The sequence below is a fragment of the Rhinolophus hipposideros genome, assembly GCF_964194185.1.
Source record: "Rhinolophus hipposideros genome assembly, chromosome: 21".
Lineage (NCBI taxonomy): Eukaryota > Metazoa > Chordata > Mammalia > Chiroptera > Rhinolophidae > Rhinolophus > Rhinolophus hipposideros.
Window position 1 is genome coordinate 9,940,521 of NC_138067.1, and position 246,634 is coordinate 10,187,154.

Here is a 246,634-nt window from a genome sequence, read left to right on the forward strand (position 1 = left end):
GAAAACAATAAGGTGATTGTTTGAGGCAGATTCTAAAACAGTAGAGTAGTTTTGTTTGGGTTTTGGTTTGGATTTTGTTTTTTGGTTCATCCCACTTTCATTCCTTTCAAATGGCAGCAAGCAAGACTCAATCACTGTATTGTTTTTTAGACATTTTCTTGGAAACCAACTTCACTCACCCCCCCAGTTAGAAAAAGTGGGAAGGGACCTGTCCACAGGCAGGGACCAGCTGCCCACCCAGTCTCTACTGGCGCCATGAGAGGCCCAGGTCCTTGGGGTGGGGTAGAGGGACAGAACCAGGATAAGGAGATGAACGCCGATCATTCTCAGGGCTGCTCCCCTCCTCTTTCGGGTCTGAGCAGGCCAGCGCCACACAGATCACCTGCAACACATTTCTTGCCTCAGTTCTCACTTCCGCAAAGGCTCCCTACTCCGGCCAAGCCCATACTGTGTGTTAGGCCTGCCTTCCGTGGGGGTGGGCGGGGCATGCTGGAGAGGCAATGGAGACACAAGCACTAAGCAGATGTTTTGTGGGTACCAGGCACTGGGGACAGGGCTGTGGGCCATCCAACCAGACCCCACCCTCAGGGAGTCTGATGGGGGAGACAGACAGTCTAAATACACAAAGCCACTTACCAGTAGATGCATAATTACCAATTGTGCTAAGTTGCTACTGAGAAAGACCAGGATGCCATGGGAAAAGAATACTAATTGAGGGTTGGACGTGTCATTTAGATAGCTGGGTCAGGGAAAGTCTAAACGTTTAAGTAGAGATCTAAAGGATGGATAAGAATCAGGCAGGAACAGAGCATTCCAGGCAGAGAAAATCACCATAAGTGCAAAAGCCTGAGGCAAGAAAAATTTGGGGGTCTTTGAGGAAAGACTGAAGATTAGGAGTTGAGGGAACTAGGAAGAGATGGGCTTCCAGACACAGCCAGGGACCAGATCACTGGGGATTAACCCCTTGGCAATGAAAGGGCTTTTATTATAAAAAACAGACCATTGGAGGGCAGTTACACCATTTGACTTACAATTTTTAAAAATTCACAAAGAAGTTCCCCTGGGGTGCATCCAACAGTTTCCTGAAGCCAACTTCAGAAGGTTGAGGACTGTAATCAGCAACACTGATTGAGGACTTTTCCCACGGGCCCTGTGATGGGTGCTGTGGGGATGGCTAGTTTCAGTTTCTTTATTTTTAATTGCACAATTAATTATTAATTCATTAATTTATTTCATTGCACATCTCCAAACCTTCACCCTCTCCTCTAGTGAGTCCCTGAGAAGCGTTAGGAGTACCTTAGCAGATCTTTTCTTTTTCACTACCATATGATATGTAGAAACACAGAGACTTGATTTGTACGTCATTTTTTTAAAACTTTACCAAAAAATGGGATTATACTCTGTATATTGAAACTTGATCTTTTCACTTAACATTATGTCTTGGAAATTTCTCTGTGACAGCACATTCCCGAATCCCAGATATAAACTGTTTTCTGTTCTCCACGATGAATCATTTCCACAAAGTGATGGTTGATACGATCAACCACCTGAGCTCAAGGAGCCGATTTTCCCGATTTGCCGACCGACTTTTCTTGGGATTCCCTACCCCTGAGTGTGTGTGATGAGCATTTTTTAAAAAGTCTCATTGTTTCCATTTGCATTTTCTAACACTTAGCTATAGGGCTCCTTAAGCTTATTGGCCATTCATACTTCTTTTTTTGTGAATTTAAAGTTTGAATCATTCTGTAGTAAAGAATTTTAATTTTCCCCAAAAGAGGTCTTGCTTTTGCTCTCAGCTTCTGGAAGGCAATGTCTGAACCGATGGAATGTCATGCCTGAGAGAAATGTCTTCGTTTAGGGTGAGGCTAGTCACACCAGTGTGATTTAGGGTGGGATCTGGCCACACCAGATAGTCTAACATTGTGGTTTAGGGTGGGGACATATGGTATCAGCTCATTCTGCTCCACCTGGAAAAGCTAGAAACTGAGATAAGCTACTTGGACAGTCAACCACGATTATGTGATGGAGCCCCAATAAAGCTCTGGACACCAAGGCAATGAGCTTACCTGGGGGGAAATACTCCATGTGCATTGTCACACATCAGTGCTGGTAAAGTAATGCATGGAGTTCGTGGTTCCCTGGGAAGAGGACAACAGAAGCTCCACCTTTGGAACTTAAAACTCACACTTTAAAAAATTATACAAGTCAGTTATTTTGAGTATATTCACTGTAATGAGCCATCACCACTATCTAATTCCAGAACCTTTCCATCACCCGTATGTGCACTTTCCTTGGCTGATTTCAATCTATATCCTTTAGCTGTAATAAACTAACTACAAGCATTCAGTTTGCAGGGCATTCGGTGAGTCCTTCTAGTTACTGAATTATTGAACCTGAAGATGGTTTGGGGAATGCCTGAACTCTGCCGTTGTGTCAGAGGTGACAGTAGTCTTGTGGATTAGGTTGTGGCCCTGTCTGCTTTTTTTAAGTTTATGAGCTCCTTTTATATTTTGGGTATTCATCTTTTGTCACTTTTATATTATTGCTATTGTTTTCTCCTATTTTATTTCTCCTACTTTGTGGCATTTTGATAAATGTGTACAGTCATGTCACCACCACCAAAATGAAAACATTGAACATTTTGACCACCCAATAAAGTTCCTTTGTGACCTCCACCCTGGCCCTGGGCAATCACTGGTCTGTTTTCTGTCACTGTGGTTTCACCTTTTCTAGAATGCCATATAAATGTGGCAAGCTGAATAATGCCTCCCCTGCCGAGAGCTTCCATCCTTATCCCTGGACCCTGTGAATGCCACGTTTTATGGCAAAAGGGACTTTGTAGATGTGATTGAGGATTTTGAGATGAGGACATTATCCTGGATGGATAATTTATCTGGGTGGGCCCTAAATGTAATTACAAGTGTCCTCATGAAAGGGAGTCAGAGGGAGATTTGATGACAGTAGAAGAGGAAGCAGTGTGAGCACAGAAATAGAGACTGATGTGATGCGGCCAGGAGCCAAGCAATGCCGGCAGCCTTTAGAAGTGGAAGGGGCAAGGAACAGATTCTCCCTGGAGACGCAACCAGCCCTGCTGACACTTGGATTTAGACCCTAAGTCTCATTTTGGACTCCAGAACTGTAACAGAATTTGTGTGGTGTTAAGCCACTACGTGTGTGATCATTTGTTATAGCGAAAGAGGAAACTAACACAGTAGTCTTTTGTGAAGGGTTCTTTCAAGTAATAAAAGCTTTTGAAACTCATGTGTATTGCTGAGCATGCCAGTAGATTGCTGTATTTTTTTTATTGCTGAATGTATTCCACTGTATTGATATACCACAATTTCTTTATCTATTCACTCCTTGATGGACTTTTAGGTTCTTTCCAGTTTGAGTCCCCAGAAATAAAACTGCTATGAACATTCACATGCAGGTTTTTTTGTGTGTGTGTGTGTGAACAAATGTTTTCATTTCTCTTGGGTAACTACCTAGCAGTAGAATTGCTGGCTCATATGGTAGGTGTATCATTAATTTATAAGACGTTGGAAAACTGTTTTCCAAAGTGGCTGCTCATCACTGGCTTTACAGATGAGTAAAATAAACCAAGGCTGGAAAAAGGCAGTGACTTGCTCACCCAAGAAATTAGAGGCATCGGCAGAACTAGCAGAACTAGAATCCACGTTTACTTCTCGTCCCCAGCAGGAACCCTGAGAGGCTGTCCTGCCTGAGTATCCCTATGCCATTCCCAGCCTACCTAGCTGTTTCTGCCCTTTCCAGCCTCTCTTCCCTCATCCAGCCCCTGTAGGAGGTAAAAGTCAGAGCATCTTTCAGTCCATTGTGACCCTTACCCTAACCCCAGAATGTATGGCCAGTGGTGGGAGAGGCTTGGGGAATGGGGAGTACTGACAAAAACCCCCTTTAGGATCTGAGGGCTGTGCATTTCCCCCGAGAAGACCTTTGTGTGAGATGTGAGATGATTTTTGATGGTCTGGGGGCAGTCATCAAATATTTCAAATGCTTTATTAGAAGCGCTTTGTTTTTAATTTTGCTTTCAATCTGATTATGCCAAGGAGAAAGCCTCCATTCGTGCTAATATGTGTTTAACATCTAATTCCATTCATCTCTTTTTAGTGAGCAAAGATTCTGGCTAGAATTTAATGACAGTGGTGTGCTCCCATTGTGTTTATTTTTACTATGGCCTTACATTTATGTGTAATGATGCAGGTTTTCTATTATAGCCAAATTATACGTTAATCTTGTTAATATGCACTTGTTGCAGTTAAAAATGAATCCACTTAAAGAAATATTTAGTTTTCAAAAACTGCACAAAAACCCTCACATATGTGGTCAAATGATTTTCGACAAAGGTGTCAAGACAACTAAGTGGGGAAAGACAGTCTTTCAACAAATGGTACTGGGAACATTGGATATCCACACACAGACAATTAAGTTGGACCTCACCTACACCATCTATGAAAATTAACTCAAAATGAATAAATCAAAGACTTAAACACAACACCTAAAACTATAAAACTCTTAGAATAAAACATAGGGAAAACCTTCATGACATTGAATTTGGTAATCATTTCTAGGATATAACACCAAAAGCAAAAGAAACAAACATAAAAATAGATAAATTTACTACATCAAAATTAAAATTTCTGTGCATCGAAGGACACAAATGGAGTGAAAAGGTGACCATGGAATGGAAGAAAATATTTGCAAATCATGTCTCTGATAAGAGATTAATATTTGGAATATATAAAGAACCATTACAGCCCAATAACACAAACAAAACCTGCCCACCTAATAAATGAGCAAAGGACTTGCATAGACATTTCTCCAAAGAAAACATACAAATGCCCAATAAGCATATGAAAAGATGCTAAACACTACTAATGATTGAGGAAATGCAAATCAAAACCACAATGAGATAACACTTCACGTTAGGATGGCTGCTATCAAAAGAAAGAAGGAAGGAAGAAAGAAAGAAAACAAGGGTTGGCGAGGAGAAACGGGGACCATTGTGCATGAACGGTAGGATGTAAACTGATGCAGCTGTTGTGGAAAACAGTATGGCAGTTCCTCAAAAAATTAAACATAGAGGTGATCCAAGATGGTGGAGTAGGTAAACACTGTACCTGCTTCCTTCCATGAACACATTAAAATTACAGCTGAATTACAGAACAACCTGAAGAACCTGAAGAACCTGAAGAACCATCTGAAAACCTTAGAAAGTTTATAACTAAGGATATAAAGAAGCTACGTCAAGACTGGCAGGAGGGGAAGAGACGTGGAACGGGCCCCAAACCTCCGTGTGGTGGTTGAGAACCGGGAGGGGTATCCCAGCTGTGGGGTGACATACCCCAGCCCCACATTGGCCTCCCCAACCCAGAGTACTGGTACCTGGAAGAGGAGCTCCCACAACATCTGGCTGGAAAAACAGGGGGGATTCTGACCATCTGGTGGGATGGAAACTGCGGGAAACCCAGATGTCCTCTTAAATGGCCCACGCACAGACTCACTTGCTCGCAGGCACTCACCTTTGGGCTCCAGCGGAGGGTCAGTAACTTGGGGGGTGTTAGAAGCATACAGGCGGCAGACTGAGGTGTGTGGCTGCAGGCAAGCGCTGGAGGACAGTCACCATTTTCCCTGTGTGAGGTCCTGCTTCTATGCAGCCAGCAGGCAGGCGCCATCTTTCCTGTTTTGAGCCCGCCCCCTACACTTACGGCCAACTCTGAATTTGATTGGTCGGATGAGCTCTGCAGCTCCGCCCTGCTGACTCACTGGGATCCCATCTCATCCAACTCCCCCAACCCAGGAGGCATTTTCTCCCCAAGCAGCCAGTACCACCCACATTGCATTCTTTCTGGAAAACTGAGTCCACGGCACCCAGGTGAGCAGCAACTGGGCCCGGTGTGCTCTGAGACTTTTGCTGAGTCACTCCAGGCTCAGCACTGGCACCAAACCAGAATCTACATTAACCTGGTGACCACAATTCTTCCCCCTCTAGTGACTCCCTGAGACCTTGCCTCACCCAACTTGCATATGCACAAGGCTTTATCAGTGGCTGTACCTTAAGGGAGCTGGCATGGCAGCAGGTCTCAGGGTGTCCTGGCTTTTTGCAGAGCTACCCCAGGCTTGATACTGGTGGCAGCCATCCTTAGTTGTTCTGCATGGAGAATATAGTCAATACTATTGTGTTAGCATAGTATGGTGTCAATGATTGCTGGACTTAAAATTACAGCTGAATTACAGAACAACCTGAAGAACCTGAAGAACCATCTGAAGTTGGCTGAACAGAAAGTTTATAACTAAGGATATAAAGAAGCTACGTCAAGACTGGCAGGAGGGGAAGAGACATGGAACGGGCCCCAAACCTCCCTGTGGTTTGGTGATCATGGTGATCACTTCTTTAGGTACATAAATATTGAATAACTGGTGTACACCTAAAACTAATATCATGTTGTATGTTAGCCATATTTTAATAAAAATCTTTAAAAAATTAAAAATAAAATCACAGTGTGTATTCCACTTCTGAGTATATATATACAAAATAACAGAAAGCAGAGTCGAAGAGATATTTGTAACCCATGCTCGTAGCATTAGTTGCAATAGCCAAAAGGTGGTAGCGATCCAAGCGTCCATCTATGGATAAACATTAACTGTGATATATATATAGTGGAATATTATTCAACCTGAAAAAGAATGAAATTCTGACACATCCTACAGCATGAACTTTGAAGACATTGTCAAAAGTTACATGCGCCAGTCACCAGGAAATAAATACTGCATGATTCCACTTATATGAGGTACTTAGTTACTTTTTGATTTAAAAAAAAATCAAATTTATAAAGACAGACTGTAGAATGGTGGTTGCCAGGGGTTGGGGGAAGGAGGGTATGGGGAGTCAATGTTTAATGGGGATAGAGTTTCAGTTTTGCAAGATGAAAAGAGTAATGGGGATGGTTGGTGATGATAGTTTCACAACAATATGAATGTACTTAATATCACTGAATTCTATACACTTAAAAATGCTTAAGATGGTACATTTGGCATTATGTGTATTTTAATAACATTTAATTGTTTTAGTAAAACAATGTAGGAAAAACAAATTCAAAGGTGAATACACACACACACGTGTATGTGTGTGTACCTCAAAATCCAAAATGCTCAAGTGAATTTGCTAATAGACGCAAACCTGACCTCTAACAAAGAATGGAATCAATTGCATCTTGCCAGACAATATTTATTTGCATTCTTACAAACTGAATTTCAAATAATTTTAAATAATATATTTTATTTAACCCAATACTATATTCAAAATATTGTCATTGAAACGTAATCAATATAAAACATTATAATGAGATATTTTACATTCTTTTTTTTTTAATGTACTGAGGTCTTCAAAATCCATGTGTATTTTACACTTACACCACATCCTGTATATAGGAGATGTATATAGTTGGATCTAAAGTGCTACCAGCCATATTTCAAATTTTCAGTGGACACTCGTAGTTAGTGGCTACTGTATTAGATAGCACAACTGTAGACAACACCTAATATTCCATTGAAAGAACATCCAGAAATCTTTTTGTCTTTTTCAAAGATTTTCCCATTCTTTTCTGATAGTTTTTTAATGAAAACAATTACCCAGGTAATCCATGTTCATTATACAAATATCAAATGCAGGTAACCTAAGGGAAAAAAAAATCTCAATAAATGCCACCACCCAGAGATAATCACAGTCGCTGATATTTCTATAACCTCTGAGATTTTAATACACACACTTTGTTATATATATCTTAAATAAATAATTTTATTTATATACAGTAAACTATATAAACAATAGTTATATATTTTAAAACTCACATGTTTTGTTAATATATAACTATGAAATTGTATTATTTGAAAGGATTTTAAAAATTGTACAATAGTTTTAGATTTATAGAATTATTGCAGAGTACAGAAAGCTCACTTATAGGCAATACCCAGTTTCCTGTATTATTACTATCTTACTTTAGTATGTTATATTTGGCACAATTAATGAGCCAATATTCATACATTATTATTAAAGTCCATACTTTACTCAGAATTCTTCAGCTTTTCCCTAATGTCCTTTTTCCATTGCAGGATTCCATCCAGGATAGCACATTTACCAGCGATATCTCTCCTTAGGCTTAGCTGTGACAATTTCTCAGACTTTTCTTAATTTTGATGACCTTGATAGCTTTGAGGAACACTGGTCAGATATTTTGTAGAATGCTCCTCAAATGGGATTTGTCTAATGTTTTCTCATGATCGGACTCAGAGTAACGTGTTTTGGGGAGGAAGATCACAGAGGTCAAGTGCCATTCAAGGGCATATCCTATCAAGGATACATCCTATCAATCTGACTTATCACTGATGATGTTGACCTTGATCACCCGGTGAAATGTATTTATTTTTAATTATATAATATATGCACATGATATAACAATTTAAACATACAAATTAAATGGTCTCCTTCTCACCCTGCCTCATCCTCCCTGAAACACACTCAGGTTACCTCACCAAAGATAACCATGTCAAATCCCTGGGCCTTGTGAACGTAACTTTACAGGGTTAAAAGGGATTTTCAGATAAGGCTAAACTAAGGATTTTGAGATGGGGAGATTACTCTGGATATCAGGCTGGGCCCAATATAATCACAAGGACCTTAGGCAGGAGGGACAGAATTAGAAAAGGCCATGGGAAGGAGCAGAAATTGGAGTGATGTGAGAGTATGAGCCAAGGAAGGTGAGTGGTCTCTAGATGATGGAAAAGGAAAGGAAAGGTATCTGCCCTGGAGCCTCCAGAAAGAACACAGTTCCGACATCAGAACTGTAAGAGAATATGGTGTGGTTCTAAGCCACTAAATTAGTGGTTACTTTTTACAGCAGTAATAAGGAACTAATACAGGGACTCTGGAATCCCTTCACCAACTTTTCCACCAAGTGACTGTCAAGCCTTGTCTTGAATGCCTCCAGTGATGGGGATATCACTATCTACACGGGCACCCTGTTTCCTTTCCAGCAAGCTTTCTTTTGTGGAAACCTTCCTCTGTAACCACCCACCACTGCACGCCCACCTCCAGCCCCAGGTCTTGGAGCAAGAAGGACAGACGGACACACTCCCAATTCTTTGCGCACATCAGGCTTATGTAGACAGATACATTGTCTCTTCTCCAAGTTTCACAGCCTCCAATTTTCCCTAGTTCAGTTTATTGAGGTATAGAAAGCTAACTTCCTCTGGATGAGGCTCCAGCTAAACACTTGTGGAACAGGCTCCCATTGCCCGTGGCTCCCATCCTGAGAAGCTCATGGCAAAGTCCATCACATAGCATCCCCCCTTCCCAAAAAACTCGTCTAACCCCCCTCCCCACTTTCCCCAGGGGCCCAACAATAGTCGCAGTCCTTTCCACGGATAGTATTAGTCGTTAAAAATAACATCAGAACGTCAGGTTCCGAGCTTTGGCCAGTGGCTGGAATTTAGTAACATAGTTTCATTTCCATTGTTTTTATTGTTATGGTTATTTTCTACTGATGGCAAGAAACTAATTTTCCGTTTCTGCTCAGGCTACCGAGTTGCCATTTAAAATATATAAGTAGTGAAAAAGATTGAACCAGTTGAAGAATAACGCTGAGTCTCAGCAATACCGGTGGTAAGTTGTAGACAACAGGAAATGTATATAGACGGATCTCAAGTGCTGCCAAAAGCCCCGCAACCAACCGACGGTCGAACCACATCGCACCGCACCGGAGAGTATACAAGACCCCATGGAAACTTCGCCGGGAAGTCAGGATGGCCGAGCGGTCTAAGGCGCTGCGTTCAGGTCGCAGTCTCCCCTGGAGGCGTGGGTTCGAATCCCACTCCTGACATCCGATCCTTTTTCGTGTGTTTACTCTCCAAGCCCTAAGAAAAGGGCAGACGTTTGACCGCGTGGTACAGAGCTGGACGTTCTTTTTACAGTTCAAAGTGAAATAAATGGCATTGGGAAGAAAAAGCCTGCTAAGAAGAAAATATTTGTTTTGTAAAAAGAAGAACGTCCAAAAGCGTAAAGTACTATCTACGTGATTTACGACTTTTAGGAAAAAAGCAACTTGTCAGGAGTGGGATTCGAACCCACGCCTCCAGGGGAGACTGCGACCTGAACGCAGCGCCTTAGACCGCTCGGCCATCCTGACTGCGCTGGCAGCCTCCCCTAAGGAAGCCTCTTCAGCACCTCTGTCGTGCGCGCATGCGTACTGAACAGCGTGAGCCCCGGCGCTGTTCTCCGCCCGGCGTTGGGAGGAGCTGGATGCTTGGCCCGCTCGAAGGGGCGGGGTGAGACAGGACGAGGAGGAGAGGAGCGGAGAAGCTCGGCGACGGGAGAGGGCGCGCGCGGCCTGCTGGAAAACCTCAAAGGCGAGGGATTACTCGGCCGTGCGTGCGCCTTGGTGCCTCCCGCGTGCATTCATTTTGCACGCATGCATTTCTTATTCACATCAGCTTTGAAGGTTGCATATCTGCGAGCAACCTTGCATTTCTTCACACGTTGTGCGTTTTCTGTACTAAGCAATCAAGCCCGCACCTGCACTGGCTTATAGATCGGTGTGCTGGTGCCGGAACCAGGAGAAGCCGGGATGTCGCCAGGTCTCAGGACACCGGTCCCACGTTCTCCCTCCGAACGTTCGCCCAAACGGCAACTTCACAGTGCTGTGTGTGTTTCACTCAGTCTAGGCTCAGCCCCCGGCTGGGGCAGAGTCCCGCAGCCGCACAGCCGGATGCGCCCTCTTCCTTGCCGTGCCCCCAGGGCCCACACCGTGCTTGGCACCCAACCGGCGCGCGGATAACGCTCGCGAATCCACCCTTCTCTCGCCTCCTCCCTCCTGCGTCCTGTCACTCGGTGACTCACGTCTCCTCCCCCGCCCCCAGCTCTGCGTGACGCCGAGCCCACCCCCGCGGCACTTTCTGCCCCCTCCTTCCCTAACCCCAGGCCTGTCTACGCGCCGGCTGCGTCCAGGCACCCGAAGAGCTCCCGGCCACAAGGGCGCCTTTCTCCCCGGAATTTCCGGGAGGCACAAGAGCACCCCCGCCTCCCAGGATTTCCTGCGGCCCCCACCCCGAGGCTCCCCGAGGCCCTAAGATGCAACTCCTAAAGAAAGGCGGGCAGGATGGGGAGACAGGAGACGTGCACTGGCTTGTAGATCTGTGTGCTGGGGCGTGTCTGGGCCACCAAGTTGCTGTGTGACATGGACAGGCGCTAACCCCTCTCTGTACAGAGGGTCTGGAAGAGAGGGCCTGAGAGCCACCTCGGTGAGCCGACCCTGGAGTCCAGGGCACAGATCCGGAGGGTGTGAGTAGTGGAGCCCCATGCGATGACTCTGACTCACCTGAGGTCGCATCATAGAGCGCCCTCGGCTAGGGGACACCCCCGCCACCCGGAGTCAGGTCCCCTTCCAACCCTCACGGTTTGGGATGTCACGGGGGTGGTGCAGTCCTTGGGGTGGGCAGAGGTCCTGTCCTGGTTATTTGACAGGACCAGGTTGTTTCCTTTTCCCAAATGCCCCCTCCTCATTCGCTGTCAGAATTTATTTCTTTAGGCTCAGCAATGACTTCTTTTGTGTCCTCCCCTAAAATACAAATTGCCCTGGACATTAAGAAAGGGCGTCAACATTTGCTGAGCACTTGCTTTGTGCCAGACACTTGTCTAGATGCTGTGTACAAAACAATTTCTGCCCTCAAGAGACAGCATGGGGTGAAGGGAGGAAGATAAGAAATAGGTAAATAAATACATTCAGGTGCTTGCAAAGCGCAAGAAAGACCATGTATCAAGAACTTGGAAGACACTTTGAAATAGGCCAAGTAAGATAACTGGTGTCCTGGCTGGGGCACCATCCTGGCTATCTGCACCTTTCATTCCTTCTGCATACTAATGACTCTTGTCCGTAGGAAAGCGAGTGGATTTTGTTGGGGTGGAATGCAATTAATTATTGCCCTGTGGAGATCGACTATTTTTACATCTATTTATAAATTCATTTCATTCATTCCCAACTGCCAATATATGTGAGTCTTTTAATTCTCCTTTGAAGCTGTTGTAACATCTTAGTGGTTCCCCCATGAAATAATGAGTTAAATGAAATCTTTGACTTGTGTTCATTTTATGTTTATGTAAGAATCACGATTTTACCTTCAAAAAGTATCCTTTAATAGTGATCAAAAGTGACTAGGGAGTCTCATAGGAAGGGTAGTCAGGGAGGGCTTCTCTGAGGAGGTGACACTGAGTTCAAAAGGCAGAGACAAGCAAAATCACAGTTAGGGCAGTGGTATTCCAGGTTGGAGGCATAGCCAGTGCAAAGACAGGGAGGAATGTGGTCTGTTGGAGGAGCAGCAAAGCCAGTGGGGCAGGGGTAGGGGCGTGAGGAGGTGGAAATCCATATCATACAGGGCTGGGATGCCAGGGAGAGCAGTTTGAATTTCTTCTGTGTGTGATGGAGTCATTGAAATGTTTTAAGCGGGGAATGACATGATCCAGTTGGCCTTTCAGAATGATCCCTTTGGCTGCTGCTGTGTGGAAGATAGATATAAGAGGCCATAAGAAACATCAGAGTCCAGAGAAAAAGCCATGGCAGGGGAGGGTGAGAGATGATGGTGGCTGGACCAGGGACGTGGAGATTGCAAAAGGTGGTCAAATTCAAGATTCAAGATGTGCTTTTGAGGTAAAAAGGACAAGCCCTGCTGGCTGGCCGATGTTTGGGTGTGTGTGGGTGCAGTTGGGAGACAGGAGATGCAGGGATCCAAAAGAGAGTCACCGAGACCACAGAGCAGCCGAGTTACCAGATGCTTCCAACTTCCCTTGGAGGTAAGTGCTTCAAACAGGTGCTGCTAGCTCCATACTCCTGCCCCATTTTGCAGACCAGGGAGCTAACGTTCAGACAGGCTGAGTGACTCATCAACGTCCTCTTTGGGTCAAAAATCCTGTGCTCTCTGCCTTTGGAACCCTCCCACCATGCCTCATACCACCAAACTTTCTGAGTGCACATCATTTTAGAGATGAGAAAAGAGAGGCAGGGCAGGGCTGAAACCCAGGCCAGCCCTGCTCTGCCTGTTACCCTCCTTGCCTATGTGGGAGAAAGTACTCACTTGATGGGGGTCAGTACTAGGACCCCACTCAGCCCTATCTCCTGGGTTTGAGTGGATGGTCAGCTGTCCTCCCCCAATGCATTTCAGGTGAGACTCCTGTCCTAGAGGAAGCCTTTCAGGACCCCGTTCCAGCCCCAGCACCCTAAGACCAAAAATGGTAAAGGAGAAGACTATTACTCCTATTTATCACGTGTTCCCCTTTATCAGTAGCCTAGACACTGATAATGGATCCTCAAGGAACACAGGCCTTTCCTTTTCCCCACTCCAGGCATTTCTCCAGCTTCGGAGAGGAAAGTACCCTGAGCTCATTGTGGAAAGTCTACCAGCAGCTGGGGAAGTCCCAGCCTGGCCCTTCTGGTGCTCAGCACCAATGGGTACAGATGGAAAAGTGGGAACCTGGTGATCAGCCAACCACGGGGCCTGGAAGGGGGTGTCCTAGCATCCTGGTGACCTCGCACATATTACCACCTCTGCCTGGGAAAAGGGTGGCAGGAAGCTGAGTTTTAATGAACACCTTTACAACCATTATTTCACTTGATACTCATAATAGCATGATGACACAGGTTATCCTCATTACAGGCTCAGAGAGGCCAAGTACAACAGCTGATCAGTGGAGCTTGATTTTTCTGACTCAATACCCCTTCCTGAGAACTACTCTGGGCTTAGACCTGTGATACGTGCTTTCTTTACGTTGCCTCCTTAAAAAAAAAAAAAAAAAAAGCCATGACTCGTTGCCAACTCAGGTGGTAGGCTGGACTTTCAGATGTTATTTTTAATCCTGTTTTTATTATTGAAGGAGCCTTAAAATAAAGGGTTGCCTTTTCCCAGAAAGCCAGTCTAAGTAGCATAGCCAAGTTTTTGTGGTTCAGGCTGTTTTCCTTGGCTAAGAATGGGAAACAGAAGCCATCAGGCGCCAGCAGTAAATCTCTACCAAAGCTCTGGTTTAGGCATCTCAGCCCACTGAGGGGCAACCCAGGGGTGAGGTGCAGGAAGCAGACACAGCTCTCTAATGGGATGGGAACTGCTCAGTCCCTCTGGAGCCGGAGCCAAAGACCCCAGGTTTACCCCTGGCATGGAGAGATGGGCATCCCAGTTTCCTGATTTTGAATGGATCTTGTGGACAGTGGTGATCAGAATGGATTGAAGACCAGGAGCTCACAGCTCACTTCCAATTTCTCTGGACTGTTTATCATGCTCCCAAAGCCTTTGGTCACACGAGAAGGAGAATCCCAGGCAGGAATGGGGGAGATGTAGCCCATTCTAATTTGAGGCAGCATGGCTGAGTATGTAAGCATGTGGGTTCTGGAACCACCTCAGTTCAAATCCCGCTCCTGCCATTTGCTAGCTCTGTGACCATAACAGAATTACTTAGCCTCTTTGTTCCTCAGTTTCCCTATCTGTAAAATGGATTTAGGAATAGTATCTACCTCAAAGGGTTGTAAAGATTACAGAATTCATACATGCTGAACATTTAGAATGCCTGGAATAGAATGAATACTTTATATGTTAGCCTAGACAAATAGAGCAATGTACCATTTCTTGCACCTGGTGAATACTGCGGGGCAAGTTCTCACCTGCCAAACTGACTATGCAGAAAGAGTGTCTGTAGCACTGTCCCCATAACCACAGCCGATCCTGACCTTTCTCACCTCTGCGACTTCATCTCCACTTCTGGCCCCCTGTGCCCTTCATTCTGTTCCTCTAAGACACAAAGCATGTTCCCTTCTCAGGGCCTCTGCACTTGCTGTTTCCTCTGTGTGGAGACATCTTCCCCCAGCTGATGCAGGGCTGGCTCCTTTCATCATTCTTGTGTCAGCTCAATGTCTCCTCCTCAGCATGCTGGCTAAACTGGCCCCTCACCCCATCTCCAAATCACTTTCTACCTGGCTCCTTACAGATGCAGTCACTGTACTCATCTGCTGGCTTGTTTGCCGATCATGTTCCTCTTCCACTAGGCTCTGTGCTCTGTGAAGGCAAGAACCTTGGCCATCTTGTTTGCCAGGTATTCCTGTCAGGTAGCACTGTGCCTGTCACATGCAAGGATGAATGGACAAATGGGTGGGTATAGATGGATGGATGGATGGATGGATGGATGGATGGATGGATGGATGGATGAGTAAATTCCTGTTTCTTCAATTCTGTTTTCTGTCCTCAGGTGGAGCTCAGAAAGATTCCCCAGGTGAGGCCATTCATGATCCCTTGCCTTCCCCTGGATCTTCCATCTCTGACCCACATGCCTAGCCCTTCGCATGGGCACGTCAGCTTTTTCACCCATCTGGGCCTCAGGCACCTCCAGACCCTCTCTCAGGCCCCATCTGCTCTGCCTCTTTTGGCTGAAGGGTTTTTCTGTCCTGCTTAGGGCCCCACCAGCCCAGGGCTTTCTCTCCGGGTGGGCTCAGTGCTTAGTGCAGGGGTGAGGGGAGACGCAGTGTCTCAAGTCTAGGCTACTGGATACTCACCTGGTCCACTCCCTACGGCCATATCTGTGTCAGTGGAGTAAACTGCTATGTTACTAGTTGGTAAACAGGATTGCCCTGAGTCCCCAACACCACCCTGGCCCCTGCCCATCCTTATTCCCCACAGTCCACTTACCTCCTGGATGGATGCAGCACAAAGGCTGTCAACCATCCTCCTTGGCAGGTACCATACTTGTCATTAAATATTTTGAACATTTCCGCAGGATGAGATTATGGCTTTCCTGTTGGACCTGATATTCCAGTACTCTTGGAGAGCCCCCTTGTGATTCAATCCAACCGCTACTCTGGTCACGACCCACTCCCACCATCAGCCCTCCCTCTCCCCCTCCCCACCTGATCTGGTACAAGCACCCTGATTTTTCTTTGGGAAACAAGCCCTCCTCGACTCTCTGTCCCAGCAGGTCAGGTGAGGCTGACTCTATTCTCTTGCCATGTCCAGGGAAATGGGCATGTGACTCAGGTCTGACCAATCAGTCAATTCCATTCACCTAGCTACAGAGTGATTGGTTCAGAAACGAGCACATGATTCCAGTTGGTCCAATGTGAGTCTGGCCACCAGAACTCTTGGAGAAGAGAAGCTGGGCATGGGGGTCAGGTGGCCAAGCTGGTAGAGGAAAGCCTGAAGCTGGTGGTGGCTGCCTTTGCTGTGTTGTCTGGAGCCTGCTTGAGAAGAGCTGGAAAATACAGAAAATCGGATCTCTGATGACATTGGTGTTACTGGAACACCTAGATCTAGCTGTGCCTAAAACCATCTATCTCCAGTGTTTTCAGTTTCATGAGCCAATGCTCTTTTTCACGGAAGCCAGTTTCATGTCTGTCACATGTAACCCAAAGACTCATACAGCCTAATTCTGTCTGTATTGGCCAACATGGTAGACAGGAGCTGGCTATTGAGTGTTTGAAATGTGGTTACACTGAATTAAGACGGGTTGTAAATGTAATATACAAACTGCATTTCAGCAAAAGTATAAAAATAAAAATGTAAACTATTTTATCATTAATTTTTAACACTGATGACATGTTGAAGTGACAATACTTTGGCTATGTTGCATTAAATAAAATATTAAAGTTACCTCCTCTGTTTCTATTTACTTTTTCAATGTTGCTACTAGAAAAATTTAGTTGTGTATGTGGTCTGTATTATGTTTCGATTGGATGGTGCGGGCCTCGATGGCTTGCTTATCAAACATCCGAAAGCAAGTGATGAGAGCCTACCCAATTAAATTATGCAGCCCTGCCAGAAAAGAACTCCAAGGCTGCCAAAGAGGAGAAGGCTTGCTAGAGAAGGAGGGCAAAGCAGGACAGACCTGACCTGCAAGCGTGAAGAGGAAGGGAAGGCAGTCCAGGTAGGGAGCATAGCATGAGAGGAGGCCTGGGAGTGGGACTGAGAGGAGATGGGTCTACGGAGAACACAGTGTGGTATAGAGGAGCCTCGAGGGTTAAGATGGGCCCTCAATTTCTCCAGGGAAGCTGGGGATCTTGAGGAGGGTGCAGTACAAAGGACAAACATCCCATTTTCTCTTCAGCCATCACTCATTTTCTGTGTGCATCATGAGGGCCCAGGTACAGCCAGGTCCCCAGCAGTCCAGACTCGAGTCCGGCCACCCAAAATGCTGGAAGCCAGCATCACAGGCTCTGTCCCATGCTCAACGTCATTAAAATGGGGCCTGCAACGAAGGAGAGAGGGGTCCCAATTTTGGAAGGGACAGGAACCAACAAGTGCAGGCCTTTCCCCCTAGCACAGAGCCACTTAGTTTCAACATTGTCTCCGGAAATTATCTCATCCTCAAATAGTTTCCAGTTTCCATTTGACTTTTTGAGGTGAGTTAGCTTTCTGATTTCTTTAGGCTTGTTTCCTGTAGTGTTCTTCCTGTGGCTGTGGGATCACAATCTTGGAAAACAAATCCGTGTGTTGGTTTCTGGGTACCTCGACAAAAGACAGAGCCTGGACTGGAAACAGGTGGATTTGTTGGGTCCCAGTAGGTCATCAATGAGTAGTACAAAATCAGGGTGCCCTATTCCCTAGCCCAAGATGCCTTGGGGACCCAAGTTCACTACTTTTGCAATGCAAAAGAAAAAAAATGCTACGAAAATTCCTTTTCATTATAAAACAAAAACAAAAAAAGAAGAGCGTTACTGACATATCCTTTGTTCTCCAAAGGTTTCAGCAGATATACAGAGCAAGGGTCTTGGTTTATAAAATTCCCCATAAAAATGATACAGAGTCTGACGCAATATTTTTCTTGGTCAGGCAGTCGGAAAATGATTCAGCATTATTGAAGAAGCTCAATTCCTTAACCTGGTCCTCAGCTGTCCTCTGGACGTCCCTCCCTAGGGAAGGTGACCTCCAGCCTGGGTCAACCCCAGCCCCCATCCGTCTGCACCAGAACTCTCAGCATGGCGTGTGGTTGCATACAAGTGTGTGTGTGTGTGTGTGTGTGTGTGTGTGTGTGTGTGTGTGTGTGTGAATAATTCTCAGGACACATGTTCCCCCACCAGACCCCACACTCCATATGGGCAGGGCCTTTCTGCATTTTTCCTTTTTTTCTTTCTCCCCCTCTTCTTTTTTTCTTTCTTTCTGAGCTTTTCATTTGCCACCAAACCCCAGTGCCTGGCACTTTGTAGCCACTCTGGAAATACTTATGAATTGCGCCAATGAATGGATAAACCCCAAATTCAATGACTTTCCCCCCAGATATTTACAGCACCCCAATAAGGACCCCTGTCTCTGTGCTCTCATCCTTGAAATTACATTTTGGGGAAGTAGTTCTCTCCTAGTTAACATCTGGCTAAGAAAGCAAGGAACTTTCCTTTCCCCACCTACTCAGCTCCTCAGTTGAGTGTCCAGTCTGTGCTAGCCCTGGGACCCCAAGTAGGTCTGGGGCAGGAGTGTGTGTTTTCATGAAGTTCCAGCCACATTTATAGGAGAGCCTTGAGTCAGACTGAACGTGCGGGTTTCCATCCTCTGAAAACCACTGACTTGGAAACATTCTGTGAAGAGGAGAAACTGGAGAAGATCAAGGTCACCAGGCTGGAGAGAGAGTTAGGATTGGGCTTCCAGGTCAGAGTTGGGGTGTTTATCTTTCAACAAAGGTCCTTTTTAAGAAATCTGTGCACATAAATCTCAGGAGGCAGGAGCGGTGAACTGAACTGGTTCTTCACCAAAACTCTAGGAGGTACCAGGGCTGTGAGAAGTCTGCTGCCATAGAATCTTGGCTAGAGGCAGAAGGGCATAGAGATAGGGGGCCCCGCTTTGGCTGGGGGGCAGGAGGCACCCACTGGCACAATAGCTGGTCTAGAAGACAGCAATTCGATCACAAAGAGAAGGAGGGCAGAATCTCCGTGATGACAGCTCTGTCAAGAGGGGGATGTGGCCTCTCTGAAGAGTGGGCTCTAAGAGGGCATGAGGGGGGTCTGGTGGGGATGGGGCAGGTGCCAGTGTCTGTGTCTATGGGTGTGTAGAAGCATGTGTCCCTGGGACTGAGAACATGTGTGTGTCTGAAGTGTGTTTATGAACATTGCACATGTGTTGTTAAGTGTGTGCAAGTATGTATGTTGGTTTAAAGATGGCTGCATGTCTATGGCGGTGAGGGCACCCTACTGGGCCAGTGTGTATATGTGTGGGGGGCATTTTTGTGTGGCTGGATTAGTCACTATGTGCGAGTGTGTATGTGTGGGACAAGGATGGGGCAAAGAAGCCCTATAAACTTAGGATGGAGCTGTTAAGAGCTTACATCCCTGGTAGACTCACAGAAATTGCTGGACTTGAGGAAAGGAGAGCCAGGTTCAAATCCCAACTTTGCTGTGTTTCAGCTGTGTGACCTCCACAGTCTCTTTCCCTTTCCAAGCCTCAGTTTCCTCATCTATAGACTGGGCATCATTACCCTGGCTCTAATGCGTTTTTTGGAGCAAAAAGGAATATAAGACCAGGTATTATATTATATTATACCTGGTGTCATGTTATGTTATGTTATGTTATGTTATGTTATGTTATGTTATGTTATGTTATACCATATTATATTGTATTAAGACCTGGTCTTATAGACCTGGTCTTATATTAAAATAAGACCGGGTCTTATATTATTTTTGCTCCAAAAGACTCATTAGAGCTGATGGTCCGGTCAGGTCTTATTTTTCGGGGAAACACGGTAATAAAAAAGATGTTAGAAAAAGGCATTTGTGCTCTGGAAACCCTTACCGCCTTTCTCAGGCCGGCTGGGGATGGGCTTACGGTTCTGCTGATAGATGACCATGGTGGGCACAGCCAGGGCATGAGGTTATTTACTGGGGGACAGGACTGAGGCTGAGCAGGTTCTGGGTGGCCTCCGCCTCTCCAGGAGCCAGCTGGAGATGTCACTGCCTAACTGCGAGAGGATGGGATGCTGCCTCCTCGGCCAGGAATGCAAATCAGAAAGACTCCTGGTTTGCATTCCTGGCCAAGGAGAATGAAGCCCAGTGCAGTGTCCAGAGAAACGGCACAAAATTACCTGCAGAAACAGCTCCTACCAGACATAAGGGTTAAATTCAATGGAAACTTGTCTCTCACAATGCCTGTGTTTTTTTTCTCTTCCTTTTATTTTTGTTTTTTTAGTTCCAGCCCCTTGCCAATGAATCAAAAAAAGCAATAATCACAGGTTATTTCTGGGGAGGGATGGAGGATTTCACCTTCCTTTTTGTACCTTTCCTAATAAGGTTTGAATTTTCTAACTGAATATGTCTTTCCTTCCTCCTTCTGCCCCCCACTCCTCCTGATGGCATCGGGGAGTCTCTGGCCAGAGAGCTTGTCCACAGGGGTTTTTTTCTTTTGAACCTCAGTGTGTGGAAAGGAAATCAAAACTGCGGTCGCTGTTATGTAATTTTAAAAAATATCAAAACGCTGAATTTAATGCATGAAATTTTTTTTACATTATACAGTAAATTTTTTTTTACATTTACATAATTCAACTTTAAAAGAATAAACAGTGAAATACTTTCCTCCCACCCTGACCTGTTTCCTGCCCCAGAGGACAACCCTGTTACCAGTCACTCAGGCAGCCCTGCTGGATATGTTCTGCATATATAAGCAGATGTGTGCGTTATCTCCTCTTAGTGCTCTCTCTTTTGTGCACACTGCTCTGTTCTCCCACTCCCTGTTTAACAATATATTCTGGTGTTTGTTTGCAAGAAATGCCTGTAGAATCTGTTTATTTTAGAGAAGGGGAAACTGAGGTCCACAATGGTCTAGAACCCAGTCTGGTTTCATGGTCCGGGGCTCACTTCTTAAGATGGAGGGTGAAATTGCAGGGATAAACTGTCCCTGCTCAGACACATTTAAAACAAAAACAAATAAAACTCGAAATGAAATAGGACTCAGACCTACATTTATTTGTTTAATTTTAAGAGCCCTTGGCTTCTCTGAAGAAGTGGAAATCAGTTTCCCAAGCACACATTGGAAAGCAGCACTCCCCTCCCCCAGGGGTCATTTTTGAGTCAGTGCCCTCCCTCATCACAGATCATTGCCTTCCAGCCCAGACTGGGGCCGGGTCTGTGGAGCCCCTTCCAGCTCTGCAGCAACAGCTGTGCGGCATCAGGCAGGTCACCTCCCCTCTCTGGGCCTCCAGGCCCATCTTCTCCAATGAGCTCCTCTCTACGCCTCACCAGCTGGAATTTGTTGCTCTCTCTTCTGGGTTCCCGCAACATATGATTTACAACAACCCCCCCCCCCAACTTTCTCCTCTCCCTCTTAAATAATCTTGACTTAATTGATCACATAAGATCTTCCAGGTCTGTGCCAACCACTCCTCATGCGTTGAAGTCACAGAACAATACTGATGGGTAGGGAGAATCTGGGCGCACTTTACAGATAAGGAAACTGAGGCTCAGTGAGGTCAAAGAACTTACTTTATGTCACATAGCTAGTTAATGTTGGAGAAGAAATCACACCAGGCCAGCACCGCTGATTGCAGAGTCCCTAACGTGACCTGCAGCTCTCTTAGGGCTTGACGTTAGATGTGAGCTTAGACAACTCCACATCAACACCCAGACAAAGGAGCTGGGTGAAAAGAGGGAAAGCGGATTGTCTAAAGACATGCCGTCTCTGGAGTGGAGCTGAAAGTGGAACATTTCCTTAGGTCTTTTGGATATTTTTCATGTGCTGCATGCTGGGGACATGGAGCTGAATAGAATAACTGCTCATCTATACAATGGTCTAATCCAAGCATTGAGCAACAGCTCCGTGCTAGCAACTATACGACTTACACGAATATTCGTCACAGCAACCCATGAGGAAAGGGACTCTTGTCCCATTTGACAGATGGGGAAACTGAGGCTCAGAGAGGTGAAGGTATGGCATGGCTTGAGCCCATCCCCCTGCTCTCCTGGCTTTGGGCTGTATAACACTGTGAAGGAGGGTGGTGGTAGTATATAATACTTAATAACAATTATTACTATTAGTGGGGTGTTGTTAGTGGATGACCCTCCTCTTCAGGCCTGGGTAGGAAGAGTAAAAGTTTGGACAGAGCTCAGGACATTTCCTGATCCTTCATCACCCAAGGCAGAGCAGCTAAACACCTTCCCCAGGGAGGAAGGTGACTCAGACTTCCTCCAGGACAGTCCAAGTCCAGCTGGAGCTCCGAGAACCTTGGGCTGGCCCAAGCAGCAGCTCCTAGTCTCTCTCACTGAGTGAGGTGTGCAGGGAAAGTCCCCAGGTGATTTCCCTGGCAGGGAGAGACAGGGCTTTCAGTAGCTGAGGAATAATCGCAGAAAAAATCTCGTGCCTGAGAAGCGCAGAGATGGGGAAACAGGCCAGAGAGGAGTAGTGATTTCTCTTAAGTCCCACAAGAAGTCAGAAGGTGCGGCAAATCCCATGTGGAGCAATACACAGCTCTTGGAGAGGTTGGCTATGTGTTCAAGGAAACGCCATGATAGACAATGCCCAGGGCCTGCCAAGAAGTGCTCATGGCTCAAAGGTCATGGCTGGGTAATGTCAGCCTGGTGGCCCAGAGGAGGCTGCCACGGAATTCTGTTTGTTGGGGAGAGGAGAGCACATCAAGGAAGGCACTGGGATGAGCCTGGAAGGATATCCATTTTGCCAAGTGGGGAAGGGAGGAAAGCGTTCCAGTAGGAGGGAACAGCATGACCAAAAGCTCAGAGGCAGAATTGTGCCCAGGGACTGTGAGAGGCAGTCGAATGTAGGAGTTGAGAGCTTAGATTTTGGAATCAGACTACTTTGGTTTGAATCCTGGTTCTTTAACTTACAGCTGTGGACTTTGGCAAACATTCTAAACTCTTGGTCTGTTTACTTTCCTGTAACATGAAGAAAACAAGAGTATCCACCAAAAAAAGAGTTTTGTGAGCGTGAAATAAATTAATCCACATAAAAGAGAGCTAAGCACATCACTATCAGCTGCTACTAGTAACATCACAATTGGGTTCAGGAGAATGTCACAGGGCTCTTTCTTCTATACTTGGTTCCACCTTGCTCTTTGGGGCTCTAAGAAACCTTCCTCCATCTCACTCAGTATTCAGGACCCCAGAAGGGTGGCCTGGAAATGGGGAGATTCTTGGAATAGGGCTAATGGAGCTTTTGGAAAATCCCAGCTGTAGTGTTGAGATCCAACCCCAGGAGTTAGGACAAAAGAGAGGAAGGGAAGGAGGAGTAAAGGAAGGGGGGCTGCTCCAGACAGAGCAGAGAGACACCCCCACCCCATGCAGTGTCCCTCTTGCCTAAGGGCTCTGGAATACTCTTACAGGACAGCTCAGCTGGATAGGGAAGTCACATGGCCTTTTGTAACACAGACAGAATTTGCCCTGGATTCCAGAGCAGGGACACTAAGCAGGGGCTGGGGAGGAGGACAGAGAAGCACTGGGGCTTCCTTCCAGAGCAGCTCAGCCCCCAGCTCTGGCTTGGGGCAGGCAGGAGGCCTCCAAAGTCACCAGGCCACCTTGACGAGCTCGGGGCCAGAAGATGCAGCCAGCTTCCCCAGATAACCCAAGGATCCGTGGAAAAGCCCCATCTAAGCTGTGTCTTTGAGGAGCAAGATGTGCTCGTGATTTCTGGGTTGGGGATATGTTCCACATGCACACAGGAAACAGGACTTCTAAGAACCCATTGGGAGTCTTCCACTCTCAGGAACAGGAAGTCTTGCTTCCTGTGTCAGGCGCTGTCCAACCTTTGTGCCTCGGCTTCTCTCCTGGTCTGCACCTGTTTCTGTGGCTGTTGCTGCTGCAGTCTGCTCGGTCAGCCATGGCTCCCAGCTCCTCACAACCCTCTTAGTGCATGGCTCCTGCTCACGGCTATCCTTCAGGGGGCCTTGGCGTCCGTGTCACTCTCTTCTCCATGTGAGAAGCACCATGGGGTCTTGGGAGAGCGGCTGGCCTCCCCAAGCACTCTTCGAGAGAGGTGCTTTCCCAACAATTGTCTTTTCAACTTAGTAGTGATTTTATATTTAATTGATTTATGTATTATGTCTGACGTGTTATCTTAGTCAGCTCAGGTGGCGGTAACTAAATGCTATGAACTGGGTGGCTTATCAACAACAGAAAGGTATTTCTCAGTCTTGGAGGCTGGACGGCTGTGATCATGGTACCAGCACGGGCAGGTTCAGGTGAAGACTCTCTTCCTGAGTTGTAGGCTGCTGACTGCTCATTCTAACCTCACATGGGGGAAAGAGGGAGTGAGCTAGCTCTCTGCTGCATGTTATAAAGGCACTAATCCCATTCGTGAGGCTCCACCCTCAGGACCTAATTACCTCCTAGAGTCCCCACCTCCAACATCACAGTGGGAATTAGATTTCATGAAGGAAACAATAAAGTAAAAACAAAAATTTGATAAATCAGGCTACCTGTAAGCTGAAATATGTGTGTATCAAAGACACTCCGAAGAAAGTGAAAAGTCAAGTCCAAGCTTGGAATAGCAAACTCTTATCCAGCATATATAAAGAACTCCTAAAAAAATCAATCACAACAGACTACTTAAGGGGCAAAAAAAGGGCAAAAACACTTAAACCAGCATTTCACAAAGAGTGTTTTGAAATGGCCAAAAAGCAAAACAAAGCAAACTTGAAACCGTGATCATTTGTGTTAGTCATCAAGGACATGCCAATTAAAATCAAGGTGAGGTACCACCACACATACACCCATCAGAATGGCTGAAAAGAAAACGACAGGCGATGCCAAGTGTCCACAAGGATGTAGAACAACTCGAAATTTCATGCACGGCTGATGGAAATGTAAATTGGGAGAAGACCTGGGACAATTCTTTAGCAGTATTTACTAAAGCAGAATGTATGTATAATCCAGAAATTCTACTCTTAGACGTATACCTAAGAGAAACGTGTACATATATCCACCAAATGACATATACAAGAATATCCATATTAGCAGCATTTATAACAGCTCCAAACTGAAAACTACCCAAATATCTATCAACAGTAGAATGGATAAATAAATTGTATATTCTTTTCATGTTGTTTTTGTTTTAGCCAGGTCTTTTTATCTTATTTTATTTTTAAGTGTACAATTCAATAATTTTTAGTGTAAATGTACAGAGGTGTTCAACTATCTCCACAGTAAAATTTTAGAACATTCCATTACCCCAGAAAGACCCTTCCTGCTCATTTGCAGTTGCTCCCCTTTCTGAATCCCAGCCCCAGTCAACTACTAATCTAATTACTGTCTCTATAGATTTGCCTTTTCTAGACATTTCATACACATGGAATCAACCAATACATGGCCTTTTATGTATGGCTACTTTGACTTACCATAGTGGTTTTGAGATTCATCCATGTTTTAGTATGTATCAGCACTTTTTAAAACTGAATAGTATTCCATTATTTGTGTATACTACATTTTGTTTATTCATTCATCCATCAATGGACATTTGGATTGTTTCCACTTTTAGGCTATTATGAATAAAGCTGCTATGAATATTCATATTTAAGTCTTTGTGTAGACATAGGTTTTCGTTTCTCTGCTGAAATATCTATTCAGTTATTTTGCCTTCTTACTAAGTTTCAGTAGATTTTCTTGAGTAAAACTTTCTCAATGTCCTGTATGTTATATTAGTTTTCTATTGCTGCTATAACAAATTATCACAAACTTAGTGGCTTAAAATAGCAAAAACTGTATTACCTTTTGGGTCAGAAATCCAAAAAGGTCTCACTGGGCTAAAATCAAGGTGTCAGCAATCTGCCTTCCTTCTGCAGGCTTTAGAGGAGAATCCATTTCTTTGCCTTTTCCAGCTTCTAGAGGCTGCCTGCGTTCGTTGCCTTGCGGGCCTCTTCCATCTTCAAAGCCAGCAATGACCAGTCAAATCCTTTTCATATTGCCTCCTTCTTCTACACTTAAGGAACCCTTGATATTACACTGGGCCCACTCAGATAACCCAGGAGAATCTCTTTTTTATGGTCAGCAAGCTTAATTACATCTTGCAACCTTAATTCCCCCTTGCCATGTAACAACATATTTACAGACTCCAGGGATTAGGACATGAACATCTTTGAGAGGCCACCATTCTATTACATAGGGTTTTGATCAATTTTCCAGTTTTCAAAAAAAATTTTTATATCATTTTGTACAGTTTTATCATTGGTTGTGGTGGTGGAGGAATTTCAGAGCTCCACAGTCATTCTGGACGTCCCACCCCTATATGATGAATTCTTACAATGGAATACGTTATAGGAATGAGAATGAATGAACTAAAAGTAAAAGCAACAACATGGCTGAATCTCACAAACACAATGTTGAATGAAAGAAGTCAGACACATAACAATACTTCCTACATGATCCAAATAGAAAAAAACTGGTCTAGGTTTTAGGAGCCAGAACGGTGACTCCTCTGGAGGGAGCAGTGATTGGAAGAGGTCTTCTGGGTGCTTACCCTCCTCTGGTTTATTTGTTTACTTTTTGTTTTGAGATCATTTCAAACTTACAGCAATCTTGCAAAAATATTAAAACCCTTGTAGTCCCACCAGCCTGACTTATTGTTAACATTTTGTCATTTTCCCGCCATCATTTCTTGATAAGTTTTCCAGGCCCGTAAAGCAGATACAGCATTCCTGGAGTTCAGAACAGAAAGATGCAAGGAGAGCATCCCTTTCTTTCAGGGTTGGCCCAGGAGGATGCTTTCCTCAAGCAGGTACCTGTTGACCATGAGAGCAATATTAACTTAGGTCATCCTCCCGCCTGAAGGCTCCTGGGGATTCCGCATGCCCTTAGTTCCCCTCTGCTTCTCTGTAGTCCTCCCTCTGTCCCCAGATCACCAGGCATCAGGGCAAACAAATAACAAGAAAATGAGGGTTAGGAGGCACTCTGGAAAGAACCTTGGGCGTGGGGATGGACTTCCATGGGTTATTTTCTTCTCTCCTCCTTCCACACCATTTCTCACCCTTTTCTGCTTCCCTTTTTTGATTCCTTCCTGTAGGATGTCATCGCGTCTCATTCTTTCAGCCAGTATCTCTCGTATAGGGACTGTGAATTGGGGTTTTCCTGGGCCAGGCATGTGTCCTTTCTAGCTCAAACTTTCCCCATCTGTGAAATGAGCAATGGCCATCCAGGCAGGCCATTTCAACCCCAAAGCGCTATTGTGAGGACCATTTGGAGCAGAGAATGAGAAAGTCTTTGATCCTTAAACAACCTTGTAGTGGCAAACATTACTACCCCCATGTCACAGGATTGGAGTCTGAGCCCAGGGACATGAGGCTTTGGAGCCAAGCTCTTGTTGCCAGTTGGTGGTGGAGCTATACTAGAGTCCCAATCTCTGAAACTTGGGATATAAGTCACACTAGTCACACTCTACAGGCTTTAATGTGCCTCTTGTTTTTATGGAACACTGAAAAACCCAATAGGAAACTCAAAAAACATATCAAACGGCAGAAGAAATAAATGGAATAGGTAGGATTGTTTGCTTTTCTAAGGGATTTTTTTCTTGGAAAAAAGCAATTATGATTTTACAATGGGACTTGCTCTTTGCATCCAGGCCGGAGTAAGCTCCTCATTCAGAATAAGGTGCTAGAAAACGAATCATCTCCTTGCCTGGTCACTGGTCCCTGGAGAACTTCCATTATTTGCAAAGACGGGGTGGCTTTTCATCAAGCCTGTTTCCTCTACTGCTTGGATATTCAGTTAGATAATGTTTCCAAGCCTTCCTTGCAGTGAGGTGAAGCCATATGTCTGAATTCTGGTCACTGGAATGTGAGCAGAGCTGATGCACCCAACTTCCAGACCTGGATCATAAAAGGCTCCCATGCTCCATGCTCTGTTCTGTTTTCCCTTCCTGGGCTTCATGTAGATGGGCACAGTGACCTATTAACAGTGACCAGATGGAAGGAGTCTGTGTCTCTGAATCACTACTTGAAGAAGAGTTCCTCATTAATCAGGAATACCCTTGTGGACTTTATGTGGTAAGAAATAAACTTTAATTACGTCTGAGCTGTTATATAATTTGGGGCTTGTTTGTTCCAGCATCTAGTGTTACATTATCTAATACATGGTAGTTCACCTGATTCCAACCTTTTTTTCTTTGTTTTTCAACTACAGAAGATATTTTATATCCTTCCCATGTTTAAGAATTCTTCCATCCCACATAATTCAAAAACATTTGCTTACACCTCTGTCAATACCTTCGAATACAATGTGCTCTAGTGTTTCATTTCCTCCTCCCCTCCCTGAAGTGTATCTTTTTGTCATGCATCTATCATCACAGGGATTTCTAAAGGAATCTTCGGAATCAGAACGGGAGTGGAGAGACTAAGGGGAGAGGAACTGGAGACAAGTATAGACAATTCTTTTGCATTTTACTGTAAAGGTGCAGTATTGGAGGCAGATGTGGGGGCAAGACACTGTTTTCTTAAGGTGGGAGAAACGACAGTATGGTGCGTGCGGATGAGAATGACATGGTAGACAGGGGGACATTGATGATGCAGAAAAGAAATGAGATAACTGAGGAGTAATTTCCTTAAGCAGGAGAGCCGATTAGACAGAAGCAAGAAAAAGGCGTGTCGTGGGTAGATGTGGTGGGTGTAGATGGCTGTGCTCTTCTGATAACTTATCTTTTCTCAGGGAAATAGAAACTGGGGTCATCAGTTGAGAGTGAGGATCAGGGAGGAAAGGTTGAAGGTTTGAGTGGAGGGAAGAAAAAATGAAACAGTCTAGGAGAATGGGAGAGCAAATGAGCCAGGGAAATGTAGTGGGACTTTTGGGCAGCACAGAAGAACCATGGAGATTAGTGACCTTGACTTTTCAGTTTACATGACTGGGTGCTTCTCTCCAGGCATGTTCAGCTGCTCTGGTGCAGGGGGAGTGGGTGGAGAGTTGGGTTTCACCTGGGTCATGGTTTTGTCAGGAGGTAGCAAGAAGAATGGGAGTTGAAGCAATTTGGGCAAGAGTGTAGAAGATATAAGCAAACAATGCTTCTAATGAAAGACCACGGAAGTTGAGGTGAGTAAGGAGAGAAGTCAGGACCTGCGGGGGAGCCAGGGACAGGGAAAAGGGACAGGATCAGTCTGGGTGGGATGGAAGGACTGTTGGGATTGGATACTCAAGATGTTGAGCTGGGCAGATGGATGGTGGTGGTTGGAGAGTAAGGTGTTTGAAACTGAGATTATGCAAGTGTAGTTACTTGGGGGTGAGGCTGATGTAGGCGGAGGATAAATTCACTGGAGCAGAGGAGGTCATGGGACTGAGTGGTGGTGATCAAAGTCACCGTAATTGTGACAATCACATTGGAGGGAGATGACTATGAGCTGGGAGCTAAAATTGTCAACAAGGGAGGGGAATGATTGGGGTGGGGGAGGTAGATGGCTGCAATGGGTGTGGGTAATGGATGGTAAAGTCTGGTGACACTCATTTCAAAGAATCTGGGGTTTTAGGGAGGAGAGAAGAAGAATGGCTGGCTTGGAAGTAGCTATGGAGAGCAACGAGGATGCCTATCTCATTCTGGCCCTGTGGTCCGATGGCAGTTGGGGAGAGAACAGCCACTTCTACGAAGGCTGTGAGGGAAGCAGGGTCCTCAGGGGAGAACCAAGTTTAGAGCAAAAAGATGAAGGGAACAGGAAGACTCAGACAGGATGTCCATTCATTACAGAACTCTCAGTAATAGTGAACATCTGGAAATAACCTAAATGTCCACTGCCAGGGGACTGGATAAATAAACAATAGATTAGTCCAAAATAGAATTTACTACATACAATAGTGAAAATGAATGTACTAGATCCACGTGGATCGAGATGGGAAAAAAGCTTATAAACATAAACATGAGTAAAATAAGCATGTTGTGAAAGGTTACACTCAGTATGATGTTACTTATGTAAAATGTTAAGACCCACAAAACAATATTATGTTTAATTTATAGGCTATAAAAGAATAATGACATTCTTGAGAAGGACTCCTAGCAGCTTCAGGATGTTTGTTTTGTGGTTACCCATGGAGAGGTAGGGAGGGGAAATGGGTGAGAGGAGGAGTAAGGTAGCTTTTGTTGTATCTAAAATATTTCACTTCTTAAGAAAGAAAGAGATGAACTAAACCATAGCAAAATATCAACTGTTAAATCCAGGTTGTGGGTCTGAGGATTTATTTTACTTTTCTGTATGTTTGAAAGATTTCATTTGAAATTTTAAAAGATAACCTAGGGGGATTATTATAAAGTACAATAATCAAAACAGTGTGGTTTGGCATAGGATGGACATGTACGAGGTGTGACCAAAATATAGAGTGAATGTTTAAATTAAAAAATGTATCACAGTAAAAGACACAGTGCCATTAATCCTCTTTAAAAGACTCCCCGTCACTTCGAACTCACTTATTCCATCATTCTTGCCACTTTCTGAAGCAGTTCTGGAAGTCCTCTTTCATGAGTGTCTTTAGTTACGCTGTCATGGCTGCCTCGATATCCTGAATCATTTTGACTTTGGGGAAGAGCACAGCTCCAGATCCAGTGAATAAGGTGGATGAGGACACACCATAATGTTTTTATTTGGCAGAAATTGCAGTACCAGAAGCAATGTATGACACGGAGACTTTCCATTGTGATAAAAAAAAAAAAATACGGCGAATGCCGCTGCCGAGTGCCATCCAACAGAAAGGCAGGGATCTTCAATACAGGAAGCAATGCATCGAATCTTAGTAACAGTGTGTGACAAGTTTTCACTTGTTCAGTGCAGTCAGTCGGGTATGAGCTACGGTTGAGAGAAGGTGTGTTTTAAAGTGTGCCATAAATCATCCTCCATCATGACAACACTCCGTGTCACACATGCTTCTGGTATGGCAATTCCTGTCAAATAAAAACATTACAGTGTGTCCTCATCCACCTCATTCACTGGATCTGGCACCGTGTGATTTATGGTTCTTCCCCAAAGTCAAAATGATTCAGGACATCGAGGCAGCCATGACAGTGCAACTAAAGACACTCACGAAAGAGGACTTCCAGAACTGCTTCAGAAAGTGGCAAGAATGGTGGGATAAGTGTGTTCAAAGCGAGGGGGAGTATTTTGAGGGGGACTAATGGCAACGTGACTTTTACTGTAATAAATTTTTAAAACTTTAAACATTCACCATATTGTTTAATCACACCTCGTAGACCAATAGAATAAAGTTTGGAGTCCCGAAATGAATGTATACATTTAGAGCAATTTGTTTTTGACAAGGTGCCAAGACAACTCATTGGGAGAAGGTAGAATCTTTTCAACAAGTAATGCTGGGACAACTGGATATCCACATGTAAAAGAATGAAGTTGGACACCCACCTTACATCGTATATAAAAATCAACACAAAATGGATTAAAGACTGAAACTTAAGGGCTAAAACTATAAAACTCTTAGAAGAAAACATAAGGATAAATCTTCATGCCCTTGGATTAGACTATGGCTTCTTAGATATGACACCTAAAGCACTAGTAACCAAAGAAATAATACATAAATTGTACGTCATCGGAATTAAAAACTCTTGTGCTCCAAAAGGCACTATTGATAAAGTGAAGACACGACAAAGAATGGAAAAAAATAAGAATCCAAGGTCAAGATACACAAAGAACTGATACAACTCAACAATAAAAAGACAACCCAATTTAAAAATGGTCAAGGCATGTGAACAGATGTTTTTCCAAAGAAGGTATACAAATGGCAATATGCACATGACAAGATGCTCAACATCATTTGTTAGTAGGAAAATGCAAATGAAAACCACAATGACATACCACTTCACACCCACTAGGATGGTTGTAATCAGAAGGGTGGACAGTAACAAGGGCTGGTGAGGAAATGGAAAAACGGGAACCCTCACACATTGCTGGTGGGAATGTAAAATGGCAGAGCACTCTGGGAAACAGTCTGGCAGGTCTTCAAAAAGTTAAACACACAGTTACTATATGACCTAGCAATTCCACTCCTGCTTATAAACCCAAAGAGTTGAAAATATGTTCACACAAAAGCTTGCACACAAATGTGCATAGCAGTATTATTCACAGCCAAAAGGTGGAAAACAATCTAAATGTCCATCAGCTGATGAATGGATAAACAGAATGTGGTATATCCATGAGGAAATACTATTCAACCATGAAAAAGAATGAAGTACTGATGTATGCTACAATATAGATGAACCTTGAAAACTTAGGCTAAAGAAGAGAAGCCAAACACAAAATGCCACATATTGCATGGCTCCTTTGTGTGAAATGTCCACAAAAGGCAAACTCCTGGAGACAGAAAGTAGATTAGTGGTTGTCAGGGGTTAGAAACAGGGGGAAATGGAGGATGACTGCTACTGGATACAGTGTTTCTTTTTGGGGTGATGAAAATGTTTGGAATCAGTGGTGATGGTTATACACCTTGTGAATATATTAAAAAACACTGAATTATGACTTTTAAAAGGATGATTTTTTTTAGCATGTGAATCATATCTCAGTTTAAAAAATAAAAACAAAAATCCTGGGATCAACTCCATACTCCCTCAGTGTGGCCTCAGCAGGTGGCTTCCATTCTCTTAGCCTTGGTCCCTCACCCCGAGGCACTGTAACTCAGGCTGCCCCTGGCTGAGATGGACTCCACAGTGCTGTCTCATTTCTAATCTGACCATGGCTGCAGGCAGTGAGCTGTTAGAGTGCAGCTGGGCTCTGGCATCAGATCTGAGTGCAAATGTGGGTCCCACCACATCCTGGCTGTGGACTCTATCTAAGTCTCAGTTTCCTTATCTGAGAAATGGGGATAATGATGGTGGCTCCTTCTAAGTTTTGCTGTAGGGAGATGATGGGATAGTGAATGTAAAATACAAAACACAGTAAATCTGGCACCCAGTAAATACCAGTTGGCATTATTGTTGTTATTATTATTATTATTATTATTATTATTATTATTATTATTATTGTGGTGGTGGTGGCCATTTAGCCCCAAAGTCTTTTCCTTCTTCCTCTCCACCCTTCTCTCTCCATCCCAGGATTTCCCACTTGCCTCACAGTCTACTTGTCTGGCCCAAGTGGTGGTCTGGACTCAGCTTCAAACAGCTTGTTTCCCAGTCTGGCTCTTGACCAACTCTTTTTGCTCACAGCAGCCCAGACTTACCAGTCCCCTGCATTAGGAGCCGCAGATAAATTTACTCATCCTCCGTCTAGCTCCTGGGACAATCTGGAGTGCTGATCCCCACCCAGCCAAAGAAAGGGATGGCGAGATGCCCCCAAGGAGGCTTTGGGTAATGCTCACAGCCACTCAGAAATCAGAGCCTGGAGGTCCTCGCAGCCTCATAGTGGAGCCCTCTGGGGGGCGGCGGGGGTGGGGTGGGGGCTTGCCTTTGCTGAACAGGAAGTTCGAAGCAGCTGTTCTGGGCAGGGACTTTCTCTTTGCAAAAGCCCAGCCACTCTACTTCTAGGAATTTGTCTACCAGGTGCATTCCCCCTAGTGAGTATGCTCGAGGAAGGTTATTTTGGCGCTTTTATATAACTAAAAAGAATGGAAAAACCCAGAATGTCCATCAGGATAGGACTGGCTGTGTGCACTTTGGTTCATCTATACAATGGGAAAACACATCGCCATTGGAAAGAATGAGATGGAGACAAGTGTATTGCAGGGAACTGATTCCAAGATGCATTTTAGGGGAAAACAGCAAGGGACAAAACAGTATTTTTGTATTACCGATATGCTGCCTTCCCTTCCTACCTCCCTTCTTTTCATTTCTTTCAAAGACACCTTTATATGTGTGCTTGCCTATGCATAGACTGTTTCTGAAGGACGAAATCGTTAAGCCAGTTTGCCTCTAGGCAGGAAATGAAACATGGTTTGGGGTTCGGAGGTGGGAGAACTACTTTTCAGCCAATCCCTTTTTGTGCTGCACGTATTTAAATTTTTATCTTTTTGAATAGTTTAATCATGAATGTGGGAAAAAATTTCAAATCATACCAAAGGATATTTGGTGGAAAGGAAGCCTCTGAGTACCTGCCACCTGCCCCCTTCTCTACCTCCCCCACGCCCCGCCCCACAAAGTCCCCGTTTCCCTCCTCAGGGGCCATTAGTGTGATCAATTCTGTATCTTTCCAGATATGCACTGTGCATTTGTGTAAATACACATTTATATGTAATTATGCATATTTTTATTGTAAGATATACATAACATAAAATTTACCGTTTTGACCATTTCTAAATATACAGTTTAGTGGCATGAAGTACATTCACATTGATGTGCAACCATTACCCCTCCCCATTTCCAGAAACGTTTCATCTTCCCAAACTGAAACTCTGTCCCCCTTAAACAATAACTCCCATTTCCTCCTCCTCCGCAGCCCCTGGCCACCACCATACTACTTTCTGTCGCTACAAATTTGACTACTCTAGGAACTTGACGTAGGTTGAATCATACAGGATTTGTCTTTTTGTGACTGGATTTGACTTTTTGTGACTTATTTCACTTAGTATAATGTCCTCAAGGTTCATCCATGGGGCAGCGGTGTCATGTGTCAGAATTTCCTTCCTTTTTCAGGCTGAATAGTATTCCACTGTGTGCACGTCCCACATTTTGTTTATGCATCTGGTGATGGACATTTGGGTTCCACTTTTATGTAGTTTTTTAATAAGCAAAAGTTAATTTAAACAAAAGAAGAAGGAAGTTTGGGGAAAAGGGAATTTGATCTGGGAGGTTTCCAGGCCTGGCAGGGAGGACAGAAAGATAGAGGCAGCACCAGCAGGAGGAGAGCAAACATCTCCTTCATCAGCCACTGCCGGCGATTCCCCACTTTCAGCCCGAGAGGAACTCCCCTTTCCTTTCTTTGAAAGCTGCTCCCTTGCATCCTGCCTGGGAACTCAGGGCTTCATTAACACTGTACCTGCCTCTTCTCCAGCTCCAGGGGGCCAATGGCTCTTGGGAAGCAGAGCCAGCTAGTTACTCACCCTCCTTCCAATCCCCAGGGAAATGGGGTGATGTGTGACAGAGGCTGAGTCAGCAGGATGGGCATATTGTCCTGCAAGTCCCTGGGGACACAGGTGTTCTCCAGGGGGGAGCCCCTGAGCCCACCTCATGGACGGGCCTCCACCTTGGAGGGCCCCACGTAAGAAAACCCCAAGTTCAGATGAAAGGCCACAAGACCAATTCTCTGTCTCTCACTTGCCATCCTCCAAACATGGCCCAGTTTTCACAAGATGACTTCACATTTAAAAAATATTTCTTCTCTCCCCATGTGTTTATTATGAAAGGTTTTAAATGTTCAGGATAGTTGTTAGAGTAGTTCAACGATCACCGGCATATCCACCACCTGGCTGCAACTTTGTTAACAGTTTTCCATATTTGCTTTGTCTTTCCCTTTTTCTCTTTGGGATATTAATATATACATACATGCACACATGCATTTAAATGCACATACACAAATATGCACACACACGCACGTGCTATATATCCACACATATATACATGTGCACATACATATATACACACATATACACATATATCTATATATACACACACAGCTACGATATATAAACAATACATACACACACATATATATTTTCCCTGAATATGAACTCCTTAAAAGTAAGTTCATCATGAACTTCAACTTTAAATTATTTAGTATACCTCTCTTAAGAACAGGCATCTTCCTACATGCTCTTAAAGTCTTTATTAAACCTAAGAAAACCAACAATAAAGCTCTAATGTCATCTAATATTTAAATTTCCCCATTTGTCCCCAAAAGGTCTTTTGTAGCTATTTTCAAACCTAGGATTCAATCAAAGTCCACATGTTGTACTTATTTGGCTTTTATGTCTCTTAAATCTCCTTTAATCTTAAATGTTCCTATTCACGTTTTGGTTTTTTTTGTGTTTTTTAACAACGTTGACTTTTTGCTGATTCTGGGACAGGACAGTTGTCTTGTGGAAGGTCTGGAAGGTCGCATTCTCTAGAATTGTCTGATTGTTTTCTTGCAGGGTCATTCATCTTCTTCCTCCAACCCCTGTGTTTCTTATGAACTAAAAGTGAGGACTAGGGGCTCGATTCGATTCTGGGTGATGCCTTTTCTTTTTTCAGAAGACTCCCTCCCTCTTCTTCCACCTCCCCTCCACTCCAGTTTAAGCCATTGTTTCTCAGTCTAGCAGCTCCCTGGCCCATGATGGTATTATGAGCCTTGCACTTCCTCCGACTGAGGCAGTGGTGGGCTGCTCACAGCAGCTCACGGCAGCTCTCGCGGGTTGCCGGCCACTCAAGGCAGCTCAGCTCCAGGGAGAGCTGTTGTTCACAATCTTAGTTGTAGAGGGTGCAGCTCACTGGCCCATGTGGGAATCGAACCGGTGACCTCGGCTTAGAAACATGGCACTCCAACCAGCTGAGCCACTGGGCTGGCTCTGGAACATCTTTTCTTATGCTCTTTTTTTTCATTTTTTGTTGATAAAATATACATAACATAAAACACACCATTTTAACCATTCTTAAATGTGCAGTTCAGTAGCACTAAACACCGTTACATTGTTGTACAACCACCATCACCATCCATCTTCAGAACTTTCATCTTCCCAAACTGAAACTCTTCACCCATTCAACTCTAACTCCCCATTACCTTCCCACTCCAGTCCCTGGCAACCACCATTCTACTTTCTGTCTTTATGAATCTGACCACTCTAGGAACCTCACAGAAGTGGACCCATACTGTCCTGCTGTGACTGGTTCTGGGTAACACCTTTGATGAGAGGTCTTCCCAGGTGATGCTGTGGACTTCCTTTGCATTTGCATTGGAGGCTCACAGGAATCCTGCACCATCCTGCCTGCTCACCTGCCCATCTCTCTCCAGAGGGCTGCCCCCTGCTCCCTCACCCACTCTGCCCCAGCTGCTCAGCTCTCTCACCCTCTCAGGGCCTTTGCACTTGCTCTTTCCTCCCTGGCAGACTTCTCAGTATCTTCTAGATTTCAACTTCAATGTCACCCTCTCATCGAGGATTTCCTGGCTACCCACAAGTACTTCCCCGTAGTCACTACACTGTTCGTTTTCCTCTGTTTCATTTTCTTCATGGCACTCCTCACAACCTGACGTGACCATGTTTGCTATTTGTTTGCCTGATTATTATCTGTCTCCAAGTTAAACGCCATGAGAGTAGAGACGTGTTCACTGCTGTATCCCCAGATGCTGGTAGCATACCTGGCACGTGGTAGGTGCTCGTATTCATTTCCTCTTGCTGTTGTAACAAATGATCACAAACTTAGTGGCTTAAACACAACACAAATTTATTATCTTATGGTTCAGGAGCTCAGAAGTCCTAAATCAGTCACAGTGAGCTAAGAGCGAGGTGTCAGCAAGTTTGTGCTCCTTCTGGAAGCTCTTAGGAGAGAATCTGTTTCCTTGATTTTCTAGCTTCAGAGGTTGTCTGCACTCCCGGGCTCATAATCTCGTATCACTTGGATTTCTGCTGCTGTCACCCCGTCTCCCGACTGAGTCAGATCCATTGTTTTCTTCTTATAATGTAATTGCAGGGTGATTATACTGGACCCATCCAGATAAACCCAGGAACTCTATTTTAACTTAACTTAAACATATCTGCAAAGTACTTTTTAAATATAAGGTCACCTATTCACAGGTTTCGGGAATTAATAAGTGGACATTTTTGAAGGGCCATTATTCTGTCTACTAAATGATTCAATAAATATTTGTTGAATGAGAAATAAGTGGATGGGTCCCTTTACAAATGGAGTGCTGAGTTCTGAATTCCAGGCCTGGCTCAGCCACTCCCTGGCTGTGAGACCTTGGGCAAGTCCCCTCTTTCTCTGAGCTTCGGTTTCCTCTTCGTCACATGTGTTCTGAGCACCTACCGTGCCTTGGTGGGCACTGGGAATGTCGAGACAAATAAAAAGAGACCCCTGCCTTCCAAGAACTTGGAGTTTGGCTTCTGGGGAGGGGCCTGAGAAAGAGAACCTTTGACATAGTTTGCTCAGGTCCCATTCTAGGTCATCCCCTTTGAAGTCTTAGGGGGACGTTCCTGGTACCTAGAAGGTGACATTTCGAATGACTCTTGACACATGTGTAGGAGTTTATGCAGTAGAGAAGTGGGAAGGGCACTCACTGCTTGGGACAGGCCACAGACCTCTTTGAGGAACTGTGAGGAATGTGGTTGGAGACTAGTGGGGGCAGCAGGGAACATGTCTGGAAAGGACGCCTTGAAGGTCATGATCGAGAGCTTGGCTCTGCCTTCAGTTCATGGGGCCACAGTAAGGTTTGGAAACAGGAGAGAGTTAGTTATGTGCAGCTTTGAATCTGTGCTACTTACTCCAGCTGCTGTCATACAGAGAGGGGAGTAAGTGGCCATTGTCTGAGCCTGAGGCCAAGCTGGCCTGGACTGGGCAGGAATAATGGGGTGGAGCAAAGGGGACAGATCTGAGGGAGGTTTGGGAAGTAGACTCACTGGGACATGGTGATAGATTGAGAAGGAGCTGGATGAGGAAGAGCTCGGGGGCAGCTGGCAAAGAAGAACAAACAAGACGAAAATGTGTGTGGAAGCTCTTCGCAACTATTGAGTAGACCATGAAGTGGTCCCAGTTGGGACTTTGGGAGAAGCCCTAGGAAAGGCTGGTGATGGGGCACAGAAACCAGCCCAGTGGATTCATAGGTCTCTCTCCTTGAAGAGAGCACAGTCATGATCACCAAGGGTAAAAGATGGACCTCAGTTCCAGATGAGGGTTCAAGGCCATTTAGCTCCTGTCCACATTCTCACTTGATTTACTGAGGTAAATAGATAAGGCTGTGAGACCATCTTCCCCATTTCCAGAGACATACAGTTATGTGGTCACCGCCACACGCGAGCAAATCTTGGGAAATGCAGGCCTCCAAGAGGCCCAGCTCAAGGGGGATTTACAAGTCTCTTGAGACCCAGAGGGAAGGAGGTTGGGGGTCCCCTTTGATGGCTCCTCGCCACAGAGAATTTCCTCCAGTTTGGAGGAAGCGGGAGTTTTTCTTTCACGATATGAATGTCAGAGATTCTGGGCTCACTGGTGACTAAGAGTGTCTGAGACTTGTGGGTGTAGCAAATGCTTAAATATCAGACCCTCTTATCTTTAGGCCATTGTAGACACCTTAGCTGGGACACACAGAACAGAAGCATGGCCAGGCTGCCGACCTCGCTCCTGGCTGCCTTCATCCTCCTTGCTATGGCACTTCAAACAACTCAGGCAGGTAAGGCTGGGGAGAGGGAGGGCTCCCTACAGTAGCCATGATCAGACCCTGGAACATTCTCCTCATATAGTGGAAATAACACTGGACTGAGCTCAGATACCCCGAGTCTGCCACTGGCTTTCAAGCTAGTCCTGTCGCTTCTCTGGCCCTCAGTTTACACATCTGTTAAATGGGTAGTCTTTAAGGTTTGGAGTCTAGGATCTGTCTCAGCTGGGTTGGAGGTTGTGGTGGGCATGGCCCAGAGTCCTATACTCTAGAGAACTGGAGTATAGGGCCCTTACTATGGGGGGAAGGCAGGAGCCAGGGTAGGGGATATTCTCTTGGAAAGCTGGTCCTACCCTCCATTTTTGCTCCAGAATATGCCCTCAACACTGGGGTCCTGACTTCTCTTCTCCACCCCAACGTAAACTATCCTGTCCCATGTTGGGGAGGGAAAGGATCACTAGACTGGGAGTCAGGCAGCTAGGACCAATAATTGCTCAGCTATTGAGGTTCCTGTGTATTTTCCTTGCGTTAAAGTCCTCATAGAGTCGGTACTCTTACTATCTCCTGGGTCAGAGGAGGAAAATAGGCCTGAGAGGTGTTAAATGACTTGTCCACACTGGCCACACTTCTCAGGGCAGAATGGGACTTGAACCTGGATCTGTGGGATCGGACTCTGCTTGAGCCCTCGTCCTGATTCTCCAGAGTAACACTGTGTGACTCTGGGCAAGTCGTTCCCCTCTCTGGACCTCAGCCTCGCCATTTGCTCCGTGAAGGGGTGTAAAGTGCAGGTGAGCTGAAGCAGACATCTGAATTACCTGGGGATCTCCTCACAATGCCCACCTCATTCAGGAATGCTGGACTGGGCACCGAGCATTTCCAACAGGCTCTAGGTGATGCTGATGGTGCTGGTCCCTAGACCTCACCTCGCAAAGCAAGGTTCCAAGGCTCCTTTCTGTTCAGAGTCTCCAGGTCCCAACTAGAAGTTTAGGGCATTGTGGATGCTCAGTCATTCTGAATCCCTCTCTCTTGAGCTGACCAACCAGAGTGTAGACATTGGGTCCTTAGTGGCTTCTCAGAGGTCCTGAAAGCAGAGACTTTGAGGGCCCAGAATCCTCTGGATACCAACCTTGCACATGAGGAAAAAAAGCTGGGTCAGAGGGAGACTCTCTGTGCCCAGCCTGCAACTCTTCTGAGCATAGCCTCACCCCCAGGTCCTTACGGAGCCAATGTGGAGGATAGTGTCTGCTGCCGCGCCTACATCCGTTACCCGCTGCCCCTGCGTGTGGTGAAATATTACTACTGGACCTCGCAGTCTTGCCGGAGGCCTGGCGTGGTGTGAGTAGGGCACTGGGAGAGCCTGATGGGTGTGGCCCAGGAGGGCCCAGGTACAGGTGGGTGTGGGGCCTCAGAGGTCGAAGGAATGCATCTGGGCCTCTGGATGCCAGCGGGAGCGCTTAGCTGGAGTAGGTTTGAATATACCAGGGGGGAAAAATCACGGGGTCATTTAAGAAACATTATCGGGCACCTTCTATGTGCCAGGTGGCATGGCAGGTTCTGAGAATGCAGAACTCAATGAAAAGGGTGCCCCCCACATGGGCATGGCAATGTAGGCAGTATAGAGCTACAGAGTATGGGGTACAGGATAGAGGCAGTGCGCCGGGTGCCACTGAGTCAACAGGGATTCTCCCATCAGAAGCACCTTGGAGCCTCCCCACAGCAGGGGAGTTATTTGAGGCAGCCATTCATAGACCATTAAGAGTTAACAGTTACAGAGACCTTACTCCGGGCTAAGCACTGTTCTGAGTATTACTGTGTTGACTCGTTAACCCTCATGACAATTCTACGAGGAGGTGTAATTATTTCCATTTTGTAGATGGAGAAACAGGCTCAGGGAGGGGAAGTGACACGATCAGGCTGAAACCAGGTCTCCTGGGTCTTTGTTCAGGGTTTTCTTCTTTGCTTCCTTCCCCCTGGCCTGGAGCCTGTGCCTACGTCTTGCCCTGGCTGGGTGACTGGGCCTGTCCTTTCTGGGGCAGCTTCTTTGGCTGTTCTGCAGGCTCTGAGAAGCCTGCTGCCACACGACACATTGGGGGTGAGGAGGCTGGGCTTGGGGACTCATGACCCCCTTTGCGGCTCCGTCATTGTCTTCTCGTCTTCTTTCTTCTCACTCATCTTCATCCCTCAGAGGGGTCTGCAGGTGAATAACAAAGAAGGCCGAAGTGGAAGCCCTCTCAGGGTTCTTGTCACTTCAACTCTGAGCCTCAGTTTCCCCATCAGTATAATGGGAGTGGTCACCTTCATTTATTTTCATTTAGCAAACACGTAGAGAGTGCTTGCTAGTGCTAGGCAGTCTTATACACACTTTGGAAATAGTAACTCATTTAATTCTTGAAGCAACTCTGTGTAGTAGGTACTGTTAAAACCCCCTTTTTACAAGTGAGAGAAGTTATGGGTTTTCTTGAGCATCACGGGACATAGTAATAGTACGTAGAAGGTATAATGCTAATGCCTGGCATATAATAGGTCCTCAATAAAAGATAGCACATGTGTGATTACTGGATTTTGAGCCGGAAGGGACTCTAGAAGGAATGTGGTTTGAGGAATGGGGAGATGGAGACTCAGAGAAGGGCTGAGCCTTGCCCAGTGTTACACAGAGGCCAGGGAAGGCTGCCCACATGGCCAAGATCAACATTGCCGCTTTCTTTGTTCTTTCTGTTCGTTGGCCGTTTGTTGGGTGGGGGCAGGTTAAGGAAATAAGGGGAGTCAGAAGCTTCGAGGTCCCAAGGACAGGGTCTTGAGAAGCAGGAAGTCTGGGGCTGGGGAGTATTCAGCCAACAATGGCTGGGACAGAGCCCCAAGGGCCTGGCCTGGTGTTTGCTGTCGCTTGAGCAAGGGTGGGAGCCTTAGCCCACAGCTGCTGTGTGGTCTTGAACCAGTGCTCACCTCTCCTCTCTGTGCTTTGGGCCTCTCGAAGGGCCTGAATGGTGACACTCTCCAAAGACACTGGCTCCTGAGAGTCCAGTTCACAGTAAGCATGCTGAGTCAGAGCTTACCAGCTCTGGCAGTCAGACAAGTCGCTTTGCCCCTCTTTGGGCCTCCTTTTCCTCAGCTATGAAATGGATACAATAATAGGACCTCATAGGCTTGTTGTAAGGACTTACTAAGAAAGTCAATGTTAAGAGTTCAGGCCAGCTCCTAACACAATTCTATAGCACCTACTATCTTCTCTGCCCTGTGCTGAGCACTTCAGTTTATATTAACTCATCAGATCTCATCAAAACCCTACAAGGTTAGACCACGACCATCATCCCCATTTTACAGATATGGAAACTGAGGCTCAGAGAAGTTAAGGGACTTGCTAACAAGTCGCAGAACTAGGATGTTAACCCAGGTAAGCTGGCTCCAAAGTTCATGGTCTTGGCCACTACCTAATACTCTCTCCCAAGGCAATGGCAGCAATGATTATGGGACTCTGGAGCATTCTATTCCCCGGCCTAACCTAGCACTCAAGCCTGGGCTGAGGGGCTGGGGGACTTGGAAGTCCTGCTGCTCATCTCCGCCTCTTAAGAAACATGTTTGCACACAGCACACAGCTCATAAACACTAAGCCACTCTATATAGCAGGCATCTCTGCATACAGTAGGTGACTCATAAATAGCAAGCGTTCTGGGTGGGGTGTAGCACCCTGGTTGCATGCTAACGCTGTCTCATCGTCTCCTTGGTGTCTTCTCCCTCCAGCTTTGTAACCGGCAAGGGCCGGGAGATCTGTGCTGACCCCAGCCTGTTCTGGGTGCAGAAATTTGTCCAGAAGGTGAACTAACGAGGAAGGGTCCTTCCCTGATGACCATGGCGTTGGCTCCTCCAGGAAGACTCACAGAGACCTACCTCCCTGCTATTACAGCTGCTCCCAAGCACAAGCCTGTGCCAATGACTCTCTCTGCCGTCCTCAATCCCCACCCCCGCGGCGTCACCCTCCACATTGTCTTACCCTCCAACCCACTCTGTGCCCCCTTGCGTAGCCAGAAGGTCCACGATCCTGGTCCATTACACCCCTGCTCAAAATCCTTCCATGGCTCCCGTTGGCCTGGGCTGAGGTCAGAGCTCCTGAGCCTGGCATCCCTGCCCTTCAGATCTGGGTCCCAACCCTGTCTCCAGCCCTGCTTCATTTCCCTTTACGCACTTTGGACTCCACCTCCCTATTCTCCAAGCCCATGCCATGCATTTCTATTTCTGGGTCTTTGCCCAGGTGGCTCCTGACACCCAGACTCTTTCCCCATCACTTGCACATGCCCAACCCCACCAACCCCCCCAAGTCATTGCTGAGCGTAAGAAGCCAGTAACTGAAACCAGTGTTCAGAATTCCCCTGGCCCTCTGCCCCTTCTTAACTGTGCTAGTCACAGTCCGCCCAGAATTCTTGGGACTTGGGGGCTCATCCTCCAGCCTCACTGGCTGGACCAAGGTTCACACCTGAGTTACCTTTGTCTCCTGGCCTCCAGCACAGAACACAGGGCCTGGCTCAGAATCAGAGCTCAGCAAATGGCTGCAGACTGAATCCATGAAAGGAATGTCCCTCTCCCACCCCATAAAGGCCTTCACACATCCATGTGGAGACTCAAGGTTATCTAGGGAAGAGCCAGCTGGGTCAATTGTAAAACCTCACATTTGCCCAGATTCACCTTTCTTCCCCATTTTACCTCTGTGTTGGGACTCTACCCTTCTTACTTCCCTTGGGTTTTTACTGTTCCTCCAAATTCCAACACCCAGGCTGAACTCTGCAGAGTCCTTCTTCCTCCTTCCACAAATAACTGATAACCAAATTCATGTGATGGTGTGAATGACACCCTTGGCTTGGTAGTGCTGCTTCTAGCTATATTTGTATATGAAAAGAGGGCAAATGCTTAAGAGGTCAGATGGATGAGTAGAAGAATTTTGGGAGCAATGTGGGAGGGGGACAAAGGGGGTCTTTCCTGGCCCTGGGAGTGAGTTTGTGGGGTATGATTAAGTGAAAGAACCTTGGGTGAATGTTGTTCTCAGAAGGCTGGGGCCAGGCTAAGCACTGGGACTTATCTGCCCCTCCTCGGGAACAGTACATTCCCCATGTAAAGGAAATAAGCTTTACATGTGCTTGTCCCTTCCCAAGGGAGCCTAGTGCAGCTCAGTGAGGTGGTTGTTGCTGTGTGACCCCGAGGAGACCATCTAACCTCTCTGAGCCTCACCTGATAATGAGAATACCCACTTTATGGGGTTGCTGTAGGCATGGGGAATCACTTTGCTAGACATAAAACTCAGTGTCTTCCTAGGTCTGTGTCCCCCCTGCAGCCCAGGGTCATCTGCCTGCCCCAGCCACTGGAAGTGTTAACCTGCCTGCTGCCTATGTACAAAACCCTCTAATGTCCTTGGGTCCCCTTGCCTTCCTGTTCTGCCCTTGCTTTTCAGGCCTTCCAGAAAATAAATCCTCTACAACAGTGGCTGCTTTTTTCCTTGCCATTTGCTGTCCCTGTGAGGTGGGGCGGGGGCATCATGGCTGCTATCTCCCAGTGGGGAAGCCCTTGACATTGACAGGTGCGCTGGCTTGCCCAAGGTCACCCTGTAAGGGGGTGGGGAGTCAGGACTGGACAAGAGGACCTGGGAAGTAGGCTGTGTCCCTGCCAACATGGAGGCCCAAACATTATTCCACCAGGCCTGGCCCACCCTGGGACCACTTGTCAGGAGGATCTGACGAAACCACTCATTCAATCTCCATAAATATCCTTAAGCAGATATTTATTCATTCAGTCATTCATTCAATAAGCCAACCTCACATTCCCCTTTTAAGGGTAGACACAAAGGAAGAGTGTATTAGTCAGGAAAGGCTACTTTCTGCACAAACTCCAATATCTCAGTGGCTCAATTCCATAGAAGTTTGTTTCTTCTCACATGAAGTCTGATCAGGCATTCCTGGTCAGTGAGAGACCTTCCACATGGTCATTCGGCGTCCTGGGGTCCTTCCTTCTGATGGCCTCACCCTCCTCCTGGGCCTAGACGCTTTCCTATCATCAGCAGATGGCAAAGGAGAGTGGAGTCTTGTGCAAGGACTTTTTGAGCCAGGCCAGGACGAGGGGCTCATCACTTCTTGCCACCTGCCACCGGCAGAACTCAGTCACATGGCCACTCTGACTGCAAGGGATGCTGGGAAGTACAGCCAAGCTGTGTGTCTTGGAGGAAAACAGAGTGGGTTTGGGGAGTCTCTAGTTCATCTTGTGCTGAGCTCCCCTGGACCCTCAACTGGGCCCACTTTCCTGGAGTTCCTGGACACGGCTCACTCTGTCAAAACAACAAAACACCACTCTTCTTTCCTTGGGCCATCTTCATTATTTCCTCAGTGTAAACACCATTCCATGGACATCTTGGCACAAATGGCCTTTGCTCCCCTTCAGATCTGGCTCTCACAGCAGGATTTCCAGACACCAAGAGCACCCAGAGCGCCGGGAGAAGCATCAGGAAGGGTGCATGTCACAGATTCAGACGGGTGTAGGAACTCTCACTGGCTGGGAGTCTGGAGCAAGTTGCTTTCATCCTCTGATCCTCAGTTCCTACCTCTGTGAACAGGGAGCATAAAAGAGATGTCAGGGTGTGTGGTTGTAAGAATCCAATGAGATAAGAAGGTACAGATCACCCAATAGCAAAATGGAAACTATTCAAATGGTCAATAAACACATAAAAATATGCTCAACATCACTAATCATTAGGGAAATGCAAATAAAACCATGATACAACTTCACACCCATTACAATGGCTATTATTAAAAAAACACACACACACAAGGTTGGTGAGGCTGTGGAGAAATTGGAACCCTTGTGGTTTGGTGGTGGGAATGTAAAATGGTGCAGTCACTGTGGAAAACAGTATGGTGGTTCCTCAAAAAAATTAAACAACGAATTACCATATAATCCAGTAATGCCACTTCTGGGTATATATACAAAGGAATTGAAAGCAGGGACTCGAACAGATATTTATATAGCCATTGTCATTGCAGCATTTCCCACAATAGCCAAAGGAGGAAACAACCCTAGTGTCTATCAATGGATGAATGAATAAGCAAAATGTGCTATATCCATATAATGCAATAGTCTTGAGCTGTGAAACGGAAGGAAATTCTGACACCTGCTACCACATGGATTGACATTATGGTAAGTGAAATAAGCCAGTCACAAAGGACAAATATTGTGTGATTCCTAGAGTTGTCAAACTCATAGAGACAGGAAGTAGAATGGTGATTCCCAGGGTCTGGGAATTATTTAATGGGTCCAGAATTTCAATTTCACAGGATGAAAAAGTTCTGGAGATGGGTGTGGTGATGATTGCATAACAACGGGAATGGACTTAATGCCACTGAGCTGTAATGGTTCGAAATGGTTAAAATAGTAAATCTTGCCATGTGTATTGGATCAAAATAAAAAGAGGATGTGGCCAGGTGCGCAGACAGAGGCAATGCCAAGGGCATGTGGGCAGCCTTCCTTATTGGCTAGAAATGTGAACTGGGCAGAGTTGAGTGGGGCAGGGAAAGCTAGGCAAGGCTGTTCCCCAGGTACCCTGGAGATGGCCACCTCACTGGCCATCTCATTTCTCCTACCATCCTGGGACCCCACAGCAGTGTCCCCGGCTCCCAATCCTGGTCCTCACGGATGTTTCTGTTCTGCTTCCAGGGCCAGGGGAATCATGTCCCACAAAAACAGTGCAGGCTGCCTGCTCCCTGGAGCACCCAGGAGGGTTCAGGCAGGGATACCCTTGTCCCCTACCGCACTGCCCCAGGAAACCCTCTTTCCTTCTTCTCAGTGCTGCTTTACTTATTCTAATCACGTCTCTACTTATTCCTGGGCTCAGAACCTCCCCAGATCCCTTTGGTCCCTGGACAGCAGCCTCACCCCTTGCTCCGGCTTCAAAGTCCAACTGCAGCCTCCCTGCCCACTCCTTCTTCAGAGCCAGTGTCATCAGATTCTTCCCCGTCCCCTGCATAGGTCCAGTAGGTTCCACCTTGGTTAGATTTTTTCCCTCTGCCTGGAATGGTCTGTCAAAATCCCGACCAGCTGCGGATTGCAAGTTAGTTGTGAATCACAAAGGAATTAACACTTCTCCAGCAGAGAGAGCTGTCAGTAGCCCATCAAGGACAGTGGAACAACCTATCTGTTGTGGTGTGAAATACACAGTATTACTCATAACAGATTCTTCCCAAGAATATGTGGCCGGAGTCTAATTGAGCCTGTAGATCGCACTCCCAGTTTACAGGAAACACAGACTAGGGAACCAGTAGATGACATCATAAAAATGTAATTAGATAAATTAAGAATGAAAACGGTGTGTAAGACAATGGTCTTGACCCTTCAGAAAGTCAATGTCATTAAAAATGTACAGGGGGGTCTATTGTAGACTCAAAAGAAATAACCATAGGCAATGCATGAATATAGATTGGATCCTGGTTCAAAAAATAAGAGAAAGAGAGAAAGAAGGAAGAATTAGAGGGAGGGAGGGAGGGAGGGAGGAGGGAAAAAAGAAGGAAAGAGGAAGGAAGAAGAAACTATGAAACACATTTTTGGGACAATTGGAGAAATTTGAATATATAGTGAGTATTACATGACACATAGGAATTACTATTAATTTGTTAGGTGGGATAACAGTCTTATATTTATATAAGACAATGTCTGTACATTGCGGAGATGTATGCTAACGTATTTTGGGGCAAAATATCAGGCACCCATAATTTACTTTGAAATGGCTTGGCAAAAAAAAAAAAAAGAAGTAGATATAGAAAAATGCTAATTATTGAATTTAGGTGGTAGAAATATGAAAATTCTTTGTATCATTCCTTCTTCTTCGTTATTTAAAATTTTTCAAAACGACAATATAAAAATTTTTCAAAAGCAAAATTCTGCCTGTCTTCTGATTGAAATAGCTCTCTCTCCCTTCTTTCTTGATTCCCAGACAACAATGAAGGACTCTCTCCCTCCTCCAGACCTGCAGCCTTAGAGTCTCTGGTAGGATTCATGTTTTCCTCTCTCCTGCTGAGCTGGGGCTCCTTGGGGCAGGGACTTTGGCTTATGGATTTACCTTTGGGCCCCCCATCCCACCACAGGGCCAGGCAAACACCAGAGCGGAATAACAAACACGAATGGCTTCTGGATGCCAGGCCCTGTAAAAGCCCTGAGTTTCATGGACTCCCCAGTGACCGATTTGGTGAAGTGGCTATTAGCATCACACTTTATGGATGGGGAAACGGGCTTGGAGAGGTTAAGTCAATTGTCCAAAGCGATGCCCCTCCCAGGTGGTGGAGACAAGTTTGGCTGCAGGTCTGGCTGACCTGAAAGCCTGGTTACTGTGTCTGAACTGAATCTAAAGTCACATAGGCCTCAGTGTCCTGATGGAGTAGGTGGGGGTGAACATTCCAATTTTATAAGAGGTAAAGCTGGGCCAGAGGAGGGCAAGGGACATCCCCAAGGGCTGAACAAAGGAAAGTGGTGCCATTTTCTATGTTTTGGCACGTGTCCTGTGTCAGGCTCTGAACCAGCACCTTATGGGTGTAAAGTCCCTTAATCCTCACAGCAGTTCTCACACTGGGGGTAGAGGGAGGTGGGGTAGCCTGGTGGTCATGAACTCAGACCCCAGAGCCGGTGGACTGGGGCAAATCTAGGCTCCCCCACTTTGTGTCTGGTGATCTTCAGGAAATTCCTTAACTTCTACATGCCTCGGTTTTCTCATCCATAAAATGGACTGTGGCAGTGGTATTTGGCTTATACTCTGGATTTGTTGTCATGATCATGTGATTTCATCTTGCAAATCACTTAAAGCTGTGGACACAGGCCCTTCTTGGGGCTGTTGCTCCCCATCAAGCAGTGTCCAGCCTCTGAGCTCCACACCACAGACAGCCCATTGAGTGAGAGAGGTCCCCCGGCCTTGGGAATTGTGACCCCTCTGCCCAGTGCAGCCTACACCGGCTGGTGCCACAGCCGGGACAGTGGCTCACAGACAGACTGGTTTCCCTCCGTCTGGCAGCCCAGAGGTGGCCAGGTGGAGTGGGTTCCCAGTTCACTCGTGGCCCCAGTCTGGGCCACTGTCTTCCGGAAGCTGCCATTGGAGCAGCTGTGCTGTACCCAACATCTGCAGACACTTAACACCCGTTTGGTAGGAGCTACTGACTGGTCAGCCCTGATCCTGTTGTCACCTCCTCTAAGGGAATGAGAACCTGGAAAGCCAGTTTCAAAGCTCCTTCCCCGGGAGACTAGTCCAACTCCCTCCTTAGACGGAGAACTGAAGGCCTGAGAGAGGCGGGACTTCTCCAGGACACACGACAGTTAAGGATGAGCCGAGGCACCGAGCGACCTGGGTGAGGTTGGTAGCTGTGCTGTTCACAGGGGTCCAGAGCTGGAGATGGGAGTTGGTGCAAAGTAAGAACGGAGAGGCAGGGGGCTGGGCTCTTTCCTGTGTCCTGAGCTACCCACACCCCTGCTAATGCCCAGTCATCTTCTCTGTGGCAGTTCTCCACCCTGATGCTCTCTGTGACCTGGGGTGACTCTGCCCCTCTCTGGGCCTCAGTTTCCCCATCTGCCCCCATGAAGTTGGACTAGATTATTCTTTCAGTAAATATTTACTGTACCAAGCCCCTGTTTTTCAGGCTGTAGGTTGGGCTCAGGGGATGCACTGACGAACAAGGTCCCTGAGGCATTGGGGCTTTAAGAGGTAAACGCTGAGAGTCCTTCATGGTGTGGGGGAGATACCCACCCCCAGACCCAGACGAGAACTCGAGAACTCGTCAGACCCAGACTGGCAGGAAACCAAGGGACAACCTTGATTTCCCCCGGTTTGCTGCAGGTAGCATCCTCTATTCTCAGGACCCTCTGTTCTGTTTTTATTGCCCACTGAGGAGCTAGGGCCCCAGGACAGACCGAAGGGCATATGCCAGCGCCCAGTAGGCCTATGAGAGGAGAGGACACCCTTTGAACCCTAGCATTCCTGGTCAGCTTCCCTGGCAGGTTCCGGTTTGTGGAGCCACAGTGAGCAGCCAGCCCAGTTCCCCTCCCCCAATGCAGGCCTTCACTCAGAGCTCTGACTCCGTTCCTTGGCAACACTCTGAGGAATCCAGTGGTTGCACACAGGCTCCCTTCCTTTCCCCTCCTACTGCCTGCCTGCAGGGGGCCGGGAGACGGAGGCAGAGGCAGCGGATCTTCATTATAAAAAGCAAGAGCTCAGGCAGAGCTCAGGCAGCACGTGAGGGAATAGCACTGAGCTTGGACGCTGGCCCTGGCTGCCTTCCCCGGCCTTACCTGGATCCCCAGCCGGACTCCCGCCCGCCCTCAGCCATGGCTCCTCCACCTCTCTCCTGGCTGCTCCGCTTGGCTGTCCTCTGCCATTTGACCATGCTGCTGGCGGGTGAGTGGGGTGGCCGTGGGCATGGGCAAGGTGAGGGCGCCTCCAGCCCCACTTCTCCCCACAGGCCTGACGTCAGGGTCCCAGACCCTGCCTGGGTTTGTGGCAACCCACTCCTGAGGGATGTGCCTGGGGGGGGGGATTGCGGGGCTGCTCCTCTCGCAGGAAAGATTCCCTGGCTCTGAAACTGTCCCTGCGTGGCCCGGTGAGCAAGGCAGCTACTGCATAGGGGTGCCGGGTGTGGGGGTGCCAGGAGGGTGGGCTTGGGAGCAGCCAGAGGAGGTTCCTGGTGGGCCCCAGGGTAGGAGCCCTGGAGACAGCGGGCTGGCCCTCGCTACCCAGGTTAATATGTAACCTGCAGTCCAGACTCCTGAGTCTCAGCCTAGCCCTGGGCGAGGCCACAGTTGGGACTTTCTTCTTCCCTGATTTCAAGGCCACCCCAGGAGTAGAGGGCCCAAGACCAGTGGAGGTCAAGGTCACTGTGCTCTGGCCTTAGACCCAATCCCTCTACCTGTGTCTCCCCCATGATACTGCCTTCCTCCTTCAAGCATAACTTAGAAAATGTTTGCATCTCCAGTCACCTGTTTTCTGGAGCCTGGGACATGGTAGGGCATGATGTATCCATCCCACCTGCCATAAGTGAGAAGGAGGGAGGCCCAGAGAGGTGAGAAACTGGCCTGAGGATACACAGCCAGTAGGCAGGGCAGGAGAGCGTGGGGTTGGATGCAAGCGGGAGCAGGGATGTATTCTGAGTCCCTCCGTGTGGGAGGGAAAAACCCACCAGTGGGGCGGCGAGCAGACGGGTGGGGTGGCGGAGGTGGCAGAGGCCAAGGGTTGCTGTCTTCCTGCTTCCTGGGCTTGAACCCTGAGGCCCGAGGTGTTTGGGGATAGTGAGCACTGAAATAGGGGCATTAAATGAAGGTTGTTTTGCCATAGCCCTGACCCTGAGTGGGGTGTTGCCTTCTCTGGTCCCAGCTATTGCACCTTTAGACATTGCTATTGTCTCCTGTGTCGTGAGGCTCCACTGTCTTGGAAGGCATTTTGAAAGTGGGAGGAGGAGTTTTATTTATACTAAGCTAGGGTGGGGGACTCCTATGCTGGATGGAGAAGGGATCCTGGGGGGACCAGGACTCAGGGAAGCAGCCTGAGGCTTCAGGACCATCCGGTTCTTGCCCTAATCTTGGTCACTCATTTTGCTGGGAAATACATTATTTCAACCTTCCTACGCCTCAGTTTCTCCTCCCGTAAAACTGGGCATTTGGCCAGGCCCACCTTGGAGGTCCTCACCCACAAGGACATTTGTGGCTCTGAGAGACCCCCTGGGGAGCCTCTGCAGGACTAGGGGTTGGTCCACAAGCCAGAGAGGCTCTAAGGGGGGGGCTGAGAGCTTCGTGGATGCTGCCCTGGCTGGCGCAAGACAACTGCGTCAGTTCCCAAATCTGGGTTTGTGGGGTTGTGTCAGGCAGGAAGCTCCCCTGCTTTATGTAACAAACCTGCAGATACAAGTCAGGACACAGAATTTTTCTCCCCAAGCACTGACACATTCACTCCTACTCAAGCCCCAGCAAGAAAGAGGGGGGAAAAAATAAATCTGTTTTAAGCTGCTGTAGTCTGCTCCCAGTTAGTGGTGGGGGTGGATGGGGAAGGTGAGGGAGAATGAATTCAGGGTGTCAGATCCAGGCCTCTGACAAATTTAAATAAAAATTCCTCTATTTCTCCATCGGTTAAGATTTTCTATGTCAGAAAGTAGTTGTGTGCATTTTGGTAATTCACTCAACAAATATTTATTGGACATTTACTATGTGCCAGGCACTGCTCTTCTTGGTGCTGGGGCCACATTAGTGAATAAAACTGCCAAAGATCCCAGCTCTTGGGGGGCTGAACATCGACTGGAGAAGACAGACAGTACACAAAATAAATCAGTAAACAATTTGGTCTGTTAGAAGAAAAAAATGCCGCTGTGATAAACACAATGGGGGTGGGGGGCGGTGTTGAAATTTTAAGTAAGGGGTCAGGGCAGCCTCCCTGAGAAGGGACACTGAGGGAGGCAGAGGAGGAGACCACGTGGATATCTCCAGGGCAGTGGTCCTCAGTGGGGGACATTTGGCAATTTCTGGAGACAGTTTTGGTTGTTACAAATGTCCCCCCATTTTTTGTTGGGGGTGCTCAGGCACCTAAGAGGCCAGGCGTGCTGCCCCCCCCCCATAGGACACAGGACAGCCCCCACGATAAAGAACTATCTGGTCCAAAATGTCAGTGGTGTTTACTGTTGAGGAAACCATGCTCTAAGGGTCCAGAGAGTTAAATATATTTATTCTCAAAACCACCTTGTGAGGCAGGTATTATCATGTCTGTTTTAAAGATAAGGGAATCGAGGCTTAGAAAGCCTAAGTGACTCATCCAGGACACACCTCTAGCTCGGGCTCAAGCCCTTTCTCTATTACCTCACCCAGAGAACCAGAACATGCCTATCTCTTCCTGTCTGTAAGCCTCATCCTTGAGGTCCAGCCTAAAGGGTACCCCCCTCCAAGAAGCCTCCCTTGATCACTTGCAGTTCTCTCCCTCATGTAAACCCCAGCCAATTTGGGTTATGCTCTGGGACATGGTGTTTCTACCTGGTGTTTAAGGCAGACTAGGAAAGTGGGATGGATAGGGGCTGGGAGGAAAACCAGAACTGCCACTAAGCAGCTGTGTGGCCTCCGGTAAGTCATTTAACCTCTTTGATTCTCAGCTTCTGCATCTGTAAAATGGGCATACCGATACTCTCTTTGCAGGGAAATCGGGAATTAATGAGAGCAGATGCGCTCGTGCTGAGCACAGGCTCCAATACATAGTAGGTGCTCAGTTAAGAAAAGCTCTGATAGTTTGTGAGTGTGTCTTAGCTGCCCATCAAGCTGGGAGCCTTCTGAGGGCAGAGATGGGCCTTGTTCATCCCATTATGTCTTACAGGACCTGGCAAGACGGAGGGTCAGCATTTGATGGCTGAGTAATCTGATAGTATTGATTGGAACTGAGGTGCTCTCTCCAAGCTCAGCACCAGCACCTGCAGGAGAGAAAGTTTAGGGTTAAGGACAAGAGGGCCTGGGTCTTTGTAGATACTCAAAAGTAATTCAAACAAGTATTGGCTGAATCAGGACATGGATGGATGGATGGATGGATGGATGGATGGATGGATGGATGGATGGATGGATGATGGATGGATGGATGGATGGATGGATGGATGATGGATGGATGGATGGATGGATGGATGATGGATGGATGGATGGATGGATGATGGATGGATGGATGGATGGTTGGATGGATGGATGGATGGATGGATGGATGGATGGATGATGGATGGATGGATGGATGGATGGATGATGGATGGATGGATGGATGGATGGATGGATGATAGATGGATGGATGGATGATGGATGGATGGATGGATGGATGGATGGATGGATGGATGATGGATGGATGGATGATGGATGGATGATGGATGGATGGATGGATGGATGGATGATGGATGGATGGATGGATGGATGGATGGATGGATGATGGATGGATGGATGGATGGTTGGATGGATGGATGGATGGATGGATGGATGGATGGATGATGGATGGATGGATGGATGGATGGATGGATGATGGATGGATGGATGGATGGATGGATGATGGATGGATGGATGGATGATGGATGGATGGATGGATGGATGGATGATGGATGGATGGATGGATGGATGGATGGATGATGGATGGATGGATGGATGGATGGATGATGAATGGATGGATGGATGATGGATGGATGGATGGATGGATGGATGATGGATGGATGGATGGATGGATGGATGGATGGATGGATGGATGGATGATGGATGGATGGATGGATGGATGGAGGGATGGAGGGATGATGGATGGATGGATGGTTGGATGGATGGATGATGGATGGATGGATGGTTGGATGGATGGATGGATGGATGGATGGATGGATGGATGGATGGATGATGGATGGATGGATGGTTGGATGGATGAGCTCCCTGCCTTCCTGAAACTCACATATGACTAATAATCAATGACTAGCTGAATGGAGACATTGTCTCCAATTACAGGAAAGAAAACTTCAGTTTCCAAGAAGAAAAGTTTCCCTACGTTAGTTATACAACCTTACCTGGGCAGGACCAAGAACAGTCTGTCTGGCCAAGGGCATTCAGGCACATTGGTAGAGGGAGGGGACTTTAAGGACAGGCTGACTTTGTGGCTCTTTGAAGCCCCAGAGGTGGGCAGTGGCCTTCCCCATCCTGGAAGCAGAGTCCAGAGAGCAAACTGACTTTACCAAGCTCATTCCTCCTGCCCACTGGGCAGCTTCCTCCTGGCTCCAGTCACCAGGAACACAGTTTCTCTTGGGCTTCCCCAGGAAGACATCTGCCAGCCCAGCCCAAGGGACTGTTTCTACTCAATGGGGCCTGAGGAAGCTGCAGCTGAGTCATTCCCAGGTCCCACTCTGGGAAAAGGGGGGACGTCTACATCCTGGTTCCTGAAAAAGGCAGACTGCGCCTTAGGGACCAGCTGCTGGGAGGTCCCCTCCCCTCCTGGGAGGTACTAGTGCATGTTTGCATGTTCATGGACATGTAAATTTTTGTCAATGAGCGATGCACGTTTTGGTGGAGCCCGGGGACCCGCTGGGGTTTCTCAGCCCTACAGAGCTAGAAAAGATAAGTTTGCTCTCTTGACTCCACTGTCCTGGAAGTCCTGGCCTCCGAGATTTTTGCTTCTGGGGTCTTGGCTTCTGCTGCGTATGACTCAGAACTGAGGAAACTCAGTCTTTTCCTCATTTTTTACATACCGCTCCCCAACTTATACCAAGTGGAATACATTTTGCTGGAGATTTTAGGGGAAGGGAGAAGGTGAAAATGCAAATAGCTTTGAATGTTTATGTAAAATATGTGGGTTCTCAACTATCTGTTGAATCACGTTCATCCTGTCCTGGGTTTTCTCTCTGGCTCCATGTGGTAGCCAGCCATCTGCAGACCCCTGCCTACCCTGCTCTGCCCCCACCCATGCACGCCTGCCATCTCCATGCCATCTCCTTACTCCTGCCTCCCCAGCTTGCCCTGGGAACTCCAAATGACCGATTCAGTTAGTTCCTCTCAGCAATTTCTCCCAAACTCACCCTGGCTCTTAAAGGCAGAACAAAGGATGGTCTACTCAGTACACCTCTCCCCCACTACTTTCTTTAGAAGGTGGTTATACTTACACATTTAAAAATTTTGATTATCTGCTACATGCCTTATTTTTGTTGCTGTGTGTGTGCATGTCTACGTGTCACAGGTGGGCACATGAGATGGATGGAGAGAGGTCTGGGTGTGTCTCAGAGGTCATGGAAATCCATGAATATGGACCAGCTTGAGAGGGAGAGCTGGGGTGTAGATGTAGGGGTGGGGGAGGGGCAGCACCACAGGCGCCAAAGCGAGGTTGGGTAAGAGAGCCTGTTCTGTCACTTGCTGGCTGTGTGGCCTCTGGCAGATCCCTGTCACTCTCAGACTCATCTCTGCTGTTTGCAATTGACCAACTACAGCAACTTAATTTTTAAAATTGACACTTAGTACGTGCCAGGCACTAAGAGCTTTATAAGGAAGGATTCATTTTCATGAATCCTTACAACTCTATGAGGTAGATACTATCATTGTCTGTATTTTACAGGCAGGGAAACTGAGGCATAGAGATGTTTGTCCAGAGACTGGGCAAGGGAGGAGGGGAGGCTGAGGTCAAGTGCCTGGAAGGTCAGGGGTGCGGGCCCTGGTTCTGGCTTGGGGGTGTGGCTGGGGTAAGCTGGTGTGGGTCAGGGTGGCCAGATGCCCATGGGCAGCCCTGCTGACTGGTGGCCTCTGTGGGCTCAGGACAGTACGGTGTGAAGAAATGCAAGACCCCATGCAACAAGATGACTTCCCCTATCCCCCAGGATCGTCTAATCAACTATCAACGAAACCAAGCATCTTGCGGCAAGCCCGCCATAATGTAGGTACTGCTTTCTCAGCCTTTGCATTCCTGTTGGGCCCTGGGGATGGTCCCAAGCCTCTGCTAATCCATGTCCCCATCTCCCCAGCCCCACTTTGGGCTCCTCACCAAGGACCTCAGGAAATGCTCCTCCTGCTCCTGGCCTGCTGGCCCCCTTGCTGACCTCAATATCTGCAGCACATGGCAAAGGCGGGGTGTGGCTTCCTGAATGGCCTGGGGCCTGGGGCCTGGAGCAGGCACTGAGAGTGGTAATTTCACTTAGGCCAAAGCATGTTCTATGCAGCACCCAAACCTGCTGGATTTCATGGGGAGGTAAAGCAGGGTGGTCTCAAAGTGCAGGTTCCAGAATCCAACAGAGGTAGTACAAATCCTGGCTTCACCACTTGAAGACTGGGTGGCCCTGGTCCCATTGCCTGCCCTCTGTGCCTTAGTTTCCTTATTTATAAAATGGATAGTTGGGAGCATAAAAAGAGATAATGTAAGTAAAGTGCTTGGCAGGGTTTCTGGAAGCTGCTGACAATCGGTGAGGCAGAGATTATTATCTCCATTTGACAGACAGGAAACATCTCTATGAGACTTTGCAGGGGTCAAGCTGAGCCAGCTCTCCCCTTGGCTGTGGGGGTCCTTGGCCATTTTGGCTGCTTGCTCCTTTGGGGTCCTTTTGGATACTGCCCAAATACCCAGCCCTGAGGTCTTTCTCCAGGACCTTTGGGTCCTAAAGCAGGGGCAGCCAGACCTGGAGTCCTGGCAGCAGGAAACAGCCAGTGAGCCTTTTAAATATAGGCTTAGCTAAAGGAAATCTTGTACTTCCCATTAATGCACGATGGTGAATTTACTAAAAAGGGTGAGTGTGCTGCTCCCTGACCTCTCTGCTCACCCATCCAGGCTCACTTCCTCCAGGCTCCCCCACATATTTGCTTCTGTTTTCTTGGTGAAGGGGAAGTGGTAAGCGCCAGGGAGGGGATCTCAGCCCTGGGACCACATTGGTGCCTGTGGGCCTGTAGGTCACACTTGCTTCCTGAACTTCTCAGTACACTGGAGCCGGGCACATTTACATTCCCTTTCCAAGCCTCAGTTTTCTCATCTGCAAAATAGGGACAAGTGTGATAGCCACCTTGCAGGATGGGTGTGAAGTTTAAATAGGCAAAATGCCTAGCACAGGCCATGGCATGGAGCAAGGGCCCCAGTCGGCCGAGCTGTGGTCTTGGCAGTGAACCAGCCACACACAGCTTCAGAGGAAGCTCAAGATTTGGGTGGCACTCGGGGTCCCAATGGAGTCAGCATATGTATAGCTGTAGCTCACTAGGTGACCTTTCAATCTGAGGACACACACACTAGGGGAGAAGGGTAGAGGTCCAGAGGGAAGCCCTTATCACTGAAGGAAAGGAGGAAGAGGACATTGTGACATCGGGTCCTTTCCAGAGTGAGGAGGCCCCACCGTGGAGCTTGCCAGTCACACACCTGGTGGCAGAGAACACTAACTTCTCCCAATCAGAGACTCACACAGCCCAGAGCCCCTGCCTTGATGGTAATGACAATATTATTCACATTGTTATTAGTGTCAGATTACTGACATCCTACTCTGAGCCAGGTGTTTTACATAATTTTTATTTTTTACATACAAGTAGGGTGACCAACTAACGTGTCCCGCTTTGGTGGACTTGCATGAAAAGTCCTGTATCTTGAGGACCCCCTCGGTCCCATTTTTTCTGGGACTATTGGTCACCTTGTAGAAGTAGGTGTCTTATCTCCACTTCTAAGGTGAGGACATGGAAGTTCCAGAAGTCAGTTTGTCCCAACTAAGCTCATCATTCACAGCCAGTAAGTGGTGGGGGCAGGATTTCCAGCTGGGTCCGTTCACCTGCTGAGCATTTCCGTGGTGCCTCTACTCCACCTGGCATCTGGGCCTCACTGGGTCGCTGTCTTCCTTTCTTGTAGCTTGGAAACCATCACGCACAGATTCTTCTGTGCTGACCCAGAGGCAGAATGGGTCCAGGAAGCCATGAAGTACCTAGACAGCAAAGCCGCTGGCACAATGGCGAAGCGAACCGGCATGGGGGACCCCAGGACCACCATGGCTGCGGTCTCGGAGCCCAAAGCTACAGGGGAGAGCAGTAACCAGGAGATACAGAGGGTTTTGGGGACTTCCTCAGAGCTGCCCACGGGAGTGGCTGATTCCTGGAGGGCCAGGTCCCCCACCGCTTCCAAAGCTCCAAATGGACAGCCTCCAGCTGGGCCTGAGACAACCAAGCTTTACAACTCGGCTGCCATCACCACCACCACATCTCGACAGAGTTCTGCTGCCTACCAGCCTGGGTCGTTCACCTCTGCCCAGGCCCCCTCCACCCAGACCCTCCCCACCCAGGTCCCCTCCACCCAAGCCCCCTCCACCCAGGCCCTCCCCACCCAGACCCTCCCCACCCAGGCCCCCTCCACCCAGACCCTCCCCACCCAGGCCCCCTCCACCCAGACCCTCCCCACCCAGACCCCCTCCACCCAGACCCTCTCCTCCCAGACCCCCTCCACCCAGACCCTCCCCTCCCAGACCCCCTCCACCCAGGCCCCCTCCACCCAGACCCTCCCCACCCAGGCCCTCCCCACCCAGACCCTCCCCACCCAGACCCCCTCCACCCAGACCCTCCCCTCCCAGACCCCCTCCACCCAGGCCCCCTCCACCCAGACCCTCCCCTCCCAGACCTTCCCCACTCAGATCCCCTCCACCCAGGCCCCCATCATTTTACACACAGTCCCAGAGGACGGTACTGGGCCTGAAGGCCAAGATGTGTGGCCTGGAAGACAGAATCCCATGCCAGAGAGCTCTGTAGAGCCCAAGGAAATGGGTCCCATTTCAGCTCACCCGGATGCTTTCAGGGGGCCCAGCAGCATGCCCCATGTCTCCATAGTCCCTGTCTCCTGTGAAGGGGCCCCCAGTAGGGAGTTAGTGGCCTCAGGCAGCTGGGCCCCCACGGACGAGGACCCTCAGAGGCCGGATGTCCCCGACTCCCAGGCGGCCACCAGGAGGCAAGCAGTAGGGTTATTGGCCTTTCTTGGCCTCCTCTTCTGCCTGGGGGTGGCCATGTTTGCCTACCAGAGCCTGCAGGCCTGCCATGTTGCGGGGGACATGGTGGAAGGACTTCGCTTTGTCCCCCGAAACTGTGGCAGTAACTCGTATGTCCTGGTGCCAGTGTGAGATGCCCATGTGCCTGTTTCCAAATATTCAACTGAACAGCTGCCTGGGGTCCCCCATCCTCACTCCCACCCTCACCCAAGAGCCTGGCCTGAGCTGGGATGATCAAAGCTGGGAGGCAGGATCCTCCAGGTGAGACTGACATCAGCTCCTGGCCATACCCCTTTGACCTTCCTTGACCTACTGGGGACAGAAGGGGTGGCCTCCGCAACTCAGTTCCATCTCCCTAAGTCAGAAAACTCTCTTCTGCTGCTTTGCCATGGTTAAAGGTTCCCTTTGACACAGTCCCAGCCCCATTGAATAATTATTTATCGAAAGCCCAGCTCTTCTGGCCCATGTCCCCATGTGGGTACCTCCGTCAGCCCATCTCACAAATGAGCCTCAGGCCAGACCTCTTCTGCCCACACCCTCCAACCTCGTCGTGTCTCTTGGTTCCGCTGCAGTTGCCAGCCACCCCGGCCACCTGCGGTGCTATCGCCCCTGTCCCCTGTACAGACCCAATGCCCCAGCCGGGAACCCGTCTTTCCTTGCATGAGGCTAGCGTGGTGTTTCCTGGCACTGCTCCCAGCAAATGTTCTGTCCTCAGTTAGGCATCATGGGAAGGGGAGATGAAGTTACCCAGTGACTTTGATTGTTTTCCCTCCTCTGTGTTGTGCAATGAAGGAACTCTGAGCATGAAGGCTGGGGTTCTAGTCCCCAGCAACTTGTCAAAGCATTCATGTATCTGGTTTCCCATCTGTGAAAGAAAAGAGGGATGGAAAATATGTGGCAATAACCTATATCCCTGACGAGCATCACCAGTTGGTCCAGAGACCCCTTTCCCCAGACCCTGGGTGCAGCCTCACAACCTTTATCAGCAGAGCGTCTTAGCAAGTCTCTACTAATGGATGACACTGGCAAATCCATGGGCCCTGGGGCCTAGAAGGCCTGCAAGAGAGATCTGATAGCGCAGTCCTGCCCTGAGGGGGAGCGTCAGTACCACAGCCACAGTAGTGGGCAGGCAGACACCAATTCCAAAGGCTCTTCCCTGACTGAGAACAGCCCCTCCCTGTGTCCATGAGGTTTACAGGGACACTGAGACAGCCGGGTGTCATGCGACAAGCTGAAGGAGGAGGGGTGGCCTGCAGGCTCCCTGGAAGGGAGGGCACTCCACAAGTGGAGCCAGGAAGAAGCTGCAGGAAGCTGTCACACGTGGGTCCAGCATTTGCTTTCCTGTGGTCTGGGTTCCTCATCCCCCTCTCTGACCCCAGAAAACATTGTTCTCTGCACTACAAAAGCTCCCCTCGCCTTTACCCCAATTGCAGGCAGGGCCAGGTGAGATCAGAATCCAGCAATGATGTTCCTGTGCTTATTTCTGAAAGAGACTGTGTTCTGGGGGGGGGGAACCCTTGAGAGAAGGGAAGTTATGGGCGTGAAGTAGAGGGTCCTTTTGGCCCCTGAGGACTCAGGCAGGCCTAGGTGGGGCTGGAGGCTCACTGGGCTGGCCAGTGCCCCACTGTCGGAACTAGAGCTGCAAGCCTCACCCCTCAGGGTTCCTGCTGGCAGCTCCCCACCTCCTCTGATTGTCTCCAAGGTTGACCTTTGCCCTCCACCTGAGAAGCCTTCAATGGCCTGGGCTTCCTCCAGGGAGAGGTGACACATTCCTTCACAGATGGATGCTCAGAGGAAGTAAACCCAGCTCTGGTCCACAGAGAGGACTGGGCCCTCCTGCTGGGCATGTCACCCCCTGTTGGGCCTGGCTCGAGTGGGGGGCACTCTGACAGCTCAGGAGGACAGCAGGTCTGAATGCACTTTTTCAGGCTCCTCTCACCTGGGAGCCTTCAAGTAGTGGGGCACCCATGAGGGGGCTCCCCTCTTTTGTGAGAAAGCAGCTGGGGCAGCTGGCCCTCTGCTCACGGACTTGGTTAGTTCTTCCAAGCAGGACATGGACAATTTGGGGAGGACTGTAGAAAGAGGTGATCGATCCGTTTGCTTTCCCAACCCTGTCACCAATGTCTGTGCATTTTGTATTTTAGTAATAAAATTGAAAAGTCTTGTGAATCAAGTAAAGGTGCTTGTTCTGGGGTGGGCTTAGAGCCTCAGAGGGGGTGGAACAACGGACGGGACAAGACTCCCTGAATCAGCCCTGGAGACCCCTATCTCAGTTCCTGTGAGGCAGAGTGGCAGGAACTTTTATAGTCAGCAGGGGAAGGGGCCCTGGGGACAGGGCTGAGGAGGGTTGAGCCCCTGGCCTGGCTCTGCTCCCCTAGCTGTGGGAGGCCTTGGTATCTCCTTGAATAATCTGGCAGCTCAGGCCAACACTGGGCCACATTTCCCTGTTTGCTGCCTTGACTCATTCCTGATCAAGGATACAGATCAAAAACAAAGATAAAAAAGGGATTACTTCTCAAAGGACTTGGGTATTCATAGATATGAATCACCAAGTACAAACATTCTGTTGGCCCCTACACCCTCCAGTGTCCTGGCTCGGTCTCATCAGAGCTGCTATGCACAGTTGTGTAGGTTGGGAACTGCTCAAGGTGCCACAGAGTAAGTCCAGCCTGTTGATATACAGTATTTCATGGATTCTGAGATGCACACTTTTCCCCCACATTGTGACATCTTTGGAATTAGTATTAGTCTTACAATCAATGGCTTCTCATAGTTTAATTAACAGGTCTCTTTACTAGTTCATGAAATATCAGAATGTTTTACAATCAATGGCATCTTAGATCCTATGTCTACATGGTGTTTTAAAAAGTTGGAGGCATCATGTAAAAATCAGGAAATTACATACAAAACCCCACTTTTCTATGTTCTGTCAGGTGACTCAGAAGGCCTGATCCAACTGGGTGGCATCACCCCCAGGATGACAGGATGACTGTGGGTGGGGCCTGACCAGCAGCTGCCCCTTGAGATGGGGCAGGCCAGGATGAGACTCCAGTCCTCGACCATCCCTTCCACCCGTTAGTACTCCTGGGTGCTGTGGCATATCAGTCGCCATTTATCATCACCCTGTTCTTGATTTCTTATAGTAAGGATATTTTTCTCTGAGCCCAAGTCTCCATCAGAAGTGGGACAAGGAAGTGATACAGGATAGTTAGCTGATCTGATAGATATCTGATAGATAAGAGTGGGTTACTTTGCTAATGTCCCTAGGTAGACAGGGAGGTCCCTGGTGGAATAAAGAAAAGACAGCCATATCCTAAAATTTCAGGTTTTGAAATCACTCCTTTGCTCCAGGACATAATGTAACAAGGCCTAGAGGTTAATCATAAAATTCCTTTTGTCTGGAGCTGATCTGATAGATAAGAGTGGGTTACTTTGCTAATTCCTTTAGGATGGGCAAGCAGAACAAAGCTGGTAGACTAATTTCAATAGAAGGCACCAGTTCCCTTCCTCAAACAGTTCCCTTCTTCATGGCAACAGTTCCCTTCCCCAAACAGGCAAGGGAAGGTATAAAAGTAAGAGCTTTCGCCTCAGTCACGGGGCACCCCCATTCGGGACCCCCTCCTGCTCCAGAGCTCTGACTCTTTGCTTTCAATAAACTATCCTCTTTTTAAAACTCTGCCTCTCCTGGGTCCGTGTTTCCATTCTTCAGCTTCACGAGACACGATCCTGGCCCACACCCAGAAACTGCGGGCAGATCCAACATCATCTCCATCATTTGGGGACTCACAGGAAAAATATTCCTCCATCAGAAGGACAGACTATGATGGGCAGGTGATTTCTTGTGTACCCAACTAGCTTCCCTTATTTTATTACCTGTCAATCCCCATAGACGTTTTGGTTGAGGTTCCTGAAAGAACCTGAGTTTGCTGCCTCTGCGTAAGCTACAGATTCTAGTACTCCCGTTAGCAGGGACCTGCTCCACCCCAAAGCCATTGCCCCCCACCTCCACCCCCAGGAAGTGGCTCTGCTGGAGGCAAGGTCACAGTCCCTCAGTGTCTCCCCAACAGCACCCTTCCAGCAACACGAAACACTGACAGAGACTTTGAAATGAAAATATTTGTCCCTGTCTTTTTTATCACATTCTTAAGGTTGAAACTCATCCTCCTCAGGAAGAAGGTGGAGAAGGGGAGAAAATTGTGTTCTGGCTCTGTCCAGAGCAGTTCCCCAGGGGTCCTGGGGTGTTTGTGTTTTATTTTCTCTTTCTGTTACAAAGCTAAGCTTTAGCTGAAGAGATTCCACAATGAATGCAGAATTTGATGGAGATTTGGAGGTCTCTGAAATCTTTGATAGAACTATCAGGGTTCTGGAGATGATGATGATGATGATAGTAACCATTGTTTATTTAATGTTTACCATGTGCCAGGCAATGTGCTAAATTATTTATGTACAAGGGTCCCCATCTTACCTTCCGGATGATTAAAGTAAGGCTCTCAAAGGACACGTGGCTGGCCCAAGGTCTCATGGCCTGTAGCAGCAGAGTAGGATATGACCTGAAGTCTTTTTCCAGCACTTGAATCTTAACCATTGTTTCTCAAAGTGTGAGCCACAGATCCACAGATTCTTAAAACTACAGACCCCTAAACCCCATTTCAGACTTACTTATGTCAGACTCCAGGGGTGGGAGGACTGGGAATTTGCCCCTTGAAGCCATCGCCCCCTTCCCCACCTCCTTCCTCTCCTCTCCACACCCACCCCTCACCACCGCCCTGCACTATCCTCCAAATTAGGGGATTTGGCACCTCGCCAACATTTTAGAGCCCCCCCCCCCACCCCCCGCACCTGGTCACCACACTCACACCCGCCCAAAGCTTGCAACATTCTTGGACAGCAAAGGGCAGAGAGTGAGAAGGCTGTACTACCCACAGCCTTCTCACTCTCTGCCCTTTGCTGTTAGTTCCTCTTCCCTGTCCCCTGTCCTCTGTACATTCCCCAAATGGGTGAGGTCAGGCAGAAAAACACAGAATTGAATGGCCGGGAATTTCCAGCCTGAGACTAAATAATGGGCACCCGAGAGCCACAGAGTGTGTGTGTGTGTGTGTGTGTGTGTGTGTGCGCGTGCACACATGCCCTGTGGCTCCTGTGTGTACAAGAATGCAGGAGACTGACTACCTGCGCCCCATTCGCTTCTGCTTAGTCACATGCTTTTCTGGATAAATGATGTTTCATCTGCTGAGATTGAAAAGATCTAATGTCAGGCTGGCTCTCCCGAGCTGACGGCAAACTTCAGCAGCTGGACCCACGTAGGGTCACCTTAATGTCACAAAACGGGGGGAGGAGGGTGGTGCCTCTGAACACAGGACAATCCCAGAGCAGGTGCATGTTTTAGAAGAAAGGCTTCTCTCTCACCTTCAAGGGATCTGTTGCCCCCAGAGGACAGAATAGAATTACTTTGCGCAAGCATCTTGCTTTTTAGCAATACAGGAGCGGAATATAACATGCGCAAGCATCTTGCTTTTTAGCAATACAGGAGCAGAATATAACATGGGGATCTCTAGCAGTGTGACTTTGGGCAAGTTGCTTAACCTCTCTGGGCCTCCGTTTTCTCCTCTGTAGAATGGAAATAATAAGTCATCTCGTGAGTGAAGATGTCATGAGATAATCCTTGCTTAGAAAAATGGCACGCACATAGTGAGCTCTGAGTAAATAGAACCCATGATTCTGAAATAGATGTTTCCAGAGGATTGGAAACAACCTATTTCCACTGGCTTTTGTTACTGGATACCCAAACGAGACTATGGAATTATAGGATCTCTATAAAGAAACATTCTTAGTTTTCAGGAAAGGAGGATGAAGAAGTGTCATGGTATCATTAAACAGATAAGAAAAGCTTGTATATTTCCCCCCTACGCTAAAAGATGTAGTTCAAGTCAGTGTAACTTTTCTCCTCTAAATTGCTTTTGAGCTTGGCAAGGTCAAAACTCATGAAGCCCAACTGATTAAAAGCAGACTAGCAAGATGTCTGAACCTTAGACTTGGACAGAAAAGCAAGTGTCTTCATTTTCAAGTCCTTGGAGACGGTGGTAGTCAGTCTCTCTGAATATTTCTGGCTTGCTGTCCCCTGGGCACATGGGGGCGAGGCTGCTCTTCCAGCCCCCACTGGGGTTGGTGGGGGCCAAATGACAAGTGATAGCTAATGAGCTAAAAGTGGAAGTGATGATTGTCGTAAGATTCAAACATTTCATTACTGGGGAGAAAAACTTAATTCTTCTAGATCAGCCCCTGGCCATATATCAGAATATGATGGCATGATGATCATGGGTTCCAGAATGAGGGTGACTCAGGGCCACCAGCTGCAGAAAGAGCCCCAGCTAATCTACGTGGCAGCAACAAACCTTTGTGGTTTTAAGCCACTGAGAGTATGAGGTTAGTTATTGTAGCATAACCTTGCTTATCCTGACTGATAGAGCAATCAGGAAGAAAAACCTTGGACTCAGTAGGAATGACTCATCAGTAACCTGCAGGATGCTGTTAAAAGGCTTGAAAACACTCTTTAACTGGAACAAATAGGCTTTTATCATTTAGCTTGGCCCCCTTCATGAGCCCCCTTTGCAGACAGAATGAAGGCCAACTTTAGCTTGACTAGCTGTCTATGGATTTATTTGGAATTCTCACTGAATGGAGTTGGACAAAAGAAAGGTTTTGTAGTTTCTCTGAAATACACTGGTGCTCGGGAGTTTAATGGTTCAGATATGCTGCCAATCACTTCAGCAAACAAGGAAGTAAATATCCCTCTTAAGAATATTAATATTGCTGAGTCCCAGCTATTTGCCAGACGATCTGGGTCAACCAGTCTTTCATGTATAATACCTCCTAAGCCCAGAAAACTGTCGGCACAGAAATGGGTGTTTTTACATTGTCCTAGGAGCTGACCTGTGCGCTTTCTGTGTCTTCGTTTTCTTGGAGGATTTCAAAGGGTCTGCTGGCTCCACCCTCGTGTCTCCTGATGCTGGTTCCCTCGTTCTCGTTCCCCACCCTCAACACCTTCGGCCCCACATTGTCTTATATTCTCAAGTCAGTCTTCTCTCTCATACCTCTAAGTCATTGCACTAGCTTTTCCCCTACTGGATTAACTTTCCCCTTCACCGTTACCCTGGCCAACTCTTACTTATCCATTGGTCTCAGTTTAGATATTGCATCCTCCAGGAGGCTTGCCCTGACTTCTTAGCTTAATGAAGGTTCTCTGCTATGGGGACTCACCCCACCTGTGTCCATCACAACCCTCAGGTGACTCGACTATACCTATTTGTTTCACTGTGCTTCTGTAAGATCTGTGAGGTCAGGCCTGTGTGTCTTGTTTCCCTTTGTGCTCCAGTGACCTCCACAGATCCTGGAAAGAGTGAAAAAGGGGAAGGGCCAGGGTTCACAGCCATCTGTGTCCATTAGCATGATCTGACCTAGTGCCTGTCCCATACCGCTTGTCATGCAGGGGCTCAGCTCCTGCTCCCTGCATAAGAACGCAGGATATGGTGAGGCCAAAAAGGAACACCCACGGAGCCATAGATAGGGGGTTCAGACCACTACATTCTCGTTGGCGGCTGGTTGAGACACAAAAGCAAACATCTGCCAGTACAACAGGACAGGACGTCTTCCTGCACCCCAGTCTCTAGGTGAGATGCAGGAAGTAGGATCCACACGATCCGCAATGTAATCTGCTTGCTAACCCAATTTGCTAGCCACAATCCGCCATCCACTTCTCTGCCGACCAACAAACCAATCCCTTGCTCACTGCAATCCGCCCTTGCTAGCTCAGCCACGGCAGTTATATCAGTGGCCAATGGCTCACTGGTTACAGCTGACGGCCAACTAGCCACAGCTGCTGCCATCTGATCACAGCTGATGGCCATTTACTACCTGAGCCAGCACCTTTCCATGTGAGGCTGAAAGCCTGAAAACTGCACTCCTGGCTCTGTGCCCACAGATGGGCCAGAAAGACTTCAAGGAGTAGATGGGAAATGGAGGGGAAAGACGACCGGCTCCCTAATTAAACCTATACATTCAATGTGATCCCAATAAAAACACCAAATTATTTTTAGAGTTAGATTAGATAGTTTTAGTTTCATTTTTAAAAAGGAAAACAATGAGTCAGGAGAGCTAAAGGAGCCCAGGCAAGGCAGGAAGGAGGGAGGACCCTACGTATGATAAGACGAGTGGGCTTTAGGAGAAAGCCCCCACGTGTGGAAGGACAAGCCACCACCTGGCTGGCTCTGAGCCCAGAGGCGGCTGAAGTCCTGGCTTCTGTCTGGAAGGAGAATAGGGCTTCAGCCTCCCCTGGGGCTCATGGTCCCAGGTCTGGACCCTGCTCAGAATCAGGCACACGCCCTCTGCATCCTCAGCCCCTGCCTCCGGGGAAAGCCATGATTCTGGTAGGACTGCGCCACATGTCAAATGGCCAAATGCTGCTGGCTTTTCTCTTGAGGTGGGACAGGAATGCGGGGAGGTTGTGGGGACAGAGTCCCGGAGAGCAGTTTCCAGGCTCTCGGCCTCGTGGAAAGGTGCTGGCTCGGGTAGTGGATGGCCATCAGTTATGACTAGTTGGCCATCAGCTGTTACCGGTTAGCCATTAGCCACCAATATAACTGCCGTGGCTATGCTAGGGGGTTGGTTGGTTGGTTGGCAGAGAAGCGGACTATGGATTGCACATCGTGTGGCTCCTGCTTCCTGTGTCTCCAACCCAGCCGCCAGCAAGAATACAATGGTATGACTCCCCTATCTATGACTCTGTGGGTGTTCTTTTTGGCCTCACCATATCCTGCGTTCTTGTGCGGGGAGCGGGAGCTGAGACCCTGGATTACAGAGGTCCCCAAGCCTTATACTTTCCAGAGGCCAGGCTCTTAATGCTGACCCTGGTGCTGAACAAACTCTCTGGGAGAACAGAGTGTCTGCTTTGGCGGGAAGGATCCCCCCAGACAGGCTACAGCAGATTTCTGACTTCTAAAGGAAGGGTCTGTCATTGCACCCTGAGGGTGTGACTTGGCAGTGCAGCCCTGAGTTGTCCCAGGGCCATTGGGAGGCCAAAGACCTGCTTATGAAATAACTTGGAGAAAACTCTCCCTGGACAGACGGAGTTGGATTCTAGCAGTGAATTAAAGGAACTGATTTATAGGGCCGCAGTGGGAGCCCAGATGAAGTCCTGAGGTCCAGGCAAGAGAGAGATGGAAACAAGTCCTTGGGTAAGAGTGAGACTCAGTGAGAAGTGTTTACAGACTCGGCTTCAGGAACAATGCCAGCCATTGATTCATCTACTCACTGAATTCAACAAGTATGGTGTCGTGCCAGGTGTCAGGCGGGGTCTCAGCTCCCGCTCCCGACATAAGAACGCAGGACACGGTGAGACCAAAATGGAACACCCACGGAGCCATAAGTAGGGGAGTCATATCACTATATTCTCACCGGTGGCATCCGCCTCTCTGCAATCTGCTCTTGCTAGCCCCCCATTCTCTTTTGCTAGCATAGCCACGGCAGTTATATTAGTGGCCAATGGCTTACGGGTTACAGCTGACGGCCAACTAGCCACAGCTGCTGGCCATCTGATCATAGTTGATGGCCATTTACTGCCCGAGCCAGCACCTTTCTATGTGAGGCCGAGAGCCTGGAAACTGTTTTTTGGGGCTTTGTCCCCACATATGGATAGTGGATCTACTGTGTGCCAGGGGATATACTTCATTGAACAAAAGAGACAAAGGCCTCTGTCCCATGGACTTACGTTCCTGTGGAGGTAAAGGCTGAGAGGATACAAGTGGGAGACAAGCAACAAACAGCAGGCATGATGAGCAAGTGTATTAGAGGGTGGTAAGTATGACAGCAAAAAAGGGAAAAAAAATTAGAGCTGAGGAAGAGGTGGGGGTGGGTTGCAATTTTTAAATAGGGTAGGTTTCATTGAAAGGTGACATTTAAACAAAAATTTGAAGGAGATGAAGGAGTGAGTCACGCAGGTATCTAGGGAAAGAACACTCCATGCTGAAAGGACAGTCTGTGCCAGTATCCTAAGGAGAAAGTATCTAGCATGGTTGGAACACAGCAGGGGGCCAGTGTGGTGGGGCAGAGTAAGCAAGGGGCGTGGGGTGTGCAGAACACACAAGCCCCCATGGCTTTTCCTCTGAGCAGGATGGAGAACCACAGGAATATTCTGAACGGAGGAGACTCCCACTCCCTGAGGCCACTGTGCTGAGAAGAGATTGCAGGATTCAAGGATGGAGGTAAGGAGATGCCAGGAGACAGCGTAGGAATCCAGGGGAGAGATCATGGGCTCTGGGTGAATTCTAAAGGCAGAGCCGGGAGATCTCCTGACAGATGGGAAGTGGGTTGGGAGAAAGAGGCCTCAAGGATGGCACCCCGGTTTCTGGCTCAAGTAACCGGAAAGAAGGGGCTGGCAAACAATGGGGGAGGAGCCTGCTTGGTGCGGTGGGCGGGAATCAGGATTCAGCCTGGGATTTGGTGGGTGTGACACCTGTTCAACACGTTGAGTAGGCAGCTGGCATACACGTCTATAATTGGTGAGAGAAATCTGGGAGTCGTTGGCATATAGATGACATTTCAAGTCAGGAACACGTACTATTTGCCAGATATAGGTTCTAAGGCAGTTGCTGTGAGCCAAACAAAGCCTTCTAATGTAGTTTCGACTATTATTTTCATTTTGCAGATGTGGCAACTGAGGCTCAGAGTGAAATGAATTGCTCAAAGTCTCACAACTCATTGATGGCAGAGCTGAATTCACGGACAGTTACCCGACTGAGGGTCTGCTCCTGAGCCTTCGGCTCCACGGTGACCCCCTTGCCTAATTTTTCACAGCATGTCATATACGAGACATGGATAGCATTTGGTTTGAGGGGTGGGTAATCCAGAAAAAGTAAGGACGGGAGGAGCAAACCAAGTCACACAGTGAGGGACCACCTGGATCCTCACGGAAGTTGAACTTCGGGGAGCTGCAAGATGAGACTGGAGAGGGAGGGATGGCCCAGATTGACGGTAGGGCTTAACTATTGGCCTGAAGAGTTTCACGTGGAGGGGGACGGAAGCAGGGGGTCACTGACAGTTCCTGAGGAGGGCCGTAGGTAGTGAGAGCAGCCCTTGCGAGAGACCCATCAGACACAGTCATGCAGGCTGGATGGGGTCCAGAGGCACCAGAGAAGAGGAAACAGGCCTGGAAGTTGTCGATACTGTCTGGGTGTGAAGGATTTGGATTGAGTCAGTGGGAATGAGGGGGAAGTGAGGAAGCTGAGCATCACCTGAAGACATCGCTGAGCAGACTCTGGGCCTGGAGCGCTGAGGGGGCTGGAGGGCAAGAGTGAGTCAAGGACAAAGTTCCAGACCAGGGGGGCAGATGAGGAGGTGGGGAATGACGCTAGTCTGAACAGAAAAAAAGGAAGTTGGATGAGAGGGAACTTGGTCAGTCCTGACTTTGTTGTTCTTGGGGCCGAGTGAATCACAAGGGGACAGATTTCTGCTCCTCAGGAGCCCACCGTTCAGTGTGGGTGACATCTGCATAGAGCTGGCTGGACAGCAAAGCGGAGAGAGCTAAGGCATCTGACAGAGCTGGCAAGAAATCGTCAGAGGATAGGGCAGAGCCCAGGTGGGTATGTTTGATCCGTCCCTAGTTGGGGCTGGGGACAGATTTAGGAAGCATCCATCCCGACGTCAAAGGCTTGAGTGGATGATTCAGGGAGGGAGAGGGTTGCTGGAGGCGCAAACAAACCCCAGGCATGCTTCTGCCACTCACTAGCTTGTGTGTGCTTGGACCAGTTTAGTAACCACTATGATTGGCCCCCAGTTTCCTCCTCTGTAAAATGTGGATAACACTTCTTACCTCCTCGGGCTGTTGTGAGGACACTGTAGACTCATAGATGTAACAGCAGAGAACCCTACCCAGCCCGTGGTGAGAGATCAGGAATGCTTCTGAGAAGAGAAACCCACAGAGTGCTCACTCAAGGAAAAACCATATCCCGAATCCATGGGCAAGGAATGTCAAGAAAAGAAATGGTCCCAGTGATGATGGGGGAGATTCACTGAACCAGCTGGAAACCAGGAATTTTATAGACATTATCTTAGCTAAATCTCTCAGCAACACAATGAGGGGAAATCTATCAACATGCCCATTTTACATATGAAGACAGTGAGGTCCATAGACTTGTCCTTAGTCACACAACCAGCAACAGGTAGACGAGGAACTGGGATGAGGGCTGCAGACAATGCTTCCAGAGCATTGGCTGGTAACCACTGCCCCATCGTGCTTTTCGTGAGGGGATGGCAAGTTCAGGGAGTGGCTGTCAGGGTTTGGAATGGCCCAGCGAGAGTGTGTCCCTAGAGTGTCAGGGCCAGAAACCACACTTCTAACAGTTAAATCACAAGTGGGCAGAGAGGAAATAGAAGTGGGAGGTGTAGACCACATATCGGAGAAGTTTGGTCATGAATGAAAGGAGAAATAGGACGTGTTGGGTGTTAGGAGGGAGGGGTGATGGGGTTCAAGAGAGGTTTTATGGGAGCAGAGAGACAGGATCATGTAATCATGAGCAGAGGGGAAGGGGACCACGGAATGGGAGGGCATCAAGAGCCAGCAGGTGGGAGTGTAACTGAGGGCAGCAGGCCTCTTGCAGATGAAGAAGGAATGAAATCAAAGCCACAGTTGAAGCAATTTAGGTTTGGTAGAAGGCGGAAATGGCCACAACCCACAAGGAAGTTGTAAACTGGATGGAAAAGGAGTCAAAGAGTGCCTTGGTTGAGTTCTGCCTCATTCATGACAGGAGGATTCAAGTGTGTCTCATGAACTGGTGAAACACACTGGATCAAAAATGATTTGTTCTGAAGGAGCCCCTGGGATGGAATGCAAGTTGGGCCCATGTTGTAGTTCAGAAATTTATAAGTGTCCATGCATGTATCCATCATTCATTAGCCCGTTCACCTATCCTTCCATCCATCTTTCTATTCATCCATCCATCCATTCATCCATCCACCATTCACTCATCCTTCCATCTATCCATTCATCCATTCATCCATCCACCCATTCACCCAACCACCCACCTTTTCATCCATTCAAAAAGAAATATTTTATTGAGCACCTACTAAGTGCAAAGTCCTGGAGGTACAAGTTGGAGCACAAAAGAGATCCTATTTTCCAGGAGGGCGCAGCAATAAACCAACAATCACAATGCAATGTGAAGAGAGCATGATGGGGAAGTTAGTGACCTGTGAGGACACAGAGGAAAGTGGGGGATGAAGGAAGGAAGTGAGGGTTTAAGCTATGATCTGAAAAAGGGTAGGAGTGAAAGGAAGTGGGGTGTGAGCGAGCAAGGAGAGAGTGGTCTAGACAGGAGGAACAGCCTGTACAAAGGCTTGGGTGTCAGTGAGAGCCTAGCATTTCCCAGGAACTAAAAGAAGGTTGACGTGGCTAGAGCAAAGTGATGGGGTCGATGATGGAGTGGGGGGCAAAAATTGAGGCTGGAGAAGTCAGCAGAAATCTGGACTTCGTTCTCAGAGCAATGGGAAGGAGCTGAAGGATTTTGAGAGGGAGGAGCCTTGCTCAGATTTGTGTTTTGGGAAGATGACTGAGCTTTAGTGAGGAGGACAGACTAAAGGGACAAGCCTGGAAGCTGGGAGAGGAGTGTAGGGAGGTGGTCCAGCAGAGGGATGAAGGGGGTGGCCATGTGGATGGTGAGAAGGAGATGGATTCAGAACACATCTAGGTGGTCGAGTCGACAGGTCTTGCTGATCGAACGTGGAAAGTGAGGGATGACCCTTGTGGATCTGACCTGAGGAGTCAAGGAGACTGGCCACCTGTCAGGAACGATTGACACATCAGTGAGCACGCCAGGCCCTTGGGACAGGGGAGTGGGGCATATTTTCAGATGGGGGCATGGAGATAACATTTGGGACCTTCACCTCTCAGCCCCCATGGGGAGGGCGGGATGAATGTAGCTTTAGCTGTCAGAGGATGGAGCTGAGTGAATAAAGCCTAGATCCTGATCGAGATACTCTGCGAGAACCTGGGCAAGTCATTGCACCTCCCCATCAACCCGTCCCGAGCTCTGAGTCTGGGGCTAAGATCTTGGCTGTTGTGATAACCCCAGCCCATAGCACAGCCAGAGATAGGGCAGGAATCCTCCCTATTTCCCTTCCTTTCAGGCTGATGGACCCAGGATTCAGCTGGTTCAACCCTTCAGGCTAAAGCGGGGTGGGGAGGTGAGGGTGTTGAACCCTTTCAACTGGTTTTACCCCGAGGGGACTCCCCGTGGCAACAGTCTCGGGGCTGGAGCAGAAGGAGTGGCAGGTGCATAGGCAGAGTGTGGGGCCAGTTTGAGTCAGAGGTGTTCAGACAGGGAGTTGTCGTCGCTTCCTCCCACTCAGATCCAATTCTTCTTTGACTCTGGTCTCGTAACTGGTCCCTGTCTGACCTGCTTCTCATCCTGTGCCCTTGCCTTTCCTTTAGCAGGAGTGCCCTGCTACCCCTTTTTAGAGGTCTGCCTCACTGCCACCTCCTCCAGGGAGCATTCCTGATTCCTGTGACAGACCTCTGAGCCTTAGGATCCTCACGGCACCGTAAAGGTCTCCTGAGGCCCTTATCACAGGCCCAGCCTCCAGGATACTCCATCTGGAAGGTCCCTTGGAATCTATTTCATAGCTGGAAGAACCAAAAAGTAATAAGTCAGTTAATCTTTGGTGAGGAAAGCACCACAGAAATGTCCCTGGTCTCTGTGGCCTCGCAAGTAAAGCCAAAAGGTGTGCTCAGCCCTCCACGGTTTCTCCCAGGCACCTGCTCGTCTCACCTCCTTGTCCTTTGGTCCTGTATTCACTCAGTCAAGCCTCATGGAAAGCCCACTGTGTGCCAGGCACTGCGTTTGGCGCTGGGGATACCCATGGTGCTGGGCAAAGCAGATGGGCCCCTGTCCTCACGGAGCTTGCTCTCTCCGTGTCACCTCCGGGCCATTTTGCCCACTGGAGTTCCCTCCTTGATCTCTGTACATTCCCTCCTCTGCACCTTTGCTAAGCACTTCCCTCATGTGGAATGCCTGTCCCTCCTTTTCTTGGTTTGACTCTTCCCACCCACAAGGCCCAGCTCACTGGCTTCCTCCTCCATGCAGCTTCCCAAGTTGGCCAGAAGCAATGTCTCCCTGCCCTGGGCCCCATGGCCTTTTAGCTCACCTGTACATCCCCATGTGGGGCCAGGCCTTGTTCCTCCAGCCCCACCAGCTTCAAACGCCCCCAGGGCAGGGGCTGCCTCTGGCCTCTGCCCGCCCCACCGTCCCTGGCACAGCTAGGCACACAACAGGTGCACACTGGCACACTTGCTGCTTTGTTCCCTCTCCCTCCCCTGCCAGGCAGCCTGCACCAACCCGGAGCTAGTGCAGACCCTCTGCTCCTGTTGTTTTCACCCATTCCTTAGAAGGGGCCGGGGAATTTGGGTCCTTCCAGAGAAAAGTTTTGAGTCTGTTGCAGAACAACGGGGACTAGAAACCCACTCAGGGAGTTTCCCCAGAAGTGGGGGCTGGGGCCTCGCTGTTAACAAACTGCTGCTCATCATCGGAACAGTCCCCTGTTTTCTGGCCCAGGACATTCGGTGGTGGTGAGCAGGCAGTGGCTGTCGCAGGTGGAGAAGCCACACGCAGTGGGCAGCAGCCACTGGGCAGAGGCTATGGAGAGCAGAGAGGTCAGGAGCCTTTCCACCTGAGAGGGGAGCATCAGCAGAGACACACTCCCTCGGTCTGCTCCTAGGACCCGGGCCTTCCCCACGTACCTCTGGGCTTTGGTGTTTCCTCTGGGCCCAAGGCTCTGTCTCCAGGCCAGAGCTTCCCTCTCCCCAGCCAGGGTCACCAGGGCACCAGCACCCCTTCCCAGCCCAGCCCAGCCTCCTCTGATTCAGTAGGTTGGGGACCGCTGGGTGTTCCTCTGTTGGAGATGGAAGTTGCCACCCCCAACTTCTGCAGGAAGCTGGAGTCAAATATAAGCACAAGCAGGGAGACCCCACTCCCCTCCTCTCCTCTCCACTGCACGTGCAAATAGAAGCCTGCTCTGGGGACAGGAGGCATGGCCCAGTCAGATGGGCAGGGGGACAGGGAACCAGGCTGTGGCTTGAGAAGTTGGCAGACTTAGGGGTCTCTGGCAGGTGATGTGATCCTCAGAGAAGCAGAGAAATGTTCATGTGAGGTCCTCTAGAGAGGACCCCATCTTTCTCAGATTTACCCTTGGACAGTCCAAATGTCCTTCTACAGGTGATGAAACTGAGGCCCAGCGAGGGTCTGTGCACTGCCCAGGGTCACACAGTGAGACCGTGACAGAGGATCCTGCCTGCAAGGAGGTTCTGCCATGGACCAGGGGACGCCCTGCCCCCAGGAACTGAAGCAGCCTTAGCCTCCCAAGGTGGCCCTGAGGTAGGAGGAGAAGCACCGGGCCTTTCCTTCTTATGGTCTAGGCCAGTGTCACCGCTTCCTCTCGCAGGTTCACCATGAGGACTGATGAGGTTCTGTCTGAGCAGCACTCCTGGTAGAGTCAGGTTTCAGCAAACACCACTTGCTATTGTCATCATCGCTGGTAATGCACATTTACTAATGGCACATTTACTAATGAGCACACAGCTGACTGGGAGAGGGCAAATGCACCTGACACCATGTTGCAGGGGCCGTCATTCGAGCTGCCCCAGGTATCTCAGGGACACGGGGGAGCCAGGCCTAAGTCCCACAATCAGAATCAAAGCCCAGGGCCACCTTGCTTAGAGGCTGCCTGGACTTTCACATAGTTAAGGGACTTTCATGCTCTGGTCCAGGGAAGCTCGAAACACACGATCGGCCATTTTCTCTGGTGACCAGAGGGCTGACCCGATGCAGTGGTGCGGTGGCCCGTGGGTTCCTGGAGAGTCTGCGCAGGGCCTGCTTCAGGCTGGACTCGGACCGCGTGTCTGAGGCAGACTCGTCTCTGCTGGCAGCCAGAGGCATCATCCTCTCATGTGTATTTCCATTCTGTTCTTCAACCTAGTGTGAGACGCCACATTTGTGGGAATGTGGCTTCCCAATCTATCCAAGTGCAAATTCGGACTCAATGATGAGTCAAACCTTTCTGCTTCTGGCCTTCTGGGGTTCAGAGGAAGACTGTGAACTTGGATTTAGGGGAGGACCCACAACCAAAGTTGTCTGGGCGTCAGGGCTTTTTCAGAATGAGGTGGAGCTTGGACCCTCGCTGCAGAGAGACACCTGTGTGCCTGTGCAGCTCGCCAGCCCTGGGGAGACCTTCCAGCACCCTGAACCCCTCCTGGCCCAGATTAAGCGCCTCTCTTGGCCCCTGCCTGGCTGTCCCCACCCCGAGCCAGGGCATCACGCACAAAAGAGGCTCCCCAGCCTCTGATCAGGGATGAGTACAATTTAAGTTGGAGGCTTTTCTGTTCTTCTAATACAGGAACAAGAAATGTCCCCAGCAAAAGGAGAAGTGTGTCGTTGGGGCCCCTGGACACACATACCCCACCTCTGTCCCCCGTTGAGTGCCCATTCTCTGGAAAGCCACAAACATTCCAAGCCTGGACTTCTACCGAATCATCTCAAATTCTTCGAACTTTACTATTTAGGGAAGGATGTGGGGTGGGGGAGGTGACAGGAGGCGGGGCAAGGTCCCCGAAGAGGTTAAATAGGTCACCTCCACACTTGGCTTTCATCCTTGTCTCCCCTGAGCAGAGACCCTCTCCTGGACTCCCGGCACCATGACCCCACTGAAGATGATTCTCCTGGTCACCCTTCTTCTGGCGGCTTCCCTGCAGGACACACATGCAGGTGAGAGCAGAGGCGGGGGCGGGCGCTGAGGCCACAGCAGCCACACACACATATGTATGTATTATTATTTGCACCCCGCTTATTCTTACAAAGATGTGAGAGGCAGGCGACAATGGGATTTTTGAGGGAGGCCTTCAGAGGAAAATAGTGAAGCGGAGGAGAACGAGGATGAGGAAGAAGGATAAGGGCGCTCCAGTGCTTGGGGATTGGCTTGGTGAGGAAGAAAGTGTGCGTGCGTCTCACACTGCAGTGCTTGTGAGGCAGTGACTATGCTTGTTTTCACAGTGGAACGTGAGCAATTCTCAAAAGTATTGGTGAGCATCTGTTTTACGAATGGGTCTTGCATACCATGAGGGAATCAGCATAATAGCAGGAGAATTGGTTTTCAGAGGATATGAAAAAAGAGGTTTTTACATTCAATTGGGAAAGGAAGACTGCAATCAGGCACAAAGCCAGCGAGTGACCTGCCTGGCGACAGAACCGCAGTCCCTGAGGTTACCTTCTCAGCGAGGCCGCTCAGCTGTGAGTGTGAGTCAGACCAGGTCACAGCCCAGACATGGTCAGAGGGCAATCAGGGCTTCTTAGAAAAGAGCTAGCGTGGTATTATCTAAAGCCACAGGTCACCAGTTTGCCTATTTGCAAGTGTTGGATATTTGTCGTCATGCAGAGACGAGGAAACTGAGCTCCAGGAAAGTGTCTCAACGCCTCAGGCCTCCGTTTTATCATCTGTAAAATGGGGTAGTGATAGCACCTGTCTCCAGGTGTGCTGTGAGGACTCAGTGAGCTGCTGCGGCGAAAGGTTCAGCCCAGAGTAAATATGTGCCATTTCAGGGCTGGTATTGAGTGTGCTCACAAAGACATACGGTAAATAAGCATGCACGACTCCCCCAAACACACACACGCACACACACACGCACACATAGACATATGAAGACACACATTCACAACAGACACATATACAAACCCTCCCAGACACACACAGATACATGCACGTACATACCTGCAAACACCCAGGGCTTCCCAAAGTCCACATGGAGAACTCATGCATACGAATGTACATACATCGACACACGGACACATGAGCAGGCCCCTCACATACTCCCCACATAGAAACACACTCACAGCCCCTCCATAAGAAATCCCCCCAAAACACACGGAAACGGACACAACCCCCCCAAAACACAGACCCAACCCTTTACCTCATAAACACACACACAGGGACACACACACCCACATGGGGACTCCCCCCCACAGATTACATCAGCGCACACAGACCCTGCACAGACAGACCCTCCCCACAGCCACAAACTCACCCAGGTACCCCCGGCCCACTCACAGACACTCCTGTTCCTGTTTGTTTCTCTGTAGTTCGAGCTACCAATGTGGGCCGGGAGTGTTGCCAGAAGTACTTCAAAGGAGCCGTTCCTCTCAGAAGGCTGGTGCACTGGTACAAGACCCCAGAGGACTGTTCCAAGGACGCCATTGTGTAAGTCTGCCCCTGACCCCTGCTCCTAGGAGCTGAGTGTGGGAGAAGGAGGACCCTGGAGCTCCCAGAAGGGACACTTTGGAGAGGAGAGGAGAGAGTGGGGCCTTCGTTGTCCCCTCCACACCCTGGTCTTGCTACTTAAGGCAGTTCCTGCACCCCACACTGCAATGCCCCAAAGGCCCCCAGGCCATGAGGTCCACCCTCTTCATTGATTTATGGGACACCACGGCCCGGAGAGAAATAGGACAGCCCCATGTCACACAGGCAGTTGCAGCCCATGTAGTCACTTCCCCTGGCCTGGGCCCGAGCCCATCTGAGCAGAGCTCCAGGCGCCAGGCCCCTACCAGGCTGTAGGTGAGCTAGGCTGTCTGAGGTTGGCGCCAGAAGGTCCTGCAGCCCTGGCTCTCTGGGAGGGTCCTGAATCACTGAGGACAGTGTCTGGTGTCCCAGCTTTCCCACTAACCCTGTGTGACTTCAGCAGGTCCTGGTCAGTGCAGGTGAGGCTGGCCCCAGGGCTCTAGCAGGCCTTCCCACCCTGACATCCTTGATGGTTTTCTCCTTCCGTGTAGGTTTTTAACTGCTCAGGGCAAGTCCATCTGTTCAGACCCCAAGGACGTGAGGGTGAAGAAGGCAGTCAAACACTTGAAAGACTTCAAGAAGTCACGTGATGATTTGTCCTGATTTCTCCCTGGACCATTTAGAAACTTCTGGAGGCCTCAGTACGCTATCCCAAACCTCAGCTGCTTGGTTCCAGTGAAGGCCCTACAAGGACAAATTGGATCCTAGGTCTCCTTTTCTGAACTGGAACCATGGCGTGAAAGAGCTCAGATTAAACTCTCTCTCCCTCAGCCTGGGTCAGTGTGTTCTCTCTGTCCGTGATGTCACACTGAAAAGGCCCTCAGAGGACATCTGGTGTGCCCTGTCCAGGTCAGAAAAGGAACTGAGGCTTACAGGGGGTCATGACTGCAGGCCACACTCAAGTGAGGGGCGGCCTGATGATAAAGGCCCAGGTAGGGGTGGGGCTAAGGAGGTCCATGGGATAAACAGTGCAGGGGTGGACAAGAGGCTCAGCAGACCCTTCTCTCTGCCTTGCACTGGCAGGAAGGGGTTCTGGAAAGGGTCATCCGGGTTCTCTCCCATCTTGTCTGCCCCTGAAGTCCTCCAGTCTCTTCCCAGACTAGCCTTTGTGCTCACCTGTGATCCCTTGCCCTGCAAGGAACTGAGGACACACTTCCCCTTAAGTAATTAATCCAATTCCACAAATGTTTCCAGGCTCCTTCCTTGTAGAGGTTCCGCCGAGCACTGGGGAGCTCCCTGGCCTGGGGGTTCTTGCAGCAGCTTCCCTATCTTGCCCACTTCCCAAACACTGCAGTCCAGCCAGCCCAGAGAATCTTTGCAAGACCCACCTCCTTCTCCCAGCTCAAATCCCAGGCTGGCTTCCGGGGCCCAAGTCCTCTGCCTGCTTCCAGGTTGCCTGAGGTCTGAGCCAGCTTCACTTCCCATGGCACCCAGCCCTCATCTCTGGCTCCAGTCAGCCTGCCCCACCCTCCCAGCACAGACATCCCACCCAGCGTCAGCCAGAACCAGCCTCCAGGAAGCCTTCCCTGATTCCTCCAGCTCTTTCCTGCCAATTCCTCCAGTTTTTAGGAACTGCAGGGCAGCCTGCCCTGTGACAATCCCTTTTTGTCAATGTGACAAATCCTGTGCGGTTCTGTCAGTACTGTCCAATAGGTTGGGAGCTCTGTGAGCCACCCTGGGGAGCCCACATTCTCAGAAGGACGGGGATCGGGAGGTTATGGTCATCACTCTCAGCCCCCTCTGTCCAGGCCCAGCTCAGGGCTGGAGCCCTAGTGTGCAGGAGGAGCCAGTCTCCAGATTCTAGCTCTGCCTCACTCTCTTGACCGGCTGTGGGCTCGTGGCCCCTCTCTCGGGGCAGAGACTTGGGTCCTTCTTTTCCTAGGATTCGGTGACATGCATTGTTTCAGGGACCAGCAGTTATTTTCAGGCAAAGTTTTGCCTCCTGCTGCCCCCTTGTGGCCCTTTGTCAAGCCCACTTTGCAGTAGGGGCAGGAATAAAACAACAGTAATAATAATAATGAAGCTGCTGCTGCTGATAAACTGGCTTCTCTGTGACCCCAGTGTCCCCTCTGCCTCAGTCGGGCTCTTCCCCTGCTCAGATCCCGAGGAACGTCCCTCAAACAACTGCCTCGGACCCAGAGTCCTGGGGACAGCCCAGTCTGAGTTCTTTGTGGAAAAATGTTGTCTGGGTCCATTGGGCCAGGGGTGGAGGAAGGATGATCTCAAAAATGGAGGTGGGAGAATGAGCCCCTGCCACAGCGAAGGAGAGCAAGGGCTGGGGTGTGGCCCCTTTCATCCTGCAGGCCAGAGCTGGCAAGACATTCAGGACATGCATTTCATCCAGCGCATTGAAAAATTATCTTAAAAGCAGCAGAACATTTTCATCCCGGTGAGATCTCCCTCAGAAGCCCATACCATAAACACAAGTAAGCAGAGCTGCTGTTAGGACTGGAAAGGGTCGGGGCGGGGGTGGGGTGGTGGCAGGTGGGGGTGGGGCCAGAGCCCCAGAGAGCAGTTTCCAGGCTCTTGGCCTCACGTGGAAAGGTCCTGGCTCGGGTAGCGGATGGCCATCAGCTGTGGCTAGTTGGCCATCAGCTGTTACCAGTTAGCCATTGGCCACCAATATAACTGCCGTGGCCGAGCTAGCAGGCGCGGATTGAGGGTTGCGGAGATGCGCGGATTGCAGTTAGCACGGCGGATTGTTGTTGGCAGGTGAGGTTGGTTGGCAGAAAAGCAGACGGCAGGTTGCAGATCGTGCGGCTCCTGCTTCCTGTGTCTCCAACCCAGCCACCACCGAGGATATAGTGGTATGACTCCCCTATCTGTGGCTCCGTGGGTGTTCCTTTTTGGCCTCACCATATCTTGCATTCTTATGCTATGCGGGGAGCGGGAGCTGAGAGCCCGCGTGACACCCTGCATGACAGTGGGGCTGCGGGTGGGAGACGCAGGTGATGGGACCAACCACCAGGCTAGGCTCCCTTGCAGGCTCATGTCAGGGAGATGGGGGCTTAGTTCCCGGGCATTTTCCTGGAGACCCAGGGTCTTATGTGTGGGTTTTTCTAGTTTAAAAAAATGAAATGCCTTATAAATACAAAATACATGATGTATATGTAAGAAATCCAAGCCGGTAAACACCTGTATACATATCATCCAGCTTAAAAAATGCTCTGTTGTCCCATTTCTGGCACCCTCCCTATCGTCATCCTCCCGTCAACCTCCAGAGACAACTATGTTCCTGAATTTTATCGTTCTTCTTGATTTCCTTTAGTTTGTCACATGTGTGTATATACACTATACATGTATATATGAATATACACAAATAATTGATGCATCTTGCATGTTTTTAAACTTGAATTTCATGTAAAAAAAGATAACAGATTTCACACACATACTCTTCTGTGACTTGCTTTTGTGGGTCCAGGTCTTTTGAGGTCCTTCCATGTTGTGTAGAGCCACAGCCTATCATTTTTCTCCATATGTCAACACGACTCATTCATCCATCCTCTTGTAAATGGCCATATGGTTTATTTCCAGGCTCTTGCTATTACACATAGCGCTGCCTTGACATTTTCAGCTTGTCTTCTGGTGCACGTGTACAAGAATTGATTTCTCTAGGGCAGTGGTTCTCAACCATGGACACACTTAGGATTACCTGGGAAGCTTTGCAAAGTGATGACACCCTAAGCTCTTGTCGCGCAGGGGACCCTGCTCACTGCGCCATTTGTCGTGCAGGGTCTCTGGTCCCACTCCCCGCCAAAGAACGCAGGACACGGTAAGGCCAAAAAGGAACACCCATGGAGCCATAAGTAGGGGAGTCAAACCAATATATTCTCGCTGGCGGCTGGGCTGGAGACACAGGAAGCAGGATCTACATAATCTGCCTAACAGCAGTCCGTGCTCGCCAGCCACCATCTTCTTGCTAGCCCCCATTCCATTCCTGGTAGCGTAGCCACAGCCGTTATATTAGTGGCCAATGGCCTACGGGTTACAGCTGACGGCCAACTAGCCACAGCTGCTGGCATCTGATCACAGTTGATGGCCATTTACTACCCGAGCCAGCACCTTTCTATGTGAGGCCGAGAGCCTGGAAACTGCTTTTTTGGGGTTTTGTCCCCACACTCCACCCCTACAGGGTCTCGCCTCACAATCTACGCGACAAGCGTCTTCTGCAAGGGGCCCTGTGCAAGGAGCCTGGAGGTAAATGCACTATCTTGAACACAGTCAGGCTCTCTGGGCACAGCCAGGGTTTCTCAGGGCACCACCACAGTACTTCTGGGCACAGCCAGACATCCTGGGCTTCTTAGGGTACCACCTGTTTTCCCTGGGCACAGCCAGGTTTTCTCAGGGGACCACCACAGTACTTCTGGGCACAACCAGACTTCCTGGGCTTCTTAGGGTACCACCTGTTTCCTCGGGCACAGCCAGACCAGCTTTTCTCAGGGCACCACCACAGTACTTCTGGTCACAGCCAGACTTCCTGGGCTTCTTAGGGTACCACCAGTCTCCCCGGGCACAGTCAGAGTTTCTCAGGGCACTGCCACTCTCTCTGGACACAGCCAAACTTCCTGGACACAGCCAGGGCCTCAGGGCACTGCCACTCTCTCTGGACACAGCCAGACTTCCTGGACACAGCCAGGGCCTCAGGGCACTGCCACTCTCTCTGGACACAGCCAGACTTCCTGGACACAGCCAGGGCCTCAGGGCACTGCCACTCTCTCTGGACACAGCCAGACTTCCTGGACACAGCCAGGGCTCTCAGGGCACTGCCACTCTCTCTGGGCACAGCCAGACTTCCTGGACACAGCCAGGGCTCTCAGGGCACTGCCACTCTCTCTCTGGGCCTCTCGGGGTACTGTGCTGGAACAACAGCGGCTCACATCAAGGTGCTTACATATTATCAATGGCGGCCAGTCAAGACACAAAAGCAAACATCAAACCAGTCCCACTACATGGTGGTATGTTCCCAAACAGTCAAGCGTCCATTAAATTAGGGATGGAAGGCAATTCCTCATAGTCCATAGTCATTCGACAGGGCTGTCCTGGGGGTGAGGGAAGACCTTGACCTCACCCTCATCTCCCATGGAGGACTCAGCAAGCGTTTCCTCCTGGGACTAAAAGTCCTGCATCCGGGCTGCCTCAGCAAGCAGTTCCCAGCCCACAGGGCGGCAACAACCTTCGCTTTCTCCGCTTTCTCCGGCCTCTGCTGGTTGGGGAACCATCCACGTCTTTCCACCCCTCCACGGGAATCGAGCTCTCCGGCAGCTGCTCCTCCTGGTCCTCCTCAGACTGAGCTTTCATAGGCACAAACTGCTCCACTGCCCTTCGGAAAGCTTTGGCCAGCACCGTATCCTGCCGACTACGCCGTGTGTGGTGCGGGGGACCCTGCTCGCTGCGCCATTTGTCGTGCAGGGTCTCTGGTCCCACTCCCCGCCAAAGAACGCAGGACACGGTAAGGCCAAAAAGGAACACCCATGGAGCCATAAGTAGGGGAGTCAAACCAATATATTCTCGCTGGCGGCTGGGCTGGAGACACAGGAAGCAGGATCTACATAATCTGCCTAACAGCAGTCCGTGCTCGCCAGCCACCATCTTCTTGCTAGCCCCCATTCCATTCCTGGTAGCGTAGCCACAGCCGTTATATTAGTGGCCAATGGCCTACGGGTTACAGCTGACGGCCAACTAGCCACAGCTGCTGGCATCTGATCACAGTTGATGGCCATTTACTACCCGAGCCAGCACCTTTCTATGTGAGGCCGAGAGCCTGGAAACTGCTTTTTTGGGGTTTTGTCCCCACAGCTCTATTCCAAAACACAGACTTAACTGGTCTTTGGAGAGGAGAGGTCCCAGGCATAGGTGTGGTGTTTTTTTTCTGGAAGCTACCAGGTGATTCTAATATACAGTTGAACTTGACATAGGGTGTAACTGTCCAAACCAATCCTCCCAATAGCGTGGAAGCTCCCACCTGGCCGCACCTTGACTGGTGTCTGGTAATGGTTCCCTGTGAAGCTTCCCTTGCCCCCACCAGACAGCTGGCCGGAGGACGGGCAGAAAGCAAAGCCTCTCTTCTCCTGCCCCCAAATCAGAGTGCTTCCTGCACACGAGGCTTGTGAGGTTCTTCCTTCAGCCCCGCTGCCTGTCTGCGCACTTGGAGCCTGTTATAATGGGATGGGGGCATGATTTTGCAACTCAAGGGGAGTTCTCAGCCTGGAGGAGGTGTGACCTCACTTGGCCTCCCTTCTCTCCTTCCTCCCACACTCCAGCTCCAAAGCCCCGCCTTCAGCCCCCTTTCAATCATCTTGTGGTTCTGTTTCGGCTGTCTCCTAACCTCAAGGAAAGTGTGGTTTCCTCTGCCGCCACCCCACTTACTGCGTTGGAGATTTCAGGGAGAAGGGACAAGTCCCATCTGTATGCTGCCACGTTCTAAGCAAAGGACTGTCGAGTTTACCAACTTCAGATTTACCCAGCCCAACCTCCAGCCTGACTCAGAACGTTCAGGTACCTGGACCTTTCGAGGTCCTTAGGTGATTGATGGCAGCATGTCACTCACCCAGTGTCCTCAACTGTAGTGTCTGAGACTGTTTCTGCCTTAAACCTCCCCTCAGAACTGCTGTCTTCCGGTGACAAGGTGTGAGCATCGGCGGCCCCCTCCCACGTGTATTCACTGTGCTGAGCTGCAGCTAAGCTCCAAGGCCAGCTGTGTGCTGCTGACTGGCCTCCATCTGAGCCCTCATGTGGAGTGACCAGCAGCTGCCTGCAAGGGACCGTTAACCAGGCCAGGAGTAGCAGACAGGAGGGAGTGTCATTCTTTTTGCAAGCTGTGGTGGGGATCCAGGGCAAGGATCAGGTCAGCATGGGCGCTGCCATTGCCCAGCGCTCTATTAAACCGCTCCCAGGAAGCTCTTTAGCTCAGGGTTTTGTCCTCAATCTGCAGGTAGATGTTTGCCCTTCATCCTGGCAACTGCAGACGCAACTCACAGCAGCCCTGCCAGGCAGCTCGGTAAATACCTATTAACATTAAACCTAGTCTGGGGCTGTCTTAGTTTCCTCCTGCTGCCCAACAAGTTACCACAAATGTAGTGGCTTAAAACCAGACATTTATCCTCTCAGATCTTGAGGGCTAGCGTCCAGGCACAGCGAGTGGGGCCCTCACACAGGGTCTCAGTGGGCTGTGCTCTCCTGGAACTCAGGTCCTGTTCTGAGCTCATGTGGTCATTCAGTTCAGATTTCTGTTCTCGTGGTGTAGGGCCAAGGGCCCCTTTTTTCCTTGTCAGCGGGGTCTGCTCTCGGCTGAGAGGTTGCTTAAGGTTCCTTGCCTGTGACCTCTCACAACACAGCAACAGGAGAAGGCAGCAAGAGAAACCGGTTCTCCGGTTCTCTTAAAGGACCAACTCTTAGGTCAGGCCCCCTCGGGAAATCTCCCCTTTCAGAGACGGTCCACTCACTTTTGCCACATAACCTAACTTAACCTAACCACAGTAGTGATGTTATCATGCTCACACGTCCTACAGGGGATTGCACAACGGTGTGGGGCGCTGCGGGTCACCTCAGAACTCTGCCAACCGCAGGTGCTTTGAGGTCAAACTAAAATCTAAAGATTCATGTGGATTTGGATGTCCGTCCTTTCTCTAAATTCTCATCAACCTGGAATCTTCTACGTAGATGGGGAAAGGCCCCAGTCCCTAAGTGTAGGACCAGCCCCTTCTGTGTGTGACACTAAATCTCTCCAAAAAAGAAAGTTATGTGGTCCAAGTTGAGCTTGGATGGCTGTGTCAGACATCACAGACACACACACGCTCTTCACAACTGGCATGCGGAAGTACACAAGTTTAATACTGTAGATTAACAGAAATGACAACAAAATACAGATGTAATACACTAAAACGGGGAGAGCGGGGATGAAAGGGGTTAGAAGGACACTGGCTATGATCACAGCAACCAATGAGTGATTCCTTTGGTGCCCTGAGGTCATGAGACACTTGACCAGAACTGCATGTTGAGTCAACCACCAGCTCTGGAGGACAAGCAATGGCGCTACTGCCGAGCTTTGAAGAGGGTAGGGACCCTCTGATCGAGTGTTAATACTCAGGGATGTCTGGGCTCGGAGAGCGTTGTGGTCAGCATGTTGACATTGGGAGGAGAGCCTCTCGGGACACACTCCACTCCCCTAACACCAGGTGAAGAAACAGGCCCCGCTCAGTGTACCGGGCCCCACGATGCCTTGGTCTTTGGATCCACAGCAGCCCTGCTCACCACTACCCCACAGGCAGCTGCACTCCATCTACTAAGCAGCCTTCCCACAGATGGATTTCCAAAGGAGAGTGAGCAAATCCAGAGATGGGAGGAACCACGACGGTGAGAGCGGAGGGCCGGAGTCGGCCGGAGGAGCTGATGTGTCCCATGCGGTGTCCCTTCTAGGCATCACTGAGGTTGCTACTGCTCAGAAGCACCTGCTCCCCAGGTTTGAAGGCTGGCATCCCGAGGTAGGGGCAGCTGGCACAGCGGAAAGCATCACCCAGATAGCACTGTTGAGAGAAGACAATCATGCGGGGACGTCGAGTATCATCTAATCCAGAGAAATGGACCAGAAGAATGGGACTCTTAATTTCATAACGAGGCCACGGTGGCCTGAAGGAAATGGCTGGGTGTTTGTAGGTCCAACTGGGACTCAGTTTTAAAGATGTGAGAGTTTTAAAGATCTCTGTTTTCATGAAAACAATGGTCTAGAGAAGCTCCTTATTATTTCTATATTCTATGTAGTTCAAATCATAATCAAGCACAGCCAAATGGCTGAGTAGCCTCAGGCTAACTATGAAGTAGGAAGAAAGGGGCAAAAATCAGAAACAGCCCCCACCACAGGGATGAGCATGGTAACCCACTCTCAGGAGATAACCGCACTCCCCCATTGTGACCTACACACGTTTCCACATTTTCACCTATGATTAAAATATTGGGGCAGTAAATTCCTTGCAGCTGGAGCTAGTCTGTGTGTAGTTTAGGAAGATGCCCGATACCACTGGGGTTTTGTGAATATTGAGTAATGATCCAGATATTTACGTTTCCACAAGCCGACTTGGGTTGGGAGCTCATCTGTTCCCTTGATTTCTCATTTTCCAGTTCTTCGGCAAGGCCACAAGTGCTGGGGGAAAACCAGTAACTAATGAGTGAGACTGGCCACCACCCAGAAACTCCAAATCCTTGGCAGTGCCAAAACGCGCTCTAAGACTCTATACCACGATGTCTTTAACTCAAATGCCTGTGGGGCCAGGCGGATAGGATAAATGCGTGAGGCTGTTCAGGGAGACAGGAAGAGAGAAGAATGGGGGATTCAGTTGGGAGATGCCCTGTCTACAGAGGGCGGCCACTACCCAGCATTCAACTCTCCCCAACACACCCTGACAGTGAGCTGAGGACACTCTGTCCACCTGGGGGAAGTGTCCTGTTTTCGTCTGCTCTGAGGACAGCTTAGGCCACGGTGAGCTGAGCGCAGAACAGAGCAGCCCACCCCCTCCGACTACATTCCTGCCGACCACCCAGTCGCTGCCTCACACGACAGCCGCCAGGTGTTCTAACCGAGGCACGTCCCTGGTTTCCTAGAACTCACTCACGACTCTTCCTGTGGACTTCCCCGGAAGGCGCTCCTGTAGGTTCTCTAAGAAGCCAGACCAGAAGGCCCTGTTGGTCTTATCTTTCCCTGGGAGACGTCACAGACAGGAAACACTAACCTTCCCCGGCCTTGAAAGACTAGGGCTTACTACTCAGTTCTTCACAAGCAAGTAATATACTGTTTGGAGATTCACACGTAGGTGGTAAATTATGAAAAAAGCCAGGGATGATTAACAAATTTAGGAGAATGGTAACCTCCTGTGGGGAAGAGGGAGCGAGATGCAGCCAAGGAAGCACGTTAGGTGACTTCTAAGGTGCTGCTGCTAATAGTGACGTCCCTGATTCTTGCCTGGGGGCTCTGGACATGGGTGTTCACACGTCCTGTTTCATGCACTCCTCTGTATGTCTCCTCACAGCGGACTGTGCGACTCCCCGACAACCAGACGCCCTGGAGGCAGCACAGCAGACTGCTCAGGCCAGCACTCACCAGTTCTTGCAGGCCTTCCTCTTCTTCCCTTCTCCACATGAAGGGGCTCGCAGGGAAGCTGGGTCTGGTTTCTTCAAATCTTCTGGGTCCAGTAGCTCATCTGAATCGATGAGATCCTGGAGAGCGTTTGAAGAGTTAGTGACACGGTCACGGTCTCTGCTCATGAGAAGCTGAGGTGGTCCCAGGCAGTGGTCGCAGGTTTCCAGCACCCACGCGCAGAGACACCCACCACCCTATGTGGGGATGGTCATCGCGCTCACGCCGACCACCGCAGTGAACCAGAGTGTGCGCAGAAGACGTTAGGCTAGAGTGGGCTGGGAACTGATTTACAACGCGTACGGAATACAAATGTATGTGTACGTGGGCTGCGGTGGGGGGAGCAGGAAGAACAAAGAGAGAAGCGCTATAGTTATGTGAATATAAGAACGGCTGTCAGGTAGAAGAAGAGAATAAAAGATATTCTACATGACTCCAGAGAAAAAGGCCCACGATACACACGTTTGCGTGATTCTTTGCGCAACGTGTGGACAATTGATCCGTGAGCTCTGAGGGCAGAACCATAACGTAACTTGCCTGCCACTATCACTTCAACGGTTGTAGAAAGAACTTCATTAGAGGCAGCACCGATCAAAGATGAAAGTGCCGCTTTTAAGACAGTGAGCATTCAGTGACTGGTCCAGAGGAGCCAGGAAAAATATTTCAGCGGACAAACTCTTTTCAGGTTTACACATGCTCACAAGAGTCTTAAATACATCACACGAAGTGAGAACAAAATAATCTGTGGGGAAGAGAGATGCTAAAAAGAAATGTAAGTGAATGTGGAGTTTCCTTCTAATTCAAAACTGCTGGTGACAGGCACGGCCAAATGCTGGGCTTTACATACTTTCACACCTACAGGTCCAAAGAGGCCACTCCCAACTAAGACCATTCACACCCGAAGTGGGGCCAAAAGAAAGCCACCCGTGATCACAGCCTACTCACCATGCTGTCGTCCTCCATGTCATTGGCTGACAGAGTCCAGAGCTTGGCAGCTGCAGGGTCCACAGCAGGCTTCACTGCGTCCAATCAACGAAAGGAAAAGAGCTCTATAAAGCAGCCTGAAACAAACTACAAGCCGCCTAAGTGCTTCCTCTGGAGACGCTGCGTAGAGAACACACTGGACTGGGAGTCAAGAGCTGGGGTTCGAGGCCCAGCTCTCCCACGTATAAAAGGTATGATGACCTTGGACCAATCACTTTAGGATATAACAGAAGCCACCGTTTGTTTAAGCAAGTGCTTTGTACCGGACATATATGCAATATTTTACATGTATCATCTAATTTAATCTTACCAAGAAGCTTATGAGGTAAGTATTTGTCATCTGAATTTTATAGATTAGGAAACAGGTTTAGATACTTAGGCTGTAACACAAAGCCACAAATACAAGTCTGTTTAATGCTTTTAACTTCCACTCCACATTGATTTCTCCTCCTCATCTTACTTAGTGTACATCTCTAGAACATGGGGCTAATGGCACTCCCTGCATCTACTGCAGGTGATTTGAAGATTAAAAAAAAGTGTGTCAAACAACATCATGAACAGCAAAACTTTAGCCTCACACAAACCTGTTACACACAAGAAAATAAGCTCCAGAGCTGATGGTGGCAGTGTCACACAAGCCAGTGGCAGATACAAACCTCACAGCTCCTGAGTCTCTGTCCAGGCCAGGAGAATGCAAGGAAGGGCGGGAAAGGGCTGAGACCCCATTCAGGTGGGGCTTGTCCTCAAACGGGCCTCGGGGGCATCACCTCCCGTGATCAGCCCCTAGCGAGCACTGTGACAACTGCATGCTCACACCTCCCACAGGGCAACTGCTCATCTGAGCTGTTCCTACCCAATCTGGAACTATCTCTCCAAAGGTTAGGTAGCATTCCAAAGGATTTCTTGAAGATTTAGGCTGGACAGTCAAAACAGAGCAGTGTGAATAAACCTATACATTTTTGCATACCCCACAGCTGGGGCAATTTTCTCAATTCAGGCATTAAAAAACCGCGAGAGGAAAGGTAAAGTGGAGGCAAAGAGAAGGGAGTGTAATTTTCTGAGCAGTATCTTTACAAGTGTCTTAGGATCCTCCCAGTAGGAAGAGCTGACTTTACCGGCACAGAAGTAAAGGACACAGGGGAAGCGCAGGGCACTCTATCTGTCATTACCACCACCGTGAGGTCTGCTGAGGAAAATGTCAACATCGGGACCTGGAAAGACTTTATTAACTAGACGATGGGACTCAGCCTCTAGAATCCAGTGGCCTCAGTGTCCTCTAGTGTGGAAGGGCCTGGACTGGATAATATCTACGCATTATTTCAGTTTGGGAACTGAAAATGCTCAGGACAATAGTACATTAAGCACTCTTCCAATTGGAAATGACAGAAATTAAGGAAGGACTAATTCTCTAAAAATATCACTACCCCCGTCAGATTTGGCTCAATTTCTTATATGTCCTTCCAAGTCCATTCAGAAGAATGTCCAGTCTTACCAGATGGAGATGACCTCTTGGCAATCGAAAGCTTAAGTTGACTAGAAGAACCCACTTCAAAGTTGGGTTTTTTGCCTGTGACCTGCACAGAGAGCAAGCTGTCACTCTGGTAACCCAGGTGTTCTTGGACAGACTGTATCTCCTCGGGGCTCAAGGACTCCTGCTGTAGCTGGAATTCAAGACAACAGAAGGATTAGGCTCCACTCCTACAAAATGGTGTTCTACTACGCTCACCTAGATAGTATCCAGTACTCATTTAGGTATTAAGGACACAGAATGGCAGGATATCGTATTACGCAGTGTAATGGCGGGAGACGTCAGTTGCTCATTCATCACCACCCTGCAGCATGACTCTGTCTCCATGTGTACTTTGAGCCTACTCTCGGGAAGTTTTAAGGTATTTATTAAAGATCTGTCTCTTAGGTATAAAGCACTGAGACTCATTGTGATGATCGTGATTATAAGGATGAATCAGACGTGGCCTTGTTGAATAGGACCTAAGCCCACAACGGGGAAGCAGGCCGACCACAAAGAGTAAAATTTCTATCCTAACAGGAAGAGAACCACAGGGGGAGCGAAATGCTTTCTATGTTCCTGGAGAAGTAGCAGCAGACAGTAAAAGCAGAAAAAAAGGCGAAAATGCTACCTCTGTGTCTAACAATTACAGAATGGTTCAATAAATCGCAGCCCATCTACACACTGAATATTGTTAAATCGTTAATAAGAATGAGGAGCAACACACTGAGATTGATAAATGTCTGGAAAGCAAGTGACTCAACAATGTATATATTTGACCTCATTCACATTAAAAAATGTGTGTGTGTATGTGCGAGCATATACTTGTAAATATATACTTGTGTGTATACTTGTAAATACAAAAAAAGTTTGAACGGCCATATAAAAAGTGTTGGTGGCTTCCTCTGGGGAGGGAAGTGTGACCAAGGCCTGGGATGGCACTTTGTATTAACTTTATATTCAATATTAACTGAGTTTTTATGAGCATTCCTCATTTTAGAATAAAAAGGGAAAACCTTAAACTAAAAAGTAAAATGAGAAAGGTGGGCGGGAAGAAACTAAGGCCCTCGGGCGTGTAGCAAATCAGTGCTGTAATGGCTCTCATGGTAAAACACCTCTCACACAAGAACATTTCAACATCGAAGAAGGTAGAAATAGAAACACTCCTTTTAAATATTTCTACTGAATTGTCAGAAATGGGATTTTCCCCTCCGACCGCCTCCAGCCTCCCTCTACACATCTGAGGATGAGCTGCCTGTCACTTAGGCCCAGGACCCACGCCCATCACGAGATCTGTGGCCCACTGGCCCTGCCACAGCAGCAGTACTGAGATCACAATATGCCCCAACTCACATGGGTCCCGTCTGAATCTCTTCAAAGGAGATTTATTCCAGAGGTTTCTGTCCTCTGAGGCATCATGTATCTCACATGTTAATAAACACTTCTCAACTTATTTCCTAGTCTAGGCGACACTGATCACCTCACCTTCAGGGCTGTTATTTCCCTGACTCTCTTCGTATCATCTGACAATGAGATACTGGGTTTAGTGACCCAGGGTTTAAATTCCCAGCAAAGAAGGTTGTAGAATAACATACCTCTTTCACTTCCACAAGACCGGAAAGAGTCAGGGCTGAACACAGCTTAGCGGCCGTCTTCACTTTGCCATTGTCAACTGCCAAGAGGAAAAACCCCAATCAACAGCTTTACAGGTCAAAGTAGGAAAAATAATTAAGATTCCAGCCTACTTAGGTCAGCAGGCATTAAAACAATAATAACCGATTCTATTTTAATGTATATAAGATTTGTGATATTATTTTAACTTCATTCTTCAAAATTCTCTTACAAATTTTAAATGTTATATAGTAATTCCATTATTATTGTTTCTTATCATTCTCTGCTTTTTGGAGATATCTAACCTTCCAGGAGTTGTTGGATAATGACTGAGAAAGCGGCTTAGAAACTCTAAAGTATACAAGCACTGCATGTTCTCTTTATAGTCCTGAGAAAGGACATTGTTTAATCACCTAAGGGTTACATTCCCAGCAAAGAACGCTGGTATCTGCTATATACACGAAGTTCCTATTTCTACATAAATACTTTTATACATTTTAAAACACTTTCACTTCTATTACTTTACTTGATGAAGTCAGTCATATTTTGGTGGAAAGTCTAGTAAAAAATGCTAAAAATTCAGAATTGAATAACTCTTTGACACTTCACCACATGAGCAAAACGATGTTTTTATTTCTTGGATTCTATCCTTAGTTACACATGAATCAAAATTACCTCATCATTCCCAGACTTCCAGTCATTTTAAGAATAACGATGGATAACAGAAAGTTTAAAAAAAAAACTTCAGGGAGGTTACACAACTATGGTACAGTATGAAGACCAGGAAATTGAAATTGATAGTCCATACAGCTTGTCCAGATGTCACCAGTTTTACGTGGAGGTGTGTGTGTGTGTGTGTAGGTTCGTGTAACCACTACCATAACCAGGACACAGAATGTTCCATCACCACCAAGCACCTCCACTACGCCTTTGCTCCCTCCCACTCCTAACCCTTGGCAACCACCAATCTGTTCTCCACCACTATAACTTTGTTATTTCAAGAATGTTATGTGAACAGAATCATATAGCATGTGACCCTTTGAGATTGGCTTTTTCATCAGCATGATTCCCTCGAGATTCATCCAAGTTGTTGCACATATCAATAGTTTGTTCCTTTTTATTGCTGCATAATTTTCCATGGTATAGATGTACCACAGTTTAACCATTCACCTGTTGAAAGACCCAGCCATTTTCTCATTTCCTTCTATTTTACTACCTAATGGGTCAAAAATCATAAATTTGTTCAGATGTGTTTCCTCAGCTTTTTACAATAGCTTATTCCGAAGAAGGAGGTTCGGCTCTAGGAATATTGATCTCTAAATGATACCTACTGCTCAGAGAGACGCAACAAACATACCTAAAGATTCAATTCTGTTAAACTCTAGTCTTTCAAATGAAGATTTCCTTACCTACAGCTGTCTCTACTGGCTCTCTCAGAAAAAGACGTCCACCAGGCCGAAGGATCCGGGCCATCTCAGCCAGAATCTCAGCACTATGCAGAATGGCGCTTCCAGGAATCACACCCGACAAAAGAACGTCAAAGCTGGATTCTTTGTGGGCAGCTGAAAAGAAGGAAGACTCCAATCAGCAATCCTCTGGACCCCAGAAGCAAGCCCCCGAGTGGGACACTGCTGCCCCGCTCTCCTCAGTCTAATTTCATATGCTCAGGGGAAGAAGTAAAAACGGAAGCTGGATGAAGAGTAAAATACTTTTTAAAAAAATACTGTGGACTATCTAATAAGAAACAAGAACATGCTTATAGAAATCATCAACTACACTCCTAAGTGTACTATATCTCAACCAAAAAACAACAGGGTGACTGCCCCCCACTATCATGTACCACACAAAACAAAAACTCAGTTATCAAGGAACAACAGACATGCAGCAGTCCCATTCAAACCGACCCACCTCCGCCCACCCTCCACCCTGTAAGACAACCTGGGTAGGTACTTACACTGCAACAGCTGGGTGATGTTTTCTACAGACACTCGACCCTCTTTGCCGGTTACCGCCTGAAGCTTAACCACCAGGTCTTTCAGGGCGTCCGTCGGAGAGGACTTATCCCAGACTACGGCCACAAACTGGCCAGCTGAGATCCCAAAGTCTGCCATCCCTGCAGTGCTGCGGATCTCAAAACAATGAGCCACAGGAGAGTCAAGCCTGAGCGGAGGAAAGAAAGCATAATTTAACCCACGCGGCACCATCAAATATCATTAGAATCACAACCTAATTCTGACCTCCAACCAGGAAAAGCTGATCACATAGAAAATCTTACTGTTCATACCAGAGTCTGACTAAATGAACCCATTATCCCAAGGTTTCATAATCCCAACAAACTCAACAAACAGGGCAGGTGACTTCCTCGGTGAGAATCCTAACTTGGCAAAAAGATTATTTCCTCTTTGATATGAGACAACTCAGCTTGACCAGAGTATAAAACACACAGGACAGTAATTAGGCAGAAGTATGATTTAGCAAGGAAGACAAATTGGCAGATATAACCCAACCACAAGCTTAATGTTTTTAAATAGAGACAAGTTATTAAATTTAGCAAATTGAGTATTTTCCCTTTCATCGAAATATAATCATTGTATCAGTTATCAACAGTACCTACTATGTCTTTCTTTAACATTTAATAATTAGCCAGACTGTTCAAAGCACTTTACAAGCATTATCTTACATGCACCTCAGAATAATCTTAAACTAGATTATTATTCCCATTTTACAGCCAGGAAACTAAGGCCGTTGACTTTGTCCAGGTAACACAACTAGAAGTGTTGTGCAGATAAAGTAAAGGGAGCAGGGGGCGTTAAATCCAAGTCCGTATGACTGTAAAGCGCATGCTTTTAACCTACGGAAATTTCCCTCTATGGGTCAACTTTCTCGTCCACTTGATACTCAGATGAGTATACCATATGCTTACAATGAAATTAGGTCAGGAGATAGCACTCTACTCAGTTCCTCCTTTCTTTCTTAAACATTAATGCCACGAAGTTTCCAACTTAAAATAGCTCCAATAAATGACTAAGACAGAAGCTGTGGTGGGGACACCAAGCATGGATCAGTCTAATGCTGAGCATTCTCTTCTGCAGAGGTGACTAACTCAGTAACCATTATTCCACCACAGACATTCTGGGACTGAATTTAAGCCATGTCCTCTACATTCTTCCTTCTTTAAAAATGTTCACTTCAAATGACTTGCTCCGATGACCATGATACTGTAGCACTTTGATTTTTTGCTAATTTCCTAAAAGAGTTATTAAAGTTTTGTTTTCTAGAGCAAAATCAAAACTCCTCAGTCTTCTGGATTCAGGTCCTCCATAATTTGGCTCCACACCTCTCCAAAGTGAATCCCTCCTCGTTCTATAAAAAACGTTTGCATTTTCACTCACTCTTGACTTTTATCTAGTTCCTTCCATGTGGAATGCACACTATTATTCTGACCTGACTTCAAGTCCCGGTAAAAGGTTACCAAGTGTTGTCAGACAAGCAGGATTCCTTAGTCCTTGAATTATGGTTTTCGAATCCCTAAAAAGCACATAGTCACAAACTAAAATGTTTAAGCTTTTAGCTGTCACATAACGTTAAGAAGCCTTGCAAATCTTTAAGGTGAAAGACTTGGGGTCAATCTCACATTTAAGAATCAATCAAGGAAAATAAGAATATGGATAGCTGGACATCAAGTTATAAGAAATAAATGACCTGTTTCCAGAATGACACTGGAACAGGTTCTCTCTTAGGACAATAGAAACAGATAACAAGCTCCCTGCCCACCAATGACTACTACAACCTTGCACTGTACTCACAGAAAAATCCTCATGAAAGAACCGAGGGGCCAAAGGTTACTTGTTAGCTGGAGAAAAACAAAAAGCCAGATGTCTGGACCTTTTCAGCAACCTCTATGGAGGCAGTTTACAGAGCACAGGTTTTGAACACAGATGAACTGGGATTCTATCTCCCACTAGATCTTCTAGTCATTAGCTACCTGGCATGGGCGAGTTAGTAGCCTTTCTTCTCATCAATAAAGGAGGGATAATACTTTCGTATTTTGCAAAGCTGATGTCAGAAGTGAAAAGACAGGCAGAGCCTGGCACATAGAGCTCAATAAAACGCTCTAAAAGAAATGAACCTCCACTTCTCGGTGGCCAGATTATTTGCCTTTGCTTCAAACAGCCCTATAAAACCTTGTTTTTCCTCTTCAGCTGTGCTGGCTGGGAGGATGTGAAGCTTCTTTTTCATTGTTGGAATTACACAGTATAAGAGCTATACTTTATGACATTTACAGTATTTTAGTGGGATTGTGTCCGTAAATTAGAAGAACGTAGAGTGCTTTGCGTGCCATATTCCCCCAAAAGAGGGAGATCATAAAAAGATATTTATTAAACATCAACCCTCAAAAACAGACACAGCCACAACTTTGGGTCAGCATTTTCCAAATAAAATGGGAATGTTCTTTTAAATATGTAAAAGCCAAAATGTGATGCCTTTTTCATCATCAGAGTTTTGTGTTAACAATCTGTCTTTAAAACAAAACAAAAAAAAACATAAGGAAAAAATGTCTGGCACTTAAATCAACATACTTAGAAGTATGACTCAGAGCCCAGTTTCGTAACTAAAAAGAGGTGGATTAGAGTAAGTCATTGTCACGTCACTGGACTTAAGGGCCTCTTCAACTCTGCGGCACGCACATGCCCACGGCTCTTCTACAATGTTACCTGCTTGGCAAGCAGTGACCGCAGACGTCTAAGAATAACTTCCAGAATGCACTTGTTTACTTTTAAGGTACCGGGTAAACATCAAATCGTGAGGCATCTGGCCTCTCTTAAGGATAAAGGGGCCAAGAGAAAAAATTAAGATTGAAGTTTGGGTATCAGTTCAACCTCAAAATCCAATCTCTTAAATCAGGTGCAGAAAAAATTCTGAGAATACTGACAGTTACCAGAAAATTTTAATTAAAACGAACTGACTAACGCCCCCGCCGTCCCCCCCAACACACACACAGGAGAAAAGGTGATCACCAGCAAGGAAACAGAAAACGCACAGGAAAATGGAAGACTGTCTCCAGGCAATTAGGTGGGTGCCAAGAGTTAAGGGTTTCAGAACAGATATCCAAGTGACCAACAGTACTTTCCCGAAATCCAGAGACATGGATATGAAATTTTAACCTTTGGGCAGTTTCGGCTTAGGAGGGCTGTCTCCACGCTCACACAGGGGAGAGCAAAATGTTTTTAAAAGACCAGGGTTAGTAAGGGGTGTGCAAAGCAGATACAAGGCAAGGGCCTCACTGCAAACACAAAACTTACAGAAGGACAAGCTGAGCTGCTGCCGTCCCTACTCCCTAATCACAAAACCGCGTACTTCTTCCTACCAACACCGTACGAACCCCGAGGGTAGATGACCATCCCAGGGAAACGTCCTCCAGCTGCATTTGTTTTCGAGCCGAGCCCACGACCTCCCCGGCTCGCCCAGAGCTCGGCACTCGATGCCCGAAGGGACGCCACCAGCCCTTCCCAAACCCGCACAGCCTACAAGTCACCTGGGGGCATTAGTTAACATGCCCGGACGACACCCCAAGGTACCGAATCAACTCCGGCAGAAAGACCCGGGTATCACGTTTATTAACAAGCATCCTAGGCTGGCACGTTTGGGAAATAGTTCATGACACCAACTCAACATTACGACTGCGGGTTCCTCCCCGGACAAAACCAGCCCCCCCAGTGTCCGAGGGCCTGAGGCCCAAGGTCACACACACCCGCCGGCTACTGGCAGAAGCGGGTCTCAAACCCCGGTCTCGGACCCCGACTCGGGCTCACTCCTCGGCGCGCCGTCCCGGGGGCCTCACACCTGGGCCCGCAGCGCAGGAGACGGGGCGGCCCCGGGAGGGCAAGAGGCCACCGCGTCAGGGACAGACAGGACGGGTTCGGCCACTCACACTGGATTCCCTGGGGGGAAACCCGCCATAGTCCTCAGGGAGGCGGCCATGGCTACGTTCTCATGGAGGCACAGGACTGTGGCTAGGAGATTAGAAGATCTGGGGACCCGGGAGAGCCAGGAGGGGACCGTTAGGGCAGGTTGGGTTCTCGGGCACCCGCACAAAGCTCACCTGCCACCCGGGACTCGATCCCCGGCTTCCCCGCTGCCGCCGGCTCGGCAACACGCGCAACACGCGCCTCTCGCGAGAGGGAGGAGGGTCCGACCGCGCTGGGAGGGCGGAAGTGGCTGCGACGCACTCTCGGTGCTGCCCGTCTCGTCGCCGTCGGCGTCGTGCCCGCTTCCAAGATGGCGGCGGCGGTGTCCGGCGCGTTCGGCCGGGTGGGTTGGAGGTTCCTCCAGCTGCGGTGCCTGCCTGGTGAGGGGCGACCGAGCCGGGGGAAGGGGAGGGCGCGCGAGGACGGCTTGGGCTGGAGGCGGGGCGGATAAGGCGGCCGTGGCGGCCCGCGAGCAAGGTGAGGTGAAGGGCACGGGCGCGGAGCCGCCGGCTTCCCGGGCTTGAACGTAACGGGCCGTCCGGCTGGCTTCTGCCCCCAGCCTCCAGCTGTGAGGGGCCGGGGCAGCGCAGCAGGGCCTGTCGCTCCCATTTGGTGGAGTTGAGGGAGCCCCCGAGAGGGCTGTGGGTGCGCAAGGTCACACGGGTCGTGTTTGCAGAACTGGCCGACTTGGACCCAGCCTCTTAGTTCCATCGCCCGGTCCCTGGGCCAGGACCACTTGGGGGACGGAGCCGAGACAACCTCAGAGAGCGCCCACACCCTGTGTCCCAAGTCAGTCGTTTCCCCACCAAGTCAGTAGTTCTGATATCCTCCGACCACCTGTAACACGATAGAGCCAGTATTTTTGGTTATCCATTTGAGTTCTTCAAAATATAGATGTTTACTTAAAAGAGGAAACTTTCTATCACTACCGTAGGTGGAAAACCAATGTCACTTTCCATAAATAGGATGTTAAGGTGCATGGACACGTTAACATAAATGGATAACGAATGACCGGTCTCCTGCGTGTCACCTGAAATCTTGTGAACTACAGCGGTTCCTCGATGTTTCTTCCCGTCTTGTTCACAGTTTTATGAATATTGGCTCCATCTTTTCCATACATGTCCTAAAATACTCATATTTTTTACACAACTGACTGTGTGCTGTGTTTCCTGTAAAATTATTGTTCCCTGAGTTGGTCTCTAGAGTTTTTAAAAAGGAGTGCCCTTTAGTTGTTTTGATAGGAAACTGCAAACTAAATGTGCTTAGTAAAAGTAATGCCTGTGACCCCGCAAACCTACTCCTAGGTATTTACCCAGGAGAAATGAAAGTACATGTTCACAAAACGGTTTGTACAAGTATATTCATAGCAAGCTTACTTCTAATAGCACTGGAACGGCCCAGGTGTCCATCAACAGAATAGTGTTTCATGATGGAATACCATTCAGTCATAAAAAGTGACAATCCACTGATTTACACAAATATGAGTCAATTTAAAAAATACACTAAACAAAAGAAGTCTAACACAAGAAGGACATACTCTGTGATTCTACGTAGATGAAATTCTAGGAAAGGGCAAAACTGGAATGAAAAACTGGAGAACGACTGGGAAGGAACATGAGGGAACTTTCTGGGATGATGGTAATCTCTCTAGAGGATTTTAGGTTATGCAAGTGTATATATTTGTCAGAACTCAGAATTGGCACATTTAAGACTTGTGCATTTCATTGTCTATAAATGTCACCTCAATCGAAGAACAGTAAATATTGAATGACATGCATGTTGAAATGTTTAGAGATGGAGAATATTGAGGTTTGTAACAAATGCATCAAAAAATAAGATGGATTGATGAATGAAAAGTGTGATGGGCTAAATACAGAAAACCCAGGTGGTGGATATACCGGTGTTCATGCCACTGTTATTTCAACTTGAAAATTTTTGTAATACAATGTTGGGAAAGAAAAAAGCAGTATGAGCCCATGCTTAGGAAACAACTACTCTACTTTCCAAAAGCCCATTCCTAAAGTAAATGGGGTATGCCAATATTGCAGATGAGAAAGGAGCTAGACACTATATAAACACTAGGGAGTCAGTACTCAGACCTAATTTCTAGTCCAGTACTCTTGCCACGATATATAAATATGTAATATTTTCAACTTCTTTTTGTTTCAACCTCACTCCCATAGAGCAAGTAGGCATTATTACTCTTAATTTGCATATTTTAAAGTCATCCTCGTTGGGATGAAGTGGTTTGCCCATTACCACACTGCTAAGATATGATAGAAACAGGCCTAGAAGCCAGGTCTTCTGTTTCCCAGCTCATGCTTTACCTCCCCATCATGTCTCAAGGTTGCCAATTTACCCAAGACTTTTGTCTGAGACCCAACACTTGAAGAAGGGGTTCTGGAGTAGACTCTGCCCTGCTTTTCCTTTTCCCATCCCTTATACTGCTCTGGGTGTTAAAGGGTGTTCTCTGGTAAGTGTCACTGACTGACCAGCCCAGTTGCTGTTTCAGTGTCCCGCTGCCCACCAGCTCTGGTCCCACGTGCCTTCCATGCCTCAGCTCTGCAGCTGAGATCTTCGGATGAGCAGAAGCAACAACCTCCCCCCTCCTTTTCTCAGCAACATTCTGAGACACAGGGGGCAGAAGAACCCAATCCAGAGTCCTCTCGTTCACCTCCCAGGTAGGCACCAGAACCCAGTCTATCCATTTCTGGCTACTTTGCATGCTAGGTATATCTGTTCTCCGCACTCTTTCCTCTCTATCCGCCTTCTCATCTTTTATCATTTTTAAGACTATGTGAAAGGAACCTATGGTTTTTTAATGAAAATGGTGTCTGTACATTCTAAAACATCTAAGCATTACAAAGAAGTTCACAAAAATAAAGCAGAAATTACCAGAATTCATAAACCCAGAAATAACTCTGCTAACATTTTTGTGAATATCCTTTTAGATGTTTTTCTAAGCATATTTTGTATATAAACCTAGGTATATAATAGTGATTAATTATATTATATACTATACATGCTATTTCAGAACCTGTTGTTTTTTTACTTAACAGCACATTTTTAATGTCTTTTCACGGTCTATATTATTTTAACGATTACATAATATTCTAGCAAATGGAAATCCCAAAGTTTACTTAACCTATTTTTTAGTGATGAATATTTAGATTTCCTTCACTGGTATGAAAAATAATGTGATAAAGTATGTCATTCTCTCAGCAATGGAAGCAGAGTCAATGGATGTGCACAAATAACATTTTGTTACATATGTGGGGCCAAATTGCCCTCCAGAAAGGTAATAATTTACATTTCCATTAGATATTTTTTTCTTCTTAATCCTACCACTGAGAAGTTAATCTAGCTCTGAAATTAGAATGCTCCCAGTCATTTTTCTGGTCTCCTGATTAAAGTACTTTTCATTTCAGTTCAACAAAATATATTTTGAGAACCTACTTTGTGCCAGGCCCTGTGAATAATGTAACCGTTGTTTCTGTCTTCATGGAGTACAGTCTTGTGCAAATACAGATAAAGACACTGTGTTAAGCGCTATAAGCGGAAATCCAGGGTCCTGCGAGCATATGCCTTCCTACTGCACAACCTCCTCGCTCACTGCTTCTCTTCTCTTAGTGACTTCATGGGAGAGGAAGGGTGATATCATTTGTACTGTGGTGGCTTTGTAACACGGATACTGACACAAAAGTAAATGTCCGCTCCACGTGTGCCTAGAGGAGGCACAGAGCCTCTGCTGCCTGGGCGGCTTATTGTGCGCGCCAGGCAGGAGGCAGGAAGATGAGGTGCACTGGGCTCTGTCCTCACGTTTGCCTTGGATTTGGGTCTCAGGTACACAGACCAGGGTGGCGAGGAGGAGGAGGACCATGAGAGTGAGGAGCAGCTGCAGCACCGCATCCTGACAGCAGCCCTGGAGTTCGTGCCGGCCCACGGGTGGACAGCAGAGGCAATTGCAGAAGGAGCCCAGGTGTGTATAGGTGAGGGTGGGGGCAGCCTGACCAAGATCAGTCAGGAGGGAGCGGCAGCAGCCAAAGCAGAGGGCCTCCTGGAACCAGCCCCGCTTGGAACCACTCACTGCTGCAGGACTTTCTGGGGAGGGTGTGTGTGTTTTCCCAATAAGGGGGAATAGCTTCATTTTTAAATTGTTTTTTAATATAAAAAGAAGATGAGATGGAATGGGTTCTTGGGAGTTAGGTTGTAAAGGCAGCCCATCAGGCAAGAATTGCCTATGATCAAAACTATTGTATTTCATTGACTCTAAGGTGTCATTGCTTGTAAGAAGTACCATTATTTTGTGCATCACTAAAAGAGAAAATTGCTGCCTATAAACTAGAATGCACCGTCAGTTATACAATTCACACTGATTGTTTAAAATGAAAAAAATATCTGCATCTTAGAATTGATGAAATAGGGTGTTTGAAAATTCCCAAGAAGGCACCACTTTGGAGACCAACATACCTTATTTTTCTCAGTAAGTCTCACAATCAGCATTTCCCCCTGCCTTGTTAAGCACTGTGCTCCACTCTGCTCATTGTGAAAACTTGGAACAATACAGAGATAGAAAAGAATGAAAAAATTATCTACGATCTACCAAAGATCCTACTATCAACATTTAAATGTCTGTTCTTTGAAATTTCAGAAAAAGTTTCACATATGAATCATTTATTCTTTAAATATTTATTGACAGACAGTGTGCACTAGGCACTGTGCCGGGTCCTGGAGACAGCGTAACGGTCTCAGGGGACAGTTTTGCCCTTGTTGAGTTTCTAGTCTAGAGACATTAAGCAAAATGTACAAATACGTGTTTATAAAATGTGATAAGGGCTCTCGGGAAAAGGTGCTATTGAGGCATAACATGGGGGACCTGATCTAATGTGCTGGTCAGGAAAGTCTTTTGAACTGAGAGCTATGGAATGAGTTAGGCTTTAGAAGTCCAGACAGAGAACGGCTTGTGCAATGTGGAGAGAAGCCTGCCACGTGAGAAGAGCAAAGAAAATCGTTGTGTCGAGAGTGAAGGAAGAGAGACTTGTGAGCTGAATGAGGAAAGACCCTAAAGGTCAAGTTTAAGGAGTTAGGCTTTTATTCTAAGAATAATTGAAGATACAGGATTAAATTCGACATTTCAAAACTGTCATTTGGCTGCTGGGTGAAAGGTGGATTGGAGTCAGCAAGTCAGGCGCTGTTGTCAGTCATCCAGGAGAGATGGGTGTTTTCTGGCCTAAAACAATGGCAGAGAACATGGAGACAGGTGGGTAGATTTGATGGTAGAATGACATAGGACAAGAGAGCACCAGAGTTCCAGTTATCACGTGTGGGTACATGTTGGTGCCGTTGTCTGAGATTAGGGCCTCTGGAAGAATTCCAGGTTTGGGGAGGGATCGTGTGAGAAATTTGTTGGTTGAGTGTGAGGGGTCAACCAACAGAAGACCTCAAGCATACAAGTCTGAAACAAGATATCTGCACTAGAGTACACGAGTATGTTTGGGCATCCTCAAAATATATATGTGGCAAGTAAACCATGCACGAGAATGAGGTTGCCCAGGGTAATGTGGGTGTGCCTAGAGTATAATGTGGAAAGAGAGGAGTCTAGGCCCTTAAGGAACGCGGGTGGGGTGGAACAGGGTGAGCTCGGCAAAGAAGACTCAGACAGTGGCCTGATGGTGGAGACAAAGCAACTAGCCATGGGTTACCATAGCAGCAGCCATCCGAGGGGAGCACCCAGTCTGAAGTAATTGGAGGGCGTTGAGTGAGTGGAAGGCAAGGAAGTAGAGAGGTGTTTGGCTGCGAAGGGTAGAAGAAAGCTAGTGTGTACCAAGCTGGGGAATAGGGATGGAAGTTTGAGCATGTTTGAACACTGATGGGAGATGCAGAAACAAGGGCGAGGTGAAGACATAAGAGAAAGTGGCAACAGCAAAAGCAGGCAGTTCCTTGAAGGCAGGAATTATGAAACCCAGAAGACATGTGGGAGGGCTGGCCCTAGATGGCAAAGTTGGAGAAGACAGCCGCAGGTTTAGCTTCTAGAAGAGCATTAAGGAAGTTCCCAGGGGATGGCTTCCAAGTTCTCTGTGAAGCAGGTGTGCTTGTCTCATGAACCTGAAGTTAGGAAAGGGTGGGAGGAGACCAAGGTTTGGAGGAAGCAGAGAAGGTTTGAAAGAATCATTACAAAAGTTGTGGAACTGTAGGGGACAGAAATCTGATTTGCTGGATATTCTGTGGTTAACTGGCTTTTTTCATTCTGCGTGTGTCCATTCAGAGCAGCTGCATAGTACCTATTGTATTCATTTGAACTCAGTAAACATTTGGGTTGTTTCCAGTTTTTTAGTATTATAAACGTATTTGTGCGACATAAATTTAGGTACATTTCTGGTTGGTTTCTTCAGGACATTCGGGGAAGTTGCTCTTTCAGGGAGTGTTATCAGCCAGGAGACAGAAACCACGCCTGTTATCTGTATTAAATAGAATTTAATACAAAGAATTGTGAACTCAGTGTAAAGCAGGTGAGCGGGTAACTGAGAGGGCAGGAAGCACACTAAGGTGACATGGAGGTAGCGACTGCAGGATGCAGCCCCCATCCCCAGGGCTGGGGACAAAAGGAGGAGTGGGAATTATTAAAACTAGGGGCTTGCAGGAGAATCCCTGTGGAGGGGACCCTCAGAGCCCTGAGGAACAGCCGCTGTTCAGCTGGTGCTGGCGTCTCCAGGTTGGCAGGAAGGGTCCCTTGGGGCTGCCATAGAAGGAGGCGTGGTGGGAGTGTCGAGCGGGTGGGAGGACAGGGAGAGGACGGCGGCTTGATGAACTAGTTCTGCTAGTGCTGGGAAAACTGCAAACTGGGTGCAGCGGCTGTCACAGGATGGAGACGCATCCCTGGGACGGTGCCCACACAAACCACCCGCAGACAGGAGTCACCAGGAAGGAGCAAGTCCCTTCCTCCTCCTCCAGCCTCGCAGTCTCCCTCTGTGCACCCTCTGAGACCCTCACATGGAGCTAGAAGTGTGGTTTGCAGAGCCCCAGCATCACAGCGAGGATGGAAGGGCAGCTTTGGAGCCGAGACAATGATTCAGTCACTGTCCCAGAGAGTTGGTGCATTTTTGAGGTTCTTGTCACATTCATATTAGAGGCACTCTAGCCTGGTGGTTAAGAATGTTAAGCCGCAGTTTCCTCATCTGTAAAACGTGGGTGATGGTAATACCCACCTGCTGGAGGTGCTGTGGGGCTGCAGTCGGTGTGTATGACCCGTGCTCACAGGGTCCTGGCACATGGCCAGGATGCAGACACTGCCCGTGTCGCTGCTGCTCCACGCTGATGTTCATGTGCGTAGCGACCAAAGTTGCCTCCGAAAGGGCTGTGTCTTCTAGCAGAAGAGACTCCCAGTGGTGGAGATTTAGAGTTCAGTGTTTTTTGTTCCTTCCTGCCCTCTGCCCCTGCCTCCAGTAGGTGCCCAGTGATTGCCGTGTATCAAGGATAGCAAAGGGTCCTTGTTAACTCCTTGACAGCTCATTAAGAAAACTTTGTTTTATGTGGGGTGTGTGTGTGTGTGTACACACACAACTGAGAGGCCTAATTTCCAAGATATTTAGGTTGTGTATCACGGATAGCAAAGGATCCTTTTAACTCCTTGACAGCTCTTCAAGAAAACTTTTTTTTGTGTGTGTGTGTGGGTGTATGTGCGCGCGCTTGTGTGTATACAACTGAGAGGCCTAATTTCCAAAAGATTTAGGTTACGTAAATTGGTGAGGGAGTGAGTTATACGTGCTCTTCCTGAGCCCTTTTTTATGTTAGTTAGAACTCCAGGTCACAAGTGTCAGAGCTCAACTCTAACTGGCTTGAGCAAGCAGGGAAATGTTTTAGCTCATTTAATAACAGAAAAGTCTGGAAGTAGGTCTGGCACAGCGTTCTTAGATTGTGCTGCTGGGAATTCTCTCTCCAGCGTATCCTTTCAGACATGGTCGAGAATGAAGAGTGGGGTGGCCTGCTGTAAACCAAGCTGCTGTTACTAGCAGAAGAGGCACTAGTGACGAACAGGCGACACGTGGCCACTACACATGCTGCCACCTTTCTGTTTTCCCTCTTCCTTCTGTAGTCTTTGGGTCTCTCCAGTGCAGCAGCCAGCATGTTTGGGAATGATGGCAGTGAGCTGATCCTGCATTTTGTGACCCAGTGCAACACTCAGCTCACCCGTGTGCTGGAAGAGGAGCAGAAGCTGGTACAGCTGGGCCAGGCAGAGTAAGTCCTATGGCATTATCACTCAGGGTGGCAGCTAAGGATCGAGGAACTCAGACCCCGCCAGTTGTCCCCGGGAGGCCAGTCCAAGCAAGGCCAAAAGAGCCGCATTGAGCAGTCCTGCTGCTCCGATAGGAGTGACAGGCAGCCCCCTGCTCTGACAGCCGTAATCAGGCCAGCATCTGGAGCTGGTGAGACCCTCCTCCCTAGGCTGAGTGAATAGTGTAGCGCCAAGCCCCTGCCTTCGACCCAGAGACACACTCTTTTCTTTTCCCTCTTCCAGGAAGAGGAAGACAGACCAGTTCCTGAGGGATGCCGTGGAAACCAGACTGAGAATGCTGATCCCATACATTGAGCACTGGCCCCGGGTACAGAGTCCATGAGAATGCTGAGCCCATACATTGAGCACCAGGCCCCAGGGCAACAGTGTGTTCAGATTTATAATTGTCAGCACCTTTCACTCGGAGGACCTTGTACACTGTTCAGAAGTTAGCGCACTGATCTCCGCAAACCCAGGCTTGCTCTGTGCGCTTGGCAGAGCTAGGTTTCAGATTTGGGGGTGCCGTCTGTGTCTCAGATCCTGGACATGTGAGTAGCCTGGGTACTAGCGCACCTCCTGGGGGGGTCTGCGGGGCCTGAGTGTGCCAACAGGTCTTCAGTGAGGAGGCATCCATGAAGGAGATTAGAAAGGTCAGCACATCTTATTGGCCATTGTCATTGACAGGCCTTCGTGTTCCAGATCTCAGAGGACTGGACTTCTTTGCAGATTGTCAGTGTAATGCTTGAAAATTGGAGTGTTCATTCCAAGGGCTTTTCTCCCCTTTTCTGGAGCTTCTTTTTTCCACTTTCAAAGCATATCACAGTGTGGGCCATTCTCTCGGTTAAGAAAGTAAAGTCAAAGCACATCAGAAATGAGAGAACACAGAGACCATCTAGTGTCCTCCACCCAGCTGGGACACTGTTGAGCATGTCATTTCAGTCAGTTGATTGACAGACATTTGAACACCTGCAGTGAGCCTGACTCCAGGCTGGGTGTGAGGGGAGTACAGCTGAGAGTCCTGCCCCCTGCCTGTGCTTGCCACACTTGATTTTCACACCTGTGGCCTTGCTTCATTCCACCTCATAGTTAAAGGAGTCTGTTAGGCCCTGGCTGCTTCCTGATTCAGCATGTTTCCTTCTGGCTCCTTCACTAAGAGAAAACCAGCCAATCCAGGACCTCTCTGTCCAGCTGCCACAGGCCACAGCCAGGGGATTCTAGAGTTGGTAAAGTGGCAAGACCTTGTACTGTCAGGAGTTGACGTCTGCCAATAGAGGTGTCTCTGGTTTGTGCCATCATTTGTATTAGTTGAAGGATTTTGATTTCAGGTAACAGAAATCGACTTGAGTTAAACAAGCACAGAAAAACAACAGAGGAATTTATTGAGGCTGCAGTGGGGCGTCAAGGGCAGGAATGTTACTGGGTCCTGGGAGTGGCCTAGAATTTGGATCTAGAAACCACCCCCAGAGTCCCGTCTTAGCTGTACTTCTTCGTGTTACAGAATGGCTGCCCTCCCCCATCCTTGCTGTCAGTACTCAGAGAGACTAGGCTAGACTCTCTGCTCTCTGCATTCCCAAGTCCATATGCTAGGCATTGAAAAGCTGATTGGGCCCGCTGAGGGTAGGATCTGCCCCCGGTTCCCATCAGCCGCCAGGAGGGGGTGGAGATGGTAGGTCCCAGAATGAAAGCTGGGCAGGCCTCTTTACATACCTCAGTGGAGAGGTGAGCCACCATCCACCTACACGCGATTGTCACCTGTGTGCAATACCTATTCCTCTGTCCTTCTCTCCTCAGGCCCTCAGCATCCTCATGCTCCCTCACAACATCCCGCCCAGCCTGAACTTGCTCACCAGCATGGTAGACGACATGTGGCATTATGCTGGGGACCAGTCCACTGACGTGAGTGCTTTCTGCAGGCCCACAGGATACAGGGAACGGCTTGGGTTAAGCATTGCTTCAAGAAGTTCATGAAATTTCTTTGATCACAATCCCTTCAGAGGGTCTGCAGTGTCATCCCCGTCTTGGTAAGGAGAGACTAAGGTGTGAGGAAGGCCCTCCACAAGCCACAGGATCTAGGTGGTCTTTATCCAGGGATCAGCACTCTGGCCAGAAACCGCTGATTATTCCTCCGACCTATAGTGGTGACATAGGACATCAGGCGGCCTTGTGATTGGGCTGCCATTTTATAATCATTTCCCCTGCAGTCTCCTCTAAGGTTTAGGTTTTGCAGCAGAATTTCTCTGTGTGTCTTTTGTGATACTGATTTTTCTTTTTAATGCCATGGAGACACCCATTGCTTTAAAAATAACTCCCACCCCCCAGCCCCTCTTGGTCTGCTTTACTGAGATCAATGAGCCTTTAAACAGGCACCAGGAAAGAATCTGACTTGTTAATGCTATCATATTTCTGTTAGGAAATTAAAAAACAAAGTATGTCTTCATAAAAAGAAATTAATAGTGATGGTACTTGATGGAATCCAAGATGGGAAAGAAAAGCAATGCACCCACCACAGTTCTAACAAAGTGCTTTAATAAACTTCCCTGTGGTGGGAATACACCACCAACAGAGATGGTGGGAAAATGAAATTAGAAAGCAAGGAAATTAAAGGAATAAAACACGGAGCAGCTGCACTGGTGCTCTGAAGAGTAATTTGCCAGAACAGTCAGAAGAGGCTGAAGGACTTGAACCCTTAGCTCCTCCTAGGTGTTCTCATCTGTCCACGATCCTGTCTCAGCTCTCACTTTCCTGATTTACACACCAAGGTGTGGTCCTAACTGGCTGACCACAGAGCTTCCCCGGAACTTAGATGTTCTAAGATACAGTCTTTTCGCCAACAGTTCCATAAGGGACTGGATGTAGCAAAATCACCTGGGCTGCTTAGTAAACATTCGGATTCCTGGCACTTCAGACCCACTGACTCAACGCTAAGAGGTTGGGCCCAGGAGCTTCCATTTTTAATGTCCCAGGTGATTCTGATGCCCAGCCACATTTGGGAACAGTTGTGCTGTCCACAGGAACGTGTGTCTGTGAGGGAAAGAAGAAATCAGGAGGGAGCCCAAGAGTGCCTGTCGCTCTGGGTAGAAATTCCCCCTGAATTCCCCCCGCCCTCAGCAGTAGTGGTCCATGTTCACTGGACCTGGGTGGGTTTCTCTGCAGTTCAACTGGTACACTCGCCGCGCTGTGCTGGCTGGCATCTACAACACGACCGAGCTGGTGATGATGCAGGACTCCTCCCCAGACTTTGAGGACACTTGGCGCTTCTTGGAAAACCGGATTAATGATGCAATGAACATGGGCCACACTGCCAAGCAGGTAGTGGGGGGCTAGCCATTTGGGAGGCCTCCTCACTAGGCACACTGTCCTCTTCAAGCCACAGTCGGGCACCGCTCTGTTCTCTTACTCCTGTTTGGCTTCAACTGGCAGTCCTGAGGGCCTCCCCAGGGGACCTGGCTGGTTCTTCCTCATACCAGCCTTCCCCAAAAGCCACATGTGGCCCATTTGGCCCATTTGCGGTTGCGTTGTCCATAGGCTCTTCCCCCAGTACACAGGGCCCTCTTAGCTCTACCTGTTGGGTGGAGTTCTAGGCCTGCTGGTTTGTCCTACCTGTCTCACCTTTGAGCTTGTGATGGCTTCAGAGAACCTGACTCTGACTCCTTCTAGGTCAAGTCCACTGGAGAGGCACTGGTGCAAGGACTCATGGGTGCAGCAGTGACGGTGAGTACTGCCCAGCTGGTCCCTGCCCTCCCCCATCCCACTCCAGCCCTGTGCTTATTTGATGTATCACTGACCCCCAAGTAGTTTTGTAGCCTTAAACTGAAAGCTGATAATGATACTGACTGATTCAGTCCAAGTCTCTTGATTCCAATTACCCCCTCTTTGTTTTTTACTGACATCAAGAAACATGGCTGACTCTTGGAACCTTGATATGTCAGATCTCTGTACTCTAGCTTCACATGCTGCCTTAAAAATCCTGATCTTTCCCATTGGAGTCCTAGAGGGAGGGCAAGGCCTCATCTCTCTCTCTTTTCCATCCCTTTATCAGCTCAAGAACTTGACAGGTCTAAACCAGCGCCGGTGAGCAAGAAGGGGTGTAATGTAAGCTACAGTGCTCAGAAGAAAACCTGCAGATAAATTTAAAGGGCATTGAAAAGTAGGAAGTGCCATCCACGAACAGGGTATTAATGAGAAAACATTCAAGGACTCCTGTGTCACCACCATAGCCACCTGGAAACTACAGGGCACTTAATGATCCAGTTGTAGCCTGAGATTGGGCCACTTCTTCAGTCCTAATACCAGGCCTGGCCTTACTGCATTGCAGCTGTGTGATTGAAAACTGAGGCTCTCATCCAAGCATTCAATCCACAGAAACCCAGCACATCTCTGTCATGGTCTCACAGGTACCTTGATCATATCTTAACCTTCCTAGAAATGCTCTCTGGGGCTCCTAAGTCAGAGTCAGGGTATGAAGCCACCCCAAGTGACAACTCATCCACAGCACAGCACAGGCACGTGCACCCAGAGGCATTCCTTGCAGCCCTTTCCCTCTCCAGCATCCTGAGATACTGCACCTGGGAACATCCTCATAAAGCTGCCTCACCTGAGACATGTGCCTGCTGGACAGTGGTGCACAGCCTAGCCAGAAGTGTGATCCCAGGCCTGGTGTCACATTACACCAGCATGCATTGCAGGATTATTAGTGAACCTAGAGTCTGTAAAATTACAATAAATATGTTTGAATCAGTTTCCTGTTGTGTAGTTAGTTTTCATACAGACCGTGGCAGATATCCAAGTCCTCAGAGGGAGACAGTGTTATGGAAGAGGCTTGAGACCAGCTGGCAGGAGACCTGAGTTCTGGTCCTGGTGCTGCCTAATATTGCTGGGAGATATGCTACCTGTGCATCTCTGGACCCAGGCTTCCCATCAGTAAAATGTGACGGGCTTTCACTCTCACCAATAGCTCCTTTGGCTGCTGTTGTCTGTTGCTAACCATTTCAGTGATACATTCTTTAGCTGTAATAATTCTCTTGGCCTCTACACTGCCTGGGCTCCCTTTGCAAATCTGGTTAACTCTTGTATTAGTCTGCTCAGGCTGCTGTAACAAAATACCACAGACCGGGTGGCTTAATCAACAGACATTTATTCCTCCCAGTTCTGGAGCCTGAGAAGACTATTCCAGGTGCTGGCCAATTTGGTTCCTGGTAAGGGCTTTTTTCCTGACTTGCAGATGGCTGCCTTCTCCCTATGTTCTAATGTGTCAGAGAAAGAGTACTGGTGTTTCTTCCTATTTTATAAGGGCACTAATCCTCAAGAACTCCCAAACACCCCCATCTCCAAATACTATTACATTAGGAGTTAGGGCTTCAACATTTTGGGGGGACATCATTCAGTCCATGACGTCTGTCTTCGGCTTTACTGCCTTCTACCTAAGTAGACTGAATATTGGTGGGGGAAGTCACAAGCTAATAGGAATTTCCAGTCTCTTACGGGTCTTCCATTGGCCCTTTTCAACAGCTCTCTAGTTCTTCATCTCAATACCTTGTCAGGTTCTCTGCAGTAGCTATTCCCAATTTCATTCCATTCTCTGCTTTATCCTTCATAGCATCCCTTTCTCATTCAGCAGACAACCTTAATTCTTAATTTACAGAGAATGTTCTTTATCGAGCATTCACCCAATGAGATGAACGCTGGCAGGCACTGGGAAGGCAGAGATGAAGAGCCACCCACCCAGCCACCCACTGCAACTACACAGAGCTGTGAGGGTGCATTGAAGGGCATTGTATCTTCCTGCTCCAGTGCGTGATCCAGGCTTGATGGAAGGGAAAGGGTCCATACCTACCGTTCAAGGATACTTTGCTAAAGTATACTTTGTTTTTCCGTAAAAGTACAAACTATTCTTTTTAAAGACGTACCGCATAGTATTCCTATGTTTGTATATTTCACCAGTTTTCTGTCAATGGACAATTGGTTTTATGTTGTGCTGTTAGAACTGCTGCAGAGATCGTCCCTGTACATGTATCTTAGCTTACAACTGCCAGTGTTTCGGCAGTATGAATTCCTGGAAGTGTTATTTTGTTGAGTCAAGGGTGGATGCACGTTTTGCCAAATCGCCTTCGGAAATGATTGAACCTGGTGCGTTCAAACCAGGTGGTGGGCAGCAAAGGGCGGGCCCGGAGCCGCGCTGGCCTCCGAGCAGCAGGTGGCGCTGTGAGCGTGTCTCCGCGGGGGCGGCGGAGGCCGCGCCGACCGACTTCCGGTGACTTCCGGTGCGGCTGCGCGCTGTGCGGCTGCGCGCTGTGCGGCTGACGCCGGAGACCAGCCGGTCGGCGGGGCGCGATGCCGTACGCCAATCAGCCCACCGTGCGGATCACGGAGCTCACCGACGAGAATGTCAAGTTTATCATCGAGAATACGGACCTGGCGTAAGTCCGCTGAGGGAAGCCGGCGACTCGAGCGCCGGGGCTGAAGCGCGGGCGGGGCGGAGGGTCGTGTCCGCTGGCCCACGCGTGCCAGGGCTTCACTTTGGGAACCGCGGGTCGCGGGACTGGCCTTTTGAGGCTGCAGGCTCCTCACGCCGCTTGCTTTTCGTCCCTCAGGGTGGCCAATTCTATTCGGAGGGTCTTCATCGCGGAGGTGCCCATAATAGGTAAGCGCCGCCGCCGCCCCGTTGCCGGGCCACGAGTCGTTCCTCGCCCCCCGACACACGCACGCCTGGGGCTCGGGTCCTGGGCGTGGGCCGGCGTGGGGGGGCGAGAACAGCAGTTCCGCGGACTCCATGGGCCCCTGCGCCCTGGCCCACGCCCACGCCGCTCCGACCACCTCCCCGGCTGTCACGGCCACTCGGGTTCCCTGACTCCCACGTCTGCGTTGGTGAAGCGTGGGTGCGGGTGTCTGCGAACGTGGCTTCCCATACTGTTGTCCCTTGCTGCTCTGTGACACGGGCAAGTCACTGCGCCGTGGGCTGCAGTTGCCTCTGCCGCATTCGGACCCTCGTAGTCGTATCTGGGGTCTTGGTGATACCAAGGCTTAAGGGAGGTTGTCTCCTTCGGCGCCTGGCGTTTCGTGTGTGTTCGGAGCTGGCAGGTTCCTTCAGCTGCATTTGTGGACCCTACACATGCAAGGCCGTGGTGCTGGGCCCTGGGAGTGCAGCACTGTGCCGGCCAGAGCTCTGGCCCTCGTGGACCCCATGGTGAAGTGGCGGGGAAAGATGAAGCCACAGACACTGACGATGCAAGGCAGCACTCGTGGGTCAGGATTTCAGGAGAAGCGAGAGGCAGAGCTTCAGTGTTGTTGGCGCCGAGCGGAGGGAGGATCTGTGTGCTGTGGGTCAGAGCTGCTGCCTGGAGACTGCAGACCCCTAAGGAGAGAAGCAGGCCACGTGATTGCTGAACAAGAGAACGTGGTGCTTTACCCACGGCTCCCACCGCCGTCACTTCAGCTCAGAGCCTGGCGTACCGGTCCTCCCTCTACCTACTCACCTAATCAGAAATGAAGGGGTTGCACTTTATGTTGCAGCCCTAACATTCTGAGTCCAAATGCTGCCACTTTTCCCACAAATTCAGTTCTGCAAACAATAATTGAGAACCTGCTGCATTCCAGGTCACAGCTAGGAATGCAAAAGTTAAGACATCCGGAGACCCAGCTCCAAAGAATTTTTTGAAGCTTGAGGTAGAGACAACACATAAGCAAATATAGCACAAGGTACAATATGACAAGTGTCTTAAGAGAAATCTGGGCAGAATGTTGTGAGGGAGGAGCTTACAGGGACGGAGTGATCATACATATATCGTGGAGGGAAGGCAAGGTTTGGCTTCTGGGAGGCTCAGAGGATTTTAACCTGCACAGGAGCGGGTAAGGGCATGCCAGGGGCAGGGGCCGGAGGAGTAAAGGGGCAGAGGCAGAAAAGCTTGGCTCATGGCTCTTATTTCACTTGGGTGGGGGAAGCAATAGGAAGCGTAGATCTGCCCTAGAATGTGCACACACCATGGGTTCAGCATTTATGGGCCCCTCAGCTAGGACATGAAGGAAAGGGCCTCCCTAACTCAGAGCCTGCACCAAAACTGTACATTCTTACACACTTGACCTACACATGCTGGGCCAGGGTCTCACCTCTCTAGCTTGCTGTTGGAGTCCTGGGGAGCCTGTGACTCTTCCTCATCCATGGCCTAGAGTCAAACACAGGTCAGCACAGCATTGGGGCCTGGCTTTGTCCAGTTCTCTTCTGACCTCTGTTCCTAGTGTCATTTGGCAGTTGGGCTCCAGTGCCATTTGCTTTATGAATTTGTTTACATGCAGATGTTTATGAATGAATGTGTGTTTAAGGCAAGTGTGTATGAGCATAGACTCCTTCCTCTCTTATTAGCTCGTTGCTGGTAGGGACTGGGTTTTATACTTAGTATGTCTTGTCCATGAAAGCAATTCTGTAGACGTTGATTGAGTGATAATAAAGTGTTAAATTGGGTAATCTGGTCATCATATCATACAATGAGATGTGGACCAGAAGTCTGTGTTACCTGTGTGAGGTTTTCCGTAACTTTTAAGTACCCAAATAGTTTGTGTTCTTGGATTTGGTGTTGGCATGAATAGCAGGTAAGTGCTTCTCGTGGAAATATTCAGTTCTGAGAAACTCAGCTCTAAGTCAGTTTTTCTGTGCGGTTTGGGGACCCCTCTTCATTAAACCTGCCTGAGTAGGAACGTAGGTACGTGGTGTGAACCACTGCTCTAAGTCTTTAGGTGAATTTGGTGGCTAAGCTGAATGTCTGCTGCCGTCATTTTTCAGCTATCGACTGGGTTCAAATTGATGCCAATTCTTCAGTCCTTCATGACGAATTCATCGCGCACAGACTTGGTGAGTGCTGGGGGTTGGAAGGTGAAAGGGAGGAGGCTGTGCCTGGTGTCAGAGAGGAAGCCTCTTGGCTCCCAAGGGGACTTGTAGGTTCTCCCTTTGGCTTGGCCACAGGCCTTCTTCAAAGCACGTTTCTGTGTCTTCCAGGATTAATCCCCCTCACTAGTGACGACATCGTGGATAAGCTTCAGTACTCCCGGGTACGCTGGGTGCTTGGGAAGCATGTGGGACTGGGGAGGCGGGGGCCTTCGGTTCTCAGAAGGGTTTTCCTGACACAGATTTTGCTTCTAGCCTTTAGAAAGACAGCATGGAGGTGTTGTGTAGAGTCCAGGGCAGGCGTTAGTCCTTGGTTCTGATGAGCCTCAGATCCATTAGGCTCACAGGGCATCCGAGTCTAGCCCGTCACACAGGAGCACGGGGTATATACCAGCATGCCCATTTATACCGAACGGGTGGGGTGCGTGTTGTTTCTTTTCAGAGTCTGACCTGTTCAGACCCTGCTTTCCAGAGCATCTCTGCCCAGTGACGAGCCTAGGAGGCTAAAGGGAGTCAATAGGAGTTTGGGGTACAGGGGCGCGGACGAGGAGAGGGAGTGGGACTGCCCCACAGAGCAGCCCCTGAGGGATGGGAGTGCTGGTGTCTGCCAGATCTGTAAAACGTGGCTCCTTGCCTTTCGGGCCGCGTTTCCTCTTGGATAACTAGCCTGGGACTAGCGAGAGCACCGGATAGGATTAGGTTACCTGCATCTGTTCACCAGGACTGTATTAGAGAATAGCTCGAGACTATTCCCTCTTGATGGCTTTGGGTGATCCTGAATCAGCCCACCTTCTAATTCCCAAGGGCCTGTCATTTCTGTGGTGGCTAAATAGATATGTCTTGTAAATATATATGTATTTTTTAAAAGATATACTTAAGCACACAGCACCGTGTGGAGCTAATATAACAGATACTCTGCTTCCACCAAACAACTTGTCTCGTTTTAACATTTTGTCTTATTTGTTTCACATCTCCAGATTTTTGTTGCTAAGAAATAAAGTACAGATATTGGTGGGGACAGGTGTACAACCAATTGAAGCGCAGTTTGGCAATACCTTGCATAAAGATATGCATGACCTATTTCCCAGCAATCCCTTCTATTAAATTTTTTTCTAGTATTATATTTACTGAAAGATGGTATGGTCTTTTTTTTCCCCCCGAAAATCTACAGAAAAGTTTAAATAGAATAATAAATACCGATTTGCTTTACTTTTCCCCTTTAGTTACCAGTTGTTAATATTTTGCTACATTTGCTTTGTTTTTGATATATATGTTATTTTTGCTGAACCATTTGAAAGAAAGTTGTAGGTACCATGATACTTCTCCCCTACCCACTTCAGCACGCATATCCTAAGAATAAGGATATTTTCCTATGTAACCCCATTATCATGCCTAAGAAAATTAGCACTAATTTGTAATATCTACGTACAGTTCATATTCAGATATTCCTAGTTGTTCCCCAAATGTCCTTTATTGTTTTTTTTTGTTTGTTTGTTTGTGATCCAGCCAAGATTTTTATATATTGCATTTGGCCATTATACCTCTTTAGTCTCTTTTACTCTCAAGCAGACTCCTTTCATTATACTTTGATTTTTTTTTTTTTGAGGTTGAGTATCTTCCATTATGTTTCGATTCTCTCATTTCAAATTTCTAAGAATGATTCAGTCTCTGAGGTCTAAGTTGCCTTCCCGCCTCACCTGTGTGTGGCTGCGGACTGGCCAGGTGTGGCCTGTAGTTCTCCCTCATCACCTCAAAACCATCAAAAGTTGGTTGGATTTTCCTCACTGGTGAGAGGGGAGAACAGTTTGCTTGATTGTAATCCAGCAACTGTCTTCCTGCCTGAAGTTAAACTGTAGCAGAGAGTTGCTAACAGGGGGTGGGCTGTTTCAAGAATCAGTTGCTTAAACAATGGCAAACTGTTGATAATTGTTGAAGCTAAGTGATGGTTACACGGTGGCGGTCTATTACACTCTTCTCAGCTGTGGTGAGTGTATGAAATTTTCCATGAAAGTTTTGGTTTTTTTAGACAAGATCAGTAACCTAGAACTTGAAGAGTACTTTTTTCCTATTGTTCCCTGGTTCGTGTTATTTTAAATGATGATTACGTTCCCGAGCTAGTCCACTAAGTTCCTGGGCAAGCTGAATGAGAGTATGAAAGCTTACCGCCGTGGTTCTCTGAGGAAGAGTGCTCGGAGGGCCAGGCTGAGATGTTAGCCGTGCGTCTCGCAGTGGGGTTGGCCGCTGGTGGGCGTGGGAAGGAAGCGTGGGTGTCGGCCTATACGGTGGTCTCTACACTGGGAAGTGCTTGCCTTCGAGCATCCCAAGAGAAGGTGTACCGGATTGACACAGCTCACAAGAGACGGACCAACCTTTTTACAGATGAAGAGATTTGAGGAACTGGGTGTTAGACGCACGGAGCACAGGATCCGCCATCTCTCCGTAGATTCACTCCTGCTTCTCTTTCCGCCTCAGGACTGCACGTGTGAGGAGTTCTGCCCCGAGTGCTCAGTGGAGTTCACTCTCGACGTCCGGTGCAACGAAGACCAAACTCGTCACGTCACGTCTCGAGACCTCATCTCCAACAGCCCCCGTGTCATTCCGGTCAGTGTCTGAGAACACCTTTCCTGCCTAGGACCTTGTTCTTCACCTTCTGGCCCAAGTGGGCCAGATGGGGGTGGATTCTTCTAAGACACTGACCTTCCCCATGTTACCCTCTGCCTTAACTTGAACGTGGTGCTTGGAAGTGCTAAGGTGGACAGGAGCCTTGTTGGTGCTATGTGACCTCTGTCACCCCAGGACACCTGAAAGGGCCATGGTACTGTTTTGATAGAAGGCTGTCCCAAAGCTGTGACGTGGGGCTTGGAGTACAGTCACCAGCACTGACTGGGCCCCAGTGGGCACTCCTACCCCCTCATTCCCAGGCATTCCATCCCTGGTTGGTAGGTGGCGATCGGAAGTGCTGGAAGGTTGTTGCCAGAGGAGTGGCTGGGAACGTGAACAGCTAACCAATGTCTCTGTTTGGGCTCCTGCAGGTGACATCCCGGAACCGAGATAATGACCCCAATGACTACGTGGAACAGGATGGTAAGGGACTGGAGTGAGTGTGCACGTGGCAGCCCAACCTGCCGCTTTGCAGGCCAGCGGGGAGGCAGAGGTGCGACGCAGCCTCTCGTGCTGCCTGTCTCCCTGGCAGCCGGCCTTTGACCCATTTTCCAGATGTGTATGGCCTTCCAGTGGCACTCCAGGCCAAAACTTGGAGGACCGACCATGCCTCTTTGGCCCTTGACTGACTCCCGCCCCTCCCTGCAGATATCCTCATCGTCAAGCTGAGAAAGAGCCAGGAGCTGAGACTGCGCGCCTATGCCAAGAAGGGCTTTGGCAAGGAGCATGCCAAGTGGAACCCGACCGCGGGGGTGGCTTTTGAATACGATCCCGACAATGCCCTGAGGCACACAGTGTATCCCAAACCAGAGGAATGGTAGGCCGCAGCTGGGAGTGAGGGCAGCCAGTGAGGGTGGGTGAGGGTGGACGTGGCTCCTGGTGACAGAGGTGGGACAGGCTCAGTGTGGACACGGTATCCTGGAAGCAGCATAGAACCCTGTGCTGACCTGTGTTTGACTCTAGGCCAAAGAGTGAGTACTCAGAACTGGATGAGGATGAGTCACAGGCTCCCTATGACCCCAATGGCAAGCCAGAGAGGTAAGACCCTGCTCCAGCATGTGAAGGTCAAGTGTGTAAGAATGTACAGTTTTGGCGCAGGCTCTGAGTTAGGGAGGCCCTTTCCTTCCCGTCCTAGCTGAGGGGCCAATAACTGCTGAGCCCATGGTGTGTGCACGTCCCAGGGCAGATCCCACTTTTAGTCACTAGAAAGAGGGCCTCCAGTTATCCAAGCTGTTCCTATTCTGCATGTCAACCTCCAAAGAAGGCGTCAACCTAGGAACAAACTGACTAGTCTTCTAGTGGTGAACACCAAGATGCTGGAGTGTGCGACCCTGCCTGCTTGGTTTTACACTGTCTCCTCGGTGTGGAGTACATCGCGCAGACCTGTTTTGAGGTTTTCACAAAGCCTCCGTGAGGTCCTGTAAAGTGCATTGGGACCACTGTTTGAAAGACATTGGAGGTCAACCCTGGGGCAAGGTTGAGTTCCCGGTGGGAAAGAAATCAAGACTCGGGAGGGAGGGAGGAAGGGTGGCCATGGCCAAAGCTTGGGGTAGCCAGCTCCTCAGGGAGGGCTCTCACCGGACTCCTGCTTCTCAGGTTTTACTACAACGTGGAGTCCTGTGGCTCTCTGCGCCCTGAAACCATCGTCCTCTCAGCCCTCTCTGGATTGAAGAAGAAGCTGAGTGATTTACAGACCCAGTTAAGCCACGAGATCCAGAGTGACGTCCTCACCATAAACTAACTGCAGCTCGCCTGTTCTAGCAAAAAGGGGATCCGAGCCAGCAGCTGGGTTTCAGGTCTCTCCTGAGACTCTTTTAGCTTCTGGGGTCTGGACAGCTGTTGCTTCAGCTTCTTGGCAAGCCATCAGAACGGACTAGAAAGGTAGCAGTGGGGAAGGGTAGGCCCATCCCAGCCTTGCTCAGTCACAGATAGGTTATTAGGGGTGCCAGTGGTATGTGAGGCCAGGCAGTCTTTTCCTGGACATGTAGCACCCCTGGCCCTGCCTGCTAATTGCCAGTAGCACTCCCCAGGACATCCCTTACTCCATTTCCTAATCTGCCTGTAGGGACCATACTGCTTCCCTGTTGAGCACCCCAGAGCTGGACTTGCCTCTTTTGGTCATTTCACCTCTTTACTTTCTGTCCAAAAGTTGGAATTTTCAGTTATACCCTAGGTTTATGATGTTGGGATTGAGTGCTAGGACCCCCATTCAGGCTGCCTACAAACCCAGTCCCTGCCCAGGGCCAGCTTACTGTCACTTGACTCAAATTCCCAAGTATTCCTAATCTGAGAACCCTTTGAGAACAGTGTTAGACCCTGGTTGCACTCCGTCTCCCAACCCACTAAACCCTGTATTTCATTATTTACTCATCAGTTATGACTACTGCCAGTGGCCCAATTATTTAGTTTGGGGTGGGCAGGGGCCTTAATGAAGGTCTGGCCTTGACCCCTTAGTCCTGCAAGTAGGAACATACCCAAAGCAGTTAATCAGGCAGCCTGACAGGAGCCTGGGGAAAACCAGAGACCCAGTACAGAAAGGAAGGGATATTCAGTGATTAACAGTAGTTGTCTTTTTACAAGTTTTTATTTTTGGCAATAAAGAGCACAACATAATCTCCTTCATGCGTCATCGTGCCACTAGTTGAGCCAGCCAGCTCTGCCTCCTCTCCGAGGCCTTGGGCCAGGCTCTCTTCTTCAGACTAGCTTATTCTCTGGGTTGTTGTTCCCTGGGTCAAGTTCAGAGCTGAGCTGGCTGTGGCCACCTCCCTGGCTCCAGGGCTCTTCTGGAGGGGCCTCTATCATCCTCCTGCCACAACTTGAATAGTGGTTATTTACAACAAGGTAACAAGGTCTGTTCCCACAAATTAGAACCCTAACATATTAAAAAATAAAAATAAAAACAAACCACAGCAACCAAAGGTTTGATGTGAATAGAAAGATAGCCCTTCTGCCCGGTAGTCAATAAATACCAGCACTAGAAAATCAATTGCTTTAATTGCATGTCAGCAGGGAGCCTCAGCACCATGTGGGGAGGAGGAAATGGGGAAGGCTCTGTTTCTGAGTGCCATTGGGTGGCCAAACAGGGAGAGGGGCCCCACAAAGGGGGGCATTGCCCATCTCAGATCAGTGGGAGGGCAGCAGGGGTGCTCCCCACAGCAGTCCTGCCGCGGCCTTCCCTCCTGGCCTGGTCCTGGGTCAGGAAACAGCTCGGGACTGGCCATCCTGCTGCCATCCTCTGCCTGAGGTTACCAGCACCCCTACCCCCAGGGTATCTCCTCAGCCTACTAAGAAGGAAGGAACCTGGGCAGAAATTTCCTTTTTCAAACTAGATTTTCACCTGAGGTGTCAACCAGATATCACCTCTGCTTAAAACTCCAAGTGCAAGGCTACCAAGTAGCACAGTATAAGTTCAGATCCTTCCTGTGCCACTCTAGGCCCAGAGGAATTGGAAAGCCACCTGCTGTGTTAGCCCTGGGGCTGCCTGGGAAAGGCCAGCAGTCAGCTGATTGTCTCCCTCGGCCCTGGCAGCTCAAGCAAGTCCTGGCAGCAGGGGGGCTGTGCCATGGAGGACAGGCACATTCAAAACCAGCCTGGACTGTGGCCTGGTCATGGGGTTAAAAAATGTGTATGTGGTGGCAGGGAGGGACGGGGAAATTTATTAATACAGAATATGTCATAAGCTGTATATATTAAAATCCTTAACAGTATATAGTCCCATGGCAGCTCCAGCCCCTCACACATGCTCAGGTGGTGTGGCCAGCCCTTTGCCTTGGTCCAGCCTTACCGTCGGGGGGCAAGGAAGGGACAGCTTGCTCCCTTTGTCCAGGCCCTTGCTCCAGGGGCCGGCAGCCCCTCAAGACTGTTCACAGCACGCCGCAGGCAGCCCCAACAGTCACTGTGCACACTAGCCCTGCCGTCACTGGCCCGGGGTCTTGGCCTCGCTGCTGTCCCCCTGGGGGGGCTTTGGCTTTAACAGGATGAATCGGTTGAGGAGGTCTGTTTCCGAGCTGGCCTGGGCTGCCCCGTACCCCTCACCTGCGGACACAGAGGCAGGCTCAGGACTCAGGTCCAAGTCCAAAGACCTCTGCCCAGAAGGCCTCGTCTTCCGCGGAGCCTCGTGGCAGGTGCGTGGGGGGCCCTGCAGGGACTCACCGGCATAGCTGGAGGCCTCGGCAATATTCTGGGAGCCCGTGATGTGGTGCCAGTAGGCACTGCGGGGTAGCATGGTGGTGGGCGTGCAGGGGTAGGAGTAATGTTCTGTGCCCTTGTTCAGCAGCTGTGGGGCAGAGAAGGGGGCCCGCCCATTAGCTCCGGGGGCAGTGGCCTGTCCCCAGGCAGCCAGCCCAAGACCCTGCCTGCCTCTAGACACTAAGTGGAGACAGCTGGCACCCCCAGGCTCTCGGCCCGCCCGCCCACAGCCTCCCTGGACCCTGGACTGAGATGCCCACTGCCTCACCCTCACGTTCTTCTCCATTTCTAGCAGGACCCGCTTGTGCTGTTCGGCGATGGCCAAGGTGGCACTGTGGACCCGCTGGTAAATCTGTTCCCCTTCCTGCGTCTGGAAGGTGTAGAGCCCTTCCCCAGCGTCACACATCCTGGGGACACAGTGGCATGGAGGGCAAGGTGGTGGTTGGGCTCTCCTATACCCCAGGCCCTCTTGGAACAGGCAGGGCTGTTGTCCAGGGGTCTGACCACATAGCTTGAACATGCTGGGCATTTTCCATGTGTCAGGTGGTGGTCTACACGCTTTATAAGAATTAACCCGTTCAGTTTTCTCCACCCCCAACCCCCTTCTGGTCTACGCACTATTACAGTTTGCTCATTATTAGTTTTCTCACTTTACAGATGAAGAAACTGAGGCAATCACAAGATAAGTAACCTCACCAAGGTTACGTAGGGGATTACACGGAATTCAAGTCTAGGCAAGCTGGCTCCAGAGTTCACACTATGGTTGATTTCACTCTTCACCATAATCCCGTGAGGTTAGGTCTGTTTCTTATCCCCTATGTAACACGTGAGGAAACAGACTCGGGCCCACAATCCCAGAGCTAGTAAGTGCCAGTGCCAGCATTTGCTTTGAGCCCAAGCAGTTTGACTTTTGGTAAACAGTTTCACTTCACCTGCCTTCCATAAGCCTCAATTTCTTCATCTGTGAAATGGGAATATTACCTTCCCTTTTGGATTGCTATGCTGATACATTAACTTAAGCTCCCAGCACAATGCCTGCCACAGAGTGAATGGCAGCCACCATCATGACCATGGTAGGACAGGGTGAGGAGGCAAGAGGGTCCTACCGGCCAGCCTCGAAGGTAAAGCGTGTGGCATCCCGGCCATAGCGGCGCAATGAGCAAAGGGGCCACGAGACAAGCTTCACGCGGGGGTTGTGTATGTCCCAGAGGTAGATGTTCTCGTGGGTGATCTGCAGCTTGCACTCGCCATACACATCCAGGTTGGGGCAGGGCAGCAGGAAGACGTTGAAGCGATCTGGAGTGGGAGAAGATCTGGAGTGGGCTTGGAGCTTCCCACGGGGCCTCCTGCCCTCTCTCCCCCTCACCCCCCAGGGCCAGGCCTCACCTGTCTGCTCACACTGCACCCCTGGGGCCAGGAGGTCTGGCTCTCCCAGACTGATGTCGTTGAGCCGCGACCCCAGACACTCCACGGACAGCGTCTTGTACCACTCCTCTGCCTCCAGCTCTGGAGAAAATGGTACCTCATCATGCTGCCCGCTCAGGGTCCCCCAACCGCCCACCCCGTCTTCCCCAGCCTGAGCTACCCCACCATGCAAGGCAGGGAGGGCAAGGCCAGTGGATTCTGCCTGCCTGCCCCACTTCATTCTGCGGGCCGGCTCCCTCAAAGGCAACCCCACCCTCACCCTCACCCATCATTCCAGCCAGGGCTAGCCGTGCTCCGCCTCCTGACTGGACCACTGGAACATGACTGGCCCAGGGAGGCTGGATGGAGGTCTGCGGCCCCAGCGCCTCACCTGAGTCACAGGTGAAGGTACGGGCTGAGTCATCAGTGAAGATAATGGCCACTGCCTGCCTCTTGGTCTCCTTGGGGAGCCTCGTGACACACTTAACGTTGCTGATCTCGGTCACCTGGGACAGCATCCACAAGGGACTCAGCCAACCAGAGCACCTCCCTTTGCATCCCCCACAGTTCAGCCACCCCCTGGAGGGTACCCTTGAACCTCTGGATGGACTCTTGAATCATCACTGCCCACAGCTTAGGGGAGCTAGGGCCCAGGCCCCCTAACCTTGGGGCAGCCTCGGAGGCACACGGACTTCTCATCCGGATACTTCTCCAGCCGCTGGGGCCCTTTGCTGGAGGATTTCCGGAACACCAGCCAGCACCTGCGGTAAATCTGTGGAGCAAGATGACAAGGGAGTGAGACTTCTCAGGACCATTCCCACGCAGCATGGCCCTGCAGTTACCCCTGCCTACCGCGGGGGGCAGTGCCACACAGCCTTCCCGGGAGCCCCAGCTCAGGAGAAAACCTGGGGACTGCTGACAGCATGACACAGCCCTGGGGGTGAGACCCTCTCCCCAGATTGAAAAGGCAGTCATTTCTTTTTCTTTTTTTCTGTGCAGTGTAAGTTCTACATTCTTTAATCCACCAAATTTTTTTTTAAATTAGTTTCAGGTGTACAAAACAATGCACTAGACATTTCACCCCTCACAAAGTGATAACTCCCCTCCCTCACTTTATTGCCCCTCCGACACCCTATAGAAGGTAGTCATTTCTTGGCCAGCTCTGAAAGGCTGTTCCACAAAGGGTACGCTTCTGAGTTACCCTCAGCTCGGAGTGTACAGTTGACCCTTGAACAACACAGGTTTGAACCAGTAGGGTCCACTTATACGTGGAGTTTTTAAAATAAATATACAGTCGACCTTCTGTATCCCCGGATTTTGCAGGATTTTCAGTCTGTGGGCGGCAATCAAAAGGCTGCCTGTAGGCACTGTTCTAAGCCATTTTATATAAAGGACTTGAGCACCCGTAGATTTTGGTATCTGCAGGGATCCTGGATCCAATCTCCCGTGGATACTGAAGGGCACCTGGAGAGTCAGCAGTTATACACAGATTTTCTCCCGTGGAGGGGATAGGCGTATGCTCCCCGAACCCCCACATTGTTCAAGGGTCAACTGTAATATAAGTCGCCAACATTTACTGAGTGCTTCGTATTTGTACTTTTTGTTAGCACTCTACACAGTCAGAGTCCCTCTTGAAGTCGATTCTATTATCTCGACTTGATAGATAAGGAAACTGAGGCACCAAAAAGTTGAGTAATGGCTAACAAATGGTAAGAGGTGGTATTTAGAACAGGCTGTCAATATGCAGAGCCCACTGCACACGACATTCTGCCCAAGGGCCCAGCCACACCAGCCACAACAGAGGGAGTGTCCTAGGGACAGGAATGAGGCCCTGGGCAGCCCCCAGCCTGCCACAGCCCCTGTTGTCAGAGCTGCGGGAGGGCTTGATGTGGGCAATATCCCTTCTCATCTCCAGGGGCTTTCACTCACTCTTTTCATTCTCTAACCAACGCTGGGGTGAAGGGGATCAGGGTTAGTTCCCTGTTCCATTTGGGAAACCAGAGGCTCTCAGAGGTAAAGGGGCAGAGCCCAGAACCTGGGATTCTTGGGGTTACCCCAAGCACAGTCTTCCCTGCCAAGGTTCCCTCCTTGTCCAACTACTGACAATAGCCGTTTCTCTATAGCTTCTTGGGCTCCTCCCAAGGGTCAAGGAGCCAGGGAGGAGGGAGCAGACCATTTTCTAGGGCTGCAAGGGGCAAATTGGCTGGTCAGACGCCTTGAGGGGTGGACCCAGCCACTTTCCTGGGTTGTTCACTCTTCCTTCCTTGGCCCCCTCCCCACTGCCTGTAGCTCTCTTCCAGCCCAGAGTCTGGCTGGGATGTACCTACTCATTCAGTGGGCACTCTAGAAGCCAGTGGACCCCATTCTCCTGGAATCTCTGGTGCTCCTCTCACTGGCAAACGGGGACTGATGGGTGGCCCAGAGCAGAAGAGATGAGGGGCCCTCTGGGCCACAGCCCCAAGCCCCTGCCTGCTCTCCAGCCTTGTTTTGCCATGCGAGCACCAGGTCCTCAGCAGGCAGAGTCCCAGGGTACAGGGGACCTAGGCAGCCCCCTTCCCAAGAAGCCAGAGCCATGCCATTTCTAGCTCCTGTCTAGAACCCTAGGAGGCATGTCTGCCCCTGCACCCATGATCCTGGCTCAGCCCCTGGCCTATCCACCTATACCATAGCAGGCCTCAGCTCTCAGCTGGGGAACTCCTTTAGGGCAAAGACAGTATTTTATTCTCAGAATCCTTACTCACATTCTGGTAGCCTCATTAACCAAGCTCTGAATGACCAAACGAAGGGACAGTGAATGAATGAATGGGTCCATGACCCAGATATGCCCTGCCAGGCTGGGCTCCATGCAGCCTGCAGCATCAGGGGCAAAAGGCCTGGGGGCCTGAGCATCCTGGTTGCCTGGTTACAGGGACACACGGACACACACACACACACACACACACACACACGGCCCCAGGGAGCCACTGCTCAAGAGCCCACCTTCCTCACTTCTCACAGGTCTTTGATCAGGCCTCAGAAACTCTGCCACAGCTCTGCTCTGCCTCGGGAAGAAGGCTCTGGCAGGTAGGAGGGTGGGCTCCTGATCTCTTTCAGCTCCTCCCCCCGTCACCTCTCAGGGCTGAGACAAGAATGTCTGGCTGCCCTGGGGGTGACCACAGCTCCTCAGATCAGGTCTGCATGGGTAAGCTGAATTCCAAGTGGAGGAGCACCTCAGACTGAGCCTAGCCACGCCCCAGCTCCCAACCCCTTCTCCCGGCTGTGCCCACCTTGGGTTCCCAGTCTCCTGGAACATGGCTGATACTGAGCACAGTCGCTGCCCCAAGTGGCTTGCGTTCTGGGTTGGCTTTGTCCTGGACAGGGCCTCAGCCCAGTTGGTCCCTGGGGACCTGTTAGGTCAGGGCCCACAGGACTGAGGAGCCATACTAGAAGCTGGGCCCCTACCCAATGGCCTCCCCACCTCAGCCTCAGCCTGTCTCCTCGTTCTGTACTCCAAGTGAGCTCCATCCCTCTCTCAGGATAAGAACAGAGTGGCTAATAGCCACCAGGGCCCAGTCTCCTGGGCTGCGGCCCAGGCTGGGAAACAAATCCAAATTCAGGTAAGACTGCAGACATGCCCACCTGCTCAGCTGATGTCTCCTGCTGGAAAGACACACCCTTGCAGTCAGTCAGGCAGGAGGGGCAGCCCCTCTCCAAAGCCAGAGCTGCTCTGTCCTCTGCTCTGTCCTGCTCTGTCCAGTACCCAGGCAGGGGAGCTGGTATGGAGCTCCTCCCCCACCCCACTCAGGCAGAGAGCCAGGCAGCCTTGAGCAGTCTGATCCCATCAAGGCCATGGGGGAGTGGGAAAGGGAGGGACCAGAGACAGTAAAACTCTAGGCTTGGGTCACCTCAGTCACCAGGGTTTCCTTCCTACTGGGGAGGGGCAGCTGCGAGATCCCTCACTGGAGGTGGGGAGGGTCAGCAGAGAAACAGGGGCAGCTCCTGGACAACCAACGTCATTCAGTTGATCCCTGGGGCCCCTGCTCATGCCTTCTGGTGGGGGGGTTGGCGTGGGGGTGGGTTCTACACCAGTAGGGAGTGGGAGAGGGTGCACACCCAGGTGTGTCTGAGGCTTCGTCTCCACGGACCCTCTGAGTCCCAGCTCCAGGCCAAGCACTGAGCACAGAGGTAGCGACTTGGAGGAAAGTGGCCTGTCCCAAAGCCAGAAGCCCCTAGTTCTCATTCAGGAACCACATAAGCATCAGCCTGTACACCTCTCACACCACCACCACCGGCCGCCACAACCGGACTCTCCTTTCCAAACACTTCTTTACCGGTAAAAGCAACAACCGAAGATAAATAACTAAATAAATACCTGTACACAGAAAGCAATAGGAAGCAGGGGGAGAAGAGGCACTTAAAAGAGGCCAGGAGTGGGGAGGGGAGAAACAGGAAGGCGGAGAGGGGAAGTGAGAAGCTGGTCTCAGCTAAGACACAGCCTGGCATTTCCAGTGCTCCTGGCCCCTGCCGCTGCCCTGGCGACAACTTCAACAATAGCGGGGGAGCTGCCTGCCCATCGGCTGCCACCGCTGGCCCAGCCGCTGGGATGCCAGCCAGTCCTGTTAGGGCGGGGGCTGCAGCAGGCAGAGTGGGGCCCAGGCACATGCAGGGTAGCCCGCTGGCCAGAAGCCTCGAGACCACAAATGCAGGATGCAGAGCCCAGGCCGGCAGCTGTGTCCCCGACCCGCCAGGTTCCAGACCAAGTTCTCCGAGCCTGTCCCTGGGCAGGGCCCTTGCAGGGTGGCTCACCCCGAGTTTCCTGCTCTTCATCTTCACGTAGCCTTGCTTGACGATGTCGTTGAAATTGGTCGCCATGGTTTCCCCACCTTCTCTTGGGTGCCGGGTCTGGCCAAGGCGAGGGGAGGAATGCCCAGGTGGCCTCAGTTTCCGGCTCCTCTGATCACCTGTTCGAGACACTCCTTCTGGGTTTCCGCACACAGCACTCCGCCCAGCGGCTCCTCACCTCACCCGCCTCAGCATTGTTCTAGCAGCTCCTTCGCCCAGCGCCTGCTGGAAATAAAAATGACAGGGAGATTAGACAGTGACATCTTTCTCTTCTCCTGGCTGTCTCGCTCTTTTTTCCTTCCTCTTCCCACACTCTTCCCTCCCTCCCCCCTCCCGCCCTTCTTCCTTCCCTTCCCTCCCCACCCCTGGACGACAGAACCATTCAGGAAAACTGAGGTGGAGGCAGCTAGGAGGAAAATGGTCCAGCCCAGTCCCCTCCCTCCCGGCTGGGGCTAGCAGTTAACCCCTTCCTGGGAGGACTGGCGCTGGCTCTGTGGCGGAGGTGGGGGCAGAGGCAGAGGCAGAGGTGGCGAGGAGCTGCTGTCCTGCCCTATATACTGGGACGACTTGGGGCAGACTTAGGGCAACCTGTCCCTCCAAGTGCAGGAGACCCACAGGAGAGCACTCCCCCGAGATGGAGGGGTTCCCCAGGAGATGGCACAGAGTCTGGTTTCTGAGTGAACCCCACGTTCCCTGAAGTGAAGGACGAGGTGCCTCCTCAGTCTCGGCAGACCCCCAAATCCCTCTGCCCCACCCCATCCTATACCTGCTTCTCTCCAGCCCCAGGCGGGAAGCTGAGGGTCTTCACCTCTAGCCCATTCAGGCCCTACTCCCAACCCCTGGGACTTTTCAGCATTTCCTTTGGGTGTTGCTTCCTGGGTGGGAGGGCAGAGTCCAGCAGGGTGGGCCCCCAGATAAGCCTGAGGAATGTGCGGGCGGCTGGAGGTGGCCACTGTGGAAGCAGAACCCTCGCCCTGGGCCTGGTACTGGGAAGACTGGGCTAGTCTGTGAGGGTGCTGGCTCTAGCCAGGCTATGCAGTGTTCCTATGTCCTGAGTACAGGCAGAAGTTAATTACAGGGAAAACTAGGCTAGTGAGATGACAGTGAGAAGCGCCAAGGGGAAGTCAATATGGAGCCGGAAATGGGGGTGCCAGCAGGGGCCACTGAGAATCAGATAATGAATCAACAGATAAGACAGATAATGAATCAACAGGGGGGCTCTCAGTGATGACCCAGTCCAACACCCAATTTACATGTGGGAAAAGAAAGTTGCCCAGAGAGGATAAGTGGCCCGGGTAAGGTCACACAACAATCCTGGGGCATAGACAGGGACAAATGAGAAGTTCTGGAGTGGGTGATGGATGGAGGCCTGGGGGTGGAATGTCCTGCAGCCATCTCTGGCTGACTGCCACCATCTAAGCCCTTTCTGCCATCTAGGCTCAGGGGAGGGGCTGTGCCAGCAACATGCCCCCCACCATGTCTCCAGGGCCCCTGGATGGGAATGGAGGAGCATTTCTGGGGTCAGCTGGGCATCTGTACTGCCAGGACAGAGCCCTGGGGCAGGCATGCTGTTGAATCTGCCAGCAGCTTGGCATTAATTAATCTCATGGAAGCCTGTGTGTTGAATCCCTAACAAGGAACAGATGGGAGTGCCCCAGTGGGCACATGCAAACAAGGAGAGGCAGAGAGGGTAATGCTTCCCTATCCGACTTGCACCCTTCAGCACCCCCTCAGCCCCCTCCCTGCCCATTCACTCCCTCTATCCCAGCCCCTCGGGATTCAAGACCCTCCCAAGTGGGACACACTAGTGGTCTGCTTTCCTCCTGTAAAGTCTGGGGTCTCCTCAACAACCCAGCCACACCTGGGCTCTGGAAGTCAGAGATAGGTAAATTTTCTCAGCTGTCTCTACTGCCTGCTCCTGGGGCTGCCTTGCCCGCACGGCAAGGACTAGCTCCAGAAAACTCTCTTCCAAGATGACAGACAGCAGGCTGGCCACTGGCTGTGGGTTCACAGCATGAAAGACCCCTTTCAGAATACACCTACAAGAAAACATGAGGCCCCAGAGTTCATCCAAGGCAGCCCGGGATAGGACACAACTGGGGATGTGAATTCAGCTGGCCAGGTGGTTTGGGCAAACCGTTTAACATCTCTGTGCCTCAGTTTCCCCATCAGTAAAAAAAAAAAGGTAAATTCCCTTATTTTGAATGAGGAAATAAATCTATGAGGCGTCTGCCTGCCCACTTTGGAACCAGAGCTTCTGCCTCAAAAACAAGGGCTGTTTTTATTTCAAGAGCTGCTGCCCAGACCAGGGCGGCAAAACCACCATACTGCAACCATGATCCACCTGCCCAACGCAGGCCTCTCCTTCCTGGAACCACCAGTTACCCGCTCAGTGGCATGCCCCAGTGACTGTGGCCACCAAGCTCTCAGGAACACCCCCACAATATCCATCCATAGGCCTACACCCTGCCCCAGCCCTCAGACCCTAAATCAGCCCCACAGAAATAACCCAGCAGAATAACAACCTTCCAAGAGAAGCCTGGGCAGCAAACGGCCTGGCAGCTCACTCTGGCCCCATGTCACAGGAAGTCCTGGCCACACTTCGCCCCTAATGAAGTTTATAAGAGCAAGACCCAGGCTGGGACCCAAAATGGTACAGCAAAGGGGAGTTAGGGAGGTAGGGAGGGAGGGGAAAGGGCCAATGGACAGACCACAAATTTGAGAGGCAAGGGGATCAGGTGTTTGGTTGGGGCGGGAGGATTCAGAACCAACCCGGCCCCCAGAAGGAGTACACTGTGTTAAGCTAGAGAGGTGGCCCCAGGTTGAGCCTGGGTGGACCCCATGGGGCACACAGGAGTGGAGCACAGCAGGTTCAACAGGCCAGAAATTGGGCTGACGGAGCCCCAGCTCTCCCATCCACTTTCCACATGGCTCCTGAGCCGACACCAGTTCTGCTTCTCAGGAGCCTGCAATAGGCAAGAGGCCCCACTAATTCAAAAGGACCTGATCTCAGCTCTGAGCACCCAGAGAAATTCAGCAGTATGCCCAGCAGCCCCCTCAACACTGTAGAGGGGGCAAGGGCCCCCCATTTCTCCTCCCAGGTTGTCATCTACACAGCTGGCTGCTCAACCAGAGACAGTACCAGCCCTGGCCCAGATGCCTGTGAACTTCACAGAGACATCAGGACTGAACCACTCCTCTCCCCAGGAAGGACAGGTGTCCTGTGGGGAGGGAGCAGGGGGACTCCCTGGTGCCTAGGAGAGGGGAGGGGTGGGACCCACCTGCCCCATGGGGCAGCCACCCTAAGCACGCCCTCCCTGCACCTGGATTCTGCCTGGAGGCTTTGGCTCCAGAACAAACGCTACTTGCTGCTGTTGGCAACCAATGACTGAGCAGGAGCGGCTGCCTGCCTGGCTGGGCCTCCCCACCCCATGACAGATCGGATCTTATCAGGGCTTCAGGGACAGCCCTACCTGGACACTGGCTCCCTGTTGTCTCACTGTCTCCACCCCACACAGAAGATCCTATCGGCAGGATCCTAGCCAGCACCAGGGACATTTCCTGTCACCTGTGGTTGGGCCCTCTTTCCCCTAGTGTGATTGCTATCAGGACCAGGAGGGGGTCCTCACCACTCCCACCCCCCACGCCCACCTCCCCCCATGCAAATCCCCACAAGGAGCCACCCCCTGAAACACTGCAGGTCTCATCCAAGGTGGGTGGCAAAGAGATCAAATACCAAACAGGGCAGAGAGGGACAGTGGGAGGAGGGGACATCTGAGCCGCCTCAGTATCCTGGGCCCTTAAGTCCGGGAAGCGGTGCTGTGCCTTCACACCACTGTCCTCTGCTCTCTCCTGGTCGCCGCTCAGCCCTCTGGCCTCGTCTCCCCCAGGTCAGTATGGCCTGGCCTTTCTTCTTTCGCAACATGTCTAACTCCTTCCCACACAGGACCACGTACAACACTGTTCCATCAGGTGTGTGTCCCAAGGTTCCTTTTGCTGCTTCATTTAGGTCTCAGCTTTATGGTCACCTCAGAGAGGCCTTCCCTGCCCACCCTGGCCAAAGGAGCCCTACCAGTCAGCCCCTATCACATCATTTCACTGTCTTCGTCACAGCCATCACTACAGGATTTTCTTGTTCCTTCATCAGTTCACTTGCTGTTTGGTTGCTCACTGTCTCCTAGAATATCAGCTCCCTGATGTGAGGCTTTGTCTGTCTAGCTAACAGCTCCATCCCCACACCTGGAATGGTGCCCAGCGCAGAGTGGGCATGCGATATTTGGGGATTGAGAACTTATTTTCTCCAGGATTTGTCCTCATCCTTTCTCCCACAACCACCAATATCCATCCACCTGGCCGGACCAGCTCAACTTCCAGAGGGGTGTGGGCAGGGCGCCCCGGGTCCCAGGGCTTTCCCAGTGCTATCTGTCCTGGCCCATGGCACATTGTTGTTCCTGGAGAACCAGCCCGGGCACCAGACCCACAGCTTCGTTCAGAGCTGCCTCGAGGGAGCGAGCAATGCTGACACTGGTCCAAGCCTGGCTGGGAGGCTCCACCTTGACCAGGGTTGTTGGGTGAGGTCATGCCCAGCCCTGCTGCCCTGCCCAGGAAGAAAGGGCTAGAAGTAGCCAGCTTCCAGGAACACAGAGGCAAGCAACTGGGCAAGAGGGGACACAGCTCCTGGGACCCGTCCTGGGTGGGGGATAGGAATGGCTTACACTGGAGCCACATCCTTCTCAAAGGAGCAAGAAAAGAATATGCACTAAACAAGCCCAGCCTTGAACGGGCTGCTCTGATCCTGCCAGGCCCCTCACTGCCCTTGACTTTTAGACCTCTATGCCCGCCCCAAACCCTCCATCAAAGTGTCCTGGCAACTGCTGCGAACCTGCGGTTTGGGACAGACAGGCTGCACAGAGGCCCTCTTCCGCCCCCACATCACCCGAGTGCCCAGACTGCACTCCTGCCCCCCTGCGGTGACAGAAAGCATTTAACTGGAGGCAGGGCCTTGGGGGCTCTGGGGGAGAAGGTGGACGGTACCCCAGGGTAGGGAAGAAAGGTTCAAGGACAGGAGGCAGTTGGCCATGAGTTTAAGTTGTAGGGCGGAAACCATTTGCCGGTGGGGGTGGGCAGTGGGGGCAGCTGGGGTAGAGAAAACAGTCTCCTGGAAATCGGGAGAGCTGAGAGAGCAGGAAAGTGGGGGCTGTGATGGTTATGCCCCTTCAGGATGGGGGCCCAGGGACAGGGAACACAGGGGCCTGGGCTCCTCTGGTGGGTATGTGTAGGGTGGGAGTGAGGTCAGGCCCCGGTACAGGCTCCCCTGCAGAGGAAAACGGGGGAGACGGAGCTCAGAGGGCAGTTTTAGGGGCGTGGGCTACCTTTGGGGGACGGGTCCCTGGACTCCCCCAAGGGAAGGACTGCGGGGCTTGGAGAGGTCTCCGGTTGGAGTCGCCGAGGGTCTCGCGGGCTCGGCCTAGGACCCCTCCCCGCCTCGCGCCCCCTAGTTACCTGGGCGCCGCGGCCCGGGTCGGGGGCGCTTGCTGGGCAGGCGGCGGGCCAGGCTCATGTCGGCGTCACGGCGCGGCCGACCGGGGCGGCGGGGCGGCGGGGCGGCGGCGCCGATCTCCGGGCGGGGACGGCGAGGGAGGCGCGGCCGCCGGGCTCCGGCTCCGGCGGGGACTGGGGTGCGCGCCCCTTTCCACCCCGCCCCGCCCCGCCCTCCCCGCCCGCGCGGCCCCGGGGCGGCCGGCCCCCGCCGTATTCCTCCGAGCCGCGGGACACGCGCTGCCGCTCGATCTCCACCAGGGCGCCTCGGCGGCCCCTTCTGGTACCTACCCCGGCTCAGCCCCACCGCCCTTCCCGGGGCCCCAAATCCCAATCTCACCTCGCATGTCAGTCCCTGAAAGCTGAACCCCACATCAGCTCCCAGTCCTCAATCTCAACCCCCCAACTTCTTCAGGACACACACACACACACACACACACACACACACACACACACACACACTGCTGCCCCATCCCTTACGGGACGCCTGGGACCCACAGTCCAGCCTTCCCCAGGACCCCCAGTGATTTCCTTAGCAACCCCACCCCCTCCCTCACACTGTGGTAGCGCCTCTATGTCAGAGTTCAGCTCCCCTAGCAGTCGGCCACCCTGTCCTTCCCTCCCCTGGCCTCCCCATCCTCAAAACATCCAGAATTTCCATTCTATGTTGCCCTGAGACTGACTACCTTCACGTCCAAACCCCATTCCCCTTGGTCACTCCCAGCACACACTGTCACTTCACGCCCCTCAGGCCCTGCAGGTGCTGGGTCGCTGCCCTGCTGGAATATCACACCACAGGCCTCCTCAGCTGTGCTGTGCAGGGATGGGGAAGTCCCCTAGGGACTGCCTCATCCTCTGATACCAGTGGTTCTTAAAGTGTGGTCCCTGGGCCAGAGGCATCAGCACCACCTTGGAACTTGTTAGAAATGCAAACTCCCTGCCCTACCCCAGACCTGTGAAATCAGACTCTGGTAGTAGCGCCCAGAAATCTGTTTTAACAAGCCTCCAGGTGATTCTGATGCTCACTAACCACTGCTTTAGGCCAAATATATGGGGAAAAACCCACCACTGTCCAGTTTTTCTCAGAGGGACAGGCCTGATGCATCATGGGTCCAAGAACCTCAGCACTCACCCATGGAGTCTAGGCCCCTGCTTCCAAGATTCTGGGCCATGGCCTTGCCCAGGGAATTTCTTAGGCGGCTGCTTCTCTTCCCCTGAAAATTTCCCTGGATGTCACTATGGTGACTGTGACCACCAAGGGAGCCCCAGGGACTCCCAGGGGCCTCCCGCCCTGGGCCTGAGCTAATCAGCCCCAGACTGCCAGGGAAGGAGGGAGCTGCCCCAGTCCCTGCCGGCCAAGCTGGCCTGGGCGTCGACCTCCTGACCTTCCCATGAATCTTTTAAACTTGACCCTACCTGCTTTGCTTCAAACCACAGCCCATAAAGGCCCCAGCACTTGATCCATCACAGCAAACTGTTTTCACCACCAGAAACCTCGGGAGGAGTTTTGGCCAACAGGAAAAAAAAATGTGTTCTCAATACAAACTAATCTTCCCTAGAGTGGGGTTTCCCAAACTTCTTCATTCTCTCATCCTCATATTATCCCATCCACTGTCTCTCTCTGCTAGTCACCTAAATATTTTTTTTAATTAAACTTCTTATTTTGAGGCATTTGTAGATTCCCATGCAATTATAAGATATAATAGAGAGATTTTGTGTACCCATTCCGAGTTCCTCCAGTAGTAACATCTTGCAAAACTAGAGTACAATATCCCAGCCCAGATATCAACATTGAAACAGACAAAAATTGAACATTTCCATCACCACAAAGATCCCTCCTGTTGCCCTTTTATATCCATACCTGTTTCCCTCCGACTCTCACCCCTCACAACCACTAATCAGTTCTCAATTTCTATGCTTTGGTCATTTATAACATTTATTTGGTCATTGATAACATTTTCCAGAATGTTGTGAAATTGGAATTATAAGTATGTAATCTTTGAGGTTTGGCTTTTTCCCCCCACTCAGCATAATTCTTTGGAGATTCATCTGAGTTGTCGCATGTATCAATAGTTCCTTTCTTGCCAAGTAGTGGTCCATGGTATGGATGTACCACAGTTTGTTTATTCATACACCCGTTGAAAGACATCTGGGTTGTTTCCAGTTTGGGGCTATTATGAGTAAAGCTGCTATAAATATTCACGTACAGGTTTTTATGTGAACATAAGTCTTGATCGCTCTGGGATAAATGCCTAGGAATACAACTATTGGGTCATATGGTAATTGCATGTTTAGTTAAAAAACTACCAAACAATTTTCCAGAGTGGCTGTACCTTTTTACATTCCCATCAGCAATGTATGAGTGATCCAGTTTCTTCACACCCTCGCCAGTAATTGTTGTCAGTACTTTTCTTTTTTTTAGCCATTTTGACAAGTATGTAGTGATATTTCATAGGGGTTTTAATTTGGCTAATGTTGTTGAACATCTTTTCATGTTCTAATTTGCCACCTGTGTGTCTTCTTCAGGGAAATGTTTCTTTATGTCTTTTGTCCATGTCCTGATCTGATTATTTGCTTTTCAACTGTTGAGTTTTGAGAATTCTTTATATATTCTAGATACCAGTCCTTTTTCAGATATGTGGTTTGCAAATATTATTTCCCAGTCTGTAGCTTGTCTAACAAGTTCTTTCACAAAGCAAAAGTTTTTCATTTCAATAAAGTCCAAATTGTCAATTTTTTCCTTTTATGGATTATGCCAAGTGCCAAGTGTAAGAACTCTCTGCTTAGCCCTCTATGCTAAAGATTTTCTCCTATGTTTTATTCTAAAAGTTCTATAATTTTATGCTTTACATTTAAGTCTGTTATCCATTTTGTGTCAAATTTTGTAGGAAGTGTGAGGTGTGAGACTTAGGTCGATGTTATGTTTTTTGTTTTGCATATGGATATCCAATTGTTCCAGCACCATTTGTTGAAAAGGCTCTCTTCTTCCACTGAATTGCTTTTGCAACATAGTCAAAAATCAGTTGGACCTATTTTAGGTTTTCTGTTCTATTCCATTGATCTATGATTGTCAGCTAATCACACACAATCTTGATTACCATAACTATATATGAGTCATGAAATCAGGTAAACTGATCCCTCCCACCTTATTCTTTTTCAAAATTGTTTTAGCTATTTTAGTTCCTTTGCCTTTCAGCATGAGTATAAACTTTAGAATAATCTTATCTAGATCTGTACAAAATCTTGCTAGGATTCTGATAGAAATTGCATTAAACCTGTTAATCCGTTTGGGGAGAACTGACATTTTTACTATGGTGAGTCTTTCAATCCAAGAACATAGTATGTCTCTCCCTTTACTTGGATCTTTGATTTCTTCCACTCGCTTCATGTAGTTTCATGTTTCGTTAGATTTACACCTAAGTATTTTATTTAATTATTTTTTGCAATTTAAAATGCTATTATATTTTTGATTTTGCTATGACTGTATTCATTATTAGTATATAGAAATAAAATTTTTGTATGTTTATCTTGTACTTGGAAGCCTTGCTGAACTCACTTGTTAGTTCCAAGAGTTTGGATTTTTGGGGGGTAGATGCTTTGAGGTTTTCTACATAGATTATCATGTCATCGCACATAGAGGCAGTTTTATTTCTTCCTTTCCTGTCTATATGGTTTTATTTCCTTTTCTTGCCTGATTGCACTGGCTAGAACTTTCAGCATGTGTTAAATAAGAGTAGTGAGAACTGACATACTTGCCTTACTCTTGATCATAGGGGAAAAGCATTCCATTTCTTGAGTGGAGTGTTCTATAAATATCAGTTAGATGCTGTTGACTGATGGTGTTGAGTTCTGCTATATCTTTGCTGATTGTCTATCTAGTTGTTCTATCAATAGTCGAGAGAAGGGTGTTGATGTCTTCAACCATTATCGTGGATTTGTTCATTTCTCCTTTCAGTTCTATCAGTTTTTGTTTCATATATTTTGTAGTTCTGCTGTTTGATGCATACATATTTAGGATTGCTATGTCTTCTTGGTCGATTGACCTTTTTATTATTATATACTGTGCCTCTCTGTCTCTGTAATTTTCTTTCCTCTGAAGTATAGTCACTCCTGCTCTCCTTTGATTAGTGCTTGCATGATATATCTTTTTCTATTCTTTAATTTTCAACCTGCCTATATCATTATATCTGAAGTGAGCCTCTTAGAGATAGCATATAGTTTTTCATGTCCTGTTTTTAATCCAGTCTGCCAATATCTATCTTCTAATTGGTGTATTTAGACAATTTGCATTTAATATAATTATTGATATGATAGAGCTTTAATCTGCCATTTTATTTTTTCCTGTTTGTTCTCTCTGTTTTTCATTTCTGTGTTTTCTTTGTCCTGCCTTGCTGTGAGTTACTTAGACATATCTTAGAATTCCATTATGAGTTACTTATTGTGTTTTTGAATGCCTCTCTTTATATAGTTTTTTAGTGGTTGCTCTAGGTAGTACATTATGTCTACATAATTTATTATAATCTACTGCATGATAATTTTGCCAGTTTGAGTAAGTTGAGAAATCTTACCTCCCTTTACCCTCCCCAATTTATAATATAATTGTCTTTAAAATCTCCTCTCTATATATTTACAACCACATCAGACAGTGCAATAATTTTTGCTTTAACTATCAAACATAATTTAGAAAATTTAAGAGGAGAAGGAAAGCCCATTGTATTTAACCATATTTCTACTTACTATGTTCTTTCATCCCTCTTAACGTTCCAGGGTTCCTTCTTTTATCATTTCCTTTTTTTTGGAGAATTTCTTTAGTCATTTTTAGGATAGATACAAATTCTCTTAATTTTCCTTCATCTGAAAATGTCTAGATTTGCCCTTCATTCCCGAAGAACATTTTCATTGGCTATATAAGGTTCTGCATTGACAGTTCTTTTCTTTTAGCACTGTAGGAATACTGTTCCTCTTCCTATGGCCTCCATGGTCTCTGATAAAAAATTTATTGTTATTCAAAAGGTGTAATTTTTCTCTGGCTGCTTTCAAGATAATTTTCTTTATCACTAGTTCTCAGAAGTTTAATTATGACGTGTCTTGGAGTGGATGTCTTTGGGTTGTCTTCTTGGGAATTTATTCAGCTTCTTGAATCTGTGGGTTTACATCCTTTACCAAATCTGACAAGTGCTCACCCATTATTTCAAGTACTTTTCCAGCCCTGCCCTCTTTCACCCCTCCTTCAGGGACTCTGATGACACAAATATTAGATCTTTTGTTTATAGTCTTACAAGTCCCTAAGGCTCTGTTCCTTTTTTTTTTTTCCAGTCTATTTGCTATCTGTTGTTCAAATTGGGCAATTTCTATTGTTTCATCTTCTAGTTCACTGACTCTTTCCTCAGTCTCTTTTATTCTGCTGTTGAGCCCACCCACTGAGCCATTTCAGTTATTGTATTTTTCAGTTCTAAAATGGTTCTCTTTATACCTTTTGTTTGTTTGCTGAGACTTTCTATTTTTTCATTTGTTTCGAGAATATTTGTAACTGCTCATTGAAACATTTTTTTTTTACAATTGTTTTTTTTAAGATTTTATTGGGGAAGGGGAATAGGACTTTATTGGGGGACCAGTGTGTACTTCCAGGACTTTTTTCAAGGTCAAGTTGTTGTCCTTTCAATCTTAGTTGTGGAGGGTGCCGTTCAGTTTCAAGTTGTTGTCCTTTCAGTCTTAGCTGTGGAGGGAGCAGCTCAGCTCCAGGTCCAGTTGCCATTGCTAGTTGCAGGGGGCGCAGCCACCATCCCTTGCAGGAGTCAAACTGGCAACCTTGTGGTTGAGAGCCTGTGCTCCAACCAACTGAGCCATCCGGGAGCTCAGCGGCAGCTCAGCTCAAGGTGTTGTGTTCAATCTTAGTTGCAGGGGGCGTTGCCCATCATCCCTTGCGGGACTCGAGGAATCGAACTGGCAACCTTGTGGTTGAGAGCCCACTGGCCCATGTGGGAATCGAACTGGCAGCCTTCGGAGTTAGGAGCATGGAACTCTAACCGCCTGAGCCACCGGGACAGCCCTCATTGAAATATTTTTTGTCATGGTTACTTTAAAATCTTTGTCAGAGAATTCTAACATCTCTGTTACCTCAGTTTTGGAATCCATTGATTGACATTTTTAAAAATTCAGTTTGAGAGCTTTACAATTCTTGATATGACTGATTTTTCAAAACCTGGACATTTACATATCGTGAGACTCCAGATCTTGTTTAAGCCCTCTGATTTAGCTGGTGTTCTCTTATACTGCTCCCGCAGGGGAAGTGGGGGCATCACCTGATTATAGCCAGGTGGAGATAGAAGACCAGGTTCTCTAGTTGGCCTCTGTTGACACACAGTAGGGGCAGTGCTCTTCATTCCTGTTGGGCAGGGGTGTTTTCTACTGACTTCACCATGGGATGGCCTCATTACCACTGGGTGGTGATGAAAGTCCTAAATTTCCAGTAGACCTCCTCTGACACCCACACTATAATAGTATTTCTCAAGCCCCAGCCACTTCACGATTTTTGCCAGATTCAAGCATCTCCTGTATTATTATTTGCTCAATATCATTCTTTAAATCACCTCACGTCTTTCTATTTGCCTCAAGAACAAACTACATAAATAAAATACCTTGAAAATAAAACAAATGCATTCCATGTGTGCTGGCTAGCATTGCCTGCCTAGAAAGCTCTAAGACTTTTGTTTAAAAGAGTTCAGCAAGTGTTACAGAGGTGCTAAGCCCACCCTACCACCTGAGATTGTCTCCTTGACAATAGTCAGAGGGTAAACAGAAAAATAAGGAGGGAATCGCTTTCTCATAGTGTGTTAAGATGAGGCCCTGAACTGTCTTCCTCCCCCAGCTCAACAGTGACACAAAACAGCCTCCCCAGGAAATTTCACATCAAAGGGACTGACCCTGAAGGGGGTGGAAAGGAAGGAGATGGGGCCCTCTTGCTCCCTCTGCTTCCTCCAAAGGATGTGGGTGGGAAAGGGGAGATTTCCAATGGATGCAGCGAGCAGCTCTCAGGAAGAAGGCTGCACTCTCAACACCTGGCTCTCTCTGGGCACTTTTTTCTGGGCTGCTGTACTGAGTACACATGTGATATGCTAATAGCAGGCCTGGCAAGTGTTCCCTGGACAGGCATGTCAGCCAGCAGCGAAAGGAGGTCCAGTGCTTGGGCCAGCCCTCGCTCACTGATTCATCGATTCATTCAACGAACATCTGAGCATCACTCTGGGCCAGGCGTTGGGCACTGGGGACGCAGTCATCAACAAAAACAGCCTGTGAACCTTGAGGAGTTCATGGTCTGGTAAAAGTGACAGGCATTGATCTAAGAACTCCAGAGTTGAAGGTGCAACTGTGAGAAGGGCAGAAAGGGACAGAAAGGGGCTACAAGGTGCTAGAAGAGATATGGGGAGACCTGACCTGTCTGGAAAGGCTTACTGAGGACATGTTTCTTAAGGTGAAGGCAAAGGAGTGAGCTACCCAAGTGAAGAGGGGAGGGAGGGTTCTGAGTTGGGAGAACTGAATGTGCAAAGGCCCTGTGGCAGAAGAGAGCCTGCTCTGTATAAGAGCATGGGAGGAGGCCAGAGTGGCTAGGATGAAGAGAGAAGAAGGGAAGCACAGTGCTCAGTGAGCCTGCCCACGAAGAGTCTTGAAGGCCAGTTTAAGGTTTTGGTCTCCCTCTTAAGAGTAATGGGGAGCTAATCAAGCATTTTAAACAGGGAAGGGGACAGGATACAATTAGCATTTTGAAAAAAATCTTTCTGGCTATCCTTAGAGAATAAACAGAGGGCCTCAATGGAATTGTGGGGAGCAAGACAGGAAGTGAAGGCAAATCTTGCAGGAGAGAGGTGGTGTGGCTTGGGTAGAGAGGGGTGGTAGCAGGGGACAGATCTGAGAGATCCTCAGAAAGTCAAGTGTCCCTGACTCCTTGGTGATTGGCCACTGGGAGCCAGAAGAGTTGGGGACATGGAAAAAGAAAAATATTGACCCGAGACCAATACTGTGGCATCGACTTTTCCGCGTGTGTAGAGAGAAAGCTAAGCCCACGATGTACACTATATTCAAATCTGAATTTTGACTCTCCTTCTGTAAGAAGGTCGATTTTGCTGACTGTCTGGCATCCCCTTAGAGAAACGCACTGTCATTGATTTAACAAGCCCCGACCGCTGCCCATTTAGCTGTCTCTATTTTTGCTTTTGCAAACAGTGCCACAATAAAGCATTTCTGTGGCTAAATATTTGCACCCACACTTATATATTACATGTGCTTACAGACGTCCTTCAGATAGCCTCCTAAGAGTGACCAATCTGTTCCTGCTGAATTCTGCCAGGGTGCCCTGAGGGGGATTTCTACCCCTCTGCCATCAGAGGATGTGCTTCAATGGATGAATGAACCCTCCCCAACACCCATAAGGTCAAAGCAGTTGTACTTTTAATATCCATTGTCTACAAAAATGCGTGTTGACCAAAAGCTGTTGTGAATTCCACAGATTATTTAAATGAATTTATACCTCATCTGCTCTGTGGCCTCCATGCTTCCACTTGACATGAGTTGTACCTGTCTGGGGAAAACATATGGATTTGAGGACCTCCTTTCCTCTGAGCCCCGTTCCCGGGGTCTGAGACAGAGAGATGCCTGTTCATCCCCTGGGGGGACCCCTGCATCGGAGAAATGAGAGCCCTGATGGCCTCTGAGATGGGAGGACCTGGATAAGGTCCTTCCCCTTCCTGGATAAGGTAGGGAGGGGAAGATGTGGGGATAAGGCCAGTCTTCTGGGGGGACTGATGATAGCTAAAGGCAGGGGCACTGTCCTGGGGACCCATTCTGTGGCCGTTTTCTGAAGTAAGTCTGTCCCTTGACAGAAAAACTGGCTACATAATTTATGGGGCCTAGTACAAAATGAAATGTGGGATCCCTTTTTAAAAATTATTAATAATTTCAAGACAGCAACAACAGAACATCATACCAAGTGTGGAGCCCTCTGAGGTGCAAGCCCTGTGTGACTTGCACCTCAAAGGGCCCCACACTTGGTATAATGTGTCCCCCAGCCCAGGAAGCCAGCCCTGCTTCACCAGTCTCTCCCTTCTCTAGAAAAGAGGTGTCAGGAACATGGGGTGGCAGAGAGAAAGTGAGGGAGGCCAGCTCACGGGCAAGACGGTTACAAAAGGGCCAGGGGCCAGCCAGCCTAGCGCTAGCACATTGCCACTGCAGCCAGGGACCCTCTGGGGCCTCGTTGAGGCTGCGTGTCAGGCTGATGGAGTGGATGGATGGAGTCGGGGGCAAAGCAGATGCGGCCAGAGATCTGGCAGGCAGGTGTACACAGAACATCCCCACGGCCACAAGCCTTGCCGCAGAGTGTGAAGGCTGATGAAGAGCCATCCCATAGGGAGGAAAAAGGTCACCTGAGGGTGGGGGCTAGATTCGGGGGCTGCCCAAAGCAACAGTGGCCCTTCCTGGCTCTGCACTTAGTCCTCAAAGCCACCCCTCGAGACTCGTGCCAGTGTCACCCCAACTGGACCAATGAGGAAACAGAGGCCCAGGGAGGGGAAGTGCCCTGGAGGTCCTGATTCCCATTCACCTGCTTTTCCTTGTCTGCCTCTTCCCCTACCATTCAAGGGACAGATGGGGGAACAGAGGCCTAGAGCAGCGGGGACTGGCCTCTAAGTAGCCGGGGGAGAAACCCAGGGGTCCCAACTCCGAGAGTGGGGCTCTGCCTTGAAGCAATTGCCCCACACTCTTGTGGAGCCTTTACCTACTGCTCCTCCAAACTTCACGAAGGCTGTCCATTGGGGCTGGGGGCAAGGGCAGGTGTGTGTGTGTGTGTGTGTGTGTGTGTGTGTGTGTGTGTGTGTGTCCAGGACATGCAGGGTCTTCTCTTCTTCCCAGTTTCAGAGCCAAGGCCAGCTCTATGGCCATGTCACCTCTCCTGTTTGATACCCACATGTTTATCCCTGGTGCCTTGGTTACTGTTTTTGAAGCAGCCATGCGGCAGCCCTTCCACTCTATCCGGGTTTGATTGTCCATAAAAAAATTAATGGTCCCTGCAAATAAAGAAGCATAACAACAGAGGAAGGCTTTTTAGACAATCAATTAAAAGCCTAGGAGAGGGATTATCTCATTGAAATATCAATTTTTAATAGCACTGCATCTTTGAGTTTCCTCTCAAAAAACTTTGCAGTCCATTTGCCTGACTTGGTTTATAACTTCATCTCTCGTTGCCTTTGACTGACCTGAGCCTCTGCGACTGGACTTAGGGTGCCTGGAGCAGGGGCCTGAGACAGAGCATGGAAGGTCATTCATTCATTCGTTCTTCCATTCACTCACCCATTCACTCATTCATTCATCCATCCATCAAATGTTTAGTAATGTCCTGCTATATGGCAGGCATAGGGGCACCAAAGTGACTAAATAGGACCAAATTCTAGCCCTCAGGGAACTCACAGGCTAGCAAGGGAGTGGAAAGTCAGCATCAGCCAGGTGAATAAATCGGTAATTACAAAAGGAGAAGCCATCTAGAAAAATCAACGTCAAGGGACTGAGATGGAGGTTAATAGGCGTGTGTTACATTTAAAGTACAGGAGCTGCTAGTGCAGTGCTTACCAGCATCCGCTCTGGAAAGCAGTGGCCCCAGTTCAAATCCTGTTTCTTAGTTGCTATGAGACCTCAGGATGCTGCTGAGGTTCTCAACCTTGGTTTTCTCACCTGTAAGGTGGGATCATAATTATGATTAGTTCCCTGGCTGTCATAATCAGCAAAAAAAAAATAACAAAGGCAGACTGCTTGGTGTGGCACCTCTTTTTTTCCTCTCTGATCCTACTCCCTCCTTTAGCTTGGCAGCTTCCTCAGTTTACCCCTGAGGGACTGGGCAATCAGATAAACTTTATCTGATAAGGGATGCTTGTCAGCCAAATTCCCAAGGGATTTTGTTACATACCTAACTCCGGTTTATCAGCTAAGGGGGTGTGTTAGTGGGGAGGGAATGGTCCAGGAACAGACAAAGATGCCTTTGCTCTCCCAGCGTTACCTCAAAACCCCATTCCATTCTGGAATTAAGATACCGGGGCAACTGGGTTACTGATCAGGTGGAGGTTTCTGAGACTGGACTGAGGGCAGGGAGAGCTGCAGGCAGAGTGAGATCCTGGACAAAAAGTCCCCACCGTAGAATGGGCAGTGCACTTTTCCTGCCTGGATAACTGGTCTCCCACACAGACGTGCCAGGTGAACGTGAGTAAAGGTGGACAAACAACAATACGGCTGGGTGTTGAACCCCATGCTGGGGGCTTGACAAATGTCCTTTCTAATCCCCACGGCACCCCGTGTTCCAAATATGGAAACTGAGGCTCAGGGAGGCGGAGCTTCTTGCCTGATTAAGGGTGCAGGCGAATTCACATCTGTTCAGCAGCTCTCTCGAGTTATCATAATGGAGGTCAAAGGAGTGAAGGATTAAGACCTTTAAACGATCTGGAGGCTCCCAGCACATGCTGCTGGGTGCCCTCGGATGAGCCACTTTGCTCTATGGACCCCAGTGTACTCATCATCTAGGTAATGAGGTTCCTAACTCCGTCCTGCCCAAGTTAGAGCCCAAGTGGGGCACTGGATAAAAGAGGCTTGCAGAATGGTCTGAAAAGAGGGCTTGAGGACAGTGGTTCTCTCCACCATTAGCTCATTCTTCACTCCCTCCCTCCCAGGAACATTTATGGAGTAACTGCTCTGAGCAGGGCTCAGACCTGGGCTGAGAACTCATGGCCTTAGCAATTGCCCAGATTTCAATCTTGGCCCTGTCATTGACTGGCCGGTCCCTTCCCTCTCTGGGTCTTGGTCTCATCTTGTCATTATCCACCTCCCAGGTTGTTGTGAAGATTACAATTAAATGGCACCATGGAGGAGGAGTGGGAGCTCTGAAGGATACACTCTCTTTCTGGGGAGATCCAGCTTCCCAGGGGCAGGACCCCTGCTCTCAGAGCTTGCGAGCCGATGAGGCACAACCCTCATCCAGTCTGACTAAGCCACTGGTACTCCAGCCAAGGGCAGGTACAAGCCACTGCTGGGAAAGCCAGTCCCAGCCAGTCTGGGAGGGAGAGGGGCCTTAGCAAGGGGCCTGCCTGCACGTTATCCTAGAACAACAGGGACCTGAGACCAACACCACTTGGGGAATGTGCTTAAGGGTGAGTCTAGCGCAGTCCCCGTGCCAGGATGTGGAGTGAGGCTTTATTTGTCCAGCAGTGGGAGGCCTGGCTAATTCCTGCGTGGGGGAGGGGAGACCAGGATGCTCCTCTGACGTGGGGGAAGCCTGGGAAATGGGAAAGCCAGGAGAAAGGCTTCATGTTTACACCTTTTCTGGCTCCCATCCTGGCAGCCTGGGTGGGGTAGGGGGCGTCTGAACATCATGGAGAGCACCCCCTCCAGAGCAACTGGGTCCTTGGGGCTGGAGGGTGACTAGGAGGCTTTCCAGGGAGCCCCTGCTCCATTGGAAGGTGCCTGCCTGGGGCTTGGGAGGCAGCTGGCATCTTGCAACCCTGCAATTAGTAGGTAGAGGAAGCTGGGTGGTAGTGTGTGTGTGTGTTTGTGGGGGGGAGGGGGCAGGCTGAAAGCAGCAGCTGATTCTGCCTCTGCCTTCAACCTCCCACCGGACTCCCCCAGGGGGGTGCCCAGGATGGCTGGTGGGCCCCCAAGCAGACAGGGCACTGGGGACCTAGGAGGGGATGGAGAGCATAAGGAAGGCTCTACCTTCCTTTTCTGGAGTGGCAGAAAAACACTACCACAATCATCTTACTGGATGCAGGTTTGGACAACCTAGTCGCTATTGTCTCCGTTACAGATCAGGAAACAAAAGCCTAGGGCAGACAGCAGCTTGCCAGAAGACACACAGCCAGTCACACAGCAGCTGGGTCTAGTAGTCAGGCTTGTCTGCAGGGCTGGGTTTCAAGGGGCTCATTCTTGGGCATGGATTTCAAGGCAGGGGACCCCAGGGGCTGCCTGGTAGAGTCAGGCTAGGCAAAAAAAACGACCTCAGCTGGAGAGTGAGGGGAGGCCAAGCCTTCAGAGGACAGACTCTGGTGCCCCAAGCCTCAAGCTGCAGGGGGAGGAGGGGCTGGGTGGAGCGGTGTCTGGCTCAGCCGGTTCTCTAGCCTGTCTGGGCACTGCTGCCTCTGGGCTGCTGTGGCTTTCTTGAAAGACTTCGTAGCTGACCAGCAGTCAGACTTGACTAGGACCAGTCCTCCAGGTACTGCAGTGGACCTGGAGTGGGGGTTGTGAGGTAGGGGTGATTCTAGCTTTAGTCTTCTACCATCTACCTCCTCCATCCTTCCTTCCTTCCTTCCTTCCCTCCATCCACTACCATGCTTTCCCTCCTGTAAGGATGCCCACGAGGCCTAGAGCACAGGACTTTCTGCCTTCCAGGAGCATCTGGTGGGGTGGGAGAAGCAGACTTTTCCCACTAACCCACTAACACACTAAGCATGAACCAACTCACACTCTAACCCACTAACACTCTAAGTGTGAACCAAGTAGGCTGAGCTTTGAAGGTCTGGTGGCACCCTGATGGGGGAGGGGCAATTCTGGGAGGCAGTAGGGGAATTCAACATGGTTGTCGTGGCAGGGTCTATGAAGGGGATCGGGGTGGGGCTGCAGAGGTCACATCATATGGGGCCTGGCCTTGGAGGGGCATCATAATCAGAATGCGTCTGGCCTGGGACTTCCTGACCTGGAATATCGGTGTCACCCACCAGCTGTGTGGCCTTGGGATAGTTACTTGCTCCCTCTGAGCTTCTGCATCGTCCGTGTAAAGTGAGATGGTGGTAATGCCTGCCTCACTGGGTGGTGAAGCAGAGACTGGAGTAGATCAGAGGAAAAACTCATGCCTCCAGAGGCCAGGCAGTAATAGAAACGAGGTGGGTGGAGGGTAAGGCTGCAGGGAGTCGTGGGGACTACAGCTCTCTGGGGTATCTCTGCGCCCCATTCTACGGTAGGGAGCACCGGCCTCTCAACGCAGCAGCTGTGGCCACGTGAGAGTGTGAGCTCAGCGTGGTTCAAGCTGCTGATTTCTCGAGAAGGAAATGTGTATTTTTTTTATGAGAACACCCCATTACTAATCCATAAATTAGCAATACATTAAACATAGTTTTTAAAGCATCACGTGAGCCAAAGCTGATACTTCTTTTGGCAGATGTCACCACCACGACCATTGGGACAGAAGGGCTGCGAGCAGGGAGGTGGCCTGCGTTCCACGCCCAGTCAGTCTTCCAGCACTGTGTCTGCGGCGGGGCCGCCCCTCCTGAGACTACGGTTTTCCCTTGTATAATGGAGGTGGGAGGCTGGACCCTCTCCTCACTGACATTCTCAGGAGCGGCCCCGCCCACAGACTGGGGCTGTAATGGGGCCCCTGCTCAACACTATCTCGCTGGAGGTGCCAGGGAGTCTGGGGGAGCCCGCGGATGGGTCTGCTCTGTGTCTGGGAATGGCAGGTCCACCCAGGGGCCTGGGGAGGCAGCTCTCAGGGCTGCTGTCAGTGAGGGCTTGGCTCCTGGGGTCATGGGAGCACTTTCAGCCTCTTCTGGGGCCAAGTTCCTGTTTGGGAGAGAAAACAGAAAGACCCTTGCAGGAAATAGCCTCCTTCCTGCAGTCCCTTTTCTGTGGGGCCTTGGCATGTGGGGAGAAGCCCCATGGCTGAGTCTCCCCCACCCCATCTTTCTCCCTGGGAATCCATGAGGGGACATGGGCCTCTTTGCTATGACAGCAAACCCTACCTCACCAGACTCCTTAGTTTAGGTGTGGCAACAAGCCAAATGTTCAGTGTCCATTTTTATACCCCCTGCTGGGCTCCTGGGCCTGCCTCTCCTCCCCTCTCAGCCCCCAGGGCTCATGGCATCCCAGCGGTTCCCAGCACTGTGGTCTCAGGGGTCCTTTAGATTAGGCCACAATAAGAAAGTCGTTGAGTGCTGCAACCCACTCTTGGCAGGGAGCCCCTTTATCAACTGAATTTAACTCTTCTTTGGTGCCAGCCCCTGCTCAGAATCCCAGCCTCTACTTGCACACCTCGGAACACGGGGAACTCACCACCTTAAACATGTTAGCACAATTCTGACAGTGCCTCCTTCAGAAAGCAGGCCCTGGTGCTGAGAATTCATCTAAGGTTCTCATCCAGGGTAAGTGTCTTGAATGCTACCTCGACTTGCAAAGATTCAAAAATGTATGCTACTGTGTTTTTAATAACCTTTCCCACCAGACTTAGTATAAATCTGCTGGTTATAGAAGGCTTAGAGATTAAGTATAAAAAAAAAACCCTAAAATTACCTGTTATTTCACTACCTAGAACAGGGTTAGGGGAAAGATAAAAGGATTTCTTATTTATGGTGTTTACACCTACCTCTGGGTAAGGTACTTGTTGCCTGAAGTTCATCACTGTGGCAGAACCCAGCTGGCAAATCCCTCCTCCCCAGGGCATACCTTCAAATATTTCAATAGTAAACAAACTTTACTGAGCTCCAGATGAACTCATCTAATCCTCAGGATGGCTCCGTGAGATGTCTAATTTATAGATGGAGAAACTGAGGCTCAGAGAGGGCAAGTAACTTCCCCAAAGTTGCAGAACCAGTAAGGGACAGAGCTGAATCCTTCCGATGCCAGAACTGAAGTCTCCTCTTCTGCAGATCAGGTATGCACCATACTTTCTCCTTCCCCTTACAAAAGCTGGATTCCAGACCAGTCGGCAGCTCAGATGTTCGTTTATTCATTCTTTCTCACATTCATTCATTCATTAAGTCACTTGATATTTTGAGCTCAGGTTCAGGGCCAGGTGGAGGCTTCTGCTGTCCCCCACTCCACTTGTCCAGATGTGCCACATTCTCAGGACTCCACCCTTAGAATCTTAATTCCCTTTATTACAAAAGACTGGGTGTCTGCCATTGGACTCTGAACAGCTTCTGATCAACCCCCAAGGCTCAGAGAGGCAGCCTGGTTAGGGCCCCAACAGCCTCTCTTGACATCCTTCTCTGCCCTGCACGAAGGTCCTGGGTGGGTGGGGGCCTGGACCAGGCCTCGGAGCAGTTTTGTGTTTATAAAACCAAATGGGTCCAAGGGCCCCGAGCATATATATAAAAATATACATATATATAAAACCTAGGCCATGGCTTTCCTTCTAGGGGCGCTGGCAGGGTGGGACCATTGACATCCCCCCTGGGAAAGAAGGAGTTGTCCGTGGCAGGGGGCGGGGTTGTTTCCAGAGTGAGCACAGGCAGCTGTATCAGTTTGACTGGCTCGTCAGCCTGGGCACCCAGGGGGTCTGTGGCTGAGGGCCAGTCCTGCCAGCCCCGGGAGCTCTAGGCCACCTGGATCTGCAGGTCCTCGTCCTCATCCAGGTCGCTAGCTCCATCCCCGGCCTCCTCAGTGCCGAAGCGAGCAGTGCGAATCTTCCCGAAGAGGGGGGCATTCTGCTGCTGCCTGCGGAGCCTGTGGGGTGCGGTGGACAGCAGGGTCAGGACCATAGTCCAATCAGCTGACAGCAGCAAAGCCTTCCCTAGCACGCCCCCACTACCAGGCACCAGGTGGGCCTTTTACATACACGTCATCCTCCAAGAAGTGTCTGACATGTCAGAGATGCCACTGTCACTCCCATTTTATTGACAAGAAAACTGAGGCACAAAGCAGCCAAGTAATTTGCCTGAAGTCCCACAGACAGTAGGGAATGGGGCTGGGCCTGAACTGAAGCTGCTGGCTCCAGAGAGGGCGAGAGTGGGCCAGGGGCTTGGAGAAGTGGGCGGCCACTAAAGGTCATGCTGCTGGGATTTGAACCCAAGCCAGGCTCCAAAGACCACCGGGAAAGAGTCTGTCTGAAGGATTTGTGGGGGCAGGTCTGAGTCCCCTACAATCCCCAGTGTCAGTAAGAAAGTGCTACGCCCTAGTCCTTCCCCACATTAAAGTTCGTAAAGCCAAAACATGTGAGGCAAACTTGGCCCCTGAGAAGAGCAGTGGAGGAGATGCCCATCCCCCAGCAGAGTGGCCGCCTGGCGGCATCTTACTGGAAGGCATGAATTATTAACACAGCAGGGAGGGGCGCAGGCGGGGGCCTTCATTACTGAGCTGATTTAATGTGCCGTCCCCGGAACATTAGAGCACAAAGAGTTGGAAAAGAAATGAGGCAGTGGGCCTGGGCAGCCGTGCCCTCCCTGATGGAAACACTTGAGAGGCTAGGCAGAGCCCGCCTGTCCGTTTTGGGAGTTTATGGCTCCCCAAGAATGCGGCCAAGACGCAGGAAAGCCCTAGGGCTAGGCAGCCTTTTATGGGGTGTGTGCTGGGGCGGGGGTTGGAGAGGGTAGTGTTGGCCAGACACAGCCTGACTTGGACTCGTGCCTGGGCCCCTGCACAACACTTTATAGGCAACAACCCAGGCAGATGGGGAAACTGAGGCTCAGCTGGCCACGTCACATGGCTGTTAGGTCTGGCTCCATAGCCTGTACTCTTCCCAGAAACAGCACACAGCAGCACATAGTAGGTGCTCAGTAAATGAGGGCTCAGATGGCAGACGGCTGGGGAGTGGTCTAGCCTGACCACCTACCAGCTGTGTGGCTGGGGAAGACTTACCTTCTTGTGTCCTAGTTTCCTCATCTGCCAGCCCCCTAGAAAAAAATGTTTCCCTTCCCTTCTCTCACGGGAGCATGAATCTTGTAGCATAATATCTGATCCAACTATAGGCCCCGCTACACCCAGGGGTAGTTGTTAATAACAGCAGCAAGAGCAGCTGACAGTTATTATATAATGTGCCAGGTACTTTTCTAGACACATATCAGCTCAATTAATTATCACAACAACCAAAAGGTAAGAACTGTTATCATCCCCATTTTACAGATGAGGAAACTGACACAGAGAGGGTAAGTAAGTGGCCCAAGACCACACAGCTACAAAGCAGAGCCAGGATTCCTACCACCCAGGCAGTCTGGCTGCATAGCCTGGGCTCCCTCTATTTCCACGAAACAAGAGGATGCCAATAAGGGCCTGATCCAGGAAGAGTAAGCCAGTGCTGTGGTTATGATGCCCCTCAGGTGGGGGGCTTGTGAAATGGGGAGGGGCTTGGACTTGATGTTCTCTGATATCTCATGACTTTAGGGGGAGTCAGGGAGAGGGTGCGAGTCACAGAATGTTAGGATGGGGAGGGGGGCAGGGGAGAAATGCAGTGCTGGTGGCTCCCCCAGAGACTCTGGTCTTCCCTCACTGAGGCTGATGGGTCCTATCTGCAGCTGAGGGGTGGGCCTGCCATCGGGGCCTGGGCTCCTCCAGTACCTGAGCTGAGCTGGCCTGGGGTCACCCCAACCCATGGTGGCTACTAGTTCTTGTCATTGGCTCCCCAGGCCTGTGGGTCCTACCCATTGCCCCACCTTGGCCCTGGCCTCTTTGGCCACTGTTCCTGCTCTCTGGTCACAGGAGACAATTCCAGAGTCCCAGCTGGTCTCGCTTCCTGCACGCCCCTTCCCTGGTTTCCTGGCCCTGGCCCTTCCTGCCCTGGAAGGGACAGGATTCTGGCAGCGTCCCAGCCCTCTTCCTTCTCTGTCTCCCCCTCTAGCCTGGGCTCTCACCCTGCCTGGGCCCTCAGCTGGAAGTCTCTCTGCCCTGTTTCTGTGCCCTGGCCAGGGATCCTTTCCCCGCCTGCACTCCGGTCCCCCCACGCGGGGTGCACACTGGGCCCACCTGGACTGCAGATGCTCCAGCTGCACTTGCAGGTTCTCGCTCTGCTCTGTCTGCTCGTCCAGCGACCGCTGCAGCTTACGTGCCTGGTTGTGGGCCTCATCCAGCTAGGGGGTGAGAGGGGCCAACAGCTTGGGCTGGGCCAGCCTGGCCTGCCCACCGCCTAGGACCAGCCACTCCCATCATTCCTCCATGGGAACATCCTTCCCAGAGAGTCCCTGTCTCTCCTCTGAGGCTTAGACCAAGGCCCACTTTCTCCAAGGAAGTATCCCTTTGGCTCCTCTCCATCCCTGTTGCCCCTCCCTTCTAAATCTACCCATCCTCCAATGCCCCAAGCTACTGATCCATCCATCCATCCATCCATCCATCCATCCATCCATCCATCCACCCACCCACCCACCTCTATCATTCTGTCCATCTGACCATTCACCCATGGAAATATCCATCTGCTCACGGAAATGCCCACTACCCACTCACCATTCATTAAGCTATTCAGCCACCCATTCACCCTGTCCGTCCACGTGTCCTTCCACTCTCCCAGACACACCTATCTTCCACCCAGCCATCCTTCTGTCCTTTCCCTGTCCGTTCCTTCTTCCACCCACTGATCCAGTCAGTTGTCTATTCGTCTTTCCATGTGTCCATATACTCATCCCTCATCCATCCACCCAATCACCCATCAGGTTGTTACATCTCATCCATCCGTCTATCTTCCCTCCCTTCCTCTCCCATCCACCTGTCCACTCGTTCCTTCATCCATCTGTTCATCCACCCAAAGTTATCCTGCTGTCCTTCCATTTAACCAGCTACACATCTACCCGCTCGTCTATCCATTAACCTAGTCAACCATCCATGTACCTTATCTGTCCATTTTTCCACCCACCCTCCTATCCACACACCTATCTACAATCCATCCATTGCCCGCCCTCCCACCCACTCTACCCTGGGCACCTCCTGAATGTCAGGCGCTGGGGAGCGTCCCAGGAGGGCCCTGCACCTCTACTCCTACACCAGCTAAGGTCTGAAGGCTGCCCTTTGGGCCACACTGGGTGTTCACCTCATCTTCAGCCTGGGCCAGCTCCTTCTTGAGCTCCTCCACCCGCAGTCGTAGCTTCTTCACCTCGGCCTCGTGCTGCTCCACCCGCCGGCTGGCATGTGTCAACTCGGCTACCTTTTCCTGGAACTGTTTCTTCAGCTTGCCATGTACATGCTTCAGGTCTGCCAGCTCCTGCAGGAGAGCAGGAATGGGGGGAGGGCTCAGCGTGAGAGGGTACCATGCCAGGGACTCCCATGGCGTCAGGCAGTTCTAGGGGTGTTGGTGCCCCTTTTCCCCAGCATCTCTCCACCTGCTGTCTGCCTGCCACACAGCAGCCAGTGGGGGCTCAGAACTGCATCTTGTCCACACCCACCTTCCTCTCCGAAGGTGGCCCATCGCTCCTGCCTCACCTCCTACCACATCCCCCTTGGTCACTCTCCTCCAGTCACACTAGCCCACTGTTCCTCCAAAGCTGGTCCTTCTCACCATGGGATCTTTATGTTCTTTCCAAATTCTCTCCTTTAATCAGGTTGCCACCAGTTAACATCTGCTTTTCCTTGAGATCTCGGCTCAAACGTCACTGCCTGAGGGAAGAGTTGCCAGGACCCTGGGTCTAAGCCAGGTCCCTTTGGTATTCCCTCTTCCTGCTGGCAGCCATGGAGCTGGGAATCAGTGTGTGTGTGAGGGAGAGCAATGTCTGCAGCCCCGTGAACCATCAGCTCCACGAGGGGAGGCCATGTTGTCCTGTCTGTTCACTGCTGTGTCCCCAGCACCCAGAACAAGGCCTACACATAGTATAGGTGCTCAATAAATATTTGTTGGATAAATAAAAGGGCTGTTGAGAGGATTAAATGATATAACTAACAGAAAGCATTGGCACAGGGCCTGGCCCACAGTAGGTGCTTCAATAAATGCAGCTACTGTGATTATCACCAGGCCTGCTCCACAGCGTGCAGTCAGGAGCTCAGCTTCTAGGGCGATCACCAACTCTGTCCTTAGCTGTCACTTGAGGAGCCCCTGCGGTCCTGGGGGCTGGAGCTGGACATACAGTAGTAGGCGTTCTGCCCTGGCCCGGGAGGTGGGGCTGCTGCAGCCCTGGCCATGCCACCAACTGCCCCACCTTGTTCTTCTCGAAGAGCGCGGCCTGACTGGCCCGCAGGTCGCAGTCCAGTGCGCTGGCTGTCTGTCGCCGCCGCCGGGCCAGGGCCTCCTCCAGATCCCCGACCTGCGCCCGCAGCTTCTTGTTCTCCCGCTCCAAGCCCAGCTTCTCAGTCTCCAGCCGCTCACGGCGACCCCACTCAGCTGCGTTCTCTGCCTGTAGCCGCTCCATCTGCAACAGGACAGGACAGGGTGAGGGCTCCCGGGGGAGGAGGGCATGGAAGGCCTGAGCTGGACGCTCCCCACACCCCACCTCCTCCTATCGCCATTTTTGGCTTCAGGAAGCAGTTCCAGCTGCAGTGGCTATAATTAACCTGGGCTTATTTGACAGTGTACAGGATGTGAGAGGGCTTCTGATCTCTACGTGGGAGAGAGGCGGCCCCCTGCGGATTGGGGTACGCCCAGGGTGTGGCCGATCCCCCCTCAGAGCACAGGCCTGGTTCCTGCCCTCTTTCAAGTGACCAGCTGATGAGACAGGCGCGTGGCCCCCAGCCCCAGGCCCTCCCAGGTCTGGCCAGCAGCCTCACCTCGCCCCTTAGCTCAGCCATCTTCCTGTCCATGCTGGACCGTGCACCCAGCTCGTCCTCCAGGTCTTCAGACATGCGGCCCAGCTCGTCCTGGTGGGCCTCCTTCAGGATGCTGAGCTGCAGGATATAACCCAGCCTGGTTATGTGAGGACCACGCGGCTACAGTCTCAGAACCAGCTCTGGGGGGGGGGGGGCGCTGGTGCAGGAGGGCTCAGCAAGGAGGTGCTGCCCAAATGGGCCACCGGGCGTCCAGGACGGACCCTGAATCTGACCATTTGTGCCATTTCCAACATCTCTCACCTTCCACCTTGTTACTATCTAGCCTCCCAGTGTCCACTCTTGGTCCCCCTTCAACCTATTTTCTACAACAGTAGCCCAGAGTGAGCTTTAAACAAGATAAATGCAATTATGCCCCCATCCTGGCTTCTTGGGGTGAAGACCATCCCTTCCCGATGGTCCTACAAAGACTTGCCACCTCTCTCCCCAGAGTTCACTGTGTGGCCCTTTCTAGTCCTCAAATATGCCACGTTCCTGCTCACCCCAGGGCCTTTGCACATGTAGCTCCCTCTGCCTGTTACACCCTTTCTGGGGTGTTTTGCAGGACTGATTCTTCTCATTCTCTGAATGCCCTCTCTTCAGGGAGGCCTCTCCTGTTCTCCCCGCCTGGAGTGGGTGCTTCTACTCTGTATCCCCCCACCCTCCCCAGAGTGTGAGCTCAGAAGGACAGCTTGTCTGTCCCCTTTGTATCCTCGTATGGCCTTGGCACAGGGATGTACGCAGGCGGAGTGCATCGAGTGGATCTGAACTCAGCCTGCATTTGAATGCGGGGCTGGCCACATCAGAATTGCCTGGGACGCTTTTGACATAGTGCAGGGTCTCTGTTGACAGCAGGGAAAATTCACAAACTACCGCTCTGTGCAATGACAGGGATGAGCCTTAAATATATAATGCTGAGGGAAGGAAGTCAGATACAAAAGAGAATCTTTATAATTATCTGTGAAACAGCACATTCCTGTGTTATTCACTTTTCTGCAAATGATTATACTTCACAATTTGAAAAGATTAAAGAGACAGCTTCCTGAACCCAGGACCCAAAGATGGTAATTCAGGATGGTGAGGATGGGGTCTGGGAATGCATTTTAGGAGATTCCCTAAGACCAGTGTCAGTCCCTTCCAGGGCAGAGTTTGCAGGTTCTGAGGTCTCCCACCTTCTGGAAAAGCAGCCTGTCCAGCCAAGCTTTCTCTGGGTGGCTGCGCCCTCTGGTGGCCATGGCAGCCTGCGTCGGAGGCAGTACAAGCAATCTAGCCTGAGGAAGGCTACATCCAGACTCCTCCCCTTTGTCTTGGTCTACAAAGCTCCCCTTGCGACCTCATCTCTCGCTTACTAACTTCCAACCACACTGCCCCCTTTTCTGTACACATCAGGCTTGTTCTGGCCTCAGGACCTTTGCGTCTGTTGTGCCTTCCGCCAAGAACTTTGCCCCCATATCGTCTCAAGGGTGGCTTCTTCTAAGGCCGTCAGATCTTGCCTCCAATGTCACCTTCTTAGATAGGCTTTTCCTGACCCACCACCCCATTGCTCTTATTCTGTTCTGACTCCTTCATAGCTTATGAATTTATCTGCCTGGTGCCTGTAGGTCTTCCCTGCTTCGCCCCCACAAAAGTGAGCTTACTGCCTGCCCCCACACTCCAAACAACGAGTGGCACATGGCCAGTGCTTGACGATGAATGAATTCCCTCTTTCTTCCATTCCCACTGCTGAAATTCAGCAGCATAATGCTGCTTCCTCCAGAAAGTCCCCCTGGTCTTCAAGACTCACTTGCTTGAGCATCTCCTGCTTGGTCTTGCTCAGCTCCTCGTACTTAATCTTCCACTGGCTGAGTTCCCCCTCCAGCTTCTCAATGTTCCTGCTCAGTGCCAGTTTATCCCTGGGGAGGATAGAGGGAAAGGCAGACATGGGGGTGAGCTCACTGGGGCCCACTGCTCAGTCCTCCTATGCAGCCTGCACCTGTAACACCCATGGCCAAAGTCCCTGCATTGACATTCAAGGACCTGGCACCCCATACTGGGGTAGGCACCCTGGCTTTGCATTTCTCCTGGAGCTGTACTCTCCGCACAGCTGCAGGTGTTCAGCTCATGGTGTGGGGAGCTGACCAGGCCTCCAGGGCACTGGCCACCCCTGGGCAGGTGCCTCCTTCTCCCTGAACCCCAGGCTCACTTGCCAAATATGACCCCTGTTCCTGTTTCATGCACTGTGGTTCCCTGTAAGGCTTGGTTTGCACATATAGTTCTGCAGTTAGAAAAGTTGGAAAACACTGTCTGGAGACTCTTGGATGGAGGGGTCCCCTCTTGTCATCATCACTGGGTGGGATTCCCATGTTCTCCCATGTCCCCCACCCTGCCCATGAATGTGGTGCAATGGGTAACAAGCACGGTGCCTGGGCCGGCACAGAGTAGGTGCTCAACCAACAGCTGTACTTATCGTTACACTCCAGCATGCTGCGCTTTCTGGCCCCGCCCCCTGCTGGTCTCCCTCTCTGAGGATCTAACACTTCATGCCTCTAACACCGGGTTCTCAAAGGAGACCATGCCACCCTCTAGGAAGTATGTTAGAAATCTGTGGGGGAGCTTTTCATGATCACAATGACAAGGTCATTTAATAGGTGGGAACCTGCAATACCCACGCTATCTGCCCATCCAGGAATTATCCTGCATCCTGGGTAACGTGTGCGTGTCCCTGGGGGTGAAAATGACCTGAGCCTAGAACCTCACTCTGATTTACACATACACAGGAAGTACCTTTTGCACTAACAGAATTTTCCAGGAACGGAATCGCTGCATAAATGGAGGGAAGACGACACTTTGCTTTGTTCAGAACTTTACAAAAGGCTGTTCACCTCTCAGGAAATCTTGTCACCACAGCGACACCACTCATGTATTTGAATTGCCAACCGTGCACACCTGCACCTGCTGCTTTTCTAGCTGTCCCGGGAGGTGACTTAAATAGCAAAGCTTCAGCACAGTGCCTGACTCGGAGCACTTGCTATGTGAATATGTGCTTGCATGGTCATCTTCGCGATCATTCCACACACAGGCACCAGGTTCTCACCACCTCATTTTTTCTTCTAGTGGAGCTGTGCCCAAGCTTCCATATCATAATACGGTTGATCCTTGAACAACACGGGTTAGAACTGCGCAGGTCCACTTATGTGTGAATTTTTTTCCATAAACACGCCGTCGGCCCTCCGTATCCTTGGGTCTCACAGTAGTTTTGATCTGCGGTTGGGAACCTGGATGCGGAGCGCCAACTATGTGCATTCTTCTAGGCCATTTTATACATGGCATTTCAGCATCCGTGGATTTCGGTGTCTGCTGGGGGTCCTGGAACCAATCCCCCATGGATACCAAGAAAAGACCATAGCTAAATTTTCAGGGAGTCAGAAGTTTCCGACCGCCTGGGGGTTGATACCCCTAATTCCATGTCACTCAAGGATCAACTGTACATATGTTTTATTATAAATTCCTTTCCTTTCTACTTTATATTTCAGTTAGTACATTAGTTTGATTTTTGTTTGTTTAAGTAGAAATTTATTGTCTCACAGTTCTGGAGGCTCAAAGTCCAAGATCAAGGTGTCCGTGGGGTTGATTCCATCTGAGGGCTGTGAGTGAGAATCTGTCCCATGCTCTCCCCTAGCTTCTGGGGGTTTGCTGGCTATCTTCAGTGTTCCTTGGCTTGTGGAAGCATCAGCCCAATGTCTACCTTCATGTTCACATGGCACTATGCTGATTTTTTAAAAATTCTGTGTAGCTAGGTTACACTAGCTATGTAGTTAATTTATGGACAGAAAAGGGGTTGTTACAAAATATTCATCATAATCAGGCTTGTGCTCTGATCAAGGTCACTGGTGACCTCCACGTTCTAAATCTACTGTGCTCAGTCCTCTGCTTATTTGCCCAGCTGATCACTCCCTTCTCCTGAAACAGTTCCTCTTGGTTTCCCTACCCCTCCATGGCCCCCTTCTCCTGTCTCCTTTGCTGCTTCCCTCTTCCTCTGATGGCTAATCTTGGTCAGCCCAGGGCTCCATCCTCTGCCCTCCTCCCTATTTGCTGTCGCCCTGGCTCATGGCTTTCAATGTCATCTATGTGCTGATGACTCTCACACTTTTACTTCCAGCCCAGACCCGTCTCACTAACTCCAGACTCATTCATGTACTCACCAGCATCCCTCCCATCTCATACTCAACACATCCAAAACTGAACTCGCAGCTGTAGCCCCTCACCCTCTCTGTCCATTGTCCCTGCTTTTATTTTTGCCCATGGCACTCTCTCCCCACCAGAACAAAAGCTCCCCGAAGGCAGGGATTCCTGGTCTTATCTACAACTGTATACTCATTGCCGAGTACAGTGCCTGACCCAGAGCAGATGCCTAATACATATTATCTGAATCCAAAAATCTTGCATTGGGTCCTTGGGTGGAGCACCACTGCTCTAAAGTTCTAAGACTCAAGCCCAGATATTACCATTCCCTTTTAGCGAGTCTCACATTCTGTGACATTGATTTTCATTCTGGGATCCTGAGGGTGCTGGCCCACCCCCCTGGTCCCTGCCTGCCTCCCAGGACTCACTCTCGCTCCTTGAGCAGCACCTTCTGGGACTCATCCAGCCGCAGTCGGAGGGCCGTCAGCTTCGAGGCATCCTCCTCGATGGCGCCTGTATCCTCCCAGGGCAGCCGGCTGCGCTCCTGGCGGCCCGAGCTGCCCCGTGGGCCCCCGGCCCCCATGGCCCCCATGCTGCGTGCCTCCCAGCAGCCCTCAGGCTCTTCTGGTCTGCCTTTCAGCAGGCTCTCCACGAGCTCCAGCTCCTGCAGGGACAAAGGCAGAGGCTGGATCAGTGGCTGCTGAGCTTCCCGTGGCCTCGCCCCGGCCCTGGGTCTGGGATCAGCTTGGTGGGCAATTCACACAGTCCTTTGGGCTCCCATTTCCTCTTCTGTTGCCTACCCCTCCCTCCTAAACACAAGGGACACAGCCTCCTCTGAGCCTCTCCCTTCCCTTCCTGGAATCACACCGAGTCAGCCACCAAGATTCCCTGTATCTTGGAAGATTTCCCAGGAGAGGTGGTGAGATCTCTGTTGCTGGAAGTGTGTAAGCTTATGGTGGGACATTGGTGTGAATGAATGCAGAAGCAGAGATTCCTACAGCAGATAAGAATTAGATTCCCTCAAAAGGAATTCCAGCTCTAAGATCCCATTTTTCAGGTGCCAACACTAAGGCACGGGAGGTCCGTGACATGGTAAAAGACGCACAGTAAGGTGGCCCGGGTGAGCAAAACCAGCTCCCAGCCAGGGAGCAGTGAGGGATATTAACCCAAGGCCAAGCCCTTTTCTCCCCCTCCCCTCTGCCTCTCCGGCCTGCCCCCGTCCACTCCCAAGGCCTGCCTTGACCACACCCCGGGCACGCATGGCCTCTGTTGCAGCCTGACTTCCCCCACAGACTTTCCAGATGAGTCTGGGCCAGCCCCGTCCATGTCTGGCCCGCAGTTTCCCCATAGGGACGTGGACAGTGAGTGGCCCTGAGGACTCCCCGAGGATGAGGGTCTCAGATGCTACCTTGTCCAAAGCCTGTTTCACAAATGGGGAAAGAGAGAGGGAAGGGACTTGTTCTGGGTCACAGAGAGCGGCAGCGGCTGGGTGGAGAGCAAACTCAGACGGTAACCCCAGGGCTTCTGCTGCTGTACCTGCCACCTCCCTGACTGACTGATAACCAGAATAAGGACAGGACAGGAACAGCACCATGAGGCTGGCTGACAGGCGCCGTCATCATCTGTCCCAAAGAACAACAATCAATGCCACCTCCAAACACCAGGCAAGCCTGGGGAACAAGGGGCTTCTGCCACCAGGAGGCAGCAGCGCCTACTGTATGGAGGGGTTTGGGCGGGGGAGGGGATGGGAGGAGAGGGAACTTCGCAGGGGAGGGAGGGGCAGCCCAAAATCTTAGCTGGAGATGGAGCTGGGAGCATGCTGAGCTTGGACTCTGCCCCTCGATGGCTTTCTGGTGACAGGCCTTCCAGTTGAGAAGAGGCTGCCCTCCATACCCACCATTAATGCTCCTGTCATACTAATTACCACTATGGACTTTGGAGTTCACCTGAGTGCAACTTCCCAGCAACTCCAGTCACTAGCTGGGAAACATGGGTACTTAACCTTTCTATGCCTCAGCGTCTGCCTCCGGAAAGCAAACACCTGGGGTTGCCGTGAGAATGAAGGAGCTAATGCACACGCAGAGCTCAGCACTCTGTAGGCGTCCACGAATGATGGGAGCTGTTATCACTGCCAATTCCCAAACTCACCAGGCGCTCTCTGCCTCTGGGCTTTTGCACAGGTTGTTCCCATGCCTGGAATACCTTCCTGCACTTTTCACAGCGAATTCCTCTGCATCCTCCTACTCTCAGCTTAAATGGGACCTCTTCCAGGAAAGCTTCTGTGGAGATTCTTCCCAAAGCCTGCATTAGGGACTTCCTCTAGGCTCCTAGTGCCCTGACAGGCCCCGCCCCTCAGCTTTGACGGATGCTTGTTATAAACGATTATCTCTCCCCCATAATTCAAGTTGAACGAATGAATGGATTCAGCTCTGCTGCTCATGGATGGCTTCCAGGGAAGTTCTTAGATTCCGCTCCTGTTCAAAGGGAATGATGCTGAGGTCCTGTCCTGTCCCATTCAGGTGTGGGAGGGGAGGGAGCATTAGAACCAGGGACTCTGCCCTAGGACTCTGCAGAAGGGAGTGACCTGGGGCGTTGTGGGGCACAGCCCAACTCCCCTGAAGATCAGGCCCTTACCATCCCCTTTCTGAGCCCTGCAGCCCGGCTTCTGCGCAGGTCAATCATCCCCCCTCCAGCTTCCGGGCCCAAGCGCTAAGGCCCCGCCCAGCAGCCCCGCCTCCTCCACGCACCTGGCTGCCCTGGGGCCTCTCGGACCCGACGTCGCGCACCGGCTCCTGCTCTCGCTCCAGCTCGGTCTCGGGTCCATCTGGAGCCGGCTCGGCGGCTCCCCGGGCGCCCCGCAGCCGTGCCAGCTCGCGGCCCCGCGCCTCGCACTCGCCCTGCACCTCCTGGCGCTCGCGCCGCGCGCCCGCCAGCTCCTTGGTGAGCGCGTCCAGCCTCTGGCGCAGCTGGCGCACCTCCTCGCGCGCGCGGTTGCGCTCGGCGCGCACCTTGCTCCATTTCTCACGCCAGTTGGCCGTGCAGTCCGACCACCAGCGCATGGTTTTCTCCATCTGCGCCGCCCGCGCGCGCGCCTCTTCCAGCTCCCGCAGCCGCAGCTCCTCGCGGCTCTCCCAGTCCCCGTCCGCCAGAAGTGCGGGCGCCGGCGGCAGAGGCAGCGCGGGAGGCGGCCCTGGTGAGGGCGTGCCGCTGGGCGGCGTGGGCGGCAGGGAGTCCGCCGGCCCCACGCGCTCCGGCGACGGGCTGCCCAGGATGGTTAGGAGGCTGCCCTTGGACAGCTGCGGGGACTCGGCCAGCCGGGGGCTCGGGCCGTGGCTCATGGTGGGGGCCGGCTGGCGGGCCCTGGGTTTGAACTCGCGGCCAGACTCAGGGGCCGCGCTGGGTACGTGTGGCCGATGCGACACCACTGTGCATGACTGCTGCTCCTCACAGCTCTCCCAGCCACCGGGTGGGGGCGCCTCCTCGGCCCTGGGGGAGAACACACTGTTATTAGGCTGTGACCACCATCTGTCCATATCCACACGATCTGCCCCGGGAAGGGCATAACCATCAGAGGGAACGGCATGGGCAAAGGTGGAAGGCGAGAAAATGGTCTGCTCCAGGAGAGCCCCAGCGAGGCTGCAACGGGGGCGAGGGCCTGCAATCGCTTCCTCACTGGCCTCCAGACTCTCCGCTTTAGTCCTTTCAGTTTGCAGCAGTGGCCGCTGAACTGCAACCTTGGTCTGCTATCCTTGACCTTCGGGTCCCATCTCACACACTGAATGGCTTGTACTACTCCTTCATCTGCACCCCGAACACAGTCTGCTTCCATGCTGGCCCTGCTGCCAGGAATCCCCTCCCTGCCTCCTCCTACGCTGGAAGACTCCTCACCCTTAAAACCTATCACCTCCTTCTAGAAGTCCTCCCAGACCATCTCGGCCAGCTGGTCAGCCCTCGCCCTGTCTCCATTGCTACACTAACCAACCTGGCTGTATGATTTATGGTTCCGTGAGTCCTGTCTGCTCCCCATCCTCACCCCAGGTTGCGAGTTTGCTGAGAGCAGAGACTGGGTCCTGGCCACTGTCGTAGTCTTACCACATGATGACGATGACAATGACATTTGTGGAGGGCCGACTGCAGGCCAGGTACCATGCCTTATGTGAACTATCTCATTTATTCGTCTCAACAGACTTGAGGGAAATGACTGACATTTATTGAAGAGGACAGAGGCCAGCAAGAATAAGGACCAGAGCTGACTCAGGTACAGTACCTAGAAGCCCACATGCAAGCACTGGGGGAGGGTTTGATGAATACGTGGTATGATGGAAACAAACCAGTGTCTATTCAGTGGTGGGTGTGGTGAGGTGTCCCTCCATGCCCACCAGCAGGCTCTGCTATTTATGGACCACATTCCCTTTAATATAAATGAGACCCATATCCCTCTCTGGGCCTGACGTGCCGCCTCTCCCTCCAGCTGGCCTCAGTCTGACCACCACGAGCAGCCCCTCGGGACATCTCAACCCTCCTTCCCCACTCAGCTGAGCCTGTCCCACGGACCCTCACACCAGCTCCTAAGGCCCTGCCCTGATCCCCATCCCTTCCTTTTCTGAGTGATGGACCGGTGCACTGTTCCCAACAATGCCTGGCCAATTTTTTGTGTCTCCTCTTCACCCTCTTCCACTTTCTAACACCTTCACTCTCGGCAGGTGATCTAATGTCAGAGTTGGCAGTGAAAAGAGAAGCCGTCAGATTGGCCCTCCCTCCCTGCCTGCCCCAAACCCCAAGGGCCCCTCTTCTCTGGGCCTAGGACAGGGGCTCCTCCTCCTTGGGTCAAAGGTCCTCCCTCCAGCTTCTCCCACGCCTGCCAATGATGCTTCATTCCTGCTGAAGTCTCTCCTGGCACTTTCCTCTTGCCTCACCTCTCTCCTCGCCGTCCTCCCTTTCCAGCGCCATCCAGAGTGCTCCACATTCGCTGTCTCCACCAGGCCCACCTCCCTCGCCCTCTCTCATCAGGCCATGCCAGGCTGGTTTCCAGCCCCACTGTCCTCCCCATAGGGCATGTCTCAGCCCTTGCTGGAGCTGAGGAGCTGAGGAGCTGTCTAGCTCTAGGCACCTTCCGTCCCTCTACTTTCTCCACTTTCACTCCATCATTCTTGTCTCGGAGCTCTCTGGTTTTCCTTCTACGCTCTGGCTGCTCCCCATCAGCCTCCCTGTGAGCAACCTGGGCTCATCCCTTGAGTGCTGGTGTCATCCAGTCCCAGGCCCCCTTCTCCTCTCTCGCCGCCCCCACCTGAGCCATCTCACCATGTCCTCAGTTACCCCGAATCTTTCTCTCCAGCCCAGGCTGCCCTCCAGAACCTCCAGCCCCTCCACCAAGATGTCCCTCAGACAACTCAAACTCAGCCTGGTCAAAATGGAGCTCACCGCCTCCATTCCCCCCACAACCAGCTCCTCCTTCTGGATGCCCCTTCTAGGAAAAGAGCACTTCCTCACTCTTTGCAATGTGGGGGACATTCTGGAGTCTGCTTTCTCCCTGCCCCACCCTCATCTGTCACCTCAAGACCTGTCAGTCTGTCTGCCACACATCACACGGATCTATCCCTCTCCTTGCTACTCAGCCACTAACCTGTCAAGGCCACCACCACCACCTCCCACCTGGGCGACTGCAGCCACCGCCTAACCTGCCCCTCCCCCCTCCACACTTGACTTTTTCAAATCCATTCTTAACAGCAGCAACCAAAGTTGAGTTTTTAAAAATGAAAACCTGATCATGCCCACAGCCACACGCTTTGTCATTACCAATAGCTGTGGCCCCTCTCTAGTGTCAATTCCAAGCTCACTCCCTCTAGGAATCCAACTCCCCAAATTCTTCAATCCCCAAAGGAGCTGCAGCCCACCAATCCCACCACCTGTTCACTTCCGCACTGCCCACCCTGTCCCCTTGCCCAGCTCACATTCCATGGTCCTAATCTCACCCTCACAAACACCCTCGGGGACCCCAGCCCCCTCTCCGGGAAACACCAACCCTAGTCACCTCTACTGCTCTGCCTGCTCTTGCCTTCGCCTGGATAACCAGCCATTGCAGGTCTTACGCCACAGTGTGGACCAGTGTCAGTTTAAATTCATGACCATGAGGTCCTGGTTCCTCAGTGCTGCTCAGCGATCCTACCACATTTTTCTAGTCTTTTTGCTGTTTGTTTACTCAGCAGGCATCAGCTCTAAGCCCAGCTGTCACTAACCTCATATAAGCCACTGTCCCTTTCTGGGCTTCAGTTCTCCACCTGTAGCATGGGGGTGGGGTAAGGGAAATGAGTGCTTCTTTGTCAAGCGGTCCTTCAGATTCACCTGGACATTTGATTTAAATGCAGTCTCTGCACTCTACTCCGACCCCCAGAGAGTCAAGTTCAGTAGATGTGGGGCTGGGCATTGTATTTGAAAAACCCAAGTTTGGGACATTTGGGTACTTGGTGATGCCGTCATCACCCGCAGTTCCAATACATACAAACGTGTATGTCTCAACCCCAATAACACCTGCATAAAGGTACATCCAGACACAGCCACATAAATGTAGGTTCCAGTTCCCAGTATACCACTGACTCCCTAAGGGATCGCTGGCAGGCGGAGTGCCCTCTCTGTGACTTGGTCTCTCTACTTGTGCAGTGAGGTGGCTGGCCTTGATCCCATGTGCATTCACAGACCTCTGTGCACACCTAGGCACATCTGCCGACACACACACACCATCCTGTACCTATAAACACGACTCAGAGGCACAGGCAGACATAAGCATACTCAGAGACGGACCCATATGCACCCACAACTATACCAACGCACAGAGAGACGCTCACCTGTAGGTACAGAGTCCCAGACACACCTGAAGACATACACATGCCAACACACGGAGAGGTACGCACAGAGACATGCAAAGATACTCATTGCTAAGACAAGCACATGCACACACTCATACATACACACAAATACGCAGACGGACACTCACTCCTCTTCCCATTTTCCTGGCCCAGCTCCACAAGGAGAAGCTCTTGGAAAAGAAAAACAATGTGAGAGCCTGCGGGGGAGGGGAAAGAGGCAGGAAATCGGAGTGCCAGCCGCAGTGGCCTGGGCTGTGCTAGGAATGGGGGGTGGTGAGGAGGTCCTAGGGCCTGGGTCCTGTCTACTGGGCCCTTTCCGCAGTCCCTAAACCGACAGTGGCAGGGAGGGGACCACTGCCACATCCTCTCTGCCTCGGGGAGCTGCCAGGTCTGGCATGGCCTCTAAAGAGAGGGGGTGGCTTGCTCCTTCCAGGAATCCCAAGCCTGTCAGCCTGTGGCGCAGGGGAAGGGCGGGCGCCACCCAGGCCCCTAATGGCTTCCAGGCGCCCACACTAAAGGCAGTGGTGGGCTCCAGACTCAGTTCCTGTCCCCCTTTTCTCATCAGCCCAGCCTGGCTCTATCTGGGGGCTGGGGGAAGAAGGAGAGCAGCGGGGCAGATGGGCTCTGAACAGCCCTCCTGCTTATCCTGCTGCAGGCCCAGGGTTCCTTAGAGGGTGTGTATACACACTTGTGGGAAGACGTGGGGGTGGGGGTCCCAAGGTTGGTTTTCTGGAGAAGCCCATCCCCCAGCACACGAGGAACCCTGCACAGCCAGGTAGACTCAGCCATATCCTGCCAAGCAAGCTAGCTTCCCCTCATCTCCACCTCACCCCCCTCACATAACAGCCTGGGGGACACTCACACACAGCCCTGATAACATACATTCACCAAGAGTTACATGCAACACAGAGGCCCGGCTCCAGCTACCCTGCCCTGCTGGCCCCTTACCCACCAGCCTCAGTGTCTTCTTCCCATCGGGTTTGCTTATATATGGGCAGGGTGGCCTCCTGATTCCCCCAGGGTGTGTCATCGTCCCTCAAGGAGCAGGCTCAGGAGGGACCAGCCACCACAGGTCCCAGGGAGCCTTCCTCACCTCACCCTCCCCTCGCCTGCCTCCCAACCAGACAGGTCTATTCCTGCTCTAACTCTCAGGGTTTCTGCTCAAGCTGTTGCCCCCCTCGGAATGTCCCCTCTCCCCCCATTCTGAAACCCCCACCCATCCTTCAAGCTCAGTTCCACTACCTTCAGGAAATGCCTGGATCTCCCCAGCCCCAACCCCTACCCAGGGAGCAGAGCCCTACAACCTTCCACAGCCAGGTCTGGCCAGCTGCCCTCTCTTCTTGCTGCACAGCCTTTTGCCCACCCAGATGGGACATTTGTGCCGCCCAGAACTTCTAGGACAGGCTCTACATAGAGGATTTGCTTAACATTGGCTGGTGGGGTGGAGAGCAGAGGCTGAAGTATGACTCCCTTAGTTGGGCAGCAGGGCTGAGTGGGAGTTGGAGCTGCTGAACCCCAGCCCACAGCCATCTCATTGCTCCAGGCAGCTTCTGGCCACTCTAGGACAGAAACAAGAGTGTTTTGATATGATACTTGCCTCAGGCTAGGCCCTCATCAGCCTTGTCCATAGAAAGTGACCAGTGATTCCTGCTGCTTGTGAACCTGTCTCTACCTTCTTTCTCCATCAGCAAACTCCTACACATCCTTCAAGACCCACCTTCAGTTTCCCCTCCTCTGGGAAGCCTTCCCTGTCCTCAGAGTTTGTTAGTGCTGCCAAAGCTCTGGCACTTCCCTGTTCTTCAGTAATGGCCACACCATGAGGTCCACAAGGGCATCTTGGTCTTGCTGTCAGCATGGGGCCAGAATACAGCAAATGCTGCATAAATGCTTCCCAGGCTGACAGATAGAAGACGGACAGTTAGAGGAGTCCCCTTGTATCCAGGGAAGGTTGAGCTAGCCTAAGGATCAGGAGTTACTTTGTGGCCAGGCTCTGAGAAAGGTAGGTTTCTGAGCCTGTCTGTGGCCAAGGTCAGAGTCAGAGGTCATCTCATGGCTGGGTCAGGGGTCAGGCCTCTTACCTGAGGAAGCCTAACTGGCCCATAGGGGGACAACTTTGTGTTTTGTCCTTAGCATATTTAGATGACTCCTAATACCCAATAAGAGGAGTGAACAATGCTGAGTGAGGGCTGGCTGGGGGCCAGCTGAGGAGATTGGGGGTGTGCCCGGTGGCCCAACTCTCCTCTAGCTCAGAGATCTCCTTTGTCCTCCTAGAACCTTTCAGGTGGGGCTCTGGGGCTGGCCCATGGCCACAGGCCTGGCTGTGGGCAGGGAGCAGAGCCCAGCGGGAAACCACAGAGGGAGGATAGCCTGATTGGATAAGTGCAGGGTCCAAGGCTGGTCAGCCCACAAACTGCAGGCACCTGTCTCTCTGCCCTGCTGCCAGGGCTCCAGGGGAGGACTGAGGGAGGCAAGATGGGCCTGCAGGCTGGACCTGAGCCCTGGGGTAGGAACCCCTGGCCTGTCCCAGGTACTCCCAATCTCAGCCGGAGGAGCCGGATCACTGATTAGAACTCCTTTCTTTACAAATGCTCCAACTGAGGCCTACGGGAGCAGCTCCTTGCCCACATCCACATGGAGGACTAGCAGCAAAGTGTGTGTGTGGGGTGGGGCGGGGGCAGGTGCTGGAGTGCTAGAGTTGGATGCTTCCTCCTGGGTCATGTCTACCTCAGGGGCACCTACACAATGGGGGTCTCAGGCATCAGGCCAAGTGGTCAAACATAGATGCATGCCATCTATGGGAGAGGGTGGGAGCCCTTCTTGGGGGCAGACCCCAGCCCCAGGCCTCTCAGCAACTCCTTGAACTATTCCCTCTTTTAGAGCAGACACCCCACTAGTTCCAGCTGTGTCACTGATTAGCTCTGTGATATGTGCAAGTCCCTGCCCTCTCCCAACCTGTTTCCTTACCTGTACAGTGGGGGAGAGACACGAACAAGAGATTCCTAAAAGCTCTGTCCAACAAGTGGGCAGACCTTGTGCTAACCTGAATCAATCCAACCCCACAGCCCTGGACACCTCCACGTAAGATAGAGAAACTGAAGCCTCGGGTGGGGAGCAGGCTTGCTAGGTATCACCCGTTGGCACCATCAGAACGGGGGACAACTGCGGCCCACTCCTTTCTCATCGCGCTGAGTCGTGGCTCCACCTGCCCCACTCCTGCCAGAAATTCTCTTTCGGCCCTCCCACGGCCTGAGTCGCCTTAGTCCCCACTTTCTCAGCCCCTCCCCAGCCGCCCAGGTCCCACGATCTAACCCGCACCCCGGCGTGGAGGGCGGAGGGTGGCGGGGACTCCCGGGCCGCGCGGCCCTGTCCCGCCTACCTTACCGCGCGGTCCCCATTGGCAGCCTCGCGTGCCTGGGGTAGTGACTCCGCGCTCCGATTGGCCCGCGCGGCCCGTCCATCCTGCATTCGCCATGGTGACCACGTTGGGTCCCCCGGGAGAGTTCCAAATTCCGCCCCCGCCCGCCGCCCCCCTCCCGTCCGGCCCCGGCCGGCGGCATTCCGGAGGCGGCCCTGTTACCCCCTCCCCACCCCCCGCAGCCCCACTACAGCCGAGGCCCCGGGCCCCAGTAGGTGGGGGAGCCCGGGGAGGAGGCTACGAAGTTCTGCTCTGAGTTTGGGGGCTGCTGCGGACGCGGGAGCACCCGCTGCTCCCCTCTCCAGCAAGTCCCCATGTTAACGCCTTCCCTGCTGCGGAAGGTTCGCGGCCTGGAGGGAGTTCCCGGGACTCTGCAGCTTTCCGCCCCCTGCACTGCCGCCCCCGCTCACCTCGAACGGGGACCGGCGGGCTCCAGACGTCCGACCCGCAGCGGCTGGGCGGAGCGGGCACGGGGCTGGCTGCGACGGCCGCCGGGAGGGCCAAGGGAGGGCCGGGGAGTCTCCTCCTCCCTCCCGGGGGGAGGGGAGGGAGAGGAGACGGCGGGGGCGGGGGCGGTGAGGCCCCTGGCAAGCTGCGGCCGGGCTGTGACCCGGCCCGCGGGGATGCTGGCGTGGAAGCACCCGCCTACCTTTGGGACCGGGGGAGCAGGCCGGGGCGGCGGGCTCAGCTACAGAGACGGCGGGACCCGGACAGAAGCCCCACCCCCGCAGGGGGCCGAGGGTGGGGGGACGGAAGGTAGGGGCCGGGGGCCCCCGCTGGGCTCTGCTTTCCTGCTTCAGGTTTCCCGAGCGTCAGTGACTTACTGGGCGCCCCGCTGGAGAAGTGGGCACGGCCTGTCCCGGGCTTAGCACGTGGAGCGTACTTATCGAGTGTTCACTTTTGTCAACTGCTTTCTGCCTAGGGCTAGGTCTGCCACGAGTGGACGTGGAGCGGCAAGTCTCTGTGCTTCACCTGTTCTCACCTTCCCGTTCCTACAATAAAAGGGTTGGCCAAAATAACCTCACGGGTGTCGAGAAAAGTGGTGGGCACTTGGCCCGCGCGGGGCGGAGACTTTTTCCGATGTGTAATGGTGCTTCCTGCCCTTGGCAGGGCCTGAGCCTATGGCCAGGCGGGATGGTCCCAGGGCAATTATATTAAGGCGCCCTTGCTTGCACACAGACGCTTTGGGGCTTCCTCCCCTTGAGAATAGGGTGTTTGCGGTTTGGGCAGGAGGGGGCGGGGGAGACTCTGGGGGGCCTCTCCTCACCACATCCTGTACCCTGGAAGGCCAACAGAGGTGAATCCATCTAGAGAGAGAAATTCACAGAGGTAGTGGGGGGAACCTAGCCAGACTGGGACTTGACTTCAAAAAAGAAACCAACAATGAAAATAAATTAGTTTTAACCCATGATTAACAACATTTAGATTATAATTGCAACCATGCACGCATTAGGATGATCGAAGAATCGACTCTGGGAGGAGGGTGATTTTTGCAAAACTGTTTGAGGGTTTCAAACCCAAGGGTCACTGAATCCTTTGATGGTCAAACAGTCCTCTCTGGAAGGTCTCTGTCATTTCTCTTACAGAAGTTCTCTTCCTCTGTGGTTAGCTACTGCTCCATTTTTATGGCATTACTTCCATCAACTTCATGAAATCCCACACTTTTTGCAAGATCTGCAGTTTCACTTGCTTTGTATTTGCACGGTGAAACATTGATAGCTTCTAACAATCAGCTAGAGAGAGGTTTTGGTGGGGATACGTTGTGTTTGAGAGGGACCTTACCTGTAAATGTTGAAGGGGATGATCTGGCTTCCTGTGCACCTTGGACCTGGGAGAGTCAGCTCTGGACGACTCAGAGGACAGGGATGTTCCCATTTTAAAGCTGGGGAAGTGTTCAGGGAGGCAGTTGGCTCAGACATACCCAAAGTCCCACAGCCACTCAGGACAGCCATGGATCAAGAGCCCAGAGTTCCTTCCTAGAGTTTCCAGAGGTGGCTTAGGGATGCAGGAGGTGGACGAGGCTGAGTTGATGGCAGAACCTAAGCACCAATTATAACATCATCACAGTTGGGCCCTCTCTCTTAAGAGAGGAAGCAAAAATACTGTCCTAGGGGGGTCTCTTGCAGGGGTGGGGTGGGGGGAGCCACCTACTCTTGGAACTAAATGGCTTTTGATAGGTGGCTTGGCAGTTCATTTGAATTAATAGTTTTACACCTACCCTGTGACCTGGGTGTTGTTAACACCATCTCATAGGAGGATCAAAAGTCAGGTGGCAGGCCCAGGGTCATACAGCTGGGAGGGCTCAGAACCCAGATCTGACTCTTCCGATTTTACCCTTGTCACTCCTGTTCCTAAAACCACACCTCCAGTCAGCCCTCTGGATGCAGTGCCAATCTGGTGTCAGCCTCCCAGTGGTCCCCAAGGGACTTCTCTCCCCATCTCAGCACAGTGGGGGTTTTTGACTGAGGCGCGTGTCAGTATGTCCCACACTTCAGCAGTTCTCGGTCCTGTATCTCTGTTACCACTTTTTGCCATCAACACATAGCACTTGTGCCATTGTTTACTTAATGTTTTTCTTTAAATCCTTTCACTTTTTTTAGAATGTGTGTGTATTTTAGGAATAGGAAATCTGTATTAGTTGGCATAAATAGAAGAAAAATCATAAAAATAAATATTATGTAAAGAATATCATTAATCTAGCTAGAAACTTTCTCTTTGTTAAAAAGGGACATACTATGTACACCCATGTTCATAGCAGCATTATTCACAATTGTCAAAAGGTAGAAGCAGCCCATGTCTGTTGGTAGACAAATGGATAAACAAAATGTGGTCAATACCTTCAAGGGAGTATTATTCAGCTTTAAAAAGGAAGGACATTTTGACGCATGCTGCAGTATGGATGAACCTTGAAGACATTATGCTAAGTGAAATATGCCAGTCACAAAAGGAGGACTATTGTATGATTCCACTGATGTGAGGTCCCTAGAGTAGTCAAAATCCATAGAGACAGAAAGTAGAATGGTGGTTTCTGGGGGCTGGGGGAAGGGGAAATGGGGAGTTGTGTTTAATGGGATCCGAGTTTCAGTTTGGGAAGATAGAAAAGTTCTGGAGATGGATGACGCTGATGGCTGCTCATCAATGTGAATGGATATACTTAATGCCACTGAATTGTACCCTACAAAAGGTTAAAATGGTAAACTTTATGTTATGCGTATTTTGCCACAATAAAAAGAAATCATTAAAAATAAGATGTCCTGTTTCCTATGTCCAATAAAAGTTTGAAGAATGAGAAAAAGGGCATAAGGCAGTGCTAGGGTGGGGTTAGAGACAATTTAAACAGAGGCTTCTCCTATATGTAAGCAGAACTGAGAAAAGTAAAGGATTATTACAAGGTGTGACTGGGTTTGTCTAACGTCCTGTAAGAGATCACCAGTGTGAGTAGCCCCCACATGGAGACATTTCACTAGGACTGTCTCATGGCTCTCCCAGGATGAGGAGTGGGAGGTGGCCTGCCCTCTTCTGGTCCAGGGGACTGAACCAGGGACTGGCATGCCTCTTAAAGCTAAAGCATCTGGAATATTTATAGGGGAGCTGGAGTCAGGGAAGCCTTACCAGAGGAGGCAGGAACCCTGAGGGATAGAGAGGAGCTGGATTGCTGCCCAAGTATGTGTGTGTTACAGCTGGGACAGAACAGGGAGGAGGGTCTGAATATGGCAAGCACATCCAGAACTGGGTGGAAGTAGAGGTTAGATGGGGCTACAGAACCAAGGCAGTAGGGCGCCACTGCTGGCTGTTGAGCGAGGTGTATCTTGGCAGAGTTCTGGCATGTGGACTGCGAGAGGAGCTGCCTGGGCTTATAGATAGGCTAGAGAAAAAGGCTGCTGATGTTGCAAACCTAGATGTGGCCAAGAGATCTCAGAAAAGAAGGACCTTGAGGTCAATGTCTGGACGGTGTTCACAGAAAACTAATGTGTAGAGAAGGGCAAGGGCTTACCCAAGTCACCCAGCGGGAGTGTGTTTAAGGTGTCAGGACACAGGTGCACAGGGGGCCCTGCAAAGCCTTTGCACTGCAGCTGGGATGGGAGGGGCCTATGCTCCCCTGAAAGCTCCCTGCCCACCAAGAAACAGCTCCTCTCCCCCTTCCCACAGAGGCCGCCTGTGGGCTGTGGTTGGGCTGATGCTGGAAGGTCCCTGGGGTGGGGGCAGGGAAGAGACGATGTTGGGACCTGCCTGTTTTCTCCTTGTTGCTGCACCCCCATCCAACCCCCAGGGGTAGTGGAGCACATTGCTGAGTCAGAATTTTCCCAAGGAGTCTGGATGGGGTCTGGACAAGAGAGAGAACCCTGTCTCCTCACCAACACACACAGACACCTCCCTCTGTTCCTTAGGGGTCTGTGGAGGAAGTGGCTGGTGTAGGGGGCTTGTCCAGACCTCTGGCTCCAGGAGAAGCTGGCGAGCCTCCCAGTCCCATTGTTCTGGCCACATTTCTGAGCTCTGCTCCCAGTGAGTCCCTTAACTCTGGGCCCAGCCCTTGTCCTCTCCAGGACTCAGGCCCCCGACCTGTGAAACATGAGAGCTTTATGTAGAACTTCCAGTGACTTTGCAGCATTGCCTTTTATAAGCCACTCACTACCTCCAATGAGGTGGTGCTGTCATCTCCATTTTACAGAGTGGAAACAGGTTTCAGTTTTAGTCACTTGCCCAAAGTCACCCAGCTCATAAATGGTGGGCCTGGTATTTGATCCCAGGTCGTCTGACTCAGTCCTTGCCTGAGGTCCTAGCCATCATTAGTCTCATCGATCTTCAGGTCAGGGAGGTATCATTCTCACTTTCCTACAGATGGGGAAACTGAGGCCCAGAGAGGTGATATCTTTTGCCCGAGGGTGCAGAGCTGAGATGGGTCTTGAGCCCAGAAGGGTGACATGTTGGCCAGCCTTCCTCCCTCTCCCCACTGACACCAAGCACCTCTGCCTGCTACAGGCCCTGGGGTTAAGATCAAGGGGGTGAGCTGGGTGTGGCTATCAGCTCAGAGGAAGCAAAAAAGCTGCTGTAGGTCAAAGAAGAAGTGAAGTGAGAGTGTGGTGTGCGGGTGTGGGGTGTACAGAGCAGAGGCTGCCTGCAGCACAGAGCTTTCCGACTTCCCCTTCTTCCTGAAGATGGCAGCGGGACAGCAGGCAGACAGCAGCTGCTAAACAGGTCAGCCCCTCTGGGCCTCTGTCTCTATTCCCTCCTCCCCCAGCTCTCTGTCCTTCCTGCAGTTTCCCCAGAGGCACTGGGCATGTCTCTGCCCAGGCGGGTGCTGGGCTTGGGACATCCCACGAGCAGCAATCTGGGGACCCATCTTCATTCCATCATCAGTTTCTGGGTTCTTAGTGGCAACTTAAAATCTTGGGGGATGTAGAGATCTATGTTTTTGAAAAAAGGCAATTTAAATTAAGGGGTGGTTAGGGGCTGGGTTCAGATCTTAGCTCCCTCGCATGTGGCCTGGGGCAAGTTACTGGACCTTTGTTTTCTGGACTTCAGTGTTCTCATCTGTGAAATGGAGCTAGTCCAGTAACCTGCACCTCAGGTGACAGGGGTGAGGGCCTGGTACAGACTTTGTGCTGGGCAAACTGGAGCAGGTGCAGTTTCTCTCAGTGACCTGAATTGGATTCTGGGGACAGTGTATCTCAGGGAAACGACTCAAGTGCTGGCTTGCTCTCAGACACCCTGTTGGGCTTTCCTACCTGTGAAATGGGCTAATAATAGCACCTGTCAAGGCTTCCTGCAGAGATCACAGGGTCAGTCCTCACCCAGGCCAGGGTGAGGCCAGAGGTGGGGCTCCAGCTTGTGTTTGGCAGGGGCCGCGGTGTCCCATAAAGGAGTGTGGCTGGCTCAACAGGCCCTTGTACTACTGTTGGGGAGAGGGTGGGCTGAAGGGGTATGTGGGCAGATGTATTCCTGGCCAAGGAATTCAGAACAGGCCCCAATTCCCGGGAGTGGAGGTCATGGAAACGATTGTTTGAGTCTTTCTCCCTGGCGAATAGGTCTCATTGGCCTCATTTTACAGATGAGGAAACCCAAAGCACAGAGCAGTCAAGAGTCTTGCCCAGTGTTGCAGCCCAGGCACTGAATACTGGAAGTGGTTATTAAATTTGCATCTTCCAAAGGCTCTGTTCTGTGCTCTGAATGTCTCCTCATCTCTCTATGGCCTTAAGTATGGTCTTACTTGTCCACACAGCAGCTCAGCCACCCAGCCACCTTTGGGAGGCTGGGCACAGCGGGCAGAGCCCTTGACTGGGCATCTAGAGCCCTGGGCTTGAGTCCCAGTGTGACCACCGGGCTGCTATAGAACCCTAGGCACACTCCTGTGTGGTATTTAGTTTCCCCACACTCAATCGGAATCATTTTGGAAATCAAGTCAGGGAGTCCTGTTTCCCAAGGGCCCTAAATAAGGGGTTGCAGGGTGATGGGAAGATGGAGATGGCCAAGGATATGGAGTCACAATGGGTGGTGACCTCTTGCGGGTTGGGGACAGTGATGTTGAAGGCTATAAGTAGAAGTGAATATGGTGGTTTACCCCTGGGAAAGGGGGAGGGAACCACAGCTTCTATATGGAGTGCCGGGAGAGTGTCACTTCTGCTTTGGCCTGATTTCCTCAGCTGGGTGGTGAAGTTGGAGTTTTCCCTCTGTGTCCGCCTGGGACCCCGCCTTAAGGTCTAGACCCTGGAGGTAAAATCCAAACCACTATCTGAGCCTCAGTTTCCCTGTTCATACCGTGAGAGGGTGGACAAGATGGCCCAAGGTCTTTTTCTGTACTATCATGTCCTCAGTGTTCTCACCTGGAACATTTCAAGTGATTTTATTCAGTGGCTTCCTTTCAAACCTTTACCCTCATCTCGTCTCTGAGGTTCAGGGAGGGTAAATGAATTGCCCAAGGTGCACCGCCAAGTAAATAACAGGGTAGTCAAGTGAATAAGAACCCAACACTCCATGACTCCAAAGTCTCTCTTCTCTTTTAAAATGAATGCATATATTAATAAATAATGTGAAGACAAGTGGATGAAAAAAATTGAATCCATATCTCAACACCGTCTCCAGGGCCAATGCAAATGGACTGGAGATTCTGATGTAAAAAATGAAACCTTAAAAGTACCAGAAGAAACTTAGGCGAGAATTCCTTCATAATGCTGAGTGGAGAAGGCCTTCCTAGCTATCACTCAAAATCCAGAAGCTGAAAGAGAAAATACTGGCAATTTTTATTACATAAAAATTATGTATACTTCCATATGGCAAAAAGGCCATTTGTAATGTCAAAAGGCAAATGACTAACCAGGAAAAAATTTACAAGTCAAATAATCGAGGGAGAACTGAGTTTCCCATTAGGTAAAGTGTTTCTAAAAGTTAATAGGGGCAAGTCTAACCCAGTATAAAAACAGACAGATGATGAACTTGGACATATGGGAAAGGGTAAGTAAAGCGGCACTGTTTGCAAGAGCCAAAGACTCGAACTGACACAAATGGCTCTTAACAAGGGTCTGGTTAAATAATTTATGGTTTATTCCTACAATTACACCATGCAGTTGTCAAAAAAAAAAAAAAAAAGTGGAAGCTCTAGGTACTAGGTGTATTTTTAAGTGAAAAAAAAAACAAAGTACAGAACAGTATAGAGAATATGCTACTTTAAAAAAATAACAAAATGGGAGAATTCATATCTGTTTCTATTTGTATGAAGAAATTCGGGAAGATACACAGCACACTAATAGCAGTGGTTCCCTGGGAGTGGCTAACTGGGAACCGAGTAGTTGGGTGACACAGGAGGAACAGAAGCTTGGCGTTGTATACTGTCTGTATTTATTTATTGTTTATATTTGGAAGATAGAAATCTCTAAACTATCTGAAGAGTAAATAAAAATTGAGGAATGCATGGGGTAAGCCTAGAAAATACAGACCAGCAAAACCAATGGGCCCATAATCTCATCCCCAGAAATGACCACTGCTCATGCCTTGATGTGCATTGTCCAGATTTTGTGTCTATAAAAATATGATTTCTTATAAGCTTTGGGTTCCATTGTTTTGCAACATCCCTTTTTTTTTAAGTAATATGTCATTATTATTTTTTCCATAATGATAAATTGTCATTTGGAGCATTAAAAAAATCCCAAGCATTAAAATTTCTTTATTTGGGCTGGCCCAGTGGCTCAGGTGGTTGGAGCGCCGCCACGCTCCCAACAGGCGAGGTCGCCGGTTGGATTCCCAAATGGGCCAGTGAGCTGCGCCCTCTACAGCTAAGATTGTGAACAACAGCTCTCCCTGGAGTTGGGCTGGCGTGAGCAGCCGTGGTTGGTGTGGGCTGCCGTGAGCTGCCACAGGCTGAAGAAGAGGGAAAGATTTTTTTTGCTTTTCTGTTGTGAAGATAATACTCATCCATGTTTGTTGTAGAAAATTCAAACAATACAGAAAACATAAAAAAGAAAGTAAAAAAACCTCTCTCCCCAAATAACATTAGCATTTTGGCGACCACTCTTCTAGGTATCCTCATAGGCTGAAACATGCATATAAAGATAATTTTCCAGAAATGTGATTTTATTATGTGTGTTATTTTCAGCCTGTTCTTTCCACTCAATGAATGATATGCTGTTCTCCTCTTTTATGTGGATAACTATATCGTAATTTTTAAGAGTGAAATGGGAATCCATTGTATTGTTTGTTTTTAAAGTTTACTTTTTAAAAAATGATAAATTCACAGGAGGCTGCAAAAAATAGTATAGAAAGGTTTTGTGTACACTTTACCCAGTTTTCTCCAATGGTGATATCTTGCAATATCAAAACTAGGAGACTGACTTTGGTATAATTTACAGACTTTATTCAGATGTCATCAGTTTTATATGCACTCGTGTATGTGTGTGGGTGTGTGTGTTTAGTTCTGTGCAACTTTATGACATGTATAATTCTTTGTAACCAGACCCATGATCAAGGTATAGAACTGTCTCATCACTACAAGACTCCCTCTCTTTTACGGACACACACCTGTCCTCCCTAACCCTTGGTGACCACTAGTCTGTTCTCCATCTCTATAATTTTGTTATTTCAAGAATGTTATTTAAATTGAATCAGACAGTATGCAACATTTTGAGACTGGTGCTTTTATTTAGTTTAGTTTTGTTTGTTTGTTTTAGTCAGCATAATTCTCTGGAGACCCATCCAAGTTGTATGTATCAATAGTTTTTTTCCAACTGCTGACTTATATTTCATGGCATGGATGTAGCCCAGTTTGTTTAATTTACTCATTGAACAGGCATTGGGATCATTTCCAGTTTGGGGCTACAGTGATCAAAGCTGTTACGATGTTCGTATATCGGTTTTTGTGTGAACATGAGTTTTTACTTCTCTAGGATAAATGCCCCAAAGTGCTACGGCTGGGTCATATGGTAGGTGCATATTTAGTTTTATAAGAAACTGCCAAACTGTTTTCCACAGTGGCATTGATCTGTAATTTATTTAACTATTCCTCTATTGATGAACATTTACATAGTTTTCCATTTTTGTTTATGATTAACAATGGTTTTATAAATATCTTTCTACATATATATTTCTGGCTTGCCTTATTATTTCCATAGGATAAATTCCTAAAAATGAGTTTTCTGGGTCAGAGGATTTTCAGAAAGAAAAGTTTGTACGAATCATCAACCAGTGCCCTTGGAAACGTTATACTCTTGACACACCCACAAGGAGTGGAATGTGCCTGTCTTTCACTAGGTGTTATCGTATTTCAGATCTTTGCAAATCCAATGGTAGAAAAATTAAAGCCCATGATCTTAACTATACTTCCCTCTGCTACCACCATTGATTTCTCCCACCTTGAAGCTCTGTGAGTTTGTGACTTTGTCCCTCACAAAAGGAGGAAGATTGGTTCTCCTGTCCTCCCCTCCCCTTTCCTGTTCTTCTCCATCCTCTCAATCTATTTTTGTTTTGATTTTCTGGAGTCCTGTTTATAGAGGTATACTTTACATGCAATAAAACTCACCCTTTTGGAGAGTAATTGAATGAGATTTGACAAATGTATACAGTCGTGTATACACACTTATCACAATCAAGATGTAGACTGTTTCTATTATCCTGAAAAGTTGCCTTGTGTTCTTTTGTAGTCAGTACCTTTTTCCCTCCCCTTGGCAACAACTAGTAATCTGTTTTCTAACACTATGGTTTTGATTTTCTGGAAGATCACAGAAGTGGAATCATATGTCCTTTGTATCTGGGTTCTTTCACTTAGCAGAATGATTTTGAGATTCATTCATGTGTTGCCTGTATCAGCAGCTTATTCTGTTTTCCTCCGTCTGCCTTCAAGATTTCCTTAGTCTTTGGTTTTGTGGCAGTTTGACTATGATGTGTCTAGATGTGTTTTTCTTTGTATTTAACCCACTGAGTGTTGCTGAGTTTCTTGGATCTGTGATTTGTTGTTTTTCATTAATGTTGGAAAATTTTTGGCCATTATTTCTTCAAATATTTCTTTGTTCTTTTTCTTCCATTTGAGACTAATTGCAGGTATTTTTGACCATTTGCTCTTGTCCCACAGTTCTTGGGTATTCATTTTTTAAAAATTTTCACTGTTTTTACTCTTTGCGTTTCAATTTAGATAATTTATATTGCTCTATATTCAAGTTCACTGATTACTTTGCTATGTCTAGGTTGCTGATTAATCCATTGAAGAAATTCTTTAACACTGAGATTGAGTTTTTCATTTCTACTTGACTCTTCTAAGTTTCTATTGCTCTCCTGAAATTTCCCATCTGTTCTTAGAAGTCCACCTTTTCCACTACATCCTTTAACATATGCATCATAGTTTATCTTAAAGTCCCTATCTGATAGTTTCAACATTTTGGCCTTCTATGGGTCTGGTTCTATTGCCTCTTTTATCTCTTCACAATGAGTCTTGTTTTTTTGTTTCTTCTTGATTTTGAGTGTGTGTGTGTGTGTGTGTGTGCGTGTGTGTGTGTGTGTGTGTGTGTGTGAGAGAGAGAGAGAGAGAGAGAGAGGGAGAGGGAGAAATCTTTGATTAAATAGTGGGCGTTGTGTATAAAAGAACAGTAGTGAGTGAGGTAAATGATATTTATACTTAGAAATGGTCATATTTCTTATGTTATGGCTTTAGTATAGGCCATTGAATCAATCTAGTCTTTGTTGATTTGAGTTTAGGTTTTGTTGTTGCCATAGTTAACCTCTGCACCACAGGCTTCACATTTCTCCAGTGGTGGATTGCTACTACTTTTTGTTAGGCCTGAGTCCCACAGGAATTTTCTCAGTATTGTTGTCCATGCATGCAACACAGAGGGAATCTTATTTTGTGTTCTAGCCCCTCTTCCAGTAGTAGACTGCTGTTACTGGTTGTTTGGTGCAAGTTTTGTGAATTCTTTGTTCTCTTTCTCTAGCCTCAGTCTTAGAAAGCCTTGTACCTGAGCTCCAGGAGTGGAGCTTTTTGAGCTTTTTTGATTCTTCTCCAGTGACAACCTCTGCCTCTCATTCAGAGCAGGTGCTAGAGCGCAGGCAGACTTGCTGTCCTTTACCCCATGGGAGTCAAACTCTGTCTTGTATTGGTGTGTGTGTGGGGGTGTCTTGGGTGTGAGTGAGGTTCCTGTCTTTTCTGCAGAAGCCCTCTGTTTTATATCAGTGCAAAATCCTGGGTTTCCCTCCTTGCCAGTAGCAAATGGCTTTTGCTTAGTGTCAGTGCAGGCTTGGGGGTAGGTGGGTTTTTCATCTTCTGTATACTATGGGTTTGTCCATCAGAGGTGGCAGAGCTTTGCCCAGTAGCAGGTCAGGGGCCTGTGGGATGAGGGTGTCATATCAGAGGAAGGCCAGGGTGCAGATGTCTGTCTCTAGCTTCAGCCAGTCACCATTTTGTACTCATGCGTGGCCCAGCGCTCAGATGGCTTCTCCTGGTACTCCTGCTCTACTCTTAGACTTTGGAAGGTTCTGCCTGTCTATGTCACCTTGGGGGCTCTCTCAGACCTCTGCCCTACCCCAGTCATTCTCATGAACACCCAGTAGAAAACTGTGGGAAGAAACATACTCTCCTCGTATCTGGGGCTCCCAGGGGTTCTAAACTGTCACACTAGTTCACACACAGCCTTTAAGAATTCATTAAGATATCAGTTTTCTTTTCTTCTGCTTTTGTGGCGATTACCTCTTCCTCCTGCGTTCTGTAAAAAGGGAAACGGTTTGTCCTTGAAGGGCTTATTGCGTGTTGGAAATCAGTTTACTTGGTCACCTGTGACTTCAGCTCTCTAAAGGGCTCGAAAATTAATTTTGGACCTTATTTGGCTTTTTCCATTGTCAAGATGGGAATGATGTTCTCTACATTGTAAATGAAAGTCGAAATCATTTTAACATGGTCTTTACACCATTAAAAAATAAATCTCCTATTTAATGTTTTCGTTATGACCATGTACATTTTATCCTCTATTAAGTCAATTTGTGTAGCAAGATTCCATTTTCTTTCCTGTACAACTTGCTTGTACAGGAAGCAAGCAAGTTGCTTGCTTGTTTTTATTTTTCATTTGCAAGCTTTGTATAGCGCATTTCTCACAAGAATTTTTTCAGATGTTCAAGCTTGCCAGATAGTCTGTGTATGCTCTTCCTTTTATTCTTCGAGATCTCCATCCTGGAGACTCAAAACCAATGCCCCATTTTCAGCCTCCCCCTCCTTCTTGCCTTTAGGGGTTCCTGCATGTTCTCAATTGCCTTCAAGGGTGTGAGGTTTGAACTAGCTGACTTCTCCCTGTTCCCTTTCCCCCAACTCCTCCATATCTCTCCCCACGGCAGCACTTTGGTTCAACTTTTTAGGTCTGCTAAATGTATCACAAGGTGGCAACCTGCTTTGTAGCTCCAAAGTTTTGCTGACATCACTCATTTGCTGTTGTCTTCTTTCCCATTGTTCTGTCTTTGTGGCTTGGTGTCTATTTTTATTCACTCACTCTCATTTTCTTGGAGTTTCAGTGAGTAGATATAAATTTACTGTCATTAAGCAGGAGGTTATTAGTTTATTTTAAAACCAAGGAAAATGAAGGCAGAAAGGGCCAGATCCTTGCCCGAAGTCACATGGTGGGTTAATGAAGGGCTGCACAAGGTAACGTGTTGCTTGCTTCCAAGCAACTTCCCCCTAGGTGAAGTCAGGGCCCTGGGGAAGCCCCCCAGAGAGACCACATTTTGGGAGGGTGGCAAAGCTGCTAATGGCAGGTGTTACGAAATGGTCAAGGATTCTGGAGTCACAGAGACCTGGCTTCAGGCAGCATCAAGCAAAGCAAGACCTCTTGCTCTCTGAGCCTCAGTTTCCTCATCTGTGAAATGCAGGAGTAACGAGGATCAAGTAATGTGCTGTATGTGTCCTACCCTGGGAACATGCCAGACGCCTAGAAGTTAGAGGTCACTCTTTGACCATGATGATAACAGCACGCACGTTTTCCAGGGCGAGACCTGATCCTTGGAGGAGACCTGGCATAGGACATGGATTACTGTGCAGCCCTTTTGCTCTGTCTGTGTCTCGTGACTGCTCAGAGTGGGACAACAGGTAAGAGGGATCTGCTGAGCTGTAGGGGCAATCCTAGCTCAGGCCCCCAGTTGTGATATGAAACGGGGAGGCCTCAAACCATGGGAGATTGAAAGGGGGCATTTAGGCCTCCTGGGGAAGCAACACAGTGAATTAGTAGGCCCAGGCTGGAGTGGATGGCCCAGAGTCCATGGGGCTAGAGGGCAGCTGCAGACAGAGTCTGAGGTGGGGGTCTGACTCACTCCCCACAGAGGCATCCCAAGAATCCCTGCGCTGGATGGAGAGAATGGAGATGCCGCCCAGGAAACGGATCTCGATTTCCTCTGCTGAGTGAGTTGCATGTCCCTCCTGGCCTGACTAGTGTCGTCTGTGCCTCCCACCCCCAGCTTGGACATTGAATCAGTGGTCCAGGGTTGGTCTAGTGTAGACCATTAATTCATTTATCCAACATGCATTTATTGAGTACCTACTGTGTGTCTGACACTGACCTCTGGAGATGCAGGATAGACATATCTCTCTACCCTCATCGAGTTTACTGTCTGGTTGGGAAACCTTAACCATGGAATCCATGAAACCACCTGCAGAATCATGAATCTCTGTGCATTTTTTTTTGAAAGGGGCTCCAAAACTCAGGCTGGCCTTTCCAGGATTTGTGACCCAAAGACCAAGCAGCTCTGAATGAGAGGGGAATGCTGATGATTGGCTAGGGAAGCCAGGCATTATGGGAGCACTTCACTCAGTCAGCAGGGAACAGCCAAGGAAGGCTTCCTGGAGGAGGTGTCAACAAACTGGGACCTGACCAAGAGTTAATCAGAAGAATGGGATGAGTGGGATGGGGATATAAGAGTGTGCCAGGGACACTGTGTATGTGAAGGTACAGAGGTGGGAGTGACAGGGATAAGGCGTGGGGGAGAGCCTGCCTTCCCAGGCTGTCTGGAGCCCTTCTGTCCCCACCCCCACTCTGGGCTATGGTCATTTCTCTTGCCCTCAGGTTCATCCGTGGTCTGGAGAACAGGCTGCTGAATGCCAGCTTCCAGGGCTCCAACCTCACCTTGCAGACATCCACCATTCAGACGCTGGTCTTCAAACTGGGCTGTGACTTTGCTGGCCTCTCGCTGAACAGTGCGGCCCTGAAGCCTGTTCCCCAGGTCAGAGGCGATCAAAGGATGGGGACTGACCAGTGCCTCCACCCCAGAAATCCTCTAGGGGTTTAAGGTCTGAACTTTCCCCAGGCTCCACTGCCCTCCCTGCCGTACACCCCCTTTACAAATCCGGGTATTACCATACAAGTGAGTTGTCTTTTCCATAAAATGGGGCTGATGTTCCTCATGTGAATGAGAGAAATGAGGGTGCTTTGTGGCCCCTCAAGATCAGAATTCTCTTCATGTTTTTACAGGCCCATGGAGGGGTGGGGGTGGCAGCAATGGGAGAGGCCAGGGAATCTGGGCTCCTTTGAAGAGCCTGGTGTGATTCCTGCTGAATGCCTGGGTGCTAGGGGCTGACACTCCATACCCCCTAGGGCTGAGTTGGGTGAGGTAAATAACCCAAATTCAAAGCTGGAGCAGCTAGCGAGAAGACCTGGATCTCGAGAAGTGTGGGAGAAGGTGCAGCCAGGGAGTAGGGTTCTGTAGGTGGAGGCCCCGAGGAAGGGAAGGAAATGCCAGGGTAAGCCGGGAGGGCTTCACGGGGAGTGGGGGCCAGAGAAGGTGCCGGGGCTGGTCTGCAGGCCTCAGACACCAGGCTCAGCCTGTCTTTGGCCCTGTGCAGGCCCCGGTCCGGCATGCCATGCAGTTCCCCGCTGAGCTGACCCGGGAGACCTGTAGGACGCGCCGCCCCAGGGATCTACGTCTCATCTGTATCTACTTCTTCACTGCCCGCTATTTCCAGGTCAGAGCCATGGTGGGCCCATGAGGGCAGGCGCTGGCCCCTTCCTGGGGGCGATGCAGGCATCCATGCCACTGCCTAGACTCTGGGTGGGGACCAGTATCAGTGGACTAGCCCATGTGCAACCTGAGCCAGCCAGTGCCCCTCTCTGGGCTTCAGTTTTAGCAGAATGGTGGGTGTACAATTCCAATGTGCACGTGTGACTTAGGAGAACCTACCATGTATGTGCATGACCCTATGGATGAGACAGACAAAGAAGGTCACAGGATCCCTGTCCTCAGAGAACTCTCTACCTTGACAACTAGACTAGGACCTTAAAGACTTAATTTTATCTCAAGGTTGATTATGACCATCGAGATACAAAGTGATGTGTGAGTCAGGGTGGGGTCGGGGTTGTTCCCAGTGAGCAGCCCAGGAGGTTCTTCTGGAGAAAATGTCTTTTAACCTTGGCCTTGAAAGTACAAGGTTGGAATCCATTAAACAGATGGGAGGTGGAGCGGGGGTGGGGGGTGGGGATGGTGGTGGTGGTGGTGAGAAAACAGCTTTCCAGGTTGGCCCACACCATACACATGAAGTCATGCTGCTTGTTCTCATCCAGGGAGGAGGGGCTGGAGAAGGGGGCTCTGGGACCTGGTCCAGGGTCTCCTTGTGTCCTCTCTAGTCAGCTCTTCTTCTGTTGCCTTTCCAGAATGACATCAATGCATCTCTGCTCAATAACTACGTCCTGGGGGCCCAGCTGGGCCATAGACACGTGAACAACCTCACAGAGATGATCAACATCAGTTTCTGGCACAACCAAAGCCTGGTACTGTGGGGGCACCTCCATTTCCACCCCACCTCTTCCCCCTCGTGGCTGTCGTGTTGAACATTATTGGGTTGACCAAACCCAAACCTGTGGAACTATCTTGGAAACAAACTGGTTTAAATCCATCACATTTTGAAAATTCCTGCCAAAGAAATAAGAAAGAGGAACATTTACTCACTGCATTAGTCAGGGTTCTTTAAGTTGCAAATGATAGAAAACCAGCTCCAGCCACCTTAAGCATGAAAGGGAATTTATTGGCTCATGTATATGAAATGTTCAGGGCTCTTCGGCTTCAGGCACGGCTGGATCCAGGGGCTGATACGACACTGTAATCGCTCGGTCTCTTTCCTTCTCTCAGCAATGGTTTCCTGCCTTGGCTCTCACTCTGTGACAAGATGGCAGCTGAAGAACTAGACTGCTCTCCCCTCTTCTCAGCAGGCTCTTTTTTGCCAGTGCAAATCAGGGTCCCAGAATGTAGTCCCTAAGGGTCCAGCTAGGTCACGTGTCCATCTCTGAACCATCACTGTGCCCAGGGGAATGGAGTGTGTGGATTGGCCTGGCCCGGGCTGCATGGCCCAGGGACCAGGCTGGATTCATCTGACCTGCCATTGGGAGTAGGGGGTGGGTCCTCAAGGGAAGTGCAGATGCCGATACCCAAAGAAGGGGAAAAGGCTGTGGGGTGGGCACAAGCCCTGATACCTCTGCTCTTCTGTCTGGCATTCCTGAAAAGTCCAGAGTCTCTACGCTCTGGCCCTATCTTCCCATCACCCTCTCCTTTGCACTTTCAATTTCACCATCATCCTTCACTTCCATTCCTCTGGGCCTTTGCCCTGCGGTTACCTTCACCTGGAATGTTTTTGCTCCAATTCTGTTGAAATCCAACATGTCCTCTAAGGTCTCAGTGTCCCAATTGTCCCTTCCCTCCTCAGGGCTTCCCTGCTCCTTCCTTCGTGATTTTCCATGGCACTACCTCAGATGAGACTCAGAGAAGCTATGTGACTTGCCCAAGTCGCTCTCAGGGTCTGTGTGCAGGTGGGGCTAGAATTTGGGTCAGCCTGATGGCAAAGCCCAGCCAGTGCCTGGTAAAATGTTGACGAGGGTGCAGTGGAGTCTCCTTTGGCCCCCACAGTTTCCAGACCCCGATCCATCATCCTCCCCTGCACCCCTTGGAGGCACCAAACTCCAGCATCTCTCCTTAGGAAGGCTACTCAGTGACCTGTGTCTTCTGGAAGGAGGGAGCCAGCAAGCACCGCTGGGGCGTCTGGAGCCCTGAGGGCTGTCGTACAGAGCAGCCCTCACCTTCACAGGTGCTGTGCCGCTGCAATCACCTGAGCTACTTTGCTGTTCTCATGGTATGTGCGCACCCAGTCTGGGTGAGGGGAGTCAGAGCTGCGGGAGGCCCCCTGTTCAGGACAGAGGAGGAAGGCAAAGGCTGGTGTCAGGGACAGAAAATCCAACTCAGCTGGGTTTAGAGGGGGAAGAAAAGAAATGAAAGAGCTTATATTCCTGAAAAGGCTGAGTTAGACTTCAGGCAGAGCCCAAAGCATCAGATAAAGAAAGGACTTTATCTCTGTCTCTCAAGTGTGTTGGCTTTGTACTGGCTTAGCCCACAGACAGGATCTCCCCATGAGATCATAAGATGGCTGCCAGCACTTCCAGGCTCACCTCCTACTAGCATTTGGGCCAGTAGAATGAGAGCGTCTCTTCCCCAATTTTGCCAGCCCAAATCTTGCGATTGAGTCCCTCGCACCAGCCTTAATCAAGCTCTGTGGGCATGAGGAGGGAGGGCTCTGACTGGCTAGGCCTGGTGCACCTCTCCACACACAGTGGGAGAAGTGTTGATTCCACTCACGTGCATAGAGAGGGAGGGAGGGGACGTTCTCATAGAGGAAGGGGAGATGGGAGTTGGGAGCGAAGGAGCCACTATGTCTGCCATGGCTTTTATCAAGCCAAGACTATGGTGAGTACTGTGGGGGTGGGGTGGGGCTTGGAGCTGGGGTCTTGGCACATGTCTCCAATTGAGCCTGGGTGGGAGGCATTTTTACGCTTCCAGCCTTTAGCCACCCTTCCTCCCACAGCAAATCTCCCCAGCCCCGATGCCCGCAGAGTTGGTGGCGCCTCTCACGTACATCTCCATCGTGGGCTGCAGCGTCTCCATCATGGCCTCCTTGCTCGCTATCCTGCTGCACTTCCATGCCAGGTATTCCCCTGCCCTGCTGCCGAGCCTGCCCACCCAGTGCTGCTCGGCACCCTTCCTTCTTCCCCACTTGGTCTCCCAGAGTGGCGTGGGCTTCTCCGGAGGGCGGACGCCAGGAGGCAGGAGACAAGCCTCACTGCATGGCTGCTATTGGGTCCCTGCCCCCTGGGTCCCCATCATTGTGTGTCTATGAGCCCACGGGGTGGTGCTGCTGGTATGATGTCCCCAGGCCATGGAAGGCCATGCTCCCACCCACAGGAAGCAGAGTGACTCCACAACACACATCCACATGAACTTGCACACCTCTGTGCTGCTCCTGAATGTCACCTTCCTGCTGAGCCCCGTACTGGCCATGCCCAGCGTGCCCGAGTCAGCATGTACGGCGCTGGCTTCCATCCTGCACTACGCGCTGCTCAGCTGCCTCACCTGGATGGCCATTGAAGGCTTCAACCTCTACCTTCTCCTCGGGCGTGTCTACAACATTTACATCCGCAGATACATGCTCAAGCTCGGTGCAGTGGGCTGGGGTAAGCCTTCTGCCCTTCTAGCTTCCTGAGACTTCCAGCTGGACAGGGTATCTGCCCCTGCCAACCCTTCTCTTTCTCTTCTGCTTTCTCTGCTTGTGCCTAGTATCGCACTGCCAGCCCTCAACCCCTCCTCATCAGAGAAGAGAGTTCTCTAGGGGCTGGGACAGCCCAGGGACCAGGCTCAGCATATGCAGGAGGAGGGTAGAAGGAGAGGCAGCAGTGACTACTGCCATGACCACTGGTCATCATCCCTGCCAATACCCACTACCACTTCCTACATTACTATTCTTATCATCACGTCTACTTCCAACACCACCACCACCACCTCCATCAGCACCTCCACCACCTCCAACACCACCACCACCACCTCCAACACCCCACCTCCAACACCACCACAATCACCTCCAACACCACCACCACCACCTCCATCAGCACCTCCACCACCTCTACCTCCAACACCACCACCACCACCTCGATCAGCATCTCCACCACCTCTACCTCCAACACCACCACCACCACCTCCAACACCACCACCACCACCTCCATCAGCACCTCCACCACTTCTACCTCCAACACCACCACCACCACCTCCAACACCACCACCACCACCTCCATCAGCACCTCCACCACCTCTACCTCCAACACCACTACCACCACCTTGATCAGCATCTCCACCACCTCTACCTCCAACACCACCACCACCACCTCCAACACCACCACCACCACCTCGATCAGCATCTCCACCACCTCTACCTCCAACACCACCACCACCACCACCTCCAACACCACCACCACCACCTCGATCAGCATCTCCACCACCTCTATCTCCAACACCACCACCACCACTTCCAACACCACCACCACCACCTCCATCACCACCACCACCACCACCTCCATCACCTCTACCTCCAACACCACCACCACCACCTCCAACACCACCACCACCACCACCTCCATCAGCACCTCCACCACCTCTACCTCCAACACCACCACCACCACTTCCAACACCACCACCACCACCTCCATCACCACCACCTCCATTACCTCTACCTCCAACACCACCACCACCACCTCCAACACCACCACCACCACCACCTCCATCACCTCTACCTCCAACACCACCACCACCACCACCTCCATCACCTCTACCTCCAACACCACCACCACCACCTCCAACACCACCACCACCACCACCTCCATCACCTCTACCTCCAACACCACCACCACCACCACCTCCATCACCTCTACCTCCAACACCACCACCACCACCTCCAACACCACCACCACCACCACCTCCATCACCTCTACCTCCAACACCACCACCACCACCTCCAACACCACCACCACCACCTGCAACACCACAACCACCACCTCCACCACCACCACCACCACCTCCATCAGCACCTCCACCACCTCTACCTCCAACACCACCACCACCACCTCCAACACCACCACCACCACCACCTCCAACACCACCACCACCACCTCCATCAGCACCTCCACCACCTCTACCTCCAACACCACCACCACCTCCACCACCACTTTCACTACATCCCCCCCCACCTCCATCATCACCACCATCTTCACCTTTGTCTTCACCAGTCTCTGGCCCCACCATCATTGTTATCTCTACAACCATCCTAGCCCCTCCCTTTATTATCTGTTTCCTCATCAGTTCCCCAACACTGTCTCCTGTTATCTCCTAGCCACCACTTCCTCAGTGTGACAACTACTGCTGCCATTACTGTCCCACCCTAGAACCCTCAATCACATCACTTTGCAGAGCAACTTTCTCTAAGACCACGAGGGCAATTACTCTGAAGCTGGCTCACAGGAGCTGGGGGCTCAGGACAGTCTCTTTTCCTAACCCCTCTTGTCCAGTAGAATTCTGTTTTAGCAGCGCCTGGGACTCATGTACAGCCTGTCCCTGGGGTGTCCTGGCAGATGCTGAGCCTCTGTCCCACTCCTCAGGGGTCCCGGCCTTTCTGATACTCCTCCTCCTTGCCATCAAGAGCTCAGCCTATGGCCGCCATGCAATCCCGATCTTCGACAGCCAGGGAAACAGCACGAGCTTCCAGAACGTGTCCATGTGAGTGCGTGCAGGGCTGTGGCAGTTTCCCTGGCTCTGGCAGAAGGGCCACTTGACCCTGGGACTCTCAATAGGATGTCCTGTAAGCAGGGCACTGGCTGTGGGGCAGGTAGTGGGCTACTGCTTAGACAGGGGACAGTTTGCAGGGGGCTTTGCCATATCCCTTCTGCTGGATTCCCAAGGTCTCCTGCAGAGCAGGCTGGAGTTCTAGGCTGGCTAACTCTAGGAAGCTGTGGCATGGACTCCAGCACCTGTTCACAGGTCTCCCAGGCCTCTGGCTCCTGGCAATGCACAGCTGCCGGCCCAGCTCTCAGACCCTGCTGTGGCTCTCAGCCTGAGCCTGGGTGTCCTCCATTCCCACCATCGTGTTTCATTCACTCAGGCTCCGGTTTCTCCTGCTTATGCCTGGCATGGCCTGCCATCCCTCAATCCCTCCTCGTCAGAGAAGAGAGTTCTCTGGGGGCTGGGACGGCCCAGGTACCAGGCTCAGCATGTGCAGGGGGCAGTAGAAGGAGAGGCAGCAGAGGGGTCTGGAGGACAGACTCTGTTGCCTCTTCCTGTGCCCTAGGACGTTACCTTTTTCTTGTTATGAAAAGTCTCTGAACAGCCAACGCAGAGAATAGCTTCATAAACCTTTGCGGACCCATCACCAGCAGTTGGCCATCGTTACCTTGCTTGGCGGAACCACAGAGGTCTGACTCTGTGGCAAGCTTTGTGTATTAGCCCATTTAATCCTCGCGACAAGAAGTAGGTCCTACGGTCAGCCCTTGTTTAGTTAGGGAAAGTGAGCCACAGACAGCCTAAGACAGCTCTCCTGCCCAAGGAGACCCAGCTGGTCAATTGCAGAGCTGGGACTTGGTTGCAGGCAGGCTGGCTCCAGAGCTTGGCCTCCAAGCATGGTCCCTCTTGCCTTCCTGGAGGTGAGGGCTCCGGGCACAGGGTGGGTTTGAGATGGGGTTAATTCCTCTCACTGTGAGGGTCGGGTTGGTTTTTTTGAGAACATATGACTTAGGACTCTTTAAACATGTATTTTATTATATAATATGCAATGTGGACAGAAGAACTAAAGTGACAATTCCATGGGACAAGAAGAGCTGCCACCCTAAGAACTAACTTCTCTCAAGTCTTTCTTACTTCTCTCTCTCCCCTCAACTGTGTACGACATCCATCATCCATTCCTCCATCAATAGACACTTAAGCTGCTTCCATATCTTGGCTATTGTAAATAATACTGCGGTGAATGTGGAGGAGCGTGTGTCTTTGCCAGTTAGTGTTTCTGGGTTTTTCTTGTTTGTTTGTTTTGGATAAATACCCAGAAGTAGAATTGCTGGATCATATGGTAGTTCTATTTTAAAGTTTTTGAGGAACCTCCCTACTGTTTCCTTAGTGTCTGCACCTATTTATATTCCCACCAACAGTGCACCAGTGTTCCTTTTCCTCCACATCCTGGCCAACACTTGTTATTTCTTGTATTTTTGATAACAGCCATTCTGACAGGTGTGAGGTGACATATATATGTATTCCTATTCACAAACAGCAATTTAAAAAACCCTTGAAAATAACTCCGATGTCCACCGGCAGGACACTGGATTCATCGACGTGGTAGAACCACCCTGGCGAGACAGTGGTCTGCTGGTGGAAAGGAATGACCCACAACCACACTCATGAACTTGATTGAAACCCAAAAATGACATTCAAGGACCCTTGTGCCTAGTGGCAGGAGCCCAAACAAGGACACAGGCTCTTGGCTCAGACCACAGGGCTTCAAATCCCACCTTTGCCTTTTACTGGTGTGCATTCCTAAGCCAGAGCCTCAGTTTCCTCATCTGTAGGTTGTCTGTGATTACACACCTGCCTCAGAGGGTCATCATGAAGATTGAATGGGCTAATCCAGGGAAAGCATGTGACATGGTGTCTGACTGGCGAAAAGGAGACACCTGTCTTGAAGGTGTCTTGGGGAGGCAAAGGGCTGGAAAGGAGGCATGCAGGGGCTGCAGACAGGGGCAGAGGTGGCAGGTCGCGTGTATTGTGGCAGTCTGGCTGCTGAGCCAGGACTAGGACTTCACCATGTGTGCAGTCAGGCGAGAAACAACAGGTCTGAGACAGGAGACCGAACAGGGTTCAAGAGGCAGTCCAGGGGCCCACGAGCGCGTGGCTTCCCCTGACCTTGGGAGCCACACCAACCCTGGCACTTTGCCCCTCCCCTGCAGATGCTGGGTGCGGAGCCCCGAGGCGCACAGCATCCTGGTCATGGGCTATGGTGGCCTCACATCCCTTTTCAACCTGGTGGTACTGGCCTGGGTGCTGCGGACATTGCACAGGCTGAAGGTGCGGGAGAAAGCGCTGGGCAATCGGGCCTGTCGGGACACCATCACCGTGCTGGGCCTCACCGTGCTGCTGGGCACCACCTGGACCTTGGCCTTCTTCTCCTTTGGTGTCTTTCTGCTGCCCCAGCTCTTCCTCTTCACCATCTTCAACTCGTTCTATGGTGGGTCCTGTGGTTGCCCTGGAGGAAGCCCCTGGGCTGTGCACAGCTGGTAGATGTTTACTACTGAAGGGCTTCCTGTCCAGGGGGTGATTGGGGCTTGAAATCCAGCCCTCTGACAAGCTGATTAGGGCCACATCCTCCCAGAGGAAGGGGTGCCGCCCTGTGGTCTGCAAAGGCACCTTGTGGGCTAGCGGTGGCCAGGTCCTCCTGCTCCTTTGCTCTGCCCCTCTGGCCTCTAACAGGAAGGGCTGCTGAAAATTACTCCTAGGCCTCAGGGAGGCCCAACTCCTCCATCTAAAGAGGCGTCTGGATTGTGGGACAGGCCCCCTGCTGCTCCTGGGATGCTCCCACTGACCAACCCTTTGCTTGCAGGGCTCTTTCTCTTCCTGTGGTTCTGTTCCCGGAGATGCCACTCAGAGGCAGAGGTGGAGACAAAGATGGAGGCATGCAGCTCCTCCCAGACAACGCAGTAGTCGGGACCTCCTGGCCCGGAACCCCCAGCCTCTGGCTGCCTGCAGACGAGGCACTGGCTTCCACCAGAGAAGGTGTCAGGCCAGCTGCTGGACACCAGAGGTCACTGTACCTTCCAAGGAGGCTTTCCACCTCCATGGCTTCTCTGGGCCCAGAGAAGAGGATTTTGCTCGGCGTCCCCTGGCATTCTCCTCTGGGCAGGTCCAACCCCACGAGGGGGTGGAAACTTCACTCTGGTATCTGGACCTACCTGGCCAGCAAGGCCTATGGGCAGAGCACTAATCTGGGAGTCAGGAGACCACGTTTCAAAGCTTGGCTCTGAGTCCTACTGTATGACCTTGGTCTGTCATTTCTCAGGGACCCTCACAGTTTTGACATAGGCCAGATGGCTCTGGTCCTACCTAGCCCAAGCTTTGGGGGCTTGAATAGAACCAGGGAGGAAGAGAGTGAGAGTGGGCCCCATTGACTGCACCTGCCTGCTGGGGATGGGTGGGGGGGACACAGCCAGCCTGCTGGGCCCTGCCCCCTTGCTTCTGGTCACTTCCTGGCCACAGGCCAGTGCTTAGAGACCCAGCCAGTGTTTGAGAACTTACCAGCCTATGCCTGAGACCTCTTTTCTTTGGACAATCTCCCACCACAAAATTATGATGACTCCAACTCCAAGGCCACCTTTCACAAAGATCGGGAAGTCTATTCCTCCCCAGAGGCTCCTCCTTCCTCCAATGCTCTCAAAACTCTCTTGGGCATTTAGACCAGTGACTGGGGCCTTCCAGGGGTAGGGGGGAGCACCTCTTTCCCCTCCATCTGAGCCAGCTGAGCCTCAGTATCCCGGCTATTTGATATTTCCTTGGATTGAGTTTTCCTTGGTAGGCGTGAGGGTGTGGGTTCTAAACCCAAGGTCAGGCCACCGTTACAGAGAATCATCATTGCCTTTGCTTGACCTGTCAGACCAAGAGGGAGACTAGTGAAGCCAGAGCCTTTCCCGCGATACACACCAGGGGGCGCTGTTGGTCTGTGCTCAGAGGCTTTTGGCTCCAAAACTGTCTGGAAATGCTGTGGTCACTCCACTGTGGATATGACAGGACAGATGGAGAGGCCCTGCCTCCAGGACTCCACCTGCTGAGTGACCGGCAGGAGGAATGCCAGCACTGTTTTTACGGCCATTTCTCTTTTCTCAACACAGCTTCTGTCTCTTGGGGTCTTGCGCTCGGGCCATACCTGGCACTAGAGCAGTGGGCTGGGATTGGCTCTCAGGGCCCTGCTCCAGGCCGTGAGACAGATTTTAATGACTTTGAATGGTACATGGAGGGAATTGGGACTGGATCCCTTGTGTTATGCCCTCTGTTCACTTCTTGATGCAAATAGCCCTTCACTAGGTGGTGAGTGGTACAGGTTCTGGAACCGGAGTGCTTGGGCTCAAATGCCAGCTCTGCCACTTGCTAGCTATGTGACTGTGGACAAGCCACTCAACCTCTTTCTGCCTTAGTGTTTCCATCTGTAAATAGGGGTAATAGTAATACTTATCTTGAAGGGTAAACAAAATAATCCGTATAAAGAGGCTTAGCACAGTAAGTGCTCATCAGTGGTTACTATTAGCATTAGTATTTTTGCTGTTATTATTAAGAGTGTCAGCTGCGTCTCAGAGGCCTACCCATCTAAGCCCCAGACCCAGGTGTGCTCAACATCACAAACCCAGCTCCTCCCTGGGTACGTCCTGTGGCCACTCAGCTTGGCCACCTCCTCTCCCACTTTTCCCAGAGTGGCCTCTGCTCCAGCCTTGCTTTACTTTGGCCATGTTAGGAATGTTCCCTACACAGTTCAGCTGCCGTGCTGTTGCCACATGTCCCCCTTCTCTCAATTCCCCAATCCCCTGATCTATTCTTTTTTTCTTTTTTAAGGAGGGCGTAGCTCACAGGTGGGGATGGAACCAGCAACCTTGGTGTTATTAGCACTCTGCTGTAACCAACTGAGCTAACTGGCCACCCCAGCTCTGATCTATTTAAATTCCCGATAACTCATTGATCACATCTTCTATGAAATCTCTCCAATTTTCCCACAGAGAAAGTGTCTTTCTCACTCCAAGTGCAGGCGGTGTCCCCTCACCACTAACAAGGTAGTGTGAACCCCTAGCCAGTCCCCATGGTTTAACCCAGCCTTGACTTATACCAGGTTCCCCAGGCCTTGGGTGGGCCCTCATGCTAAAGAGGGTGCTAAGGGATCATGGAAATCTCTAACCTCTGTCTTGGGCAGCTCGGGGGAGTGGTGGCTTAGGATAGGTTGGCAGCCCAGTGAAACAGAGCCTTGCCTGGGACCTCTTTTCTCACCCCCAACATGGGCCTGGCCTCTTAGACCCTACCAAGCCCAGGGTTACCCAAGGGAGGAGGTGGCCAGAGTGACACAGAATGGGTCTGGTGGTTGCAAGAAACAGTTCCAGGCATGTAGAGTTAAGCCCCATTGGGGTCCAGGCTCTGGGCTGGCACAACTTCCTGGAAATTCCCCACCCGGATGTGGGGGCTGGGCCTCCTTGCCCTCCTCTCACTCCCAGCATGGTCCTGGCCTGGGCCCAGCTCACAGGGGGGCTTCCAGAATAGTGGGAAGATGGAGTGGTGGTATCTGGGAGTCCCTGCTCAGGGCCAGGGACTCCAAGGAGGCACTTGCTGAAGGATGACGAGTAGAAACCAGAGGGAACACACACTAGAAGTTTCTATGATGCTTTGTTGCTGTTATTTCAGAAAGGCAAAATCACCACCAGAACTCCCAAGGGTCTGCCTGTGGTGCTCCCCATCCATGACCCTGGCCCAGAACCAGCCTGCACCCCCTGCAGAGCCTCCTCACGGGCCTCCCCGCGCCCCAACTCCCAGTCCAAGCTTCATTCAGAAGCCAGAGGGAATTTTCCATCCTGCAGCCTGCCAGAACCCTTCCACACCCTCCCCTCCTCATTGTCGGATTCCCTGCAAGAGCTCGAAAGGCCCTGGGGGGTCTGGCCTGTGTCCACTTCTCAGCCCATCTCCCACCATTCCTTCCACATCCTCCTCGATCCTGCCACATTAAACTACTTTCATTTCCCCGAACGTGTTCTTTCTCACCTCCAGGCCTTGGCACAAGGTGTACTCTTTGTCTGGAACACTGTTCTTCAACGCTTTCATTTGTGGAACGGTGACAACCCAACCTTAAGATCTCAGCTTTGCACCCTTCACTGCCCCCCCTCTCACCCCCTCCCCTTGTACCTGGACTAGGAAGCTGTCCCTGACTTCCAAAGTCTAGAATGGAGCCTTCTCTGGGCTCCACCACCCCTGCCCTTCCCCCATGACTGTAGTTATTTCTCTGTATGACGACTGTCTGCATCCCTGTCTGTCTCAGCTGCCAGACTGAGAGCATTTGGGGGGCAGGTACTATGGCTCCTATGTTCATTCATTCATTTATCCATCACATAAGCACTCATCGTATTCCAGGAACTCCCCTAGTTGCTGAGGATATGTAAATGAACAAGCCTTCTTATTCTCGTGTGGGGAGGGTGTCATACAAGCAATTTAACAAATAAATTTGACATGATGGGTGACATGTACTATGAAGAAAAATAGGGGGGCGAGAGGATAAAGTGGTCAGCAGAGGATAACTGGAGAGGAACCCAGGGCTGCTGCAGTTGGGGGAGCAGGAGAGTATCACAGAACAGGCTGAACAGGCTGGGTGCCTGGAGGGCGAGCTGGTCCCAAGGCCAGAGTCCTGTAGAGATTTTGCCATGCAGTGGTAGTGACCTCTGGGAGAGCTAGGGGCAGGGAAGAGGGAAAGTTGTGCCTGTTCTGAGAAAAACTCTTGAGGGAGCTGAGGGGGCCCCGACTTAGGGTGCCCTTGCTACTGGCAGGAGCAGAAGTCAACTCAACGAGGAGAAACACTTGACTACGTTAGGCCAGGAGAAGCCTCACAGAGTAAGAGGGACTGATGTGCTTGCATACAAAACTTACCGTCACAAGAATGTCAGTTACCATGAGTTAGAGCCGCAAAAAGAAGCAACAGATTCATACTCCCAGGGGATATGACACCAAGGTACAGGTCAGAAAAGGAAAAACAGACAAATTGGACTTCATGAAAATGAAAAAGTTTTCTGCATCAAAAGACACTGTCCGCATAGTAAAAAGGCAACTTACAGAATGGGAGAAAATATGCCAATCATATGTCTGAATAGGAATTAATATCCAGAATACAGAGAGAACTCAGAAAACTCCACTACAGAAAAATCAGACAACCCACTTCAAAAATGGGCAAAGAACTTGAATAGACATTTTTCAAAGATATATGATTGGCCAATAAGCACATGAAAAGATGCTCAACATCGCTGACCTTTAGAGAAATGCAAATCAAAACTACAATGAGATACAATCTCATACCCATTAGGATGGTTACTATAAAAATAAATAAATAGAAATAGAGCAAGTGCTGGCAAGGATGTGCAGGAAGGGGAGCCCTTGTACGTTGTTGGTGGGATTGTAAAATGGTGCAGCTACTGTGGAAAACTGTATGGAGGTTCCTCAAACAATTAAAAATGGGCTACCATATGACCCAGCAATTCCACTTCTGGGTATTTATTCAAAGAAATCCAAAACACTAATTCGAAAAGACACATGCACCCCTATGTTCACTGCAGCATTGTTTACAGTAGCCAAGATATGGAAGCCACCTAAGGGTCCATCAGTAGACAAATGGAGATTTTTAAGATGATGAAAATGTTATATCGTTTGAGAGTGGTAATGATTACATAAATGTATTTATCAAAACTCATGGTATTGAGTATTTAAAAAGTGACTTTTATTATGTATAAATTTACTTCAACAAAACTGACTTAAAAATTGATAGAATAGAGAGAAACTGACAAATCCACCATCAGCATGGACTATTTCAAATGCTTCTCTTGGTTATTGATAGCAACGCTGAAAAAATTGGCCAAGACATAGAAGATTTGAACAACATGAGTACAAAGTTTGATCTAATGGACATTAATTGACTTCTGCCTTCTGCAGTCAGATTCTTCTCAAGCACTTATGGACTATTTTCAAAAATTGATCTCATACTAATTTAGAAAGCAAGCTTCAAAAAATTTCAAAGACTAAATATTATACAGAGCGTATTCTTTGACCTCAATGCAGTGAAGTTAGACAGTAATAACAGAAACATAACTTAAAAATCCCCGTATATTTGGAATTTTTCACAGGGATAGACAGATTGACCAAAGGAAAAGAAAAGAGAGCCCAGAAACAGACAGAGGGATATATGGAACTCTGGTATCTAACAGTGGAAACTTGCAAATCACTGGAAGCAGGCAAGAGGAGACTATTTGATATATAGAGAAGGTAAAACTGGTCATGTGTGAGGGGAAAAAATTATAATTGAATCACTGCTGTACAGTGTACTCAGGAATCAGTTCTAGGTGGAGTAAGGACCTACATGTCAAAAACACAACTTTACTACTGTTTTGAAGAAAATATAAGTTAATATCTTTCTGACTTCAGGGTGGGGAAAGGATTATTAAAACACTCAAAGAAAGTGTTAGCCACGATAAAAAGATTGATACAATTAACGACATTAAAATTCCCCCGCCCCAAAAGACACCTTAAAGGAAATGAAAAGACGGGCCATATCTGGGAGATGTAGACACATGTAATTGACTCAGGGTTGGTGTCAAGAACCCCTATGGAAAGGACAAATAACTCAAGAGAAAAATGGTCAAAAAGCAGGAACCGGCATTTCACAGATGAAAGAGCTATGGCCAGAAAACATGAAGAGATGCTTTCATAGCTCACCGGTGATCAGGGACACGGAAATGAGGACCACAATGAGACATTATTTTCTACCCATTTGATTGGTACAAAGTACAACATCTGACACCCATTCAATGTCAGCAAGGATGTGGATTGACAGAAACTCTCAAAATTGCTGATTGGAGTGTCAGTTGGTTCCAGCACCATGGAAAACCAGTCTGGCATTTCTTTGTGAAGAACACTGGCACACATATGTCCTAGTCATTTCACTTCCAGGGTTATATCTGAGAGGAAGCCTTGCAGGTGTACGTACAGACATACTTGAGAACATTCAGAACAGCACTACTTACAATCGTAGAAATGCTGGAATTAACATGGATGAATCTAAGACACAGGATAATGAATGAAAAAAACACAAGTCTTTGAGACTACATACAGTTTGATGTTCTTTATATACATTAAATGAAGAAAAAAATATGTCTAAGCAGGTATACCATACTAAGCTATATAGGCAGAGCTAGTGAATGATACAAAACTCAGGACACCTCTGGGGTAGGGGAGGGCAGGAGGGGAAGGAGGCAGGAGGCTCCAGAATTTGGATTTTATTTGAAGGCAAAGCCTTGTTTCAAAGGAGAAGAGTAATGTGATTCCACTGTGTTTTTGAAAAATGAGGAAAGTAAGTGTGGAGTTAGGGAATTGCCACACCTGTGAGTGTTTGGGCTTTTCCTTCTCTGAGACCCATTTTTCTCCCTAATAATGGGAGGAAACCCTTGTATTGGATGCTCTGTATGTATATTAGCTTATTTAATTTTCACAAGATCCTGTGAGGTAAGTTTGATTATTATAATACTTGTTACACTCATGAGGAAACTGAAGCAGAGAAAGGTTAAGTGACTTGCTCAAGGTCACACAGCTACTCAGTGCTGGAGGTGAGATTCAAACCACCCTCTGCTTCCCTATCAGAAGCGTGAAGGGGGCGGGAGTGACTCCCCTGGACAGTGACTTCTATGTGTGTGTTCATGCTGTGGTCCCACCTGGGATACTCAGAAAGTCAACCACAGTTACTGTCCCAGCAGGGTCTGTCATGGAGGCTGGGAGCAAGGATGGGGGAACCCGGAAAACTTGGTTCAAACCCTGGCTCTGCCCCTCCCTCACCACAACTCTGGCAAGTCCCTTGGCCTTTCTGAGATTTAGTTTTCTCACTTGTACAATGGGGATTGTCCTGGTTGTTAATTCCAGGGCTGCTGTGAAGGATATGGAAGAAAAAGGTGTGAGTGGCCTGGCCCACTGCCCAGAATGCTAAGCCATGCTTAAATGTGAGTTGTTATGGGTCACCTGCCCAAGGGTGTCCTCAGCAACTCTCACTAGGCAACCTCTCACAGGACGTGGCCAAGAGGAGGCCCTTCAGAGTATGCGCGTGCCTGGTCTGGTGCCAGGTGACCACAGGTGATCTCAGCTGTGTCTGAGAACATTTTGATGGGAGCCTCAGCCTAGAAACCAGGTCAGTGTCTTTGCTGAGAGCAAAGGTGGGCTCCTCAGCGGGCCAGAGCAGCCCAACCAGGCTCTGGGGTGGTCATTCCTATGGTGACCACCAGGGGCCATGGTTGGACACTTCTGCCTTCCTCTTTGGTCCAAGTACCCATGGGCAGCCTGCAGAGGGCAGCAGAGGCAACCCCCCCCTCCCCTTCCTGCCAACCGGGAGGTGAGGCATTTCCAGCAAGAGTGTGTTTGAAGCCCTGCCTTGGCTTTCTCACCTCCGTTAAAGAAGAAAATTGGTAAGGCTGTCCATCCATCTGTGGGACTGTCTACTGTTCTTACATCCATCCATCTGTTTGTCCTTTTGTCCATTCAGCCATCTTTCTGTCCATCCATGCATTATTCCTTTATCTTCCATTTGTTCATCTATCTTTTCATCTCTCCCTTCATCCAGTCATCCACCCGACCATCCATCCTTCATCTATTCATCTGTCTTGTCTACGTGTTCATTCTAGCGTCTGTCCATCTATCTGTCCATCATGCTTCCATCCATCCATCCATCCATCCAATACCTGTCCTCTGTCTATTCCACATGCACTGAGAACCTCTGTTGAGCCAGTTCTTGCTCACCCCAATGAACCTATGAAGGCTGGAGGTGCAGTACCTACTCTCATCACCCCTCCTCCCCAAGTTCACCATCTAGTGGGACAGAAGATGTACCAGGCAGTGAAAACATAACGTGATGTGTGTGGACAAACTCGGGGGTCCAAAAATGTCACATATCATTGTTGATTTTTACATCACATTGAACTTTAACTCCCCCCACCCCGGCTTGAGCAGAAAATTCAGTTTGTCATTTGTGGAGAGGGCCCTTGTGTTAAATGAAAATCTGGGAGGATTTTGTTGCTCCTGGCAGGAAACTGGGGAAGGGACCTCTGGTGAACTTCAGCCCCTCATGGTCACTGCTGATGTCCTTGTATTTGAGCTCATGGAGTCTCACACTGGCTCCCTCCCTGCCCCTTTCCAGGCTTCCTGGTCCAGGATGGGGGGAAGCTTTGCTCATGTGAGAAGCTGCCTCTCAGAGGCACCCAGATCTTCCTTCCAGCTGTCCCCAGCAGTGGGAACTTCTGATTTCAGGCAGGCCCTGGCTTTATTGCCTCACCCCAGGTGCCCTGGCTGCAGGAACACAAACTTCCCCAGAGTGGAGAGCCTGGAGCCTGTGGTCTGGCTGCTTCCTTAGGTGGGGGTGTTAGGGCAGGGTGACGGATGTAACCCAGCCTGGCAGGAGGGTTTCTTATGAGAGGGGACTTCTAGCTGAGACCTCAATGTTGACAAGGGTGGGACAGGGGTAGGGGGAAGGGGGAGAAGTGTGTTGGGCAGAGGCTTTGGGTTGGGGCGTGAAAAGGAGAGATAAAGAGAGTGCAGGCAAGTGGGCTTGGTGGGCAGGGTGGCTGTGGGAGGGGCAAGAGAGAAACCACAGGGGCAAGGAGGGATGGAGGGAGGGGTGAGGCTCTGAGAGGAGTCAGGAGGTGGAACTCACAGGGAAGAATGCCAGACTGGACTTTGAATTGGGGTGGGGAGTCATCAAAGCTGACACCTTGGGGTCCTGGGTAGTTGGGGTGGCCTGTCTGTAACTGGGGTGGGAACCCAAGATAGGGGAACAAGTGGCATGTGTGCGTGGCAGTTTTAGTGATTTAATTATTTATTTTTGAACATGAAAAAAACTGAGAACTACTTAGAGAATACACAGGATATACACACAATTTAACAAAAATTATAAAGCAAATTCCTGTGTCACTACCTCCCCTCCCCCATTTCTGCTTTCCACACCTCCCTGTACTGGAAAGGGAACATCCTGACATTTACAGGAATCACTTCGTCACTTTTATTGATAGTTTTACCTCCCGTATCTGCATTGCTAAACAATAGAGTGTTGGTTTTGCCTGTTTAGGAAGTTTGTGTAGACAGAACCCACATTCCTTCGACTCACCACGATGTTGGTAGGAGTTATCTTTGCTGTTGTGTGTAGATGCAGTGTATTCGTGTCCACTACTGTATGCTATTCCAGTGTGGGGATGACACCACAAGTTGCTGATGCATTCTCCTGTTGATGGACGTCTGCGACGTGTGCAGGTTGGGCTATTGTAAGCAATGCCCCTGTGAGCATTCTCATATGTAAATCGTGGTGCGTATAATATACACAGTTTTCTCCAAGCCATTTATCTGGAAGCAGAATTTCTGAGCTCCAGGTCATATGTATCTTCAACTGTACTCAGTGATGCCAGTTTTCTGAAGTGATTGAGCAGATGCAGCCTCCCCCCCAGCCTGGGTGAGTGTTTCCATCGTTCTGTCTGGTGCCACACTTGGTATTGCTGTATTTTGGCAATCTGCTGAGTGTGCAGTGGAATCTCATTGTTATCTCCAAGCAATTGATGAGATTGAGCACCTCTTCATGTATTTACTGCCTGGTTGGGTTTCCTTTTATTTATTTATTTTTTGGAAGTGTCGATTCAAATCTTTTGCCTGTTTTCTATTAGGTTGTTTGTCTTTGTAGTGGATGCCTCTGGTGCTAGTGTCACTCTGATTTAGGTCACTCTGTGGTGGACAAATCTCGCACTGTCAGAAAGACAGTCTTTCCACATTACACGCCAGGGTCTTCCCCAACATTGTAGAAAAGACTGGAATGGGGGGAAGAATAGCTGATGGAGAGGTGCTTCAGCCTGCCGTAGCAATGACTGTGGAGCTCCTCCGAGGTCCTGAAGGCCCCACCACCTTCAGCGGTGACCTTGATAATGCTCTTCTACTGGGGAGTCTGCCTACCTGTCATACGCTCCCCACTCCTCACTCTTGCCTCTGGCAGTTTCTTCTAGACACACTGCTGTACCATCGTGTTTGCCCCAGATTCACTTCTCACCTTCTTGATTTGTAGGAGATATTTACGTCGTCTGGATACTACTCCTTTGTCTATTATATTACTGCAATTGCATTCTTCCACTTAGTGATTTGTCTTTTTACCTTTTTCCCCTGTAGTCCTTTTTTCCCCCCAGTTTTTTTAATTGGGGAATATTGGGGAACAGTGTATTATTCCAGGACCCATTAGTCGTTGTCCTTCAATCTAATTGTGGAGGGCGCAGCTCAGCTCCAAGCCCAGTCACTGCTTTCAATCTTCAGTTGCAGGGGGCGCAGCCCATCATCCCATGTGGGAATTGAACCGGCAACCTTGTTGAGAGCTCACGCTCTAACCAAATAAACCATCTGGCCACCCTCCCTACAGTCTTTTGATGAACAGAAGTTCTTCAGTTTAATATAGTCTAGTTGATTCAACTTTTTCTGTATGGTTAGTGCTTTTGTGTTTAAGAAATCCTTCCTGCTTCAAAGTTAGGCAGACATCTTACTATGTTATTGACCAGAAGTTTTATAACTTTTCACCGTCAGGTCTATAATTTACCTGCAATTGATTTTCATGATTGGTATGTGCTAGGGTTGAACTTCGCTTTTCCCATATGGATACCCAATTGTTCTAGCACCATTTATTGAAAAGTCAACTCTTTCCTCAGTGCTCAGACATGCCACCTCTGTCATAAATCAGGCAGCCACATATCACATATGTGTGGGACTGTTGGTGAGTGTCTTTTTCTGCATGTCTCAATTAAGTTTTAGGATGTGATCTGAGTCTTGCACATTTCTGGTTAGATTTATTTCTAGATACTTGATATATGTGAGGTATTATCAGTGGTGTTTGTATTAATTATCTATTGACATGTAACGAATTATCCCAAAACTTAGTGGCTAAAACAACAACCATTTATCATCTCTAGTTTTTGTGGGTTAGGCACCTAGCGTGGTGGGTCTGGCTTAAGGGCTTTTATCAGGTTGCAATCAAGTTGATGAGTAAGGCTGCGGTTTCACCTGAAGGGTTGACTTGTGGAGGGAATCTACAGGGCTGCCCCATGACACGGCAGCTGGGCTTCCCCCAGAGCAAGAGATCTAAGAGAGAGGGATCTAAGATGGAAGCCACAGTCTTTTAATGACCTAATATCAGAAGTGACATCTCATGATTTCTGCCGTATTGTATTAGGAGTGAAGTACTCAATACAGCCCACAGGAGAGGAGGGGATTACATAAAGCCATTACATAAAAGTGAGGATCATTTAGGGCCATTTAATAGTGAATAGGGCCAATTACAGTGATTTTAAAACTTTTCATTTTCTAATTATCACACTAGTATTACCTAATGATGTTTTAGTATTGATTTTTGTATCCAATGTTACTAAACTCTAATTAATTGTAATAGTTTATCTGTAACTTTTTTTATGTACTTGTCCTATCATCTATGAATGATGAACTTTGCTTTTTCTTAACACTCCGTGTATGTTTTATTTCTTTTCCTTCCCTTACTGCACAAGCACGTCTTACATAACAATGTCAAACAGCCATAGTACTAGCGGGCTTCTTTATCTTGCTACTGATCTCAGAGGGAAAGTTTTCAACAGTTTCACCTTAAAGTATAATAGTTGCTGTAGGTTTTAACAATATTTATATATACCTTTTATCAGATTTAGGAAGTTCCTTTCTATTTCTAGTTTGCTTTTCTCTATTCTTATGTTTTAGATATGCCTGTTCATTTTTAAATAGTGTTACCACCACCCCCCCACACACACCGGAAATTCTTAGCCTTTTAACTAGAGCATTTAGTCCATTTATAATTAATGTAAATATATATGTATAGGTAAATTAAATGTAGTGTATATCTACTGCAAATATTTAGAATGAAATCTACCATCTTATTTTATGCTACTTATCTTACTCATCCTATTCTTTTTCTCTTCTTTTTGGGCTTCAAAATATTATCTGTATATGTGTTATCATTTCATTTTATTCCTTAACTAGTTTGAAATGATATATTCTGTTTTTATTCCCTTAGTTCAGAGGCTAACAACCCTTTTCTGTGAAGGGCCCGATAGTAAATATTTTAGGCTTTGTGCAAAACAGTCTGTCACACATTCTTTGTTTGGATTTTTATAACCTTTTTAATATGTAGAAATCATTCTTAGCTTGCAGGCCATTCAAAAACAGACTGCAGGCTGGATTTGGTCCATGGGCATAGTTTGCTGACACTTGTTTTAGTGCTTACCTTAAATTATAACATGCACACTTAATTTATCAAAGCCTAAAATGAATCAAAATCCTTTCCTTAGATAACGTGTTGATAGAACATTTTGATACTATTTACTTCCCACTTCCAATTTATATATTATGTTGTCTGATATATTTGTTTTATTTTAAATTCCACTACAGTTTATTATTAAACAGTCAGTGTTTTACACATTTGTGCACGTCACATATTTACCACTTTCTTTGCTCTCTATTCTTTTTTTGTTCCTCGAATCTTCCATCTACATCATTTTTCTTCTGCTTCATGTACATGTTTTAGAAGTTTCTTTAGTGAAGGATTGCTGGTGATGAATTCAATTTTTGTTTGCCAGACATATCTTTATTTGCCTTCATTCTTGAAAGACATTTTAGTTGACTATTGATTATGGGTTGGCAGTTATTTTGTTTTATAACATTAGAGATTTTATTCTCCTATTCTCTGGTTTCCATCCTTGCTGTTGAGAATGATTTATAAATCTAATTGCCATTCCTTTGAAAGTAAATTGTCTTTTCCCTCTGGCTGGTTTTAATATTTCCTCATTGTTTTTATCTTTCCATTAAATATCGGTTTCTTTGTGTATGCTCTTCTTGGGATTTTTCTGGGCCACTGGAGACTGAGAATGGATATCTTGCATCAATTCCGGAAAATACTCAAAGTATTCAGCCACTGTCTATTCAGATATTTCCTCCGATCCATTCATTCTCTTTCCTTGGGATTCTGATTAAATTTATGTTAGATTTTTCTTTCAATATATCCTCCATGTTGCCTACACTCTTATTAGTATTTTCTATCTTTTTGTCTTTATGAAGTGCATTGCAGGTAATTTATTATGGTCTATCTTCAGGTTTGCTCATTTTCCCTTCTACTATGTCTAGTCTGCTGCTAAATTTGTGCATTTCATTTCTACTTTAATTGACAATGTTTTTTATTTCTAAAAGTTCCTTTGGTTCTTTTTAAAATACACCCTGTCACTTTCTATAGTTTACTATTCCCTACAGATATTTTCAGCTTGTTGTTCACTTTAAAAAACAGAGTAAGAATAGTTATTTTATCCTCTTTATCTGATGATTACAATATTTGCCATAACCATGGATCTCCTGCTGCTGGTTCTGCCTTACATTCCCTCTTGTCTTTGTGTACTTCATAATCTTTGACCTTGTTATGGTCACTGGCTTTCAAAAATTTTTATGGGGCTTTCCCCAAGGTCTGAAATGGATGTGTTCCCCTCTGGCCTTGCATTTATTTCTGATAGGCATTTGGGACACTTACAGGTAGAAACATCTCAGGCCAAGTTCAAAGTTTGAGGTTCTTTCTCTGCTTCAGGCTAGTGTACTTGGGGTAGCAAGGTGCACGAGTATCAGTCTGCGGCTGCCAGTTCTCGGAACGGGCTTCTTCCCTTTCCCCTTTCCCCCCTGTTCTTTCCAGTCCCAGATCATTTTCTGGGGTCAGAGGGAAGGGCATGATTTCGTTCTGGTTTCCCCCTTTCCTGAAGTGAGGGTCCTGATCTACATGCAGAGGCTTTGCTTTACGACTCCCCTCCCTTGACTGGCGCTTGGCCTTCACTTCCCTCCTGCTCATGCTGAAAGGCCTCAAACCTAAGCCCAAGTATGCGGTGTCTGCAAATACCCATAATACAGAAGTGGCTTTGGTAGTTCTTGATTTTGCCTACCTCTCTGGTTTTATATTTTCTCCTCTAATTTAGCCTGCTGTTTCCCCATGATCTTTTTAGCTCTTCAACGCTTTCAAATATTTTACTCAGCATTTTAAACTGTATTCAGTGGGAAAAAGAAGTCTGCCATCCCTGGCAATGGAAATCTTAAGATCAGTTTTAGAGTCTCTGAGTTTAAGGGTATCATGGGACACATTTGTCAAGTGGCCATTTCATGTTGAGTTGACAAAATAAGTGATTCTTTTTGTAATGTTAGTCTCCATACATGTCCGACCTATATGACTTGTCACCATTTCGGTGTCACTATTGCCAAGAATCTGTGTCCTCTGGGATGGTGTGAGCAGAAGTGAGTTAGATACGATAGGCAGAACTCACGGAAGATCAGATGACTTCCCTTCTTTGGGAAGGCAGAAAAGTGGACCCCAACTCCCCAACTACTGGCGCACCTATCGGGGACCTCTCCTATGTCTACCTGTCCCCAAACAGTTGCCCTGTGGACCTCCTTCCTTCTCTTCCATGGGTGGTTTATGACATGGGACAGTGTGGTGGGCTAGTTAAGAGCATGGACTCTGAAGCCAGGCTGGCTGGGTGGCAATCCCAACTCCCTCATGTAGGAGTTGTACGACCCCAGGGAAGTTACCTAACCTCTCCTGGCCTTAGTTTCCATGATGGGGATGATCATAATAGTAACTAACTCGCAGAGTTGATAGGAGAGTGACGTTAATAATTACAATGCCCTTAAGTGAGCACATATAAATAAAATCTGTTTTAAAAAATGGGATGATATCAAACCTAATATAAAATAATGTTGAATGTCAACTATAATTTAAAAAAATAAATCAAATAATCATTTGGAAAGAAAATTTTAAAATGGGATGCTAAAAGCTGTCTCACGCACCTTTCCAAGTCAACTGAAATAATGGACATGACATTATACTGGTGCGCTTGCTCTTTGGATCCAGTGCAACCCCTTCATTTTATAGAGGAGAAACAGACTCAGAGAGAGCAGGGACTCAGCCAAAGCCACCCAGCAGGCCACTGGCTCCCGGGCCTGGGAAACAGTCCTCCAGAGTCTAGTCTCAGCTCTGCCATCACTGACTGGTTGTGTGACTATGGCCTGGTCTGTTTCCTCTCTGGGCCTCGGTTTCCTCATTTGGTGAACCAAGAGGAAGTTGGCAGTCATCTCTCCGTCGGCTTCCAGCTCTACCTTCCCTTTGGGGGTGGGATGTTATGACCAAGTGCTAAGGTCTGTCTTGAGAAGGATAGGGGTTGTGGTTGCTGAGGTGACTCAAGGACCCAAAAAGGGCTGGAGAACACGCCATGGAATGATGAACTGAACCCACAAACTTGAGAGCTGTGGAGCCTCAAATCAACTGCTGACACTCCTATAGCTCTTAAAAAGGTGTTACCCAACAGCCGACTTGAGTGAGCAGCTTCTCACGGAGGAGAGGTGGTGCAGCTCCGGATGAGAGTTTGCTGCAGCCCTGCGGCTGGGTAGCCTTAGGCAGGCGGGCCTTCTTCTCTGGGCCTCCGAACCCTACTCAATCTTGCCTTCCTGAGCTGAGACAGGTTCTGACCTCTAACTCTGTGCTTTAAGCCCGTTCCTGCTCCATTCTGGGCCGTAGTCCCCCACCAATGAAACGGGCTGAGGGACAGTGTAGATAAGTCTCAAGGGCCACGCCTAACCTGGCCATGGGGCAAATGTGTGACTGTCCCTCCTTGTGCGCGGCCCTGATTTCCACCTACCAACACTGCAGGAGAAAGGCAGCACTGAGGGTGAGTGCGAGGACCATGGCCCCAAGCACCCTATTGTTTGTCCTCTCTAAGACTCAGTGCTTCCTCCCCCTCCCCTCTCCCGCCCCCTGCATGGAGAGGGTAGTAGCACCCACACGGCAGGGCTGGTAGGATTATACGAGATCATTCGCCCAGGGCCTGGCACAGTGGAAGCGCTCAGTATTGCAAAAAGCTTTTCCCATCCACCACAGACCCCTTCTGGCCCCTGCCAGGCCTCTGGGGCTGGAGTCAGCTCCCAGGCCCTTCCTGGCCCCAGGCCTCCACCCGCAGAGGGAGCCACAACCAGAGGCCTTGGCTATAGTATTTCCAGAGCCACAGAGGGGCCACGGGTCGCTCTTCTGTGGCCAGGGCTTCCACACACCCCTAACCCGCCCTGCCTCCAAGCCAACCCCCAAATGAGTTATCATGTAGTTAGGGCCACCAGCCTGCAGGCAGTTAATTGCTCTTATTAGCAATACAAGAAGACTTTAATGAACAATTAATTAATAAAGCTGTGGTGACTGCGGGAGCCACCTCTTTTTGCACAGACTCGTATTGTGAACTACTCTGTCACTCAGACAAAGGCTAATATCTGTGGTTCGCATCCTCTAAGGTCCCAGGGGAAATAAAAGGTAACCGGCTATCATTTACAGAAAGCCAAGACTACGTCAAGCGGTATGGTTTACAAACTCCATGTCATTCAGTCCTTACCAGAAGGTATTATTATTATGCCCATTTTACAAGTGAAGAAATTGAGGCTCAGAAATGTTATTTTCTTCCCCAAGGACCCACAACTACGTACAAATGGATTCCAGTCTGTCTAACTCCAAAGATATTTTCCTCATTGAGTGGTTCCTTAGATACTCCTGTTTCCTTTTATGGATGGAAGGCCCCAGAAGCTGTGAGCTGATGCGTAGACTCTGGTCTGTTTCCAAAACAACTCCATTGCTTTAATGATGAAGGAAGCCCTCAGGTCCTCAGACACACTGAGGCTGGTTTGTCCCCTCCAGCTGTTTTCCTGCCCCTCAAGCCACAAGCCTTCATCTTCAAGTTCCAGATCCTTCCTCAACTACTCTCTTATCTCTTCCATGTCTGTGGTTTTCCCTATGAGGCAATATCAATGTGAGTTTAGATGGCACCGGGAGATTAATTTTTAGTCTCATGAATAACCTTTCATTAATTACGGCATGTGACCCTGGTTATTTAACACAGGGATATTGTGTGTGTGTGTATGTGTGTGTGTGTGTTAAAGCAATCATTTTGAATCCAATTTTTAAAGATCCATAGATCTAAAAGAACATATTAAGTAAACATTTGGCAGACTTGATTTGTAGACCTGGAAAAAAAATGTGAGAATGAACTTGCCTGCCTGAAGTGGGGGGGACCTGGCCTGTATTATCCCTCCCTTTTAATCAAAGAGGTCCAGGCAGGTGTTTGTCAGCCCCAAGAGAGAAGCCCGTTCCTGGAGGGGAAGTGCTCAGCCAACGGGCTCCTGCTGCAGCTGAGTTATTTATTCCTCTGCAAATGCTATCAGTATCCTACACGCACACAGTTTAAAAAGAATCATGGTTGCCTGGGGTGGGAGTGGAGGGGAGGCTGACTGCAAAGGGGCACAAAGAAACTTTCTGGAAAGATGAAAATGTTCTATCTCTTTTTTTTTTTTTGATGTTAACTATACAAAATTTTATATGCAACATGTGGACTTTATTATAGAATTTGGCCTTTGTAAATTAGCTTACACATCAAGTTACTCTTTGCTTATCTGTCCTAACCTATTAATAAATGTTGCACCAACAGACCCCCTCCCATAGCTTTATGTAAACAGATGATTCCTCCCCTCAAAACAAGGTGAGAAAACCCAAAATTCCCACCCAGAAAATGTTAACCCCAAATTATCAAATTCTAGTTTCAGCAGATGTAACACCAGAAATAGGTGATGGGCAACTCTAAGTCTTACCTAAGTAGTGCTATGGGAAATTACACTGTTGACCAAAAGAACACACAGGTTTCTCATTAAGCTTTGTTTTAATGGGTCTCAAAATTCTGTGACAGATATTTGGTCAAGTTGTTTCCATTAAAAAGTACTGATTTGAAAAACTAATAATTTAAAAACTGCCACCCAAAAAACAAATGGTCCACAAAACATTCTCCTTTCCTTCTGAAGGTTGTACGATGCATTGCAATCATTAACCAGTCTTTTCCTGTTACACTTAAATGGCCAATTGAGACAAACAGTTCTGAGACCGTTCTTCCACCACTGATTAAGACTGGGTGGCAGGTATTGGGGATAATACTCATTTAGCCTTCTGAGCTTTCTGGGCAGACTTGGTGACCTTGCCAGCTCCAGCTGCCATCTTGTCCACTGCTTTGATGACACCCACAGCAACTGTCTGTCTCATGTCACGAACAGCAAAACAGCCAAGAGGAGGGTAATCAGAGAAGCTCTCAACACACATGGGCTTGCCAGGAACCATGTCAACGATGGCAGCATCACCAGATTTCAAAAACTTGGGGCCATCTTCCAGCTTTTTCCCTGAACGACGATCAATCTTCTCCTTCAGCTCGGCAAATTTGCAAGCAATGTGAGCTGTGTGACAATAAAGCACAGGTGCATATCCGGCACTGATTTGGCCTGGATGGTTCAGGAGAATCACCTGAGCTGTGAAGCCAGCTGCCTCCATTGGTGGGTCATTTTTACTGTCACCAGCCACATTGCCACGACGAACATATTTGACAGACACATTCTTGACATTGAAGCCTACATTGTCCCCAGGAAGAACTTCACTCAAAGCTTCATGGTGCATTTCAACAGACTTTACTTCAGTTGTAACGTTGACTGGAGCAAAGGTGACCACCAGGCCAGGTTTGAGAACACCAGTCTCCACTCGGCCCACAGGGACAGGACCAATACCACCAACTTTGTAGACATCCTGGAGGGGCAGACGCAAAGGCTTGTCAGTTGGACGAGTTGGTGGCAGGATGCGATCCAGAGCTTCAAGCAGCGGGTTCCACTGGCACTGCCATCTTTACGGGGGACTTTCCATCCCTTGAACCAAGGCATGTCAGCACTTGGCTTCAGCATGAAGTCACCATTCCAACCAGAAATTGGCACAAATGTGACTGTGTCAGGGTTGTAGCCAATTTTCTTAATGTAGGTGCTGACTTCCTTAACGATTTCCTTGTATCTCTTCTGGCTGTAAGGCGGCTCAGTGGAATCCATTTTGTTAACACCAACAGTTAGTTGTTTCACACCCAGTGTGTAAGCCAGAAGGGCATGCTCACGGGTCTGCCCATTCTTGGAGAGACCTGCTTCGAATTCACCAACACCAGCAGCAACAATCAGGACAGCACAGTCAGCCTGAGACGTGCCTGGAATCATGTTTTTGATAAAGTCTCTGTGTCCTGGGGCATCGATGATGGTCATATAATACTTGCTGGTCTCGAATTTCCACAGGGAGATGTCAATGGTGATCCCACGCTCGCGTTCAGCTTTCCGTTTATCCAAGACCCAGGCATACTTGAAGGAGCCCTTTCCCATCTCAGCAGCCTCCTTCTCACATTTTTCGATGGTTCTTTTGTCGATCCCACCACATTTGTAGAGCAGATGACCAGTAGTGGTGGACTCGCCGGAATCTACGTGTCCAGTGACAACGATGTTGATGTGTGTCTTTTCCTTTCCCATTTTGGGTTAGATTCAGCAGTGGTTTTCACTACACCTGTGTTCTGGTGGCAAACCCGTTGCGAAAAAGCGAAAATGTTCTATATCTTGATTGGCGTGTTTGTTACACAGTGTACACGTTTGCTAAGTCACGTATCTTAAAATGTAGAACTTCCGGTGTAGGTATATAAAGCTGATTTGAAAACAAAGTCCAAAACCAAAACAAATACTCGTATTCACTTATGTCAGGAGCTACTCCTACTCGTTGTCAGTTCTGAGTACTGAGACCTCTGCTTTGCTGCACAACAGTATATGCTAGTTTCCATTTAGGTGTCATTTCAGCCGCCTGCAAAGTCAACATTTACAGTTCTGCCATGTGTCAATCACAACAAGAGTGCTTAAAATATCAGAGACTATACTCGCCAAAGAGACATCACAAGTGATTCAGGAAAGGATGGATTCTTCAGTAAATGTTGTTGGGGCAATTGGCTCTCCATTTAGGAAGAAATAAAATTAGATCCCTACCTTCCAACATACACACCACCATGAACACTCCAGATGGGTTAAAGGTGGGTGGATTCAATGGTAAACAAAAACTATGAAAGTGTCAAAAGAAAATATAAGAGAATATTTTTTTATAAATTCCAACCAGATAAAGTTAAGACATGAAAGTCAAAATTCATAAAGGAATGTTATGTTTCACTATATAATAATGTAAAACTTTCTATGACCAAAGATACCAAGAAATTAGTTAAAAGGCATGCAGTAGACCGCTGGAATATACTGCCTCGGGTGTATTAAAAAATTAAGGTTTTTTAATATGAAAAGAGGTCCTATAAATCAGTAAGAAAACAAATAAATCAGTGACAAAAGCCTACTTGAAAATGGCTCAAGGATCTAAACATTTGTTGCACACAAGAAGAAATAAAAATGGATAATGAAGTTAGGAAACGATATTCAGTCTCCTTCACAATTATACACGAGCACATTTAAACCACGACATCACCTTTCTGTAAATTAGCAAGAGTTAAAAATCACTGGTATGAGTATAAGAACATTGGTACCTTTGTACAATATTGGTGGAAATCTAAATTGGTACCACTTTTTAAGGAGGGCGATTTAACAGTATCTATAAAAATTTTAATTTAATTCCTAAGCAATACCCCTCTTAGGAATCTATCCTTCAGAAATAGCCACACATATGTCCCAAGACATATGTTAATTGCTTTGAAGTATATTGTACTCAAAATTGGAAACTGCCTAAATTTCCTTCAATACGAGGTTATGGATAAATAAATTTTATGTTCTGTGCAATGGAATTCTTACATCAATTAGAAAGAATAAAACAGAACTCTATATACTTATCAGGAACAATAGCCATTATATCTGGCAAGAAAAAAAGACAGCAAGTTGCACAAACTATGTACAGCCGAGTAACCCGACTTTTATAAGATAGTTGCATGTATGAATCACAGGTATGTATAATAGTAATGTCTCATAATTATACATGCTAGCACCATGGAGTTATTATTATTCCTATTCTATAGATGAGGAAACTGAGGCACAGAGTGGTTAAGTAACTTGCCCAAGGTGGCACAGCTAGTCAGTTGCAGAGCGAGGATTTGAACCTCAGTAGCCTGACTCCCCAACTTGAGCACTTGACCTAATTTTGACCTCATAGGCTGAAAATACTCCTGTTAATAATAGTGACCTCTCAAAATGACACTGGAGAGGCAGAATCACTTTTTAATAAATACTTTTAATAATGATATATTTTAAAAACATGAACCAGTGAAAAGGACTTATCAAAAAGCCCAGTTTCCTGCAAACACCCACGTGAGAGGCAACCACTCTAACAGTTTTAGTTCATGTGGTGGTTATCTCCAGAGCAATAAATAACACGCTTATACTGTTATTTCCTGATTTATTAACCTTGGACATTCTCTATTGACTTCTGTAAGCTCTAGGAAAAAAGAAATATCAGCTTAGCTATTTTTCTTTTCCTGTTTTGGTGCTGTTTTCTGCTCTGACTAGGCTAGACCCTGAACTGGGCACTTTACCATGTTGTTGCTAAGACTAGGCCCACTGAGGCTCAGAGTCGAAAAGGGATTTGCCCAAGGTCACTGCGAGTCAGTGATGGAGCGGGACCTGCCCTCTGGCGTGCATGTCTCCAGGGTCTGGGACAGCCATGCGGGGGCCACATGGACTGTTTCTGTGACACCCTACGGCCGACCTCTCTCACTCTGGCAGAGGCTCAGTAAGGAGAGGGTGGCGTGGCCCAGGCTGACTGCCCGCAGGAGGGTAGCTGAGGCCTCCTGTTGCTCGGAGACCACGCAGGCTGTTTGCTGAGCTGCAGGTGCACTCGCGTGGTGTTTGGCCAGCCAAGGGTTTCATTCTCCACTGCTGACAGGCCCAGACTTTGACCCTCTGAGGCCCCTGCTTTGCAGATCACTGCCCCCAGGTACCTTACACCTCCAGGGGAAAGGCTGAGCCCCTGATGAGGCCGGTGGAGACTTGGGACCTGATACCCAAGATCCTTGGGAAGAAAGCACAACTCTCTATACAACCTGACCCTGGAATGGCCTGGTGGGAGAAGCTGGAAAATAATTACCAAAGCTGGGCACCATCCCAAACCAATTAAAGCAGAAACTGTGGTGGAATGTAGAGCCCCTAGTAAATTAAAGAAGATTCTAGATGGAGAGGAGGCCAGAGAGGGCAGTGATTTGCGGGAGGTCACATAGCAACTGTGGGATGAGTACATAGGAATCTGAGCCTGGTGGCCTCTTCAGCTGAGTGGGGGCAAGGAGGAAATGCAGGGCTGGGACAACTTCATGGCTGTGGGGACAGAGCGAGAGGGGCAGCCTAGCTGAGGGGATGGCATGTGAAAGAGGCGACAGTGCTGTGGCCCTGGTCTGTGGGTTGTGGGGATGGATTTCCTAGCAGGACCTGGCACGACAAAGACAGGAGGGGAATGGGCAGGGCCAGCCATTGGGGGGGGGGCACATGACAGTGCTCCAGCTGAACCCTGCCCCCAGTCACTTAACCCTCAGCAAGAGCCACGTGTGAGTGGTGGGTGGTGATAGCTGTGCCCTTTCAGAGATGTGGGTTAGCTTCTACATAGCACGGTGAAGAGTCAGGGGTGCAGGTGGTAGAGTGGGGGAAATATGGCAAACAGCCCCAAAACCCAGAGCCGCCCCTCCCCACAGAACCAGAGCTCGAGCAGGCTCAGCACCCCAACCCAGGGTGGCCCTGGGGACCCTGCCTTCTGACTCACAGCAGATGGGACATCACGTGAGCAAACCTGGCAGCTGGGGAGACTAGGACCCCAGGAAGCAGGCAGATGGCAAGGGGGGGCAGGCCAGAGCTGGCACAAAGGGGTCTCTCAAACAGGGTGGAACAGGACCCTGGCTGAGTTCAGCCTCCCCAGGCTTACCCTCTGCCTGTCTGGTCCTGGCACCCCATCAGGAGTTCCTGAGACCCTCTGGGAGGCCTACAGATTGTGGGGTCAGGCCTGGGTTGCTGGGGAAAGGAGACATTGTTGTGGGGAGGAGCTTGGGACACGTTTTCTGACCCCTGCTCAGTACCAGCCTGCCCTGGCACAGGTGGGCTGAGGCACCTCCTAGGCTCCTTTAAGCCCTAAACTCTCTGTTCCCTGGTGGCTCGGCCTGGACTAGAACAACCCGGGACCTTCCCTGCCCTCACACCCTGCCGGGCCTGGGCTCAGCGCTTTGCATGCGTCTTTATTCCTGTGAGGCAGGTGTTCACGCTGAGCCCACTGAGAGGTGAGGACACAGAGGTGCAGGAGGCTTTCCTGTGAGTGACCTCGCATCTCTGGGGCTCCGGAGTCCCCTCGGTGGGGACAGGGCTCCTCAGCAGGCCAGGTTCTGTGCTGGGTGCCCTTGTCTCCAACCCCATCCGTGAGGCTGCCCAAATCCTCTAGGAACCCCAGAGACAGCAAGTGCCCTGGCCTGCGGGGAGCCCTGGCTTTGTTCCTCTCTGGTTGTGTGAACTTGGGCGTCTGCCTCAGTTTCCTCATCTGGAAAAGTGGATAACAATAGTATCTACATGTGAGAGGTGGGGGGGTGGGGGAGCTGTGAGGATTAAGGGGTTATTGCAGCCAAGTGTTTAGAAGAGGGTCTGACCTGCGTACGTGTTAGTCTTCTCATCATTTCCCATTGGGCAGATGGGTGCACTTGGTCACATGGCTACACTTAGCTGCAAAGGAAATCAGATGGCTTTATTCTGGGGACTATAAGCCCAGCTAAAAACCTGAGGTTCTGTTGAAAAACTGAAGGTCAATCCATACTGGGCCCAAATCCCTTCAAGTAACAGTTTGCTGGAAGAGGGCAATGGTCTCCAAGATGACCCGTACTTTCCAGTTCACCCCAGGAACCCCCACTCCCTATTGTCTGCCACCCACCCTCACTTTCTTCCTGCTCTCACTGGCTTGGCCTGCCTGGACCCAGTGGACACTGCAATTTGTAACTCGTGCTCTACTATAGCTATCAGCTTCTGCAGATAGGGAAACTAAGGCACAGAGAAAAGAAGGGACTTGCCCAAGGTCACCCAGTGAGCATGGACCAGAGTTGGGACCCCAGCTGCAGCCTGCAAACAGCTTCAGTGAGCTTTGTGCCACGCTGGTCACCTGAGGGTCAGCCAGGTGCTCACGTGCCCGGTGGAGAGGGTGGCCCAGTGATTAAGCCAATGGGCGCTGGAGCCTACTGGGCCTGGGTTCTTGGCTCTGCCACTTTCCAGGGCAGGTTATATCTGTTCTCTGAGCCTGGCGTTTTGTTGTTTTGACTGTGAGATGGGATAATAACAGAGCCTGCCTCATAGTCACAGGAGGATTAAAGTGAGGTGCAGGGTTGTTGTTCCCAGACGGTGAGCACCTTCTTAAATTTGTGCTCTAGGCACCTCCCTAGACCCACCCTGCACAAAACATACTTGTTATTGGGACAGGAGCTCAGAGACCAGTGGCTAAGCAGATTGAGAGGGCGTGACTGTCCCTTCCCTGTGAGGGGCTGACTTTCCCGCCTTGGGGCTGAGGCAAGGGAGGGTGAGTGCTGAGGGGAACAGAATCTGTGTCAGCTACAGAGCTGGGCCTGAGCCGGGCCTGTGCTGGGCTGATCTGGAAACACAGACTCCCTCTCTGACTCAGGAGCTGTGCCCACCCGCCTCCTATTTCCTCAGCTAGAGCTCCTGCTCAGGTTTTAGTTATGACATGAGTTGGCATAACCTCAGAGACACGCCTGCTCCATCTCCTGTCAGCTGTTCTAAATATATACGTCCATGAATGGCATGCTTTGGGGCCAGCCACAGCGTCCGGGGAGCCACAGCCTCTCATTGCCCCCGCCCCCCACCATAGCTCAACATTTGGCTCTATCTATATACATTGCGCACATAGATACTTATGACTTTTGTTTTCTTTTCATTGCACAAACGACATTAGACAGTCATAATGAAAATAATTCTAAAATGGAAAGAAATAACCCACAATCCTACCAGCTGGCGTTGCTTTCTAACAGCATTGCGTAAGTGTTTGCTACACAAAGCCAGGCCCCGTGCTTTCTGGGGTTGATTGCACTGAATGTGCACAACCCCTCAACAAGCTAGGAATGGATTACAGATGGGGAAACCGAGGCACAGATGGGGAAACCGAGGCACAGAGTTGTCAGGTCTCCTCCTCAACGTCACACAGCTAGTGGGTGACAGAGCAGGATGTGAACCGACTCCAGGATCCCAGGCTGACTCACTCCTCAGGGGTGCCTCTCCTGTCCCCACATCCCTGTCAGTTTGATGACCCACAGACATCGTTCATGCTATACAGGGCATTTCTGAGGAGCCCCTGAATACCAGCCCTGCCTCAGAGCAGAGAGAGAAACAGACCCCGGTGACATGTGGAGACATCACCTTTGTTCCCTGCTTATTTTCACTGAATTTAATATTTATAGGCTTTTTTTTTATTTAATTATGGCTGTATGACTATGAGGTACAAGTGGCCAGCTGTCCCAATTTGCCAGGGACTGAGGCACGCACCTCCTAGGACCCAGAACTTTCAGTGCTAAGGCAGGGACAGTCCTGGGCAAATAGGCATGGTTGGTCAGCCTAGGCGGGCAGAACGGGGCTGTGCTTCCTGAGTCATGTCCCGGTGCTGGGCTCTTGGGCTGTTTCCAGTGGGGCAGGCTGGGCGGGCCTGTGACCACAGCTTGTCAATGGAGCATACTTTTCTCAAGAGCCAGGTAGGAGGAGACCAAATTTTAGGGTTTCACAGAGAGGATGTATAGAACTTAAACCGGATTTCCTGTCCCTCATCTCAGCTGGCAAGGAGTTCAGCCAGGGACTTGGGACAGGGCTGAGGGGGTGAGAGCCCTTGTGTGTTGGAACCTACTGCACTGACTCACGAGGGCTGCTTATTGACTGTTAAACACAGCCACTGGGTTGCATTGTGCTTGAAGAGTAAAATTACATAAGCTAAAAGTTAAATGATATTAAAAACGGTAATAAATACTCAAAATACGTCACTTTCTAATTACTCTACGACGCTTTGCTATTATCTATTGTTATGGTTTGAATTGTGCCTCCACCCCTAATTTATATGTTGGAGGCCTAATCTCCAGTGCCCCTAAATCTGACTTTATTTGGAGATGGGGTCTTTACAAAGGTAATCAAGTTAAAATGAGGTCATTAGGGTGGACCCTAATCCAATAGGACTGGTGTCCTTATAAAACAGGGAAGTTTGAACATAAACACACAGAAGGAGAATGTCACATAAAGAGAAAAGTAGAGATTAGGGTGATGCTTCTTTAAGGCAAGAAACACCAAAGATGGCCAGTGGGCCACCAGAAGCTGGGGGAGGGCATTGAACAGATTCTCTCTCACAACCCTCAGAAGGAGCCAATGCTACTGAGACCTTGATCTTGGACTTCCAGCCTCCAGAACTGTGGACAATCAATTTCTGTTGTTTAAGCCACCTCGTCTGCGATACTTGGTTACAGCACTCCTAACACAGCAATCTTCTGTGTTCTTGAGGTTATTAGCATTTATTGTTCTGATATAGCAGAAACACTATAGAAGGGTGAGCTGGGGTATACATTTTCTCAATGCCACATTCAATGCTTGTGTCTTGAAATTGGCCATTGTGGGAGTATTTACACCATGGAAATCTGCAAATGCTACAAATCAGGCCTTGATTTTCACTGTTTTGTTGGTTGTCTAGAGATAGTACGTAAGAAAGTGGTAGATAAAATGTTAAGAAGGCACATTCAATCCAGTGTGTCATGTCTGTGGTTGTGATATCATGACTAGTACAAAAAACTGAAAGCTATTGTCCCATTCAGCAATGTATTCAAAAGCTATTATCAGAATCAGCAAGGATTCCAGTATTGAAGACTATTATTATCCATCCAATTCAGCAAAAGATTGCTCACGTCATTGATGAGCAAGTGACGTTCCAACGTGTCTTCGTCCTTTCACTTTCATCTTGCTTATCAATGTAAATGAAAGTATCAAAGAATATTCATGTCTGCGCAATTCTCAGAGAGCCTGTTTTTTATCATTCAGCCGCTCACCACTGGTGAAGGGCAGGGGAGGCCAGCTCTGGCTTGTGCAGGCCCGAGGAGGGGCTCTAGGCTGCAGAGGGCTGACAGGTGGATGAACAGAGAGATCGCCTGACACAGAGCCTGCCTCCCAGCTCTGTAGGAACCAGCTACTGTAGGAGGACTGGTCAGTGTCTCCCCGCTGGAGGGGGTAGGAGGCAGGCCCACTCTCTGCCCTGGGAGGCTTCGACAGGGCTCCTGCTTGGTGCCCGGGTACCTGTGTCTACGAGGATTCTGTGGTGTTAACGCCCCTAACTCAGCCTTGGCCAATAGCTTTGACATGCTCAGCTGCTCTCCTTGAAATGTAAATTAATCCCCTCATCCCCTGCTTAAACCTGCTCAGGGCTTCCCACTGCCCTGGAACTAAGATTGCCCCTCAATTCCTGTCTTCATAGCCCTGCTCTTCAACCTTCTCTCTCTTGTCCCCTTGGTCCATTTGAGGATCTGCCTGTTTCTCCAACACTTGGAGCTCATTCCCCTCTCTGAACCTTTGTACATGCTGTCCCTTCTGTCTGATATGCTGTGCCCCGGCGTGAGGCCTGGCACTGGGAAAATGTGCACTGAATGAATCAATGAAATACGTTTACTATGAACCTACATGACAAAGAGATGGATCCTGGTCCAAACGCTATGTGTGTGCAAATCCTGGCTCTTAAAATTCAAATTCATGGTACTTATTGGCCACGCACTGTAGGGAAGGTTACTAAATCTCTTTGGGCCTCAGCCTCCTCGTCTGTAATCATAGCACCCCTTCATAGGATTGTTATGGGGATTGAATGAATCAGTCCATGCAGAGGTTAAGGAAAGGGCCTATTACACAAGGAGGCGCTCAGCAGACTCAGATGTTAGTATCCGTGTGGGCAAAGTGCTGCAGGACTTTTGAGGGTCAGAGGCTGATTTTCTACAGGGAAGGATGCGATAATGCCAAGAGGGCTTCTTGGAAGAGGGGGCATTTGAACTGGGCTAAAAGGGGGTGGGTAGAATTTCTCTGGGCAGAGATGGGGGTAGGGAGATCAGGAGGGAGGAGGCACATGTGGTCCCAGTAAGAGACCTGTGGGCGCTTCAGGCCTGCACCAGGGCCATGAACAATGCTCTCAGTGTCTCTCCTGTTCTAGCCCCGCAGCCTCCTGTCCCTGCGGTCTTGACAATTGGTTTCCACCGATTTCCTATTTCTGTGTTTGGTTGCTAAATAGTGAGTGCTGACTCGGGGAGAAATGGGAAGGGACAATCTGCTGAAAATGAGGTGACTCAGTTGCCCCAGTCTTAACCCTGGTAAAACTCAGTCAACTTGACACAGAGCCCATCTGGAGAGGCCCCTGGGACTGCACAGGCCAGCTCCCGCAGTGTCACGGAATGCCAAGGATGTGGCCTGATGCCACTGACTCATGTGGGCTTGGGCAAGTCGCTCTGACTCTCTGGGTTGCCCTCCTTATCTGTAAAATGGGGACAGACAAGCCTGTGGGTTGCTGGGATGGTGAAATGAGTCCTTTGGTTGGCACAGTGCGTTTCAGAGTGGTTGCCTGACCCTACTCTCCTCAGGTGGTTCATTTGAAAACATGCAGGATGGGCCCTCTTATACCCATTTCACAGATGGGAAACTGACCCGCTCAGTACCATACGGTCAGTGAGTGGCAGACCCAGGACTGGAGCCAGGTCTCCTGATCCCCAGACAGGGTTCAGATGGATGACCAGGTATAGGTAGAACCTAGAAGGTGATGTGACCGAGGAAGCAGATGGTGAAGAGTGAACTCATGTGGGAAGCAGAGTAATGCTGTTCTTTTCTGCAGAGGGGAAACCCATCCTGCACAGTGAGGATGGTGGGGCTGATTTCAGGGCTGGCTCCGGAGCTGTGGGCGTGTACACCCACATCTGGCCGTGGAGATCACCTTCTTCCAGATGTGGCCAAAGTGGTGGCAAGTTTTCCTATTGTTCTAAGGGAAGGAACAGAGGCCAACTCCATTCAACAGAGAGGCAAAGGTAATGCTGAAGACCAGAGGAGCTTTAAAAAGTCCGTAATTTAAATGCCCCTCTGTATTTCATATGGCAAACATGTACTGAGTCCTTACCGTGTGCCAGCCACCGTTGGAAGCACTTTAGCATTTTCTTATTTAACCTCACAGCAACGTCATGGGTACATACACCATCGCCCCCATTTTGCAGATAAACAAACCTAGGCTAAGGGAGGTAAACTGGCAAGTAGCGCTGGGATCCCTAGCCATAGCCCTGCTGCCTGCCCTGTCTGCAGTTTATTTTCTAAAACATAAGGTCCTGGCACCTAGTAGTTATTCTACAAATACCAGTTTAGTGAATCAATAACATGAACTAGTAAAAAAAAACAAATGGCCCATGTGAACTAACCTGAGAATAGAAAATGATTTTAGAGACCATTTAGTCCTCCCCATGGATATGGCAGATGTCTTCTCTGCAACATCCCAGATGAACACCTCCTTGGTTTCCCCTAGAAACAGGGAGCTCACTCACTTTGTGGGTAGCACTAGCTTTCAAAGGGAGCATGGAGACTGAGCCTGAGGTCCTGCTAGAGTTTGAGAGATCACAGCTGGGGGCATGTACCCCTCCACACTTTCCTCCACCCAGACAAGGGAGGGGTCTGCATTTCCTGAGTTGCCCCCACTGAGTGGGGGTGGGTGAGCAAAGGGAGGCGGGGCTTACCCATGGTGAGATAAAGGGCCCTGAGTCCTCCATCAGACTGCTTGGGTGTGACTTCAGATGTGTTACTTAACACTCCCCACCCCTTCCACCCCCACCTTTATCTGTAAAACCTGCATTAAAAAGTGGCTCCTGTCTCATAGGGTGTATTGAAGAGTCCATGGGATAATCCACCGCTTCTGGGTAGGGGGACCCAGAGACAAAGCTCCAAAAAAAGCTCCTCAGCTACCTGCTCTGGCAGGGCACTTTCCTGCCACCTGGGACATTTCACCCCATCCTTGTTCTTCCCTTTGCCTCTGAAAGGCAAACAGGGCAAAGGCATGTGTTTTTCAATTTAATAGATGACCTGAGGCACAGAGAGGTTAAGCAACCTTCCCGAGTGCACCCAGTGAATGAGGGCTCGAGCCCAGGGTTCCAGCCCCTGCTTCTGCTGCTCACTTGGCAGGACCTGGTGATTGTATCACATGCCAGAGGCTCTGAGAGTAGAGTGGGGTGGGGTGGGGCGGAGGATGGAGTATGGGTGTCAGGAGTGGGGGAGTCACTGATGGGTCACTGGGACTCCCCTGGGGTCCTTATCAGGGTAGGTGGCATCTCTGGGGCCATGAGCGCAGCTCTCAGGGCCCTGGGGAAACTCCGGGGCTTTGGGAGGTAGGCTATCTTCCTGCAGGCCCCTTTCCTCTCAGACACTCTCTCCTGCTGCCTCCTCATCTGTGCTCATCCTGTGGGTGTGGGGCACACAGCTTCCTGCTGAGCAAAGCAGACACGCATGCCCACAGGCAGGGCAGAGAGAGTATGCGGCATTTGGAAATTTGCCAGGAGGAAGAGGGGTGAGGGGATGATGGGGGTCTAGGGGCCCCAGTGGGCCTGGGCTGGTCTCCAGGAATGGGTCTGAGCTGTGGCCAACAGCTAGACCCCTTCCTCAGGATCAGAGCTTTCCAACACTTCACCAGACTTGGATCTACTTTTGCTTCCATCTGTCCGTCCATCCTTCCTTCACCTCCTTGGTCTCATCTCTACCTTGACTCCCCCTGGTTCCTCAAACATGCCAAGCATCCATCCACCACAGGGCCTTTGCATGTGCCATTCCTGCCACCTGGAGTGCTCTCACTCTGGACATTGCAAGTCTACCTCCCTTGACACATTTAGTCTGCGCTCAAGTGTCACGTCTCAGAGAGAATCTAAACCACCCTCAATTCTCCATCACTCTTTCCCTCCCTTTGCTTTATTTTGCTCTACAGCTCTTACTACTGGATATATTTCATATTCATTTGCTTATTAATATATTATTAATATTAATTTATTATTTATAATAAGCATTATTAATAAGCTGTCTCCCCCAGCTCTAAGGGGGCAGAGATGTTTGTGTTTTGTTCACACTGCCTAGAACAGTGCCTGGCACGCAGTTTGCCCTCAATAAACACTTGCTAAATGTATGGCTGATTTCATCCACTTGTCCATCCATCCATCCATCCATCCATCCATCCATCCATCCATCTCCATTCTTACTTCCCACATTTCCTCCTTCACCCACCAGTTACCCAGAATTTCTCTGCACCGGGCCCTGAGTAGGACCCACACACAAGGAAGAAATAATGCTGACACTGGGAGATGGGCCCCAGGGGAAGAGAACCTGGGGGGGTTCCGGAGACACATGGGGTGGGTGCAGGTGAGGGAAGGCTCCCACGGCACGTGGACACTCAGTGCATTGCTGGGGGCCGGCACTGATACAGGCTTTGTCAAATGAATCAGCAGCTTCTGGGAAGAAATGGTGTCTCAGTTCTCAGTGTTGGGGTTGCTGGGGTTGGGGGTGGGAATCAGAAGCCACTTGGGGGAGTGGGTACCCAGGTGTGAGAACTCAGAAAAGCTGCCCCTGGAGAACTAGTGGTCTGAGATGAGGCCTGAGCAGGGGCTAGCCAGGCAGGGCTGGGGGGGCGAGTGGTCCAGGACGAGGCTGAGAGGGGTATGCCCAGCGCCTCTGTGGAGGCCTATTGGTGGGGCAGAGCCTGCCTGGCCCACTCCCCTTAGAACCCTCTGGGATACCTGAAGCAACTGCCCCCAATCCCTGCACTGAAGACGCTCTTGTCCCTGCCCCAATGCTTTGTCCGTCTCAGTTCCTGCTTTGCCTCCCACAGGATGCTGGATGTTCTGAAAGCAGGGACCATTTCCCCTTCATTCCCCACTTCCCTGCACTTCACGCCTCCTGCCTCCAGCCAGCTGTGGGCTGTGGACTTGTTTTTATTGTAGTGAAGTGAGACTGGGCCTAGCTTCAGGTGGGGTCTGAGCTCAGGGAGGAGGCAGGAAAGAACCCGCAGAATTGGTAACTACATTGGGGGGCAGTGATACAGGTTAGCTAGCACGTCCCTAGGTAGACAGGGAGGTCCCTGGTGGAATAAACAAAAGACAGCCATATCCTAAAACTCCAGGTTTTGAAATCACTTCTTTGCTCCAGGACATAATTTAACAAAGCCTTGAGGTTAATCATAAAATTCCTTTTGGCCTGACAAATGGAGCAGATCTGATAGATAAGAGTGGATTACTTTGTTAATTTCCTTTAGGAGGGGCAAGCAGAACAAACCGGGTAGATGAATTTCATTAGAAGGCACCAGTTCCCTTCCTCAAACAGTTCCCTTCTTCAGGGCACCAGTTCCCTTCCCCAAACAGGCAAGGGAAGGTATAAAAGTAAGAGCTTTCGCCTCAGTCACGGGCCACCCCCATTTGGGACCCCCTCCTGCTCCAGAGCTCTGACTCTTTGCTTTCAATAAACTATCCTCTTTTTAAAACTCTTTGCCTCTCCCTGGTCCGTGTTTCCATTCTTCAGCTTCACGAGACACGATCCCGGCCCACACCCAGAAACTGCCGGCAGATCCAACATCATCTACATCATTTGGGGACTCACAGGAAAATATTTCTCCATCAAACAGCACCCCCCTAACTGCCCTGCTACTGAGGCTCAGAGACATTCAATGACTCCCCCAGGCTCACCTAGGGGCCTTGCATAGGCCCATAGCCCATGTGTCCCTGGGTAGAGGTGCCAAAAACCATGGAGGGCTGAGGCAAGGGGAGGGAAGCACTAAGCATTCAAGGGGCCGGGTCAGCTCCTTCAGGGAAACCTAGGAACGAGAGGGGGAGGCGGCAGCCACGGCTGTGGGGCCAGCCGGAAATGGGGCAAGACGGCAAGACGGGCAGGCGGAGCCTCACCTGGAGACACCTGCCCAGACAAGCTCAGACTGGGTGCCCGTGAGCTCTGGGAGGCGGTGGGAGGGGAGGAGGTGGAAAGGGAGGAGGCAGCGTCTGCAGAGTCCAGCCAGGGGCCTGCCTGAACAGGAGGTAAGAAACTGCTGGTCAGGGTGGGAGACGGGGTGGGAAAGGTCAGCAAGGTGTGACTTCCCAGCCTGGCCCACAGGTCTAGTTCAATGCCCTGAAGGCATGTGAGAGGCCTGGCCCTTAGCCTGCTCAGGGCGCTTAGGCTGATCTGGGGGCCCTGAATCTCCTAGGGTTACCCCTTGCTGCTCCCCGAGTGTGGGCTGGGCATACTCCTGTGATCATCTTGGCAGAGGGAAGCTGGCAGGGTTTGGGGTGTGCTCTTAGTGCCCAGATGAGGAGACTGCAGACAGGTGAGAGCCAGGCTGAGGCTGTGCCCCCTGGTGCTTGGATGGGGAGGCACTGAGTGTCTCTGCCTGCTTTGTCCCCCAGTGCCCAGCGCCTGTTTCCTGCTGGGAGCCCATGGTAAACCGGTTTGGGAGCAGGTTGGCCTGGGTTGTTGACTTTTGACAAGGAGGAAGAAGGCAGCCTCTCCTGCTGAGCTGAGTGGAAGGGATAGGGCCAAACTCAGGATTCTTCCGCCTTTCCCCGGCCCCCTCACCCAGCAGCACAGCCCTTCCTGTCTTGGCTGAGAGCTGCAAGAGGTGAAAGTCAAACTGTTTCCCGACTGGCCGCTAGCTCTCTCTGGGCTAGGCCTCTGTGATGAGGCCACCCCAAGACGGGGCAGCCATCATGGAGGAAAAGGCCTGGACCGGCCAGTGTCTCCTGTGGGACCTGGGCAAGGCCTTCCTTCTCTGGGCTGATTCCGCATTTACCACTAGGGAGGTGGGCAGAGGCAGTGTCTGAAAACAGAGACTGGAGCAGCCGTACCCTGAGCTCCAGCCTCCCCCCACTGCTCCCACCCTTGCAAAACCAGTCTCTTGGCTCCACATGTCAGCCAGACAGAGGTGGGTGGCTGGAGTTTGGGGGCCCTGGCACCCGACCAGCTCTGCTCCCACAACCTGGCTCCCTAGGGGTATATGGGCAGTAAAATGGGTACCCCCCACGTTTCCTCTGTTAATTAGGCCTCCCTGCTAATAAGTAACTGTCATCCTTGCTCCATTACGCCTCCTGAACCACCTGCGCCCCAGCACTTAGCAGGAGACCCCGGGGGCACCCTGGCTGCTGGGACAGACATGCAGAAGGCAGCGCTCCTGGGTGGCATTGGGGGGTGTCTCCCAGGGTGAGGCTGGGCGCTCTATGGGCTTTACGCAAAGTACTCCCAACTCCAGCTCTTTATTTACCAAAAGAAAAGTGGTGGAAGCCCTAGTTTTAAGGTAAGGAAACTGAGGCACCCTCTTTATGACTTCTGAGGTGAGTCTCCTGCAGCCCACACCTTAACACAGTTCTTTACTGGGCACCAATGGGTGTGGGGGGGGGAGTAGGAGTGGCGCATATGGGGAGGTTAAAGTCAAGATCCTAGGCCCTGGGAACTCCATGGCAATCAAGTGGGATGGCACATTGTTACCCTCAAGATGAAGCAAATCCTGCCACCTCTGCACACCGCTGTGCTGCCTGTGGGTAGTCACTAAACCTCTCTGGGCCTTATGTGCCTCCCTTGGCCTGGAAGTGACAATGCTCCACTGCTCAACCAGACACCTGGCTCAACTCTTGGGCATCTGAGCAGCTGCCCCGCAAACATCACAGGCCAGGGCTGAGGGAACCACTGACAGAAGGGTCACAACTGTGGAGACACCAGCGGCCGGAGGGATGGTCTGTCTGGGCCCTGCTGTTCAGGAAGGGAGGCTCCTATGGGGTTAGAAGCCTCTTCTGCTTCCTGCATTGGGGAGATTTGCATTTAAAAGGGAGCCTAAGATAGTGGCAGCACCTCAGCCTGTCTGTCTCCCTTTTACACCTTTAGGTACTGAGGCACAGGCAGCTGGGATCTGGACAATTTGATGTCAGGTCTCATGCTGTGCTATTTTAAGGGCTTTGGGGCAATGCTGAGAGGAGTCTAGGGCCCAACCACTGGGTCTCCCCCAGGCCTGAGCAGGGCACCTGGTGTCCCCTTGGGAAGAGCAGTCCTGCCAGCTGCCACTCCCCAAGTGCACTTCTGGCTCCAGAGGCTGAATGGGAAAGCACCACCGAGTCCACCTGGCTCTAATCCCCTGAGCTGCAAAAGGGGGCCTGACATGCACAGATGGCCAGGGTCTCACCTGAGGAACCCAGGCCTCTGGCTGCACAGCCCTCCACCTGCTTCTCACTGCAGGAGAAGCCCAGGTTGGCCAGCATGGGAATGGGAGTGGGGAGAGGCTTGTGGCCCATCTTTGGTGGCCCATCCTTGCACCTGGCTCGGGCCTTCGGAAGCCTGGGAGGTAGGAGTATGGTCGCAATGACCTTCCAGGCGTGTTCTGGCTGAACCCAACCCCCATGCTAACTGCATGTGGGGGGCTGGCCTGAGGTCAGACATTCCGTCATGCCTAGGAAGTGGGGGCGGCTGCCCTGTCTACCTTCTATTTCAGGCAGCTGGGCACCCAGGCATGCCTGCCTCCTGGGGAGGTCAGCAAGGGTGGCACTTGGAGGCCCAGCTAGTCAGAACTCTCTCTAAGAGCCTGTATCCTGTAGAACCTCCTTCCCAGCAGGACCTGAACAGGGTGACCGTGGTGGGGTGATGTCTGTCTGCCTGCCTGTCTGGGCCGGACCCAAGGTCACCTCTTGTTGGCAAGTGGTCAAGATGCCACTAGAATCAGGAAAGAGGTACTGGGGAAGCAATCAGCCCTGAAGTCAGATCCTGGCTCAAATCCTGTGTGACCTTGGGCTGGCCTTGCCCCCTCTCTGAGCCTCAGTCTCCTCCTCCAGCAAATGGGGCGATGCTTCCTCGGCAAGGTGTAGGAGAAAATGCAAGTCATTTGCTGTGCACAGGTTCAGTACTCAATCGGGGTCTGAAGTTTTCAGGGGGAGGGATAGGGAGAGGTCTGTGCTGGGGATAGGTGGGGACACAGGAACACAGCTGGCATCAGGGAGTGTCTTTTTCCTGACCATAAGCCCCAGTGCTTTTGAAACCTGATCCAGGTAAATGTGAGTGGGGCCTCTGCCTGGGCCCCACCTCCAAGGGAGCCAATGGGGTTGAGTCTATCCTTGGAGCTCCATATAAGGTCTCAGAAAACAGGCTTCCACCTGGGCAGTCTCTACCCTCCTGTTTGCCTGGCCTTTCATTTCCATCATTGGAGCTGCATCAACCTCTTGTGCTCCAAGCCTGGGCTTGAATCTCCACTAAACTTGTCCCGTTTTAATGACCTACAATTCCTCTCGTTATCCCCACATCTTGGATATGTCAGGCTCCCTTCTTCTTCTCCAGCCGGGGGATGAGCGGCTGGTGGGGGAGGCAGGCCTAGGGCACAGGGCACACAGCTCCCTTTGTGACTGTGGCTGAGTCATATGGGCAACGCCATCCCCCAGGGCCCTGGGGCGGGTGTGACAAGAGATGGTGTTATCATGGGGCTATGGGTGCCCATCCCCACCCCCACCCCTCCCAACCCGCAACCCCGGTGCCTGTGGCTTAGGCTTTCCCACGGGAATGAATAGGGAGGTGACTGGGAGCATTGGCTGAAAAGATGTGGTATGGATCCCAGGACATGGGTTTGAGTGCTGATTCTGCTGCTGATGTGCTGTGAAGCTTTGGAAAGTTTCTCTCTGAGCCTCAGTTTCCATCTCTGTTAAATGGGAACGATCATCATTGTTTTGTAGAAGAGATCTTGGACATGAAGGGCTTTGCAAAATGCAGAGTGCTGGGCTCTGTGTTGACTTTATGATAATCATAATGATGTTGGCTAACGTTTGTTGAGTACCTACTGTGTGCCAGGTAGGGTGCTCAATGATTTACAAGGCCACTCAGCTCACAAGGAGAGAAGACTGGACTTGAGCTGCTCTTGTCCAATAAAAACTCACCTCCAAGAGGCAGTGGTGCCCGTGAGTGACCCTTCCCACAGGTGGCACAGCTCCGCGTTTGTGTAAGCCTGGCTCACACCGCCCTGGCTGGAGGCTTAGAGACGGAGAAGGGTGAACCCTCCAGGAACAAAGCTGTATCCTCCCACTTGCTCAGGCCTCTGTCCCAGTGGGAACCGTGGATCTCCCATTCTCTTGTCCCTGGGGTCCATACATGCTCCCAGATCTCCTACCACCTCCCTGGTAGCCCCACCTCTGTCTCCTTTACAGGCTGCTCTGAACAGTAAAACCCTCACAGATATATCAAGGGTGCTCATCGCTGCCGTGGCTGTGAGCTTTACATACGTGGCCTCATTTATTACTGTGTTTCCCAGAAAATAAGACCTAGCCAGGCCATCAGCTCTAATGCATCTTGTGGAGCAAAAATTAATATAAGACCAGGTCTTATTTTACTATTACTTATTTTACTATAAGACCCGGTCTTTAATATAATATAATATATAATATCATTTAACATCATATAGTATCAATATCAATATCATATGATATCATATAGTATCATATAATGCCAGGTCTTATATAATGTAATATAAGACTGGGTCTTATAGTAATTTTTGCTCCAAAAGACGCATTAGAGCTGATGGTCCAACTAGGTCTTATTTTCGTGGAAACACAGTGTTGCTGGTGGTGCTATTATTGTCCCAACTTGACAGGAGAGAAGGTAGATGGCCAGTCACCTAGGGGGCAGAGCCAGGAGTAGAAGCCAGTTGACCTGAATTCAGAGCCTGGGCTTCTAACCACTCAGCAGCAGCATGGCGCCCTCACCTCCATCCTTTAAAATAAAAGCCTTTCTGCACCCCCTGCTCTGTCTCTGGCCACTGTCACCAGCCAGCAATCTCATGACCTTCTCTGGGCTTGGGGTCCCCAGCCCTTCACCCCTTCACCCCAGCAGTGTGTTTCCACTGCCTGTTGAAAGGCTCCCCTACATGTCATAGGAGCACCCCCATTTCACTGAGCCTAAAGGCAGCCTCTTCCCTGCTTCCCAGATCTGCACCCCATCCTGTGGCCCCCATGCGTCAGGGCGCTTTCTGACATCTTTTCCCCTCACCTGCATATTTGGGGTGGAGATCCTAGCCCTTCTCCAATCCAAAGTTTCCTCCCCAACCCCTCCGTCTGCCTCTATCTTCTCCAGTGCCCTGGCTGGACCCTCCACCTGTCCCACCCCACCATTGCTGATATAAGCCCCTGGAATCTACATTAGGGCTTCTGTTTTCACCAATGCTGGAATCACCTGGGCATCTTGTTCAAATACAGATTCAGATCAGCAGGTCTGGGCCACACCTGAGATCCTGTATTTCCAACAAGCTCTTGGGCCTTGCAGGTCCGTGGGTCACACTTTGTGTGCTGACCACACCCCTCTCCACCAAACACCTTTCCTGGCTTCAGACGAAAGTGCTTTGGACGAAACCCCAGCGAAAGCAAACTCCATGTTTTGAAAGTCTTCCAGAATCTTCCCCTACTCCCCTAATTCGATCCCACTTCCTTCCAAGAACGGCTCCCCTGTCCCACCTCTCCACCTCTGCTGATGCTGTTCCCTCCCCCTGGAATGCCGTTCCCGCTGGTCTGTTCATTGGAACCCCTCCTTCAAGACTCAGCCAGTGCTCTGGGGCCAATACACTCGGTTTAAACCCTGGCTCTGCCCCTGAAAGGTGTGGGCAAGCCCCTTACCCTCTCTGTGCGCCTGTCCATCTTCTGTGACGTAGGGACAGTGACTGCTGTAAGAAGCAGAGGGGGTGATGAATACGAAGAAATTTGAAGGACCCGGCACCTAGTAGGTGCTGGTCAGAGTGAGCGCACATATCAGAAGGCCCAGCCACAGACCCACTGTGTGGCCTTGGCTGAGTGCCTCTGTATGTCTAACATCCAGTGGGGCCCTGCCCACAGGGGTGGGAGGATGAGACGAGAACGACCCACGTACAGCAGAATGTCTTACTCCGTGAACCCGACGGACACAGCAGCTGTTCTCAGTCCTGTTCGTAGTACTAATGATAGGCAGTATTGTAATTAATCATAATTTATTTGGATTCTCTCCTTTGACTTCCAGAGACCTCTGAAAGCTCTATGGTGCCAGTAACTGACTCACGGATATCACCCCAATGTAAGCTAAACTCGGAGCTGGGCCTGCTCCCCACCCCTGCCCTACCGCCTGGCACAATGCCCAGAACATAGGAGGTCTCTGAGAAGCCCAATGGTGAAATGGCAGTCAAAGCTTAGCAAGCCAACTTCTGTCCTGGCCAGGCTGTCCCATAAGGCCTTTCCTATGCGGCCAGAGTGGCAGCTGGCTCCGGGTTTCTGTATTCCTCGTTTGGGCATCCAGCTCGCCAGGACCTGCCTGCCATGTGCAGAGTGGTGCCTCCAACTCTCCATCTGTGCCCTGCTGGCCAGCACCCTTTGTGGTGTGTGTGGATGGAGTGGGCGAGGGGATTGCTTCACTGCTGGCCTGGACCCCAGGGAACAGTTGCGCCAGCACAACGAGCAGGTGGCCCAGCCCTGGGCAGACCTTGGGGAAACAGGCTTAGAGGTGGTCATGTGCCTGGGGACGGCATGTAGGGACTCCCATCCTTTCTTGAATAACTCACTTTCGCTCCCTTGTTTCTTGGCTCCCAGTGTGGGCTGGCCCCTCTGCCCTGGTAATAAGGGGTGCCTACTGTGGCCCTGGGAGGGAGCAGCCGACCTCCCCAAGCTTCAGCCACAGTCTGGACAGCAGGGCTGACCGCTTGGAGAGCACAGTGCTGCTTTCTGGAAGCTCTGACCTGGGGGCTACCCCGCACCCCACCGGGTAACTTTATTGCCCTTCTTATTCCCTGCAGCTTGATGTATGCAGGCGGGTGAGGGCTATCCTTCACCTGTAGCAAACCCCGGCCTCTTAGGCTGCCTACAAAAGCTTCCATTCATGCTGCATCAGGTGACTTTTCTAGGCCCCCTCTTTTAGAGAAGGGACCTACAGTGCCCTGAGCACGTGCTGTGTCCAGACCTCGCTCCAGAGGTCTAGGGAAGCTGAATTCGTGAGTGGTTAGGAGAGCCAGGGTGGAGCCAGGCCTCCCGGGCTCCTGTCCCAACTTCGTCACTTCTAGCTGTGTGACCTTAGGCAAGTTAATTCCCTTCTCTGAGCTTCATTTCTCTTCCTTGTTCTCCTCCTTCCTCATCGCCACATTCATAGTGCATGTTTCTTGAGATCTCATCAAGTGCCAGGCACTGGTCTGAGCAACCATTTCCCCCTCACCACTGACCTGTGGCGATGGCAGTGGGTGAAGGAAGAGTCTGGAATGTAGTAAATGGACAGTAAGTGTAATCGTTATTATTACTGTTATTGTTGATGCTACTGTGTTTCCCAGAAAATAAGGCCAGGCTGGACAATCAGCTCTAATGCGTCTTTTGGAGCAAGAATTAATAAGACCGGGTTTTATATTATAGTAAAATAAGACCAGGTCTTATGTTAATTTTTGCTCCAAAAGACACATTAGAGCTGATTGTCCCGCTAAGTCTTTTTTTCGGTCGAAACACGGTATCATCATTTACCCTCATTATGTTATGAAATCCTGGCAGCCCCTGTGACTTGGCAATCATTTATCCACATTGCAGGGATGAGGGAAGACAGGAAGGTCCTGAGCCCCTGACTCCCAGAACCCAGCAGTGGGAGCAAGCTGCTGACAGAGGCCAGTGACCAGAAAGGGCATGGGGACATCTATCCATTTCCAAATTTCTCTCTGACCTTTTGGAGCCACCAGGAATGGTTCCTCACCTGGGTTTCAGTTTCCCCTTTGGGCCAGCAGACAGACTAAAGGAGTCCATTTCCAGAAGCCCCTGACGTCTCAGAATCTAGAACTTGAGTCTTGGAATGTTAAAACTGTGTGTGCGTGGGGCGCATTGAGCACACACTCCCTTTGCTGGGAGGATTTACGTTCAGGTGGCCAGCTGTGGACTGGCTGGCCGCCTGCCAGGCACTGGACACCCCCCTCCCCACGGAGAGCCTTCCGTGCTTTCCGCTCTGCCAGTCAGCGCGCAGCTCCTGTCTGCTGCCAAGGAGGCTGGACTCTCCATCAGGAAGGGGCAGTTGTCGCCTGGGCCTGGGGGTGGGGGCAGCATCAAAGCGAACGGTTGCTGTAGCAACCGTGGTCTCTGTGGGAACTTTGGAGAAAGGAGCCCTGGAGATGCGTCAGATGGAGGGCGAATAGGCAGTTATCTCCTGTCTGGCGTCTATCTGTGAAGTCTGGCACCTGTCTGCCTGGATGGTGCGGGGAACGAGCCTGAGGTGCCCCCTTGCCCAGTGCTGAGTCACGGACATCCCCCAGGTCGCTGCCTCAGCTCTCAGCCCTGCCCCCTCCCAGCCTCCCTCTGAGAAATCAGTGACTCACGTATGGTCTCGTCATCCCCAGCAGAGCTAGGGAGGAGGGAGGAGCTCATCTGGGGCAGGAGGGGGGCGTCCCCCCACCAAACACACCCCAGCCCCTCCCCCTGGCTCCACACTGGCTGCCTGCCCTTCCCTGCGCAGGAGAGGGGTTGGGAGCTGGCCACACACACGCCAGCTCCCCCGGCAGCAGGACCACGCTGGCAGGTTAAACCTTGGAGGTGGATCTGGAAAGGTGGTTCAGCTGCCTGGCCCTCCGAGGGACCCTCGGCCTGGCACCAGGTACCAGATCAAGGAGGGAAGAGGGACGGGTGGGTGTGTGGCAGAGGGTGGGGTGGTAGACCAGGGAGTTGGGAAGCCTTGGGGTCTCAGTGGGAGCTAGTCCACATGAGCATTGCTGTGGGGAGTCTCTAGAGTTAGGGGTAGAGTTAGGGAGATACCTGGGAAGGGCATGAGACCAAGAGGATAAAAGCTCTCAAAACCATTAGTCATTTGTTAGCTGGGGAAATTGAGACTGAGTGGGATAGTCACTGGGCACAGTGAGCTCTGCTCCCTGGGCGGTGGGATTACTGTTCAGTCCTGTACAGATGGGGAAACCAAGGCTCTGAGAGGGCAGGTGGCTTACCTGAGGTCACACAACAAGTCTGGAGATGGAGAGCCTCAGGGAGGAGAGGCTGTTACAGGGGGCTTTTGAGAGCAGCTTCTCTTGCAGCTGCCCTGGGTTTGAGTCCGGAGCCCCCAGGTGAGCCAGGGACTCGCTCTCTTTTTCCACAGGCCACCTTTGAGAGGAGATGGTCTCCGCTGGGGGGACTGAACATAGGGCTGGGGGACCTGGGGTGACAGAAGGTCTTGGGAACCAGGGGCAGATAGATGGGGGAGCAGAGGCTGAGGGCTGGAGAGTGGAGAGTGCCCTGCCTGCTAACCACCAGACCTCAGGGCTTCTGTCTGCTTGGCACTGATAGGGCCTTCCTACCTGGGGGCTGCCGCAGTGCCTACCTTGTTCCACTGGGGGTGTGTGTGGGGGGAACTGATAGTTTCTATCTTCCCCTCCTCCCCAACCAGCCTCTTTCCTGTGGTGCTGAGTTGGGGGTCTCCCAGGGCCCCATGGGAGGGAGCTGGTGATCATTTTACTAAGGAGGGTTGGGGGGACATAAGTCCAGGCAGGGCCCCACTCATCCTGCCCCCTCATCACCATCCCACCCCCACTTTGCCTGGAGAAGCTCTGGCCTGGGGAGGTGGGGTGGGTAGGAATAGCCTTTGTGGTTCCAGAGGGCCAAGGAAGTTATACGTATAATTTATCGAGTGCCTACTGTGTAGCTGGTACTGTCCTAAGGATGGGGGACACACATCAGTGAATGAGACAAATAAGGTATCTTAGAGCCCACGGGTCATCCAGATCCAGAGCCAGACCCCCTGTCCCCTTCCTGTGGGCTGAGGGTTGGTGCCTTGGGGTTGCAGTTTGGCTGGGAAGAAGTATCTTCGGTCAGTGAGAGCCGCAGGCTGCTACGTTGGCCAGGGTCCCTGCCGGAGAGGGGCTGGGAGTCTAGGGGTGAGACTAGCTCTTGGGGCCAAACCTGCTCCTGCTTTGCTGCAGGGACAACAGGGTCTGAGACCCAGACCTGCCTTGGTCACAGCAGCACTGTGGCCACCTTACTTGCCCCTCTCTCTGGGTCTTAGTTGTTTCAGATACAAAGTGGGTATGCAGGTGTAATGATAACCACCCTGCCTCCATGGTCCTGGGGCCTGAGTGACAGGTTGCCTCTGGGGCCCCGGGCAGGGGTGCGTCAGCCTGGCTGGGACACCCCCATCTTGTCAAGGGCACATACAAGACAGTTAGGACCTGAGGCTGAGGAGCGACATAAGCTGGCTGGTACAGGCAAAGAGAACTTTATGACCTGAGACTGGGAAGCTCAGCAGAAGACATCTAGTCTGGGTCTGGGGACTGGGAAAGAGGGACGGGAGGGTTTGAAATGTATGTGTGAGGATGGGGTACGGGGTGCGGAGATCCTGGCAGAGGAAACTGTGTAGGAAAAGGTTTGAGAATGGTGAGAGCCTGAGGGAATGGGGCAGGTGATAGCACTGGCACAGGTCATTTTATGGGGCCTGGAGTGGCAGGCTGGCAGGTTCGAATCTGCTCTGTAGGAGAAGGGATGGTGGGAGCTCTTGGGCAGCACTGGAGCTAGTGGCCAGGCTGTGACCCCAGCAGGAATGGGGGTAGGGCTCGTGGTGTGGGGCTGGTCTGGCTGCCCCAGGTCCGAGCTGTAGGGCACAAGGCTCATGCTTGGCGGGGAGTGTGTGGGTGGTGGGAGCTGTGCCCTTTCAGAGATGTGGGTTAGCTTCTACATAGCACGGTGGAGTCAGGGGTGCAGGTGGTAGAGGGGGGAAATCTGGCAACATAGCCCCAAACCCGGTGCCGCCCCTCCCCACCGAACCAGAGCTCGAGCAGGCTCAGCACCCCAACCCAGGGTGGCCCTGGGGACCCTGCCTTCTGACTCACAGCAGATGGGACATCACGTGAGCAAACCTGGCAGCTGGGGAGACTAGGACCCCAGGAAGCAGGCAGATGGCAAGTAGGGGGCAGGGCAGAGCTGGCACAAAGGGGTCTCTCAAACAGGGCCCTGGCTAGGCTCAGCCTTCCCAGGCTTACCCTCTGCCTTTTTGGTCCTGGCACCCCATCAGGAGTTCCTGAGGCCCTCTGGGAGGCCTACAGATTGTGGGGTCAGGCATGGGCTGCTGGGGAAAGGGGACGTTGTGGGGAGGAGCTTGGGACACGTTTTCTGACCCCTGCTCAGTACCAGCCTGCCCTGGCACAGGTGGGCTGAGGCACCTCCTAGGCTCCTTTAAGCCCTAAACTCTCTGTTCCCTGGTGGCTCGGCCTGGACTAGAACAACCCGGGACCTTCCCTGCCCTCACACCCTGCCGGGCCTGGGCTCAGCGCTTTGCATGCGTCTTTATTCCTGTGAGGCAGGTGTTCACGCTGAGCCCACTGAGAGGTGAGGACACAGAGGTGCAGGAGGCTTTCCTGTGAGTGACCTCGCATCTCTGGGGCTCCGGAGTCCCCTCGGTGGGGACAGGGCTCCTCAGCAGGCCAGGTTCTGTGCTGGGTGCCCTTGTCTCCAACCCCATCCGTGAGGCTGCCCAAATCCTCTAGGAACCCCAGAGACAGCAAGTGCCCTTTGTTTCTCTCTGGTTGTGTGAACTTGGGTGTCTGCCTCAGTTTCCTCATCTGGAAAAGTGGATAACAATAGTATCTACATGTGAGAGGTGGGGTGTGGGGGAGCTGTGAGGATTAAGGGGTTATTGCAGCCAAGTGTTTAGAAGAGGGCCTGGCCTGCGTACGTGTTAGTCTTCTCATGATTTCCCATTGGGCAGATGGGTGCACTGAGGTCCAAGGATATCCTGTAATACCTCGGGGGGACTTACTTCTGTCTCTCCCCTGGGAGAGCTGGGGCCACTTGGGCTCCAGGAGGACCCCCCCCTCAAGCCTGAGTTGTGCTTTGGCAAGAGGTGGGCAGCGAGGTGGGTGCCAGGCTCCTGGGCTGGCAGGGGCTCAGGCTCAGGCAGTTTGTGGTGCGCTTGGCAGTTCCAGGCAGGCAAAGATAAAAGCTGAGACTCGGAGGAGCTGGCAGAGCTTCCAGGAATGACTGGACAGGCTTCTGCATTAGAGGGAGATGGCCAGGGGTGGGGGCCTCACTGTCCGGGAGCCAGATCAGCTTCGGGCCCCTAAAAGGCAGGAGGTTTTGTAGCTAATGGCTCCAGTGTGGCTCCCCAGACTCAGGGCCACTTAATGGAACTCCTAACGAGCAACAGTGAGAGACTAGCGCTGCCTCTGCCTCTCTCAGACCCCTCCCTTCTGTCCTCGGGCAGAGCTCTGCCTTCTTCCTCCCAGAAGCCCTGGCCTTGCGTTTGTAGGGCCACCAGGGAAAGCCCAGACTTTGGGGACCCTGCTGCCCACGGTCACAACCTCCTGGAGTGCAGCACCCTTACCTACACATGGAGATGACAGTACCAATCCTGGCAGGGTTGTTGCTGGAATGTGCGATAATAAATGGTTGCAAAGTGTATATTGACTTAGCACACTATCTGCCTTCGAGAGGTTCTTCCCTAAACCTCAGCTGAAGGTTTTGCCTTCAGGGTTTTGCAGTGGTTGAATTAGAACTAAATTTAAGTCCTTGAAAAGTGACCTTGAGCAAGCAACTTAATTTCTCTAAGCCTCATTACTTAGGCTATAGAATGGGAATGAAGAGACCTGAATCTCTGATATCTAAACGAGACCCTATGGGGGTGAACTGAGACACCCACACACTGTAGGGGCCCCTAGGCAATAGAGCCTTCCCCAGCTCTCCCCGACCTTTGCTCCTCCATTGCCCAACACAGCTGTCCCCCTGGGAGAGGCAGCATGAGGTGGGGAGCTCTGAGGTTGCTTGGTTCTGCCCCAATTCCATCAGCTGTGTGAACTTGGAAAGGTGCATTAGCCTCTCTGTGCCTTGTTTTCATTACCTTTAAAATGAGGGTGATAATGCCTTTGAGAGGGCTAAGTGCTAAATATAGTGCCTGGCACACCATCCATAAGTGACGTCGTCATTGCCATTGTTCTGGGTCACCCCCAAGCCCTCCTCTTCAAGAGCAGTAGTGAGTTTATCCCTGAGTAATGGCCCTGTCCTCCCAGGATGTCACTGGGAAAGGCACCAGAGAGCCTGTCCCATGGACTCCCCATCCAATAGGGTCTTGATCTGCTGGCCTGAGTTATTGTCCAAGTCTGGGGCTCCCTCCTACTCCCTTAGGCCCAAGGCCTGAGTGGCTGGGCCATTGTCCTGGGCTGGCAGGGGAGGCCCGAGTTCAAGCTGGGCTGGTTTCTGGGGACAGCTTTCTGCGGCCACTTCTCTGCTGGGCTGAGTTCCCTTGGCCCTTGGGGGCTATGTCGGTCAGCTGACCCCTTCTGGCTCCCTGGCCAACTCTGGCCCTCAGGGTGTGGCTCCATGGCTGGCAGCCTGGGTCTCTGAGCCTGTGGCCGGGGGACAACTGCCCAGACCCACCTGCCTTGATGGTGACAAATGTAAGGGATGTACTGGCTAGGGTGGCTGAGTCATGCTTGGCCTGGCGTCCTCTGCCCCCTGCTTCTCTGGTTGTGTCACCAGCTGAGCGTGTGTCAAACCCTTGAGGCAACTCATAACCCAGCTTCCCACCCCTGGCTGGTATATACCGCTTCACTGCCTATAAAGACCCTCATGCAGTGCCAGGTTCTGTTGGTCCTTGGAGATTTAAATTCTTACTTATTTCACAGGAGAGGAAGCAGGTTGGAGATCCCCAGGCCAGTCAGGGCCCTGGGGGCCTGAATCCGGATCTCCTGCCTTCGAGCCTTGACCTTTCCCCTTGGCACCACAGGTGGTGTTCTCAGTTGAGGTAGTGAGTTCACTGTCCCTACAGGTGTTTAAGTTTGGCAGGGAAGCTGTAGAAGAAATCTGGGCATCATGCGGGGTTCTTCATGGCCCCTTCCAGCCCTGAACTTTTCTGGCCATGGGGCAAAGAGCCAGCCAATTCCCACATTCTTCCCAGACATTAACTCCCTGACAGTTCATTCTAGCGGCATCAGGTGAGGTTTGTGGGTAGGTGGTACCTCCATTTAGAAACACTCTCTGTAGCCTTGCCTGTCACCACGCCTGGACTTTCATCATTAGTGTCACCTGATTGCATCTCCAGGGGCTCCTACTAGCCTGCTAATAGCTTAGAGAGCTGGATGGGAGGCATAAAGGGAGAGAGGGCCCCAGGGGAACAGGACCAGAGTGTGGCAGGAAAGTCTGAGGGAGGAGTCAGGAAGGGGGAACACCCGCCTCCCAAATTATCAGGGAGCTGATGCTGCCCCTTGATGCAATAGGCCTGCACTTGGGTACGAGTGCTCCTGACCATGTGGCACGTCCCCCTTCCACACACCTGCATATGCCATCACCTTTCAGGAGTTGCTGCAGTGGGCAGGGCCGGAAGGAATCCTCATGTGGTTTTCTCAAAGCTGTACTTATCCTATGCCCGTGACCGTGTCTGCTATACCACGGAGACCCTGCAGCAGGTGCCAGCCTGCCTGGGAGTTCCCCACCCTGGTTTTGGGGAACCAGAGTCAGAAGCTGCAGTAACTGCTGTCTAGGCAGGACGGGAGTGTAGGTGTGAGAAGACCTGGCCCCTGTTGCTGGGCTGTGAGCCTCTTGGACCTGCATGTCCACCCCGCTGAGGATAGAAAGAAGGCTACCACAATGGAGTTGGTGGGTCGGCAGAAGGTGGAGGGATTGGGCGGGGGTCACAGGCTTGTTTTTCTGGCAGTCATGCTGCTACCCGAGCCTCAGGTATCTGACATATAACATGAGCCTCGTCATCTGGTCCCCCACCTCCACTCTGGTCAGCACTGTTAAGTGAGGATTGTCAGTCAGAGACCTGGGCTCTGGGCAGCAATGAACTATGAGCTATTGTAGGTATTTTTATTGTGACAAGTGCTTAGCGACTGTGGGTGGGACCCAGGATGCTGAGCCTCTTTCTCTGCATGTCGCTACTATTAGTGGGTAACAAGTGTGTGCAAAAGGCCAGGGCTGCCCCATCTGTGCCCTCCTCTGGCTCCCTCGAACCCCAGCCCCCTGCCAGCTCCCGTTAAGCTCAGGATCTTTTGATCCCACAGTGACTGCCTTCTCTGGCCCTGCAGGCTCTGAAATCGTTTCCAGGCCAAGGTTCCTTCGAGAACAGCAACTCCTTTCTTTGCTTTCTTTTCCTCTTCCTCCGGGGGCCAAAAATAGTGCCTGAATGGAACACAGCTCTGGGCCAGCAGAAAGACAATAGCCACCTCCTGACTGAAGCGCCTCCTGGCTCTGGTCCATTGGTAGGGGGAGGAGGTGTGGGGATGCAGGGGCACTCCAGCCCCATGGCCCCGATCCCCTGCTGTCTTTCCCATGGTCTCTGCCAGAAACCTTCCCAAAGCCCCTCTATCCCCTTGGAGTGTGATGGCCAAGGGGTTTGCCCACTTGTTCTGGGAAAGTGCTTGTAGCTGCTTGGCTGAGAACCTGGGCCCTTAGTCCCCTGAGCAGCCCACTCTGTCCCCTGATCTGCTGCTGGTTTGGAGGCCTTTGGGGGAGGCATCTCCCCTCCCCAGTCCTCTTCTGTACCCTGTCTGGCACAGGGAGGCCAATCCATGGCTCTGAGGTTCTTTTCCCTTTGAGTCAATGGGACTTTTTAGAGGTCAAAGGGATGTGTCCTCTGGGGAGGAAGTGAGCTCTCTGTCACTGGAGGTGATCAAATAAAATTTGGATGTGCATTGGATGGGGGCCAGGATTAGTCACGCATCAGATGGACACTTGGTCTTGATGTCTTCATGTCTCGGAGATCTTGGTTTCAACTTCATATCCCTCCCCTACCAGTTAGATGGCCTTGAGCAAGTCACATTACCTCCTTGAGTCCCTGTTTCCCCGTCTGTTCAACAGGGCTACCCTTGAAGAGTAGTGGAAGTAGATCTCCAAAATGCCCAGTGTAGTACTTGGTACACAGAAGGGGTTTCAGAAACTTTGCCTCCATTTCACTCCCTCCCGGGACTGGTATATGGAGAACAGGGTCTGACCCACTCTTGGCCCCCAGGGAGCTCTGGAGAAAACCAGGGCAAATCCCCAGTTCCAGGACTCACTCAGAATTCTTGATGGGCTTTGGCAATCTGGGAAGGCTTCCTGGAGGAGGTGGCCCCCTAAGAAGCTTCCAGGAAAGTATGGTGCACATTCTGTGCTCATGGCAGTCAATGGTATAGGTTAGAGAGGTGTCCAGCCTGGCTTGAGGCCAAGGCTGGCAACCTCTAGGGGCAAATGGAGCTGACAATAGGTACTTTTGGTCACAGGGGTAGACACCAATGGGTTCTAAAAATATTTGGATTTCAACTCAATGTTGACAAGCTTAGACTGGCAAGTGCTCCCCATAACCTACTGTCCTAAATCCTGCCCTTCCTCTTGCCAGCTCCCAGACTGGCCAGGCCAACACTGAGTTGGGGGACTAGGGTACTGGACAAGTTCGGGGGCTGTGCTATGCTGGGTTGGAGCCAAGCAGTGACGTAGTTCCTGAAGCTGCCAACGGTTGCCAGGGGAACGGTTGCCAGGGGCTGTTGTCACCTGCGCCCCTTCTCCCGAGCTGGCTGGCTGGCGGGCTGGCGGCTTGAAGCACATCTTCCTTGGCTGCCCCCTTTGTTTGAAGCTCCATGAGGGTGAGGGGGCAGGGGCTGAGGAAGCTGGGTTCCAAAGTCCCCCTCTGGCCTCTTGAACTGGGGAGAAACTGACCAGCACCCCAGTGGGCTGCAGCCTGCAAACAAGGCTAACCCTTCCCTCATTCATTCGCGCTCTTTCTGTATTTATAGTTCCGTTGAAGCCATGGAGGAGTCCAGGTAGGGTTCTTCCCCCCTGCATCCTTCCTCCCCTTCTCCCTCCATCCCTCTCACTCCCCTCTCCTCCCCCCCACCCCCCATCCCATCCTTTCTTCCTTTTCCCTTCTTCACCCCTTCCCTCCTCCTCCATCACCCCCCCTCTATCTTTCTCTCTCCCTCTCCTCTTTCCTCTATCCCCCCTATTCCTCCCCCTTCCCCTTCTTTCTCTTCCCCTCTTTCCTCCTTCCCCATCCCTGTTCCCTCTCCCCTTTTCCCTTTCTCCCTCCCCCTCTATCTTACTCCTCTTTCCTCTATCCCCCCTCCATCATTTCCCTCCTCTCCCTTCTCCTCAACACGGAGAATGGAGCTGATAAGTGGGGAGGGGCTAGGGCTGGGGTGGCACTGAGGCTCCCGAGCGAGTCATGACACTACTGTAAGGGGAATTGGTCAATTAGCATCAAGAACAGCGAGGAAGTGGTTGGGGTGAGGTCCTCACACCCTACACCCCTCCCTTCAGTCATACTCCATCTAAAAATTAGTTTTGGTCTCTGGGCTGCACCCCACGCTCAAAGACAAGCCTCTGAGCAGTATTGGGAGGTAGGGGCCACGGCCTGTGGATGATTGAGGGTGTAGGAGTGGAGCTGGGATGGGTTCACCTGGGCGGTTCGCACAGCCCCCAGGACCAGGGCCCTGGGTGGGGGGTCTTCAGCTAACCCCAAGGAAACACATTTTTTGAAGCATCTTTTACTGTGGATTTTAAAGAGAAGTTCTTTACAGTCAGGTAAGGTCAAGGGAAACAGGCAGCAAAATCAAGGGCAAGAGTTCTGGAGCTGGGCTCTCGGGTGGCATCTAGTCTCCACCTCTTGCTAGCTGGATGGTCTCGGGCAGGTAACTGGACCTTCAAGGGCCTCAGTTTCCTTATTTGCTAAATGGGCATAATTGTACTTGTCTCATAGGTTAGGGGAGAATTAAGTGTGTCAGCTTGTGTAAGAGCTTGGAATCAAGTCTTGCATTTTCACAGAGCTTAATTAATGTTAGCTGTGTGACTGGAGGTAACGAGGCCCCTGCCCATGGGTGTGCAAACAGCGGCGGAGGACCTGGGGAAGCTGTGCTGTGTGCTCAGTGAGCTGCGATGAGATCCTGGTCTGCCATTCCCCGGAGGGGGCTCCAGGCACAGTGTTCTGGGACTTGAGCCCTAGCCTGGCCCAGGCCTTCAGCCGTTGTGGGGGAGGATGCTTGGCTGTGGGCCTTGTCTGCCCCTCAGCCAGGCATCAGGGACGCGGAGGAGGAGAAAAGAGAGGGAGGGCTGGTGGCTGACCTTGGGAACACTAGGGTTCTCTACTCCAAAGACAGGCACTCTGCCAGGCCCAGGGCTGCTGAACTGCAGCCCCCAGAAAGCAAGCAGGGAGGTAACTGGGCTGACCCTATGGGCCTGGCCTTTGACAATGTAGACACACTGGGGAAGGGGAACTTCAGCCAGACAGCTGAGGTCTGCCTGCTGTCTGACAGAGACAGGAGTCTGGCCAGGAGGGAGAGGGAGACGGTCCAGCACCCTCTGTCCCTGCTGCCAGCTGAGAGGTCAGCCCTGCCTTTCCGTAAGGCTTTGAAGGCCCTGGGCTATGGAGAATGCAGGTGGGGGGCAGGAATCATAGTTACCCATTCAACAGAAGAGGAAACGAAGACCCAGACAGGGGACAGACTAGCCTAAAGGCCCCAGAGACAGTTAGCTGCAGAGCTAGTTCTGGACCTTGTGTGTCTGACTCCAGCCACCCTGCTCTGGGAGTGGGCATTTCCCAGGCAGGTGCTGACTGGTGTGTGCCCTGGGGCCCTGGAGTCCAGCCTCAGCGGCTTCATGAGGAAAGGGCTGGGGGAGACTAGGCCGTGGGTTGCAGACTGGCCTAGGAGCGTGGAGCTGACCAGGACTGGCAGCCAGTCCCCGGACTGCTTATGAAAAACCCCGGTGCCCGAGCACCACGCCAGACTGGGTCAGATCTGAGACCCCCCCAAATCCCTCCTCCCTCGTTAGGGTCTGAGTCTCCTCAGTCTGCTCCAAAATTCTAAGAGGCTTTGATTCTCAGT

The 246,634-nt window shown here is 50.1% G+C and overlaps 10 protein-coding genes and 1 pseudogene across 25 annotated transcripts in view; 7 read left to right on the forward strand and 4 right to left on the reverse strand.

Annotated features, from left to right (window-relative positions):
* Window positions 1–39,141: 39,141 nt before the first annotated feature.
* CCL22 (C-C motif chemokine ligand 22) lies at window positions 39,142–44,668 on the forward strand (the record flags this gene model as incomplete). The annotated part of the gene is made up of 3 exons (XM_081031600.1): window positions 39,142–39,214; window positions 40,411–40,534; window positions 42,938–44,668. The coding sequence occupies 3 exons, from the start codon at window positions 39,142–39,144 to the stop codon at window positions 43,017–43,019; spliced, it is 279 nt and encodes a 92-aa protein (XP_080887726.1). The 3' UTR covers window positions 43,020–44,668.
* A 5,632-nt stretch (window positions 44,669–50,300) lies between these two features.
* Window positions 50,301–61,818, forward strand: CX3CL1 (C-X3-C motif chemokine ligand 1). Its single transcript, XM_081031920.1, has 3 exons — window positions 50,301–50,600; window positions 56,474–56,591; window positions 58,530–61,818. Exons 1-3 carry the CDS (start codon window positions 50,531–50,533, stop codon window positions 59,779–59,781), a joined length of 1,440 nt encoding a protein of 479 aa, XP_080888046.1. The 5' UTR covers window positions 50,301–50,530; the 3' UTR covers window positions 59,782–61,818.
* Window positions 61,819–71,118: 9,300 nt separating this feature from the next.
* CCL17 (C-C motif chemokine ligand 17) lies at window positions 71,119–79,786 on the forward strand. Of its 2 annotated transcripts, XM_081030512.1 has the most exons (5): window positions 71,119–71,278; window positions 75,909–76,067; window positions 77,358–77,453; window positions 78,822–78,939; window positions 79,509–79,786. In XM_081030512.1, exons 3-5 carry the CDS (start codon window positions 77,384–77,386, stop codon window positions 79,618–79,620), a joined length of 300 nt encoding a protein of 99 aa, XP_080886638.1. In that variant the 5' UTR covers window positions 71,119–71,278; window positions 75,909–76,067; window positions 77,358–77,383; the 3' UTR covers window positions 79,621–79,786. The 2 variants fall into 2 exon arrangements, with proteins under 2 accessions (XP_080886638.1, XP_080886639.1); XM_081030513.1 differs by lacking the exons at window positions 71,119–71,278; window positions 75,909–76,067 and having other exon boundaries at window positions 77,293–77,453; window positions 79,509–79,669.
* Window positions 79,787–86,815: 7,029 nt separating this feature from the next.
* CIAPIN1 (cytokine induced apoptosis inhibitor 1) lies at window positions 86,816–99,488 on the reverse strand. 8 transcript variants are annotated; one of them, XM_081030506.1, is made up of 9 exons: window positions 99,349–99,488; window positions 95,200–95,405; window positions 94,655–94,807; window positions 93,230–93,306; window positions 91,620–91,788; window positions 90,089–90,162; window positions 89,108–89,223; window positions 88,072–88,153; window positions 86,816–87,539 (listed from the first exon to the last, which is right to left on the reverse strand). In XM_081030506.1, the coding sequence occupies exons 2-9, from the start codon at window positions 95,354–95,356 to the stop codon at window positions 87,429–87,431; spliced, it is 939 nt and encodes a 312-aa protein (XP_080886632.1). In that variant the 5' UTR covers window positions 95,357–95,405; window positions 99,349–99,488; the 3' UTR covers window positions 86,816–87,428. The 8 variants fall into 8 exon arrangements, with proteins under 8 accessions (XP_080886632.1, XP_080886628.1, XP_080886635.1 ...); XM_081030502.1 differs by having other exon boundaries at window positions 99,178–99,380; XM_081030509.1 differs by lacking the exon at window positions 99,349–99,488 and adding an exon at window positions 98,998–99,187.
* COQ9 (coenzyme Q9) lies at window positions 99,431–112,225 on the forward strand. Its single transcript, XM_081030510.1, has 9 exons — window positions 99,431–99,594; window positions 101,727–101,895; window positions 103,058–103,193; window positions 107,307–107,449; window positions 107,730–107,814; window positions 109,278–109,382; window positions 110,640–110,795; window positions 111,144–111,197; window positions 111,526–112,225. The coding sequence occupies exons 1-9, from the start codon at window positions 99,525–99,527 to the stop codon at window positions 111,559–111,561; spliced, it is 954 nt and encodes a 317-aa protein (XP_080886636.1). The 5' UTR covers window positions 99,431–99,524; the 3' UTR covers window positions 111,562–112,225.
* A 198-nt stretch (window positions 112,226–112,423) lies between these two features.
* On the forward strand, window positions 112,424–121,639 carry POLR2C (RNA polymerase II subunit C). The gene is made up of 9 exons (XM_081030511.1): window positions 112,424–113,902; window positions 114,077–114,126; window positions 116,260–116,328; window positions 116,473–116,525; window positions 118,834–118,962; window positions 119,394–119,445; window positions 119,671–119,839; window positions 119,986–120,060; window positions 120,619–121,639. Exons 1-9 carry the CDS (start codon window positions 113,817–113,819, stop codon window positions 120,761–120,763), a joined length of 828 nt encoding a protein of 275 aa, XP_080886637.1. The 5' UTR covers window positions 112,424–113,816; the 3' UTR covers window positions 120,764–121,639.
* Window positions 121,640–121,730: 91 nt separating this feature from the next.
* On the reverse strand, window positions 121,731–135,100 carry DOK4 (docking protein 4). Of its 4 annotated transcripts, none has more exons than XR_013992094.1 (9): window positions 129,400–129,802; window positions 125,279–125,386; window positions 125,006–125,120; window positions 124,597–124,716; window positions 124,317–124,506; window positions 123,479–123,617; window positions 123,175–123,298; window positions 122,807–123,057; window positions 121,731–121,837 (listed from the first exon to the last, which is right to left on the reverse strand). XR_013992094.1 is itself a non-coding variant. In XM_081030500.1 (9 exons), exons 2-9 carry the CDS (start codon window positions 129,463–129,465, stop codon window positions 122,939–122,941), a joined length of 981 nt encoding a protein of 326 aa, XP_080886626.1. In that variant the 5' UTR covers window positions 129,466–129,660; window positions 134,938–135,100; the 3' UTR covers window positions 121,998–122,938. The 4 variants fall into 4 exon arrangements, 3 of the variants coding, with proteins under 3 accessions (XP_080886626.1, XP_080886625.1, XP_080886624.1); XM_081030500.1 differs by lacking the exon at window positions 121,731–121,837 and adding an exon at window positions 134,938–135,100 and having other exon boundaries at window positions 121,998–123,057; window positions 129,400–129,660; XM_081030499.1 differs by lacking the exon at window positions 121,731–121,837 and having other exon boundaries at window positions 121,998–123,057.
* A 15,592-nt stretch (window positions 135,101–150,692) lies between these two features.
* On the reverse strand, window positions 150,693–171,346 carry CCDC102A (coiled-coil domain containing 102A). Its single transcript, XM_081032121.1, has 9 exons — window positions 171,270–171,346; window positions 163,329–164,067; window positions 161,010–161,245; window positions 158,204–158,312; window positions 156,385–156,501; window positions 155,820–156,029; window positions 154,721–154,891; window positions 153,667–153,770; window positions 150,693–151,434 (listed from the first exon to the last, which is right to left on the reverse strand). Exons 2-9 carry the CDS (start codon window positions 163,917–163,919, stop codon window positions 151,305–151,307), a joined length of 1,668 nt encoding a protein of 555 aa, XP_080888247.1. The 5' UTR covers window positions 163,920–164,067; window positions 171,270–171,346; the 3' UTR covers window positions 150,693–151,304.
* Window positions 171,347–184,338: 12,992 nt separating this feature from the next.
* On the forward strand, window positions 184,339–194,844 carry ADGRG5 (adhesion G protein-coupled receptor G5; the record flags this gene model as incomplete). Its single annotated transcript, XM_081031474.1, has 11 exons — window positions 184,339–184,402; window positions 184,633–184,711; window positions 185,373–185,529; window positions 186,149–186,268; window positions 186,954–187,070; window positions 188,270–188,422; window positions 189,149–189,270; window positions 189,526–189,794; window positions 191,766–191,883; window positions 194,094–194,371; window positions 194,744–194,844. The coding sequence occupies 11 exons, from the start codon at window positions 184,339–184,341 to the stop codon at window positions 194,842–194,844; spliced, it is 1,578 nt and encodes a 525-aa protein (XP_080887600.1).
* Window positions 194,845–212,962: 18,118 nt separating this feature from the next.
* LOC308490374 (elongation factor 1-alpha 1-like) lies at window positions 212,963–214,350 on the reverse strand (annotated as a pseudogene). The gene has a single exon. The product of its transcript is annotated as an elongation factor 1-alpha 1-like (transcript).
* Window positions 214,351–227,834: 13,484 nt separating this feature from the next.
* Window positions 227,835–246,634, forward strand: part of ADGRG1 (adhesion G protein-coupled receptor G1) — a 38,341-nt gene continuing 19,541 nt past the window's right edge. The window contains exons 1-2 of one of the 4 annotated variants that reach the window (XM_081031329.1): window positions 227,854–227,915; window positions 233,878–233,931. The gene's annotated coding sequence lies outside the window, so the exon portion shown is untranslated. Of the gene's footprint in view, window positions 227,916–233,877; window positions 233,932–235,902; window positions 236,464–244,549; window positions 244,577–246,634 lie in introns of those variants that run through there. The other 3 variants (XM_081031328.1, XM_081031330.1, XM_081031327.1) reach the window with 3 other exon arrangements.

Bases quoted from the DNA above. Each gene is read 5' to 3' on its own strand.
- POLR2C (XM_081030511.1), top strand. From the start codon at position 113,817: ATGCCGTACGCCAATCAGCCCACCGTGCGGATCACGGAGCTCACCGAC. The intron at 119,446-119,670 runs GTAAGGGACTGG...CCCTCCCTGCAG, and splicing joins TGACTACGTGGAACAGGATG to ATATCCTCATCGTCAAGCTG. The intron at 119,840-119,985 runs GTAGGCCGCAGC...GTTTGACTCTAG, and splicing joins TATCCCAAACCAGAGGAATG to GCCAAAGAGTGAGTACTCAG.
- DOK4 (XM_081030498.1), bottom strand. From the start codon at position 129,465: ATGGCGACCAATTTCAACGACATCGTCAAGCAAGGCTACGTGAAGATG. The intron at 125,387-129,399 runs GTGAGCCACCCT...CTTGCTCCACAG, and splicing joins TGAAGAGCAGGAAACTCGGG to ATTTACCGCAGGTGCTGGCT. The intron at 123,299-123,478 runs GTGAGGCAGTGG...TCTGCCCCACAG, and splicing joins AAATGGAGAAGAACGTGAGG to CTGCTGAACAAGGGCACAGA.
- CCL17 (XM_081030512.1), top strand. From the start codon at position 77,384: ATGACCCCACTGAAGATGATTCTCCTGGTCACCCTTCTTCTGGCGGCT. The intron at 77,454-78,821 runs GTGAGAGCAGAG...GTTTCTCTGTAG, and splicing joins CCTGCAGGACACACATGCAG to TTCGAGCTACCAATGTGGGC. The intron at 78,940-79,508 runs GTAAGTCTGCCC...CCTTCCGTGTAG, and splicing joins TGTTCCAAGGACGCCATTGT to GTTTTTAACTGCTCAGGGCA.
- COQ9 (XM_081030510.1), top strand. From the start codon at position 99,525: ATGGCGGCGGCGGTGTCCGGCGCGTTCGGCCGGGTGGGTTGGAGGTTC. The intron at 99,595-101,726 runs GTGAGGGGCGAC...TTGCTGTTTCAG, and splicing joins CCAGCTGCGGTGCCTGCCTG to TGTCCCGCTGCCCACCAGCT. The intron at 103,194-107,306 runs GTGTGTATAGGT...TTCCTTCTGTAG, and splicing joins CAATTGCAGAAGGAGCCCAG to TCTTTGGGTCTCTCCAGTGC.
- CX3CL1 (XM_081031920.1), top strand. From the start codon at position 50,531: ATGGCTCCTCCACCTCTCTCCTGGCTGCTCCGCTTGGCTGTCCTCTGC. The intron at 50,601-56,473 runs GTGAGTGGGGTG...CTGTGGGCTCAG, and splicing joins TTTGACCATGCTGCTGGCGG to GACAGTACGGTGTGAAGAAA. The intron at 56,592-58,529 runs GTAGGTACTGCT...CCTTTCTTGTAG, and splicing joins TGCGGCAAGCCCGCCATAAT to CTTGGAAACCATCACGCACA.
- CIAPIN1 (XM_081030502.1), bottom strand. From the start codon at position 99,227: ATGGCCGCCTCCCTGAGGACTATGGCGGGTTTCCCCCCAGGGAATCCA. The intron at 90,163-91,619 runs GTAAGACTGGAC...GATTGGACGCAG, and splicing joins CAAGAGGTCATCTCCATCTG to TGAAGCCTGCTGTGGACCCT. The intron at 88,154-89,107 runs GTGAGTGCTGGC...GTTTTCCCCCAG, and splicing joins AGGAAGGCCTGCAAGAACTG to CACTTGTGGCCTTGCCGAAG.
- CCDC102A (XM_081032121.1), bottom strand. From the start codon at position 163,919: ATGAGCCACGGCCCGAGCCCCCGGCTGGCCGAGTCCCCGCAGCTGTCC. The intron at 161,246-163,328 runs GTGCGTGGAGGA...TTGTCCCTGCAG, and splicing joins AGAGGCCCCAGGGCAGCCAG to GAGCTGGAGCTCGTGGAGAG. The intron at 153,771-154,720 runs GTGAACACCCAG...CTCACCCCCTAG, and splicing joins TGGCCCAGGCTGAAGATGAG to CTGGATGAGGCCCACAACCA.